The sequence below is a fragment of the Pholis gunnellus genome (genome assembly GCF_910591455.1).
Source record: "Pholis gunnellus genome assembly, chromosome: 15".
In the NCBI taxonomy this organism is placed as follows: domain Eukaryota; kingdom Metazoa; phylum Chordata; class Actinopteri; order Perciformes; family Pholidae; genus Pholis; species Pholis gunnellus.
The window spans coordinates 10,365,059-10,653,416 of NC_136542.1; the positions used below are offsets into that span (position 1 = coordinate 10,365,059).

Consider the following 288,358-nt stretch of genomic DNA (forward strand, 5'->3'; position numbering starts at 1 on the left):
ATAAAATACATCTATATATGTGGTTTAAAGGTAGCTTTACCACACCAAATTGCTTGAATTTCAATTGAATCAAAAACTGGGACGGCAGTTATTGCAACTTCATGTTGGCTTTGTAAGGGCAGCTCAGATTCTTTTTTTTGTAGAATACAATTACATTTCTGACATTCAGAGATTCATGCTTTTTATTTCTTATTTACACCTGTGATTACATAAGCAGTAGAGTCACCAGCTGCTGGCAGCAGAATAAAGTGAGACTTTAGTGGTACTGAGTTATTTAGAAAATTACATAATTCTGGAGTAATGCATGACATCAAATATCCTGGGATGCTGCTGTTAATTATTAATATTATATAATTCAGTCAATGGCTGGATAACATATTTTTTAAATCGCTTGACTCAAGTGTCAAGGGCCTCCTTTCCTTGTGGGAAAACAACAATGCTCAAAGCCTTTGGCAAAGTGCGGTTGGCATAAAAATAAATGCCATGTCCGGCTGATTACCTGTTGCCCTGCTGCAATTTCATCGGTTATTTGCTAAGTCCTGTTGTCGTCATTTGCTCAAAGTTTACAGAAGTTATTTCCGAAAGGTTGGCAGATCCCTGATGGCTCTTTGAACAGAGCTCTTCTACCAATTTTATTATTAATGTAAAGTAATTAACTAATATCTAAGAGAATACAACAACACAAATTATGACCACTCCTTTAATAACAGATCACAAACACCAAGAGTCCTTAATAAATCTCCTGGGGTGGGGTGGATTACATCACAATTTAATAGAGCGTTTGGGGAACATTTGGTCCCATTTTTTATGAAGGTTTTCTCAGTGGATTAAAATTTCGATTGGTGTGCAATTATAGTATTGAAAATATTCCTAGTCGTGTTTCTAACTTCCACAAACAGGCGCTGCTTGCATGGTCTATGATATACGAGCACAATTCTTCACCGCACTGCCATTCGACATGGAACAATAGATATACTTTACAAAGCAGATCCATATTTTTTCAAGGAATGGTTCAAAAATCCCATTGTTTGGGTGAATCAATTATTCAAAAGTAATGGTATTTTATTTATTTATATGGAATTTCTTCAACAATATCAGATATCTGTAACTCCTAAACAGTTTGCCAGAATCTGGTGTGTCTGTGCTAAAAACAAAAAAGCTATTAAAACTGTGAAACTGTGCTTCCAATTTAATTGATGTTGACCCCTGGCATTTTATATATTATTAGATTCATAGATTAAACACCTCTGTGCCCACCAGGAACATTGTTATAAACCAAACCGCTGGTAGAAATGGTTTTCAATGACAAAAATGCCTAACTGCTAATTTCACTGCTAGTTTGTAAGAGATGCTTCTTTTGCAGTGTGTACAGAGGGGATGGTGGATGGTACATGGGCAAGAATAAACTTTCAGGATCTCAAGGTTCTTTCTGAGTGGATTACCAAGCATGAAAACACAATAAATTTGGGCTTGTTGCAAAGCTAACATTACCCAAACGGACATGACATACAAACATAGTAATTGAGCAATAACGTTATAACAGCAAATTGAAGAGAACAGGTGTGTGCCAAGTGGGATTTTAACCTGTGTTAAACTGTGTGTGGAAAAGGGAAATAGTGCATGATATCAAATAGTAATATTGTGTCATTTTCAGATTTTACATCCGTCTAAAGTAGTTAAAACGTTACTGCACACATAGATGCTGTAATAGCCATATTGCAGCTATACCAGCAGAGGTGTCTTCTGCTGTGCCCGACTCTGCCAGCCAGGAACACCTAGCCTCTGTCCCTAATGAGATAACCCCTTCTGACAGATTGCAAGTACCACTTTCCCTCTGTTGCATAATTTAAACTGACCCCTCTAATTGGACAATGATTCAAGTCATCAGCCGGCGGGAGAAGGTCAAGCTTGTCTGAGCAAAATTCCTGGTTAGGATTGACAAGGATTTGTTTATCATGGGAGAAAAATCAAAGGGACTCATGAATATACAGTGAATCAGAGAATAAATTATGAATCTACAAGACTCAGCTACACGATTAGGCTGCTTTTATGCATATATGACGCTAAAATTCAACAAGGCTGTTGTATTAGTGGCATCTTATTTTAGACTTAAACCTCATAATAATGCTTCGGAGTGAATGTTAAATTTATTCTTAATCCTCACCCTGAGCCAAAAAACTTTGACTTAAGCTTGACCAAGACCTGATCTGTGACCCTGACCCTAATGCTGGAGGATTTGGCTCAGGGTCACCGACTGGAATGGTCGGGTTTGATTATTTGAAAATGTCATGGAACAAAAGCTTTAAATAATATATTTTGATCACCCCCTTTTTAATTCCAACTGAAATGAATGTCCAAAATAAAATGTGTTTTTGTTTTTTGTTTTTACTGACAGCCATTTTGCTTCATGAATGCAAAGTTAGAGGTGCTGTATGGAGTTTTTGACCATGAGTGGAGCTGTTCATATTCTATCAACTTCAGAAGACAGTAATCACCTTGAAATCTGACCACGCATTGGAGAGAGAGGTGAGCAAAATGTATCCTTCAGTAATCAACACAGTATTACACATAGATATTGTGTGCCTGGTTTTAAAGCTAAACTGTAGGGCATGGAGAGTTGTTTTATTTGAGTGTTAATTCATTATTATCTAACATATTAGACACGACAACTTCTGCCTCCAAGTGGCCAAACAAACTACACTACAATCACTACAATCATTAGTTAAAGGTTCAGATTACTGTGTCAGAAAACAGCCTTGGGGGGGATTATGTTGCTCTTGAAGAGGCTTATTTACTTCAGCAAATTGTTAACAACCAACAAGGGCAGCTAATCCTCTTCACAGAATGAGGCGGGGGTGGAGACAAACAACATGGAGCCTTCCGACCCTGATACACCATAACACGAGAGGCCACACATGCTTCCACCGTCTCCACTCGCTTCTGTCAGCACAGCCATCCCCTTCAGCACCCAAACCTGCAGAGAGAAAGAGAGGACATGTAAAGGAACGGAGACTATCCTGATCCTGCTTTTTCTTTTTTTCCTTTCTGTGAAGCAACATTAAAGATGTCTTTGTATGGGACAAGTGGGCATCAAAAAGACACCTCAGGAAGTGCAGATGGGTTAATTGGTTCCTTCATCTCACAGCTAACAGTACAGATAACAGAGGAGAAGGATCAAACGGGTGCATCTCCAACAGACAGCAAGCAGGAGGAAAGGAAGGGGCAGGGTTAGATTTAGACTCTGCCCTTTACAGTAGGAAGAGAGGCCTGAACTTGGCTGCACAGCTAGAGTAGGAATGAGGCACATTATTTGACTGGTAGCTGGGTGAACAATACCGAACAAAACTGCAACCCTGACCTCACTTGGCACCCAACATTGCTGGCCTGAGAGGCAGGGATTTGCTGTGCGCGCCCATGGAGGAGGAATCTAGACTGAGAGAGAGAGAGAAGGGGAAGAGCTAGGCAGTCACTGAGATGTAGAGGTCGATAAGAACACACTAAAAGTGTTTGGGTGATTAACTTGGGGGCAACTCTGGTAAGTAGTTATCTGCTCTATGGTGGTTGGCAGATCCCCAAGTTTGTTCAGCTGACAGATGAGGGTCCAGAAGGTGGTTAACAGGATGAGGCCAGGCGGCCACGTGGCCCCGCAGGGATTACATGCAGCAAGAAGAAGGTAAAGGGATTAGACTCAAAACGGAGCTTGCTTTTTTAACCTCGTCACCGTTGTCACACTGACAGTGTACAAGGAAACTCTTGAGCCAATATTCCACCTCGTTCATCCGTCCGTCCTTCCTCTACCTCTCCTCGCACCCTCCGCTCATCCACCCATGCAGCCACCTCAGCTGTCAACAGGGCTCCAGCAGCATCCAAAAACAGAACTGCTGCTGAAGGACTGAGCTGCAGCACAGATAGGATTGGACGGGACACCCTCCTTTGGAACGTGTTAACAAGTTGGAGACCTTGTCATCACGGATGAGGAGACTCTTGCACACTCTGTTAATGGACTCAAGATAAAGAGATTGTGGATTATATTGTTGTTTGCAACCGTCTCTTTACAAATGACAACTTTGGGTTTGAAAACCACATAAATTAGCCCATCATGCTTTTGAAGTCAGGACTATTCTTCACTTTGTGTCTGTTTACCCTCCAAGCAAGCCGAATCAAAGGTAAGAATCCATTTGGGAGGCTGGTATTCCTGTTAACGCGGATGAGATTCTTCCATCAGTAATTTAACTTTGTGTTATGATTAGAGAAATAGATAGTAGTAGCATGTTTGCAAGTTGTAACTTCTTTTAAAATTAAATTTTTAGCAAATACAGATGTAAATAATATATTTCTACAACACACCTGCCTCAAGAAGGACGGAACTTGGAAACCTGGAAAATTAAAAATCAACGTTAACATTACTTTATGTGTCGTTAATGGCAAATACTCCCTTGATGTGGAGACCTTCCTGCAGGTTTTCTATCAATGAGCTCTTGCATGAGACGGGACTTGAAGAGGCGGTTATTCACTTCAATAGTGTTTAACTCTGCTATATATCTTATTTATAGGATTTATTTATTTTTCTCTCTCTGCGAACTATAAAGGCTTACCTCATCCTCAGACAGATCTTTGATTTTCTTTTTTTTTTAAATGTCAAGCACTGTTAAGCCACTTTTAAGGTCATGAATATTCACTATGAATTAAATGGGCATAGTCCTATAATAGAGAAAGATAGCATCATTTCACCAGTCAGAGCAAATGCGTCCGCACAGCTTGTCTTGTTTTGTGTGATGTGCCCGGGTGAGCTCATTATCCTGAAGGAAACAAAAGCCATTCTGTTCCCAGTGTCGCAGGACGCTAATCTTTTCTGGCTTGTAATTCTGCTGTGAGGCCTTTTTGAGGCGGCACCGAGCATTAAAGCCCGCTCAAACACTCCCTCCTCTCACTCAGGCCCTCGTGTCTCTGCATGTGCAAGTCAGGCTTCAAGCTTACCGAATTCCCAAAAACCCATTTATATGTTGTCTTGCTGGTGTGACTAATAATGGAAACACGCGTGATTTATTTGGCTACATTTCCGACCATCTTCTGACCTGCTGAAATGTTTGGAATGGGGCGGTTTGTCAGGTGAATGGGTCTGCCTGTCAGACACTACACCGGCGGATATTTTTTATGAAGCTACAGGCGACAGTGTCAGCGCAAGCAATCTTTCAATGTTCTTGGTGCTGAGCCAAAAATTTGGATTCGAGAAAAACAATATTGGTCATTGTAGAGGTTATTAGTAATACAGTGATTAACACCTTTCTTTCTTTTCTTTTCTTGCTCTACCATTTATGTCACGCAAAATATCAATGAATGAATGCCTGTGTATTTTTTTTTATTCCAAGTTTAATTCTAATTCCTGAACAATGACGAGTAATATAGCAGCCATGCACAGTCGTACTTCAGTTGTGCTACACAGCAGATAGAAGGTGGACGCAACAACACACACCTATATGTATAATGCAATGCAACAACCACCACGACCTGTGACCTGTGTATGTATATCATTTGCTATAAGGTTGAACACACGTCTCTCCATCACAACACATATTCATGTCACAATGACATTATGAAAATACAATGTTTCCTTGTTTCAGCATCGAGTTGTTTTATAATATAACAGTCCAACAACACAAACAAAGAGACGTTAAATCTGTTAAACTGTAGTAATCATCAAAGTTATTATTTTAATGTCATGGTTATAATGGCTGTAAGTTTTGATCACTTTCATTATTGGTAAATCACTTGATTATTTTGTGTTTGATTAGAATATAGTCTAATAAGCTCATACCATAGCTCAAGGTGATCTTTTTCTTTTCTTTCGGACCAACACTTGAAAATTCAAATTTATTTAATTATTATATTTTCATTCATGTTTTACATCCAAATACACTATCAATATCTTGCAATACTATATACTGTACAGTGTGTGTTAGTTAATGTTGCAGCTGGGCTAACGTGCTGCCTTAGCTTGTACAAGTGTTCATGATATTGTGTCTTTCTGTATTGTTCTTCCCCTGCTTTTGGTCCAGTGTTCAGCCTGCTGGCCATGACTACCTTCAATAAGCACGACTTAATGGCTGTTGAGAAGATGCGTTAATAATGCACCAAGATTTCCCTCTTGTCTTGTTAATCGTCATGAAAATGCAGCATCTCCAGCTAAAAGCTCTGTGTCTGATGCCAATGTAATAGTGAATATATTAATTACACTCACTTGCTTTTTATATTTTTCTTTATTCTCTTCCCTAATCCAGAGGAGGCACAGTCCATTATTTGGTCCGATGACCCCGAGTCTCTGTTTTGGGCTCATAAATCCTGGCTTATTGTCTTAGAAAGTCCTCTGAGGTTTGCCATTTGGCATCACAATGAGTCCCTTTCTTCTAAAATAGCTTCATTCAATGGGGTGACTGTGAAAGAAAAAGTTGACTGGCACACTGGCTTGTGGTGTGGAATTACGTCCTGTAATGCCAGGGTGGCTGAGCTTGTTTTCATCACTAAGGTGATCAGAAAATTAGGGCATTTTTCCTCAAAATGTCTGCAGCATCAAAGTGACATAATTTATGGAATTGGTCCTGTCTGTGGCTGTTATTGCTTGAATTTATTTTCATGTGGAGTGATCGTTAATCACTAAAATCAACATGGGTATCCGTCCGTAGTTCGTTTTAATCTGAAGATTTGCTGTACACGCACATCCGTTTTTTTCAGTTGTAATCCTCATGCGTGCATTTCTGCACATCCACACCCGGATGCTGCCCAGCAAAACTTCATCCGTTGGCCAGTGAGCTTCAGTGATATAACATGGGGCAAGTCGCCCAAGGGCATCTCGGCAACTCCTCATTAGGGAGAAGAGAGAGTTACTCATTTGCTTTCTCTACACATCTGTGCACTTTCATAGCCTTCAATATGACAACCTTCCAGTCACAAACCAGCTCCTCAAAGCTTCAGGCCCCAGACATTTTTACACTACAGTGAATTCAAAAGCTCAAGTAACAAATTGCACCTTTAAGGGATTTAACATCGCATACAGAGGATTTGTTTCTGCTCAAATATCCCAAAATAGACTCTCAGGGACCCTCTGTGTATAATATACTTTTTACTGCAAAACCAAATGCTACTTATAGGCAGCAGCAGAGCACGCAGTAGTTAACTGACTGTAAGAGGGCTGGAAAGATGCCAATGGGTATATCGTCAAATTGAATGCTCCTCTGTGGTAGTTGGTGTTAACGGCCTGATTCCTGGATACACACCACAAGACTAGCACAGATAGATATTTAAAGGGTACTCCAGCCATTTAGTATTACACTTATATAAATAAAGGAGACGTGCAAGAGACAGATTCAAAAAATGTATGCAGCAGAGGCCAAATGGATTTTACAGAGAAGTGCTGTAGCAAATGGTAATTGAGGGCAGCTCGATTTCATGTTTCACTAATGCCCATGTCTCCACAACCAAGTTCATAAGACAAGTTTTACGTCAATATTTTAAAAGTCTCAAGCTCAATATGAGATGACATCACTTTGACATCTTCAGGGCTGTTTTTCACAGAATGAGTACAACTCCCTGTAACAGTTAAACTAATGTGTGTGTGTGTGTGTGTGTGTGTGTGAAATTGGTGAAGTGCCCCTTTTTAAAACGACCCTTTGCTCTGCTTGTTACAGCGCAAACTAAGTATTTTGTTGCCAGCAAATAATATTTGCAATTGTGGTTTTGCTTTCATCCATAAGGGAAAATGTCTTAGATGAGTGGCTTTTTATGTTTGCATTAATGGCAGTGCCAGAGATGAAGTAGTATAATTACTCGTGATTGCAGGTTTGGTTTAAGTCATCTTTTTAGTTTTTGTTTAAAGGTTAGGTAATTAATGCTCTCTCTTAATTCAATAGGGAAGACTGTTTCAGTAGTGGGGGGCTCTGACTGAGAAGACTGTTTGCCCAAACTTGCTACATCTGTATAATACAACACAGTCGCCTCTGGTATTTGCCCTGCCGCTACTCTACTATCCTTCCCCATTATAAATACAAGCCCATGTAGAACCTTAAAGATGAGGGGAGCGTCTGCAAAATGTTAAGTCACTATCTATCGCAGAACGAGGTAACACAATGGGGATTGAGCTTATGGCCCACTGATGAAAGCCCTTGAATTTGCAGTATTGCGAACTGTGACATACCCAGGAAAAATGACAAGAGACGCACATACACACATATGATACTGTTCGGATCTCGGGTGGAATCCATGTTTTGTTTACTTAAACTTCCTGTGCTGAATACTGTAACAAATATTATATTTCTTCCCTGAACTTACAACTTCACTGACTGCTCTTGCAGACCTACATGACCACGGTTTTTCTGGACTCAGGGATGTGAAGTACCGACACTTTCTAGAAGCCTCCAGACCGATCAGACACACCACAAATGTCAGAGCACAGCAGGACGGACACCGGACGAAGAGGTCGGCGCTCCTCAACACGGGGGTCAAAGTGTGTCCCCAGGAGACGATGAAAGCAGTCATCAGCAGCCATCGGGCATATTACAAGCTCAGAGGTAACCTGTTTGATGTGTAACTTTATGCAATATAATAACATCTTATGGTTCCCCAAAACATTTTACACAAACATTTTCAATGCATGTGCATAAGCATACATGAAGCTTAATACAGATGTTTGTTATTTGTGTTGTTTAGAGCCTGGTGACATTTACAAGATGCCACTGAACGTTGCAGTTTTAGGGATAAAACGTAGGGAAGCACTTGATATAATGAAGTTATGCAAATATCCTTTGTCCAAGAGAGATGAATTGTGGATGATTTAAGGGACGAAGATTGCCACCTTGGCTGTTACAATGGCAAAGTAATACAAATTGTTCCACAACAGCTGCTGTGGCGTATGATTTTAAAATGAAGCATATTAATTTGGTGTATCCGAGGTAATCGCTTCAATCCAGAAATGAGTTTGTCAGAGAATAAATTTCCCACAGGCATCATGATATTTGACAATGTGCAGCGTGTTTCCCCCACAGAGGCAGATAAAACATATTAAAGCTTCAGGGGCTCTTTGTGCTCATGATTCTAATATTCACAAAATTGTCATGGACATGCAAAGATTAAAATGTACCGTTTGACATTTACTGAAACAGGCATTCCAACCTTTTTGTGCTGTCCCAATTATATAATGTTAAATATGTTTTGTGATTTATTGTATCATGGTGCCATTGTAGGCTGTTATGTGCTGTGTATTCATATGTAAAGCTGCACTGAAATGTTGAAATGAACAATAATCTTAAATCGCTCAATCAAAGCAAACTCCCCACATGCAGAGATGCCAAGATCAACACCAGCGATCCTCTTTATCCTCAGTCGTTTGATTTCGCCACGCTGTAATTTCCATCCTCGTTGCAAATATATGTAATGCCCTGTTTAGCCATCCTTTATGGTTTTTTTTTTTCTTATTTATACTCATTTCTCATATTTTCTGAGGAAAAGTCAAAACAAAACATCCAAAAAAATGATGTGACATCCCTTCAGTTTGTCAGGAAGTGATTTGGGAAGCGTTTCGGATCTTCTTGGACAGAGTCCCAAACTCAGAGGAATACAGCGCCTGGCTTTACACCTGCCAGCATGAGAACCTCTGCATGGACGACCTGGCCCAGAACTTCAGCAGCTCTCAGGAGCATCTGGACATGGTGGCCAAAGTGAGTCGAGCACACGAACACAGCTACCTTCATTGACAAGTCGACTCGTATGGCCATATGTTCAGACTGCGATGAGGTTTTCTCGTCACTCGTAAGTAATAGTTGATTCCTTGTTTCTTATTTCTTATTGTTTCTTATTTCTAGAGAGTAGCCGAGGAAGCTGAAATGGAAGGGTATGTACCAACATCCTTCTTACATTTTGTGTTAAATGTGAGTTTCCAAAAATATGTTCATAGGTAAACATGTTTTGTATGGTTTTAACACTGCAAAGTGGCAAATGATTATCAGTGTTTTCGTGTCTGTTAGCGCCTCTGCTCAAAATGTCCTAAGGATGTTCGAACCAACTAATCCTTGGCCACCCGAGCCAGAAAACTGAATATTTGAGATATTTGGCAAAAATGAATATTGGTTAAAAGTGTAAGGATTCCTGACTAACTCACAAATGTAGTTCAGCAAATATTGATAACTATCTAACTGAATTTGTCACAAAAACATTTTATTTCCAGAATTGCTGAAACCACCGAGGCAGGATGGGATTGTGAGTTGAACACTAACGCACCAATATTGTTTAGTGAAAGCAACTAAATGACTTAATGAACTTAATAGCTATCAATGCATTATCATAACAACGTTATAAATTAACTAATGGATCCCTGTTTTCCCTCAGGCACCTGGACACCCCCACTGTTTCTGCTACCGACGGAAGTTGAAGTGGTAAGTTAACCCACAATATTTCAGAATCATAACTTAAGGTTTTAAATATTTAACATTCCAAGCACAATGCAAAATCAGGTAGCATTAGTCTAACAATACCATTTGGCGGTTCTTTTTCCAGATCGATGAAGACCAAAACATGATAAAAGAGAACTATGAGGAGTACATTGTCGAGTTCAGCGTCACCATCGTGGATCCGACATACAGCAAGCTGCTCAGGGACCCAACAGCTCAACACAGTGACATCACACGAGAGCTCACAGACAAGGTGAGAGCAGAGTGTGAGTCTACAGACCCCCTCTACAAGCACACAGTGCCCCTTGATAGCAGAGTTGTGTCTGACATTCTATAGGGAAAGAAGCAAGTGAGATCTATTTGCATTGTATATTTTGCCACCTGCAACCTGTTGGGAAAAAAACCCTCGTTCTCTGTCCCGGCCTAAATTTCTCTTTCCCTTATTCTGTCCTTTCACAGCAGTTTTGTATCATTATGCAAGATGTCTTACAATGAGATCAATTTGACTTACAGCTTTTATGGCGTTGTAATAAGTGTAAATCTCACCCTGATTGATTGTAACTTGTTTAATGGACTTTAGTTAAGACTTCTAAATGACCACACGCCTGAAATAGTAAGATCTAATCATGTAGATTATCTTTGACTAAGAAGGCATTGACTGAGACTCGAAACACAGCTGTTAAGAATCACTTCTACTGCTGTAAAACCATTAGTATATCATTTTTTAAGGAACTAAATATTGGTCGTACGAACTAAACAGTGGCAAACAATTCCACCATGCATTGATGTTTTTTTTTCAATATGATCACAGAGAAATGCAAACGGTGTGTACTAAAACTAATCAGGTTCAACTTTATGGCTTTATAACATGAGTATCTGCATTGAACTGTCATGGCTTTTACCAATTCTTAATACTTCTTACTCTGTGTACCTGTTGTCAGTTTGCCAGCCACTACCCCCCCCCCCCGCCCTGCAGTAGCCTTCAGTGTTTCAACCTTTAGCTATCACCTGACACCTTTGCACCCAGATGCACCTCTGTTCCCAATCCCCTAATTAGCTCCCTGGCGCATAAAATAGAGGCCACTAATCTTCACTTTCTGCTTGTTGTGACCATATGACTGCGTTTTTGGGAAAGTGGAAGAATAGCATAAGAATTCTCACATTTGAGACACTGGAACCAGGGAATGTTTGCCAATTTTCTTAAAATAATTAGCATTCATTTTCTGTCGATTACTAATGGATATATAGTCAACCAATTGTGGCAGCTCTAGTGTGCAATGCAGTAAATGCAAATGTACTATGTTGTTTTTATTGTCTGATTTGTTAATGCCCAATGAAAACATATCTGTAAAATGTCAACAGAATGTCTTTTTACTCCTTCAGTTATAAAATCCCTAAATATAGAAATATGTGTTTTTTACTGGACGGCAGAGCCCAATACTGCAAACCACATTGACAAAAAGTGCTCATGTGTCTTTTGCATCTCTTGTTTTTCTTTTCTTTAGATGTTTCGCGTGTTTGAAAAAGTTCCAGGATTTAAAGCGATTCGTATTCTTGGATTTCGGTGGGTTTAGTTTTCTTAAAGGTTTTCTTTAAGGTTTGGGACTGTCAATTTCCTTTGTAATAATGATTGATTCTGACATTAAAGCACAGTAAAAAAAAAAAAGATTAGACACCAAAAATACACTTCTTTTACTTTTCCCCTGAAGTGACTTTAATTGAAGCGTTTTATCATTAAGTCTAGAGAGAAACTATAACATCCCCCAAAATGTCCTCTATTGGCATATGACCCTATCCATTAGCAGTCAGGTCTGTCTGTTATGAGGGTTTCTGACCTGATTTGTTGTGTTTATCAGCTCAGAGGATGTGTCTGTGCGTTACGCTGTGGTCTTTAATGGAGAAACAGAGCTGAATGATGAACCTGACGGTCTTGAGGAACCGGAGAAGGACGAGGATGTACATGCCCCTAAACTGAAGCAAATTATTGTAAAGGCCTTAAGACAGGAACTGTTACTACCGCTGGACATACAGACGCTCAGTTTTGAGGCTGGTAAGTACAATATCACATTACTGAATACAATTATAAGTTAGTGCTCAGAATAAGATTTTAAAGCTGTATAAATGTTTTAACGCTTCCTTTACAGTAACCACGGTGTATCCAGTTGCTGAGCTCGGCATGAATCCTGTCGAGAGTGCCGTGTCTGAGGAAGACACCACACAGGCGCCGACAGCGGACAATACCCAAAGATTTCTCCCCACTGTGGCAGTGGTAGAAAACTCTTTGGAAGCTTCTACAACCAAACCAGAAACACACACCTTTGTGCCTTTCATCCCAAACGTCGTCCCAGAAAGCAGCCCTGCCGTCACCGACGAGACTCCTCTAATGTCATCAGTAGAGGAGGAATCCACAGAAGACGCTGCTGAGCAGCCCGGTGACATTATGAAACCAGACACAAAGCTGGAAACCATCCCAGAGCAGGAAGAGGAAGCAGAGGCAGAGCATGATGACGGACGTGAGGCTGAACCTGAAGGACCGGTGACAGGCGGTAAGGCTACTTCAGGTTTAATGTTGTTTTAAAAACAGGATGTTGAAGTTGAATCAGGAGAGACACATTTACGAATTCAACGCTTTATTGCGTAGCAAATCATTAGACTGAGGTTTGGACTCCATTTAGAGCCATTGACAGAAAACAGGAAGAACCTCATGATTCAACCACAACTTAGCCCACACTTTGCTGTCATACTCTGGTTTCTAAGTCTGGGTTCTTCTGAGAATCTGAAGAAAGTAGTGGGAGGATGCTGTTATTGTCGAGAGACACAGCATAAGGAACAGCTGATCGGTTGTCATAAAAAAACCACCCCCAGGCTAGAAGGGTAAGAAGTACATTTGTAATTGTTGATGCCAAAGAAATGACTAATTGTCTGAATAGAAAGCTCTAAAATACAAACAATCCAAGTTACTTATTGGGAATGGAGAGAGAAATATTAGATGAAAAACAATTACGAATTATATGTATCTTTCTGATTGAACTTAAACTATGCTGCTTTTTATTTTATTACCATTTAACAACACTGTAATTAGTCTAGTATTGATCCACACTGGGTGGTGAAGAAGCATCTCTTTTCTGTAAGTCTATACATTATGTAACACAGCCCCATTTCTAACGTTTACCCTAAACTGAGAGTAACTTTAACTGGATGGTGGATGTTAATCTTAATTTTACACTATCGCAAGCGTGAAACTCCACAGACTTTCTAGTGACACATTAAAGTCACTTGATAGTGAATATGAGCCCTGGACTGTCCAAATAAAGAGTGACCTATTTTTTACTTTTACTAACACATATAAGCACAGAACACCTCTCATGGGAAATGGAAATGGCAGTACAATTAGACTTGATGGTTTGGTTTTGCGCATGGAGATGCTCCCTGCTGAGGCAATGCATCATATTAAAACCCATTAACAAGCAGCGGCCTGCTGGTGGTCGAGTCATTATAAACTCATGCTGAGCAGTCAAACTTTGTTCAAACCTGCAGAACTTCAACTGAAACTCTAGTGGTGTTTCCAACGATACGAAATGTACCCGGTTTGTCAAGCTGAGTTTGGGGTAAAAGGTGAAACAAAGATTAGTGTAGCCTAATGTATATCTGCAACTATACAGAAATACAAGGTTTAAACATAACAAATAGACATGCAAAAAAAAGAAGCTGCACAGAATTCAAATGATGATTTTGAATTTCAATGCCAGTGTTATGACTGACGCTTTGAACTATGGTACAGCTCTAGTAACATGATGCATGCGTGTCCCTCCTAAATGCAATAATACCTGTATATAATAATTAGTGTACCTGTATATTTCTTTCATACATAAAGTAACTCCTCCTGGTCCTAAAACTTATTTTCTGATTGTTTTATTTTACAAGAACATGAACCGGCTGATGGCGAACATCCAACGCAACAGAATGAGGACCTTCCCTTAGCGACCCCCGACTCCCAACCAGAAGAAGTAATTACTGATACACCTGTTGAGGTTAACCTGGACCTGCCAGGGTCTGCAGATCCCACAGTTACTGAGGTCATAGAAGCAAAAGTCCCAGTCTCTACAACGTCATCTCATGAGGATGTGTTACAAGGCCTTGAACCAGAATCAGATGTGAGTGTGAGCGAGCCGTCGCCATCCTCCGTGGAGAGCGGCGAAGCCCCCGAGGACAGAGATGAGTCCAGTGGAGGGCACAATGGAGCGGCCCCGGTCTCAACAGACTTGCCTCCTGAGAACCCAAACATTCAAGACGACATAGGCTCAACTCAGGACGGGATGGAGGCGGAAGTGACCGAGCCTCTGGAGGAAGAGAGTGGTAGCGGATTCCCCTCAGAGTCTGACGAACGCCCGTACGAATCCACGGCTCCACCGGCTATGAGACAAGTCAGCAGCCCTCTGATGACCGCAGCGGATCAGGGCACAGAGTTAGTGATTTTCTTTAGCTTGAGGGTCACTAACATGCTGTTTTCTGATGGCCTGTTCAACAAGAGCTCCCCAGAGTATAAATCACTGGAGAATACCTTTCTTGAGCTGGTAGGTACACAAGCTTTTGTGTTGGATATCATGATTTTGCATGCTTCGTTGTCATATTTGCTTTTTTAACCCAACCTGAAATGTGTGATGAAAGTACATTTGTGCAATATATACTGTAAGAATTAGATTTTATATGTTATTTTAGAAGTACTAGTAGAGTATGAATATTATACAGTAGCCCTAAGTTGGTGCTCAATCTAAATCTTGTTTTCCTGCGCAAGTGAGGATGCACTTTGCAACAAGCCTTATCCTCACATTTTTTAAATCTTAAAATGAACAGCAAATTATAATGAATTTTTTTCTTGAACAGATTTTATATTTTATAAAAGTGTTAAAAGTGTGATATGGCTATAAACCAATCGCCAAATTCTTGATCAAATCTGCAGTATGCTTATGATTTCATTTCAGAGGAGCCATTGTGTGAGCAGTATAAAGAAATTATTCTGTTTCACTTAGACACAGCACTCTGGGTCCAGAAACTCGCCAAACCCTGGAGCTTCCAGTAAATCTGGGCCTGGGAGACAGAAGACTTTAGCCTCCATACCGGTATTTTTTTCCATATTGGAACTACATCTCCAATGCCTCAGAGAGAGCATGACCTTTCTATTTCTTAACTAACCTTTTTGAGATGCGGTTTCTAACAATCTGAAAGCACCTAACATTTCTGAAGTACTCAGCTTTAGTTCTAAGCTTTGCTTTTGTCCTTACATTAGACATTAGACCTTCCTGTTGCAGCTACTCATGTCTATTGGTTTTATCTGTGAGTCTGGTCCTAATGTTTGCAAGCTTGTTTTTGTGTGTTTTGCCTTAACCTTTTGAATTGTGCTAAACTTTTGGCTTTTTCAGGGACTGTTTTAGATTCAGTTTGAGCAGCACGTCATTTTGTACAATTTGTGTCTGCTAGGGATTTGTCCAAAGTTCTGGGCTGTAAAATAAAAAGAAGCTTCTGCTATTAAGTGGAAATTTAAAGAGGTAAAAATGCAAAATGGTAGTAAAAGTAAAAACCGATGAGAAAATTTAAACGGCTCTCATATATATCTATTCAATATCTAGCTGGAGCCAGCAGCCGGTTAGCTAAGCTGATCATAAAGATATGAAACAGGAGATAACAGCTAGCATGGCTCTGTCCAAAGCGAACAAAGTCTACTTTCAAACAACTCCAAAGCTCTTTGTGGTCTCTGATAGTGTCGCTGTCAAATGTAAAACTTTTATAGGTGGATTGTGTTACCTTTGGACAAAGCTAAGCTAGCTGTTTCCTCCCTGTTCCAGTCTTTATGCTAAGCTAAGCTAACTGGCTGCTGGCTATAGCCTTATATTTAAGTGGACACACATGAAAATTGTATCAATCTTCTCATCTAACTCTTGGCAGAAATCAGATATGTTTCCCAAAATGTCAAATAGTAAGCAACACATCTGTTCTGATTTCTTTGAACAGGCAAGCTCTCTGGAGTGATATACTAGACTGCTTGTTGAAGTTGCTTTGCATCATAAGGTAGCATACACTCAATATCTATAAGTGTATGTTTATGTGTACAGTTTAAGGCTAGTTAGTTTCTCACTAACAATATCCAGAGTTTAATTTAGTACATTTGTTTCTCATATGTATGTTATGACATTGACATGTGTGTTTGTGCATGTTTTGAAGCCTTAACGATAAATTTGCAGAGTGAGTGAATGAATAAATTAATTTATGTGGAGCAGAATGATAAGATAATAGGCTTAGTAAACCTAACAGCAAAGTCATGCAGCTTTATGCATTTTATGTTGGTCAAACTGTACTGCTTTCTACATGGTAGAGAGCAAACTAGCCTAGGGTAGTCTGAGTCATGAGACCCGGGTTCTGCCTTAGTCATTGTAGGACTTTGTGACTTGTGGTAAGAAGCTTTAAGTAATTGGTTAGTTCCAGCACCAGACACATTGTGCTATTAATGGCTCCAATCTGCTTAGTGCGACACCAGTCAGGTTACATCTGTATGCATGTTGCAGTAGAATTACTGTGATGGTTATTTGGTGTTATTAAAATCACAGATTATTGTATGTACTACTATAAACAACAAGACAATGAAATAAAATAGATTACACACTGGTGGAGGTCATTTAGTTTTGGAGCATTTGTGTGTAAATGCACATATGTTTAATCATTGCTGGGATGTTCCCTTTCATACCATTTGTTATATTACTCCTTTTTCTCTAAATAAGTGGTGGTGGTTGGAGACTGTGCCTTATTAGCGTACTTCAAAGCAAGAATCATCATTTGACATCCCTATTTAATTTCAAGGCTTACCCCGAGGTTAAAGGAGGGGACATATTTTTAGGCCTGTGCCCTCGATCTGTGTTATGTAAAGGCCTCAGCCTCAAACTGAGAAGGTGCATCGATACAAATTGGATTGAGTGTCTGCTGCAATGCCAAGGAGCAGAGGGAATGTGAGCTACTACAGGTGGATTTAGTTTCTTGAGTTGATAAATAGTTAATAATGTGTCATATTTTGATAAATTCTCAATAACTCTCACTTGTTTGTATATATAATATACAAGACTTTGCCAAGTTCATTATTAATTTTATGATTTTGTGCAGAATGCATCATTTTCCCTATTAAGTTTTGAGTTTCCAATTAGTTTTCATGGCATATATCGTAAAAATCAATGCCTGCACATGGTCAGAGAGTACAATATGAAGTAGTAGGGACATGTAGACAGATATTGCATACAAAAATGTAACACAATAATGAAAAAAAACCCACTCCATCTCCAATCCTTTAATGGTTGCCCAAACCGTGGTTACTGCAGCTTTCCTTAATAATCAATGTATTTAGCTTCCTGGCAAAACTAATGTGGTCAGACGTTTGAAGTGGTAAGTATTTACCGTATACTGTCTAATATTCTCATTATCCCATTAGGAATAGTGAACATATCTTCCTTTAAATGGGCTAATTAGGCAGGGAAGGGACACTTTGAAACAAATATTTTAAACTGGTCTGAGTTGGCTCATAAATCTATGAAAGATAGCAGGAAGAATAATGAAGAAACGTCAAATAATATATATTCCGCAGCCCATTTAAATGGACATAATGTAATGTGTTGCTGGATATCTGACCCCATTTGTGATACTGTACATTCACTTTCTCTCAGTCTCATATATATGAATACATATATATAAACCATTAGCCTTCAGCGGCTTGCAATTTCCCCTGTTTGCCTCCATTACTCTTGTACCTACTGGTTTGTAAAGCAACCAATAAAATTGGACATGGAGGTTGGAATTACTTTATTTCTTACGGTAAATCATTTTAAAAACATTTCCATGGCGGCATTATATTCTTTGTGACTTTTGTTTTTTTTTCAACATCAGAGAAGGGATGTTTAATCAGGTTTTCCAAAACAAGAACCAGTAGATACATGTGTAACCTCAGAGAAGCATATGTGGCTGTGTAGAAAACTGAAATTATGGTTGTGTTTTCTGTCATGCTGACTACATTATGTCTACTGTTCCTTAGTCCACAATACAGACTGCACTGAGCTTTGTTGTGAAGGAACTCGGCTTTGACCTTGAGTGGAAGGCAACAGGGCCGACCGTACAGATTGGTATCTAATCTACAGGGTACAAGTACTTGACATTTTGCATTGAGACAAATGGATGAGCAAATAGCACGCTGTGTGTCTAGCTGTACTGCAGGCCTTTGCCCATTTGTTTGGTATTTTGGAACCTCGTACTTGCTCAGAGACTATTAACTATAGGGAACTAGCCCCCAGTAAACTGTCTGCCAGTGATAAGTGAAGTAACCCGATCAGAGCAGAACTCTTTCAGGCCTCTTATCTCCCGCTTGACAGCCAGGCCAGCTAGAGCGCCGTAATCTCTCCCTCTCACACTGCGGCTGTTTGATGTTTGCCTCGTCTGTAGTGAACGTGAAGTGGCTGGAGGGAGAGCGGTCCAGATCGATGAACATTGATGCGGGTCCATTACTTCAGCTGGTTGACTTCCTCCCGCCTAAATGTCACCACCGCCATCGGTCCGAGTCCATAGTCTTAAAAGATGGGTTTCCCGGTTATCTGAGTCAGTGGGAATATTTTTTAACGCAACAATATGGAGAATGTAATATATGAGTTAAAATGTGGCTGCATAGGTTTGATTTTACTGCACAGATGTTTTTTTTAAACCAGGAGTTGGTGATGCTGTGTACTCTTTCTGCCTTACAAAGGCAGAAGGCAACTACAGAGACTTAGCTTAACTAACAGATATGTAAGATGTGAACCTTAATTCAATATATTTTTAATTTCATATAATATGTGATTTAAAGGTAGTGATAGCTCAACCGTATTAATTCTTGTTCATTCCGCTGGAGTCAGAGGCTGAAGAGTTATTGCAGTTATTGCTCTGCTAAGCTAGGCTAACGAACTTTTGGCAAGACTGGTTTATACTACTTACTTTACTGTTAGGTACTTAAAATAAAAACTGAACATTATATATTATATATTTATGTGGATTCGCGATAGCTTTAATGTCATGCAAGTCTTTTTTGGTGTCTAGTCTGTTCATTTGTTCTCGTGCTCTTCACCGACTAGAAATAGCATGTTCTGTGTTCTTCCACCAATGCTTATAAACCTAACCCTAATTTTGTTCTTGATCCAATTACACAGTCAGTGCAGTAATGGCAGGATTTCATGCTTGCATCAAAATTTAATTATGACCTATTCATAGCATTCACACTGTAAAATGTGACCTGAATAATTCAAAAATCAGCTGTTCTACGACAACCTCAATACTGTCAATGTGGAAGTAAAACTACAGGTAAATGTGGTCTCTGCTGTCCTGGTCTTATTCACAAGAGGACACAGATCTTTACTGACACTTGACACCGACATGAATCTGATATCATTTCATTAATCTAAATATCCAAGTGGGAATATTTGTCCTTTTTAGGATTGAAAATGATTCCCTTTTCGCCCTGTAAGATCAAATACATTTTGCTTTCCAGGTACACTATATTTACTCACTGATCATTAACTGCACAGAACGCTAATCTTTTAAAATGAGGAATTTCAGTTCATCCATCAAAAATGTAAAGGGAATAGTTGAACAAAGAGATTAAATGAAAACATTAATTTGCTTTCCTCTATTTTCCCCACAGCTCCTGCCATATCTACAATCCAATTTGACTGGATTCAAGCAGCTGGAAATTCTCAACTTCAGGAACGGCAGTGTTGTGGTAAACAGCAAGATGAAAATGGACAAACCGGTACCTTATAATGTCACAGAAGCTGTTCACTGTGTGCTCGAAGACTTCTGCAACGCGGCTTCTAAACGTCTCGACATTGAGATCGACAGTCGCTCGTTGGAAGTGGAACAAGGTGAAATGTCCTTACATCAGAATCATTGCTTTGTCCTATGTGATTGAAGGATGCAGACATCAGAAGAACAATACAATAACATCTGTTCTCACAGTGACATGTTCAATCATGCAACAAGGTCAGAGACACGCATCCTCCCACTGCTGTCTTTTGCAGTCTGTAGGTGATGCGCAGCATAAATGCGAAGCACCTTTTTGCTTGGAAGAGTTCATGACAGCATGTGAAGTCATTAAACCCATCTTATTGAAAGCAAACACCGTCATTCACATCAATCAAAATGCCCTTTAATTTCTGATCTGAGTCAGTGAGGGAGAGGCGGACGCTGCACTAATATAATCACCTCTCTCTAGTCTCTTTCTCCTCTCTGTCGGTTTCAGCTGACCAAGCGGACCCCTGCAAGTTCCTGGCCTGCAACGAGTTTTCACGCTGCGTTGTAAACAGTTGGACCGAAGAGGCAGAGTGTTTGTGTGATCCGGGCTACAGCACCTCGGACGGCCTGCCATGTCAGAGCACCTGCGCTTTGCAGCCGGACTACTGCCTGAATGGAGGCCTGTGTGAAATAATCCCAGGGCACGGAGCCACCTGCAGGTACACAAAACCTGACGAACACGACAACACGATCTCGGCTTCTTTAAAGGTTCCACATTTTAACTGCACAATGTACTAGGCTCTACCTATTTGCTAACCATTTCAAAAGTCTAGCTTAAGTCTTTACAAATTCATTTTCGGTTTGATAGCTATTACTTTGCATTCATTTCACTATTGTAACTTGCAACTATCTGAAAGCACAAACACTGACTGCATTGAAAACCCTTCTTTGATGCTTCGTTCAAGGACATTCGAGATTTGAGAGTTGATTTATGAAAAACATTGTATTCTCACAAATAGAAGGTAAACGTTGAGCAAATAGAGAGGATTCGTTTCTCACAATAATTATTGCTGTTCAGCAGCCAGTTCATAAATATTGTATGTCTGACTTTTCTTGAATACACTAATACGAATTAAACCGTGAGAACAACAATGTTTTTTACGAAAAAGCATCCAGAGAAATTATTCAGTTATTTAGTTAGAAAAGTAATTTAATTGGAATTGGAAAGCTTAGAATTATGAAGAAAAACATCTGTGATCATGACTATATCATGATGTATTTATTAAAGTTTCACTTTTTTCCTTGCAGTCAAAGTGAAAAAGTACTGTTTACAAGGTGCTTCTCTCTGACCAGCATGTGTTTTCGCATCTCTGTCAGATGTCCTGTAGGTAAATACTGGCACTACCACGGAGAACGCTGCAACGAGCTGGTGTCGATGCCAGTAGACCCTCCGCTAATTATGACCTGCCTGGTGGGAAGCCTCTGCTTCGTTTGTGCCGTCATTGGCATTTTGATGTTCATTAACAAGAAATGTATAAAGACCAGAAAGGCTGTAACTTTGGTGTAAGTACAAGAACCTTGTATTCTTCATATTTTGAACCGTTTTACTTTCAGGCCGTTGCTTTTGCAGTGATTTTGTGTTGTTTTTGTATTGAACGCATTTTGATATTCACCACCTCATCTCCTTTACATTGTAGGCATTCCCTTGCTCCCTATGCCTTTGAGAATACTTTGAGGGTGAACCCCGTATTTGAGAATGATGATGGTGTCTTAACTCAAGTGTCCACATTGCCATACTCTTCAAGTTCTACTTCTTCCCAATCCCAGCAGTCTGAACAAGAACCTTTTGCCTCAATTGAAAATATACATCTGAGTATTGAGGTACACTGTGCTGTATGTGCACAAACGACTAAACTACTAACCTCAAACCTTTAAAACTTCAGTAATATAAATTAATACGCTCTAAGACACTCTCAAAAGCTCGACAGGCTTGTTTTTCTTCCTCTCGTCTTCCATACGTTTCATCTCTGTATTGTATCTAGAACTTTACACTCACCATCAAAGTTGAAACACTATCTGATGCATCTTTTAGTGTTAAACACTGCTCAATATGGCTTTAATGGTAATTAAATCTACTTCAGTAGTTCCATAAAGGCCTTGATACACAGAATCATACACATTGTCTTAATAACTTTAAAGTTGCACACTATCCACGTCCTTGGAGACGCTTTGTGCCACATCCAATGAAGGTGTAAAGTTTTAACACTGCAGTAGCAGCTGTAGCTTCAATCTCCTGCGGTAGATCTCTCTTTCTGGCAGACCCTTCTATTGATGATGTTGCCTGCTTTTGTTCACATTGCCTCTGGTTCTATAATATATTAATGAAGCACACTGTAAACACTGTCTACTCTCTGTCTCCACAGATCCCCAGACAACTCTACACAACAAGATCAGAAAAGTTAGTCTCAGAAATGGTGGACTTCCATCACTGTATACCACACAATGAGGTGAGGACTGAAACGTAACATCTGATAGTTTTGCAGATTTAAAGATACGCTCGCCTCCAAATCCCAAAACATCCAACAAGAAAAGTGAAGGGAGAATATGTGAGGACTTTTGGACGCTTTAATGAAACATATTCAGAAAATGGGACAATAAAGTATCTTCAGATACCTCGTACTTTAGACATTCAACATGCATTTTAAGTGTTGCTGATATTCAATAACAATAACCTTTACTTCACATATTTTACAGCTCTATGACGCGTGCAAAGGTAAAACACCTACGCATGATGACCTTGCTGATATTTCACTTACAAACCAAATCAATGTTGACGTTTGAGCATTTAAAGAATAGCTTTAACAAGATTATTGGAAAATGATCAAATATTAACCATGAATGATTTCCGTGTTCAGTGTTGATCAGTGCTTCTGCAATGAAAGATAGTCCCTCTCTTGAGTTTAAGTAAATATTTGATTCATGCGAAGCAAATATCTTGAAGATATAGTTACAAGGATATTCTGTCATTTATTGTATAATTCCAACCGAAATAAGCAATTTGTCAGTCTCTCTCTTGTCTCTTCTAGACATGGCGACTGCACAATGAATACAGAACATGCTGTCTTTTAAGGGCATCCGATAACGAATGTTTTGAAGTCTCCGTTCTTTGATGGGACCTTGTTCGTCTGAGGAGCAGCTGACACAGTACCACAGTGCAAAACACGAAGTAGCAAAGACTGACGTTGCTGTTTAACTGTACATGGGACGCTACGGTACGGTAGACGAGTCAAAAGGTGTTAAAAGTGTTGAGATTAATTGTTCATAGTGATCAAAGCGTCTTGTTAGACAGAGAGCTATGGATATTAAAGTGGAAACTAATATTTATTCTATATATTGAATGGTAGGGACATTTCCTGGATAGCCTTGGCAAAGGATGTTCTTTCCTCACAATGAGGTATTTATTATTTACAAACTGATACACATGGTGGTATCTTGAATTTAGACTGTAAAAACTGTATTTCACCATTGTTATGTCCAAAAAAGAGAATGAATGTATAGGCTGTTGACTTGGGTCATGAAATATTGTTCATAGAAATATTGGCTGCTGAGCTGTATTTATCAGTCTGTCCTATTCAAAACTATTCTTTCAACTAATCATTTGTGGTTGTGATTTTTTTTTTTTTTTTTTTTACACATTTCGCATTTAAAAGCTAAATAAAATGATTTTTGCATAAAAAAAATTTGTTGTTGTTTTTTGCCTCAAAGATGTGTGTGGTGACAAATTACAAGCAATTTATTGATGAACGACTGCAGTCAAATCAAGGTTCTCTTTTGGCTCATCGGTGTTTTTATAATCATCGACCACTGTTTGTCGTTCATTTACCACAAAAGCAGAAAGACCTAAAACACCTACAAAAGACAACCCCTGTTTTAATCCACTTGATCACTTCATGCGAGTGAGCAACTGCACATTGGCCTTTGTTGAATTAATTTACAAACAATCTTGTTAGCTGCTGTTACCATCAGGATGTCAGAGCACGGACTACTGAATTTACTCGTTCTCACTTGTCGGTTATCGAAGGCAAATCGGTAAGAAAAAGCAATCAGGAACATGACGTCATACATTTATTTTCTACAGTATTCCAGTGACATACAACCAGATCTTATTTTGAAAGTGAATCATTAGTTACAGCCGGCTACTGAATCTTTCAGTAAATAAGTGAACCAACTGTAAATACAGGTATAGCATGATTGGGTCAATGAGATGACTGAACTGTTCATGATCGAACCAACACAAGAGTCAAGTAATCAGCTTAATAAAATAATACATGAATAAGCACACACACACACACACAAATTACAATTATTATTGTCTGTAAAACAACCCCAAACCAACAGAACTGCAAACATGAAAACTAACTTCTACATTTCCCCTCTTGCGTAACAAATGAACAATACAAAAAAAAAGATTTCATTTTCAAGGATTTTAACAGTTAAGAGTTTTATACACGACAGGAGAAATAATAGATGGATAAAAAGACGAAACTTCTAAGATGGAAATAAACCCAGAACTTCTCTAAATGAATTCATCTTTCTTAAAAAATATATTTTATGACTATATGGAATATTTTGTGGGCATTCATGAAAAAGTTACATCAGTGACATGATTGTCCTTTTTCCTGTTATGATTCAAACTTGCAGTAGATGGAGAACTGAAATACAATAACTTGTATACTTGAAATACAGTATAACAGTAATTAGAGCATTAATATCCAGAAGACAATAAAGGATGACGCGATTAAATCCACATATTTTTTTCAAAAATCTAATCTAATCTAATTTATTGTCCCAATTCAGACCATTAAGGTTTCCGGTTAATAGCTATATAAGCTAATTAAGACTTCCTGGGTGTAGTGCTGCAATATTACAATTTAAGGCCTCACAGTGGGATTTTCCATTCAAGCACAGATTGAGAAGAAGACAGAAATACTAACATTACACCAATAAGGTGTTACACTGCAAAATAAAAGATACAAAAAGTGAAAACATAGAACATACAGGTATTTCAAAAGAAGGTGAAACCCTGAGTTCCTACAGTAAGATTGTACAGGGAGCATCTTTCTCTGTGGTTACTTCTTTTCATCCCACAAACCGCAGCTACACCGCGCTGCCCTTGAATGTGCATGTTTATGTTTGTGAGTCTGTGTATCAGTGTCATGTTTCCCGGACGCTTATCTCGCTGCTGTGGTTCACTTGAGGAGACTCTGAAGCATGGCGGTGGCGTATGTGGGGCGGGCCTGCTTGTTCTCGATGGCTTTCTTGAGGTACTGGATTCCATCGCAGCGTTCCCAGATTTCTTCAAACTGCCTGGGCAGGATCTCCGCCCCCCTCTTCCTGGTCAGACCAGTCTCCTCCAGGCTCAGTTCACACATCTCCATGTCGTCTTTCCCTGAGTGTTGAACAGTAAGGACAGAGGTTTACAAAGAATGACGTGCACTTATGCACGAGAATCTTTAGTAAGTCATCCACGTTACTGTACATTTACTCACCTAACTCCTGTATATACAGCATATCAATTTGATTTATGTATATTCATAAATGAATGGACATCTTTGGATATTGTTTGTGAGGTAAAACAGTATTTGGTTCTGTATTTGGTTGAAAAGCTCCTGACTCTGTTCCAAACTAAATTGAGCTCCATGATCTGAGTTGAGGTCACAAATAAAGATAGCTTCCTTTTAATTGCTCTCAAGCCCAAAAGGTCAAGAACCACTGGACTAAAAAAAAGAATAAGTTGCAATGCACAAGCAGGATTTTCTAGAGATGCTCTCTCTCTGTTATGATTTGACAAAAAGCAAAAGCTGCCGACTCACCTGCAACCAACACAATAGGTCGTTTGTCTGGGTGAAGCTCCATCTGTCTGGCTATCCAGGGCCCATCGAAGTGGGCGTACCACCAGCCCTTCTTTTTATTCTGCGGGTCTTTGTACTGGTCTGCCGGTCGGATGAAAGGAATGCGGAAATATCGCTGCTGGCGGTTCATGGCCACTTCCTGATGCTGGGCCGTCATCGGAGGAGCTGGGTTTTGTTCAGCTGCAGTGGGATTGTGAACATTGAGATATTGTATTAGATTTTTGTTTATCTCCAGAGTGTCATTGGATTCTTCAATAACCATATAACACCCACACAGCACAGGAAATGTCCAAATACTGTAAACATCACATGCAAAGGCCAGGTAAAGCAGCTTTTAGCCTCTTATGAAATGGACTTGATAACACCCTTGCTGCATCAGCAGAAGCCAAGGAGGACCCAAGTTTACGGCAAACAAAGCACAGCTTTCAGGAGCTATCATATCAAAAGAGAAAGGCGAATAAATATATTGAAAGTCAAAGCAACAGTGGATCTAATGTCTCCATTCCCCCATCAAACTTAATATTTGTTTCTGAGATGAAGCGAAATGCAGAGCAGCGGCAATCTTTGAAGCAGCTGAATAACATTTGTGTGTGTTTGTGGCGCAGACAAGTTGAGAATGAAATGAGCAAAGCAGTGAGCTGTCATACCAGCAGCTACTGAACCCGACGAGGCATCGCTGGCAGTTACTTGCTAATTAGAACAAATATTTCTGACGGAAGGCAGCTGCACTTTCAGGCCTTGGCGTCTCGTCGACTAATTGAATGTTAGGAAACACAGGCAGGTTATTTGTGTGCAGGTCATTATTTCTTGCCAATGACAGCGAGAGGCACAAATGGAGAAACACTTGTCACTTAATGCTTCGGAGGTGAGGCGTGCACGGTATGTGCTGTGTTTGGTGAATACACCGATTTGTGTTCATATCCACAGGTGAGGCATTAAATTAAAGTAATTTAGATCAAAAGAATGATGGCGGGAATAATCTCTCCACTCACCGTAGTCAGTGACAGATTTAGGAGCCCTCTGATCACTGCCGTCATCGGTACGTTTCTTGTTCTTGGACTTCCATGCGTGATAGACCTTCAGACGGCGGTGGAACTCCTCTCTGCAGGCCGCCAGCAGATCAATGTCTGTCCACACACCATGACAACAGAGAGTATTTGAATAATAGCAACGAGCAAAGACTGATAGTACATACAGGTATGACTTCCATCCCAAGTATTCACCTCCATGCTATGTTGACCGGTCTCGAACACTGGTCTCTGTCACTTGTTTTTCAAGATATTAAGAGTTTGAAATTAACAATGCATGTGCCTCCAAAGAAATTATATTATTTTTACGTAAAATGTTAAAGGAGCAGTTGATTTAGCATTGAACTTGAAAATGAGAAAAAGAATGCTCCAGACCCTGGATCCTATATTTCTTATAATTTCTTTATTTTGTCCCTTAAATACTCATTCTTTCAAACCCCACACCTCCAGTTTGTCATGCAGGCTTTCTCGAAATATGAGTAGTACTGCTTGTAACAAGTAAACTGATCTTAATCTAACATAGTTTATAATTTAATAATTTTACCCTTTTAACAAAAAGTTAACTAATGTCTAAGATCAGATGGAGTCTCACTACACTACAGTTAATTCCAGTCTTTATGCTAAGCTAAGCTAACAACCTGCTGGCTGTAGCATTATATTGATTTCTGGAAAGAGACATGTGGAGTTTTTTTTATTTATTTTTTTGGTGCTTTGAGCACCATTATTTATTTATATATATATATATATATATGGTGCCATATAGTCCCATTATATCGGAGAGAAGGAAGACATGTGGCCGACATCTCCAACACTCTGCAACTCACACCAAAACAATCTAGATTGATAAATAGCAACAAAAGTAAGAGAACAAATATGTATTTTTGATGTTGGGGTGAGCTGTCCCTTTAAGCTCAAAACATAACACAGTATAATGAGAAGTTTAGGGGCTCGCAATGTGTCATCTTCCCTGTAAGGCAATGGAAATAAACCATTTGCAGCATACAGTTATTTTAGTGAACATAAGGCTAAAATCAGTTTGACTTCAAACGCAGCTTTTTGATATCACCGCCAGTACCACCAAAGCAAATGGGTTCCACAAATTAGCCAGATGTCCTTGGAAAACCCACAGGGGATATCAGAGTCCCTAACACAGATCAGAGTCCTGTATACAGTGGCAATTATAAAGGCATCGACAAGTGTAAAGGCAGAAAGGCATCTGCTTTTCATGCTGACTGAGGAGAGGGTTGGCTGGGAATGACTAGGAAGGGGAGTAATGGTGATAATTTCCTCTCTAAAACGCATGCTGATGAGTCGTAGCAGCTGTGGGAACATCCTCAGATTGGTCTTTTGATATTTCAAGCAAGTTGCCTTGTGTCCACACTCTAGTCTGTACAGCTGCAGCATCAGCTCTTTAACACTTTTGGCGGATCAAATAAAGTGCAGATGAAAATGTTTTTGGTATACCAAAAGTGCCAAAACATGAGCTGCTGCTGAATTATTTAATGTGGGGGCTGAGAACTGTAAATACATTTGGGATGAAGGAGGGAAAATAGTTATATTATGCATTTCATCAAGAGCTCTACCACCTTAATCTGTTTGTAAAGGCTGGCTCAGTGCACACACACTCTGTCTAGTTGATAAAGGCGACATCATGCTGAACTCGTTTGGGATTTCTCACCACAGGAAGTATTGATGACATCTCGCAGCTCAGCATACTTCCACTTGCTGAGGTCGTACTTTTTCACACCAGCAGCAGCTTTTGTCGCCTTCACTTGAGGACCCCTGTAAGCAAGGTACAGATGAACGTGGGTGTGTGAGAGAAAGGGAAAAAGAAGGTGAGTGTGAAGACAAAGGTGTGACAAGGTGGGAGTAACAAAGTTTAAAGGTTGGAGGTTTTTCAACGCTGAATACAATTTCAAGTTTTACAATCAGGGTGGTGTCAAAGGACCGGGAGAAACACAGCACTAAGAGCAACATTTGATGTGTAATTATACTGGATCTAATCATTTTCAAGCGTAGCGTGATGTGAATTTTCAATGGCACACAAAATAGATGAATATTAAAAGAAACATGGGTGATTAAGTTCATCCCCTTTTTAGTGAGAAATGAAAACGGATGCCTCACTTCTTTCAAGAGCTCCTCATTGTCCCAGCCGATTAAATTTACATTAGGGGCCGGTCAGCAGGGGAGCCGAAGAGTAGAGTTTGTCCATATCATTGCAGCATCCTATGTTTCAACTCCACTTAAAATGATGCAAAGTTCTTCTAATGTTACATCTCCTGGCATTATGAGTGTGTTTTTTTTTCCAGGCTTATTTTAATAGGAATGAGAGATGAACAGACAAACTAAGGTGAAATGATTCAGTGCTGCATAATATGAATCAAACTGGTGCCGCAGAGTTTCAGCTACTTAAATGAAGTGCTGCATTGAAGTCTGAGCTCATGTCAGCTGTGTCTCCAGCTTCCCTGCTGAGTTGAGGCTGCTAATTCAATCATGCAAAGGATTAACCTCCTCTATTTACAGTCGGCATAGCTGCTAATGTCTCAGAAGAGAGGATTACTGATCTACGAATCATCAGCCAGATTACAATTACCATTTATAATTCATACCGACTAGAAACATGATTCAGGATCATCGTCAGTCTGGCTGAAACATGTGCCAGTGTGTGTGATAGTGATGAAGTGGAGGTGAAGCGGGGACCCGGGCTTTCCTTTTGGCAGTACTTGAACAGGAAATTGATGGCCGTAGAAAGAGGGAGGTGGTCCAGCAATGCCAGCCAGTGTATATAGTTCTATTGCACGCAAGCTTTAATGCATTTAAGCTCTGTGTTGTGCACATGTAACAGGTAACGTGACCTTTGGAGCTTCTTTCCTGCAACAGATCTCCATTAGGTTTCCAGGGGTCAGGTGACTCACAGGGTTAGTAGCAGACACGCAACATGGCCCCTGGATGCACGAGCCAACACTGACAAGATTACAGCCTATTGGATCAGATGTAATTTTGTGCTCACCGGAGCTGCAGATCAGGCCCGTGTAGGCTTTAAAGGAACTTTTCCCGGCTTTATGGAAATTCAATCACACTCCTCACTCAGGACAAAGTGCACTATAACTAAACTGCTGTGTGTGTCTTATTACACAGGGAACAGTGGATGGGGGACCAAGGGATTTTGAACACAGCTAGTGTAAAACGTACACGAAAGAGTAAGTGTATAAATAAAGCATTAAGTTGTTTTCATTTTCTCATTTAGCGGCAGCTAGCGTTACCTTGCTAATTCCACCATGCTTTCATGCTAATGTTACACTGGTTACAGAAAATGACACTTAAAACTCAACACTAGGGAATAAATATAGTACCATTTTTCATCATTGTAAATATAGTAGATATCCCATTAGATATTTTATAGCAGTGGTAAGAAAGATTGGAACATTGTCAGTTGTCTGAATCAAAGCCACTGATATCATTAATGAGATTTAAGTTAGAGGTTTAGTTTTAGTCGCAGTCCCTCATTCTTTGCCACTTGCTGGCATTTCCCTTTTTCCCCCAATTCATTTCAGCTGAATGTCACGATTCCCCTGAGTTGATTGGAGGGTTATTCAGATCACTTGTTGAGCAGGGTGTGGGGAATGGTTCCTAATTGGGAATTGAGTGCAGCTTGGTGCCTTTACCCTCTTGACCAATCAGGGTGTGAAGACGCCCTTTCTGTCGGGCTTAAGAGAGTTGGGGAAATTGCACACTCAGGACGTTCTGATCCTTAATTTAGCATCTTCAGCCAGAGGCTCTGGTATTTTAGCCCTTTTGAAACTTCTTTGCTGTCTTAGCTTTTCTGATTGTTCTTTGACTTAATGCAAATCTAATTTCAGCAGTTGGTCTTTAGGCCATTTTAAGACTTCTTTGCTTCTCTGAACTTCTCTGGTTGAGGGTGATTTTGAGCTTTCTGAAAGCTAGCTGGAATGAATATTAAAGAACATCTTTCCACTTGGTTACCTGTGTCAGGGCAGACCTCAGTGCTATACATGGAAGAGTTCAGGCTTTATTTTGACTCTTTTATGATCCTTTTCTTATTATCAAAGAGGTATTTTGGTTGGGAACTGGTTCTCAACATTCTTCCAGGTCAGCTGAAATCTGGGGGAATCGGTACCACCACAGAGTTGGTTAAGACCTCCAACAAAACGTCTTCTGTAATTCTCAGACTACATATAAACTACACATGTATCTGTGAAGACATAAACACCTAACACACTGCAAAGCACACAGACAATCTGTATTGACTGCAGACTCATGCACGGCCAATTAAGATCAGTGAAACAAAAAGATCACATACTGCACATTCTGATCCAGCTCTCATTTATGATTGGGTGTGCCATCTTCATCTTTGAGCAAGCAATTATCACTCATAATCATCTAAGTTGCATGAAATAACACATACAATCTAAATTTGACTGTTGATTTCTTAAAATCAAAAGGATCTCAATTTGGCTTTGCATTGTTGGTATAATTCTGCATTTATCTGGAGGAACTGATGTATAACTACGACGGAGGATCAGACAGACAGCGGGAGTGAGTGGTTACGGTTTGCGTTAGGGGCAGTTACAGAAACCTGTCGATATCTTACATGGCTCTGGCTGAGGATGAAGAGATAGGAAGATCTGAAAAAGGCTCGTCACTGGGAGAAAACAGCAACAGGAAAAATGCAGTTACACACGCATGCTGCGGTCCAAATGACATTTTGTTTAACCTGGAGGTTATTGGTCACGCCGTTTGTTTACTGTGCACAAAAGCAGAGTGTACATCAAAGGTGTACCGTCCATTTGCGTTCACGTTTACAATACCTGCGCAGGCTTGCGTCTATCTGGGCCTCCTCAGTGATGAGCTCTGCCTCGCTCTGAGCGATTCTCATGGCTAACTCTCTGTCTCTTCTCTCCTGCTCCACTATGGTGGTGCGCTGGGCCTGCTCCTCACGATCCAGAGCCAACTGAATCTCCAACTCCGCCTGGAAAAACACACAAACAGCGACTTTTAATGTGAAAATACTGTCTAAATACTGATGCTGCCCAGTGGGCCAGACCCTTTCATAACAATTAGAGCTCCGCTGTGAGCCCAAGCCTGATTAGACATATTTATCCAGGTGGTAGAGCTGCTCATGAAGCTGTCTAGACACAACAGGGCATACAATAGACACACATTCAACAACAACAAACCCAGATTCAAACTTCAGGTTTTTATTTAGAATAGAAACGTATCGATATAATTGAATACACTTTACTATATAGGCACCTAGAGGGCATACTTATTCAAATCAATAAATATGTATGTGTATCTGATGAATATTCATCTCCTTATAGAAAGTGACTAATGAAGTCCACAATGGATACTTTTCTCTGAGGAGCTTTAAATATGAATGCCTCTCCATTTAATAATATATTATTCATACTGTATGGTCCAATCAGCAGCTGGGACACATGGTCTGTGTGAAGCATGAGAACAAAAACTTTAAATTGTGATGGCCTCAGAATGAAAGTTGAGCTGCTTTATAGCTAGTGCAAGCAGGTTTTATAGACACTTTGCATTCTGCTCAAAAATGATTTATTACACAGATTTTATGCTAAACTCCAAAATCTCCATTGGCACTCTCTCAGTAAATTAGTCTTTTCCACAAAAGTCAAATCAAATTCTTATTTGCAGAATAAGGCATATGAGATGCATTGACTACTTCACTCACATTTCAAAAGAGGATCCTGGGAAAAGCTCCACAGGTTCTTCACAAATACTTATTACACTACTTTAAATAATAGGGATTATGCATTGGAAGTCTTCCACTGAGTGAAGTTCCCCTTTAAAAAACAAAAAAAGTCGAAGACTGGATGGTGTGCAATAACTAAGGTTAGGTTGAAAGACATGATATGAAGTTTGAAGGGAAGGCTGACCTTTGACACAGCAGAAAATAGCAAAGAACAAAGAGTAAAATGCCATCAAAGTCACAGCAGAACGTTTACTGCTGCAGCTTTGAGCCTCAGAGCAGTGGATAAACAAACTTTGCAGAGAGTCTCTTGAGACATGTGGCTTATGACAGCTTGGTGTCAACTGTCTCTCTACTAGAAAAAATAAACAGCATGCAAATGCTGTCATTTGCAAAATGACAGCATGCAAATATCCAACTGGCCCTGGGTGAATAAAAAGGGCATTAGATATACAGAAGGTGTGATGTACGTGTAACAGATGGAGGAATGGATGGTTAAGAAATGTGGGACATGATGGCAAAACTGAGGAGAAACAGGTGTGTGTGTGTGTGTGTGTGTGTGTGTGTGTGTGTGTGTGTGTAATGATAAGACCAGAGATGAAAAAGGAAAGGAACTAAATAGGAATTACACCAAAAAAAGTGACAAATTAGAGCAGAGTGAGTGAAACAGACAGAGATGGAAAGAGGTGACAAAGGTATCTTAGTTAGGAGAAACTCGGCAGGAAGTGGAATCATCAATCAAGACCCTGTGGGCAACTCCCTGGGAATCTGACCAATGTCGTGACCCAGCTGTCATGGGAGACGGAGCAGGCAGAGTCTGCCGCTGAGAGGAGCCATTAGAACCATAACGGTGGTTCTGTGTGATTTCTCAATAACTGCATACAACATTCAGACATCCTTGTCAGTCATGGGAGTCATTTGTATTCCCAGTAGAAAATGAACCCCATGAGATTAAATTCAATTAGCTTTGAAGTTAGTGGTATGCTGTTACAAGCAAGGACTGTTGAAAACATTCATGGTGTGTTCAAAAACTTACAGTCCATGTTTAGGTCCATGTGAAGTCTCATATGGTGGAGCTTCGTTTAACGCCCCACTCTAATTGCTTTGTTTGTTGCCCATTTGGGTGCAACTGGTAATCACAGGCGGGGTTTTGTTTTCACCTTGTGAGTCTGTGTGTGTCATTGTGGCAAAGTGTGATACAAACTACCTAAGAAGTTTGAGTACTTTGCCAGACTGTTATATGTATGTCTGTGGACAGATTTTGTCAATAGCATCATAACCTTGCAAGATGCATTCACAAAATTGCTATCATGTAAACAAACACTGTTATTTTAATTTCCTGTGGTAAAACCTGGATATCAGTCAGCTTATTTTCCTTTTTTTTTTTTTTACTTGGAAGTAGGGGGAAAAACCATAATAACTCAGTGACAGGATTCCTTTTTTCACAAACAATACTGCACATTATACTGTAGAAACCGATCCAAATGAAAGCACAGCTTAGTCTAGGATTAGGATTAAGTCTAGGAAACCATCTTGCTTAAATGTGATTATAATGGCGCTGTAGGTATGAGGGTCAGTTACCTCATTGGAAGTAAACACTAAGTTTAGAAGAGAATTCAGTGAGCAATGAGTTCATGAGTATGTGCACCAAAAAGGTCATCTTTTTAAATGTCTGCCCTGAGCTTCACAAAGTTTGAGCAGGACAATAACACAGTAGACCGTGAAATAAACATCTAACATTTTAGGGTGGTCCAAACCTGTATTACTTTCTCTTCCTCCTCTCTCTTTTTCCGATCCTCCTCATCCTGCTTTCTCTTCAGTTCCATCTCTGATTTCCTAAAATGTTTGGAGAAAATATATTTTTACTAAGACTGAAACCTTATAGTTTCAAATCGTAACCATATTTCTACTGATTCTTCCCCCCCCCCCCCCCCCCCCCCCCGACCATCATTTACAGTCTTCTGTCCTCCTCCTCCCGTTGGCGTCGTTGCTCTTCTTCCTCCCTGCCCTTTCTCTCTTTGTCCATCTCCTCCTCGATGTGTTTCAGCCTCTCGCCCTCCTCCTCCTCCTGCTTCTTCTTTTGCATTGAGGAGAGCAGCTGCTCTGAGCGTTTCACCAGCCCCTGGTACTCTGTGTCAATCTCTTTCCGGGTCATCACTGTGGCCTAGGGGGTCAAAGGAACGGCAGCTTTCAAAATGAAGAAATACTTTTTATTTACACCATTACTAATAGGTGTTTACCGACAATAAAAGCTGATGAGATTCATGAAGGATGGCTAACATGCTAGTCTACATTTGTTTACTTTCAATCCCAGACGTGACACTGGGAGCATTTATAGCCTGACTCAGCACACACGCCACCGTTACCATGGCACAACTCTCTCATGTGGCAGCCAGGGAAGACACTGACTGACACTGTCGCTGTCACTTGCACACTGCAGCCACAATGCTCAATTCCCCACTATACTTGTCAGACCATCAGCGGGAGGGAGAAGAGGTCACCGTATTGTGAAGATTCATTAGAGTGACTCTCTAACAGTGGTACAGGGACGGAAGATGACAAGGTCTTGTCCCCAAAGTATGGAGGTCTGAATGACAGCCATTGGCTCCTCATGCATTATTCATTCATAGACGCCACGCCAGAAGCAATTTCTAAGCACTCAGAACGCAATGATTGTCAACAGTGGGGCTGCTAATATGCTAACAGAGGAAGATAGAGGAGTGGGAGAGGCTGGTTGGGGTAGAGGGCAGAGAAAGGTGCTTCACCCTGGGAGCACTCTAATCATATTGGATGATTGCATACAGATACCTACTGAGTACACAATTTCAAGAAATTCAACACTATTGAGAAGTCAGTGCACAAATGTCTGGCTAGCATGTGGATGTGTTTGTGATGATTTTCTGTACCTACAGGGTCCAATACGATCGGTGCGTATTGCACAGGGAGAGCTGGGAGATCACTAACCAAGTTAGAAAGCAGCCTCTCTAAGTTATTGGAGGGGATAGGATTTCTTCTTCGCCTAGCTTTTTATCCTGAGGTGATTGAAATGATTGATTCTGAGAGAAAGAATGAGAAAAGGGCACAGCACACTTAGGAAAGGGCATAGTGTGGAACAGGAGAAGACTGGTTGTGCAGGGGAGCTACAGGTGCGGATGTAGAGAACCATATTAATCTCAGGAAGCCATGCTTAAAGCAAGGTAAATGCTCTTCCCCTGATAAACACACAGAACAGTACAGGAACATGTTTCATTGCTCACACTGTATCAAGCCCAAAGCATCTGAAAAACTGTTGTCATGAGCAGCTTTTAAAATCACCAGAGCATTAATCCTTGGGTTGTATGACAGAGGTGAACACAGACTCACCTTTATCTTTGCTAACAGAGCGTCTATGGAGGCCGCCAGCTCCTGAACCTGTTTGGCCATCTCCTGCTTACCCTCCTTCAGCCCGTTCACCACCTTGTTGAACGGCTCCATGTGTTTCTTCAGGTTTCGAACCTTCACCATACCATCAATGCTATGTAAGAGAAATGCAAATATATGTCAACAATGTCTCTTTTCTCTTCCTGTAAAACATTTTTTGAGCGCTTATTTTGAGGTCATAAATATAAATTATTACAAGCTAACCCAAAAAAATCACAAAATATAAAATGACATTTGACTGTTAGCTTGTGGGTCATAGAAGCTTGCAGAGCAACATCTTAAGTCAGAAAGGTGTGTTTAGCTCACAGTTGAAATATAGAAATGTTACTTTAAGAAATAGCACCCTTTATATTGAATTAAATACGTGTACGGTGGTATAAACATTTCCTCATGCATCCATACTCACATTTTACCAATCACAATCAAAATCTGATTCTAAAAAGCTTTCTGAAAAGCCATCATCTGGATGGTTGCTTCCACAAGAGCCATTTTTCAAAATACATTCAACCCAATACAGCGAGACATGCAGTTTTTCCCAAAGCAGTGCAGTGAGACATCATTTCTCCATAGATGACTTTCTAGATTGATTTGAACTCCTAAACACACAATATGTGAAAGCCATCAAAACCCACCAAGCGTGAATCAGTTCCAATAAAAAGGCACCAGAGAGTACAGGGTGGAATCAAAAGTAAGGGAGCAAATGGCACAGACAAACGGAAAGATGATGAATGATGAATGTGTGCGAGTTGGCCACAGGAAGAGACTCACCGTGGCTTATGCTTTCTCTTACACAGCCACATGCGGACAGTTTTCTGAATCTTAATGCAGGCCAGAGCTCTGTAACGCATCTTGTTCCTAACTGTTGAAGATGGGGAGGAAAAACATGAAGAGGATTCAAACAAAGATGCATAAAAAGACTTATAGTGATGACCTGTAATCTGTCTTCTATACCTCTCTAATAAGACTAGTAAATAGCCAGAAACAGAAACACATATGCATCTGCATCTAGATTGCAACTCTTACATTATTTACATACTTATTTATTCTTTCGTGCATGAAGATGCTACAAAACCAAAGCTATCTCATTGAAATAGTTAAACAATGCCCTCCGTGGATTCAAATATCATATAAAAACGCATAAGATTATATATAATTATATATATTAGAAAGGCATGGGAATATGTAAATGTTAATTATGCTACAGCTAATGTTGCAGCTAAATATAAACTGATATATTGGGTAATATTGATCATACACAAAAAGAAGTGGTGAATATCATACGTACACTATGCACACTCTCTCTCTCATGCTCGCACACACACACACACACACACACAAACTATACTGCGATAATAAGATGAGGTGTTGAAAGAAATTAATGACCAGGACAAGGGACATGCATTTCCTCAGGTCATTTATGCAAGAAATGTGTGGTCATGCAGAGGCAGTGTTCTGTTATAACTCTAATGTAATTTCATTTGATGCTTTTACACAAATAAGCAGAAGCCAGCCTGCACTTTGTTAAATGGTGGAAATCAATAACTTGGCAGAGAGTGTAATGGTTCAAGGAACCACTTTTAGAGCACTATTCAATACTGCTAGGGGTTGCTGCTTTCAATATTTCAGAATGAATGGAAAAGCATGAAATATGATTTAGTATAGCTATCAGAGCTAGTGTAAAACTGTGAGGGAATGACAAAGCATCTCACACATCATCCACTGGAAAAATCAAAAAGCTAATAAAAATAACTTGTGCCGCTGGCCTTATGAATCATTTTTACATTCATTTGCAGTTTTTGTGTAGGAATCTCATGTGATTTAGTCAAGGTGGCATTTTGTATTACTCGTGTCACCTCTCTATTATAAAGGACTGACTGATCTTAATCCTATTACAAACTCAAATACAGTAAAAACAGGAAGCCAATCAAAATATGTTCTAATCAACAGCGCAGATACATCACAAGCTCTGTTGTTCACTGGATTCAACCCACGTTTGATGACAGACAGGCTGCACCACTGGACCTTCTTCCAACGGCTGCAAAGCAACCACTGGTTGACCTTCTTCAGCAGCTCTGCGAGGTGGTCTGGATCAGACTTCATGATCTGGTCAAACTCCGCAAACTGATGCATGCACACAGACACAAAAACACAAATTAAGCTATGATCCTTGTAGTTTAAAGCATATTGGTAGAGTTCTGCATAATGACATGTGACATTAATGCATAATCAATTCTGTTGACTCCTCTGCACCTTTCCAGGGCGGAAGAACACTCTGGTCAGTCCAAACTTGAAGTCATTGTCATTTAGTCCCAGAGCTTTGAACAAAGCCTACAGAGGAACAAATTCACATTCAGTGACACAGCAATATTGTCGTATGAATGTAGCGCACTAAACTGTTTATGTTAGTTAATCATTTCCCAAATGGGTCAGTGTGGCTATAGGCTCTCTTTTTACACAACTAATTAGGCTTTATTTTAAAGAGAGTAAGTAATAATAAGTATCCTAAACCAAGAGAAAACTTTGTGTTTCTCCAGTAAAGGAGAAAACGATTACGTTTATGTAATCTCACCTTGCAGAAGAGTCGTGGATTCAGGCGTGTGAGCTTGTCAGGCATGTATTGTTTATACATGTTGTAGAGCTCATGGAAGGGGGCTCTGGAGGGGAACCCCCCCTGCATCAGGTCCAACACCGACACCATTCCTATACAAGAAAAACACACAACCAAAGAAAACAAAAGGTTTAAAATGTGCACTACTGACGATATATCAGAGGGACATGATGAGCATGTAAGCAGGCTGAAATCTGTTTGTTTGGATACAGCATACGCTACCTGGCTTCATCCCTGACAAGTACCTGATCCAACGTCTAATGTGTATGTTTTTGTGAGTGCATAGTTCCATATCTACAGGAGAGGAGCACTTCATGAAAGAACAATGTTACTTTAATGTAATCACACTCTCAAAGGATGTTGCAGGATGATATTAACTTCTGCATTCATTACAGTAGCAGTATGCGTTGGTGTCAAAATACACAAATTAGCACTGTTTTATGTTCATTATGTTATGAAAATAACAGACTTCCACTTTCATCAGAGTTTCATAGTGTTTTTGGTCCCACCTGAGCACTGCAACTGTGAGAGAATCAGAGCTCCTTCAAACTTGTGGCTGACCATCTTCAGATTGGGTTTTACGCAGCGGATGAAACTTGAGCCCTATGCACACGAAGATTAATAATTGCGTATTGATTTTTAGCAGGAAGGAAAAAATGGTTTCTATAAAATATACAATGGACCTGGCGTATAACTGACATATTACTCACAGTGCTGCGAAGCTTTTCCAGCAGCAGGTTCAGCTGGGTCTGTGTGTGCAAGCAGAAGAAAGGAAATGTTTAGGGATTGGATGTTATTATTTGTGATGAAGGTAGCCGCCTAGACAGGCATTTCAAATAATGCAGCAGCGATACACATCCTTGTCACAGGTATGGGAAGGATGCAGCCAGAGTTAACGGTCATGCAAGGAGAAATGCAAGGCAAGGCACATTTGTTCGCACTGCACCTTTCAACAACAAGACAATACAAAGTGCTTTCCACACGACGTAAAAGGCATCAAGACAAGATATAAAAGATACACAGGGGAAATATGAAAGATAATATAAAAAGACATATGCATTGGATTTAAAAGGAATAAAACAAAGTCAAAAAGGAGATTAAAATCAGGATAGATGTGTTTAATGCATTTATTCTGTTTGAATGGGACCATAGGCACCTGGTGATATTGTTTCATAAATCTATGTGTCGTCTGCATAATTACGACAAGATATGTTGTTGCTTGTGGGAGCATGAAGCTGTTTGAACAGAAGAGACCCAAGAATGGAGCCTTGTGAGGCTCCACATTTCATTTGTGTGTGTTCAGAGATGTAATTACCGATCGACACAAAATAGTCCCTGCCTTTTTAAATGGGATTCATGAGATCTATCTAATAAGATGGAAACTTTTCCAGTGTCTGTGTTCAAGTGGACGTCATTCAAGACGTTAACATGATTCTTAGATTCAACATTGCATCTCACAGACTGCTCATTTTGACAGGTGATGTTAATTTTAACAAAAATTACGAACGAAACGAAAAAGAAGACAACTAGTCCCACATTTCCTCTGAATATAACACATTAGAGGCCTTTTGAAACACACACATCATTGTTGTGCTTGAGTCCATGTCTGGTGCATTAGTAATGAAAGCACAGAAGCTACATTAGAGATAAAGAAACCTCAGGCAGATATTTTGGTTGCTGCTGAAACAAAAGACATAGAGCTGAGAGTAAATGTACTTCTGGCTCTCTCCACACATTTTGTGAGAAGGCCTGAGTGTTTGATATCTTTCTTCCTCTTAGTTTTTCACTCCTCCCGTTTTCTAACTCCTCTCTATTATACCTCAAGCTGACTTTATCCAGTTTTATCCACCAAGGAAGGCTTTTCTCAGAAGAAAACAGTGGGAGGCTGGAGGAAATCTAAGGGAGGAGAACCCTGAATAGGGAGGAGAAGGAGATATGGGAAGAAGAAAGAAGAGTGGAAAGTGGAAAAGTTACAGAAAAGGTCTGGAGATTAGAGATAGAAAAGTCTGAAAAGATGCTAAAAAGATAAAGGAGTATTGTGAACTATCTTAAAAAATGTTACACTTTTAAATCGGTAAACAATACTAGTAAGAAGCAAATAAGTACATTTGAAAAAAATACATTTACATAATGGCATCTACATAATTTTGCAAAATGACTTCATCCTGAATGTTTCATCTTTAAATTGAAAATTAAAGACTTTAGAATATATACTAACACAAAATATCGTGGCATAAATTCAGTGGATTAATCATTAGTATGAAAATTTATATTATATTTGAATATCATTATTTGTGATTGAAAAGTATTATCATAAGCTAAAAATGAGCATCTTTTATTCAATTGTATGAATGCTGAGGGACTCTGTCAAACAATCAAACTTTAACAATAACTCTGACCTTGAACTTGTTGCCAACGCTGATGAAGCCGAGTTTGCCCGCTTTCTGTTTGGAGTCCTTGTTGGTGATTGAGTTCTCAAACAGCTCCCGAACAAATCTGTCTTTCGATTCAGACACTAAGCTCTCCAAGGACATGTGCAGGGCATCATTGTTCTTCTCCACAAACCGAGCCTGTGGACAAGCATGCAAATGCATACCTTTTTATATGCAGCTGTGGCAGCCTTTTATACAGATGTACAAAATGCAAAACAACATGGAGAATGTCAACAAAGCAACTTTGTATATAACTGTAAATGATTTATCGTGAGGTTTGTACCACGGCAGCAAATGTGTTACGGCTGCAACGATTAGTCAAGTTTTCAGGGGAGTTTTAGTTAGCTTTAACTGCTAATTACTACACTATCTTATGTAACTGGTAATTACAGAAGAACACAATATATTTAGAGGTGTTTGGTGAAAAATATTCTAAAACTGGATTTTATGAATACCAGCCAGTCCCAGCAGCCCTATGTAATAAGATCTCTGTTAAGAATTACCGTTTCATAGCAGACTGCTCCAGCAAAGTGCCTGATGATAAAGCCTTCATCATCCCGAAGATTCCTGTGGATGGTCAGCTTCGACTTCCTGGGTACCTAAGTGGGAAGGGAGGAAAACAAATCATATTTCGTGACAGAGCAAAAACTCATATAAATTGATTTCCCTCTAATCTCATCCATCACCAGCTCTACAGCTGAATCTTGTTGATCCACACCACTACTGAATGAGGTGGGCTGGTTTGGAGAATGAAACATTTGGATGCTTAAAGTGCAATGAATTCCATGAAAAAAAAAGCCAGAAATTATTTACATCTTACAAACTATGGACAGGGACATTTGTAGTTCTTAAATATGTTTACTTGCAAGGAAATAACCCTAACCCTATGCAGACGAGATACATTTAAAATGCCATGTTCATCTTATGTGGCTCAAGAATCATAAAGGACCCCAAAAAATCCTTCAGGATAAAAAGAAATGTAGCACCCAGTTTTTTAAGCTACATTACCTTCCTCAGTGAGGGAAACCATAATAAATTATCCTTAAAGTGTGAAAACTGTATAGCAGAAGTGTTAGCTCACGGCACATTCAAGCACTTAAGATTAAGATGAATGTCTTTCACCCTATTAAATGTAGAGAACAGTCTTTGTTTGAGCAATAACTCTCCCTGCAGTAGTGTCTGGCTGCAGCCAGGCACCCTCGAATCTTAAACTTGAATTTGTGTCAAGGCTACATTTCTAAAAGGATTTCATGCAGGCAGACATACAGGCAGAGCGACAAACAATAGCGGCAATGAGAGAGACGGAGGGAGGGAGAGGGACTGTGCGTCACTCACAAAACTATTGATCACAATGACAAAAACAGTGGGTGGTTACAGCACACTAAAGCAAAGACAGAAGGAGAGAGGGAATTAGAAAAAAAAACAGTGAGAGAGGGAGGGAGAGCACAGCTAAGAGGTCTGACCGTCAGTCTGAAGTGGTCTTTATGCTTGCTGTGAACAGCCAGTGCAAAGTGTTGGTCGCTGTACTGAGGGAGACGGTTCTCTTCATCCAAAATGTCCAGGATTCCCACCAGCTTTGCTTCCACTAGGTCTGGAAACAACAATTATATATATGTATCAGCTACATTATTAGGATTATGATTCTTGTTTATTCAAGGCCAGCTTTACAAAGTACAGGGAAGCGCCAGTATAAGTAATATCTTAATTCCCTTAATACTTGTTCATGTTCATGTTCAAACTGGCAATATTTCCGTATTAATACTCATAGATGTTTTTAGAGACAAAAAAAACACCCTTATTATACAAAAGTTAGAAAAGCAATCAACATTCAGTTTGTGAAAAATGACATTTATTGGAAATTTCCCACTGTTTACTGTTTCTGCATGTGAATATTCAAGGCACAAAACGTGTTCATCAGGATGCTCATTTAGCCATATATCTGAATTATTCATGCAGCATGCTGTTTGGAATATAATCCAACAGCCAAGGCCTTCAGAACAAAATTTGCATGAACAAGCACCTGTGCATAAATCCTGAAGATTGATGAGTGAATTAATGGCCAACCCAAACGGTCATTTGCAAGTCATAAATGTTATCCACGGCTGTCAGTTAACCTCGCACCTGAATAATCACAGCCTTTGAAATACAAATGAAACGGCTTCACCTTGATACACTGACTACTTCGTCCCATTAATCCGAGGATTCACTCGAAACAAAAACAAGGGGGTGTTATTTCGCCAGCTTCCAAAAAGAGGCCATAAAACCCACAAATGCTCATCACGCTTGTTTCCTTCAGACACAGGGATATGCCATCGCCGTGGATAATGAGAAGTTGGTATTTTTGTCCCCCTGACGGGTGTATTTTCGCTGCTCCGTCGTGTAGCCCAGAGCACAAGGCATCGCCCAAATGAATGCCATGTGGGTGAGCTGATGTTACACTTAAACCAACCTCAGAATACATGTGGTGTGTGGGCTGAACAGACAACCGACAGACACATTTTATTTTTTGCAGCAGAAGCACTCAATAGGCCACACTTCATCTTAACGATGTCCCTGAGTGTCACTCGATGGTCCAGTTTCCACTCCCGAAGATCACCCAAGGTACAGATACACGTAGATATCAATACACATACTCCTATACACCTTTGATTTTGGCCATTTGAAACTAGCTCAGGTCAAACATCTCATCAGCTTATAAGTCCTGCATTATGGTTTTTACTTATACTCTGTAGTATGCAAGACGGAGATATCTTTTTTTTTATTTTTCAGGTGAATAGTAAACTTTTTGAGGAGTGTGAAATGTTAAAGCTGCAGATTTTGAGGATCAACAGGGTGCTACTGTCGGAGGGAAGTTGACGTAGCACTTACCTATGCAGTCCTGGTTGTCAACATAATGCACCTCATTCACTCCCAGGCCTTCCCTCTGATACAGCTCTTGTTCCTGCACAGACAAGGCCAAGCGTCAAAAATCTAAAATCAAAACTGACTCTGAAAATGTCCTGATTTAAAATGAGTACGTTTGGCTTCAAAACATCATCCGCCTCAAAAACCAAACAAAAACCATCAAAAATAAAATACACAGTTCAGATAATGAGAAACAGGCCTTGACCAGAATTGCGCCGCATTAATTGGAGACCTTGGAAGAGAATAACGTTAAGAGATCCCAGGAGAGAAACACGCCTCATCATGTCCCTCGAGAAATTAGCATTCTAATGAGAGCGCGCAGGAGAGACAGTGGGGAAGATATAAGTTCAGAAAACCGAGGTCCTCCACGTCCTCCTGCCCTGTGAAACAGTCAGCAGGTTCGGCTTGTGAGTGACATGACATGGCAGGTTTCCCAGGATAAAGACGTAAACCACACTAAAAACACGGGAATCCACACGCTGCTCACCCACCTCTTTCAGAATACGCTCGTTGAAGAACTGCTGCAGTTTCTCATTGCAGTAATTGATACAGAACTGCTCAAAGCTGTTGTGTTCGAAATACTCTGAAAAACGGAGGAAGCAGAAAAATCATATGTTTCAATACATTTTTGCAAGGCCTGTGTTGATTATGCAGTCTGGGGAAATTAATCCTCAAGCAAGATCCCTGGTAATGAAGCGTGTGTATGCATGCATTAGGCTACTCATATTAAGAAGCATGATGCACAGACAAGTGTCTCTTTAGTGGACTGAATTCTAAACAAACCAATGATGTGCAAGTCAATCTATGAAGTTGCAGAAACCCTGTGTTATCAATTATGTTGGGGTGAATCTACATTTTGTATTAAGTTTAATTTAAACCGCCACGTCTCATTAAACATTAAGTGCATTCTATTACCAAACCCGGCGATGTCCAACACCCCGATGAAGTTGGAGGAAGTCTCGAAGGGGAAACACTGGTTTACTCGTTTGACCACGTGATCAAAGAGGCGGCTGTACACTGCCTTGGCCAGGGCATCGCGGCCATTGTTTGCCTGTTCCACCTTTAGAGGCACCCTGGAGAGACACACAAAGTGGGGCGGTGAGAGACAGTCCGAAAGAATCAACCCAAATTTCCATGTGGCAGCAATATTTCAGCGGCGTCGATGTGACACTTTTATGCCGCGTAGTTCCCCTTTTGATCTTAACGTCAAGCTAAGCGATCGGTTTTAAAATGAGGGTTTCTGAGCCAAAGATGAGGTATTCAAACTAAAACATGAACCTTGAACTCGACTACACTCTCTAATGGCGCTTTGAAACATTTTCTTTGAAATATTTAGAGGGGTGGGGGCTGTATGGTCAAAGTGCAGTTCCACAGTGACCCAGAGTTCAACTCACATGTCCCAGCTGGTAGGAAGGTGAATTCAAAATGAGAAGGTCTGGCTTTTGTTACTTTTTTTCTTTTGATATTCCACCCGCCCAATCCTCATAAGAAAAAAGAAAAAAAAACTCTCATCCATTATAAAAGGCTAAAGTAGCCTATTCATTCAGAGAACATGCCATATTTTCTCCATTTCACTATGACATTATTCAGTAAAACTGCACACAGTGTCCTTCAGCTCAGCGACAGGCATTTCTATCCATTGCAATGTTTCATATACACAGACACTAGCTAGAGACTCAACTCATCCCCAATACCGTCTCATCCACCAAACCCTCTGTATCCCTCAACCTCCCGGGGGTAGTGTGGATCCGGCTGGGGATTAATGACAAAGCCAGGACCCCCTTCTCTCCACCTGCTCCCCAAACACTGGGCCTTTACTGTACTGCAGCCATGCTTGCCTGCCTCCTCAGATACAGGCTGAATTATTTATGTGGAGAAAACACTTTCAGGCCAGGCCAGCATCTGGCCCTCCTGAAATATTAATCCATCGAACCTGGCGCCATCACTCAAACACCCCATTATCACCAAAGTACACAGGAGCAGTGCCGGTAATACTGCACCGCACTTAACCTGCATGAAATCACCACACAGTCAGATAGTACAGTATACTCAAGTGAAATATTCCAAAAATCCGTCTACATTGGTTTTGGGTTTTTTACACCACTGCAGTTTGCTGTGAGCGATCAAGTCCGAGACACAGAAGAATTGCCTGCAAGGAATGATAAAACCTTTCATATACTCTGTATAATAAAACCTTAAAATAAAAGACTTAATTAAAACAGTGTCAGGATTAAAGGTCATTGCCTTGCACAATAAAGATCATCTTATCACCAATTAGTACAGTAACAACTGCCACGCCACTGTTCATGTCAGTTCAATTCCAGTTGGTTAATCTCTGTCTCTGATTATTAGCTATTCACAGACCTATCATGGATGTAGTGTCTACACACTGAGAGTTCAGTTGTCATTAACTATGACAGTGACTTCTGAAAGTACTAAGAGGATCATCTTTCTCTCAACAAAAACAGAAGAAGTTGCAAAGAGTCACAGATCTTTGAAGCACTTTGAAGAGCGCTGTTGTTCTCACTTGATAACTGTTCCTTTGGCGCCCCCTGCTGTTGTGAGCATGACCCTGGTCGTGAGGCTGACACGCAAATCATCCTGGTCGAGACCCAGCAGATCGGCACAGTACTCCAGGGTCTGGCCCGACTGATTTTTCAGGACACAACCACCTGAAACACACAGTAAGACACACAAGCCTTAACGAAAGCATCCTCGGGCTACAAAGTGCGTTCGCACCAAACCCGGTGTGAATTATTCGCATCGCCTTTGGTGTGAACGCGGCATTACAGTCACAGGTGGGAGATGAAGGGTGACATGTTTTAGATGTGAATGGGTGATGTCAACAGCCTTATACAGAGCCGGTGTGCAGGTTCAGTGGGTGTAAGGTGGTGTCTTTGAGAAGGAGAAGTCAGAGAGAAACCTCTGAAAACTGTCCTCAATAAAAGTTTCAACGTATATTTATTCATTCCACAGAGACGTTGATTGTAGAGACACATAAAGAAGGTAGGAGCCGGGAAATTAGAAAGAGGAGAGAAGGACCATGGTTACCAGGGTAACAGAGGTTCTCTTTGTCATCATTTGAGAGTAAATAGTGGTGACATCCAAGGACAGCATCTATTCTTCAATATTTGACATGAATCTAATATCTGTGTCACACATCTGTGGAATTCTATGTGCTCACATTTATTGAATAAAAATAGTTGATAGCAACTTTTCTTTCTTTCTTTCTTAAGATAAAATACGTTTTATTTTATTTCTGTCAGAAGAAAAGCTGTGTCTGAAAAGACAAACATTAGTAAATACACACACAAAAAAATCCAGGACCAAAGCATTAAAAGAATCTCACAGATTATTCTAAAATGTGTGTAAATATTTGTAACTACAGCATCTGTCTAACCTGAGGAGCTCCCTGTTTCTTCAAAATCAATGTTGCCCAGATGCAGAACGCCAGCAACCACCCTGAACAGGTCCAGCTTCTCAGTGTCGTCCAGACCAATCTTCTTCATGGCCACACACATCCTGTTGAAGTCCCCCATGTCGTCAAGAAGAGGGTCCTTCAGAGCACCGGCCTTTAGATGCTGCAAAGCACATGAGTGGGTCAGAAAAAGAAGAGAAACAGGCAATGTGTGAGAACTCAATTCCAATCATGATTTACTCAAACAAGAAGTGATTCACGTCTTCAATCTACGTTCTATAGTTTAGCAATTTCATTAAATTGTCCACAAATATTGAGTAGACCTGATTTGAAATTGAACTTGGGGGGGACCCAACTGCCTAAACCAGGGGTGGCCAACCAGTCAAAGACCAAGAGCCACATTTTTTACTGTGTTACCGCAAAGAGCCACATCATACACATGGGCACACATGAACATCACCCTATCCCTTCCTCACACACACACATACCTTTGCTCAGCCAGATTTATTGTAAATGTCACACACCAACATGATAATGACAGAAATTGACTCCTAAGACCACAGGCCAGTCATTTTCAACAATGAACATTGTGTGCACTGTCTCACACAGACAAACTCTCAGTTCAACCAAGTCCACAAACAAAAATATAATAATTTACAATAGTGTTTTTCTTTTACTATGCATGTTACTTAGTGGGACTTCTGGCATTCCTTGCCTTGAACAATCCTCTTCAAATCTGGCTTGTATTCCGTTGTTGCCACTCGAAGCAATTCTTTCACATGGGTGTCAGTCAGAACAGATCGATGCTTTGATTTCACGTGTTTCAGGGTAGAAAACACAGACTCGCAGACGTATGTTGACCCAAACATTGACAGTATCTTAAACGCAGCCCGTTTGACATTGGGGTATTTTTTCATTGGCACACTTTTCCAGAACTCAATGGTCCCGTCCCTTAAAGCAGGTTTGAGTTGGTCCTCCTCACAAAGATCGATCATCTCTAACTCAGCCGCAGCCTCATCTGTGACTAGCGGGGCTTTCAAACAGTCCGTCTCGGCGTTAAATGGGTCGACGAGGAACGTAATCTGTGGCCGCACATGCGCGTTTGACGAAAATACCGTATTTAACTCAAGCGAAGCGAACACGCACATTTAAAAAAACACAAATACAAACTTCGATATGAACGTAAGAGCCGCATGAAACCGGGCAAAGAGCCGCATGCGGCTCGGGAGCCGCGGGTTGGCCACCCCTGGCCTAAACTATAAAAGAGACATGTTAATATAAACCTTTAGCAAATCAAAATATTTTACATCAATGTGTTGAAAGAGCCTCCACCAGCAGCACACAGCAAACACTATGAACTAAGGCTGAGTGTATTTATACAATTAAAGAAAAGAGCCAAAGTAATAACTAGTAATATCTCAGGGATGAAGATGGCAGAAAAACATACATGCATTGTGAAATGTCACTGTCCCACTTCAGGATCCATTAGCAGTAAAGTTTCATCTTACAGTGATAATAAACAAGGGCTGCACAGTTATTACTAAATTCGTTTTTTGTATTGAACGGAACAAAATACATTAATTGCAAGTTTTCATGTTTTATTTATGTGTTGACTATTTAAAAATGTCAATCTTTAACAATCTGTGAACTACGAAAAATATACAATAATTGTGCAACCCTGTATTGTAAAAAAGCTGATGAAGCAAACCTCCTTTGTATTGTATCTAAGCCCCATCCAACTAACAACCCCACCCAAACCTGGCAGACACATGCAGACAAAGAGGAAGCATGCACCCTCATTTCCTGTTTGCACAACAAACAGCAGCATGTAAAACCTGAGAGTCTCAGTGTTTACTTAGGGAAAATACAGGATAAAGAGCAGGGAGCACAAAGCCCTGATAGGAAAGGAAACATCACCTTATTGTCCTAAATAACAGACACGTGGAAGGATAGACACATGAACAATGACTTGATTAGTAACATATTAATAATTACAACCACACAGCTTACACAACCATTATTAGTCACTGTTATTTTTTGTAAGCACATAGTAAGCATGTTAAATACCCTTACACATTTAATACATAACTGACATCGTTAATAAAAGCGCATTATTTTATTGAAATTCTATTCTATTCCTCTTACTAATCTAAAAATTGTAAATAGAACACGAGAACAGATTTTACAATGTGTAACAACGAGACCAAAAGCACAGCAAGAAATCAGTGTAATTACAATATTTCACTGCACAAGTAACATTGGATTAAATATTTAAAAACATCTAAGAATGGAGGTTATGATTAGTCTCTAAGGTAAAAAAAAAATGAAATTAGATCATGGTTCTTCTCTTAACATACTAGGTTAAGCAAACCCATGAGTAAATCCATTAAGCACCTCCTTTGTTAAACACTATCTGACCTGATTTTCCTAAAACTTTGATTAGCATTAAAGAAGATATTATTCTATCTTAGAAAACAAGAAGTGAAATGAATATGTATAATTAGTCCCTGAGAGAGCAACATGTCACACATATTCTTCTAATTCTTTCATCATATTAACTACACATCTTGCAGGCACTGGTTCTTTTTCATGTCATACATAATTTATCAAATACACAGACCTGAACTAATTTCTTGGCATGAAATATTCTTATTGACCAGTTTCTGCATTATGATCTCACATTTGCAGCTGATGTGTCTGGGATTTGCTTTGAGTCTGTGCTTACTCATCAATATTGGAAAAAGAATAATGTACTATCTAAATTATTCATTGCACAGTAGAGAATACAAAAAGTGTTGCATTACATTCTTTGCCTTTGGGTCCTTGACATTCAGCAGGCAAATGTAACACAAGTGGCCAAAATAATCATGTGTTGGGTTTGAGGGATTAAGGCAGACAGGGCAGGACGTGACATTACCTCGGGGCTCTTGCGGTTCTGCATGATTTGCTTGTCAGAATCCTTACTGGCAAAGTATCTGGTGCATCCTCGGTTCAGGTACTGCAACGGAGAAGAGAAATCCGTTTAATAACATTCAAACGTAATCAGTATTTTGATCAATTCAATTAAATGCATTTCACTTGTGGCGGCAAACCTATGGGGATATTGATTTTCGTCATCTGAAAGAATGACTTTGTCCTCGCCCAATATTGCTCCTCCACAGCTGGCTAGTAGTGAATCGCATGAAGTAATTGCCTCTGTTGATGTGGGTGTCACCTCAGGGACCTAATATAATGACACCATGATAAACATCTAAGGGAACGGCTTTAGCCGCTTGTTGTTCCGTTCAGCTTTGTTTTGTAGAGCATGTAGAAGAAAATGAACGCTGGGGCAAACACCTTTATGCTCTCTGACTTTGCTCCTCGCTGAGTTGATTATTGCATTCAAAAGGGGAGAGAACTCAACTGAGAAGTATTTGGTCGCTGAGGGGATTTTGATTTCACTTGGGAGGACCTCTTGACTTCACAAAAAAATAAGCTTCTCTGACATCTAGTGGGCTCCCATAGAACTGCCAACCAATGTGTACACTAAGATAAAAAATAGTAAAGTCCATCTAGTTACATACAAAAACATCTTTGAAAGTGATCTCTTCTGTCCCTCTCAAAAACATCCTCATTTCACCTTTGAATGGCATAATATGCTTATGCAGACTACACCGCAGACCTGGTGTCTGTCTGAGCCCACTGACCCTGAAGCTGTCCGGAGAGTCCAGGTGCAGTTTCTTCTTTATGTCTTCGGATGCCCCGGCGCACAGCCTGTAGAAGATGTGGTAGTTCCTCTCGTCGTTACTTTGCATGCAAATCCTTGACTTCTCTAGCAGGTAATGGGAGACAAATCCACCCACAACTGCATTCTGGAAACACAAGAGAGGAATCGATCTTAAAACCGGATTTTAAAATTCATGGTGCACGCGCAGCAAATTATAGACCAACCTAGAACGTGATCAGTGATAATCTACTACCTTCTCATTGAAGTGGATTTCCACAAACTTCCCGAAGCGACTGCTGTTGTTATTCCGCACTGTCTTTGCATTTCCAAAGGCCTCAAGAAGGGGATTTGCTGAGATTTGAAATGGAAAGAAAGAGAATCAGGACCCGGCCCCATATGATACATACAGTATTAATAGTTACTAATAGTTGATCGTTTTTTTGGTTTGTTTACCTTCTACAATTCTCTCGTCAATATCTTGGCCACTTCCATATGTCGTGGTGAGATATCTGAAGGGTATGAATGAAATCAGGGTGACAACAACAATGATGATTATGTGTAGTAAAGCGCAAGGAGATGAAAACAGCTCAAATGACATAAAGACGCTCACACTAAAACATTTCTGCTAGTTTAATTGGCATTGCATCCATTTGAATGTAGTTTCACCACCTCTTGTGGTCTTTGGCGGGATATTTGCAAGGTGTTAGCTGTAACTCTCAATGCGGTACAGTGGTGAAATATATTGGTTTGTAAAGAGTGGAGGGCTTTTTAATTTGCAACGCCACTATATATCCAGTGAACACACAACCAGAAGGCAGAGGACCAAAGTGTAGTGTCAAGGGAAGATAAAGATGGGATGTAGGATGATTCATGTCGGCTCGAACCTGAGAACAAACTTGGTGTTTTCAGTCTTTCCAGCACCAGATTCACCGGAAACTATGATGGACTGGCTCATCTTGAGAACCTTCATGTCCCTGTAGGCTTTGTCGGCTGAAACAAATAAAAAAATATCAATGAAAAGCAATGTGTTTCAATTACAACTCTGTTATATCACTTCAGCTTGTTACCCCGTTACTTAACGGAGATTAGAAGGTGTGAGCTCTCACCTATAGCAAAGACGTGAGGTGGCAGAGTTCCCAGTGACTTGCCCTTGTACGACTTAATGGCGTCAAGGCCATAAAGTTTGGGAATGTCATAGTAAGGATTCACAGCGATCAGGATATTGGCCACATAAGTCTGAAAGAGATATAAATGCAGAGTCACTGCATTTAGAGCAGAAATACATATGAATTATTGAATAATGAGACAACACAGGCGAAAACGAGCCCAGTGACGGCTGCTAACTTGTTGCCCTGTCTTGCTTTCCCCCCATCTACCAGCTGTCCCTCATTTCCTAAGTGAGGTCTCGGGTCAGAATTGGGTTTGCCAGTCTGACTTTGTGACCCTTCCCTCTTCACCACCTGTCACTTTCCCCCCAGGGAAACAAGGGCAGGGATCCTCTCTCCTGCTGTCCTCCAAGCTTTTACTGTATCTACGTATGATGCAACTGGATAGTAGTGACTTTGAGCCATTGCAAGAGCACATGTACAAAGGATTTAAACGTGTGTTGATTGCAGACATAGTGAAGAAGTAGAAGAAAACATACATAGATGTGGTCTTTATTGTACCGCACTTTGACGTTGTTGAGGAGAGTGGCTTCATTCAAGTACATAAGGGAACCTGAAAGCAGAGGGAACAAGGTGAATACAATATTTTCTTTCTTGGAAAATAGATGTAAAAGTTGACTGTGCATTGACTTACAGTTGTCATCCACGTACTTGTTGACATCGTCCTCTGCTGGGAAGACTTGGCTCATCGAAGCAAGAAAGGTCTGCAACACAAGCAGTTTTCCTTATCTGACCATTCACATGATGCCACCTCCAGGATAAGTAGACATGCTGCAAGTGGCACTGTCTCTATTCATCCCTGCCAACTTTATGTGCAAGATTATTCGTTGTTCTTTGAAAAGCTTATGACACAAAACTTGGTTTATTAGCATCCAAAAAACGGTGACATAGACCTAATAAAATGCTATGCAAGAATGCGTGAACATGAAACATTCATCATGGTTAAAGATCACAGTAATAATGTTTGGTGCGACATGTTCCCAGGTTAAATTAGTTACTGATATTCTCACTCTATTGTTTAACAGTCTGAGTTAATGGAAATAAACTCAATGGAACAAGCCGGCTGTGAGAGAAACAAGGGGAGACATGGCAGGATAATGAATAATTTGTTGGTAGAGCAACCAGATCTGAACACCTGAGTGAGTGTGAGTGTGTGTGTGTGTGTGTGTGTGGTTGAGAAGAGACAAAGGTGGTACTCTATGCTGATCTTGTAATCAAGTCACTTTTTATTAAAAATAACCCAATGTATGTGCTGACCGTGCGTCTACAACAAAGAAATCAGACCTACTTTTACACGTTCATCACGCTGCTTATGTGTGTGTGTGTGTGTGTGTGTGTGTGTGTGAATGGGCCCCAGTCTGTGCTGTGATGCATGGTTTATTATCACAAACAGGCAGTAACCATAAACAAAATCTGCTTTGTGTGCCTTGGCTCAATCGGGACATGCCCATCCACAATAACAACCATGTGAGAAATGTCGAAACCAATAAAATTGACAAAGAAGAAGAGGCAGCCAGGCTGAGACACTAATGAGCTCCACGCTGCAGTAAAAAATGACTCTCAATGGGCCTTTCATTCCCTCTCTGAATGGGACAGAGTTTATGCCTTGTAATAAACTGATCATTCAAAGTTCACAGCTCCTCCAAATGAGATTCACTTTGCACTCGTTCACGCTTTCTCCAGCTCAGTGTAGCACAACTTTAAATATGTATGCCTTGGTGCAGAGTCTTAACACTATGCAGTTATGTGTCAGTTGGGTGAGATAATTGCTCCTCCCCAGTGCGACTTTAATTCAACAGGTCTCTCGTAACTGGTAACATCTCGGGATTAGAATGAAGTACAGTATTAATTTTTAAAAACGTCAAAATATTGTTCCTTCACACTTTTATCAGAGAAGCAAAGGCTTGTCTGAATAAAAGATTAAGAGAAATGTCAATCTATCAAGCTTAGTAATAGAGACATTTTGACACTTAATGCTAATAAAATGATTGCATTCCATGTATCTGCTCCAGTGCCAGGGCCCTGGCATTGCTTACTTTAACATGGCAAAACGTCCGTGGTGAGAAAGGTCTATATATTAGCTGTGGTGAGAACACTTCACACAAACACAGAGGCGACTGTCTGTTGTAGACATCAGAGGCCTGCTTGCTGGGGACTCAGGTGTAACAGGTGGCCTTTACTTCTAATGAGCAGCTCTCCCTCTAGGCAACACTATCGGCGCACCTGCTGCTGCTCCCTTTATTTATTCATGCCTCTGTACATGTGGTCTCTCGTGTTTCTCACATTTTACACATTGTTGTGCCGACGCCTTTCCACCTAAAAATCGCACTTCGGAACAAAACAAGTTTTCATTTCTTACACTTTGCGTTGCAATTCTCCATGAAAGCCTTTTAAATTGGCTTAAAGATGTATATATATATATATGTGTGCACGTTGTGAGCACCCTCCTGGGATTAAGGCAAACAACACCCAGTTTATGTGAACCACTCAACGAATTAGCAATTCTCATATCCACTGAGCCACAGAGCAACATGAAAGGAAAACAAGCACCGGCCCGTCAACACTTTCCCCAGTAAGACTTACTTTGTCAATAAAGGGAAAGACGGCGTGTGTGCCTGTGTGTGACCCACCTTGCCCTTCTGGTTCACTGGTTCTATGGTGAGCGCGTCGGCTCCTATGTCAACGATCATCCCCAGCTGGAACCCGTCGGCGGGGTGGGGCGCCCACACTGGCTTCCCATCCTCCATGGCTTACCTCCAGTCCAGCACGACCACACAACTGGGAGAGGGATAAGAGACAGAAAGGCAAAGAGAGGAAACGTTAGTACAGGAAGGCTTAAGATAGATATGCAAAGAAGAGTACGCTTTGCATTTATACGCAGATATTTCAAACAAACTCTAGGCTGGTCCCATTTCCTGCTCCCCGGGACTTCTAGCTATATGTATCTCACCTTTTCTTCACAGCTGACAATCAAAAGTTGGCACTGTTAATTTAACAACTGAGAAAACATTAATCCTATGTGAGGGTCGCATGATCCTGGTTTGCATGGCAGTGTTTTCCTAAATCCTTTCATACCCAACATATTCTTAACTAAGTACGTAATGAAAATCCTTTTAATAACACAGACGTATCTTATTATGTCTGTAAACATAATATTTTACTTGACATGGAGACTGATATCTAAGTAGTTGAGTATAAGTGACATCAGACAAAAACACAGATTACAATGAGTTCATTGTCAAACTGACCTACAGTGGCCTTCCTCAAGCATTTGCATGATGTGTTTGGGCCATGACCCACTGCTGCTCTCTGCTTCGCTTTCCATGAACATGTTTTTTACTCCTACTGATCTCGTAAGAGAGGATTTTCTGCTCGGACATGACCAGAAGGTGTCCTGCAATCTCCAGTGAGGACAACACTACCTCAAGTGACCTGACATAGAGAAAACTGCCCGGCCCAACAAGCCAGTTAGGAGCATCTCAGGTCTGTAGGTGTATATTTGGACTGAGCAGTGTCCAAGCTAACGCACGTAATCTTAGACAATACTATCAAACTGTTGGATGATGTATAGCACTTTCTACATACTGACTATTATGCAACTTAAATCTGATTAGTCAAGTTTGAAATCCTAAAGTTGTGTGGAGGTATTTCTGTTAGTGGGTATAATTTGGAAGTCAAGCTAAAACAAGAACATATCGCTGGCTGACTCTTTCAAGCACTTTTATTTTTGCTACAACAACCGGCTTTATACATTTAACCATAAATTAAAATTGTACAACTTTATTCTGTAATAGACAGCAGCCGTTGGACCCTGGCAGATGTCGAGGACAATAATTCGTGTCCGAATCTGGTGCCGACAATATCAGAGCATCTTCAGTCAAATGTGAAAGCTGTGTTTCCGCATGCGCGTCGTTACCGGTTCTTGACAGTTAATCCTACAAACACAGAGTTCTTCAACGCAAAAGTACTGATGTTATGCCAGAGTATCCCATTAGCGTCAGGGATTGAGGTCAAATGTCAGAAAGGATAGGTGCTGGAAAGTCCTGATGTAGCCTTCAGCAAGGACTCAAGGTTCAACAGGTTCATCAATTTAGCATAATGGTGGCTCCAACCAAGCAAGAGATTGGAGACGGAAACCTGTAGTGACCGTCCCCTTGCTTTTCTGTCTTTCTTTTGGACCTAGATGAGACTGGACCACAGTGATCTTGCATTATTCAACATTTTGAATTTCTAAATATCTGATTCCTTTGTGTTGCATCATAACTTCTTTGCAAGAACAGTCGACCATTTCTTTATCACTGAACAAGAGACGGATCCTTGCATGTTAGTGACAGTAAATAACCACAATCAGACTTTTACAGCTTTATTATCAAGTACGTCATGTCTGGTCAATACACCTACATCTGACTTTTCTCGATATGCTGCAGCAACTTACAGCAACTCACTCACTTTGAGGACGTTGTAACACAAGGCTCAGATAAACGTAAACCTATTCAAATGATACAGGTACAATTTTACCAAAACAAGATGATTTGGAGAACGCCTGTGTACTGGTGCTAATGCACAAGAAGCACATATAAGACTGTATTAAATATAGTATATATAAGCATAAACAAATGAAAACCTGGCTTGCATCTAATATGATCCTTCAATCAATGCTTCAACTAAAAGTGAATGTAATATATGTTGTTTATTTGCCAAGTAAGAAGATGATTTCAAACATCAAAAGGACCGACCCATCATATAGGCCAGAAACAGAACAAAAAACTCCAACATTTCTCTGAGAAGCCAACTTATAAAAGCAATCTATTGGATCCATAATTCAAAAATTGTATTCAAAAAGATACTAGAAGCTTCTTGGACCTTGTTTGTAGAAAGCACAGTCATTTAAGTCAATACACAAATCTCATTCCTCAACGTTTGCAAGAGCTGCAACAGGTGAAAAGGCCCCGTCTGTATAACTTTCAGGAACTTAGACTGCATGGATGCCATTATTCAAAATTGCCGTGATGGTTATTTGATAATCAAACACCATTCAAACACAAGCAGGAGTTTAAAAAATGCAGCAGAAGGAGGGAGGATAAAGATTACTTTGCCCAGTCTGTTATCTTCAACCTTCAAGTGTGAGATCAAGGCTACGTGGGATCTTCCAGACTGTCTTTGCTCGATGACTGATAACAACAAAGCTTTCCCACAGTTCCCTACTATCCTAAGTCCAATTACAGTGTGTCCACACAGGAAATACGCTCAGTTCTAAACCACATGACCACCAATGGCCTAATGAGTACACAAATATACCATATGCTGCACAATGAAGATATAATTCATACTTACAATATTTGTCATACACCAAGAGCAGTATATGGGGATCTACTGCAGACTCAGTTAAATACACAGCGACACATCTGTCTTCGTAATATGCAGCAGTGCTCACTGTACCGAGAGCTTTAGGATTCTCATGCTACATTCAAAGCGAACTTCAAAACAATCTGGTATATCACTTAGGGAGATGTCTACTTTACTGACTCCTCTCAACAAAACAGAGACTAAAGTCCGTCATGAGTAACTTTGACTCTGCAGCCCTAAATCCTCTTAGTATTTGACCCTAATCCAGACAGTGAGGTGAGACGCTTCAACACTAACAAATAAGAGTCGGTGATCAGCTGCGAGACAAATGCAAATCAGAAATGTGTCTCATGTCCAATGAAACACAGAGACCCATGCAGTGCAGACAGAGGGAAACAGAAATGTACACAGAAATGAATGGACACTGGCTCAAACAGAAGCAGGACACAAACATTCCTCTTGTTTCCTGCCTCTTGTTTCCTGTTCTCTACCAGGCAAAAAAAGGGAAATGGAAAATGCATTGGCTATCAATGACAGGTCAAGAGGATGACCAGGGATGTAAAGCAGAATGAAACACAAAGTGGAGATTAGACAGTCAAATGAAAACAGTTCAAGACAACCTCATAATGAAATGGATTGAAACAGAGATTATAACTGTCCCTTATAAATAGATCATTATGCCAACTGTAGGAGTTTGTGGACAAACTAACACTTTATAGGCTTGTTAATAATTAAACAAACCTACAATTGGGAAACGACATTAACTGTAGGTTACTAACTCCATTCCCATACTTGTAACGCTATTACAAAGTTAACTTTTCGCGAAAATAATATAAAAGTTAGACAAACACTTACGTTCAGGGTGTAAAATGTACGATGAGGGCGACAGGACTGAGTGTTAAGTCCCTCATACGGATGTGTAGTTGTAATAGTGCTCCAGCTTTCTCAGTCTTCCCTCACGCGGCAGGCTGCGCTCGGTGCTCCGGTGAGCACAGGTGACGTCATCCCGACTGTACACGGCTGATGGTGCGTTGACGTGCTGCTCGTAAGATCCTGTGTCGGGTCGTTATTACTGACTGTGTGTTCTAGTCTGAAAGCCAAACAGGAGCACTGAATCCCTTCGTGCTGCAGAGGAGGAAATGAGCATTGGGAAACTCAATTACCATTTATTATCACCAACACATTTAAAAAAATAAAACATTTGAGAAAAATAAAACACAATGCTGTAACATTTAAACCCCTTTAACCACTATGCACGTGACTTTGTTGTAACATAATAACCTACAAGCATTTTTTAGTCTGTCATAGTGACGAATATTACCACTCATTGTCATAGAATAGAATACAATAGAATTAAAAAAAATGTAATCATAAAACTGGATATTGAGGATGAATTAAGCACACACCCAACTTTCAATTCACTGGCTCATAGCAGCCAGTGAAAGACAGGCAAACGTTGCCTTGAGAGTCATGAATATTTGAGAGGCAGGTAATCTAAAACTTTTGGGGGGATTTTTGAAGGAGACATCCAATCCACCATTGAAAGCCACCACTGGGTTTTTAAATCTAATTAGGATACTTGATACTCCTGCATTGGACAATATCTGATTACTGACACTAGACAGCATGTAAACACTAACATGTACGCTAAGTTAAAAGTCCAAGTTAATATTTGCATGACGTCCTAAATAATATACACGATACGGACAAACACCACTTGACCAAATCAAATTGTAATATTTATTTTGGGACACTACAGTACATTATCTCCAAATATCAACTATTCACCATCCAACATTTTGTTTATTTATTCATTTTCACAGGAACACATTTGGATTTAAAATCTAGAAACAAATACATGTGTGTATATATATATATATATATATATATATATATATATATATATATATATATATATTACATATATTACTGTAATTCTTACTGACTGCAAAAAAGATAAGTAATAGTACATTTAAGATCCAGGCCAGTGGAGGTCCACTTGCATGGACAATGGCTCCCTCAGGTGGTCACAACGAGGACAAGCAGATCTGTATCTGAAGCCGCATCCCAAACCAATGAACTTGTTTGCAGGAAGGTAGAGAAGAAGAGTAAGGAGAAGAGAGGGGACCTTCTAAGCACTCTGGGGAAACAATAGTGGCAGAAATGTTATACAAGCAAATCATTGCATTCATGTAAAATCCCAAATGCTTAATTAACTTGGATTGACTCATGGACACAGGATTGCGTCATATTATTTTAAAAAGAACTTGTTAATTAGTAATTTGAAATTAATGACATGCCATAGGAGACATCGCAGGCACTTCACAATGAAATGCTTTTCTAAATATCTGATAGAGCTTGAAGTTGAGTGAGTGTATTTATCCGGCCCCTACGCTGTCAATCACTCGACTACTTTCCCAGCCAATTATCTGTGGCGCCCCAGCTGCTTTGGACTTTATCTGTGAACTGTTTACGAATTTCCTATCACACATTTTCTGCGGTGCCTGTGGAGGAACATGAAATGTTTCTGTAGGACCACCAGCGTTCAAAGCTCCTGCAAGTCTTTGCAAGCTGGCTACACGTCTCTACTTTTGTCTGAAAACACCTCTGCAGGTAAGCAAGCCACATTTTGAAACACAGTATACTGTTAAACCCCTAATATTATTGTTTTTTTTCCCCAGGGTTTTGTTGATTTATATAGACATTGCCAAGTTTGTAACCAAAGAAATGTTTTGGTTCAAGCAGCTGTGAATCTGTATGTTGCGATGATTTCTATCAAGCATTAATTCATCTAGAAGATATGTATGGGTTGGATTAAAACAATTCATTTCTTAAAATATGGCTTCAAATACTTTTTGCAACTTCCAAATGTTTCTCAGGATAAAGAAATCATGCTTTTTGGAGGGCTCTATATACTGTATATGTGATTTATTAAAAGTATTGCAATGGGATGTGTTCAGCAGGGCGTTGTTCTCTCAGGAATCCAGTCGCCCGCAAACCGGATGATTTGTGAAAGGTTTTGTCTTCTCTTCATCTCTCTTGTTCCTTCAGTATAGCCCACCAACCAGCCCATGTAAAGGATGATAGGAGAGAAGCTGTTATTGCCCATAATAATAATGTCTGTGCTGAGTTTGTCATATGGACAGCACTTGACAGAGGAGTCCTGCACTGTTCAGATCCTTGTCCCTGGCCTCAAAGGCAAGTCATTCTACATACTTCCTTACACACACCATACATAGAAAATCTAAAAAAAATTTAATCTGTCTTCATACTTTCTCTTTATTATTGTGTTTTCTGCAAAAGGAGAACCAGGAGAAAAAGGTCAAAAAGGAGCACCGGGGAGACCAGGAAGAGTTGGCCCTCCTGGAGAGATCGGTATAAGAATATTTTTTATTTTTAAATGCAGGGGAAAACATTAACCAAGCATCCAAACTATACGCATCTCCTCATTTCTTTCAGCACTACAACTAAGCTGAAACAAAAAAAAGTTTCTGGGGTAAAGATCACATTGCTTGAGCTGATAATGTACTGTTACATCACTGCCAGGCCATCCAGAGATGGCCAAGTGTTTACATTCGGGTGAGACGTTGGAGGAGAAACAATTTGGGAGTTCACTGCTGTGGACAAGTGTTTACTGAAGACCTTAATGAGGAGCAGCGGGTGTTTGTGAAGTTTTTAAAGAGATTACACAGACTGCATTAATGTACCCATAGCAGAAGTTTAAGAGAATGTAGTTATTATTTTTATAGCACGATTTTTGGTCTTTTAAGGTGCAGAAACGAGAGACATGTGGCTTTTTTAAATAGATTGCACTGGAACAAATTATTTCTGTTCAATCTTTCTTTTTTCAGGTCAAACTGGACTTAGAGGTCAGAAAGGCATAATGGGACATTATGGAAAAATGGGCCCAAGTGGAATGAAAGGTAATCAGAAAATACAGAAATGTACTTCACATAATATTTTAAGTTTTCTTTCAAATAAATATTAATTTCATATCTCAGGGGTAAAGGGAGACATGGGGGATCTGGGTCCAAAGGGCCCTAATGGAGAACCAGGTGATATATTATTCCATGTTATTCAGTTTGTCAAACAGATTATTAACAGATTAGAGGGATACATTTGGTGAGATTTGAGAGCTAATTAAGACGCCTGCGTGGTAATCCCCCACATTTTGTCCTTATCAGGTGTTCCATATGAGTGCACACCAATGAGAAAGATGATTGGAGAAATGGACATTCTTGTGGCACAGCTCTCCTCTGAACTGAAATTCATCAAAAATGGTATGATCTTAATTCTTTTTTCAGTTCTTGTATCTTCGCTATCGCTTCACTTGTTATCCTCACAGAACTGCAAAAATGCTGGGCATGTCAATGTGAAATTTATAGAAATACAAGTGCTCATTTTTCAGCACTGCCCTCCCCTGCAGCTGTTGCTGGCATAAAAGAGACAGACAGTAAGGTCTATCTGTTGGTGAAGGAGGAGAAACGCTACTCCGACGCGGAGGTCTACTGTCAGACGAGGGGAGGGCACCTGGCCATGCCCAAAGATGAGGGCGCCAACGCGGCCATCGCAGGGTACATAACCGAAGCGGGCCTGAACAGAGTCTACATTGGCATTAATGACCTGCACCTCGAGGGCGTTTTCACCTACGTGGATCTCTCTGCCATGACCACTTTCAGCAAATGGAGAAAGGGAGAGCCCAACAACGCCTATGACGATGAGGACTGTGTTGAGATGGTGGCCTCTGGGGAGTGGACTGACGTGGCATGCCACCCGACCATGTATTTTGTCTGTGAATTTGACAAGGAGAGCGCCTGAGTTCAGTCGACGTGCAGATGACGAAGCAAGAGTTAGACCGAAAAGTGTAAATAGAATGACAAAATGACATGCAAGTTGTGCAAACTATATTTTCTACTTCCTTTTGACTTTTCCTTATAAGCTATTTATTTTCTTAACTCACCAAACGTCCATTCTTTTTATGAGAATTTACTCATTTTAAGTGCACCGTTAATCTCATACTCTGTGATTCATACTTCAAGTGTTTCAAACAGCATGCCAGAACAATGTATTGATTTTTTATGTAATGCAAACTATCCAATGAGCAATATTTGCAAACAGGGCCATCAACAAACAAGACAAATAAGCAAATGTAGAAGGCTCTAGTTTGTGCATAAAATATGAAATTAAAGATTTTGTTTCCAGTTGCGTGCTGTTAATCATAAAATGGAATACAATATACATTCTATATTCATGTTCATATTGTAAGCTATGTGTTGGTTGTTGTAAACTCAACTGACATGCCACATTTATCGACAGCAGCTGGACCCAATCCAGCTGTGTAAGACTCCACCCAGTGGACAGAAACTATACTGCAGTGTAACAATTTGTCACACTGGGATCTAACGCTGGCTGAGTTCAAGTGTCCCAGTAAGCCATGACAGCGTGAGCCAGTCTGCACAACTACAGGACCCTGAAACTGAGGCAGCAACACATTCAGCCACCATCAATTTCAGTATTTACATGCGTGCTTTTCCTACTGTAAAATATATTTTGTGAAAACAGATGCTCCTGTTTAAAAGATGTCTACGCATTGTACACGCTAACAATTTAACTTGATTGTTATTTGTTAAGGGATATTTATTTGTATTATTTATTGGAGATTGTTCTATTAATATTTCTCTGGAAAAATGTTGAAATCCACCTTCAGCAATTCATAAAATCTGATGATGTGGACTAAACTAATTATACAGAGTAAATTAACACTGACAGTTTTGCTGTGACATGTATATTATTTAAAACAATAATGTATTCTCTAAACACAAGAGACTTTAAAATAATAATAAACAAATTACACTAGGTATCAATATGACAGCACCCTGTTTGCTGAATGACAAAAACAAGAACTATACCCCAGGTTAATATCGCATGTTTGACAATCCTCTACGGTCTAGTTGTGTGATTAATAGAAGTTGTCTTACAGCCCTAGCTGCTATTGTGTTTTAGGATGGGCATCCCAGCTGAGATGATATCCTCAGTCCCTTGAGTCCCTCTAAGAAGAGGAATTTGAATATGCATGATGCAGTTCTCCCAATAAAGCACAGGACCAGTCCCTTAAGAAATGAATAATTAATGCTGGGATGAATTATGCATTTAATTGACCAGGAGTTGTCTGGCAGAAACCAATAAGGTGCCATTGTTGTTGGTGTAATCTCTGGTTACATTTGTGGTAAACCATTTGGACAGCTCTGTCTAAAACTGGCAGGTAATCTGTGGTGAAAAAAAAAGGCTGCAAATGAGAGATATGGCTACGCAGTGCATGGAAATGAAAAAACAAACAAACACACACAGTGCATTTGATGTTATATTCACTATATCCACTGTGGAAATATCATTTTCGTACTGTAGTTGTGATGTGTTAGCTTGCCCCCCCTAGATGGACTAAAGTTCAACTTGTCTTCCAGTAATCCAGTAATTTGGAGTTATATATAGGGGAAATGTATGCCAACTGTATACGCTTTGTTGGCCCATATGGGTGTGTATAAATGGCTCATCAACATCCACATATTAGTGGACAGCCCTCTGAACATATACAGCACAGCGTTGCTTAAAAACAAATCAAACAAATGGTGAAGTTTAAATTTAAATTAAAAAAAAGTTCTTGGATCAAACCCAGGTGTAAAAGTGATCCAATATTGGACTTATGCTATCTAGTTCATTAGAAGTCTACGGTCCAAACATTACAGAAATATGGACTCAATTGGCCCAAATTTCCCCAGATTGCTGTTGTATAAAATAATACTTATTATAATACTAATAATATGAAAAATAATTATGATATCACTAGGCATGATAATAAAATGTTAGCTTGTACAGTATTATTTGTACTTTAATCGAATTAAATTACACTACATGGCTAAAATTAATATAGCCTGCTGTAAACTAAATGTGATCCAAGGTTACACAACCAACGGATTTTCCCCTGTTGATTGACATGGAAACGCATTCGTTTTGGGGGGGAAATACTGAATTAACGTTAGTTAACGTTAGATTCAAAGGAACACCTAGCAAACCACAACACAGGCGGTGGTGGATCGGTTTCTTGATGCTACACCTCTCATGTGAAAGAATTGGTTTCCATATCAGACGCTATCTCCAGTTACGTCTCCGGAGTCTCTACACACCGACACAGGGACACGTTTACTTTTGGCACCAAGCGGCAAATGTACTCTTTGTTTGTTTTTGAACTAAGTTAGTTTACATAAGTATGCCAGCCACAGCAGGGAGAGGCGATCTGCCGCCGACAAAAACTATCATCGTCTACAAGAACGGAGACGCGTTTTTCCCCGGAAGAAAAATAGTTCTGAATCCGCGCCATCTGTCAACGTTTGACAACTTGTTGACGTCTTTGACCAGAGGGATCGAGGCTCCGTTTGGGGCCGTGCGGAGGCTCTACACTCACACAGAGGGCCACAAAGTTCAGAATCTGGACGACTTGAAGCATGGGAGTGTCTATGTTGCAGCCGGAAATGAGCAGTTCAAAAAACTGGAGTAGGTACCATGCTGGACGGTGTGTGTGTGTGCGTTTACGTGTGTGTCATTTACATTATTTATTATTTATTGCCTTACAGCTATTGTGAGATAACAACCAAGAAGCCACAGAAAAAGAAAATAGAACAGGTATGACTACCTTTTTTTTGTGGGGGGGGGGGGGGGGGGGGGGGGGGGGGGGGGGGCTTTGATCAGCATAAAGAAAAAGATAACATTTATTTTCAGGCGCTATATTATGTGTGACCACACTATTCAATGGAGCTATCTTTAGTGGGAAGTTGCATGTAGGTGAAGCCTATAAACCCTGACCGCAAAATGTGATAATGAACTCAAAAGTCCTGTTATTACACACAGCATCAGAGTTGAGTGAGACACTTGCCTCATTGCTTATTCACCACTGACCCTTAGTTTTCACATTTTCAGATTCGGCCCGTTGTTCACAGCAAAATAATAGTTTCTGCTCGTTGGGGGAGAACTGCCCATGAGTCTTGCACGATAAAGTGAGTATTGATTTTAAGATTCAAAGTTATCCTGAGTGTAAAACAGGAGAATTTTCTCTGCTGTGTAATGTTGTTGTTGTAAAGTAATAATGTTTTTTTACTTTTCAGCTGTTAAATGATTATTTCTTTGTGTCTTCTTTTTCTTAGTGTTTTTACCAACGGCGATGTCTTGGTTGCTCCGGTCCGAATGCGGATCCCGAAATATACTCTCAGAAGCTGGGAACATGTCTTAGCCATGGTCACAGAGAAAGTGCGTCTTCGCACCGGTGCTGTGTACAGGTGATGTCTGACATTAGTACTTTATAGACACATATAGTCTTGAAATGAGTAATGTACCAGCAAGCAAAGGTACTACCTGTGGTTTTTCTGTATGAAGAAAATAGGACCCATCTCTAGACAATACACTTTTTTATGTTTTTGTATTTTTTGTTTCAAATATATGAATCATGACCCAGATGTCCCTCATCATGTTTTGCATTAAAACCAATGTGCGCCATTTCTATTGGAAATTTCTATTCTATTATATGCCATTTTCTATTGGAAAATCTATTGGAAATCTATTATATGCCATTTTCTATTGGAAATGGCGCACATTGCAAGTAGGGCTGGGCAATATATCAATATTATATTGATCTTGTGATATGAGACTAGATATCGTCTTATATTATGGATATCAGAAGTGTTAGAAGTGTTGTCTTTTAAAGGCTGCATCATGACATTTACTACAGTAAAGTAATGTCATTTTGGGATCTTACCAGACTGTTCTAGCTGTTCTATTATTTTTACTTTACCCACTTAGTCATTATATCCACATTAGTGATGATCATTCATTAAAAATCTCATTTCATTAATATGTTGTGGTCAACCCTACAATACCGTTGCAATATTAATGTCAAGTATGGTCATAATTATTATGGTATTTGATTTTCTTACTATTGCCCAGCCCTGATTGCATGAATTTGAAGTCGTTAACAGTTCACCAGTCACAGTACTGGATCGTGATTCTCTGTAGAGTATCAGCTGCTCTTATATAGATTTGGGAAATATGATTATTGGAGGCTTTTCAGTCAGTCTAAATGCAGCAATATTTAGCAGAGCGGAAGGAGTTTTCTAATTAATTAGTGATTGGGACGATGTCTGGTTGTGATGGGCTCACAAGAGTTTATCCAAAACTGCTTGTTAGGCAAATAGTGCTTTGATTAACTTTTGCTTCCATTAAATTGACCCACTCAAACAACATTTGAGACATCTAAGTCTTTTTTTGTATCGAGAAGTTGAAACAATCGCAAAGCATTGCTCCAATTTGTGGTGTTTCTTTAACTTGAATTCCCAGGCTGTGCACATTAGATGGACGTCCTGTGTGCGGCCCGGCTGAACTGGAGAACAACCAGCACTATGTTGCAGTTGGTGCAGAGAAGTTTAAAGCTCTCCCATACGATCGCTCCGTCCCCTTCAGGGATCTAATCGGGGAAAACCACATGATCGAAGGGTATGACGCCTGTCATGTTTTTATCAACATATTTTGTATAACCACTGGATCCCTATTTTAGTGTGAAAAAGAAAGAAAACACATGTTTGTCAATTTTGTTTTCCTTTTTTCCCCCTTGCAGCCAAGACATCCTGCCTGCTGTTAAAAAGACAAGACATCCAGAGGATACGGTGAGTGCTATTGCTTCAGAGTTGAGTGCAGTTTGCCATCTGGTTGTTCACTTTCTCGCTACATGCTCAATTGTTATTTTTTACCCTAAATTCCCTCTGGTTTATTTGCTGTAACACCTTGGTTGTATCACCGTTGAAAAGCGTATCTTTGCACACACAGCATTTCAATTAACATTTCCCACGTGTGAGACTTGTTTAGGGGGGGGGGGCATTTCGTTATGAAACAGCGCTATCATCAATCACTGTCTGCAGGAGGCATTGAGTTACCTTTGCTTTCCACTTTGATGGGTAATCCCCACAGAGAAAGGCTGGCCCACTTGATCAAGTGCAGTGAGCCTCATAGACAGATCATATGCACCAGGGGGACTTCACTGACTGAAAACCAAAAAAAAAAATCTCTTATTCAAACCAGAACCGGGACAATTTGTATTGTGATTAAGTAGACAGTGAAGTGCTTTGAATCCATATGAGGATTGCGCTGCTGTGGGGCCGAGCTGAACACCAAATCACACGGTGAAGATAAGAACATGCCCACTCAGCAAGTTGAGGTGGAGATGGGGGGGTCTGCGCGAGATGTGTCTGACATCTGATTTTTCTAACCATGAAAGATGACAATGCTGTGGCAGATGCCAATGTTTTCAGATGGAGAAAAATACCCCCATGCTGTATCTCCAGCTGTATCTGTGGTTGGCTACCATTATATTCAGAATGAATATTTATTAGTAATATATTAGAATATGTTAAGAAAATTGTAAGATTTCCTTATCTTATTTAAATCCATCCAATCATAAAACAATATATGGAAACCGCACTGCTATCAGACGTTGCTAAACTGAGGCACAGTCTTATTGTAGGAAAACACTGCCAAGGCCGTATCCTTTGCCATTTTACACAGCGCCATGAGGTGGAGACAGAGACAGAGTTATGGCTGTGTTTTGCATCGACCAGCTCATCGTAGCATTAGTCATTCAATGGACACGATGCTGCCGCATTTTACTCCCTTTGCCTCCGTGTCGGAGCCCTCATGAATTTGTAAACATGATTTGACCAGTTAATAAGGACCATTCAGAGGGGACAGACACATGTTTGAAAAAATCGCCCCCACTCCGTCTTGATCTGTTGGCCGTTTAGCTTGCTGGTGATTACACATACATTTATAGGGTCATGTCCGTCATTAATTCCAGTCTGACCTCACAAAACAACAGCAGTCTGGTTTGAAATGCCCGTAAATAAGAGCCTTTAAACATGCTCGCTGAAGCTGTGTAAAATGTAACCTTGCTCTTGCAACCTCGCTGCATGGGGAAACGGTGTCCGTCTGTCCCGCCGGTGCGTTTCTGCGCCGCTGAATGGGACATCTGGTCTGGAGCAACCACTGAAGTCTAAACTGACGGCTCTGCAGAGTGCAATATTGAAACTCTCCAGCACACCATGTTCCCATCGGGGGCAAGCATAAGTGCTGAGTTAGGTGTTCACAGACATGATGACGTAGAAACTTTTGAGGTAGACGTCGCACAAAGAGAAGATTAATAGGGGGGAGAGGAATGCAAAGAGAGAGAGAGAGAAAAAAAAAAAGAATAATGATGTGTATCAAAGCAAAGTACTTTCATATTATAGTGATAATAATGAGCAGTGCAATTGTGCTTCACATGTACTTCACAAGAAGCATCCCGCGAAAACAGCCCAGGAAGGCTGACTAAACCTTTTAATAGCTGCACTCTCCCTGACATCAGCGATGACTTGCTGCTGCTCTCCATTGCTCCGCTGTTTTGGGATGATGTCATCGGTGAGGGGAAGTAGCAATGCCCTGTGGGAAAACTCAGCCCCTCACTGCTGCCGGCACGTCTGCCCGCCGAGGACCCGGCCCTGGGAGTGGCTCCCACTGATACCACAGCCAGTGTTCGGTTCAATTGGTTGTGGGACCCCCGTTCCCCCCCCCCCCCCCCACGGCTATCCTATCACAGTGTCCTCTTGTTGACTCCTGTTCTCTTCCACTTGAGAGGGCCACAGATTATTTGCTGCTCTGGCCCCCTGAGCCCCCTTCACCCTAACTCTAGCACTCTCTCTCCCATGGTCTCTTTCTCTGGGGCCTGCCGATGCACACAGTCGTCTGCTCCCCCAGGACATGGTACTGTAGATATGTAATGCAGAACAAGAGGCGAGATGACCTCAGCTTTTCCACTGCCGGGTTTCCAGTTGTGCTGCTCCTCGTACTGTACTCTCCTGGCTGCGCGGCGCACCCTCGTCCTCTGCTTTCCCCTCCCCGAGTGAGACAGTCTTGATTTAACTCTGTTGATTTAAATAAGATCTATTTACATCTACACCGCCAGGCTGTAAACATGCAAAACAAGCTGTTCAATTTTTGATTGCCCAGATGTATTTTGATTTTGAACTTTTATGGTGAAGTTGTTTCACATCACTCGCAGACGAATTGAGGTTGCAAAACTGAATTAGCAGCTCACCACTGCGACAGTGCCACCGCTCCTCTGTCTTTGATCTCGTGTGGTTGTGTGGACACTGCAGCGATGGAGTGTGAACTCTGTTTCAACTCTCCTTCGCTGAACATGCCAGGCAAAACTTCACTCTCTCTTTTGTTGTTTTTCTTTTTCCCCCTCGGCCCACCAACGGCTGTAGAAATTCAAAAGAATATCAACAGACTTTGCCTCTGTCTGCATTAAACAAAGCAAACAAGTGAAGAAACAACGCTGCCGCTCCCCAGAGGCCATGTTAGTGAGCTTGCAAACACCATTGCCAGAAGTGTATTCTGGTGGAAGCCTGAGATCACTACACTATCCCCTGAGCCAGCCCAGGGATCCAGCCAGGCAGCCGCAGTAAAGAGCACTGTAGCTGCGAAGAAACATTAAGTCTGCTCTATCCTGCTCTCTGTGTCTGTGTCTCTGTAAGGGAGACGTACCTCACCTTGCTACCTACAGAGCGGATGAGAAGCCTGTGAGGAGAAAATTGCCTTTTGTGGAAGCATTAATTCAGATGTGTACCCTGCTGTCTGAACATCACTCTGAACTCTCCCCACTGCTCTCTCTCTCCTTCTCTCTCTCTCTTTTTCCTTCTCTCTCTCTCTTTCCTTCTCTCTCTCTCTCCTTCACTCTCCCACCATGCAACTAAGTCTCGAGCCTCCTTTTTTTCCCCCCTCCCTTCCCCATCAATAACCTTCTGCTGTCTACTGCTGAAGAATAAGTTATTCCCTACGACTCCCTCCCTTTCCCTTTAAGCTTGTTTGGATTTTCATTGTTTGATCTGGCTTGATAAATAAGACAAATGCAGTTAGAAATTCATGGCTGCCCCATTTCATCAATAAATGATTAGTTTGCCACGCTCCCTAGTGATTGATAGGTTGTGCACGGGATGTATTGGAACCAGATGAATTCAATACAGTAGGAGTCACGGGGGAGCTACAAAGCATATCAGCTCATGAAAAATTGAGGTCAATGGAAAATGTAAAAAAAAGCAGTGAAAAGACAGGAGAAACAAGTTTTGCCCTGATGTGTTTTGTCTTTTGTCTTCTTCCTCTTTACATAACAACAGCAAAAAGTCGATGATGAATCACAGAGAAATCTGACGGAATACGCCTTCATCTGTGCCCCGGTTTTCCCCCTCTCTTTTGTCTCTTCGTGTAGTTTGCTCACACCGGCTTTAGAGAGGACCTTGAGCACACAGCCAGGGGCCAGATGAAGAAACAAGCCAGACCGACGAGAACCAAACAACAGAGGCAGGTGTCCAGAAACCCAGTTCTCTTCTCAACAGGAGGTAAGCAGAGCTATTCTATAGAAATCTCTCTCTCTCTCTCTCTCTCTCTCTCTCTCTCTCTCTCTCTCTCTCTCTCTCTCTCGAGCCCCCCTGTCCTCTTCCTGTTATCTTTCCTCCAACACCTCCTTTCTCACTAAGACGATAGGAAGAGTCCTGTTGACCAATTTATATGTCTATGGAAGTATGTGTGTGCATGTGTAGGGCTACATTTGGGCACACATATAGGCTTGCTCACCATTATACATTCCTCTGTGATCGTATGTGAGGAGATGTGAGTTAAGTGCGAGTTGGGAACATAGAGGCAAAATATACTTACAGTTGGCAGGTGAAGGAGCTTTCTTTGGGTTGTCAACCTGTTCTTTTAAGTCCAAACAGAACCCAGCTCCCTGCTCCTTGAAAGAATCACCAGGCTTCCCCGTGAATATTAAAACAGAACAAGACTTCAAACACCGTCAAGGGTGCTTAAATCATAGATGAATTCAATCAGGCCATTTTGTTGAATATGTATCCAGAAAGCCTTGTTAACTATGTGGGGGAGAAACAAAATGCTCTAATTTTCTCCTGGTGTGGAGAGCAACATGGTAATAAGTTATTAATCACAAATGACGCCGACGGAAAGAGCATAAAAGTGACAAAATACTCCTTTAGATTGGTGGCTTTGAACATTTGTACTGTTTTATAGCGGTACTGTGTTTATCATTAATTCACAGTAATTGTGTGTCTCCTTCCTCTATCCAATTATTCAGTCGTAGATGTTTTCATGTTTCTTTTACCATCTGTTCACAGTAACACAGTGGCTCATCCTCTACTGTACCACATATAACATTACATGATATGGTAGCAAGTTGAAACCTGCCATCCCTTCATATATGTTTGACTTGCTCATGTTGTGCTCATGATGATGCTGTTGTTTGTCAGTTCCCTAGCCACATTTAGGACACTTGATCACGCCTATAGTAACGCCCCCCCCCCCCCCCCCCCCCCCACACACACACACACACACACACACACACACACACACAATACACATTACTAAAGGCCCAACATCATCTCTTAGAGCCCTTCGTACAGGAAATAGCTCTGAGTAGTGTTCACAAGCATCATCTGGTGCAGGATCAGAGCTTTCGGCACCAAAATTCCTTCGTCGTTTTGTCTTTTCCTAACTGGAGTTTAGAAAAAGATGAGTGGAATGCGTCAGTAAAAAAACGTTGTTTTGTAGCTGTATGATTGCCTCTTATCTAGCTGTTAACCACATACATTTTCTATATATTTTTTTTGTCTTATCACTGATTAATCTACCGTGCTTTTTGATTTATTATTTATACATCAAATTACTTAAGGCTATTGAAGTAGATTCGAGCTCAATAATGTGTTTAATTATTGACACTCCAACCCGTCCAGCAGCCACAGACAAACAGGAGTTTGTTTACAAAGGAGAACAGCGTGACGTTTCCATATAAGCGATTCCCCCCATGCATCAAGAGCAACCTCTCACTGTCAGGAACTAACCCTGGACCGAAAGTTCACGCTGGCTGGCCATATTTGTGGCAGGGCAGCTGTGGCTTTCTGTGGCCCTTTTCGTCTGTGGGACCACTCTAAATAAATAAATGGCTTGACAGCAACATTGATCTCTCGTGGAGTTGAACAGGAGAGGCAGAGGGAGAGAGCAGTGAGGGATGGAGGGGTATAGAGAGGGAGAGAATGAGTGTGCACAAGAATGAGACGGTGACTGCCAGCCGATGAGGTAATTGTGATTAATCACTTTTCTCAGAGGGCAGCGTGTTCAATGCACAAAACAAAAGGAACGAGATGGCGGGAGCAGCGGAGGTGCAGGAAGACGGCCAGTTGAAGGTGGACCTGCCTATTGATCAGGTAAAACACAACCCCATACAGCACTGCAAGCTGATGAGGTCTTTAGCATACAACCTTTGAACAGTTTGGTCCTATTTAGGACTGGAATCAATCCTTACTTCCTATTATGAACATCGCCATAAATAAACATAGGCCACCTGGTCACGTGCCGAGTCCATTGAAGTTAAATATGTACTCCTAATTGTACTCGTAGCTTAGTTCGGTTGGATGGAAAAGTGTCTGCTGCTATAGCATCCTCTCCTCATGTGTTTTCTTTAGCACATTGAGAATACATTTCTAGCACAGTATAACATCATTTTCTGTTCATAATAAGACCACATTCTCAGTAGAACAAGTTGCATAAATATATAAATATTGAGCAAAATCAATACAGCAGTAGAGTACAGTGTAAGCCAAGGGGGATCTTGTTTTCTCCCTCTCTGCAGGTTGAGGCCAAGATAGTTGACGAGGAGTATGTGGATGGGAGTTGTTCTGTGAATCCCTGCAAGGCCTCCCTCCATGATTCAAACGGCTTGTTTCTGCAGAGGTCTTTGTCTGCAGGTTCCAGGAAACATGTAAGTACCCTTATTATGAGTTTCATGTACTTACTATTTCACGTTTAGGTCATTTTAACTTTATTATTATGTCCAATTTTTTCATTTGCCTTTGGATTAGGTCACATAAAAACGGTCTAACCAGCAATTATGGTGATCAGCATTCCCATAATTGCAAACGCGACACGTAGACCTGCTTCCAGCAACTATACGTTCGTCTAATTTGAGTGTAACCTGATTTTCTGTCTCCATGGTTCTCTCTGTGCATTGTGGACTCTGCATTTACCAGCGCAGCCTTTCTGCCGGGCAAAGAGACACACACAGGGCACAATGTTGGTACTGGAGACACAAGATTAAAGACACCTGAGCCCGAGGTACAACTTTATGTAGTGTTGTAGAGTTTATAGAGCTTAGCTGTGGTCACAAATACTCCGTGTATCACAGCACGAAGCTTAGAAATGACATAGAAGTGTGCATTTGTGATTAGAGCAGAGCCCCATAACAGTATGTGGTTGTATTTGATGTATTTGACTCTGGTGATTGTGTACGTTCCCAGTGATGAAGTAGGGCTGAGCTGTGTATACAGATGTTTTTGCATGGATCCGTGGTTCCTCGAAATTACAGTCATTTAAATACACTTATTTTTCTCTAATAATCCTCGAGGGACAGCAGTATGAAGCAGCATAACTGTGATGAATGCACACAATAGTTGGGTGATATTACTATTCCAAGCAATTTCATTCGGCTTTGAAATGAGAAGATATTGAGTCTTATTTAAGCAATCAATAACCTTGAACATTTTGTTTTAATGAAAACTATAATTTCAAGCAGTGGCAATTACACCATAGGGGAATGTTTTGGTGTGGTGATGGTTTTGCTGCCGTATGCACTTTTGCAATAAAGATATTCTTATCGGAGTAATTATTGACTTCTGGGGGCCAGTTATGACCCCGGCTAAAGACCTCATCAATAGCTTAATTCATTACTTATCACTTTTAGTCATAGAGCACTGTTGCTGATTCAGATTGGCTATGGATTGCAGGGAAAGCCCATTGGATAATACAACATTTAAGAAAATAATCCCTGGTACAAACTCAGCTACTTTTTGCAATAATCATCTTGCCAAGCAAGCTAACGAAGACTGACATAAGGAAAGGTGGGATTGTTGTTGCAAGCTCTCCAGTTTAAAACCTCATGCCAGAACACATTTTAAGGAGTTCTTAAACTACTTTTTAAAAACTTTTTTAAAGTAAAGAGACCGTTTTTGATCAGAACACCTTCTACTTTCCTGAAATTTGTCTTGGCGGCAACTTAGTTTTTTGTTCATTCTTGTTTCCAGTATATTCATACAGGTTGTCTATACTGCAGGTGAGACTTACCCAACTTGAAGTCTAACCATCATTGATGCATACTTTCCTGTTTGAGGCCAAACAGACTGTCGCTGTCTCGTTGTCGGCAGCCTCATCATTTAGAGGGCTGTGAATAATAATGAGGGATAACTGCACCGCTATGACTCATACTTTGAGCTGTGTTCGGACAGATTTCCTCCCACTCCAGCGCTCAAATGTGCTTGCGAAATGCCCCGTGTACTCCGTATATGTGCATATATATATATAGTAGATATTGATGACCAAATTCAATTACATGATTACATTTTCAGCCCAAGCTTTAAATGATTTATTGCATTGAATTTAAATAGTGAATGCATTTGCAGACAGTACACCGGTGAGGCAGTTGTGTGTGTGTGTGTGCGTGATATTGACCTGTGTGGTCCAGGCCAAATAAAGAATAACGAGATTCAGCATCTCTGCCAAGTGGAGATGTCCGCTGGGAGTGAAGGCAGGCTATCTCGGTGGAAGAGAGCGAAGGATGGCGGACTGGAGCCTGATGCACATTTATCAAAGCTTTTCTTATAATCACTTGACTGACTTTTGTTGGGCTTTCTGAAGGTTGGGTTTTCCTTTAGAGTGCACTCTGTTAAGGAGTTGATTGATTTCATGAGGGGGGACTCAGTCTATGTTGTAGATGTCATACACTTTGAGGAAACGTGGACAAGGGTAGATTTGCACTCACTGGTGCGGTATTGTGTTTACAACTATCATTTGTTTTGATTTAACAATATTGGCTGATTTATCAACCAGTGAGCTAAGCATTTTTTCTTAATTAATATTGTTAGAAATGTCAATACGACTAGGGATGTTTGATCAATTGTCTTCCTTTTCTTAAGAATTTTGTGATCAAAAATCGAATCGTTATTGAGCGCTGCATTGATCCATTCCTTTCCTTTTTCCAATGAGAGTCCATTTCATTTGTCTTTCAGCTGTTTTTCTGTGCTCCTATTCCCTGAAGCTTAGGTTAGCCATTTCAAAGGCCTTATTCTCCGCATGCAAGGTCAACTATAATCAACTCTAGACAATGTCACCGCCTTACATTTCCAGAGAGCCAGGCAGAGGAAGACGACTCCTCTGGGCTTTTAAGGACCTACTGCATTATACCATTCAATTACTGTTCATTAGACAGTGTACAGCCATTAATCAGACTGAGATGTTCTGCTAGTCCTCAGCGGGGACAATGAACTGAGGAAATTTATTCTGGTTTCCTGTCTGGGCCACTGTTTAGTGGTAAGAAGAGAGATGACACTTTGGAATGCACTGAAGCATTCAGTGCAGAGACATCCTCAAACTGAGCTGCTTCTCCACTTTTCTGTGTCTGTTTTCAAGTGAAGTTCTCTGCTTCGTGCAGCTTTGTCTTTGAGTTTTATGAAACATAGGCCTTGTCAGAGATTTACTGCATATGCGGGAGAGTATTACGAATCTGATATATCACCAAAAGGGGAGAAAGCTGACAGATTTACCGATTAGAGCTGCATATGCATTGAATATGACTAGATGATGATATGAGAAACTGATTTATGTTTTCCAGGAGGCTAAAGAGAGGGAGGTGTCTCCCAGGCGCTGCAGAATACGGTCACGAGTGTTCCGGTGTTTCAAGGGTAGGTTCATCAAAGCATAAAGCCTGGTAGTAGCTCACTGGCAGCAGCGGCGGCGGCCCCCGCGTTCCCCTCCGCAGCACCTAATGCACCCATAAAGAGACCACTAATACACTCTGCATTACCAGTTCCTCCCTCACATTGCATGTCACCGGATCCGCAACCACCTCTCAACATCTGGGAGAGCTTTACGCCATAGTTTATGGAGACCATCTGGTTGAGTGGTTTTTTTTGCCTCCCCAATCTCGGATGACTTATTCTTGTATTAAAGGCACCTGCACATCAAGGTGTGCCATGCTGAGAGCCAGGGATTATTCACCGCTCTTTATATTTCCCATGTCGTTTGTAATTTGGAACCACTCAGACGGAATGAGATGTACCCTGTTACGATGAAAATCCTTATGAAAATCCATTTTACTTCCCCTCCATGACTTCTTACTCTAAGTAGAATTGCATGGTCTGACTTTTATTTGATTGATCTAGAGAAGAACACATCTGACAAAATACAAAATAAGTGCTATACACATTTGATTATGGGGGTAAAAAAGATAACATAGTGCTAAAAAACAAACCAAAGCAATGATGTGGACTTGACATTCTCCTTTTTTGAGGGTGTATGCCGTTCAGCTGGTTCAGACAATTTCATTGTAATTGCTTACAAAACATAGGCTTTGGTAGTCAGGCATCCTCAATTGTTCCCTGTGAAAATTCCGAAGGTGGCTAAATGGAACGGGATGTGAATCCCTGCACGTGGTTATCACTGTCTGCCCTTCAATCTGAGGTGCGCCCTGTCAGTGTGACACCAGGAAAATCACTGCATCCTGTGCTAACAACATACTCCCTACCTCACTCACGTGTAATCCATGCTATCATAAAAGTACACATACATGCACAGGCTCATGCACAGAGTTACCTAACAGACAGCACTTTCCAGCAAGTGTTTTTCATCATACACATGTGCCTGCTTTTTACACATGTACATGTATTCTCTTTCAATTATCCTCATATTGACAACACTAGAGGTTGAGCTGCATCCTGATACAATGATCTCGTACTGGCTTTAATTTCCCCGCAGAATATCAATGGACACCGCAGGGGGCATTTGAAATATATCACGGCACATTATGGCTTTGCAGACTCCAGACCCGCATAATTCTTTTTTTTTTTGGTCCCTATCACATGATATCGTTGTTGCTGTTTATGAATGATTCGGCATCATTCATGCCTCACATTCCCGAGCTGTCACACTGTATCAGGAGATGGCACAGATGCAAAGCTTAGCAGGAGACTCGTCGGAGCCGTAGTAGAGGGAAGTGGGATGTGAAAGGAAATGCAAGTGATCTCTAACAGAATCAAACCTGCCTGCCACCTGCATTGCATCAAAATGTCAATATCTGGGCCAGTTTTTATCCTTGAAAGGAATTTGTCAGCTGAGTGAAAATAGGAGGCCTTTTTATAAAAGCAAATCTACCATCAAAGTACTTCCCCGACCTCCTTCATATACTTTATCCGAGGCATTCCATCTTGACTGCCATGTGTAAAAGCGAGAGATACCACTGGGTTCAGTTTGGCTGAGATTCTCCTTCAGAAGTTATTGGCACCATGTACAATGGCCTTGTAATTTACGAGAACTGTTAGGGCCTCTGACAGAAGTTGTAAAGCATCTTGACTGATTGGGTAGATATGAGATGTGTGTAGTCATGGCATATTGTCGCCTGTACGTGCGCAAGACATTCAGAGAGTTGCATGGCTTGCTCTGTCACAGATAAATTACTCCACACAGTCAAATTAAGTTGTTGTAAATCACCTTGCGGACCCAAGACTAGTCCTGAGTGACGACCTTTACGCCTATTTGACTTTAAGTCTTATTTATGTTAATCACATCTGTATTATACCGACAGTAAAATTGTGTCATATCCCAAAAGGTCATTGTTTTGCAGTGCAGCATATGACAGGGACTAAAAAAAAAAGAAACACACACACACACTGGTTTTGTGTGAGAAGTCTTGAGGGGATAGTTTGACCCTTGAATTCTTTTTAATTTATTGATGAATATATAATGTACTTTTTATTTTGCCTTTTTTTGCAGGAAAATGAAATTCAAGCAAAAGGTATGTACAATGCAAATAACATCATTTTATATCTGATTCAACTTGTAATCTCAATACATAAAAGACAATGCAGAATGGTGGAGCTCCATATACAGCAGGGCACAACAGTGTTCATCAACCATATGGGGATACAGCTTACAGCATTACAGATGCTTGGTGTGGATATTAAGTGCTTTTGAAATCCGTCCACAAAGAGCTTTGTAATATTTGCGACACTAAAGTAACCAAATGTTCTATGGATGTTAGTCCACTACAATACATTTAATGACACAGAATACATTTTTATCCTCTGCTAAATTCACCCATCCTTGTAGAGCAAATGGTATCCTTGGGGATGGCTTCGCTGAGGGAGAATGAGAGCCTTTGTTAACTACAGAAAAGTCGAAGAAAATGTATGCTCTTCTTCTCATTCATCGTATACATGTCATGAAAGGCCTTCAAAAGACAGCAGCTCCCAACAGTAATAAGTGTCTTCTCCTTCTTTTTTTTTTCACATTTACATGGTGAAAAATAATAGGTTCCAAAGGCCATGTGTTGAAAATCAGCTATTGTGATGTGAGAGAGGCGGCTGTGTGTGATCTCCGCTGCATTCGACACGACAGGCTCTGTGAAGTGCACCACTGCCCAGTTACGCATTAGCTTTGATTGGCAGTTTGTTCTGTGCGTAGCCCGTATAGCTTTGAACCGCGTCTCAAGATGAAAGCCAACCTTGTCCACAGTGTGTCCACTGTAGACCGCTGCTGTTGCTTATTTGCTTCAGGCATCATCAAGGGCTTTGGGACAATTGTTTTTCTATAGTTCTTCACCAAGCTGGGATGAGCATTATGCATAATTTATCATACAATACATCCCGAGACAGCACCCCATCTCGACTCCATTTTAATTTAATGCCTCGTCTTTCTTCCTGCATCTTGTGTTGACTGTGGGCAATGTATGAAACCACTAAGGTTTGTCTTTGTTGTGTCCAGCAGATAGACTTAGATATTAGTGGTTTCAATGGCGAGAGCATCGCCACTCAGTGCCTATCTCTCTCTCTCTCTCCCTCTCCCCCTTCCTCCCTCTCTCTCTTTCTCTTTCCTCTACGAGCCAGAGCCACAGAATACAGTGTCAGACTGCTGAGGACCAGACGTCCTCGTTCTCTTCTGTCTCCAGAAGCCAGCTGCTCATGTATAAGATGAAACAGTGTTATAAACCAAATAAAAATGTCTTGCCTCTTGACAGCCCCACCGTGAATATATGGCCTCTTATTTCAGTGAATATATTGCATAATTATGTGTGGTTATGAATATTACATGGAGCCTCACACTGAGTGCATGGTAAGATGCCTAATTGCGGAGTTTAATTATTAAGAAGCAAAGGTCCTGAGCGGGTTTTGTGAGAAGCACTTTTGATAAATTATTTTTTGCAGTTTTCTGATGAATTATTTTGGGGGCTTGTGTCTAATCAGCAGGCATAGTGAACGGCGTAACTGCTCTTGAGAGAGACTTATCTTCCCATAGAGAGGAATTACTATGCTGATTAAATCCACTGAAATCAACTAATAACTTAATGATATTGGAGTGGATCAAAAGAATGAATCATCGCCTCTCATAGTGGGGGCTATGAAGAACACAAGGGCACAATGAGGGCTGTTGCCGTTGACCTCGGGCCACAGCTTTAATATTTCTATGTAGCATGAGGGAGAGAAAGAGAGCGTGTGATGGTATGTACTAAAGCAAACCAAAGCACCTCATATTAAACACACTGTAGTGGTGCTTTACTTTATACTTCATATGAAGCACTTCAATGAGAAAAGTCCAGAGAGGCCAACTAAACAAGGAATAATAAACTAGATCTCCCTCAAGAACTGCCGAAGACACAGCCACTTGTAAAACTACAGTACGATTGCTACTGACGCGTCTTCCTCTTCCGCATGTAGCATAACGGAGGCGCCCGCGCGCACGGAAATATTCCTCCCTAGTTATGTATTCAGATCAAGTGCACTTAGTATGCAGAAAAGTTTCAGGCTTGACCTCGGTCTTGTGTCGAAAGAAATTTGCAAATGAATAAACCTGGCCTCCCTGCACCGTACTTCAAATCTAAAACTGGTGCACATGATGTATTCTTCCATAAAAGCTAACGACTGTACTGCATACAATAAGAATCACTGACCCACTTCATCGCAGTTCTGTGTCACACAGTGACAGTGCGAAAGGTAGTTCACCACAACTGTCGGATCAAACGCAGGGCAATAGCTGGGCTCCCTCCCTACAACATGCATACGGGGTCTAGCACTTATGAAATGCAGTTGGAGCTGCTTTTTTTGGGAGCCAGCACAAATATGTGAATAATAGATGGATATTGATGTGAGGATCACCTCGGTGTATCCAGGGGTTGTTTGGGTTTGAGGTCTCCTGTGGAGGGCAGGAGCCTGGCCATCTGTCAATAACACACGTCAGTGGCCTCACATGGCGAGCACTCTGACCAGCTCAAACGCTTCAGTGAGCAGCCCAACAATTGTTGTCAACGTGACGTCAAATTAGCTCTTCTGCTCAGAAAGGAGGCTCGGGGCTTGAGTGTTTCAGGTCCGTTTTTAGTGAGGGGTCCACAAAGTTGTCTGGGAATAATGGGCACATACTAATTCTGTTCTCTTGCTGCGATATGATTGCAGTGATTATGTATTATAGTTGGCAGTTCACTTTATTCCACTCAAATTAATAGTCAATGTTAGGGCTCCTCCTTCTCTCTGATCGTTTTGGTTGTAGTCCACTAAGATTTCTTTCGTGGATTAGTCGTTCTTTATGCTTTTTTCATGCTGAATGACTTATTTCCAAGAAACTAATGAGCACATCTCCGGAAAACAAAAGATTTAAAGTGATGCTTTTTCATGATTCTTTGTGGATAAACTCTGTCGCATGGACACTTTAATTGTGGACAGCCCAAGTTGATATAAAGTGTATTCAGAGCACATTTTCTTTTTAACCTTTATCCAGGTAAATGCACCACAAACACCTCTTTACAGCAAAATGTATATACAAGCTATTGGGCAGGGCCCTCACAGTCACAGCCTGAATAGGACAAAAGGGCCGATGAACTTTTGTATGTTGCATGAGTGAAATGAAAACTGTCGAAGGTCATTTTAATACGAAAATCTCCACATGCGCTGAGACCTTTATGGAATCTTATTGCAGGCAAGATGGACAGGTGGCGTTATAAAAGGACCTTTTCCCCACTGACATCATCCACAGCCACCAGGATGCCCCCCCCCTCTCTCTGTCTCTCTCTGTCTCTCTCTCTCTCTCTCTCTCTGTCTCTGCTCCAGCCAGGGAAGCTGGTCACTGTCTGAAGCTAATGGCTGAGAGCACAGCTAAAATCTCTGTGTGATAAGGTAATGTGGAGGCAGGGAGCGAGACAGAGAGAGAGAGAGAGGGGGGGGGGAGAGAGTGCTTTATCGGTGAGACCATATACACTGATTATACAGTGATGAGGAAATGGTCTAAAAATAAAAACAAATGGAGAATGCTACATGATATCACTGCACCCAGATTGCTGACTGCAGTGTTTGTGGTCATATCCAGATGGTTATGAAGCGGGCATGACGGTGGGAGCTGAGACTTACTGCTGTCCTCTCAACTGACCTTCCTTATGTCATGCTTGATTAAATATGAGCGTAGCAATCTGTTTTTGCAAATACATAATGAGTTATTAACAAACGTGTGAATATTAAATTAAAACCATTATTCCGATAAGGTCCTTGCTGTGCTTTTATCTTTTAAATGTACATTTGTCTCATTCACTCAGTGAAGTTTCAGCTTTTCACTCGTGTTTTGTACTGTAGGTGTTAATGTCCACTCCACGCCTGCTAATGATCGCAACATCATGAGAAAAAAACAAAAACACTTTCATATTGTGTTTATGTAATTCTTTCTGCCTTCACTGTCTGCAGATGGTGCCGACAGCCTAGTTAGCTATAACTGTTACAGCAACCTCTCCCTTCTGTCTAGTGTCACCTTGTCCTCACTCATCTGCTCTTTTTGCAGCTCCCGTCCACCGCCAGCACCGTGCACGCACGGATACATGTACAAATTATTTTTTTCTCTGTTTCTTCCCGACCGCTTCCTTTCCTGTCCCCCCCCCACCTCTTACTTCTTCTCTCCTTCTCTTTCTCGCTCCATCCCCTCGTTTTCCCAGACTGGCTTGTCCTTAGTAAGATGGATGTGAGCATTCCTAGGGCAGATGTCCCTGTTGTTCCTCGGTGTACCCGGCTCCCACTTTAACACCCGGCCTGGTTGTGTGGACTGACGGGCCATTGCCTGGGGAAAGAAATCTTCTTCCACTCCATGCAGAAACATGTGTGTTGTGGAGCTAACCGCATGGGTGCTCACACCTTTCTTTTGTATGGTAGTACACTCCAGCAGACCAGCAGAGTGCCAAATACACAGATGGGTTCTTTCTTTAAGAATCACACATTTTGTTGTAGGAACGCTTCGATTTACATACATTCATTTACATAGTGAGTCATTTCTTTTGTTGACATTTGCTCATGAATACGTGATATTTTCAATGTATTTTTTTTTCAAAGTAGCAGCTTTAAAAAAGATCTCTAAAGATATTTAGACTTTATTTTACGGCCACACTTACCAGGTATTTACTTTCGGGTGGTCTTCACACAGCGGTAAATATATTTTTGCTGCAGAGAAATAAAGACACGTGTATCCTCATAATCTGGTACCTGACATCATTTTGACTTGAGTGAGTTTTGAGTATGAATAAGATTATCAAAATGTGAAAATGATGTATTCACTTACTTATAAATACTTAACTTATACATTCTTACTAACCTACCCTTTACCCTTTAGATTTAGGCAGATGCTAATGTGGCCCAGTTCCAACTGCCTTTTACTGCTTACCCTGACAACAACCATAACCTTCCATGGTGAAAAATAGTGCACTTCAAATAGGAAGTAGTGTCCCATATAATGAACCTGTTGTTTTACAATAGTTTAGTTTCACACAAGGATTCAGTAGAGTACCTAAACATCAACTGATCTCTACTATTGTTTCGTCTGCTGTTTAGCTGACTTGAGAGCTGTGTATGGACATCTTTTGATCCCAGTACATTTACATTATAGTTAATTATCAGCACATCTTCCTCGGCTACCTTTTTTTTTTTTAATAACAGGAAGTTTGCAAGTATTTTGATTGCTTTTCTTTTTTTTCCAACAAAGTCCAGTGCTGTTGCATGCATGTTTTGCATGTGTATAATAATTTTTTTACTTCCTACCACATAACTACCTCTGATTGGAGACCGTTTTGCATGATGGCAATCTGTGCCTTTTTGATGGATTCGTTCCATTTCATTGCCATGGTAAACTTTTATAACGGCTATCATTTACTGGCAGCATGCATGGACCTCTTTAGGAGATCTGTGCTTGATTTCTACACGGTGATCTAAGGATGATAAATCACTGGGTACACATAAATTATATCAGTGAAATATCAGCAGTGTAGGCCTTTTGCGTGGACATATGTAAATCCAGCCAGGGATGTTCGGCTGTGCGAAATTGCAGTCATTGTCTACCCTCTAACCATACAATTTCTTTCATTTCAATCTCGGCACGCAATTGGAATATTGTCCCTTAGCTACTCCTATCATATGTAATGAATGTGCTGCCCCAAAGGTGAGAGCCATAATTGATTAAAAACCATAATGTTTTTCCATGCCTCAGTGTAGTCAGGGATAAGGATATCTGTGATGTGTGAGTAGGTGTCCTGTGTGTGCATCTGTATGTCTGTGTGGACGGGACGGGACATCAAAGTCGTGTGTGCTGTGGCTCTGTTTCATCCTGGCTAATGAAGACGCTGTGAGTGTGCTTCTGGGTCACAGTGGGAACACGCACAGCGAGGTCACTTCAAAGGCGGGATAATGATGGATTAAGTCTAAATCATGGGCGCGCTTTAGTCGCTGTCTCACATCCAGGCTGTCGCTTTGCATTTTATTAACAAATCATGGCAATATGATCTGGTGTAAATGTGCCTGCCTTAATTTCCCTTGTCCATCTTACTTTGGGCAAATCCTCTACATCCAGATTAGTGGATCGTGGTGGGCAGAGTGGTGGGCCTTTTTATAAACCCTTGATGGCGATGAAATATTCTTTCATTAGTGTCCATCTAACTCTACATGTATTCATGTTTTAATGCACTGCTCTTTCTGCAATTACTTACTGCTTTGTGTTGTGTCCGTGACAGTGACACAGCTTGTCATTCATGGTCGCCCTACAGCTTGCAAGCAAGATATTCTACCCTTGACCAGTTCTGTTCAGCATTTAACACCCACAGGCCTTAGCTCGATGAACAGAATAAGGCAGACATTTCTGTTTCATAACGCAAAGGATTCATAACGCTCCAACCCTTCGATCTATACTCAAAGTAGAAATAGTTTAGAAGGGGGCAACACTCCAAGATTATAGTGCTCTTAGGACTCTTATGTTTAAGAGGATGGCACATATACAGTGTAATATACTGTTTCGCTACCATTCATCTTGTTCAGTGCATAACCCTCCTATTCTTTGACCTCAGGCCTGCTGTGCCTGTGAAGTTACAGGTATGTAGGAAGCACTCAGGGAAGTCTAATTGCTGCCAGAGTGATTTATCCTCCTGTAGACCCTCCAAGAGCACTCGAACACTCAGATAATCTCGTCAACAACACTTCCCAGCAGTAACAATCAAGGGCACCGAGTTGCAGGCTAGCCCACCAAAATGCTTGTTTTTGATGGAGGGGTGCAATGTCAGGAATATTTCATCAATTTTAGCAGAGGTTCAGTTCAGGTGAAATGGGTCTGGTGTTGTTTGAGGTTTGAGTGACAGACTGCGTAATACTACTCCTGAACATTATCAAGATAAATCCAATCTAGTGCTGAAACAATGATTAGAAAAGTCCGCGCCAGGAGGATCGTGCGATCGTTCGCGCGTGTGTGTGTGTGTGTCCGCGAGTGAGTGTGCACCTCTGTGTCTGTCCACAGCTAATCTCGCAAACTGCATACTATTTCTTTTCTGCCCAGTTATGGCTGCACGCTCAACGACCTCTCGTGGTTGTGGTGACTCACACTTTCTCAAAACACCTTTTATTGCTTTTTTTTATATTGCCATTGACTGCCTGCTGACTCCTCACTCACTACTCTTTACTGGCCCCCGGCAGGTAGGGGCTGCTAGTGATAACACAGCTGAGTGAATCTCCCACCCCCAGAGACACAGTTAAGCCTCTTTTAGTTGTTTTAGTGTTTGGCTATCAGCTAATGGTACTAACCAGTACTCATAGTTAGTAACATTCAGCTGATGCTACGTGGGCAGACAGCTTGGTGAGTTAAATATTGTTTTTGGAAAGATTGTATGAAATGTCTTACAAGACTACTTTGAGCCGATTGCCTGCATACATCGTTTTAATGAAGTGTGTTTTTACGACGCCTTCATTGGTGTCTAGACAGGGGGTTAGCCAGTTTTGGGTTGTATTCGTTCAATCCCACAATACAGCAGTGGTCGTTGCAAACACACCTGGTGGAGATCTGCACTCAATTGAGGACATCTTTCTAGTTTATTAAGAGTTTAACAGTATAAAAACTCGGTCCAGATGCAGCTAATCTGCTTCCTTTAGCACTGTGTGCATGAAGTTTGATCAGATTGACTGCCAGCTGGCAACAGAAGAAAACAATTACGAGATTTTGGTTCAAATATTGCTAAATCGTCATTGCTGTATAGAATGTACATGTATGTGACGTCATTTTATCCCAACCAAGTAATGCCCGTTTTAAACTAGTTAAGCTCACTCGCAAAAACAATTAACACAAAATCTCTTTGAAATAACCAAAACCGTTAGAAATGTGGCAGTTATGTGTTTATGTAGAACCCCATTACTTTGGGCTGTTGGTCTGGCAAAACAAATTCAAAGACACCACTGTGGACGCAGGATTGCAATGAGAATTTTCTGACATTTATAGAGTAAATGTATGCTCAATTAAAAAAATCTAAGCCACACATTAAAGGATAATGAAAATAATGGTTAGTCGCAGCCCTAATCCTGGCTACCCTGGATGTTAATGTACACATTCCGGCTAAATGAATTCACCCAATACAGAGTCACAGACACATAATCCGATATACTGTACATACATTAATAGGCTAGACTGTATAAGTGTTGAAGTGAATACTTAGTAGAGGATTATCCGAGCTGAAACTGGGTTGTCCAGCCACTGTCCAGAGAAATCAGCAGGGCCTCGTTTGTCCGAGGCTCGGTGGCAGCTCCCATTTCACCTGGGTTCTCTCGTGTTTAATTGGCCTCATTATGTGATTAACTTAGCAAATTTACCCCTTACCCTCAAGGCACAGCTTTGAACACTGGCAGACCACAAACCCTCCCAAAGTCACTCCATCACCGAAAGCACAGTGTCAGCGTTTAGGCCGACCATCGCACTCCACTGGGAAGTTTTCATTTTCCAGCAGAGATGCCTGTTTGCCTGTATTAACCTCAGTACCTTTGACTAAACACACCACTTTTAAAACGGGCGTAATTCATTCTAGGATGATTAGCGATATATCATTGTTTCCTTAGAAATGCTCAGTATGCATATTATGTTGCTTATTACACTTTATATGCTGAGCATGATTTCTGCAAGCTCTGTAAATTGTTGTATTATGCATGGCCTGTGTTGATGTTTGCATTCAGACCTTAGCCCTACGCTTTCAAAAAGTGAGAGGTTGTATATTTGAAACATAAATCTGTTTTATTTCAGGGTGTAAAAAGTGCATGTTGTAATGGAGCAATCTGTTCATCTGAATTAGATGGATTTAGGTTTTGCCTTTGCTTTTCAAATCAAGCACCACCATGGAGTGAGTGGAAAGAAACAGTAGATTGTCCTATCCAAAACACAAAATCTAATATTTTGAAAGCTCCAGTTGTTTGTTTGCGGGTTCATGGATATTGGTTTCATTTTGTTGATGTCCTCGGAGAATAGTATGGAAAATGAAAGGAAGATGAAAAACAAAGTCCATGATGTTAATCTATTCTGTCATCACTGAAATCTCACAGGTCCTCTGTGGACCCCCTGACAGTCGGTTGAAATGGCCAGTAAAGTGCCAATTTTACCAGACCACTTGTTATTTGTCAGCAAAGTCATAGGTTCGCTTCCTTGTTTAATAACCAGTGGAGGAGCAGGTGATGAAGGAGGAATGCCTGTGTCTGTGTGCAGGAGGAGAGGAGGGGCAGCAGGGTAGAGGAGAACTTTACAAATGGCATCCATCATTTTTCATGCACAGGGGTGACATCCCTCCGTCAGCCAATTTCGCTCCGATAGCCCGGTCCCTTGGTTCATTGATATCTGCATTAGGGACCTTTGTTAAAGGTCTCATCTAAATGCATTGAAAAACGCCTTGCTCCCTCTGTGCACCTCCTTCCTTTAAAACTGTGTGCGTGCATGCGTGTTGCTTGTGCAAAGATTTGCCGACTTGGCTTTGTGTACATTAAGGTTAGTCTTTGTGGCAAAGCAGTGTGGTGTCATTGAACCTGGAGAAGAAGAAGAAAAAAAACAGCCAGTGAGAAAACCATCAACAAAGCAACAACAAAAGCCATCTGCTCGGAATGCTCTCAGAGCCGGGGCTACGAGTCTTTTCTCACTCTGTTGTTACTGAGTAAGTCTGTAATGTAATGCATTTAATGAATCTATTCAAGTTAACAGCAACGAATAGAGCATGACCCGTGAACTTGTTTCAAGAATAGGCCAGAAGGCATTGTGAAGGAGCTTGTTTCAAATTGATATAAATATGGCAGTGCCTTTTGTATGAAGTTGGTTGGAGTAGACCCATTAACCAAAACACTTCAGAGCCACTTCATTTTATTCCACTAAAAACACCACCCTTCATGTGCTGCACTTGTACAGTCCTGCAGGTTCAAAACAACCTGACTGTACATCCCTTGCTACTATTAAGAAGATTTAATTTGCTTTTCCTGTCCTTCTACTTTACAGAGCCATAGTGTGATATAGCAGAGGTGCTGAGGGGCTAATGTTGCTGTCAATCCACAATCCTCTCAGCTACAATCTCATGGCTTAATTTCCACACAGATCCGAGTACCCTCGAGCTTCGAGAGGTCTCATTCACATACTTGAATCAAAATTGCCCCCAAACTCTCATGTCCAGTAATTTCTCAACACTTAGGTTCCAAGCAATGTTGCACTTTGCTTTTTTGCAGCATGCGCCTTTGTTTTGGTTTGTGAACTTTCGAGTAAAAAGGCGAGCCAAACACCCAGCCAATCTAGTATTTCATTAATATGTTTATAGCCTAACTACCTTTTAGGTAGTTAGGCTATAATATCTCCTGGCACTCTCATAAGATATATTAAGAATAGTAATTAATAAACTGAAATGGACTAATAATTTGATGCTTGAGGACATCCCTGCAGTATGGTCCCATAGGGATCCCATTAAAAGTCCGACTTACTATAATCTATGGTTGTATAGTTGTGCTATATGATTCAGCCATGTTGCCCTTGCAACACTATTGAAATCCACTTTCAAATGACTTTGGAATTAATCATTTACGTTCAATTTATAGACCTTGTGGTACATCACAATAAATGCTCTGACGTGAATGGGAGTGTGTCCCAGAATGTTTACAAAGACAATTGCAGTGGGAGCATCTGTCACTGCCTGTCACTAGTTTGAGGAGAAAATGTGAGTGTTTGACACATGCTATTATTGTTGTCATCCCATTTTCAGATGGGGTCCAGGAGAGGACAGGTCCCTGTTAATGTTCTTTAGTCTGAGCTGTTTGATTTTTCTAGGATGAATTAAAGTGTGATTAACAGCGCAGAGGCCTAGACCCTCACTTCTGTAATTCAAAGAACAGTGGCACCCATTCGTAATGCTCGTGGTGATGCTCTCCCTTTTAAATAAACTTATTGCCGCTGTACTCTTTTGTCATGTGAGGCTGAAATGTCAGCGCCGACTCAAACAAGCCCAGCCAAAGCTCCCAAACATGGTGAGATTGGATGTGATATCAGTGCAAGGGTCACTGACAAAAGAAATTGGGTTTTATGCAGAGCGTGCCTCGATACACAACACTCCCAAACCAAAGGTAAAAGCAAAGCCCTTACCCGCTGTTTTCGACCCATCATTATTTCTCATAAATCCTAAACTAGCCAAGACCAGTGCCTTTGACAGCATGACTGATGAGTTTGCCATCGTGAATGTCAAGAGAAATGGTCTCCTGCACCTTATCTCCCCTATTTCTTATTGTGAGTGAGACTTGGAGTTTTTATGGATAAAAGCCACGGCCGTTGTGATGAGCATTACCCGGTGATAATGAAGGGCACGCCGCTGCACTGTCAGCCTCTACAGACAGACAGGCAGGGGAAGCAGGCAGGCAGGCAGGCTGCTGAGAGACGCTGTCCATTCATGCGTTTATGTGCCCTTATGCCTTTATCTGGAGACCGGGATAAATGAGCATATTTATTTATTTACACTATGTCAGCGCAGTGATTGCCTTATCTACCGCTGCCTTCATTCATTGAGGGGAAATGTCAAGAGCTAATCAAGTCAAATGTGCCTTTTGCCAATGCTATTCACGGATCTCAAATTGTATATTGAAAATGTCCAGTTGATGGGTCTGTAAAATGCTCTTTTTCTGACATAGTTGGTTTAACTGGAGATGTTTCCATGCTGGTTGATTATTCATCCACCTTTAAACCACACACTTCCATACAGTAAGGGGAAAAATAGAAACCATACATACTTAATGTTTGGGTTTTCACTCTGAAAGTCTTACTGCTCATTGAACAATTATGGTTTGTTTGAGTGCATTCAAAATTTCAAAACCTCAACACTGCTTATGGTTTAAAAAAAAAAGAAAAAGTCTCGATTTGATGAGCCTGTCCCAGAAGCGAGCCACGTATCCCTCAGAGGCTAACGTTAAGGGGCTTTTAGTGTTCCTGCCTTCTAACTTGCCGTGCACACCTGCCAGTACAGAAGAAGCATAATGAGCTCGGACCCGGGTCTGAGCAGTGACTGTTAGCCAGGAAGCTACGTATTTATGATGGCTTTAAGAAGCATTTATTGCCTAGTTTCCATCAGAACATGGTCTGCAGAGACCTGACAGCTTTCCTTAGAGATTAGTCTCAGAAGCCCCCTTGTTAGGCAGCAGTCTGGCCAGATCTCTCTCCATACTGCTCTGTTGTCTCCCTCTCTTTCTCTGTTTTTCTTTCCCCCTATCTGTATCTCTTTTCTTCTTCTCACTCCTTTCCCCGTGTTCACTCACTCCCCCCCCTCACTCCTTGCATTTCTCTTCCTTTTCTCTGCCTCTTTCTCACCCCCTCTATCTCTCAGAAGTTTTCCACACTTTGTGTCACTACATGTCCTCTGGTTACACTGATACAAATCAGGGTTAAAACATTTGTTTACTGCGAGGAAGGGAGAGAGAGAGAGAGAGAGAGAGAGAGAGAGAGAGGGAAACAGCGCTGTGCTAAATGTCAAGGATGATGAGGTGGGTCAGGCTGGCAGTGCTGTTGCGATTACAGCTGTCTTCGCACGGCATCATCACAAACCCTGACAACCGCGCGTCGACTGCACAATTTATGCTCGGGAGGGCTAAGTCTTCCAGTTCCGCTGTTTCACCAAGAAATTAAATTCACATGTTATCTTTGAGACCATCCTTCCACTGTTCCCTCCAATACCACTGTCAAGAGTAAAGGAATGTGCGGTGTCAAACTGCACTGTTTAAACCAAAGAATAATGGATTCAGGCGTAAGGAATAATTTCTGTCCTTCTTGACAAAAGCCACAGCCACGAAAGCACACTCATCTTCTCGCTGTTGATGTCTGCTTCCTTCAATAGTTAACTAGATATATAGGTGCTTATGTGCTTTCGAAATACATCAGAAAAGGGTAATATCATTTTGAATGGCTTTTGACCACTGAAAACCAAGCAGGTTGTCAACTATTTGGCGTACGATATGACAGGCAGGAATGTGCTCACGCCTACACTCCACGCCTGTGTGTTTGCTGAGCGCCTTTTGTATGAGCTATATGATTCTTTCATGAGCTGTGTGGTGGCTGGCCTTTCAGAGGCGTGCTCTCATTGAGCACTTAATCAATACCTGTCTTCTTGAACTCATCCACTAAAGTAGACCCCTGTTCTTTGTCTGCCCTGTAATCCATCTCCATACAGATATTTGAATTTGTATTACACACTAAGAGGAGCTTCCTCACTATCAGAAGACTTAACAGATTGTTTAAGGGCCCTCAGTACATATTTTCACATGCACAAGAACTGGTTGATAAAAAATCTATTCGAGGGTCTGAGGACCTGGGGCACTGTGGTAAGCAGGGTAAGCCAGGGACGTGTGAAGAATTTCAGATTCGCAGGGAGGCAATTTCTGTGTCTTGGTTTTTCTGATTGTTTTGTTAAAGCTGGTTTTATTGCTGTTGCTCAGTTCTTCTGTCTGTCTATTTGCTTTGGGTTTAAGGAGTCACCAAAGGTAATTTATAGTATTTCCCCCCCTAGGAGAGTGTTTGATAAGGCACTTCTAAAGCTGCCCGGCTACAGGCTCGAAAAAGGGGAGACACGCTTTGGATTCCGCATGAGTACGGTTTCTAAATCACTGGCAGCTTCTTGTGATTGTACTTTTGTAAGTCTATCTGTAGTAAAGACTGATAGTACTCTGGTCGCAACGCTAGAGTGATTGTAGTTTATCTGAAGTAAACATTGATAGTATTGGAAGACACAATGCATTAAAGTTTCCCCCCCCCCTTTTATTCAACTTCAATGTTCCAATCCCTGCAGCTCAGCCCTTTCAGACACAAATGTGCAGTCATCCGTGCTCTTAACACTGTTAAGAAAATAGTTTTTGAAAATTGGAACTAAAAGAATGTAGAGTGGGGTGAGTAATTGGAGGTCAATAGAAAGCAATGCTCCACGACAGAGCTGAACCCGCAGAGGGAGAGCAAGCGAGATAGGGAGACGGGGAGAGGAAGAGAGAGAGCCAGCAGAGTGTCAATCAGTCTGCGTTTTGCCCGCATTGCCCCTTAATTTAATCACTGTTTAATTACTGCTGTCCCCTGAGGGGCGCTCTGTTAGGTTCAGTTACTGAGCTTTTTCCCTTCCTCTGCCTCCGTCTCTGGGTGCGTATTTAGCCCTTGGACACTCTCTCTCTAAAGCAGGCCACTTTCTCAGAAGCCTCAGCAGTATTTCAACCTTACCTCGGGGCCCCTAGCACAAATCTGCTGATGATAATGTCAAGGGCAAAGCACATATGCATATGTGTGATGAAAGCTGCCTGCAGGGGGAGAGACACCACAAACACGCAACTTTATCCAGCAGAGCAAGGGCAGTAAAAACCTGGGAAAGTCTTGGAGAACCAACTGCCCGTCCCTTCAGGACAACCCCTTCCCAATATAAGTCTCTGCACGCAGGGTTGGATGTAATGTGAAATCCAAGAGCAACCCATCGTTTAAGAAGCACTGCTCTAAGTCAGGTCAGGTTTTCTTAAATGGTTCCCTGGAACTGTATAATGTCTGCTACCATATCTATGGCCAAACACAGCGCACATGTTGTGGTTTCTTTGGATTACCAGCAACCCACCGCCACAGATCCTACACAGGGGCTGCGTCGGGGGAATAACACACGTTTAGCTCTTAAGCTACAGCAATCAATATAAATTTAGCATGGTAATGATCAAGTGCAGGGGGTGTAAGTCTCCCGTGCTTCTCTCGCTCTCTTTTCCTGGTACATGGCACGGGGCTCCAGCTCCCGGAGGCCCGTGGGTAACACAGCTAAGGCTCCACGCTGCACGTCAAACCTCAACTGAGGATTACAGCGGGGGAAACAAACAAACAAGGCTGTCTCAGAGTCTTAGCGACAGGCATAGGCAATACCCGGCGCTAGTAATGAAGCCACTGATGGTGCACACAGCCTCCACAGTTCCCTTCCTGGAGCAGCAGAGGTATTTTAGACTGTGTTAAGGACATAATGGGACAAATAGAGATGATGTGATGAGCGGGCCATGTGTATGTGTGTGTGTGTGTGTGACTGACTGATAGATGAGATGCAGTCTCTCAGGAGAGTGTCCGTGATGATGACTATCGCCAGGGGAGGAGGGTTGAGACAGTTGTGGCTCCTGGGTATTCAGATTGGAGTGTTGACAGGTTTATTATTGAAGTTTGTTTTTTTTCCCCCGATTCGTTCTATCACTGGATGGGTGGTGTCAGGGTGTGATAGTCACTGTCTTCTTCTGCACTTTCCTTCTTGACAGACAACAAGTGGGCTGTTTCTACATCAGCTAGTCTCTTGCGACCACGGCAGCCGTCTCAAGACATCGGGAGGAGACAACAATAGTGTCGATTAATTGAACGGCATAAGATTTAATGCTTCGCTTTTTACACTCAGAGTTTAAAAAAAAGAGTTGTACAGTGTGAAAAGCAGTATTAACGCCAAAAGCGAATCGAAGTTGGCAGTGGGATTGTGCCAAATGTAATCCCTCTAAACTGGCTCGCTGGCCTTGTTTGTGTCAAGCAGGATGCCCAGTCGGAGTATCAAGGCCTGTAATGCAATTGACGACCTGCTGCCTCTGACATTAATAAAGATGGAACATGTACAGGAAATTAAACTCTCACTTTCCTATTGTAATGAGATCTTATCCATCATGATACTGTTTACCTCACAATCAGATAAAATGATCAAATTGAAGCTCAATCAGGGCCTCATGCAATGCCATCGCTGTAACCTGCTGGCATTACTCTTCTAAATGGATGGAAAAGTGAATGGGATTTAAATAAAGACTCTATATGTTAATGGCCAGGGTTTAGCTCCCCTGGTGATCCACTTTCTACAGCGACGGAGTGGTGGTGGTGGTGGTGGTGGAGAGGGGGGGGGCAAGGAGCATGTAGCCGGCACTAAAGATGAATGCCAGTAGTTGTTGTGTTATACACATTTCTAATCTTCTTCTTGTTTTAAAAAAATGCAAGAAGGAGGAAAGGGAAAATGTTGACCTCAGTAAGTGTCTCAGGCGTCCTGGTTGGCCACAAGAGGGAAGTAGCTAGCTACAGAGACGGAACACAGGCCACAGGTCCATAATAGCAATGGAGAGATGTGAGATATATTAACTAAAAGGTATTATCATCTGCTTTACTTTTACACATCACAGGATTTTTTTTTTTTTGTTCATTACATGAGCCTATGATCTTTGATACAGAAGAGGGGAAAGTACTATGGACAAGGAGATGAGGCAATGCAGAATTTAATGGTATTGGCTTTTATACGTAATAAGGGGGCACTGATCAAAGGTTCACAATACTCAAAAGCAGCTAGGTTGCACTCAGGAGGGGGACCAAGTGCTCTCCATCCAGGCTGAGTAAATTGCCAGATCAGCTCATCAGAATTCAACTGGAAGATGTAAGTTAGTGAAGACTAATTGAAGACCGATTTAAGGGGCATCCATCTGGATGTGGCAACCCTCTCCCGCTCTCCTTGGTAATTTCTGGTGAATACTAATAATGTTTTTTTATATAATAGTGTATGTGTGGATTGGGGAGGGGGGGGAAGGGTTTTTTGAAATGAGGCAACTCAAATGTACAGGGTGAAATTACTCAGAGGATATCTCAAGCAGACTATCCATTTGCTTGCCCTCTTCGCTTCTCTTGGTGATGGTGGAGGAGCCACGCACTTATGAAGAACAGCACATGTGGGATGTTATCAGCAACTGCTCAACACGGTTATATGAGCCAATTAAACAAGTAGGTGCATGATGTCCTCCTCTACATGATTAGAATCAGAATCTCCGGCTGTGTGGTCCTCCGTGACCCGACTCACGCTAATATTGAACATTCCATAGAAAAGGGTTCAGTTAATGAAGAGTATTGAGCCACAGCCCTGATCAAGAAGTAGGCCACAATGGATGCAACCGCAGATTAATGAAGTCGCGGAGATAAGAGCGAACTGAATTTGCATAAGGCGCTCAACAAGAATTAATAGCATTATGTATGCAATATAGGCAGCGTAAATGCTGCAGAATAAATAGAGGTCTTACCTGTAGACTGCATACTGTACGGTCAGGTGCACTATAAGGCAACCAGTAAAATCACAAAAATGTGATCAGCAATATGAAATCAACGTATAAAAGATGTATTGTGCAGAATCATGGTTTTATCATTATAGAATAATATATTATTCTTGTTTTATAAAATACTTGTGTTTTATTGTTACTTCGTCAACGTGGAACCAATATCAGATACGTATAATACTGGTAGATTAGTAGTACAGTACTACATCATATGTTTTAATGTAAAAAGTAACGAGTAAAGTGTCAAATAAATGTGGAGGAGTAAAAAGCACAATATTTCCCACTGACAAACGATACACGATGTAGACCTCCACCCACACCTTCCTCACCTTTGGAGGAGGAGGATAAGGGTTAAATGAATGAATGAGATCTTAACCACATTCTCAGGAAATGTAAACAACATACAAATGATATTGATCTGCCAACTGCAACTGAGCGGTCAAGTGTTATTCAAGATGAGTCATCAAAAATAATTTTACTTTTTACAGGAAGAGAAAACTGAGGGATTTAGCAAGGTAATAGAGATGCATGAACACATTGAACACAGGGACATATTAGAACTTCTAAAATGTATTTTTCATTTCACTGTTTCTCTTGTTTTGGTGCATTCATGCTGTTTAAGCCACACAGCTTTCTTTCTTCACATGGTCTTCACATGATCCATGTGTTCAGTTTCCATGGATTCGATTCTGTGACCCTACGACATCATTTTTTTTCTTATGCTTTACATCCAGATCTCATGGTGAAAACACCGGGGCAAAGAACATTGTCAATATGGCATTCACAACCGCTGTTATTTCCCCCAGGACATGGAATCACACATTTGAAACAGTCCTCCAGGGAGATATTTAGACAACAGACTGATCCAAACTGCTGGTAACTCAAACCTCACTGTAACACCGCTGCCTTTAGAATACTTTTAAAATGGGAATAAGACAAAGAGAGAGATATAGGTCAATAGATATATAGACACAATTTGTGATTTTATTTGTTTCTTTGCACCAAAAATAATGTAAAGATAGTGACAATGATACGAAATTTTAGATACGATACAATGATGTGTGTACGTTTAAGACCTTAGGGTCATCAGAAATGTTCCAAGTGTTTTTATTGTTTTTGAGAGAGGAATATTGCTTTTTCACTCTTCCACAGATCCTTTGTACCTGTAATATACTGTTGAGGTATTTAGAGAAATGATGAATCCTAAAACGCTGTCATCATCATGGTGATTCCTTTTAGGGTATGATTACTGTCCCAGATGTCAGTGGCGATGAAGGCAACAAGGAGGAGTTTTATATTAGTCCCCAATGCCTGGCAACCATAATACCTTTCCTATTTTACAACCTAACTTTCTCTTACTCCAAGGAGACATTTTCACAATGCTGCTTTGATATGCCTGGCTGCTTGGAAGCTGTTTTAGAAAGAAGAAAAAAACCTCCCCCCGCACCGACAGGTGTCTGATTTCTATTCCCACGGCAAACGTATGCCACAGCTAGATGCAGATTGCCTGTGGAGATCACCGCTTGTGCGAAATAATAGTGTATCTGGAAATAATGGCCCAGGGACGGTCTACAGGCTTTCAGATGAGATGAATGTTTGGGAAGAAATGATACAACAGTGAGGGAGTGATTGCCGTAATGATAGATTCCTAACCGGACATTTTTCATAAATGGGAACTTGAGTTTTGGCCAGAAAAGAATCAAGAATGTGAATGTTAAAGTGTGGGACAATTTAGAGAAAATGTTTTTGTACCAAATTGCTGCATCATGGACGCTCAGGATGCTTTAAGGTAATACAGTTCACGTCTGGGTAGAATCAGTCAAAACATCAAAGTTTGAAACGACGCTTGTTGACAGACTAGAAGAAGTTTCACCAAGTGTTTCATCTGGCTTGTCTTCAATTATTAATTTGATTGATGGGTTTACATTTGTCATAATGCACCGCTGAACATGAATAAATGGAATACTTTCTATATATATTTAACACTTGGGGTATATCAAGGCTCTCTTTCAAAGCCATTTTCCTCTGGTATGCAAAATGGAAGGTCTAACCTGAGGGTATGACAATATGATTAGAATGGGAAGTCATTCCTCCATCCTCACGGCCACTGTGATATAAATATAAGGAAGTGATTAGGGGGTAGAAAAAGCTTTGGTTCATTTATATTTCATACAATTTTAAAAAGTAATCTGACCTATAGACGCTCCATACTGGATATGGAAGTAAGGAAGCTGACATCCGTATAAGACTGCTTAATTTCAATGGAATTACTGCATTATTTACGTCATTAAAACCGAGACTTACTGTATAACCCATTTTCAGGGGACACATGCACTAATACTAGGTTGGAGATGAAAATAAGGTGACAGCATGGGCACTTTGCAGGGAGATATCTTAAATCAGGCTGATCAGTCTAGCATAATGTGATGGCTATTGCATTTAGGCTGTATATATGGATATCTGTCAAGGGGATAGGGCATTCTGTTAGTGTGTGATCACATCGCATGAAGCTTGAGAGTTTGACATCCGAGAGACACTCGTTGCACTCCATTCATTATTAGTGTTGAGATGTGTCAGTTTCAATTTTCACTACATTGCCCTTGTGGTTAATAATTAGATGTTTTGCAAACACTTTTTTTATTACGAGAGAGTCAGTATCTTCATCCTACAATGAAACCAGTTTTTACTCACGGCTCGTCGAATACCGACGCCTGGTCAGTGCCCCTCAGCGACTGAGACCGTCGCACTGAGTGACCCTTTAGCGTCTGCATGAGACGCGCCGGGCTTTCAACTGACTCCAATGTTAACCAATCCATGTCAGTATTACACGGTTAATGCTAATTGTGTAGTATAAAGAAGAGGAATGTCCATGTACAGTGTGATTGGGAGGAGGTGGATGTATCAAACAAACAAACACAAGACCTTCACCCAGGTGACCGCTGTTCATGTCCCGTGTGAAACTAAATGTCAAGTTGTGGGATGGAAAACCAAAACAATGAGTTAGAAAATGCTTTTAACTCTCAGAAGAGCTGAAAGAAACTACAGTCTGGAGATAAGTATGTGTGGGTTTGTCACAATAAGCGACTCCTTTCAAATATGAGTAGTCATTTGATCCATTGTTCGTTTAAAAATATTGATTAAAGCTGCTTTAAATTCACATTCTAATTGTGATACCTTAACATACAGTACCGTTCAAAAGTTTGGGGTCACTTAGAAATGTCCTTATTTCTCAAAGAAAAGCACTGTTTCTTTCAATTAAGATAACATTAAATTAATCAGAAATACACTCTATACATTGTTAATGTGGTTAATGACTATTCTAGGTGGAAACGTCTGGTTTTTAATGAAATATCTACATAGGTCTATAGAGGCCCATTTCCAGCAACTATCACTCCAGTGTTCTAATGGTACATTGTGTTTGCTAATCGCATGTGTTTGCTAATCGCCTTAGAAGACTAATTGATGATTAGAAAACCCTTGAAAACAGTTATGCTGGTGAGAGAAGCTATACAACTGGCCTTCCTTTGAGCTAGTTGAGTATCTGGAGCATCACATGTGTGGGTTCGATTATACTCTCAACATGGCCAGAAAAAGAGAACTTTCATGTGAAACTCGCCAGTCTATTCTTGTTCTTAGAAATGAAGCTATTCCATGCGAGAAATTGCGAAGAAACTGAAAATTGACACGAAATTGTCTGGGGGACCCCAAACTTTTGAACGGTAGTGTACGTATATGTCATTTCTTTTGCAAATTGTTATGTTGTTACTGCAAACCAATTTAGCTGTAACACAGTATGGTGCTGTTTTCCTGCAACAAGCTATTTACAGTGTTCAGTATTCAGCTTTAGTGTTGCTTCCCCCATACACACTCTGCTCTGCATCACCAAGCCAAGGTGAAGCAGGATACTGACATGCATTAACTTTGACCCGGCCCAAACATTTACATACACAAAACACAAACCACGTCTGTTGATGCCCCCATAAACATGACACATATGTGATGTGCCTGTCACACACGGGCCATGTCACTGTGACCGTGTGACATTGTGACAGAGCTCTTATGCCTTTGTGTATATTTTGTGTACATGTGGGAGGCGGGAGCATGGGGGGGGGTTTCTATTTTTCGGGTTTTTGATGAGTGTGATTGCGTGGGCGCATTTATGCAGCCTCACTTTGACAGCGCTGCTCTGGCTCCATCCTGCAGGTCAGCTGGGGTTTAATTGTCAACCTTAAATATTCATGGACACATTGAGTAGATAAATGAAGGTATAAGCACACTGTAAAATTTTCAATAGGTCAGGTGTCACTGACTTCGCCGGATACAATTTACTGTATGATCCGACATTCGCTGCAACGCCAATTAATATGTTGAGAGCATGAAAAGAAACCCTAATGGCATTTTCCATTTATGCATTATGCGTAATCTACAATGAGATGGATACCGTTAAGACTAAAGGTGCACTGTAATAAAAAGGAGGGCTTTATGAGGGTGTTTTATATAGGTATGAATCTATATAATTCTAACATAGACTCAAACCTTTGATTCTTTCAGTCATTACTTTTTACCTGAGCATGTGCTCCCTCTTGATAACCCGAGCACAGTGGTCAATTTTACAGTTTATCATTGTACTCTTGGACAAAAGTGATCAAAGCATCTGTACTGCAGGCTCACCAGACGCCAGTTGCTCCAGCTCTTTATGAGTTCAAGCTTAACCTAGTTAGCCTGATCACTGAGTTTGATACCAGTTCCACCTAACAGTCTCCGTCTCTATATTCATATTCACTTATTAGTTACACCCAGCAACAGTGTAACGGTTATGTAGCTAACTTACAAAACACAACTTGGCTATAATAATTATATTTGACCCGTTTAGATCTAAGAGTGACATGTTATGTAGAATATGGTCAACATATAGCACTGACACTTCATCGAAATGCTATTCATTAGAGACGCAAACTAGGAATACATTAGATTATTAGATTTCACAAACATTACAAAATATACCTCCCAGCCACTCATTCTAAACTGCATGAACACTGCTTCCTCTGAAACACATATTTCTCCATGTATGTATATATGAATACAAGAAAGTCGTATGTAGATTTGCAAACGATCATTTCTGGCAGTTATGTTACTGCTTATGTTTATGTGACTCCTTTTTTTATGTAGTTGATTGCGTGTGATTGAAAGGCACAACAAATGTTTCCTTTATATCAGTTTGAAAATGTTATTCTTCTCTATCTTTTTCAGACACTCGATTTTTACACATGATTAAGTTAGGATCCGCAACTTAGCAACACAATCGAAGCCAACGTGACCTAACTCAGACGCCCAGCTGTCCCCCTCTTGCCAAGGTTATATCCCCTCATCCTCTGTGCTTCCATCCCTTTCCTTAATGGCTTATTTGACGATAATTAACCCTGAATCCTATAGAGACAGGCCGGTAAGAGATTGATGGCCTCGTTGGCCTGCTACACCTGTTCCGCCACAAGGCTCACAGTTACCAAACCATGGCCAAATATGACTGCCCCGGAGCCACGCGTGTTGATGTCAAAGACAAACACAGGTTCTCCCCAGTGGCATTGGTGTTCTGTATCGGGCAACATTGTGACCACAACCTCTGGTTAAACTCATTATTCCACTCAAGGCCGGCTGCTCTAAGGGGGCATCCTGTGCTCCTTTTGTCCCAATTATCCATTCATCTGCAGCTTCACATCTTCCTGCATGAAGATGCGCTGACTTACTACAAAAAGCATATTTCATCAGGCCAGTCCCTTTGTCAGTCAGTCCGGAAGGAAACGATTGCACATTTGGGAGTTTGGCAGCCCATGGGGGACTGTACAATTGACAGTTGAAGGTTGTCAGTGTCTATATACTGTGTTTTGCTGTGAAAGCAGATAATCATGCCAATGCTGAATGGCATTTCCAGGCTCCACACTTGTGCTCACTATTACCATGAACAGATGTTAATTACTTCTTTTTTTTTTTTCTCACTTTACTTGAGATGTTCATCACTCCCGGTGGAGGCTCTGGTCTTCTCCTCAGCATGGTGGGGTGAAGCTTGGGCCTCGGCAATGTTTGCTACGGAGGGGCTTTCGGGAGTGGGGGAATAATCGAATGCAGAAAAGTGTTTAATTTTTCATAAACAGAGGAACCACCGAATGCCCACAACTAACAATGTACCCCAAAGCAGATGTAGAGCCTTTTTAATTTATGGAGAACTGAGCGAAATGGGCAGATGGAGCAAGAGGAGGTGGAGGCATGCTGAGGGACTCCACTTTTCTCTCTTCTCACCTCACAAACAAGAGAAGCCTGTGAGCGTGTGCCACAACTCTCACAAACACACTCCCACACAACGCTCAAAGACACGAGCACATGCACAAGCGCAGACATGTACCACCATAATCATGCACACTTCCCACCACCTCCATCACTTCCACCACACACAGAACGCACAAACACACACTTATCACCCCTTTTTCAACACAATCCCACTCTCCCCTGTATCCCACAACAAGACATGCATGGATACATCCCCCTCCCAGACACACACACACACACACACACATGCATGCATTACCAAAAATGATCCCATCACCATCACCCCCTCACAGACACACACAATCAAATCCTCTGGGTTCGACTGGACCCGATTGAGAACACTCAGTAATGAACTGCCTCATGCGCTATACAGAGTCTGCAGGAAGTAGACAGGCTTCATTCTGGTGGGCCATATGTAGGTATGAATATGCATGGGAATCTGTCATGCAGGCAACCAGCACTACATATATGATGTCAAAGGTCACAGTGTGAGGAGTGAAATTAGCTCTCTGTCGGGCATTTGGAGACATGTAAGACTGTGTTTGGAAGCCGTGGGCGGACTGTGAATCATGCTAATGTGTGAATTTAGTCCTTGCCTCACTTTTAGAGGACAACATTAATTGAGAAGTTTGGCCACTTTGTATTATCTGTTTTTATTCAAGGTAGACGAAAATGTGGAAGTCAATTGGTGCATGTTGCAAATACAACACGGCCGCACTAGAGATGTGCTGGCCCACCATTTTTGTCTTCCTGGCACAATTGTTGCCGCAGACTTATTTGCATTTTTAAAAGCCAAAGCAATGCTGTATTCAGAATATGTATGTTGAATTTATGTTTAACAGGGGCTTGAATTGGAAATGTATCTGTTTCGTGAAAACCTAATTGCAGTGAGACTGTTTGTAATTTTAGGGTGAACACCACAATATCCAACACATGTAGATTTGTAATGAAACCCTTCTGTTTGAATGTAAGGTATGGAGTTCTCTTAATACAGCCATGTTATACTGCCAAGACGTGGAGTACAGTGTCCACTGTAAAGTTATGTAATGCTTTATGAAAAGGATGATTGAAGGTACATAGTCACTGACTCAGTAAAACTGCACAACTTTTCCAGTTTTTCTTTTCACAAATGTGCACAGAGTACAGTATCTGCACTGTATCGACATGATGTCAGTCATACTGAAGGAGCCTGAGCAGTTTTGCTTTATCTCAGCATCTCTTCTGGTTTTCTATGATTGCCATTTGATTGAACCGCTTCCCTCACAGGCTCTGCTATTTGACATGGTTTTGTTAGAGTAAGATTTTTTTTTTTTGCCCTAGTGTTTTATCTCTCCCAGCTGACATATACTAAATCCAAATTCTCGTAAAAAACAAAACAAAAATAAAGATAGAAGGTAGTGGGAAATTCCAACAAGCACAACTATCTCCAGCTTGTTAACTATTTATTTGAGGTGACATTAGCCCAGCATTGTGCTTCGCCATAACACATGTGTCCCCAGGCATGGCCCAGACGGCCTCACTGTCCCGCAGTCTTTCTGCTGTAAATTCCCCACTTAAAATTTCATGATCTCCGCTCGGCAGGATACCACTTCCATCATGAAAGAGTTCTCAAACCTAATAACCGTTACTACTCTGGCGGAGCCATCAAAAACCTATTTGTTTCAACAAAAGCCCTCTCCCCCATGCAATGCTGCTGGGTAATAATGCCAGATAGGTTTTAAGGGCAATGAATTGTGGAATTACCATTTTCTCCTCTCTCTGTCTCTGTCTCTCTCTTTCTATCCTTCCTTCCTCTCTCTCTCTCTCTCACTCTCTCTCTCAAGATCATTATATTAAACACTTAATTATTCATTGGTAATGTCTGTCATGGTGAAATATTGTCCTCTGCCAATCTGAATGCATCATACTGCCGAGGCCTGCCTCTCCTTCCGAGGTTAATGGCACAGCCTTCACTTGCATTAGCTTGGCTAAATGCAGTGCACCTCATAAGTCAAAGTTCCCTAAGTGAGTGGAGAAGTCATCACCTCGAGCGCTCTCTTTTTCTTTCTCCTTCAGCACGTGGGTCAGTGAGATCATCCTCACACAGGAACTAGCTCGACACACACACACGCACACACACATACGTTCGTGTCCACATTGGATCTTTATTGTTTAATCTGAGGATGGTTTGGGTTTGACGGAGAGGTTGCAGCGGAATGGGGCCTTTTAAAGGTGAGGGGTGAGTGGATCACCATTCATGCAGTGCACTCATGGACTGAGCGTCCATAGATGGCCCCTATAGGGTACAGAGTAGTATGATTAAATTATGAGACTGACATTAGTCATTCCATACCACATATTCAATTTGGACAGACATAAACAGTATTAAACAGATTACAGGAGATAGTGGTGACAAGATCTCTCAGGTCTGATGCGAAGACGCATGGCACCCTCCCTGTGTTAATACACTCTGGGATGCAATATTTCTTCTGCAAATATGCAGTGCTAACAAAAATGATAGTTTTGTGCACTTAAGCAAATTGCATGTTGATTACATCTTCCTGATATTGCGAAAATGAAATGTATTCTGTCATCGGTTAACAGGGTATTACACGTGATAAGAAATCCTTCCGGGATGAAAAAAAAATATATAAACATTTAGTTGTCTGCCAATAACGGGAAATGCTGACATATGGGTAAACATTTCACCAGCTTTGCAGCTTTGCCTCTGTGGCAAATAAAATTAATACCAGAAACAATTAATTTGATTTGAAGGGAGGTCATTTTGTTTTAACCTCGCTGAATGAAGTGGCAGAGAAACGGGGCAAAAGGATGCCGGAGATTAATTCCCGTTTCTTGAAAGCCAATATGGATCATTATTTTACAGCCTTCTATTACCTGGTTAATGCATGTATGTCTTTATGTCAGCACATTATTAAAGGTGCCAGCAAAAACGCGGCTGTGCTGCCCTGATGCTTACCTCACCACTGGGCCATCCAGAAAGAATCACAGCTAGAAGAAGAAAATAAAGATATTGGAAAAGCTTGCGGTCCTTGTCAGCGGATTCTCAAAGGGCCTTAATGAAAACAACAATGCTTACATTTGTGATTGGGCCTGCAGAAAACATATAAATGACTTGTGCATTGTTAATTTCCAGGAATAATTGAACACCTTTGCAGTTATAATATCTTCAGGTATCTTTTAGTACCAGTGTGACTTCCTATTGGGAAGCATTTGACAGACTCAACTAAATCAAGTCCAGCCATTAAGAGGAGCAACCCCGTTTTTTTCTTTTACTTTTTAGACTTTAGACGCTTGTTAAAACAGAGAGGAGAGAGAACGTATCGAGGGGCCAACACAAATACCATAGCTGGTTCCTTTAAATCATTTGTTTGTTATAAGTTAATGACTCCTGAAGTCCAACAGTGCATTTGGATGATGACACTTCTGACCTTCACTTTACAGTTGACTTTGCGCACTGAAGAGCTCATTAGTGAACCATCTAATCTCATTAGACGACGCTGGGCGAAGGTGGCACCGCGACAAAGTAACCAGCCTCTCTCTTTCTCCCTCTCTTTCTCCCCCCCCCTCTCTCTCTCTCTCTCTCTCTCTCTTTGGTTTGGACCAGGAGCAGAAACAGGTGTGAGAGCGGGCGTGCAAGTCTGGGACAGGCGGAGCCCTCGCTAACCCTTCTCCTCTAATTGCTGTGGATGCCAGCATGCTCGCGCTATCTGCTGCCTTTCATAACAGTTGGTGTTTGGCAAGAGGCTTTTATGTTTGTTTTAGCTGATGCGTTGCTACTTATTGTGGCTCTGTCAAAGGAATACTTTTGCATCCTTAGTTGAATTGAAACGTGTGCGTCCCTCATGGACGTGGATGCCAACTGCTCCGAGACACATTAGAGCAACACAGTCACTTTTGAAACGTCTAGCAACAATCTGATGTTGATTTAGTATCTTCCTGTAACTATTTACGAGAACGTTCTGCACATAGAGAAAGAGTCGGAGGCACTGTAGCACAGCTTTGGGGATTAAACAATGTATAAGCAGCCTTACTGGTGTCACTAACTCCTTAAGTATATAGGGCTAGTTATTTCTATGTCGACAACAAAGATAATCAAATGTTAGCTTGATGTAACACGCTAGTCTTGCAGGAGTAACATGCTACGATGCAAGTCTTAAATCATTCATATCATTTCCTGTTACATTACACTTCGTTCTGGAGTCTAATCTCAGTATAACAATGAGCTGGTTTTCTGATACACCCCATTGATATGTTTTCCTCTCAGCATTTGATAACCTCAGCTCCAAATTTAGGATTTACTCTGCTGTCTGCACATATTTGTCTGCGAGGCTCATATTCCAGACAAATGTGGAGCCGTATTTATTGTCGCAGCTTATTTAAATAATAACAAGCATGTCAGAGCACATTATGACCCTCTGTCAAGGTAATAACACATTGTCATTGCTGTTGGGAGGCAAATATTAAACCATAGATCAACGTTTAACAATGCATAATGGCCTGGATCTGCATGTTTCCATTTCAGTTGGCCTTCGGCTATATTAGAATAATTTAATGCTCCAAATAATATGAAAAAGCTTTTGTTATTATTGCTTTTTTGATAAATAGTTAAGGGAATCAGTGTTACATGTATTATCGAATATGAGGTTGTTTGTATGTGACGTTAGTGAGTCTGTGCCTTTGTAGAAAAATGTGTGTAAAAAAACCCTGTAAAGCAAAATCACATGTATAAACTATGAATGAATCATTCTCTGTGATGTATACCGTATGTGCCTGTGTACAGTGCTGCATATATAAAACTAGTCAATATGGGCCCAAAGTTTAGTGGGGTTCTTTTTGCTCTCTTCACGCCGAAACTCCATTCAAGCGAATGGAGACATTTTGCTTCGATTTTCAGAAAAAACGTCTGGGCAAATCTCTGAGAAAAGTCAGAGCACTCGGGCCGCACGTTTTGATGTATTTCTTCAGCAGGTGTTTCCAACGCTGTGAAGCGCAGCAAACTTTTGTACGGAAGATGGAGAATAAGAAGAATAGTAAGCCCAAAGGAGTATAGTCAGTGTGCTGTTTTACAGCCTTTGTGCCACACAGCCACACTGAATGAATTAAATTGAATCCTCTAACATTGTGTCGATGTAAACATGTCTATATGTTACCAAAATAGGTTTAGATGCTACATTTCTGCTGTTTGACATGCAGCTGGGTCTTGTTATCCCATGTGTGTTTGACCAAACTAACTAATATTAGTAGAGACACTCCAGCTGCACACACTCACACACTCACACACACTCCACACTTCCTTATCATGGCTAGGTGGTGATTCTGCTCAAGGTTCAATGAACCATCAACTGGAAAATCTCCCCGGCTGATCCTGAGTCCGTGTGTGTTGGGTGCCAGGCCTGCAGCGTTTGCCCCGGGGATTCCTCGTTGGATCAGCTGTTGCTAGCTGAGCCAGCAGCTAACAGAGCCCTGGGGAGCTCCAGGTGGGTCTGATTAGCTCTCCACGGAAGAGAAGGGTCAGGGGAAGGCAGCTCGGGTTACCTTCGCAGAGGTGGAAAGGAAGAAAGAAAGGGGAGGGGAAAGAGGAAAGCCGAGTGTGGCGGACAGGCAAATGAGTGGTTGCGGGGCAGTGAGTGGGGAATTAGACACATGTCGAGCTGAGGTCTCAATTTTCCTTGCAATCAGCACGACACCTGGCCTCGTCTTAATTGGTCAGGATACCTCACCTAATCCATCGGCTGTCCTCCTCAGTGTCTGGAGCCCTCTAAGCGCCATTCAGCGCTGAGGCGAATGGACAAAAGCCAGGGATGAAAAAAGGGGGCCTCTCTTTGAGACCTAATCCAATTAGATAACTGTTGGAAAACTATGAGTAGAGTTTCACGTCCCTTAAAAGAAGACACGAACTCTGGCAACCTCTGTGACCTCGGAGAATGCCATCTTGTTAAGAGTCGCAGCAGGGACCCCTTTCCCCCTCTCTTGATCTCTGTGACCAGAGGGTGTGTGTGTGTATGTGTGTGTGTGTGTGTGTGTGCGTGTGTGTGTTTGAGGAAGACACAGAGCGAGGGATAAATGGTCCTGACTCATATAGCAACTAGTCTACATCTCATCCAAGACTAAAATAAATCAGTATCTGAAGGGGCTCTCCTGATAGTTGTGTAATGGCTCCTCTGTTTGTTTTTCGTTTAAACTTAATTAACTCTTTAATACTGTTCTGTAAACACAACAAAACAAAATAAAGCAAAACAACACAAGAGCCACTCCAGCATATAAAAGTACAGAAACTGCACTGCAGGGACCTATCTGATTTATTCCTATTTACAGAATCAGGATGGCTTTAGGTGATATCTTTGCCAGTAAATACATGAATATGTATCACTGCTTTTTGAGACATGCAATGACTTACACATTTCCCGTACGTTGACTATTTTTCTTCCAGCAAAATAGAAAAAAAAAACGTTTCAGGCGCCGCGTTAAAAAGCCAGTGATTTACATTTTTGAAACACATCTAAGTATTGTAAACTTGTGAGGTGCCCCGCGAAAGTGGCGTGGCCTCGGAGACTGCCCCTAAATGTTTGCTAAAGGGGGGCACCGGCTGGCCCTCGTAATACCCCATAATGTCCCCGCATAGTGATCAAACAATGAAATTTAATCAGTGGCCTCCAGTCTTCTTCCCATAAAAATGTGTTCTCTAATATAAAGTTCATTTCTATGAATATTAAAGCAGCATATCATTTGTTGAATATTTCATTTGATCTCCACCTTTAATAATGCAAAATGAGGAATAGAACATTCGCCCTCTTTCCTATAGATGATGACTTTGTCCACTGTTGTATATCACATATTACATTACAAGGTGCAGTATCTTTAATATAAGCGTAGTCCAAAAATGGCACCATCTGCAATAGTTAGTACGCCACAGCTGAGGGCATTTTGACTGTCATTGAAATATGATGAATCACAATGATGAAGGTTTAAGTAAATGTCTAAAGTGAAGCGTTGCTTGACCCCTGCTCACTTTGACTGAACTTTGAATTAGCTGGGTGGCGGGGAGAGGTAGTGGCGAATCAAGCAGCCGACTCTCTGCAGATACTGAAGGTACTGAAAGACATAAAGATACTAAAACAGTTATGTAAGGGCTGCACAAGCTCCCTGCACAGCTTTGGATGCTTATTTAATGTAATTGTGCAACATTATAAGGATGCGAATGCAGTGTGTAGACATGGCAACCCTGTTGGAAAAAGCCTTGAGGCTATCTCCCCTTTGTTTCCTTCCCCTCTCAGCCATGTTCTAATTGTATTATCGCCGTCATTTTAGTTATTTGCTTCTCTCTCGTTTTCTGTCTCCCTCCTCTAAATGTCTTTGTATAGCAATCATCAAGGTGATAATTGCATTGCCAGTCCCCAGTAAGAGACATTCTTAATTATTTCAGCATTAGGCGGTAGTTATACAGGCAATTAATGCTTGACTTCACAATTATATACTTTGTTTGATTGCCTTTTATCAGCAGGATACAATGGGCTTATTTGCGGCTGACAAGAGGAGCACCGCAGTTTTATACAAAAGATAAGTGATGTGACATTCCCTGTATGGCTTCTATTCACATGCAAACATCGCATGTTGCGTTGAAGTGCTTTTAATCTCACAAACACCCCACGCATGAAAACAGTTGTGGACGCTGAATGAGCTGTCAATGCATGAAAAGCAGTCTGGGTCATTCTGCGTTTGTGAAGACTCGATGCCTTCTCCGCCAGTTCTCGCTTTGAGTTTGGTCTCAATTGTTGACACCTTTGTTGGAACAAGTTTTTCCAACTCAAACGAATCACTCAAGTGCCATGCTTTTTACGTGCGGAGGAGTTGTTTGAACCTTGGTGCTTTATTGTTAGCTGACGTGTTCTCTCTCTCTGTATCATCCCTCAAGCATCTGCAATCTTAGGAACAGTAACACACTGAAAACATGTTGCTAATAAGTGACATTATATATTTGTGTGCTGCTTTATAATTTGATTCAGACCTAATTACACTGTGGTATACACCTGGCACTAGCCCTCACTACCACATTCCTCTGTCTTTAAAGTCTTGGCCCGGGCATCAAAGCCGCCTGGTTTTGATGATATTTTGGCACTGCTCAGTGTTGGCTGCAACTTAAATGGGATTAGAGTGTTGGACTTTAAAAAAAAAAAAAGAGCCGCTGCTCTCCGTTTCAGCAGAACAGGATATTATAAGTACTTTTCAATGTCAAAACGTATAGGAGAACTTCAAACATATCGAAGGAAACTGCAAAACAGAAAAGTGTCCATAGAGTCTCTTCATACACCCTCTGTTATCACCAACTCCTTCATCCTCAGCTATTCTGCTGCATCAATATTAAATACATACGCACCAGACTACATTCAGCGCCGACCCTTGAACGGTGCAGTCCAGTAAGTGTCCAGTCAAGTGCGCACTCTTTGGACAGCACTTTGGCAGAACATGCCAACATTATCGCAAGCTAAATTGGGTTGACATATGCTAGTCGGCACACCAGATGTCCCATTAAATAAAAATACACTTTTCATGACACCTGATGGAATGGGCAGAACTTGCAGACAAGTGAAGGGTAGGAGCCAGCATATGAAAGTGAATTCAGCACACACTGTTCACAGATGTGCATTTTCATTGTTTGCTACCTGCCAATTCATGGCTTATTCTGTTCCTAATTAGCTGAAAAAAGAAAAAGGTTGGGATGCTTTTTTGCTGTGATATTGATCATTCATAAGGCTGGAACAGTGGCAGCATACCTGGCTACTACTACTGCTACTGCGGGCTACCTCAGTGACAAAAAAATACTTTTTTAAAGCTCCATTTGGTCCTTTCTGGCCGTTAGATCACTACGTAGCAATACCACTAAACACACTCTCAGACACTTGGCCCATTAGCTCATGGCTTCATATTGATCTGCGAACAGCACAAATGATGCAACACCAGTGCACAGAGAGCAACATCAGCATCCAGTTGGAGAAGCATTTCCACTCTCCGAACAAATGTCAAGTGTCCAAATGTTTTTGTATAATGAATCATTACTGTATTTGATTGCTCTATAATAGCATTGTTATTAGTAATTGCAATGTTACTTTTTTGTTACTGCTGTTTTGTTGTTATGCTTGACATCTGTCTTCAAGAACTAAATTGTTATTATAAATAAAAAACCGTTAACAGTAAATATGTCTCTGCTGCTCAAGCTGGAGACAAAAAATGACGGATCCTGTAACAAATAGCACAAATGAAAAAAGGTTTTGAGAAAAGAATGTCTCTTGCATAATTTATTGAGAAACCATTTTCTGTATGAATTGTTTTTGTGTGTATATAAAAGGCTCCTGCTCGTTTCCATCATCAACGAGTCTTTCTCTGAGCTGCAGTGATGGAATAAGAGTGCAAATAGGCCAATCTTTGCTGAAATCAAGCCAACCCAATTAATATGCAACCCATAGTTTATGTTTGCAACCATTAATGTTCTTCATTATTGATAATTAAGATCAACAAGCTTCCTGCTGTGTTTGAGAAGTTCTGTTTTAAAACCTGAGTGGTTATGGCTACAAACATTTCTGATATTTCTGACATAATTATGAAGGAAAGCAAAGTGTTTACTGATCATATTAATCTGAGCGCATTAATATTTTACATTTTTACTATGAACACAGTACTTTTGATCAGGCTTATCATCCCAGCTGTTGTTGTTTATGATCGGTCATGTTTTTAATGGACTTGAGTTTTGTCATGTTTTCTGCTTTATTCTCACGTTAGTACGGCCATACTGAGGAAGACTGCTGTGTCATTGATAAGCAGTCGTATGTGCAGGCTGCAGTGCTGTCTACAGAGAAGGAATACATCGTAGGTTTGGACTTAAGGCCTCTGTTATGATGCCATTCTCATGTTGATGCACTTCATTTTGCACCCTAAATATGCTCTTTAATTTAATACTTCTATATAACATCATGAACGCTTATATGTTTGTTTTTTTACCCTCTCTCTACTCTCAATTTCCCTTGTAAAAAGAGTAGTCTAGATTTTCCCTGACCTAGTATACAGGTACATTTTTACACAAGTAGTTGTACCTGTCTACTTTAAAACCATTCATCTTCATGTTGCCGGCTCCAGGTCATACTTTATTTCAGGGAGAATAATAACAGCAACTTCAGAGTTAAAATAAGTTAAGTCTCTACTTGATGTTCATTTTAAAGTGATAGATAGTTAGTCAGTATAGAGGACATACTCTCACCCAATACAATATTTTCTTTTTTGAGGTCATTACACAAAGAAGACATCATTGCTTTGTGGCTGTCCCACAGAAACACACTCTCACCCTCTGTAACCTTCTTGTTTACTTGCTGAGCCATCCTTTCATCCTATCACTAATATTTAGAAATATTCTAACTATTTATATATAATTATGGACTAGAAGGGCACTTCAGTCAAAGAGGGCAGTGGCTTGAGCCACAATAGCAGCTATTGTCTGCACCTCCCTGCCTGACATTTACAGCATGTCATTTACCCACACACACACTGGCATCTACCCACCCACACACACACACCCACACACATGCTGCTGTAACAAACACATGCACAGCAGTCATTGCCCATGCAGCAGGACATACATCAAGACCACCGTGTGGACATCAAAGATCAAATTACACCTCCCAGTATGAGACACATTGATAACCTCGATGTCAGTAGGAATCCAATCAAAATCTAAATTGTGCCCCACTAAAACGGCCCCCTTGATTAGTTCTCCAATAAAATCCATTTCCTGCCCTTGTGCCTATTTTAGGCAGTTTATTTCCCCTGTGGTATCAAGCAATAGGCCCTACCCAGGACTCCCAGCTCAGAAGGCCTGGTGTGATGTGTGTCTGTCTGGAGTGCTTTACAGGAGCTTGATGCTTCTGTCCGCCCCCCGACCATTCCCAATGATTACACAAACCCTACTGTTAGCTTTTCCAATATTCACCGCTGGATCAACCTTTTGTGTCCACCCTGGGCAGAACTAAATGGGCAGTGCTTTCAGAAAATTGTGGCACTTTTTTGGGGTTATGTTTATCTTTATAGTCCTGAATAGTGGAGCTATCTTGCAGAGGGAAATTGCACAAATATCCATCTAGTCTTTCCAACACAGGAATGGTGCCATGATTCATTCACCCACAAAAAAAAAAAGTCTTATCTCCTGTTAAGTAGTCTTATATTTCAAAACAGTGAACAGAAGTTGTGTCTGGATCTGTATTGCCATTATTACATGCTGCAAGTCTTATGTAAATTCAACTGCAGCGCTTCAAGTAATATTTCTCTTTTGGTGAGCTTTCATATTTATTACTTACCTCTTTGTTATTCCTTTGATGCCACCATGTGTTCCCTGGAGTAGGTATATGCCATTGATGCTTCTCTTTATTCCTGACTCTATAAATTGCCGTTAAGCACAAACTATGTCTTGCAAATGACCCCAAAGCGTAGGATTGATAGTTCAATCAACTTTCTTTCTCGAAAAAAGTAAAGAGGGAGACTTTTGGAACACTTGACAGAAATAACTGATTGCTGATTGCAGCGATGTGCAGTGTTTGGTTGACTGAATGTGCTAGTTAAAGTACAGCATGGAATATACAGTATACTGTAAGTTCTCAGGTTACACATTACCAACCATACTTTCTCTTACACTAAATCAGTTTGATTAGGAGTGGCCAGTGGCCCAGTTGTTCAGACGCCAAATACCTAACTGTCATTTGGGGAATACTACTGAGTACTACTACTACTACTACTACTGTGAAAAGGTTTGTGGCTGTGGAGGGAGCTTTCTAAAGTAACCCATGTTAACAGCTCTGCTTGGGCTCGAGACTATACGGTACATTTTTACCAAAAAGGATGCATTACTTGCATTTCAAAATGCTAATTAAAAAAATAAAAAATGATAGGAAAACAGACTGAACCATTACGTTTTTTGAGGTCCTGGAGATCTTGTGCCCTTTTTAACAGCTCCAAAAACACAATTAACATGATAGTTGAATCAGTTTGATGATGTCTTATGCCTGATTTATGCTCCTGCGGCAGTGCTCCTGTGCAGGCACCTCTCACACACGAGAGGCATACATAGTACTGCAGCCGATTGCACGTAGCATGTCATTTATTTTTGATTTAGATCCGTGGTTTGAAATCGGTTTTCAAGGCGATCTTTGATTTGTTTGATTTAATAGTAATTCAATAGTTCCATATAAGTTTGCAGGGCTGGGAAAAAAACAACATGGAAGAGTTGGATGATGGGGAGGAGCTACTGTGCCTAGAAATAATAAGTAGTTATTTGTTGTTGTCACGGATGAAGGCACTCCGAGGTCCAATCAAACTTCTGCTGTTTCACATTTTTCAGGAAGTGCACGATGCGTCTCAGAAGCTTTGCGCTGGATTTTCTGCTCTACATCTGTGATTGATGTACTTTTTTATGTAGCTCTACCCCATAAATACGTCTCTGGGTTCTGAATGAAAGTAACATCACTCTAAAGGACAACGCATGTCTTTGTCCATGAATTTGTTGTTGTTGGCTACAAACGTTTTTTGTCCATGCATAGGCCCTTTCAATATAGAAAACACCTGTGAAAGTAAAGTCAATGTAAAAATGTTTGATTAAATCAAATGGTTAAAAAAAACTGAAGAACAATATAAATATTCATCATAATCCTCTAATTCCAGTGTTACTGACTGGAAGTTCATTTGACCAAAGAGGAGAAATTCACTGTTTCTGCCGAGCAACACCAAATATATATTGTCCTATTGACCTGTATCTCTTTTGAGCCAAGGCAGCAAAGGGTTAATCGCCACTAATCCCCCATCTTCGATAGAGGAGTGATTTATCATTGGACTTGACAAAAGGTAATTTGTTTACTCATAGATCCTCCCCTTTAGATATACATCCTGCTGCCTGGTCCTGATTCAATCTCTCTTTGTCTGGCGAAAGAACGTGACAACTCGGCATGTTGACTCGTCGACGTAATTGTGTGTCACGCATATCAAGTTTTACTAAAATGGAAATTGACCATCCAGGGATGTTTTACTGCAGGATTACCTAATTTACTGTATTGACATTATTGACCTCTTTACAGGCCAGTGAAGGGATTCTGGTGACCTCAACCAGTAAACACATTGGAGGCGATCAATATGACAAAGTCAGAGTTCACTCGGCTTCTCCGGCCAGGTTGATTGCAGAATGAACTCCATTAAAAGTTTCCAAGGCCCAAAAGTCCACCATCATTTGGCTCAGACGTCAGAAAGCGTCTGCAGGACAACCAAAGGACATGTTGTTGTTAATGGAGTTTGTTTTGGGGGGGCTTTAATTGCAGGTGCACCCATGCCAATAACTCAAAGGGTTCAGAACAGGGAGAATTTTTTTTAAAGGGAGCAACCGTGTCTGAGATTAAAGTCAAAGTACTGAACTTCACTAAACTCTGTCCAAACAACAGATTTCTGGCCCGGTGACATTTGCATCACCATTGACAGCCGTCCTGCTAGATCTGCGGCTTTGTCGCAGCAGCAGAGCACAAAGCTTTCGAGCCACTCGGCTCTCTGCGACTCAGTGTTTTACTTGTCGTAGCCGTCCCACTTACAGAGAAGTTTTTTGGTGACACCTCTTTATGAGGACACCTGCCACAGTCATTACTCTAATTGTCCGTTTTGTCTCGAGAACGAAGGGCACACAGAATGAAATTAGGCACTCGAGTTGCCACCACAGTGTTGATTCGATTCAGTAGTCAAACTTGGGAGGTCTGCTGTAATTGCATTCACAAATTGAGCCCCTTCCCTCACACACTGCCTCCCGATGAAGGCAGCCTTTCTGGAGCTTCCCCCCCCCCCTCCCCCTGCTGCCACTCTGTGTATTCTTCCCCTTTTTCTCCACCAGCCACAACTCCACACACTCCTCATCAGTCACCTCACCCACTTCCTCCCCTTCTCTCCGACTCCTCCGTCATCCCTTCATCCCCTCCGTCTGCAGCCAAGACTTACTTTCCCCCGCTATTTTACGAAGATAAAGCCATAATGGCTCCCTTTGTGCTACTGACGGCCACTCAGCCGTGGCAGCCCCCAGTCAACAGATAAATATTTATTTTCTCTGTTTTCCTTTATCGCGAGCTAGCCTCTATTAGCGCAAGTTACAGTCATTTAATTAATTTCTTCTGTGACCTTTGCTCTGCTCGCCTCCTTTCAGGGATTTCACTAATTTAACTTTGTCTGAAAGGTTTGCTCTGTGGATGTGTGTGGCGTGAGCTGGTGGGATTCAGGATGGGGGGCGTGACATGTTTTGTTTGCTGACTGATAAATGGATGTATAATGCAAGTAGATAAAGGTTTGCAAAGGGGATGGGATTGGGATGGGAAGAGGCAAGGAGTACATTGCCCCCCCCCCCCCCACACTTCCCCCTAGCTGTCCAACGCTGTGACATGTGGGCCGACACTCTGTCCCTCTCTTCGTTTCCCTCTCTCTGTCTCCCTTTCTACCTCCTTCCATCCCCCTCTTTCTGTAGATGGATATTTTTATTTCTTGGCACCTCAGTGTAGATAGGCCATTGGGCTCCTGTCTGCTGGGGCAGCTGGCTGGGGGTTGGAAAGGGATGAAGGATAAGTAGATTCAATCGGGCGTTGCAAATCAACTTTTCCACCAGCATCCTGGAAAGACCCGATAATACAGGTTTCTAATATCTGACCTGTCTGGCAGAAAGAGAGGGAGAGGGAGGGACGGGAGGATAAAGGGGAGGGGAAAAAAAGATGCAATGGAGGCAAGAGAGAGCAATGGACACATTGATTTGATACCGCTAATAGTTCTGCAGTTGATAAGCACACTGGCGCCAGTCACAAAAAAATGAAAGGCTCGCAAAAGAGTGAAATAAATTGTGTCGAGCTTTTTTTGTCTCACTCCCGTCAGAGTATGGACGTGCATCAGAGGGGTTTGGCAGACAGGGCAGCAGCAAGGTTTCCTGTTTGTGTCTCTCCACCTGTCAGCCTTCATCCACGCCCCAATCTGAATACTGTTATCACTGCTGTTTCCAAAACTCAAAACACATTCGGGGCTGCTTATGCGAGTCAAACTCAGATCTGTGAAGGAGGGAAACAAGACAGTGGGAGCATAGCAGTGTGGAACTTGCAGTATGAGCGGCTGTTGACAATATGGCAAGACTGTTCTGTAAGCGCTGCATGTGAGGGCCACTGCTTTAAACCGTAGCTTAATTAACATGCATGCCACATTTTACATCACTGATTTTGACGAAGTACTACAATATAAAAATTTAAGGGCTCGCTCAAATACGGGTCATACTGAGCTTGGGAAGTCATGTTCAAAGGTAATTTCAAAGGTCGTATTTTACCTCTGAATAAGCCTGTGAAAAAATTCACCATGAGAAATTCAGGTTTGTGAATGTGTAGAAAATATTTGAGAATTAATGCACAAATAATATCAACAGTCAGAATCTTATGAACCTCTTGAACCCTCGGCCTATTTTTAGCACTCTGCTCGAAAATGTCTTACCCATACGCCAGAGAGTGTAAATCTCTAACTAAAAGGTCTATTTGAATCATTTAAATGGCATAATAACACAAATAAATGTGAGCTTTGTTAAGATGTGTACATATCAGTGTATATGTTACTGGTAAATGCTGGACGAATGTTAAACACAGCTCAAATTGAATATTTTCAGGTTTGCCTTTTTTTTGTTGCCTAAAAAGCACTTTTATTGATTTTAAATGATGCAGAAGCAGGCCTAAAATCTCCCAAATCATATCACAACATGTCAGCAGTCCTTTTAAAAAAATAATTGGCTTTGATAAAGTGAAGATAAAGTGATAAAGTGAGAAATCAAGGTCAGCTGAGGTCAGCCAACGTCAATTCTGATTTTGGAAGCAGCCGATATAGCTGTTTTATTGTACTTTTATATACTATCTAATTATATATTTCACTTCTTTTATCACTAATAGTGTTCAATCTATCTAATACAGCAGTTTGGCATCATTTTGAGAGCCTGGGCCCTATAATAACCTGTAAAACATGGCTCATTTTTGTCTGAGTTTCAGTTTTACGTGATGTATTTGAATCTTACTAAAGCCTGTGATTGGCCGATTTGCGCATGTGACATTGAACCGGAAGACTCTGAGGAGTGTATGATGCATCTTCGAGTTGTTTGACAGAATTTTAAGCCAATAAAATAATCGAAAACTGTGATCCGCCCCCATGGGTCAAACCCATTGGCCAAAACTGAAATAGGTCAAATGTTAGTTACCCTATGTTAGATTGATCCCAATGTCTTCAGGAAACAGTTCAGAGCCGTCACAGGATGTTGATAGAACAGTAGGACCCGGGGAAATATGCCGATATGATACGATATGATTTTCAATACCGATTTTCAATACCGTCTTAAATACAGATCCTCCACCTTCTATGATGCTGTGTTGATGCAATGTATTGCTGAGCACAGAAACGCGCCAGCAGAGGTCGGTCTATGTTGATCTGAGGCAGCTGATCTCAGAAAGATGGACGACTGAGAAACACGTTTATAGCCACGTAATTGTATTCAACTGCCAGTCTGCCACCATCCCAAACAGAGTCCCAAAGTTATGTTAGTGATGTTTGGGATGTGTTTTACGGACATATGTTACCTTGTTTACGTTCTATTTAGTTTATGTAGTTATTTCAAGCTATCAGTTTTGTCTTAACCTAATTAACCACTTTTTTACAACAGTAACCATGCGTTTAATGCTGGGCTACCCGGTGTCTTGGAAATCTACGTTAAGGGGTCTGGCAAAATGTCAGTATGTGACTAGTTGGAATGAGAATGTGTTGTACATACCATCATATGCCATCATATACCATTTACCCTGGTGAAATGGCAAATGAAGGTAGGAAAAAACAGACACTGCTCAAGCCTAACTTTGAGCACATACATTTACCATGTAGAAAGAACAGAAAAATCACTTCATATTATGCTTTCAGCTGACAGGATGTAACCAAACAGACCCGCTCCTCTCTGAGATGTTTGTGTAAAAACCTCCCTGGATCGGGGGCAGAACCTGCTGTGTCTGTCCAGCCTGCGCTCAGTGTGACAGTGCAGACACTGCCACTCTGACCTTTCCTGATGCTACCAGGTACGACGGCGCCAATACCAGCGCTAACGAGACAGTGACATAGCTTGACAGCCGGGGGTGGCACGCAATTATTCCACTGAAAAAAAACAGCTTGTTGGCGTGTGTGTGTGTGTGTGTATGTTTGTGAAGCCAAGGAAAAAGACTCAGAGCGCATGCTTGTGTCACCATCTCCTGCAGGTCCTTGTGTAGTCATCGAAGCTGCATTGTTCTTATTAATGATTGATGTGTTCAAATCTCGGTAGAACTGCCCTGTCAGATCCCAACACAGGTGAGTTTCATCAACATGAACTCAGTCACCTAGAATGCCTGGCATTGCGTCGGGGTTCTGATCTCAGAATAGCCTGGCCTTGTCTGCTCCCTGGATCGCCTGATGTGACTCATATATTGACTTCCTTTTCAGCTGTGCTGTTTGAAGTCAGGGTTTTGGCCATAAGCAATTTACTTTTTTTTCTCCACACTATCGGGAAAAAAAAAAAGCCTGAACCTTGAGGAGAATGATGGGCTCACTACATCCATGTGGATGCTCAGATTTAGTAGGATGTGAATGGTTGAACCTTTATGTCACATGCCAGTATCACTGTACACCGACACGAGTCGTCAGAATTTATGTTTGGTTGTACTTTGCTTGAGTCCAGCCATTTACATTTCTTTGTCAGAGGTTTATCTCATAAATAGATGATTAGATTCATCTTAATCTGATTAACAGCGGTTAATTAGCTGGATAAGCTACTCATCCACTGGTGGTGTTCTTCTGGAACATTTCAGATGAGGTGACTTTGAGAATTGTGTCAGTAAATCAATTAAGTCCTCAGTCAATAAATTACACTGGCAGAAGATAACTTGAGGTACAGTATGTACAGTAGTTGCACCACCTACTCTTGAATTTGACTTTGACAAATTGATTAAATGATTAAATCCATACCTTTTAAACAGATGACAGTATACAAGGCTGTAATGTTCATTTGTATTGTTTCTAAGTTGCTCCTCACTCAATATATTCAAGGTTATTGACAGCAGCATTGGATCATTTGTGGTATTTACAACACTCGACTCAATGTGATTACTGTGAAAGTACAGATACTTGGCATGCTGTAAGTAGAGGTGACTGTCCAAAAACACAAACAGAATATGCATTTTCACAAATCCCAGAACAAATGCATACATTTGACACAAGCTGTTTGTTGCGCTTTCTCATCCGTCAGGTCATTGCTCCATCAAATTCCACACCGACTACAAGTTGCGCATAGCCATTACATCAAAGCAAGTGCATAGAGTATTACAATAATCCAAGAGAGGGGGAGGCGGGAATCAAACATGGAGGAAACTGCAACAGGGAAGTGGGGTCAGAACCTTACTCTGCTGCCTGGATAATAAAAGAAGGATTTGTGCTCGGAACAAAGGAGGAGAGGTGGAGGACTTGGAAGTGACAATGTTTGAACACCATCCAGCAGTCAGTCAGCCTGAGACGACTTAAATACAATATGTGATTTTTAAGAAGACAACAGAGCCAAATTCCTTACTTTTGATACTAAATCCAGCAGCACAATTTGGGGCCTCATAAACATGGCCACCACCCATCACCACCTGCTAAGCATTGGAAAATATTTTTTTTATCAGTTTGTAGGAATTAAAATCAAATGCTAAATGATCTGTTCACTGAAGCCTGTCTCATATACTTTGATCTGTATCTCTTTGTGAATTAAGGATAACAATTTTGCTTAACATCAAGCACTTCAATGGGATAGTTAGACACTCTTTGGTGGGAATATGTGCCAACTTCCAAGGGCATAAATCAAAGGAATAAGAGGGAGTTGCTATTCCTTTGTTGCAAAGGCCACTTGGCTCAGATACATCAGTGGCTGAGCTTACTGCAATGCCTTGGAGGACTCGGTGCTCGGCGTTGTTATTGATCTGTCTGTGTAAAGTTTCTGCAGAGTGATTCCGTGTATAAAGGAGCTATGCATTTTTAAAGGCATACTGGAGTCCAGACTGGACACGTATCATTTATCTATACCCTAAACCCCTAATTATAGCAATTCCACACTTGACAAATTGTCATTCTCTGAGCTCTCCTAGCTTAGTGGTGTTCTCAGATGTCAACTTCTTGATGCTCTTAATTTGTAGTCCTGTGTTTCGGATTGATGGAAATGTTAGCTTGTGGAATGGGAAAGTGTTACAGGACTGATGGAAAGCAGAGGTCACTCTGTGAATTGTTATTTCAAATATTGCACGCCATGCTCTTAACGTTCCTCCCTCTACTCTCTCTATAAGTGCAGTGTATTCTTAACAGTGATCCATTGTGGTGGATATGACAAGAAAATAATGTATTTCTACCAGAGTCTATCAGAGAAATGACTTTGGAGGTAGGGGGAAGAGGAGCTAGATCAATATGTTTCAGGCAGCTGTGAGTGTTTTTGAAACTGAATTTCCACCTTCCTTTGAGTTGTTTTGACCTTGATCTCCAAGAAGATATGTCTCTGCTGCTCCCCAGCTTTCACCACTCCGTGATTATCCTGTACACCATGAAAGATAACCTGCGCGGTGAGCTCCACTTTTCCCGGCCCCCCTCGCAGCAGCTCTCGCCATTATCTTGCCAATCCGAAAACAGAACAAAAGATGTCACAGCGCGGCCATTGCACACATTCATCCTGTGCATACCCCTCATTATTATTATTCCCTTGCTGTCTAACTGTTCTCGAGGATAATTGAATTTAAATGAAGAAAAGGCAAAGGAGAATGTTCTTTTTGTGCTGCGTTAACATGCTGTCATTAAAGGCGCTGGTTGTTTTAATGGGCCAGGTTTTAAACCATCAAGACTGTAGAGAACCAGGGAGAGAGGTGGAAAATAGCAACGACAACGAGAGAGAGATTAGAAAATTGGATTATAATTAGTTTACTGCAAATTGCTCAGGTTCTGTAGCACTTAAAAGCTTGTGGGGATCTTCAAATCATCCTGTTTGTGCACCGCTCAGGCCTCCATATCTGCATTTTCTATTTTGAGTCTAGTTTATGATGCCACGCAGGGCTACTACTCGGACCAAAGGAAATGGGCATGAATGCATGATGGGATTTCTGCCACAATAAACATCCAGTATTGTCCCCAAGATGATTGCTCAAAGAGAGGTGCTCGTTGAGGCGTCAGCAGACAGAAACACATGTTGTGACAGCTCACACGGAGCGATTCGATGCATGCAAAAATCAAATGATATGCCACAGCCAGGGAGCCCTCCCAATGAAAACAAAATCAGGGCATTAGCATGTTTCAGCTGTGCCTCAATCAAGGTTGTCCGTGGTCTCTGGTTTTCATGTCCCTCAGTGGGATTGGAGACAGACAGAGCAAAAAAAACAACACCCATGTGGATATTAAATGTTTTTTTTTTAGAAAGAAAGAATTCTCTCCCCGTGCCACGTACTCCTTTCAACCTGAATGGTTAGCCAAGCAAAAGGAAATATCTACAGTCCCATATGCTCATGCTGTGCCAAGATGCAGGAAAGAGCATTAGTGCGACGTGGACTTTGATCGATGCATGTCTCATATTGATGGCCTCAAGGTTGATGGACACTTTTAAAAGGTACATCCAGTTGTTTCAATTTCAGGCTGAAAATATACAGGCAATACAAATGTGCACTCATGATGCAGCTAAGATTGAGCCAAGAAGCTCACAAATAGTTTGAATTGAATTTCTTCTTTTAAAGACACCTGGAGAGTAAGTTCATACATACCAAATGTTGAAATTTCTGTTTTGTATGTGCATCATTTCAAAGGACAAATTCAGCAAGTTACAGGAGTAATATCAACGATATCAGCTCTATCTAGTGCGGCGGTGATGGCAGCTGGATCCCAAAATGCATTACATTTTCATTATGACCAGAGCAATGCTGCACATAGTAAGGTGCACTCTTGGTGCACCCCATTTATTCTGAATGAAGAGGTGGCTGCTGCAGTTCAATGACCTCTTATCTGATGGTGTGCTGCTGTCATTGAAGCCATCAGAGTGAAAGGATTAAGCCTGGCTTATATCGATACAAGTCCTGAACGGAGCTAAACACAAGCGCACACATACAGTGCACACAAACACACATACATATGCATTATAGTATTTCCTTCTGAAAAAAACTGAGAAAGTCATATTAGGTCAGAGCTTCTGAGTAGGAAGATATGTTTTCATCTTGCAAGCAGATGAGGAAAAAAGGAAAGTCAATAGAATTCTCTCAACTAGATATTAAACAAATCGGCCTCGGCCGCCGGTCCATCGCTGGATGTCAATAGTACAATGACATCACATTAAATGTGCACCACGGAGCATTTACATCATATGTTGGGAGAGAATTGAGCCGGCGCCTGCTTTGCTGCACTGATGGAGAGGTTAGAGGCCTGCTAGAATGCAGTGATCACTATTTGCAAGGGTGCAAATAACTATTATCCTACTACACGTGAGGATACAAGTGCATTGACAGACAGTTGATGTATTGTGTACAATAATAATAATAATACATTTTATTTGTGTAGTCCTTTAAAAGGTACTCAAAGGAACTTTACTTGGCAAAGACAGAAGGTGAGATTTAAGTGCAGTTTTGAGTGATGGAGAATGTCTGATGTGCTGGGGGAGAGAGTTCCAGAGGGAGAGGGCAGCAATGGAGAAGACCCTGTCCCCCCCAGGTCTGGTGCTTGGACCGAGTAGGGTGGGTAAGGAAGTTGATGTCGGTGTGCACGTGGGAGTGTGTCGCTGCAGGAGGTCCGAAAGGTAGGAAGGGTCTAGGTGGTGAAAGGCTTTGTATGTAATGAAGAGAATCTTGAACTGTATTATTTGCTGTACGGGGAGCCAGTGGAGGTTTTGAAGGGTGATGTGATCTCTGGTGCCGGAGTTGGAGACCAGAAGGGCAGCTGAGTTTTGGATATATATCGTAGTTTGTTGATGATTTTTGGTGGATGTGCCATAAAGGATGCTGTTGCAGTGATCCAGTCGAGAGGTGATGAAGGCGTGGGTGATTGTTTCAGCGGAGGAGGAGAGGTAGGGGCGTAGACGGAGAAGGAGAGGGTTTTTATCAAAAATGACACCACGGTTACGGATATGCGTGGATGCAAGATCAGTGGTGCCTTAAGATAATTAAGAGGGAGACATCGTGTTGGGATTAGTTTCGTGATTTGGGGCCGACGATGAGGATTTCAGATTTGTCGCTGTTGAGTTTGAGCAAGTTTGCTTGCATCCAGGCCTTCATGTCTGTGAGGCAGTTGGTGATGGATTTTGGTGGAGATGTACAGCTGGGTGTCGTCAGCGTAGCAGTGGAAACGGAGACCGCGGTGGCATACACATCTTCACAGTTGTTTATGAAACAATGTGATTTTTCTATCAATATACATGGTGCCATGTTTGGATCCTATTAGCTTTTCTTTCGAATACTTGACCTAAATGCCCTTCTTTTTGCTTTATTTTCCGTTACCATGAAAATGTGCTGACACCGCTGCTGTTGCCTTATTTCGTGCATCGTATGAGCCTGGTGGGGATTTGTTGCAGCAATCGAGACTTTGTCCATCTGACAATTAGATCTGATGACCTTCAGACTGCGTGCTTCTCAAGCACAATGTAGCCCGCATGCATCACTCCTCCAGCAGTATATCAAACATTTATGTGCCCTGAAATCCTGAAACCCTTTCAAAGCGGTTTCTCAACTGATGATGGGGGGGGGGGGGGACTTTAATATTCAGTTCAAAAACCTGCTTTAATGTTTCACCATTGTCACCCCGTGGCCCGGAAACACAAACAGTCTAATGATGAGAACCACATGCTGTAATGCCTTCTGAAGTAACAGGGATGCTTCCTTGTTGATCTCTTCTGTTTCAGCGTGCATGGTCATGGTTGCGTGAAGACCTGCCTTTGAACCTACCTGCTCTAATGTTCACTAATGCAGAATTTCATCAGAAAGGACCAAATTACTTCTCTAACATGCATAATGTATTGTTATGTCTTTACACATCTAGCTCAAGATCAAGCAAAATGTACTTGTATCAAAGAAAAAGGGTCAGCCCTTCCTGCTGATTTCCCACTGACTGTAACCTATTGTGTTCCCATCCGTAAATCAGTGCTATTTGTGAGAGTAAAGTGATTTATGAACTTTAAATGTTACAATTGGGGGAAATCATGCAGCATTTTGAACTTTAATTTGTTACAGCTACTGTGTAATGGTACTGTAATGTGATTTACAGACTCCAAGGCTTGTGTTTTCATCCAGAATAACAACACAGTATAGATGGAGTTTAAGGCATTATAGTTAGTCAGGTAATGCTGGCCTTTAAAGCTTACGACCGCAGGTTTGAAAAAACGAATAGTGATAATAGTCAATTAAAGCATATAGTTTGTGGACAATGACCTAGAACACAAATTATTGTTTAAGTGCTTAAATTGAAACCTGAGGCTAAATTAATTTAACACTTTTTATTAATTCAAAATACACTTTCTTTCTCTTTTAAACAGCGACCGCTTCGCTTTGGGCTGTAAGAGGCACAATGTTTGTTGTCATAGATGAGTCCCACAGAGAGAGTTATTGGGCACCGGCCTTGTGGCAAAAAATGAATTTTTCAAAAGCGGTAGAAGTGTGAGGAAGCCTAAAGTCCACCTGTATGTCTCAGTCTTCTGTTATGACCTTCCTGATGGCAAATGGAATCGCAGTGGTCTTAATTAACCGTAAATCCTATCAAAATTCATTTTTGTTTTTTTTCAACTTTGTGTTTTTCCTGTTTTATAATATTGCACTGTGGTGCTTGTTGCCTTTTAGATTAGGTGTACAGTTGAGTATCTCAAATCAAGATTGCTCATCAGCTTGCCAGATCAACAGTCCCCATTCAAATACTACCAATCTCAAAGAGGGACAGACTAAGACAGAACCTTATGGTGTCATAACTAATAACTCAGCGTCTTGATTTACCATCCATAATTCACTCCAGCAAGGCACTTACTGTCTTGGAATAAATTGGAATATTTAAGCAAACAGATATATGCCTTGTGGCATTTAAATAAGTAATACATCTCCTTCCCAAGCATTCTCAATTCTGAAAAAGAGTGCAATACAGTATACAAGTTTGATGCACCGCTCACCAGAATGAGTGTTTTATTTTTCATGCTTTTTGCCCATCCATTAGCTGTGTTTTTGAACCAGGTTGACACACTTTGAAATACAGTTATTCAAAATGTTGGAGTCAAATTGAACATTCATTTGCCATGCAGAGATACTAAATGCAATGAGGCGTATGGATGCAGCACATCACAAGCGTTGCCTTTCTCTCCGCAGAGCAAGTTGGTTCACGGTTAGATGCTGGAAGTATGGAGTTGTGGCAACTACTTGGGGAAAAGCATATGATGGCATCATACATGTCTGAAAAACCTCACTAAATAAAGTGCTTTCTCTGAGAATGCCATTATTTACAACAATATAATTGTGTTACATTTTTACATTCTTTCCCCCCTGCCTTTTGCATAATCTTCCATAATCTTAAATGGCGATACTCTAGATATGACTCTACAACATGTTCCATTCAACAGACCTCTCCCTGATAGGTGCTTAGGGCATGGGGGGGGGGGGGGGGGCTGGCTGGGGGGGCTTCCAACTCCTCCAAGCTCTTAAGTCACACTCCTGCTTCGACCCATGAGTTACTCACTGAGCGAGCTCCTGCCTCGCTTTTTCAAATGCTAATGACGAGCAGTGCTGAAAGCCCCAAATTGGGCCATGCAATTCAGCCTGTGGTGTTTGGTGTGACCCCGCTCATGTTGGAGACCGTGCGCTTTTCCCCTGCCCCCCCCCCCCCCCCTCCTGGTCTTTTGTGTGCTGCGGTAATAGGCGCAGATGTTCCTCTTGCCTCACACAGGGCCACTTTCCCCTAATCGCCACCTTGTATGCGGCCGGCTTTCACCTGCCCCAGCAGCTCGCTCCCTTTCTCTGTCTCTCTCTCTCTCTTCCTCTCAACCCCTCCCCCCCCCCTCTCTCACCCTCTTTCAGTGTTTTTATTTATTTTCACTACTCCCCAGACCACTGTAACGCCTTCCCTGATGCCCTCCAATGCTTCTTCTCGGGCACTCGATTGTTTAAATATTGAAGGCTGGATGGAGGATGTGAAAAGAAGCAACGGTTATTCTTTGGTGAAATAGGATTGGGTTAAAAAGGGAGATGGACGAGCCTCTCCGCACTCCAGCTGGAGAGAATTTGGAACATAATACCCCTGTAGCAGCTCAGCCAAACCTCAATGCTGATGGTGCATTTATGCTGCCTCCCTCCATTGGGCTCGTGGATTGAGGTGCAAGGGGGCTGGATTTTAGGGGGGGGGAGGTTGTAGCCTTAAAAATTGGACCGAAGTGCAGTTTGCTTCATGGCCCCTGTGGTGCAGTGTGATTTACCCTCCTGCTTTCAAACTGAGTGTGGAAATGTGTCAAAATTGAGTCTCTGTGGGGACCTCGGGGAAATAAATCATATTCCTCTTACTGATGTTTTTCCAGCAAAATAAATTTGATGAGTATCTTAATCACTTTGAAATGAGACCATGGCAGGTGCCAGTGAAGTGAAATGGCACATTTGCCACGGGGTACGTCGGAATTCAAAGCAGAGAATAGACACCTTTTGTGGTAACATTTAATGGAAAACTTTAGAAGATCGAATTTTCTTTTCACTTTCCCGTCCGTCTTATTCTTACTCTTTGTGACAACCATTGAGACCTCACAGACATTTAGCATCCACTCTTCAAAGGTGTGGGTTTATTTTCACAGCTTAATAGCACCGTCTGTATTCATAGAACAGTATTTACGCTACATAAAGAATTCTGTGCTAGCCGACCGTCTCCAGAAATAACAAGACTCTCCACACTTTGGTAGATGATGGGAGCCCTAATGCATAGATAAAGAAGTGCTGCAGTTGAACAGTCAAGGATTAAATCAATGGATTCTCTTTGGTGGCTTAAGCATTGAGTATCTACTTCATATATTGCTGTTAAGGGAGCGAGGCTTCTAAGAAAGGCCAGTCGGAGGCCAAATAATTGATCATTACTTTGCATGGCACTAAGATATTTTAAAATCAATATAGGTCTTGCTGTCCTCCAACACATATTCATTTAATGTGATAATCAGCCCGTGTCAAGTTGAGGAAGTGACGATTGCCCAGAGAGAAGAGTGAGAGTCTTATTTTTTTTTGTTGTTGTGATGTTGCGTGTGGTGCATCTGACACTTTTGTGATGTATCTTGGCAGTTTTATGGTTCAGCAGAGACCTCTTTACTGCGCGTCTTCGCTGAGTGCATCATACAGTAATCATAACTAAACCACGACCTTGCCCTAGCTTGGGTGGGAAAAAAGGGAGGCTGTAACATCGCCCATGATGCAACACAAGACGAGATAAGAGCTCATGGCGTCATTGATTTGGTTTCTCACTCTGACACTCAGCCTCTTTGCTTTTCTCACAACTAAATCCCAAAACAAACATGATCTGAAGACTTTTAACTTGCTCAATTTCATCTGAGCACTGAGTTGTGTGTATATATATATATATATTTTTTTTTTTGTAGCTCTCACACACAAACACACTCACACACACATGCGCTATGCCCAGCACATTCAGCACCCGTGTGATTATTCAGCCTTTCGTCAGCTGTTTGACTGCCTCTCTCAAAGGGCAAAGCCCTGCAGTAGCTTGCATGCAGGATAATTAGTGTTGTGATTGTGCTCAATAACCGAGGGTGCCTGTCTGCGAGAACCCATAGGCCACTTTGGTCAGTTTGACTTGATGCACACCAACTCACTGAGCCAATCAAGCGAATTATTGCAGGTTACAAGGGTTTTGATGATATATTTATGCAACATATGTATGACAAGACTGCTGATTCTGTTACAGCAACAACAGCCGCACCTTCCATCTGCTGAATAGTGTGATTCACATTCTGCGGAGGCCTGAAACTTCCAAGGTTGTAACACAAAACGTTGTCTCCTGATCGCTTTTGACAGGTTTAGTTAATTAGATTTACCTCTCTCATACAGTGTATCAGTTTTATTGCAGCTCATTATTTGGGATTGGATTTCATAAACTGGATTGTTGACGCAATTTGTAAGCTTTTCAGAAAACGTGGCCTCTTGTGTGCATTGAAGTGTCGCTTCTCTGCCTGAAGCTACTGTGACCAAACGGCTTCGTCACACACACACACTCCAGAAGGAGAAAAATTATATTTCCCTCTTAAACACTGTTCAATAGTGATAGATGTTTACTGGGGATGATAAATCATGAATAATTTCAGAGATATTTTAAAGCATGTCTCATACCATGTATGTTTACTATCAATATTCAGGGAATTTTTAAATGTCTAGTGGATAATAAAGCATAATAAAATATTTAATAATTGTTAAGTCTGTGGGGGTTTTTCTTCTCTTAAAATGAAGGGAAAAGAGTGTGTTGCGTCCACTTCCCCTTACAGGGACAGATTTGCATGGCATGATTAGGTGATCGACATATTTCTCTGACATCCTTGTGTCAGACGGCACATTTGCAAAGTCTTTGCGGGCCGTAATGAATATTGAGTGTTCTATCTCTTTTGCCTTCCAATTAATGAATAGATGTTGGTAATTATTTGACCAATGCCTCTCTCTCATGACATGTCCCATATCCATCACTAAGTTAAAAATAAATTAAAATCAATACAGCCGGCAGACTCTTAGGACGGTGTCAGTGCTTCCTATGGAGGGACCCATGCAGGTCTGAATAACAACTATCGATCCTCCTTGAGGAATATTCTCTTTTATCACCTCCCCTCCTCTACATGCACACACACAAGATAAGTGTTTCTTTTCCCTCTTTCCTCGTTGTTGCGCACATTGGCAGCCGCCCGACAAAAAAACCTCATCTTGTTTTGTTCTTATCGCCTCATCCCGCGATAAAGAATGCAGAAAAGATCAGAAAGTCGAAAACAAAAAAGGCAGAGCCGCTGCCGATAAAAGCTGGCAACGTTTGTGATTTATATTTCAAACGACTCCCTCTCCTGTCCGTCTGCCGCCGTCCCCCGTGTGGTAGATGGCCATTGTGTAAACAGCTCCTTGAAAAACAAATGGCTCCCTAAATCGTTGTAAAGAGCCGTGGCAGCTCGATCCGACCGGAGGCCCTGGGAGAGAGGGGACGGAAGATAACGTGTGTCAGCAAACATTGACTGGGCTTTATCACAATGAGGTTTCTGTGTTGGAGGAGCTAGGAGGCTGGCCAGCTAATCGTCCTCCACAGAGAGCACACATTCCTACAGGTCAAGGCTCAGGGTTGTATGTGCCTGTGTGTTTACGTGTGCAGAAGGACTTTTGGTATGTTTATGCTCAGGACGATTTGGCGACTCAGAGGAAAAAGCTGCAATTTAAAAAAAAAAAAAGAAGAAAATTCCCTCCTTACTCCACTCCCCTCCCCCCCCCCCCGTCTCTACGCCGTCGGCTAACTTTGTATGCTGTGACCTGCGATAAGCCAGACGGAAAAGCGGTGTTTGCAGTTATGACTGTGATGACTATTTGTTTACCCTTATCTAAACGGTGTGATAAATCACAGACGGAAAGTAACATCTGGTGTGGTAGGAGTTGAAGAGGAGAGGAGCGCTGTCTGTTTTTTTTTTTTTCTTTTTCTTTTCTTTTAGCGAGGGGGTCACTCTCAGCTGCCGGGTTGAGGGAGAGAGTTTACTGCTCAAGGACAGACCGGGGAATTAAGTTTCACACAAGCATGAAGGGGTTTACTCTCCTTAACAAATGACATCCGAGGAGAAAGACACACTAAAAGCACTCAGGGTGATTCCGCTTCAGCTGTGAGGTTAGCCTGGAGGCATCTTTTCATCTCGGTTCATGACTCAGGGAGTTTTGCCCCTTGCGCCTCTTTAAGTGTTTTCTGCCCTGTTCTTCGAGGGCACCAGTTGTGAGCTGTTTCATACCTCAGTGCAATAACACCTCGTCAGTCCGCCTGCTGGTCCGCCAAACAATCCGCTCAAACTGCAGTTACAAATCCTAGCCAACAGATGTCAACCTTTCCAGTTGATTTTCCATTTAAATGTTAGGTTTTGGAAAAAAACAGTGCATTCGAATCCACAGCCTCAAACGGCCGCACAGAGACTTAGAATTAGTAATGCAGAAGACATGAAGATTTACTTTGATATACATCATGTCTGTTAATGTGATTCTTTATTGATCCCCTCAAGAGGGTGGGGGCTCTTTTTGCTTCGCCCCTCTGGGGAGGTCAGAGTGCGAGGTTGGATGCAGCATAACCCCCCCCCCCCCCCCCCCACACACACACACACACACACACACACACACACACACCTCTCACCCGGAGCTGGTAGGGACCCAGTGTCTTGTTCAATGACACTTCATCAGGGTGAATGCGTCCTGACATGGGTGTTTGAACCCTTGTCATGTGACTGAAAATAGCCTATGCATTACACCACCTTGCCGTCCCAGATATAGGGAAATTAAAAAAGGGGGGGGGGTTCAACACTGTCCTATCCTTATAAAAATATTGCTATTCACTCTGTGTAGCATAAAGACAACCGTTTAATCCTGTTTAGCCGTCAGGCCTGTGATAACTTCTGGGGGAATCGCTGCTACCCTTATCGTATTTATCCAGTGATGACAGATTAGTGGGCGTTAAATGCACTTCACATACAGTAGACACCGCCCCGGATTTGTACAGCGGGTTTCAGGGAGGTAGGGCCTCAGATACAGAGTTATCTTTTTTTTTTTGTTGTTGTCAAAAAAGATGAATGAAAATCCACTCACCGACTCGGCTGCATACTGGAACAAGATAATTCTTGGCAATAAGTCTCAAAATGAACGCTGTAATAATTTGCCAGCGAAGCACACGCCGATAGATGAGAAGTACTCGGTGTACTCGGTGACTTCTGCATCTGAAACTACAGTTTTGCAGTATCGCCATCTTTAATGGGGAAATATATATCCTATGCATACATTTTAGGGGTTTGCGTGGCAGCTGTTGGTTTTGCATGCTTTGAGGGTTTAAAAGGTTCCAGCATGGTGCTGTGTGCTTATGCTGTTGGGATAAGGCTCATGAGCTCTCTCTCTCACACACACACACACACACACACACACACACAGACACACACACATTTACAAGTAGCTGAGTGTGCGTGGTGAGTATGTTCCTTCCAGGCAAGGGCTTGTCTGAGAATCTTGGAGGCAGGCAGGAAGGCACAAGGTGGAGACCTCTTCAGATCTGGCTGCTATTAACAGTCTTGTGATCTGCTCATGTTTACCTACTCTCACAACACTGGTACTCGGGGCTGTGTCGAGCATGGGACGCGGGGCCCGGCCTCTTTGAAGTGAAGTTGATCCCTCAGACTACGCTCTTGGTAATTGCACCTTCTCTCTTCTCTCTCTCTCTCTCTCTTCTTTGACCCCCCCCCACCCCTCCCCCACCTTCTCTCTTTCTTTTTTTTTTTTACTCCTCATTTTCCTTCTCGCTGAGATGAGATTTGTGAGGATGCAGATGGGGAGCTTTTAATGTGATTGTATGCAACTTCACGTCTCTGCTTTAATCTGAACCAAATAACATATGTAGTGGACAAACCTCTTATTTATAAATACAATTGTGAGGGATTGTTGTGAGAGCTTATCTACATTTCCAATGTTGTTTTTTCTCTTGCTGTAGAGCTTAAAAAAATCATGTCTTTCCTCTATAATTCACTCTACCAGACTTGGATTACCATAATTGAAAAGTGGAAGCAACGCAATGTGAACAGACGGTGCATAAAATGCTCATGTTAAGCACTAGATGACGAAAACTGCCATTTGTTTGTGCACTAACTGTCTGTCGATAAAGTAGCCGTAATGACACTTGATTTGAAATAGTGTAATCTTTTTTTTTTTTTTTCACAGAGATGTTTACTCAGTCCACTGTCACTGGCTTGTGCTGTGTTCAGTGGCGTGCAGCATGGAACACCTGCGTGTTTGTTGTAATTACTTTGATTATACCTACTATGGGGTATTACAGCAGTCTGGAGAAGAGCGAGCAATTTAACCTGCAGTGAATTTCAATTGTAACTGAAAACAAGAGAAAAAATTGCTTTCTGGAATATTTGATCAGAGGAGAGATATTCATATGGTTCCATGCTGTGAGTCTGTGTGTGCTGGGTGTTTGGTTGGTGTGTGAATATAATAAGCAACAGAGATGCATATTGGACTGTGAAGTTCAAGGTTTGTACTTCCCTTTGCTTTTGATCAGTTTGCCGTGATGGGTATTGGTCTGCATCCAGACATATGACAGTCCGGGGGGCCTCATCGGTGAAGCCTGCTCTCCCAAAAGATGCCAGGTGCCTGATTCGGAACAAATGCTCACAAACAGAAACACAAACACACCAGAGGGACCCTGTGTGTGTGCGTGAGTGTGTGTGTGCACGTGTGTGTGTGTGTGCGCGCGTGTGTGTGTATTCCTCTCTTTGACGAGGAGAAGGGTGAGGATGGCAGGTATTGAACTGCGTTGAAGTAGAACGAGCAGCCATGGGCATCTCCCGGTTCATGACGCTAGTCAGAAAACTGACAAACCAGAGCTGCTTTTTTATTCTTCAGCTACAATGTAAATGGAGCTCCCTGCTGTCCCTCATGCAATGACTCCAGACCCACTAACTGTACAGGCAGCGGTTTGAATACCCTCTCTTTCTCCCTCACTTTCTCTTTTCCTGTCTCTCTAGCAGTCTATATATCTCCCTCCCTGTCTCTCTCTCTACACTGCTCCCCCTTGTCTAGTTAGAGGGCAGATATACCTTTCTTGCCAGAAAGGAGAAACCTATACTTTATCACTGCCACATATGGGGAAAGGTATTTTCACCCAAAGGGAAAACTGGCATGCAATTATAATGTTCTCGCTGCCCCAAACATCCTTCAGAAAAAAATCTAGCATCCTGTTTTTTGACTTACATGAGTTTATGATCTCTTACATGGCACCACACTGTTACACGTCTAGTGTGGGTGTTTCCCTGTACGTCTACTGGTTGAGCCGAGCAAAGCGCTATGGCTATTAAATTGACCTTGTGGGTTTTTTTTTTACCAGCTGTGAAACGTTTTAAGACAAAACGCAACGCTTCACAATGACAGTCAGAATTAGCGCTCTTCCAAGACGAGATCGATTGAAAACACCTCCAGTAATTAAAAGATATTTAACTTCTAAACAATGTTGCCTTTACTTTCATGCGTGTTTTTATCCATATAAATATTCTCACAGAGATAGTGCAAACACACCTGTGATTAGTTGTAGCAAATTGCGGACAAATAATTTGAACGACTAAATGCAGAAAATTACAGATGACGGCACTTTTGAGATGTCTGGAAGCAGTTTGTAAACCCTGCACACTGCTGCAGTGTGCCCGTCATACAAGCCGCCTCTCTACCATCAGAGTGGTAAAATGGGACAGATGTTGAGGGTCAGAGAGGCCCTAGTGGGATATTGAGAATGATGGTTTGGCAGGGAGTGCGGGACAATAAAGGGAGGATACAGAGAGGCCGCGGGTTCTCCTTTCACTACACCTGACCCAACCCTGCCCTGGGACCTGTTCAACCTCATCTGAAATAAAAGAAAGGTGCCCTTTGTCAACTAATTTACATTTACATTCAGAGCAAGGAATCCCCAATATGCCTGGTGAGAATGACGAGAGACAAATGCTGGTCAAGCCTTGGCAGAGTGTGGGTTTTCAAACATTAAAGAGGCTCTTGCGTGGAATAACATCCCTGAGAAAGATGGGAGTGGAGAGCTTCAAAGTGAGATGACATAAAAGTGCATTCTGAAGTGTCCACTTATCAATTCCCGATTCATTGAGGGATTGGATCAATAACTGTCCTCCTGAATTTCAGGACAAGCCTTTGAAGTGAGCAGCGGGGTTACAGTGGGCTCCTTCTGACTTTATAAAACAAGTATCAAACTTCACAGGTTTTTATATTCCCAGCAGTCCTCCAAACATGTCTAATACATGCAACATCAGTTACTTTGGTTTGAATGTCTTAAGTTGAGTTTCAAATTTCAATACATTTATAGTAATAGAAATGGACGCTCTAGGTTTTACTGATGTGCTGTATAACTTTCCTTTTTGTGATTTTTTTTTTTTATAAAAAGCATCCTGTTTCTTTGGAGAAAAGACACTGTTTTGTCAGATTGGTATTGAAGTTATTGCCGGATGCTGCATAATAGTAGGCTGCAGCTGCCAGAGCGCAGCAGACCTTCCATTGGTTTTACATTTTATGAGAGTTTACATACGCTATGTTTCTTCAAGTGGAAAATTGTTTTCTGCGTGATGCCAACAGGTGGACTCATTACAGAGTCAACATAATCATGGCAATCATTCCTCTCTGCAATTAGAAATATTGATCATTTACATATTATTATCCCAATCCATGCTTGAGTTTATTGTTTCACTCACTCGTGTTTCTAAAGCCAAACATCTGTACAACACAGCAGTCAGGACTGTGCTTAGTCTTTGGTTGAAAATTGAAACATTTAAAAAGGCAGAGCTTTGGGCTAGGTTTATTTTATGTCTCTGAAAAATGTTTCAGAACAGTTTTCTTTGTCGACCGAGAGTCGTTTTTTTCTGTGTCACATGGGTTTTTACCACTGCCCCGCCCCTATAGGAGACGAGCGGCATTTCCTGTGAGAACTTGAACTGTTTCTTTCCCCCCATAGTCAACAACGGAAATATTGGACCCATTTTTCACAAGTCGCATATCTTCCAAATATTTGGAGGAGAAAATGAACTTTGTTTGAGACTTTTCTCTGTGTCAGCAACACATGCTCACGAGATCTGGCAGCTTACATTTGCGAGCACCCTAGCTAACTTTTTCGTAATGTTAAATATGGTGGTTGTAGCTGTGTAAATGTCTAATGTTGGGAAAGGAAATATAAATGCATTATGCAAATCCATCCACGCAACGTTCACAACCTTCTCAAACGGGCTGGGGGACAGAAAGTGTATACCATTTCAAACAATTGGCAGAGCTTGTAATGAGTATAACTTTGTTGTAGAGCATCTTTGAGTCTTGCGTTTATACATCTGCTTCAAAATCTTGATTTGAAAATGTTTTACATCCGTCCACCTTATCGTACCCGGCAACAAGGCAGCACACCACTACAGCATTTTCTCTTTTAACTTCCATCAGAAGTGGTAATGTCTCCAGTTTTACAGAATAATGTATTGAGAATGCCATAGCTGGAATAAAGTTTGTAATTTTTGTCTGTCTTCCCAACAATCAACATATTTTAGTGGTCGTAGCCACTAATTACATCAGGTCTCCTGCACTGTGCCCGGAATGAATGTAAATATCATATATGCTGTATTATATAATAATACTGAATGGAGATTCATCAGATTTCTAACCAAACCGTTTTCATACCATTAAATGTCTGGTTCAATAAATCAGCTATAGACAAGATCAGTCTGGTTGTCCATGACGAGGATTTAATATTAATATTATATTATTAATATTGTGTATAAATATGCATCAGACCGACAGGACTGTGCTGCCCTGCAACCCTCATGACATATCAGTTTCTGCTGGCTTCCTATGCAGTGGTAATAATGGATATGGCTGTAATTTATTATCTTATAATAATCGACCTGTACCGTGGATGTATTTACGTCTCTTTTCCCAAACAACCAGCTATAGGCTAGCAGCGCTATTGGCACAACATTAACAGAATTTAATGTACTATTAGTTGTAAGCTATTTACTAACAAGCAGAGCAAAAAAGCACAGGGCACAACCTCCCCTATACAGCTGTGAACTGTTGTACATCTATTTTGGAGGTACTGGACATGAACAAGTTTGAGATTGCTCTCAAATTCCCAAGACTTCTAGATTCTTCCTGCTTCCATTTATGTCCATTGCTCACTTTATGCTTCTCTGGGAAGCGCGGATGAATATAAAAGTAACTAAGTTATTAGTTCTAATAGTATGCATATAGAAACTATTTCTGTTGTTCAGCATTGGCCATTGAATATGACAATAGGATAGATGTAATTTTGTTTCCCTTTTGGCACTCATGGCACTTTGAAGGCGAATGTTTTACTGGCATCTTGCTGTAGCTTTCACTTTTCATCTATACAACTTCTTTAGGAATAGGCTTGAATTGATTTAAATCTTCAGTAGACATCCAACGAAGAAGAAAAACTGCTTGTGTGATACTTTCCCCCTGCGGACACCTTTCAAATGGTTTATTGTAGTCCACAGCAAATACTGATACACTTGTCGGAATTCATTTATTCATAGATTATAAGAAAATAAATGAAAAGAGTTCAGATCCATGTGCATTTCTGCTACAAGTACATGTTAAGTGAAATGACAGTGGCCTTCATCTACAACATAGTTTAACCAGGTCTAACGTGAACTGTCCCTGTTCAGTACAATTGTGGTCTGGACAGCCGAGGGTTCCCATGTCCACTTCCACCATTCCTTCCTTCCAACCTCAACGGCTTGCAGATGTTGACCAAAGCTAAAGGTTGGCTCGGGGCATTTTAGTTCACTGCACTTTGTTGTCTACCTCTCACTTTGTGAACCAAACCTCTCTGGCCTGGCCTCCTAGGTCAACCACAACATTGACTCGCTCCCAGCTTGTCAACGTGTCAGGGTGCACGCAGGCGTGCTGGAGAAGATGGAAGGGCGGAGAGCGAGGAGAGAGACGGACACATGAAAGGCGTGCTTGTTGTGAAGATGGAGGTTGAAGATGGCCCTCTAAAACATTGTTCACATTATGCTCTGCCTGAAGAAGAAGAAAAAAAAGGCAGTCCAGTGGAAATGAAATGACCCCTCTGGACCTGCTTCGATGTGACATCTTTGTTTTTCCAAGCCTGCGATGCAACCATTATGTAGCTCGAGTCTATTCCAGCAGCATGAATCAAATTTCCTCCTCTCTTAATCTATTTTTGTTTATTGCTTTGGCATGAATTAATTACAGTACTATACATACTTGACAGCCATGGATCATCATCTTACTGCAACCCTTGTTTAATCTCTACGTGTCTCAGCAGACACATTAAAACTGTTCTCACAACAAGTCCTGCCATTCTTCCTTCAACCAGAAATATTTTCGGCGTCACATCACATTAGATCAGCGAGCGAAAGAGACACCGCACATAAAAACATTCCTTTTTTTAACACTTCTCTTCTTGTGGGCTGAAGCAGGGATTTAAATCATGTAACATTTAAAGAGGATTCTCACCAAAGGAAAACAAATCTGTCTTTTTTTTTAACAGTTCTGTTGAAACATGTGCTATAATAAGTTCTGGCCTCTCATTTACACCACAGTCACACGCAGCACTAACAGATGTTGTCCTGGCCAGCAGGGACAGACGCACCGGTGGACGTAACCAATGTGTCCCCTATTTCCATACAGTTTAAGTCACTGTCCAAACAGGATTAGTGCCAGCTTTCAAGTGTCAAAGCAATTACAACAATGACATCAGCATGGTTTGGGGGTTATGGCTGATAGAGTGTAAATGTCTGCGGAGATGAACGCCTACCACCTCTCAGTTGTCACCGCCCACTCTCTGCCTCCATCTGCTCCTTTTTTCTGATGCATCAGATTGGACAATTCTTTTTGACAAAAGATGCACCGGTCCATCAGAGTCATGGGAGTTTGAGCTGCTGGGTAGATTAAAGACGACCGTTTTGTAATCAACGACCCCCTATTCAGTGCTTTTAATTCCGGCATTCTAAATGTATTTTGTGGGTGTAAACAGTTCTCTTATCTGATTCAGGAGACAAAATAGACACTTTTGTTCAACAAAATGATTTCTCCTGCGATCAAACTCTTGCATTTATTATAGGTATAGCCTAAAGTTAATGAAATGGTCAGGCTGTGATCAAAATTAGCGTGATTTTGAGAAAAATACCAATTAAAAGCGTGAACATGTGGTGCATAACCGTCGGAGAAGAACACTTCTATGGATCTATAGTATACAATGCTATCAGAAACTGCAGAATGTGCCTCTTTTCCTCTAAGCTAATCTTACATACTTGAACGTTCCTTAATATATTCTGTGCGGGGAAGTAAGTTCATCACTCGATGAAAAATGAATTGATGAAAAAATTTACCTTGAGTGTCCTGGACAAATACATCCATAAGCCACTTACGTAGATAAGCTAAGTGGCAAACCGTACTCACTCCTTTTAATATGCCTCACTGGTGCTCAGAGAAAGAGGGAAAGCAGTACAGATATGACGTACCCTCTTGCTCCCCCTCATTAATCTTAATAAAACAATTGACCCCTGAATAGCTTATTCCTGCCCTAGACCATTAGGCTGCATGACCGAGGCTTTAAATATTAAGCAGGCTTTGTAAAATTTGATAAAATGTTTAGTAAATGGCATAAGGCACGGCGTACTCGTGGGTTTTTTCTCTTACCCTCGTGTTGTAAGTGATATGTTTTTATTCGACAGAATGCTGTTTTAAGCAGCATTGTGGTATTGACATTACCCTTCAGCTTGCATGATTTAAGATGACAGATACATGCGAGCCCGTCAGGCTTTTCTATACCTTTCACAACTAAATACTCTGACATAATCTAGCAGTGAGTTTTTCACGATTTAAAAAGACAGCAACCATGCAAGCTTCCCTCACTACCGACAAGCATACTACTCCGTTTCACGTCTGTGTAATGCAGCACTATTTTTTGCCCTTTAGCCCCCTCAGACTGAGGCGATGGAGCACAGTACACCACACAATATACAGTAATTTGTCTCTGATTAAAATTTCTGCTGAGCTTTGAAGCCCATACTGGTGTTCTGTGCTGAAGTGGTCTTCCTCGTCTGGTAAAAATTGAAAGCCTTTTCATCTCAGAGGGCTTAAGGGGTCAAAGGAACACCAAATAACCCTCCCCGTTGTGTTTCTTTTTTTTTCCCTCAGAAGCTCGTAACAAACTGCACCTTTGTCGGACGCGGCCTCTGTCAGGCCGGGGCTGGGGGGGGACTGCCCTCGGGTTCAGGCTTTGGAGACCCTGTCAGTTTCAAAATGGGGTCTGCTTTATTTCACCCTCTGACCCTAGGCCCAAAAAGAGCCACGCAGGAAAAACAGAGAGATATATGATACATCAAGGCCTAGCGAGACTCCGCGGCTGGGAGATGAGGATGCTGCAAACTGCGGAGTGAGCAGAAAATGAAGGAGCTTATTGTAGGGGGATTTTTAACACCACAATTCCTATTTGGGGGTGAATCAAGGTTGTTGCATTGTGGGATTGAAGTCCAGAAGTTTTGCCTTTTGATAGTTATGTTATTGCAACACACAAGATCGTGGCAATATATTTATTAAATAAAAGCTTTGCATATAATTTGCAGCTTCCCTACTTTCAATCATTTAGAAATACATGCGTAGCCGACACTGACACTGACATAAGGTAAATTGATTAAACACACTAGGGAACTGAGTGGCGTCCATTCTTCTTTCGGTGTAAATTTAGAGATAATGAAGTGCAACATTTTATAAGAACTTAAAAAAAGAGACGATACTTGTTTGCAGCTAAATTGAGATTGACAAAGTCATTACTTGTGAGATTTTCTATTGTCTGGGAGAAATTAAATCCATGGATAAATTATCAAGTTTGACGCTTGCATTAAATGAATGAAATTGATTGACTTGGAGATGTTGCTGCATAGCCAATCAATCTAAAGAAGGAAAACGCAGGGGGCGTCCACGGGGATGCGGAGAGGAAGGGCCTCCTATTGTTTTGGGCCCCGATGTCAGCCAGTCCTTGACCTTGGAGGGGGCGTCCAGGTCTCTGCACTCAGGCCTGGGTGAGAATGCTGGGACAAGGGCTTGGATGCTCAATACGGGAGAGCTGGGCTTTCAAGCTCAGGGTCACGGGGTCAGCATCAATGCTCAGGAGTATTAATGAGTGACCTTCGGGAAATGGTGGAGGAGGACGGAGGGATGGAGTGAGGAGGTAAAAGGAAATGAAGGAAAGAGTGGGCGGGGTGAGTGGCAGAGAGAAAACTGTAAAGCCCTGAGAGAATGGAGGCTGAGACCTGTTTCTCCAAGATAACAGAGATTGGCCTATGAAAATGCATCCATCACAAGGCCACTAAGCCGGAGCCTTCTTTTGTGTGTCCATGTCGGCTGAGAGCGAGGGCTGAGGGGAGAGGGGAGGAGGATGGGATGGGGAGTGGGAGGGTGGTGGGGGGGGTCAATCTGTGGAGATGGAAACAGGGGTTAGGGAAGGGAATGACGGGGGGAGAAAGGCTAAGGGAGGGAAGGGTCGCTCAGGCTGGCGTGGACAAGTGAAGTGGGAACGCTCCATTGCTTATTCAACAGGGAGCAGATCTCTAAGAAGATAGAGGCCCACCAATCTTTTGAATGAATGAATGAAGGGGGGGGGGGGGGGAGGGACTAGCATACACGCAGGAGATTTCTAATTTCGTCGGCAAGCTTTTGGCTGAGGGGTTGGTGACAGAGCGGTTTGGATGAGCGGAGGATGGTGCGAGGTGGAGGGGACGAGCTATTGCTGCAATGCCCTTTAAGGTTAAAAGCTTGACGACTTCTCTTTTAATAAGAGCATGTGCCGAGGAAAATATCAGCATGTGAAAATAAGTTAAACATTTGTTTTTAATTTAATTTTCTCATAATTTGCCTTAGTTACAGTCAACTTTGGTGTGCACCCTTTCCTCTGTTCTGCACAGCTCTATTGCTTGTGCTGATGACTTCTATTTTGCATTGGACGTGGCGCATGACGCATTCAAATTAATGTGACTGCCTTCAACTTTTCTATCTCTCTCTTCTTCACCCTCGGGCTTTTTAATTTTCACCGGTCCCTCCGTCCATCCTAGAGACAGATGCACCATAGGCACTTTAAAGCTCCGTAATGTATACATTATTCATATCACTCCACAAAAGGTGCTCATTAAACTTTACATGGCCAATGGAGGAGGCAGCAGCCATAGATTGAACGTGTTGCCCATATCACAAATGTCACAGTGGATTGACAGAGAAGGGGGAGAGCGTTGGTGGGGGGTTTGATTTGAAGATGGCTTTGATTTAACTCCAAGGTTATTTGCATCTGGCTTTAGTCATCCTCCTTTTTCAGTTCACTCTCTCTCGTGTTGGAGTACACAGGGGGTACTAGGATATAAATAACAATGTTATGTACAAAAATGCAACATATACTGAAGATTATTAGATATATATGTATGTTTTGCAAAGCATGTTGCATACATAACAATATAATAAATACGATTATGCAGGAAGGAGCAGATCCGTACAGGGCAGGAGGTTTATAAACGTATGTATATATGTATGTATGCATGAACCATATATGCAGTAATTCAACATCAAATGCATCTTTAAATCTGCTTGAACCCCAGCAGTGTTGGTCACAACACACCCAAAGGGCCCTCCATGGCAGCTTGTTTAAGACCTTACAAGCTCTCCTGTTCCTCAGCCGGCGTCTCAGAGCATTCATCCCTTAATAATAAAACACTTAACCCTCCTGTATTGTCTATAAAAGGCTGGGCAGGCAGGTACAGTAAACTGGTGGGACTAACAAAAGCTTGGCGGTGAGCTGAGAAAAACATCCACACAGGGAAATGAGCTGTCATTACAGTAGCAAGGATGCACTCAGGCACTCCTCTGTATGTGCTCATCTCTGCCTGCTACCCCCAAGGTCCTCTTCCACTCATAAATACATAATTACGCCCACCGCCCGCCATGATGATTTCTGTTTTCATCAGCTGTCAGAAATGACCTGAATTACCCATCACTGTTTGACCCAAATGCAGCCGTCAGATATGTTAATCACAGCTTACATAACCACTCAGCCCTCTTTCTAGCAACTTAAACACGGTGTAAGCGTGTGCCCGAAATCCCTGTAAATAGCACCTGTCACCAACATCACAAAATAAAGAAAAAATGAATAAAAGAGCTGTAAAACTCGAGATGGGGTATTTTGCATCCATAAATTAACCTTGACTTTGACGTGTCTTGGCGGGAGGCGTGCTGAGCTGTACCTTTTTAATGTTAAACATGACAGGGAAGACAGAAAAACAGTAAAGGCTGATGTCCCTGAAAGCTGTGACCTGAACTTATCCGATATGCAGAGTGAGGAGGAAAACAAGATAAATGTTATGTTGACTACTCCTCCTCTGACTTTTCTGCCTTTTCAAGAAATATTTTGACAGTAGTATTACAATATTTATTTATGTAGATATTGTCAAGGTAGTATTAAGAGGATGTAAACAATTCTGGTCTCAATGGATTTAGCTCTTAAACTTATTCTATTGAAGCTTTTCTAACACTAAATGTCTTTTGGCATAAAGAATTCTGCCAGTGCAGGATGCAGTGAAGACCCCCTTCGGACTTGAGTCTTGCAGCCTTTGGATAAAGACCCACTAAAAGATTTGTTCACTTCAAATTAGAGGAAGTCAAGTGTGTTTGACATTTTAGTGTTTGAACTTATGTAGCCGGGTACAAGAGGTCCGCTCGCTTCCAACAAAACATTGCTGAAGTCACAATGGGATTTCTAGGTACAAAGCGACAGACCGATGGCATTAATATTTCTTTGTAGCACATTTGTAGAACTCGTCTTAACTCCAGCCATGAGAATATACATCAATATATTATGACAAAATTATGTGCCTATTCAAGTCCACATGTATTCATAGCCAGCGGTTATTTGCGTTCTGTGTAAGATGTTTGCATAGTGCGACTAACTGATCATTTTGTAAAAATACCAGTTGTTCAAGCACATTACATTATCTCACTCTCATATCTGATATATGTAGTTGTAATTAGACACCGAATTTTATCAGCTAATCAAGAGTAATATACAAGTACGATTTTTTTTTGTTGCTGTCAGCGCAAAAAGCATCGCAGCAACAAGTTGCAGAAAAAGCCTCTTTGCAATGTTATCTCATTAGCGGTAATTATAACAGATATCATCCTGTATTATTGTGTCAACCAAAATGCCCTGAAGCTAAAGTCCTTCCCCCAGCCCAACGCCTGTTTCCACATAACACTGACTGGGTTTCGCTATGCCATCTTCTCTTTGCATAAACAGTGCCTGCAGTCAGAGTCTGCTCTGATCAAAGGGACAAATCTATCCAGGAGCAATCAGGTTGCTGTGCTAGCCCGGGCTGCTGACAACTCCAGGCTCTTTGATCAGAAATACATCATCTTCAGCGGGCTGCCTGCCTGGATGCCTTTGTCTGGGGCCAGGAAGTAGGGGAAGCGATAGCTCCCTCTCGGTGCTCTTCTTCACTGCTACGCCTTTTGGCAGGCGAGATGAAAGCTACCCCAATTATAAGTGAAAATACCCCCAATGAACTGAGCTGAGCTTCTGGGGTGCCGCTAGAGCCACCGCCCCCCCCCTATATCACCACTAAATCTCTGTTCGCTGTTTGTGCACGATGGTACAAAAGATATTGTCAATTTCTCCCTTTTCTCTTCCCGTGTCTTTCTTGGTGAAATGAGACTTTGGTTGAGATAGCGGTGCCAGTGCAATTGAGGTCACATCCAAAAGCATCGGTCTCCCTCCTCCCAATTTAGTAACTGCAGTTCTAATAACATGGTCCTGTCGGCAAGGAAAAAGAAAAGTGAATGTCTGGGCCTCTAAGCGTGCCTCCTTCGCTCTCCTCCCCTGCTTTCAACCCCTTGACTGTGAGCTAAAACGATTTTTTTTTTTCTTCCACCAGCTTCAAGAGGTGGAACAGGAGATGTTGAATGATGGACAGGTGTGCAGGCATTGTGCTGTTCTGCTCTGCACTGAAGGAGATCATTGATTTGCATTACAGCCCCACACATAAAGCACACACACACACACACACACACACACACACACACACGCCCCCATCCACATCTTACTGTTCCACCCGTATGGCTGCACCACCACCTCCCACACGGCAGCCCACACCCAGGCCTCCTAATCAAGGAGCGAATGTTTATCCCACTTCCTGTCTTTTATATGGGCGGAGTGTTATCTCCGGCTTCTGATAGCACCTCACCTGGGCTGACCTGAGAGGGAAAGCTATCACACCTCGATGCAGGCTTTACAAGCCGGCTCAGACGATGTCAGAGCCATACATTACCTCGCAGAGAACATACATCGGGATGTATTAAATGAGGTTTATTGCAGGAGACTTAACCTTTCTCGCTGTCATGCTTGGCTCATATCTTGGCTCAAACAAATCAAACCAATTTCACTTTGAATAAATTACCCAAAAGTGTTTTTTTTTTCTCCCCTTCTTGAAGTACACAGAAAAAAAGAAGCATCAACACCCAGGGAAGCCGGTGCTGCTTAGAGGTGTAATCCCCTGCGTCAACAGCCTCAGAAGCATATCAGGTGTCTTTTAAGCTCATCCACCTGTCAGTGAGCTCTTCCAGCAATTACACATCTGTCAAGTGTCACCTATCTCAGCTCTCACTGACAAGGGTTATGTCAAGCACTCAGCCATTACGGCGGCCCAAATGGAGTCTGCATTGTTTAGAGCCGGCAGGAAGTGACTGCGGTATGGAAGAGTGAGCATGGTGTCCATAGTGTGACCGGGAAGCCAAGCTAACGGGTAGTTTCGGGGATGTGGGGGGGGGGGGGGGGGGGGGGGGGGGGGGGGGTTGTCTTCTGTCCAGATCTCTTTTCTTACGTCTCCTCATATTTCTCAGAGCTCGATTGGCAGCAACGGTGTTTTTTGTTCGCTACATTGAGCCTCGAGACTCATCCGGGCTGGTTGAATCTTTGCCCAGGGCAACGGCTTTTATATGCATGAGCTTGATTTGACCTGTCTTCAGGCTGTGAATAGAGTTATGCAAAAGAGAAAATGAGGCAGAATATTAAATATATCAGGTGTAACTTTACAACGTGCTCCATAATTGTCTCACGGTCCGACTGTTGATATGGAATTCAGCGTATACTGTTTCTATAGTTTTCATTTCCCTTTTGTAGAGTCTATTTTTTATTTATATATATATATAGTGCTTATTTGCATAAAAACACACTATTTAAATCATGAGGAAATAAATGATTCTATTTGTTTTATATTTGCTTTGATTAAAGTTTTTTCGGGGCAATATTAGTTTTAATTATGTGTTAATAGCTGCTTAGAGCTAGTGTTAGGAAGTTAAACGGGTCATAATTCCCTTTCTAATATGTATTACATATTGCTATGAAAACATCTCCCAAAAACAGCTGTATTTATTCAACTGTCTCGCCAAAGACGGAATTTTAAAAGATCGGACTTGAACACATCATGAGAATGTTTTAATTTACCTTCACCCAATACTCATTTGCACTGTTTTGTGCTTGAACGCATCACATGCGTTACCCAATCCAACCTCTGTTAACGTAAGCTGTTAGCTCTGTTATCAGCAGCACTGGGCAGAAGAGCTGTTCACTGAGATTACTCTGAGCAACATGCATGGGAATGAATTAATGCTGATATCTTGTTCGCATAACCGGCAAAAAAAGATGATCACAATTATTTTTCACTGATTTTCAACTGTTGGCAGATGTTAAAATTGGCCACTATGACCACCTCTGATTGTAGATTGCAAACCCGAAAACATTGTTAAATTGACTTGAACTACACCACCATTAGTCTACTGTTAGCTACTGTAATATTGTGCCCAAGGTTGTCACACAATCTTTTTCAAGGTCTTCAAAAACTACCCCTGGACACCCCTCAGCCCTCTTTAATATTTAAGTGCATATTACAGTCTGAAAGGATCATGAGATTGTGTCCTGTCTGTGTCGCCAGTTGTAATGGCTGTTAACACTCTTTGTTGCTTTCTCAACTGAATTCTGTATCACAGGTGCTGTGCTCCGCGTTAAAAGCTTGCAAAGTAAAGAACGAAAGATTGAATCTGGGTCACTTTAATGCTCTCGTCCGTCACACCACTACATCTCCTCAGGCCTGAGACGCAAGGCACATTGTCAAGTATTAATGAAGAAAACGTCCCTGTAGGGCTAGTGTTTGTCAAACCAAATTACATACATTCAGTTGGAAAGGTGAGGATTAATCTTTCAAATCCCTTCTGGATGCGTAGGATGCACACTGGAAATAACCCCCCTGACGCTGACGCGAATTGGCTGAGCAGAAGCATTGTGCTGTTATGGTATACATACTGCAGGGCGAGATGCCAGTAAACTAGTGAATATGCTGACAGCAATACAATAAGTTCTATAGTGGCAGCAGCTGTTAAATATGCACACACTTAAACACAAACTGGGACAGAATATACTCTTAACGGTGTGCCAGTCACTGTTTGGTGTTTCATAATTGTGTTTTTCCATTTTGGGCTTTTCGTTGAATGAATAATTCTGACTGACGATAGAAAATGCAGAGAGACAAACAAAACAGAGGAGCAATACTAAGTTTGAGGCGAGGCTTTAAAATAATAAGAAAAAAGACAGAACCTGCTTGACAATAATGTCTTGCTTATGTGGTAACACAGCAGCAATCCTTTTGTGGGAGCTTAAAACACATGCAAATATTTCTTTCATTTATTATAATCACATGAAGAAAGAGTGCATGAAAAAACACAGTCAAACGTACTCATGTAAAACAAACAAAACAACCAAAAATACTCTAAACTCTGTTCTTGTATAGCCAGCTGTATATGTCAATAGCTCTGTGTTTTTTTTACTGGCCTTTCTTCCACAAACCGCTTTACAATGATGGTTGAAGCTTTTGTCCCATGTAGCAGTTTTATTTGGATGCGGGCAGAAAAAAATAATTCCCAATCAATTAAATGCCACTGATAATACACAAGACACGCTGCTGTGAGAAACGGAAAAGCAATCCACGTCCTCGCTCATTTATAGCAGGGATTTGGTCTACCACGGGAAAGAAGCATTGGAGGTGGATCTGCAGAATTCCCCCCTCCATCTATCCTGCTAGTGTCTTGCTGAGATTTAAATAAGCCTAAAGATTACTTGAGGGCCTTTAAATGCAAATTTTGGTGAGTGTGCAAAGCCCCTCCTGTAAACCTCAGCCTTATCATTTGCCTCCCAGATTAGGGCCTGTCTGAGATGGGAAGCTGGCTCCAGGCCCCCCAATAAGCTGCCGGCCAGGGGGAGAGCGAGACCGAGAGAGAGAGAGAGAGAGAGATGGATGGAGCAGGAAGGGGCTTGCCATGGATATGTGCGCCAAGGTCAGTGGTGGCTGCACTCACAATAATCTGCAACTATCAAGAGACCTGCATCTGGGGGTTTGCTTATCTCACTGTGCGTTTGTGTGTTTGTAGCTATACTTCAAACACATACTCACACGGTCACAAGGGCTCTGAGCCAGGATCTTTGACAGATTAGGCAATAATCAATTAACAAATTAAGAAAAAGTAAGCATAACTGCCTCGTATCCCACGCATTATAAAACACTTTGGTGTACAGCTACAGCGATTGGCCCAGTGTCCTGCGCTTTTTATGGGGGGCGGATAACAGATGTCGGAAAGGGCTTTGATAGGTATCGTAGCTCTGAGGAAACTCCAAGTATATGTATGGTTTTGAAACATGAAAGAATCCTGGCTTGTGGATGCATTTATATTTGAATGGCACCCACTTCATTACCTAATGATTTGAAAAGGCTGTTAGGGAGCTGAGTCTGAGCCAACGAACCCATGACCCTGCTGAGTCAATGTGCTAAACAGACACAGACTCTGCTTCAGGCAGCTACACTTCTCACACCATGGAAAAAGGAGGTTACACTAGACTTTATTAAACCACACCAGCCTGTGCAAGAATTTAATACAACGCAAGTTTGTCCAAGCAGCTATAATCAATATTTTTATCATAACGATGGATCAAATGATGATGGTATGTGAAAAGGGTTACTGGTAGAGTGACAAACTCAGATAACCTTTATCAAGTCTGCAGTTCCACTCAGCTTTACAAAGCTTAATAGCATCTTTCGGTCCTTGCTTTTGGTGCTCTATCTGCCCAGCACGAAACGGCACACACAAATAAAGTAAGCAACTAGCTCATGAACATTTAGCAGCAAAAGACCAATTAATAAAGACATAAAGAGTTGCTGGGGATGGAATACAGAGCTATAAACAGACTAAATATTTGACTTACATTCGTGGAGTGGATAGAAAACTGTTAAATGAGACACCCACAAATGTCTTGGTGCTCAACGGGTTTGGAAATGACCGTTTCCAGCACATTAGAAGAGGAGAAAATAGCTTTTGAGAACATAACTTTGGGAATAAAATGTATTGACTTCCTTCTGTAAACTTCAATATAGACTAAGTCGTATTGTTTTTATTTGGATCAGCCATTACTGGAACTGCAGCTTAAGGCAATTCTGCATTGGCTTTACTGGTGAAACGTAATGGTTGCTGCTTAGCAGTATGACTTAAGCAGTTGTGTTGCTCAAGGGCACTACCATAGTAGCTGTTTGGGAGTGTGCATTTACTTTCCCTGCTCTGTTTCGCGCTTGGCTTTTCATGCCCCTGCTTCTAAAAACCACTATAGCTACCACTATAAGTGCGCAAAGCTATCCATTTTGCTACACATCCGACGATCTGAAGCACTGAAGTCACTGAACTGCACCACTATCCTTCAATGTGCGCGTACGGTAAAGCACATTATGTCACTCCACCCTTTGATTTTTCAACCTTGCTGTAGATTACGTCCTGTGCATCTGGCACAGTGTGTAGGCACAGCTGGTGTCAACAAGGACCTATGCTGTCAAAAAGCACCAAACTCGGGTCAAGGGCATGAAGGGAAAAGTTAGTGATGTTGGGAGGAAGGGTGGTGGCAGTCCTGACTGATGTTGTGGTTGACTGCTTGCTCTCTACCCACCCACCTCCCCCTAACAAACACACAGGCGTGCGCGAACGCACACACGCACGCACGCAAACACACACACACACACACACACACCTACACACACACACACACACACACACACACACACACACACACACACATCCACAAAGAGACCTCTTTTATCCCCTTTTTCTTTACTACGTCCCCTTGTCATACAGCTTCCCCTCCTCCCTCCCAGGTGCTCAGAAACAATGTGGATAAGGTCGAGGACATGAGGAGCCCACCGGAGAGAGAACAGATGTCACATGCCTCTTGCACCACGATCAGGGATGTGTGTGTGTGTGTGTGTGTGTTCTGTGCTGTGACAGGTAGCGTGTCGTGGTTGAAAGGTAAAGCCAGGTCCTACTCCCAGAAGGCCAATAAGGGGGAGGGGGCACCAGGATAAAGAGAAATGTATGAAAATAGTTCCTGGATGTAGAAACCTTGTTGTCTGCTGTTTGGCGTGATCTTTGAAAAAAGGCTGTCGTTTCAGAACTGTAAAATGTCACCTCGTATATGGGACGTTTTCATACTGCGCTCAGAAAAACATCCCCAATAATCAATAAATAAACAATAAAATGTGCATTTAATTTTAACTGCTGCCCTAGAAAACACTGAAGTAAATCACTGACACAACCATCTCCGAGTGGAAAGTCATTTACTGCTGTTACAGCTGACAAGACGAGGTCTTTTGTCATGGCAGCGTGCACGCATGCTTTCATTTATCATTCATGGGTCATATTGTTCTAGATTGGTGATTAGACCGTTGGCAGAACCAGAGCTACAATAATGGCCTGAACATATGCACGTACACAAGCACACACATCAATTAGAGTTTACTCTTTAAATTTGAAATATATGTGTATGTGTATGTGTATGTATACACTCACCGGCCACTTTATTAGGTACACCTTGCTAGTACCGTGTTGGACCCCCATTTGCCTTGGTGGGCTACAGCAGCAGAAGACCACACCGGGTGCCACTCCTGTCAGCTATCAGGAAACTGAGGCTACAATTCACACAGGCTCACCAAAATTGGACAATAGAAGATTGGAAAAACGTTGCCTGGTCTGATGAGTCTTGATTTCAGCTGCGGCATTCAGATGGTAGGGTCAGAATTTGGCGTAAACATGAAAGCATGGATCCGTCCTGCCTTGTATCAACAGTTCAGGCTGGTGGTGTAATGGTGTGGGGAATATTTTCTTGGCACACTTTGGGCCCCGTAGTACCAATTGAGCATCGTTTAAACGCCACGGCCGACCTGAGTATTGTTGCTGACCATGTCCATCCCTTTATGACCACAGTGGACCCATCTTCTGATGGCTACTTCCAGCAGGATAATGCACCGTGTCACAAAGCTCAAATCATCTCAAACTGGTTTCTTGAACATTACGATGAGTTGACTGTACTCCAATGGCCTCCACAGTCACCACATCTCAATCCAATAGAGCACCTTGGGGATGTGGTGGAACGGGAGATTCGCATCATGGATGTGCAGCCGACAAATCTGCAGCAACTGCGTGATGCTGTCACGTCAACATGGACCAAAATCTCTGAGGAATGTTTCCAACACCTTGTTGAATCTATGCTATGACGAATTAAGGCAGTTCTGAAGGCCAAAGGGAGTCCAACCCGGTACTATCAAGGTGTACTGAATAAAGTGTCCGGTGAGTGTGTATGTGTGTGTATGTGTAAAATTTAAAAGTACTATATGCTCTTGATTAAGATAGCTTTACCGTTTGTCGTAATTACACACACATTAATGTACATTCACCTGTGAATTAACTCATTAGAAATCACGCTGATAACAGTCCTGCCATGTCCACCTACCACATGGAAAGTGATCCACTGCGTCCCCTGTGATACCTCCCTCTGTGTTAATGTACACATTCATTATTCAACACGGCCTGTCAGATTAACAGAATATTCGGCAGATTAGCTGGTTAGCTGTCTGGTGGTCTTGTCTTTTATCCAGTGACTAGACTGCCCCGGCTAAGCACATCATAATGGCAGCAATCCCAGGTGGTGTGTAGTGTAGGAGGAGACCTACTTTTGATCTGGTCTCCAGTTTCTGAACGGTTTGGATGGATTATGTTGTCTCTAAATGTTTGCATTGAATGTTGACTGATCACAATTCCACTCTTGTATGTGTATGAATATTTACATGTCATGTTTGGCCACAAGGGGAAAAGGATTTATCCTTCAGTTGCTGTCAGAGACATCTGTGAGCCAGCATCTCCTATACCTTCCAGGTACTGATGCCACTGTATAACCGGCAGAGTTTAAGTGTTCAAAGCCCCCTTCATGTGGCGGCCCGGTGAGTCCTGCATGATAAGCAGGCATCTTTCTCCTGCAGCATGGGTCTCCGTTAGATGATGAAGACATCAGAACCGAATGGGGCTGCTTCCTAGAAACACACGCTGTGTATGTGTTTGGGTAAATGCATGCATGTGTATTGGTCAATGTGTTTATTCAAGTGTGTTTGTGCGTCCTAACCAAGCCGTTTGGTCTCGGCCAGTCATTGCGGTTAGCAAGGCTTTGGCAGTCTTTCGTTTGAAGGTGACATCACTCTGAAGATTCTCCACTTGATTGTGTGCGTGTGTGTGTGTGTGTGTGTGTCTGTGTGTGCATTATGTGACTGAAGCTACAGAACGTGTGTATGTTGCACATATGCTGACAATTATACGTCAGTTTCCACAGGGAAACCAGTGGGCAGGGTGGAAAGTGTATTTGAACCTACATTACATAAGTCGACAATCACTGGGTATGGTAGTGATGGTAAACATGTTGGCAAGAAACTAATCAGGGAATCTTTCATCTTTTAGTGTTGCAGTTTATTCATCATTCTGGCGCAATATGTATGTTGAGATCCCGAGGGGCTGTGATGAGATGTGTGTGTGTGTGTGTGTGTAAAAGGAGAGAGGGTGAATGAGTTTGAAGGTGCATAAACGGGTCTATTCCCATAAATAATTAGTATCGCAACATTATTACAGTCAACAGATTTTTTTCAGAGTAGATGAGGCAAGAGCTTCATCAACCCGCTTATTCCAACAAACACTAAGGTTAGAATCATTAATTTATTGAGCGTATTTCATTGAACGGCCCTTTTTTTATTAATGTTTTACAAGAAGATTGCCTCATTCTCGAATTACCATCCGTGCTGATTCGGCCTTTGGTCTGGGACCGGTGCAACAGTCTTCTCAGTTCCATCTGCCGGGCCCCCTGAGTGTTTACAATTGCCTTCCGTTGTAAAAAATGGTCCGACTCTCCCTGCAGTTGACTTTTGTTAACTACCATGTCCCTGCTCTGTATATAGAGGAGAAGCAGCCAAAAGAGCACCGCGGGGGCATCGTAAAAGAGCCTCACAGGATATTGAAATAATGGCCGTTGTTTGCAAAAACAGGAAAGCCCAACTCAAATCCTTTCCTCGTGCATTTGTCCTAAGCAATCATAAAATCTTCCGAAAACACTCAGAGTTGTCTCTGGTCTGCTAATCCAATATGGAATGGGGCACATAGAAAAGAAACATTGCCTCTAACTACCTAGTTATCTGGCTGATTCTGCCAAGCACCCTGAATCTGTTCAGAATTTTGGCCTATCAGTCTGGAGAGCGAGGGCACAGGCAGTGAATTAATGGTCAGGAGATTTATTTGTTTGGTGTAATAAGGACTGTAAAACAGTAAGAGCTCTGTGCAGCCTTGCAGGCCCCCTGCCCCGTGGGTACAATCAAATGTTGCCAGTAAATCAATAGAGCTGGAAGAGGTTTTTATAACCTGAGTTTAACACCAGGCTCTAAGTGCTCCAGGTGGCAGGTCATTTGTTCATTATCCCAACTTATCACAATAAACAATGGCAACTCTGATTGGACTACTCTGCTACCGCGAGAGGAAAAATTGGAGAGGAAGAAGACAAAATTCTCAGGTGGGCAAGGGTTAGCTAATAAGGAAGGCAGGGAGTGGGCAGGAGACAGGGGAGAACCTGAAGATGAACCACTGTAATTACGTACAGGAGCACAGGGGAGGACTGGGACGATGCGAGTAACAGATAGTGTGAGAGCTCGACAAGCTGTCGGCCTGTACCGATGACTCCTCTGATGCCAGGGTTATAATCATGCATCTCCTCCCGGTGCCACCAACAGGTCTGGGCTTTTAATATCGTAAATACAAACGGTGCAGCCTGACACTGTACATCTCGCTGTAAAAAGAAGAAAAAAAGGGTTGCTTCAATCATTTTGTGGCTCCTTTTTAAACAGCTGGCCTTGAATTATATTGCAAATGAGAAGTATGTGATAGCGACAGCAGATCATTAAAAAACAGTAAAGTTTAAATGACCATCACCACAGAGATACAGTTCAGGTACAGGCATCATTTGTGCTTAAATACTTATGGAAAAGGAGATTTAAACATGATCCTCATGCGGGAGGTAAAGCAGTAAAATATGCCTACATGCTGTTTGCAGATGGCTTTACCCAAAGGACCTTACAGTAATGTGAGTGCATTTTGGTGACCCCACTGGGAATTGAACTTCTGACCCATCACAACCACAGGCTTCATCAACTAGACTACGCTGGTGCACATGGGTCTGCACCTTGTAAATGTGAGCAGTTTGTTTGCAAAGGACGCAGCATTATAGGAACACACGTGGAATATCGTCGCCCCACGGTACAATGCAAAATGACTCCAATCTTAGTTATTCAACTTTTTTTGTGCTTAATTTATGACTCCCGTACAGGAGCGTGGCAGCTGGAGTTTGTAATTATACAACACACTCCACTTTTTCTAGTCTGCTGCCGACACGCTACTGCATAATTTACATGTCTATTAGCTCATCAATTACAGTGTAATTACTTAGATGCACAACTGGCTTTTTACCATATTATAAAGCAAGTCATCAAATGAATAAGTGAACAAACAAGGCGATAAAGATGGAGCAGACAAAGATGTAAATTGAAAAAGCTGGATTTTCAGTATGTAGCAAGAAGTCACCCCAGTTCTTCCAGCATTGTTCTCTTTCTTCTTCTTCTCTGGTTGTCTCAGACGGCCTCATCCTCGGCTTATCATCTGCATTTGTTTACCCCTGATTCCACTGCTCTGCAAAGCATCTCATGATTCATTACTGTGATTAATAAGCCTATCATGTGAAACAAAAATACTGTGGCGTTGCATCACAAAACTCATTGTCTCTCCCATAAGCTTTTCTCAGGGATGCATAATCTAGCAGCATGAATCTGTTCCTGCTTCTCTCTCTTTCTCTTTTGTTCTCTCACCGTCCCTCTCTCTCTGTCACTGTTTGATGAATTAATGACAGAGTGATTTTAGAGATGCATTATCCAGGACTAGAATTGAATTGTAATGGAAACAAACAGAGACAGTGGTGTAGGTCGGGGTGGCAAATCTATTGACCATCAGCAGCACCTCATCCAGTATGCATTACTTATGGAGGATAGATTTGTTTTTGTGCCGTGAATACTAAAACTCGAGCCAACACTTGCTACTTAAAGTGTTGATGAGCCCTTTGCAATTTGGCAGTAGAGGGATGTGACTGACAAACACAAGGCTCTCTAGGATCTTCAAACTGCAACGGGGTGTGTGTTTGGGGTTATGTTGGGACCATATTTTTTTTTTCCATTCGTGATTGGTGTGAGCTTCAAACTGTGTGGCTCGTAGATTAAAATAAAATGGATAAACCATAAATAATTTTGAATATTTATGGATGAAGTTAAAAGAAATAAATGGCAGTGATCCCATCATCCTCTCACTTGGAGCACAGCTGCAATGAAAAGCATCTTTGCTGCAGCTCTCCGATGTTGCACATTCTTTCTCAAAACATATGCATCTTACACAGACAACACTGTCTTGACTCAAACAGTTTGTATAAAAGGCATCCTTGAAATATACATTTAATAAACAAAGGCTTCATTTCTTTGCAGTTTTTGGACCGTCGTTGAGCCCAGAACAGCACATTCGGCGCTCAGAGCATTCACTGCTGTTGTTTTGGCTGCTGCAGGTCATAGCTGTGTTACATCTGGGGAAGTTAGCCTTGGTAATGGACTCCAGAAGGGGTCCGGGAGTTAAACAGTGATGAGCAATGGAAACTGTGGTCAGCAAGAGAGCAGCTGTAACCCTCTAACAGGCGTGGACAAGATTGGAGGAAGGAAACAGCCAAACGTTCAGAGGCCCAGCGATGGGTCTATTTTAGGAGAAGGCTGAAGGGGGAGGAGGGGGGGTGGGGGGGGAGCAGCAGCACATGTGGCTATGCTGCAGGCCGACTGTTGAAGAAGTAGTGAGAGCTCAGCGGGAGCTCAAGAGCGCTGGAGATGAATTGCTTGTACAGAGGCACTGTTAACTCCTAAAACTAGTTTTTTAATGTTGGGTGTGCCTCGAGAGTTTGTGTAAAGGGTAAGTGGAGCTACACAAGTACAGCCCTGGAAAAAGATATGTGGCAAGCCACCGTTGCATAATCCTCCAGGGACATGGGTTAGAAAGTAGCAAAGGAGCTGTAAAGAGAACGAGAGGAAGAAAGAGTGTGTAGCCTGCTGCTTTTGTGTCATTAAGGTCTGTCATACATGTAAGTGCCCTCTCAGGTTCCGTCCTTCACCTTTGACCCCCAGAATGATCCTCGATTAATGCCGCTTGTGGAGCACAAGAGATTCTTTGTGAACATGCAAAATAAATAGCTGATGCCGTGAAATGTGTATTAGCCCCCGTGGGCTCAGTCGTCTTCGCAGTTGAACAATTCTTATTGACGAGTATTTGCTGCCAGCGCAAGTTATTGTCTAAATAATTGACAGTTGATCAGGCTCAGTGGAAATCAACAAAATGGTTTAATAGGTGAAGATGTTTCTGCTGGAATCAATGATTATTACTCAAAAGGGGGCCAGGCTGTTATTGCGAGGTCATCTTTTAGATGGACTTAGCTGTTTACATTTTAATCTGGCTTTTATTTGTGTTTTGAGTTCCAAAGATTCTTGCCATAAGGCTGAAATCCCCTCGTCTGGCTTATGTCTTGACAAAGTAAATAAATGATCCGTTTCCCTCGCCAGTTGGGTTGGAATGTCAAAGGTCAAGGGGTCAGAGCTGCAAGCAGACAAATTAGGTTTGAGGACACCATACACTCAGTTCTCCTCTATTTGATTACTGCCTACCATGTGCCCTATAACATGGACAAACAACCCAAGCACAGCTCACTGGTGAGTTTAATATTGGAAACGTGAAGGTGAACATACGAGCGTAGTAATTCAGTCACCTTCAACATCCAACAGTGAACTTTCGTCAGAGCGGTTCTGTTTGTTTGAGACCTCATGTGGTTAAAACAAATGGGTTTTAAGACAAGCTACCCTGGTTAGAAGGTGAGGTAAAGCATCTGGCAGTATGCAGCAGCTCAATGGGAAGAAAAGAGTTCTATGTGTCTCGTTATTGTTGAAAAGTTAGGACTTCTCCTGTGCAATCTGTCATTTGTTTTCAGGGACAACCCACAAGGAATGGATCTCATTTCAAACATTAAAGCTTCCGAGGGACTTGAAGTAAACAAATTAGACTTGGTGGTTCAGATGGCTCAAATGACAATATTTCTTAATAATTGGAGATGATAAAGAACGTCTTTGATATATTGGAGGCTTCACCATGTCTGGAAAGCAGTACGAAAGGAAGCCTGCGGTTTCACTTCCCAATCGCTGTCTCATTATAAACCTTCACAGCAATACATTTTATAATGTTGTGTTTGACTGCATAAATAGTTATGATTTGGCACAAACACGGGCGCTGTGGACGTCAGCCCTCTGCCAGCCTCTCTGTGCACACGATAGAGTGCAGGGAGCCTCTCTGGTGGAAATTATGAATATGAAGTCATGCATTATTGGTTTGCAGGTGAATTTATTTATTCTCCTGTTAAAGTCGGAAATGTAAGCCAGCCAGATCAATGTGGGAGAGTTCATCTCTGTCCACCTAATCATTTGCTAATGGCTACTATCAATTGTCTGCCCACGGCTCCTGCATCCAACACTGTTGCAATTAAAGTCAACAAGCACATACTGTACTGTCGACTAAAGGTGCTTTAGCATGGGGATTCCAGGTTAATGTATTGATTATCTTCTGCGTGGTAAATTGGATTTATTCCACATCATCAGTCTTGTTTGTTTATTTATAATCACACTGTAATTTATCAAAAATGAAAGATTTCCCATCTCGCTGATGGGTGAGAGCGTTAGCTGTCAAGGTAATCAAATGTACTGTTTCATTTTTGAAGTTTAACACCACTCTTTTGATTTATGCACCAAATGCCGTCAAACAATAAAGTAAATCTGAGGAAATGTAAAACCCCCCCAAAAAAAACAAAGTGAGTCCTAAAAGAAAGAATAACGGATCTAAATGCGCAGCGCTGTGGGAATGCAACACTGGACCCTGCTTGTATGTCACACAGACTGAACAACAGCTTGCACTTTTTGAACATGTTACTTATTTATTTATTAGTTTGCTAGCCAGCCAGCCCTGCACCCACATTCTTGTGCTTCTGCCAGCATCGACAAATACTACACAATACAAAGGAATGCCTGCTTTTGGAGTCCTATTATTTATTCATGATGCCCTGGAGTCTTTCTGTCCATGCCAGACGTTGTTTTAGTGTTCCTGTCACTGTTTCTCTCACTGTTTTTATACAGACGGGGACACTGGTCTAACTACATCTTCAAATCACTAAAGGGAAGTAGTGGTGGCTGTGTATGGTTAGTGGTGTGCACATTTGTGTTTGCACCTATGCATGTGTGTGTGTGTGCATACATTACTGACATATACTGTATTGTAATGTCTGCCTGCATTAGTGCATCTTTTGTTTTGGCCAAGAATTCCTCCAACTCCATATGATTAACATTCAAGGCAAAAAAAACTGTGAACATCCTTTTTGCATTTGTTATCCAGGGCAAGCTCTGCAAATATCCATAATGCATAAGACAAACAGCTACTTATTTTTTTTGATATTATTCATATCTTCAATATATTATGGTTATATCTTTGTTGCTGGAAGTGATCCGGGGCTTCTTAAGTCACTGTCGAGCTCAGGAGAGCGTTCTTATGTGTGTAACACAGTGTGCGAGGGTCCGCACAGTAAGCTAATGTACTCCACCTCCCCTTGGGTAGAGCTGTCTGGATCATCTCATCAGAATCCCATACATCCATCCATCCCAGCTTTACGACGCTATAAGGCTGCACGGGGCGTAATAAAACGGTCTTAGCGGAGAGAGGCGAGTTGTGCAGCAAGGTGGCTTTTCACCATACTATAATATTCCCCCTGTTGTCTGCACTTTAAACCTGTCTCACACTGACAAGCGTGCGTCACCCTGTGGAGTCAGTCGGGTCCCCCGTCACTGTCCAACCCACCTAGTCTGACTGACGCAAATCCTATAGAATTGCCTCGTTTGAATTTGAGCATGCGTCCCCTCTTGACACTTCCAGCATGTCTGCAGAGCTCCAGGAACAATATCGCCTATAGAATCAATCTCAGCGTTGCATTTGAGGCCTATAGGAGCCATTGATCAGCGCTTTTGATGTCACGGCCTTTCATAAATCGCGACCTTTTTTTAGTGCCGGCGTGCCCCGTCACTCATGGAGACCGTCTTGCTCGCGAGTCTTCTCCAGTGGGCAGAGACACAGATGCAGAAAGAGTCCGAGGTAAAAGCAGTGTCACAGGTGTCAATGCAGCTGCTCCGTACTGACAATTAGGCTCCTCTGGACCCCTGAAATGAAATCGGAGATGGCAAGCCCCTGACTTTGATCCTGATCTTGCACCTCATTCCAGAAATATGTAGTTGTGGGCGCCTCCAGGGGAATTCCGTTTTTTTTATTTTTTTTTATTAACAAATAAAAAAGGCAGTGCTCGGGTGGACTATGTTTTTTAAGAGAAATGGCAAGATCTGTAAGGTAGTAGTGTCATTCAATAGTCATTCCCATATATTTAAAAAGTCCAACAGTCAGCATTATGGGCTTTATGTGCTTGTGGGCCTTTCCAATGACACTGGGCCATCTTGTGCTAGTCTATGCTCTCTGACGCTCCAAGGCGAATGGGTTTTCAGGAGATGGCAGCAGTCAGAAGTGCTTTAGCTTGTTAAAATTGACCATAAACAGCTCATTGTTTTAAGGGGGCGAGACACGGTCATTTGATACCGGCACTAGACTGGCTTCTTGCCCCTCAGCTATCCTGTTATTTCATTCTAGTGAAATATTGCCAGTATAAGGCTAGCACACACTGCTTGGGAAAGATGTGTATTCTTTTACACTAGGGGAAATGTTCAGAGCTCCGACCTCAAAACCCATGGTGGATATTAATGTTACAGTGCATTTATTACAGCTTAATTTTGCTTTTATGTACAATATTGTCAGTTATGTCAAAATATTTGAGTGAGTGTCCTTCACTATTTGCATTTTTCTTTGAAACTGTTCTAGTAAAACAAAAGAACGTGAAGCGGCATGCAGCAAGAACATGATCACTAAAAAAATAGTAAAAGAAAGTTATTATTAAAAGTTGTTTTGGATTAATGCAGAATTCTTCTATGAAGATAAAAGAGATGGTGCTTTCAGTGCCCACCTGTCTTGCTTCCACAGTGCTGTCCCTCCACACCCCCGTCGCTCTGTTTCTCTCTTTCATATTCAGCCCATCATCGGTGTGCTGACGGCAGTCTGATGTGTTCTCAGCGTGCTTCTTTACATGCACATGTCAGCTCAGTTGAATGAGTCACCTGAACTGACAGCAGATGGTGCTCTTTGGGTACGAGATGCCTGATCCGTCCGCTCAGCCCACTCTCCGTGCAATCTATCATCATTCTCCGTCTCTGTCTTCTCCCCCAAGACCACTGAGAGGACTCTGGACCACCATTCTCTGTGCCATCATTTACTTTTGAGCAGGGGAATGTCAGCCCGCTCAGCCTTGGGCTTTTTATCCAGGGAGCTGGCGGCAGCTAGTCGACGTGCATTTTAGACAGGGATCCATGGGGCACTTCTTAATGATGTGGTTCAGTGATAAACCCGGGAAGACTGACTGACTGAAAATTGTCTCGGTGTGTTAAGGATAGCGAAAAAGAGGCACATTGTAGAGAGACTGCTGGAGGAAAGCATAGTGAGAGGGTAACTAAAGTTCAGTGCTTTAAACTTTCAAATTTGTCTCATTCTCAAATTGTTTTCATGATAAAGTGCATGAAAGATATAATTTAAACAAAGCCTAAAGTGGTGTAGGCCAAATACAGGAACATTGTAAAGTAAGGAAACCCTATCGATCAGACATTAAATGTGCACATAAAGACATATTTTACACCGAGAGTGTCTATAATGTTATATGAAGACATAATTAATTCATTTGGTAACCTGCGATTCAGTTTGTAGGATGTAGTTGTTCACAAGCTCTCTGACCCATTTCTGCGATGCAAATGTTTTAATATGCCAGAGTGTTGCAAGGAGCCAATCAGGTATATTGCATGTGATTAGATTAAAATCTGATTTTTCCGTCAACTCAGCAAAGCTGTATCGGTAGTCAATTAAGATCTGTCATAATGTGATGGAGGACAGTTTGAAATGATCCCCTGCTCTGCTAAATGTATGACAGGCTACTACTAAAAGGGTCACTGCCGCGACCTTGATCCACCAGAGGCTTTAAATACACAATCTGCTGGTTTCAGCATATGCAATATTTCTTGTAGTCTCCAAGTGAAACGTCAATGAGGTGTGTCTGCAGGCGCCTGTGCAGACAGTTCTTTATACATTTCCCATTTTCCCACACAATAGAAATCAATGCACGAGTAATTCACATATTCATTAAGAAAATATGTCCACAGTTCTAAACCTATTTGTGAATTAGCTGACAAATGATTCCCTTTCACATTAGCGCTTTGACGGAGCGGCAGGCAGTGGGATTCAGACTTGGACACTTTTTTTTTTTTCACGCGGTTAATAGTCCTACTTAATACTCATCAATCATAGCAGTCAAAAAATATTGATTGCTGGCTAGATTAAATCAGAGTTATTCCACTGCGATGGCTATTACAAAGTACAGCTATTACAGTGAAATAGTTCTTGATTTACTACGAGAGAAGACCTGCTGCCTTGTTGTACTGAGCTGTGTGGGTGCTTGTGTGTGTGTGTGTGTGTGCGATGAAGTGTGTGTACGTGCGTTGTTCAATCCAGCTGATTCCATCTTTATGCAGTGTTTAGAAATACATTTTCTTTTACCACAGCATGTATCTCCATTTCCATTTGCCGCCTGGAGCTTTATTACAAAGTAACTCTGCATAAGAATCGACTTTGACTACTTTGTTTTGTGAATGCAATTTTATTTTTTATTTTTTTGAGGGACCCCATGCGGTGGATGTTGCTCTGTATGACTACATCTTTGCATAATGCGGATGACCCATGAGTGTGTGTCAGCGATGACGTCATCAGATACTCATGGGTGCATTACTAAGAGCCCTAACACCTGTGATACTTTTGGTAATATTTATATCACACACACACAAACAAATACTCAAAACTTTGTGCTCCGAAAAAAACGATATTCTCCATTTGCTATATTCTGCCCGTTGCCTCACTGGCAGTATGGAACCACGCTCTGTTGGATATGTACTGTCTGCCCCATTTGACCTCTGTTGGCTTCATCACCAGGGAGTTCTAAAAGCCCTGTGAGTAGAGGGCCTGTTCTCCGCTGCAGTTGTGTGAGCTAAAACGCCTTCAGACAGGTGCTGCAGAGTGTGTGCCTCATTGCACCGAAACAGCTGGGGCCGGTGATCAGCGCTCACTGGAGATGACATCACCTGACAAGTGTTCATCTGACTCATCTCCCGCTCTCTGGCTTTCGACTCAGGCCCCTGACACATGCTTCACCTCGGAGGCACTGGTACAGGACAAGGGGCTGGGCCCGTGGCTGGAGGCGCCAAGTTCAGTCATGCCGCTGTACTATGCCGAGACCACGTATGAAGGAGGGTGAGGTAAGAGGGGCAGAGGCAGGTGATGTCGTCTCACTCATCTGCACACTTTTTGACAGGTGTGATGCTTTGCTTCAGCGCACCAATAGCCCTTTAATACCTCAAAGAAGAATGCTGCACTCATATATTAGGTTATAAGCCGGACACAAAGGGCAATTAAACTAGAGGAGTCAAGAGTAGGAACAAGGCTATTCCACTTTAGTGTGTAGGGTTGTGAATCAGGGAAGGTCCATCTCTGCCTAGGACATAAAACAGTGATCTCTTTAATTACATGGCATAAAATCCACAGTATAATATTCTCACCCCAGTATTATACAGGACTGGAGTCGTATGATTCTCTGGAGGTGACTGTCTCGTACTGTGGCAAGGGGAAAGCTGAAGGTAATGTAAATGGATGGGCTCTTTTGTAGGTTGCTGTAAAAAGCAATCAATTAATTTGGTAATTTATACATTTCAGTAGAAGGTGAACTGGATGGAATATGTGATTTGCCATTAAACTGTCCGACACATCATTCTTAACTTTAGATGGCTTTGCATGCACTGAAAGTCTGGCGGATGTGCTCTGCATGTTCGCAGTACATCGCTGTAGTGCCCCCTTTGTGATAAAAATCAAAGCCATCCAAAGTGAAATGAAAGGACGCTACATAAACTGACTTATAATGTCAACTCGTCCTCGTGGATTTGAAAATAAAATGAGCAGTTTAGCTCCACTTAAGACTAATTTGTATATTTACCTACATACTGTCTGTATGTATACAGAGTATGATGATGTAATCATGCTTGCAATAAAGATGACGATGCCTCATAAAACCATAGTGGAGGTGTTATTATTGCATTGGTTCCTCAGCCTCTCCTACATCTGATAAGTGCATGCTGTAGTTGCGCGAGCAGCATTACATCATCCCACTGCTTCCCGGCAAAGTGAGCCGTGGCACGATGAGATCAGAGCCCCCTTGTTATCCCAGTAGTGGAGCAGACCCGCTGCAGGACCTAAAGGATCCTCTCCGCACAACTCAGGGAAATGTGTGAGATCCTGTTTGTCTGCAGCCCACACAAACCCCCCCCCAAAAAAACCCCAAGAGCTCAGCTCAGGTTCATCCACAGGTGAAGACTCTATTTCAGGTGCAGAGCAGAGAAAATCTGTAGACTGCTTTAAATACACGCGCATACAAACAAACGGATCGGCTCAAATATACACAGACGCTTAGAAACTTCCAAATCCCGGAAAAAACACCCCATGGTGTTTTCTGTGTGATCACAGAGCATACGAATCATTTTCTACATCAAAGACTCCTTGTAACTTAGAGAGCTTATTCAGTTTAAATCTTTTTATGTCTTTCTGAATTCCTCCCAGTTTTTCTGCAAACACAAACACTTTCATTTACTGCTTAGATTCGCATTGTTGTTTAACAAAAAGAGATTTTAGCCTCATAGCCGCGTTCCTAATGAAGATTTAGCTCTATCAGATGTATGTTGCTCTGGGCATTGGTCTGTGTCCTTCCCCTCCGGGTCAGCAAGTGCTCAGCTGTCATTTGGGATTCAGGCATATGAAGATGAATGGACAGATGATCTGATTCTTGTGGACCTAGGTGACTCCTGTCCCCCCCCCGGCTACGGTTACAGTCTCCACCCTCTGACTGCCCTCCACACACCCCTTCTTCCATTCTGGTTATCCTGTCTGTGACACCGTAATGATGACAAAGACTAACCAGTAAACAGCAGCATCCAGCACCACGGAGGACCCTTTTTTATGGCACAATGAAAGTGAGGGATGAAGCGTGGTTGTCATCCAGGGGAGCGCCCGGCAAATCACCAAACAACAGTCAGGCAGTGGAGTGGAGGTGGCCGCCGCGGCGGCGCTGGCATTGAGTTGAGTTGTTTGTCAACAATCAGTCTATCTGTCAGCGCAATTCAGTGCAGCAAATTAGCTCTGCCCGCCAGTCTCTGCCCTTGGCCGAGTGCAAGAGAGAAAAAGAACTGTGTCACGGCGCTAAGAGCCTACTGACATACCTTTAGTAGTATCAGTGCCACGTTACTACATTTTATTGAATTAGAAGTAATGTCCATACGTTTGTTTGGTTCAACATTGTGTTGACCTGTTGATCTTTACTCCACAAAGTGGAAAAAATGCTGCCTGACAGCTTGCCGATAATCTTTTTATTTTCTTTCACGCCCCAGTTGCCCATGCAGTGATGCCTACTTTTCCCCTTTTGTTGCCAGTGCCATGCCAAGTTTCAGCAGCTGTGACAACACAGGGACCGGAGACTTAAAGAGATACATTGTTAAACACAAACCCGTCACGCATGCTGCCATTCAAAAGCTCCCTCTAACTAGATTAACATGATGCCAGCACTCTTGACGAGCGCCACTTGCTTACTTCTCTGTTATGGGCAAAGGGTGCAGGGAGCAGTCTAATGACCTCATGCAAACTGGCTTGTCCACACAGGGCTTAATACTCTACATGTATGCACACACACTCTTGTTTTTTTTTTTCTTCTTCGTGCGAATGAAATCAGTGCTCAGACACTGTGGCCACGCTTGCAGTTGTCCCTTTTCACTGCTTTTACTATTGTAGAGTGAAGCGCCATTGTGAGCCTAAAAAGGATTAGAAAGCAGGGAATAAAGAGCAAGCTGCACACATTTTCAAACTCCTTTAAGAAGCTGCCCACAGTGATTCAATATACTATTGCCAGTACACAATGTGAGCAGCAGCTTTTTTTGGGGGTGTGGGGGGGGGGGGGGGGGGTTATCCCTCAGGTCACCAGTTACATATCGCAAGACATTCTTAAACACACACACACACACACACACACACACACACACACACTAAACCTTGTATTTTGTAGTGCGGATGTGTGAGATTAAATCTGTATTGTCAAGTGCAGGGTGGCACATAGTTATCAATATTAATCATCAGTAGAGCATATGGTCCTCAATCACTGCTTGATTAATCAATATATTGACATTATCACACCTGCGCAAGATGAATCACCCATGAACATGAGCTTGTTGTGCAGTTCATTCAATATACATGAGAGAATCATTCAAGAGGTAACATCCCAGTGGTACAGCTGAGGACGGCCTGAAGGTGATGCAGCACGTAGGTGTGTGTGTGTGTGTGTGTCTGTGTTCATTTTACCTCCCGCCGGAAAAACACACGCGCACGCATGCACCGGAGGAGACACACGCACACACACATGCAGCACGGGGGAGACGGCGTGTGGAAATGCATGTTCCACTCCGGTGACATCACCGTCTTGGCTAGGTGGCCGGGGCATTTTCCATAGGCTGTGCTCTGTTGCTGTGGAGAGGCCTGCACCAATCCCCTCCCCTTCCTTCTTAATGTATACAACACCGGCTCCATGAATGATCTGTGACATCGCTTCCTCGGGCCGATCCAAAGACAACATTATGCGACCGTTCGGAACCCCCCCCCACCACCCCGCCCCCCCTCACAAACCTCCCTTTCAGCTTTCGGATCACCTGATGCGAGGTGTTTAGGGGTATTTGTCGCGTACTGTGAGATGAGAATACTGAGCAGGCCTCATGAGGGTCTGATATGACATGTGACAGCCTCCATCATCTGAGGGTGTTTATGTCTTAACTAAGCATTTCCATTTAACTCAGTCCTGGTTGTACATATATTAAAGGTGTTCTGCATGTCAATTTGTTTTTGGGATCTTAAGCATGATTCAGTAAACACTGAATGCAGCCGTCCGGAAAAGAATTGACCAGCTTTGTATACAGTCTGTGATTTAACACTGAACAGAGCTCATAGGGAAAGCCAGGCAGAGAACTGCTGACAACACTGTCTATTACTCTAGCCTCTCTGCTGTCCATGCACAGTACATGAAGTGTGCATGCTATAAATCCTTGGCTGTTTTGCTCGATACCCGTACCTGACACCAGCTGAAGATCTATACCTGACTTGAAATGTCTCTCTCCGCCCCCCCCCTTGTCTCAATAGCCATGTCCCTAGGTAGACATTTAAAGAGGCGTGGGCAGCTAAAGCATTCTTTCTCCAGGGCTTTCGGAGAAGAAAGAGTTCAAGAGGTCAGAGATATGTGTTATTTTCCCACCGGTGCGACTCTCAGGATGTGTCAGAGCCATGTGTCAGGGAATGACAGTGAAAAGAAAGACGGCAGGAGAGGTAGATCTGGCAGACAAAGGCCAGACTTCACAGAGAAAGCTTGAGATCAATGGATCGGCAGGCTATGCACCCCGTGCTCACACACACACACACACACACACACTCCAACAAACACACAATGCTGCGGTTTGATGCTAAAATTGACCTATCTGAAGCCCGTCAGAAAAGCTTGAGAAAGACATACAGACAGATGGACGGAAACACACACAAATGAAACACTTCCACCTCTATACCTCACTGAGTACATTCAGGGTGCTCCTCCACAGTCCCCCTCCTGAAGCTTGTTATTTTGACGAATGGATCTGGGTAACTGTCAATTAAAATGAAATCCCATCTGTGGAACAGAATGAGGAGGGCACATTCAATGAAGCACACACAAACACACAGGAGACCAGTCTAAGCTTCTGCCCAGAAACGGGTTGATCCACACGCTGGGCTTCATTTGGGCAATACATCAAACAGACAACATTATCACTGACTACACCTCCGAAAACTTCAACATGATTAATTATAATTAATTAGTGAAATGCTATGTGTTGGCTAATTTATCATATTTGCAGTATTCAAAATCCATCATAGAAATGTAGCCAGCAGAAGGCCCTGATGTTATTTAATAAAGAAAAAAATAATTAATATTTTGCCATATAGTGCTAAATCGGCAAGTTGCGATTTTCACTCACTCCCTAGAAATGATTCCAGACAGTCGTTCGTAAACAATTTAGTCTCAACCTTTGTCTTTGCCTGCTAATTATTTTTAAAGTACATTTGTCAGTTGTATTGATAACTGATCGGCATCTTGTAACCTTGCTGAATAAGAAGCATTATGTCAATTTGTGCTGTTTAATAAAGTAAAGCATTTACATGCCTTAGATAGTATCTTCAAGACTGTGTTTTATCAAAGAAAAAGGTGCGCAGCCGTCATTCAGCTTTACAAATATTTGCTTGGATATATTATAAAGAACCTGGTAAACCGTTTAAAGTGGGATGACAACCATCCACTACTAATGACCCGAGATGGGACTCCAGCCAATCCCGTTTATGCAAAATCATCACAATATGATTGAGACCAAAAGTGGTGGTGAAAGTCAGTATGCAAGCCTCATTACCCCAATTAATGGCACTTCTTATTGCATAAGCAAAACCCATTTGAGGGTAGAAGTCAATACCTTTGTCATGGTTATGATAATGGCCTTAAATGCTCATCTATAGTGATATGCACAGGGAGAACTTTGGAGCTTGACACTGAAGGACATCAATGCTGCAATATAGGTAATTAAAATGAGTGCATCTCGACCATTGCAATTAAACAGGGAAAAGTGTGTCAGGGTCTGTGTTTGATTTGTGTCATTAATTTTCATTACCAAGTGTTTATTAACCTTTTTATCTTGCGTAGTCCTGGTGATGGTCTGCTCTGCGTATATATCACCACTGTGGTTGTGTGTGTGTGTGTGTGTGTGTGTTTGTGTGTCTCCTGGTATTTTACACCGCCTACAGAATGATCCGTTCATGGGAAATTCCATGTGCGGTCCAGGGAACTGTAAATGTTCATGTTTTTAATACACAGAGCATTCATCAGCAGCAGGAAACTGCACAGCATTAGCAGGCGGTCCAATGAAGGAAATATTATGTCTCGTAATTAAATTTGAAATTAAGTGATATTTCATCTCTTCTCATTAATTAGAAAAGAGGTCTTCTGTGTTTAATTATTTATTTCTAGCAACCCGGCAAGGACAGTCGTAATCCTCTCATGTCAGGTGTTATTACACATCAGGTAGGGTGGTGGTGTGGATCAATTTGAGATATATTCTTAGCGGTTTGCCAGTTCCAGAGATTTTCAGAGCTCAAGGCCAGCGAGGTGTATTTTGGGTATTAACAAATGTCAAGCTGATAATGTCAAAGCGGTGATCCTAATTCAGTAGACTACAGGACAAAAAACACAATTGAAGGGGGGGATCTGTAAAATGACACTCGCATTAATCAGGCTATAATGATATTACACCACCTCTTTTCTGTGCATCTGGGGAAAAAGCGTAGCTCATTTGTGATCACTATCAAAGCTTAAAGCAACAATCCGTGTTAAAGATGCACAGAGGTATGGATAGTGGCTGGTAAGGGATTAAGAACACGATCTCCTATTCCGGCCCCATACATTCTTGGTAATGTCAAGAGGGGATCTGGAGAATAAATACCTTTGCCCAGATACATGGATACCAATGCCACCCCAGTCACCTGGTCTTAACTTTGATCAGCAATTTTCTAGTAACGAGATTTCTCTGATTTCATTAAATAGTCATTTCGCACCTGGAAGCCCAAGGCTTTGCCGAGAGATCAATGATCTAATCACGTTACCGTTAAGCCAATTGGCTTGAAAGTCCTTTGTGATATCCCTTTACTGTTTTAATGACTTAGTTCAGATTAAACAGGGTTTTAGGAGCCAGGGATTAAGGGACACATCCATTGAGGTGGAAAAAAGCTTTTTCTGATGCATAATTTATTGCAAAGAAAGGGAAAGGATTAAGGAGGGTCATGTGTCCGCCACTCATCTTCCACTGGTCAGTGATTGGTGTAGAGGCCTCAGGACGGGAGAGAGACGTCAATGGCCTCCGAGACTAAATCGTACCTTCTTCCTTTTCTATTCAGAAATACAATGTGAAATGAATACCAGTGCTGAAAGTGTCTCCGAGCTACTGTTTGCCACTGTTGGTTCATGACTCACCCCTTCCTCCTCACAAAGCAGCATGGGATGTGTTCAAACACTTAATGAGTCGACATCATTAACCAGCAACCCTAAACAATGATTTACTAACCAGATACATTGGTGGGTGACGATTACCTGACTCTGTGAGAGATCCACAACATCTAATTTGCACAATTAGTGTTTTATTAGTCACGTACCTAACTTACCTGATGGCTGCCTAAGGTGTAGCAATTAATATGGAAATGGGCTGCCTCATAACATTCTGCTTTTCATTCAAACGCGAGAGGCAAAACATTTTAATAGTAAGGAAAAGAAATCCTGAAATAGACATGACTTTCTTTGTCTGAGAAAACTGCAACTCATCTACCATTCATTCAGTCACACTGCTGCATTTCTCCCGCAGACAAAGTGTTTGCTTGTTGGCCCCTCTGGCAACACGTGTTTCTTCAAACTACCTCATGTACGGTTGGCACCGAGAAAACATGTAAATAAACATGATAAAACACAGCGAGTCACATCTGCCAGTGAAAAGGAATAGCTCCGCTGGCACGAGCCCCACTCCCGTAGCTTTGTGACGGTTCTAAAAAGTTAATTATGAATTGGAGACATGTGGTTGAACTCTTTCCAAACATATTTTGTCCTCCTCGCTGCTACGCTCTCTTTGCCCCGATTTTTCTGGCGGTTGCTTCATCCTCTTACCAAAACTTGTCTTTTCCTTCCAGCACTGTTTTTCTTTTCTCTGCCGTGGTAATCTTCTTCAGGCTCCTCAATTATGTGTCCGTCGGCAGGGAGAACCATTTGCTCCTGCTTGAATACCGTGAATAGCAATAACGGCGCTTCAAAAACACAATTAGAGCAGACAATGATTCTATAACCTGCAAGGCCACTAACTCACCGCCCTGTAAACATCATAAAATGCATGTGTTTTCCTCCTCAGAGTCATTTTAATGTATGTTATTGGCTGGAGTGAGAGTGTACGGGAATAGAGGCTTTATGAAATAAGTTACAAAAAAACTGTCACACCCCTCTGGTTGGATGTTTAACAGAGCTTTTTTATGCACTTGCTGTTTGTAGATGAACTGCCATTCTGTTGGCCTGAGGATACCGAGGCTGAGTTTTTTTATTGGTTCACCTGGAGCCTATAAAAGCCACTGGTAGGCTGTTACTGTGTCAGTGACAAACGGCTGACTCACCATGCACTAATCCAATGAGAGAGAGAGAGAGAGAGAGAGAGAGAGAGAGAGAGAGAGAGAGAGAGAGAGAGAGAGAGAGAGAGAGAGAGAGAGAGAGAGAAGGCCTGAGAGCTTCATCTCCTTCAGACACCCTTCTCTAGTAAAACACTCCAAACACAGCCCCGGGCTGTGCAGGAAGTGAGGATTATGAGTATACACTCTCATACTCTTCTCGCTTTGCCTGGAAGTGTGGGAGAGCTGAAAGGAGTGGAAGTGAGGCGCTATTATAAAAGGAGTGGTAGACCAATTACACATGTTAAATGTGAGTCTTTTGTAGTTTCGTACAGAGAGATGGCGGATTCACATATCCTGACTGAAAAATAACACCGCTTACAGCTGATGCAGTGTTCAGACAAAGATATCTGTCATGGTGAGCATCAGTTTGTGAAAAACAAAACTCTTCACACAGTTATTTAACTCTCTCTGTGTCTGAAAACAAAGACTTCATGTGTTCGATAACAAAGAGTCAACTGGTTGCGGGGAGAAAACGTGATGCTTGTTGTAGACGGCGTTGATTTGCATTTCAACATGGTGACGATCTATGCAAAAGATAGCGATAGCTGCAGCCTGAAGAAGACGCAACAAAAAATGTCTTTAGGACGTGTCGACTGAAGCTCAAATCCCTAAAATGACACTAAAGTTTATTTACATATGGCAAAAGACCAAGACTACATCAAAATCAGATGCCAACATTAACACTACTTTAAAAGAAAGTAAACAATTAATTACATGAATTGAAACAAACACATGTTAATAATTTGTTTTTGTTACCTAAAAGGCATTACAAATCAAATCAAGGATGTCTGAATTCAAGCTTCTTATTCCATGAGAACCTCGTCTGTTCCCAGTAAAAGCATAATTAGTTAAGGCCGTGTTTAATCCACCTCAGGGAACACAGCCCAGGATGGACCATTAATGGAGGCTTTTTGGTGCAGAGCACACCTGCTAATTTTGCGATATCATATAATGCAGTCGATTGTCAAACTGCATTATAATACCTGTCTGAAGAGCGACATACAATAGATGTGTAAGCCGCCTTCTGTCTGAGCGTGTGAGCGTTTCAGCTTATCGTGATTAATTATCACATCCAAACGTCCACATGTCAGTGTTGACTCTGAGAAGCAAATACGAGTGTGTCTTTGTCGTGCAGCAGAGTTTGACTCACGCAGTGAAGTTATTAATCTGTTCTCCCCAACACATCTCATTGTCCCCTGCATAACGACAGTCTGCGTTAATTGTGAATGTTTATAAAATGGAGCTCGACGTTGGAGCCAAGCTGCGCTAATCTCATCATCCTCGTTTTCTTTTCTCTGCACCACTAGGTTTGAAAATCAACTATTGATGTTCCTTATTACATTAGGTGAGCTGCTTGATGGCAACACACAGCTGCAGGCCGTTTGTATGGATATCCTATTGATCTGATTTACATATATAGAGAGTTTGTTGTTTGTTGCTGAGCAGACACTGTGTGTCTGGAAGTGAACTATTGAAAATGTGACATTCTCTGTCACTTTGGAGAGTTTTCTTTTTTTTTTTAATAAAACCAGTGACAAAAGATTTATCACAAAAACCACCTCGGTATGTTGTATGAAAAATGTATCTGCGGAGTAGCCCAAGTATCTAGACAGTTACATTTTTCAATGGAGAATTTAAAAGATATACATTCATAAACAGCTACAGCTGACTCCACACTTTGTGCGCCAGCTACAATGGAGACATGTTATGTTGTCATTGAATGCTTACGAAACATTAATTGAACACGTTTCAATATTTCAGAATGCCCAATGAAAGCTTTTTTTGAGTTACATGGGACCGACGTTAGGCGACATTCACACCAAATCAGGCGTAGCAGCGATTAGCACATGGGTTATGTGGCGGTGTGGGCGTGTCACTGAAATGACCCCGTGGCATTGTTGTTGTTGTTTTTCCCCGCATCCCCTGCGATCGCCACCGCTGAAGCCCAAACGCACTACTTTATTCAAATCACTGAGAAGATATGGTGTGAATGTGGCCAGAAGTGTTGGTAGCAGCAAACAAGACAAGAAAAGGTGACAAAAACATTTGCGCCAACAGACAGAACATACAAGAACTCTAAACACGCGTTCAGACTGACTCGATCACGTCTCTGCCTCAGTTTGTGCCATCAGCATACTTGTGTTGACAACTTGTGTGTTATCTCATCCTTTAATCTTTCTAATTGCGCCGCAATCTTCTTTTTCTTTGGTGTCTTTAAAGACACCAAAGCAACAGTTTCTGTGTTGCATACCAAATGTGTTGATGGAGCCAGTAAGATGGTTGGATTCAAATAAATCCTGCCTTGTGCAGTTTAAATATTCTTGTGTAGTCAATGACTTGATCATCAAAGGAGAGTGCCTTCATAACAGGAAATAGAAAGAAAAGTTTCACATCTTAAGTTCTCATTAACCACTTGAGTCTAAAGCGCGTACATGTACAAAGCGGTCAGCTCGTGATGGTGCAACACTAAAGACAGTAAAATACTGTACAATGTACTGTACAGACACTTTTAGAAACATATTTAACTTTGCATCACTTTGCTGCTGTGATCGGGTGCTAGTTGTAAACAATGCTGCCCTAATTTCATGGCTTTCCGGGGCGGGTGGAGGAATCCTGCCTCATTTGTCTCTAATTTGTTCCCAGTGCACATATGAGAGGGGTTATAAATACATTAGTCCTCTCCATAGCGCGGCGCGCTGGGGGGGCCGCCGGGCAATCAAGCAGCTTGCTGTACGTACAACGCTGCTTTTTACTCAGTCCAACAGCGGCAGCGTGGAGATGGGACAGCATGTACCATCTACCTCATGCAGTGACTGTGAGCAGGTTGCGCTGTCCCAGAGGCGGGCTGCCTGCGCTGTGCATTGAAAGCCTTGAGCGTTGGACAGATCAGATACGAGCCGGTGCAATAAAGGGAACTGTGGGCCATGCAGATACAAAACTATTCATATCTCTCATCCCCCTGATGCAATCCACCGGTGGTTAGAGTTAGTGGTGCGGAAACATCAATTAAAACATGACGATTATCACTAAATTTGTCATTAGCCCTGAGGAGGAAGCAGCCACGGACAGAATTTCTGTCTTTGCTATTATAGACAGACACAGAGTATTGCCTGCGGTACAGAGAGAGAGAGATAGGTCTTTACTCGCTCTCCACTTGGGAGAAAATCAAATCCTGGTTCATTTTCATCAGCTAGCTGTCAGTGTCGGACAGATATTTCTGCCGGGCTGGGCAGGAAATTAGTCTATTAAGCTTTTCACAAGGCCCTCGTCATGTTGCCTGCTGTCCTACAGATGTTCTATCAAAGTAAGTCATTGTAACCATCTTCTTTCCCATGCCTAAAAAAACGTCTTTCAATACCCAAAATGTTCCGTTCTCCCCCTTCTCTCACTCTCTGTCCCTCAGTTTTTCGCTTGTCTCTCCCTTTCCGCTGATATCTTGGCTTAATTTGCGCCTGCTTTGGGTTCAAGCGCAGAATCAATTCCAAGGAGGTCAGCAGGGGTCAGTGGCCAGGCCAGAGCCAGAGCAAAGTGGATTACTGATTATCATGCAGGCAACATTGCTTCCATATTGGGACATCCACGACCCAGATATCACGTCTGTCATATGCCCTGTCTGAAAACCAATCAGAAGATTTGAAATGTGGAGATGTGGGAGCTACTGTAGCAGAGAAAAGCAAAACACATTCATTGACATCATCCAAACCTTATTTTCAGCCCAAGAAAAGGGGTGTTGGAGTAATGTTTTTCATTCCAATAAGAAGAGGCAAAGGTATGAATTCTCTATGCTTGTTTCATAAGAAGGATGATGGCTTTTTTTTTCATTTTGAGGCAACGCTCAAAACAAAATCTAAGTCTATAAATTCACCGATCATATATTATAGAATAAGAAGTTCCGTGATTGTAACTCTCAGGGAAAACACACAATGCCATTGACTGTTACACTAGCGACAAAGATGAACACACAACCAGCCCATTATTTAATAATATACAGTGCTTTTTGAAACATATTCAATGCCATCAACTTGAGTCGTGCTAATGGATGCAGCTATGAAAGCAGATGTCACAATTAGCGATGCAAATCAGTACGGCAATTTTGAAGACTACGATTTTTTTACTGCCATTTGCTAATAAAAAGATGTGACAGTGAGAACAATGCTCAGACTACAAAAAGAGACTACACGTTACGCAGAGATGTACAGTGTAGTGTACACATTGTTCCCAAAAGACAGTGAACAGAGCCCTTTATCCTCTCTTTTAAAGCATTACGTAAATGGAAATACACTTATTCGCTCTCTGGGGAAGTTAGATGAGAAGATTGATACCACTCTTACATCTTGGCAGATACACAGTATGTCCACAAAACAAGACATGACTGTAAATGGGGAAATAGACAGTCTAGCTATGTAGAACGGTGACAAAATCCACCTCTATAGCCTCAGATTTAAATAGTTAATTAATGAGTGTTAGGGGTGCTGGTAGGTTTGTGCTACCTTTAGACAGAGCCAGGTTGTTTCCCTGGTTTCAAGCTACGCTAGCCGTCTGCTGGCTAATCAACAGACTCACATGAGAGTTCTCATCTAAATCTCCACAAGAGAGCGAATAAGTGCATTTTTGAAAATGTTGGTCTATTGCTTTAAATTGTTTCGAGTCAGTATATGAGCAGGGAGGCTACTTTGTCCTCTTTCAGCTCAGTTATTCTGCAGACAAAATAGTTTTCCACAAAATATGAACTACGGAAAATGAGACTTTTGCGTTTATTTAGACAGGTCCTCTCCATGGGCGATCTCTTCCCCCCACTAATGTCACCAGACAGAGCTGTGATTGGAAGATACCACGTTTGACATCAAGAAACCCAAGCATCAACAGCAGATATGTTTGTTTATGTAAAGCATGACATTCTGTGCGCTGATTTGAGTTTATGAGGGGACAGAGCACACGTGATGAAATGTCAATTGGAAGATTTTCACAGATTCACGTGCCTATCATTCCTACGATTCCTCAGAAGCCCTGACATGCTTACATCGCACTGTGTTTTCTTCAACTCTCTAAGCTTTCATACAGTCTGTTTTGTAGGCTACACACTGGATAATTGATTTGCCTCGCTCTTTATTTTTAGATTTGAATGACATTCCAGGGAATTTTTCCAATTGTCATGATCTCATTTGTACTTCTTCCTCTGCTTGTGGAGATGGCGATGGGGGATCTAGAGGTACCGCGGCATTTCAAAAGGGGGGCACATTACGCAGCACTTTTATCCGAGCTTGATGGAACAGCTGCTGTTCCCTCGTTTCTTTTTCTCTATATCTCCTTCTCCCCCCGTCTTGTCAGAAATGCTCTCAACTAATCTATCATCCTCTCTCTCGACTTAAACTTGACTTTACTATTGGAAGGCAAAGGTAGAATGAAAGGAAAATAGGATCTCATTATTTCAGACCCACCGCTCACTCTGCTCATGATTGATCATTATCAAAAAAAGCCCATTTGGAAGCAAGTGATTCCTGCTTTCGAAGAGAAAGCAGAGATAGGTCTATTTAAAAAAATGATACTCAAGGTCCTCACAGAATAAAGGAAACTACTGTTTCTCTGTGCAGTAGCTGTGATGGAAATGATCAATCTTTCAGTGTGCACATAAAACATGCTTTTGAATAAGGCTGGTTATTGTTTTCATGCATGTTAAAAAAAGTTACTGCCTCAGGAACTGTGGGTGTGTGTTTGGGGGCAGATGATGTTGAGAAATTATGATTGAGAAAACTATACTCAATTTAGACTTACAACTTGTTGCAACTGAGGGTAGAATACATTGCTTGCAGTACATACAAACAATGATACTGTATAGAGGGTAAACGGGTACGTTCTTTAATTCTTTCATGTTATGGAAAGTCAAATTCTTGTAAACTAATGCCTTCAGTATCGGCACTGTGATTAATTCTGCTGGAAAAAAAGGTAATGAGCAAACTGTTAGGAAGTTGGGATTCTACAGTACAAGCACGGTGCTACTGTGTTCACACCAGGACCTCACAGTTTAAAAGTGTACGACTGATATTGGGTTAATTTGTGTCATGCTGACCAGTGGCCTTAGGAATTAGGTTCAGGCTGTGGAGACGGATGGGCATGAAGAAAATCTCACCGCCTGCAATCAATGTTGTATGACAGAAAGCATTATTTTCTAAAAACATTGGCATTAGATTTGAAAAAAAATATTGAATTAGTGTTTTTTCAGAACCATCTAACCATTAAGGTTTTGAGGGTTCGACAAACCAAAGCGCTGCAGACTGAGGTGAGCACTATTTTGATTCTGTATTTCTTTTATGTCAGAAAGATATACTAAACGCAGCTTTTTCATTAAGTTGTAGCAGGAACTTTAACAGTGATTGTTCTACAATCATTATGTTACATTACTGAAACACACTTCTGCGTACTAACCCAGAAGGACCGTCTTGGTTCTCAATATATTATTGCCAATCTGGGTAGCATTCAGGATAAAAGCTTCTCTTTCAGTGTAAGGTCCTGCGGTGATGCTGCCAAAAGATGCGAGACAACGCAGTGAAAAGTTGGCTGTGATGAACAAATGTCACATTTTTCAGACTGCCTGAGCAGAACCATGACCTCTGTTTCTCCCTTAAAGCAAGTACATTGAGTCTAGAACAATGTGCTCCCAAACTGTATAAATCATCAAAGCGGGGAAGACAGTGATGACAACAAAAGACAAAAGGCCATTTGAAAGAGCAGTTTTTTAAGCTACACTTTGCTCTGACCTGTCAAACAGTTTTGGGGGGTTCCTGGCCTGTCTGCCAGTATGACATAACTCGAGGGAGCACGCCTTTTGGGAACAGTCTCAAACTTCACAGTCAAAAGGTTGGAAATACATTTTCACTCTTCGCTGTCTACCTATCAGTGGACACTGACAAACAATTTTAATTGCATAAAATCCCAAGTTGTATAAGGATCACTGCCATCTGCAAGTGCTTGCCGCAGCTTCCACTGATATATCCCCAAAAGTGGACGAAGGAAAGTATTAAATGATCCGTGGAAATGGAGCCCATAAAATGCAGAACATAAGTAGCCTCAGGCATGCCACACACTCGCTGACCTCAGACCCCGCACGGCACCCCAGACACCGCACACGTATGCTCGTTCATGTAAGACGTGTGCCTTTCCTGCAGCTTAATTTGAGTTCCCTCAGACTGAGCACAGCGGCAGGCTGACTGAGGGAGCGACGCACCCAGGTGACTGTTCGCCAGTTTAGAAGAAGTTCAAGCCTCTCTGGGAGGGCATTTATATGCGCTCAGCACATCTTTATCCCACAGGCCAGGATTTACAAATAGATTTCAAATTAGAGCCTCTACTTTCATTTTCTAATGCAGTGACCCATTCTGCAGCGGTGTAATAGCAGGTCCCAGTGTGACAATTAAAATAAATCACGTCTGAACAGAATTCTCCGTATGTATTCATGCCTCATCAGTAACTGAATTGACGTAAATGATTTATCCCAGAGAACTTAAATACCAATGCCCATACCACATAGGGCTACCACCCTGCAAGCGCTCAAGTTCTACATGCTTGTCGACGGCCCCGCTGTGAATAATGAAATTGACTTGTCGAAGATGAATGGATGGATGTGGGAAGATAGACTGGTGGTTTTCTGAAACACGTGGACCAAAATGAAATATCAAGTTATTGTCGTTTCACCCAAATGTCATTTTAACATATATCAATCAATTGTTAAAACATTGTCTTTATGTTTGACAGAAAATGGTAGCTCCACACAAGTGGCATACTGAATATTACTAGTTGGACAAGAACTTGTTTTTCCTCTGGCTCAAAAAAGAAAGAACAGTGAAAGGAGCCTGTCGGCAATTATGTACCATAATAAATAGTCCCTATTTGAGCCTTACTGATCCGTAAGAAGAAAAAAAGGATGTGTGATACTGTGGGCTATCTTCACTTTTTATTAAGAATGACAGCTACAGTATGTAGAAATGTCCTTTGATTTAAAGTGAAGAAGTACGCTTTGAGCTCTAAATATCATTATGCTCTCGGGTGAACTTACTTGCACTGTTTTAGTCACAGACCCCCACCAGCCATTAAAAATAATGTGAATATGTTACCCACTGTCTATAACTAGTCACCTTCCTCCTGATTTGGACACCCTCATCCTCATGCGCCGCTTCACCCTCATCAGCTTTACTTTCTCTGCTTTTGATTAATCCTGTCTCATTTGAGATTTTGAAACTATCAATGGGAATTATTCAAATCCCCGAGGTATGAAATAGCTGTGAGGAGGCTGTGGAAGACACTCATTAACCCCAAATGGAGGAGAGCCCAAAGTAAATCTCAATGAATTCTTTCCGTCATAGAAATCTTATTAGTTACGGGGGGGCTGTGCTTAATCCCAGTTGAAGGTAGAAGTTAATTTTGTCCAGTGTCTATGCAATACTTAAAGATATAAAAGAAAAAGAAAGAAAAATGTTTTTTGCAACTGCTTTTAAAGTATATACTCCTGGGAATTGTGCAATAAGGTCTTTTCTGTGGATGATTTGGTATATTTGTAAATACAGAGGACTTCATTCTGGGAAAATACAATTTATCGCAAAAAGGAAAATAAATATTAAGTCATCAGCCAACTCTGCGACAGAATGTCACGACTGAATGAATCCAATAGCCCAAGATTTGAACCAATAACAGGATGCACTTGTATGGATTGAATCACTGGGATGCAGTGGCTTGTTCAGAGGCCTTTGCATTGTTCTATTGATCATTCCATTGTAGTTAGTTCTGCACTTCCATCCTCGGAGGCATGTCTTTATCCTCTCTAAAGTATTGGAGGATTTTTTGCACAAAGTCATGAAATGCACCACGGACGCCAGCTGAGGAGATCAGAATCCTGCCATACAAACCAAAACTAGACATTCTTCCCTGGAGGGACTTGTTTTAGCTGTAGCACCACATTTAAATTGGATCAACAGCTGCTGTATATGATTCCATAATTTGAGGCATAATATGTCCCATTAATGCCAGAGCACTCGCAGGCATTAGAGAGACGGTTGATGCAAACCTCTCAGGATGTGCTCTGCTTATTCTCTGCCTATTTTTTCCGTGAAACATGGCACAGGCTGGTGCCGCTGCCATTCTCTTACATGCAGATGTCAATTATAGAGATGGCAGACAGTGGTGAGCTGTGCACATCTGCTGGTGGATGATGTCTCCCCCAGTACTGCGCAAGCCAATGAAGCATACATTTCAACCATCACTTGGCAAGCTGCACCTTAACATTAATGTCTGCAAGACGCTGCCAGACCTTCAAGTTTATCTGGTCGGCACCGACTTTCACGATGAAGAGCAGCTGAGAAAAATATTATTAACTGAATTTTTTCTTTCGTTCTTTCTTTCTTTAATGTAAAGACTTTCTTTTGTCCTTCATGGGTCACATGGCCTGGAGGGTATATGGGGCATGTCTGTATATGTGTGTGTGTGTGTGTTTGTGATGGGGGGGGTTCTTCCTCATCACACCCAGACCTCTGCTGCCTGCTGTGTTATTAGACAGATTCAGTACATTAGGGACGGACTCCACCACTGTTGTCATCGAGAACATCTAGTTATCACATCTTGCGCTCAACCACCTGCTGAGTTCACAGAGCTATCAGCCTCCCCCGTGACCCGCTTGTGTCGCTGTATGTCTCTGCTGGAGACCTTGGATATGTTAAACACCCCCATACGGCCAAGACCAAGTTTTCTACACGCAACATCTCCCTCAGAAAATAGTTCGCTCAGAACACTCATTTGCACCAACACGTGTACACACACACACACAAACAAACAAAGTTTAATTTCAGCATTGTTGTGAACAAGGCTTACCTCCAGTGCATGTACTAACTTGTACCAGAGTGACTCTATTTGTGCTGTACTGTATCGCAAGCTGTTTGTCCTCTACAACATGGCTGTTTCCAAAAGCATCAGGCTCTAAGTGTGTGGATTACAGCGGTATACATTTGTATAATGCCTGTGATAATGGGATAAAGCGGCTTCCGTGGGAGAAATCTGTATGGAGAATGGATTATTCCAAAGCTCTGCCTATGGGACGTTGAACCCAGGAGTTATCACAAGCAGTCAGCATCTCAAGTGGGTGCATTGCCTCAGAAAAGTGCTCTGATGCCGCATTTCATGTCCACGTTATATTCTCTGGAGAGAAAACACAAATTGGGGAGGCTGCAGTCGTGTATGTTGTAGTCAGTAATTACCATAACAGCACTCGAAAGGATGAGATATACTAGCTCCATTTCAAATTTGCATTTGCTTTACATTAGAACTGTGCACATGGCCTGCATTTATTTATTGTTCTCTCGTCCATGATACAGGAACCCACTGAACTAGTTTGTATGTTTCTCTTGATAGCCATTATAGAGGAAAATTAGCATTTCCATGCATACAAAAGCAATTACCGTCAATTTATACACATTTCATAGAAACATGTCCCCAATTAGAGGGCCATTTCAGGGGACTGATAAGACGAGCAGCTCTCACATTGAACATCTGAGGTCTGGACAGACGGTGCGTCCTGCTTTCCCCCTGATCACTATCTCTGTCTGCAGCTTCGGCATCACGAGGACTTCAGTATGCAGCTCTCACTCATTTCTAGCAGAGCTAATTTCACCCTTAATAAGGGTGTGGTGCTGAAAAACAAATGCTGCCGTGCTGATAGTGGTGCTTTGATGTCAGTACAACAGCGACTGGATAGTCATGCAGGCCGGGAGTCTTTATTATCTACATCAAAGACAGTTGTCTTTTTTTATGTGCCTCATGTCTTTATAATGAAGTGTCTAGTGGATCTTAAACCCATTTAAATAATAATATGAATTGTAAGTAACTATATATTCTTTAATTCCTTTTTGACTGTAATGGTTTTATGCAGGTACACATGTGTGCCCTTCCTCAGTCTGTCCTGTTTGCTATTTACATGAGGGAGAGAAATCTCAGATGACATCTTCAAATCTGTCCATTCATTAGCCCAAACAGGCTTATCTGCTTAAAGACTTTGGCTAAGACCCCGTTCTCACTGAGGAATGACTCACCTCCATATTGCCTCACTAACAGCAACAATTACGTCACCCTGTTGCTGGCTGTTGGAGATTATGGAGTTATTTGTGCAAATCCTCCGTTTACATGATATCAAATGCTCGGCCAGAGGTCTGCGCGCGTGGAAAGACGGAGACAATCAGCCGGAACCTGAGTGATTCGAGGAGTTCACCTATTATTAATATATGGCAGAGGGCGGAAAAGAAAGTGGTGGAGGGAGAAGATGAAGATGAGACTGATAACAAGGATGCTGACATCAGTCGTGCTTAGGTCAACAGCGAAGGAGTCAGAGGAAAATATGACGTCTTTGATAAGTAAGGGCCTATCGAAGTTCTTACATTCAGTGCTACAGGTTGGCATGAGGGAATAGCCTTATTCAATTAACACATATCTTTTTTCAATAATAACAAAAAGGTTGTTGATTCACGGGTAACTGTTTGTTTGTTATAGGCACAGTCACTTCTTGGTTGTTGTCAAGGAACCTATAAAAGCCAACTTTCAAACTGTTAATATTATATGAATGATATTCCGGAGGGCAAATGTTAGCCCGCTCTCTCCATCATTTTTCCTGTTATTGTCAGGAGGTGGTGCTAATCGACACATTTTATTTGCCTCGATATAAATCTGGGCCTTTATGGCCTTTTATACTGGTTATTTTGTTTGTCAATTAACTAAATTAGCGTTTGCACTTTGATTAGCAAAACTCTGTTGAGATGTCCTACATTAATTTGGAGATAAAACCGTTAACGTTGGTAAGAAAAAAAAAGTCCTTGTGACGATGTAGAATTCTGACAGAGTGTTACAGCCTCTACAGCTTAATCACTGTCACGACTTATGTGTGCGCTTGCTAATAATACAGGCTAGATGACTATCACAAAGGTAAATCACTGAGGCACACGGCAACTCATTAGCATACGGTCAAGTCCTGAGGATATTTACATAACTCTGACAAGTCCAGCCGGTTATATTCAGATCCATTAATAAATGGGTCCGTTTATATTTGCAGCCTGGTCAGCGATAATAGTTTTGGTATCATGATGTAGATACCTTGAGTTGAGCTGTATGCAGCTGCTGCACAGAGCCGTCATCTGTTTGGAGACCAATAACAAGGACGACAAACGCACACATTTAGATAAAAAAAATATCGGTCACCATCCCATAATTATTTTATTTTATTGGGTGGAAGCATTTTTCAGTCAAAGGTGGAACAGCAAAGATATGAAATGCAAAGCCATGCCCGCCCCATTAACTTCAATAGAACTGGCACTAAAATCTGGCACCAATGCAAAATGAGGATGCTGTCAGGATAACGTAATGACCCTTCCTCCTTTTATATATTCCCTGGTTGTTGTTAGGTACTGTGAAGTAGCCAGGCAACCAGCAGAAACTGCAGATAACTGTCGTTATCTTAGTTTAGGATGTTCATGTGCTGGACTATCCCTCGGCACAAAACTCTTCGTAAAACCACAACTTGTCGCTTTTACTTTTGAGTTTTTTGTACAGATTACACAAATGAGATATAACATGTTAATTATTGAGCTTTAGATGTGCTGATGTTTTGTTCTGTTCCTAGTCTCAAAGTTTAGCTGAGCTAAGCAGCTACTGGACCTACAGCTCCTCCACCTCGCTGTTGATACGATCAGTCTAACCCAGCCACGTGTATACGTATGCAGAAGTATGAGCAAAGTAAAATAAAATAGATAAAGAAATGCTATTACAGATAATCTTATCTGCAATGTAGTGGATGTATCCCAGGCTGTTACAGCTACTGTATACCAGCTGGGATCTCATGATTCTGCCATTTATTTATTTGGGAGCCATATATACTTGGGGAGGAATGGCTCAGGATTGTGAACTCAATCACAGCGCGAGGGGATGTCAGTGCACAGGGCGCTCCCCGTGAATCACACACTGAAAGGCTATCACCCAAACCTCCAAGGTCCACTGCCAACTCATCAGTCATCGCGGACCAGACCAGGCCACAGACTGATCAGCCATGCACACGCTCTGGTCACTGGGGACACTCACAAACTCAGCCCGTCCTTCCATCTCCCCCTATATCCATACCAATATCCATACTCTCTGCTGAAACCATAGTATAACATATTCCAAGGTCTGAATGTGACTTTGCCTCTCAAAATTCTGTCACTCTGCCTAGATTGTGTGTAAAACTGAAGGCCACAGGCGCTTGTTTTGTCACAATGGCTGCACTTTCTACACGGAATTTCATATACTTTTATTTATAGCTGTAATTTTTTTAGGTGGCGGTTATAGAGTAGTTCTCTGTTTGTAATATAGGTAAGCCTTCAATTACACAGTCGCATATGAATTTCATGGAAATGTACAACTTTACCCAATTGTGGTGTATATTTTAGTGTTCATTTTATTTAAAACATTGTTTGAATAACTTTTATACTAATATGTTACTTGTGTTATTACAGCAGTAATCTGAAATACTGAGGACGATTTAAAATGATGTTATTATTTTTAAATGGTATGTCATGAAGTGTTGAAATGGAAATTTTGCCCTGTGGGTGGCGCTAGATGAAAAGTCACAAGATCACCAAAAGTCATTAAGATTGATCCTCTGGGGATCCCGAATGTCTGCACCAACTTTCAGGGCAATCCATCCAGTTGTTGGGATCTAAGACCAGCAGACTGATATTCCCCAGATACTGTAGCGAAAAACACGCTGTGTTTTAAACAGCGTCTGTCCGACACGATGTGGGCGATGAGCTACGAACAAAACATGCATAAATGAGTGACGAGGGCTGTGCGGGACATGAGGGATAGTACAAATTTGCATGATTACATGGACAGATGAGTGATTTACCTGCACTCATGTCTGACAGCCATTCTACATGAGTGGCACCTGATCCTGTATTCTTTAACTGTAGCACGCATCATATCCTGTAATTGATGTATGACCGTGTGGAGGTGCGAGATACAGGGAAAGATGTTTATCAGATGCACTGTGGGACGCGCAATGACGTTTATCCCGAAGCTTGACTCGAGAAAACTTTGCGATTCCAAAACACTTTACTTTGAAATTATTATTTGCCAAGTCCACTTGCTCTCTGGCTTAGTCAAGCAAAGCCCACTGCCCCTGTGCACACTGTAGCGCCTCCTCTGCCGTGCACATCTCTCACATTTGGCACACTCGCGCTAAGCCACATTAGAAAACAGATATGACAATTTCACACATATAGTGTTATCCTTTGCCTCACTCCGATTCACCTGTGGCCAGGCAATCTTCCTCAAGTAAGCACAATAATAAGTAATTACCATAATGTTTGAATAAAAAAAAAGAGAATAAAAAAAAAACTTTGAATGGAAGCAGGAGTTGGAGGGTCGGTGGGGAGGAGAAATATTTGATTAATCTTCTTAACACGTTTCATGTGCAGATTCTTTGAGTTAATTTCAAGGACCATGCCTAAAGGAGATTACCTCCCCATGCTCCTGCACATTTGCTCATGAGTGATTTTGTTTATTCATGTTTTATATTATAATGCTCCTCCTGCCGTCTGCAGCCAAAGAACCAACGGCAAAAATGCAATTTATTTCCCGCTCTGCACACGATGGAGACAGCTGATAATGTCACCAGGAAATATGAAGACTGCTGGGACGGGACCAAACAGCCTACTATTTATGTATGGAATATAAATAAAATATTTTTGTGTGGGTTCTTTTAACCCGCACATGCACCCAAACACACACACACTCTTCCCCCAAAAAGTTGCTCTGGTTAGCGTCACATCATTTTTTGTTTTGTTTTGTTTTTTTTACAAACACTTAAGGCACTGTGTGTGTGTGTGTGTGTGTGTGTGTTTCGGTATATTGTGATTTAGATTTCTGTCATCTGTCAGTAGATCCGCATGCATCTACAATAACATGGATCATTACAGAGAGTCATATAAAAGGTCAAAGATGCGTTCAAGTTCTCAGAGGTTGCACATTATGCCTCCGCTCAGTCGCCAATCACACTTATCATCAACAGCTTATCGTCAGCTCATCCCAGCAATCGTATGCACCGCATGTGACAACCCATCCACAGTATGTTGTCATGACATATATGACACAGCCCACTCATATTTCATTGGCACGGCGCGACTCAGTTATGAACATGCGTCAAAGTCTCTTTCATCACTCCTGTTAATATGGATTTATCTGCTCCGCTGGCATTGATGGGACGGGCTGACGTAACTGTTTACAGTGACTCCTTTTGCTCCTTCCCGATGAGGACGACGATGATGATGACGGCCGACGATCTCTGCCCAGCAGACGGCCCGGATGGCAGGATTTATGGCCCGCGGTGCCCATCCTCTGCACAAGACGCATTGTCTCTGGGTAGATCGTTCAGCCTGTCCTTGCTTTATTGATCTCACTCCTCACAAGTTCACAACTTCCGAGTTCCTGGTGCATGGCTTGACAGGAGAGAGATTTAGTGGAGGGATGAGGTCAGATAGAGGAAGAGAGATGGAGGGAGAGGAAGAGGGAGGGCAAAGTGAAGGAGAGTGAGTCAAAGGAGAAGGGAGGAGGAGGGAAAATAAAGAGGGGCTGCGAGAGAGAGAGAGGGATGAGGGAAGGAGAGGGTTACTTCCTCTGGGAGGATGCAGCTCTAGGCCAGGTCAGAGAAGATTGATACTTGTGAGTGTGTAAAGGCCTGCAGAATTAGCCCCTGGTACAGTGGAAATCCACTGGTAAACACACCCAGCAGCTCTCAAAGGTGTTCCCATCAATCTCAGCACAGTGTATACACACACTCATATCTCTTAAGTGCTCGACTCACTGAAGTGGTCAAACGGCTGTACTGCCGTTAACAGTAAACTTAAACATCAGCGATGTCAGCACTTGTTCCGTCATCGTTTCACCTGTTAATTCTGCTTTTAGCTCTTGTAGAACCACGGAGACGCCACCCTAAGCCTCCTTTGCAATAAAGTCGTACACTCTACTCGAAGGTGACGTACGGTATGCTTCGACTGTTCATCTCTTTGTGATCCTTTAGTCGCCCATAGTCTTTTTCGAATCCCCTTCTAGACATGACTTTGAATGACCTCCTCTCATCTCTTCTCGTTTTCAGAGCTTTGGCCTTTTCCCCCCAGAGTCCACAAGATTGCATTAGAGACCGCAACTCTGTACTGTTCACAAAGCCCACAGGGAGTGTGAAGAAGGCAAGGGAGGGGATCTCACAAGTCACCAGCCCTAAGGGAGGACAAAGACAAGACTCTAGAATGTTTATGTCGACCCGTGTGCAGCCTAATTGGCTTGGCAATCTTGGAAGATGAACTGTGTAGTCTCTGTGTATTCATATAATGCACTGTACATTTGGTCTCTGTATTTGTACACTATTCATTGTTAATGACTTGCCTGCCGCCTCATTCAGCAATTCATTGTCGGGACATCCATTAGCGGTGCATAAGGAGCTGCTCTGCCGCGTAACTTCTTATCTTTTGAACTCAGACACTGTGATAAGGATTTCAGAATGACTCTGAGATCAGAGTGCAAATCCGTTCAATTAATTCTCTGCCATTTGAAAAGCAGACAGACTTGCAAGTTGAGAGAGCCTGTAAATGTGAATCGGCACGCAGTTCTTTTCAAAAGAAGAGATAAAAAAGAAAAGTTATGGGTCTCTTGTTGAAGTAGTGAACAGGAAAATAAAAAGAAATGCGGCTGTGTGCCGTTTCCGTCAGCATTGAGAGCCTTTGATAATCACACTTTTTATACTTTTACTGAAGTCGGTAAATGCAGAGTACACACGGAGCAGCACACATGGGAGAGCAGCGGAGAGATTTGGGCTGCGTGATCCAAAAATGAAATGGGTCATCAAATTACCCCTGTGATTGTGTGTACCTGCCCAATTATGATTGATCTTCGCAAGAGAAAACAAAGTGGTGTATTTCATTTGCATGTTAAAAGATGCTCTCGTTCTTTCCCTCCACCAGCACCATAATTATCTTAAAATGTGAAATGCTATTTAGGTATTCATAATTTATTTCAGTGTGGGTAGGACACAATAGACAAGCGTACAACGCTCTGCCAAGCCCCAGATTTTCTTTTTTTTTTTAGTTAATTGAAAATCTCATTTGCATGAGGAGAAAATCAAACACTCATTTCCATACATGAGATTATAAAAAGATAACTGCTAGTGTTTGTTGTTCCATATTTGATCTGAGCATTTCCACCTAATTGCTAAATGCAGCAAATAGGGCTAGAGTGTAACCTCCAAACTAATGTTCACAAGGCGACTAGGATGTTATGTTCCGGTTCAAATTGCTCACTGTGTTTTCTATCTGTGTTTCCCAGAGTTTGTGTGCAATGGGGCGAATCTGTAATTTTGTCAGAGTCCCCGTGATTCCATATCGTAAACACAGAAAATGCATGCGCTGCGTAGCTGGGTGTCTGCCAACTTCATAAACAGCAATGCCAGCCCAGCTGGATGTTGTGCAGGGTGGCACATGCATAGAGCGCGCTGTAGCAGTCAGAGCCAGTGATCTTCTATGATTTCTGTGAGAGAGATCAAAGGTGTCTTGTTTCACCCCTTACAAACAACCCCATGTATTCTATCTCTTCCCTCTCCGTCTCTCTCTCTCTCTCTCTCTCTCTCTCTCCGTCTCTCTCTCACGAGCACACACACACAAATATATACACAAACACAACCCCATCTATTCCGGGTGGACACCATTACAGACCTGGCCTCAGCCTCTGTTCCCTACTTGAAGCTCATTAATGCAGCCTCCGACATGGGCGGACACCAGGAGATTTTTCTCCCCTCCTTCTTCGTAACTCCCTCCCCTGTCTGTCTTCCTTTCCCCCGAAAACATGATAAATGGGATTTATTTTGAGATCTGAACCCCACGTAAAAAAAATGGCCTGAGTGTTCCCGGGCACGACTTAGTGCAGTGCTGACACACACATTATGAATTGGGGGGGGGGGTAATTTAGGGCAAAGCCATAAACGGTGAAATAAGATGTCGTCCAATGAGGGCCTTTTCTAAATGAGGCCTGTGGAGATTTGCTGTTGATCTAGCATGATGCACAATTACTCAAAGACTTTGTGGAAAAGTTCATATTTTACATCTGATTCATTTTTTGTTTGTTTCTGCATGTTAATTACTCTCTTAATCCTCCCTACAATGAATCTGTCTCGATTGTTTACCGTTTTGAATTTATTTCTGCCCGGCAGTGCTAGTTACCGCCTCTTGAGTGTCTCGCTGGCCTCAAAAGTCATGCAGGAAGTTGTAAACAGTCAGGTACTTTACTGCTAATGATTAGGTTACAGTCTTCATGGGTTACTTGTAGAGGATACAGAAACATGAACCCTGTGGTTTGAGGTAATAAGGTTTATGTTGTTGTTTTTCCCCCCTGCTGAGGTGAATAATGTAACTGTGACGTTGTCTATATATTTCACTCGTATTTTTAAATCCCAGCATGAATGACTTGATTCGTAAACACATCTGCATTGACTGCACACAGACTGTACACAGCCACGCCACCACAGCTGTACATGGGACGACCTCTATTCAATAGCTGGGAAAGGACAACTGTCAAATTAAATGACATAAGGTATATTTTATTTCTCAGTGCGTCTGACCTAAGCATTTTGCCTCAGAAATATGTGCTCTGTATTTTCATCTAGGGCTCCAGCGCAGGTAATTGAAAAGCATTGCTCAGTGTAGCGTATGCACTCAGACATGCGATGAGGCCACCATTATGGTTCAGCATGGCCTGGAGGGATGAGGGAATGGAGGGATGGAGACGCTGCGTGCCGTGATAGAAATTTTAGATTAACTGGGTCCCTCACGATCCTCTCAATGTCAATAGGTAAACTGCAGATACCTGTGTAGCCTACATGGCACGTGGACTCTCAAAACCACAAATATACTGTGTTATAATGACTAAAAACTTTTAATTATGAACTATTGTTGTTATTATAATAATTATTATTGTTATTATCGGTTAACAATTAAGTCTTTGTCCACTGGCTCAAATGAAAGTGCATGCACCACTTAAGACCTTAAATCTTCCTCTTAAATGACACATGATTTTTTTATCTGGCCTTTTTTTTCTTTTTTTCGCCTTATGGCCTTCACGGAGAGTGTGCAGTAAATGGGGAGGGAGCGTGAATACTCAGTGCCTCATGTAATAAGCATATAATTAAACTCCTCTGACAATTACATCATGCATTATCAGCCTAAGCCAGATCCATTACTCCTCTCGATCAATGGCTTGGCCACAATAGGCCTCCTACTCTGACCACACCAGGGACTGGCGGCCAGGCAGCTGCAGGCTTCTTTGCTGTATTGCAGGACCAGTAAGTGCTGTTAGTGACATTCAACACCAAGGGTTTGAATGGGGAGAAGGAGGAGGGCCGGCTACTTAATGCAAGGTAAAGGGAAGAAGGAAATGGGAATTAGTCCTGATGAGGACAGCGAGGAGGTGGTGCAGCTACTTGCTGATGCTCTAGAGTGTAATGATGAGTCATGGTAGAGTGAATTAGAGTGAGGTCCTTTTTCCTCTTCAGCATCGGAGATGTCTATCGCTAATAATGAAATCCTCAAAGATTACTGAGGTCGAGCATAGGCTAGTCCATTGCTGAGTTGCATAATGATGATGAATTAAACATCAAGACGAGGTTCCAGCCAAGCATGCAAGCTCACATTGATACATTTAAACTCTGGGTACATCAACAATTCAGATATAGAATATTTTAAAGTTGGCCCTTTCATTCCGCGCGAGTAATGAATTCAGGGTGAACGAAGGGGAATGAAGTTGCGCCGTGGCCTCAAAGTCGGGCCAAGTCGAGCACTTTTCTTTTACAGATCATCAACTATTATCACATATTCAATGGCAACATTGGCAGGAAGAACTCAGGAGAGCGACCGCATGCATACCATCTGCCAATGTGATGTGAGAAGGGTATGCGATTATAATTTTGATCAGTCTGCCAAATCCTTTCTGCCTGTCAGAGTGGTCTGAGAGGAGCAACCACAGGCCCTGCGAATAGATTAAATCAACCCAACCTCTTTCTGGCTCCATCTGCTTTCTCCTTCTTTCCTTTCTCACTCTTTCACATGCTGCCTCTCTTCCTAACCTCTATTCATCTATTCCCCGACCCATCCATCCATTTCATCTTTTTTTCTTCTTCCTCCTTTACTCTCCTGCTCCTTTTCACCAGAATTATTACATTACACATCCAGGGAACATCCATTAGCTCGGAACATGTTCTTTTCTTCTCCTTCGTCTTCTCTTCCTCATCTTCCAGGAATTGGCAAAGGCAATGTTATTTCAGATTATACAGTTGTTAAAGCTCATTTTAAGCTAACAACGGGACATCAAAAGCAGTGAACCCTGCACAGAGGGAGAGGAGGAGGTGTTGATGGAGTTTCTGGGCAGGTGAGAAATGGAGAGGGGCTGTGAAGAAAAGACCTGATCAGATGGAAGGGGGAGATTAGAGAGGGAATTATTAATGGGGCCAGGGCCCTTTGGAGCCTGAGATTTGTTTGGAGGAGGATGCAAAACTGTGTGCGAGATAATAGAGAGGGGGGGAAAACTGATTTTTTTTTCACCTTTTTAGCACAATGTGAAATAGGAAGATATGAGGATCTGGACAGAAAATATCTTCATCGAAATCATTTTAATCAAAAAATATAATATGAGGACCTGTGAAAAAGAAAGTACACTAAACTGATACGTGTAATACATTGATAACTTGCATTGTGGCAGGCTATGTTGGAAATGGGCTGGAAGAAAGCTACCCCATGCCCACTGCCCTTTTTCTGGAATATATGCTTCCTTCTTTTGTTTACTCTGTATGCTTTCCAGGAGCAAGCTGGTCAACCCAAAGGGAGCTTGAGTGATTGATGACCTGGTGTCGTGCTGATTGACTTCATGGTTGCATACCCCGGAAGAAGGGATGAGGTACAGATGAGGTACACTGGTGGTCGGGGCAATTACTACCGCCCAGGACATACTCCATCCCTAGCGCCCTCTCCCAAAGGATCAGTCCTCCATCCACCCACACACCTTGTAGGTCGCCCGGGCTAAAGGCAGGGCGGTTCTCAACGTAAACTGTGACCCCTGCACGAACACACTTGTTTTGCTTTTGTGTTTGATGGGGAATTTAGGGGTCAGTTGGTCTTGAACCGTGCTCTCCTTGGAGGTCGATGTAACCATTCTGTTCTCACATGGAAGAGTTGCAGACTGGGGAGTAACCTGTGGTGTCTGTCTGCCGGTCACTTCAGGCTGTATGTGGATTTAACGGCAGTATGTGTTCTATGAACCAAATGCACCTCTGCCGTGATTCCGTAACTCCACCGGCTTTCTAATTTTTCTCAATTTGTACTGTAATCTTTGGGGATTACTTGATTTAAAATGCATTTTAAGCTTGAGACCTTCGAAAAGAATATTTTATTATGGGACTTTAGAAGTGACATGTACTAGGGCTGTAGCTTAAACACAAAGTGCCCTGTGCACGACACAGGCCTGATACTGTATTTATATTGAGGTTTCACATGATGAGAAACAGATGGAGTGTGTCAAAGATAAAAGGGAAGGAAGTATGAAGTATGACTAAGGTTATAATGGTGGGGAGCCAAGACCCACTAGACCAAATGCACATTTCTCTCGCTCGCTCTTCCTCCTGCTCTGTTTTGCATTTGCCGTTTTTTTTTTTTCTTTCCTACTCACTGGCTGGTCTCTGGATGTTTGCTTATTTAGCCTCAGACCAGATTCACACCAGATCAATCTGTGGTACCACAGAAGAATAAGCCAACCTACAGCAGTTATTGGTCTGTGCGGCCGAGATGGGAAAAAGCTGCAGAAAAGGAAACCTTAAGTGGCCAAGTGCTGGCTGGTAGTGAAACCAGACTAATATCAAGCCCATTGCTCTCTTCTTCAGCCAGTATTGATCCACCATAATGTATGTTTAGCTGATCCTGTTCTGAACTCCTTTCAGTAAACAGGCCGCAGTCAATACTGTCACACCACGTTTGACTAACACCTCCGCGTCAAGCCAACAACCAGCGCCTCACTGACTTGCACTGCATGTCAAATGAAGCGAGTCAGAGCAAGACTGGCCTCGAAAACCAGCCAGCAGCTACTTAAAACCACCCCACGTTAAACTACACCAGAATGGTAGTGGCGGCTGCGGCGGTAGTGGCGCTAATGGGCAGCAGAGTCCCAAACTGTCATGTAGCAGAGTTGTTTGTGTCATCTACGAGAGCCAGCCCCCCCCTCCCCCTCCTCCCCCCCGCCCCACATGTGCACCTGCTGCTGGTGGGGTTCATTATGGATTTCTCTAATGGCTTTTAGAGTTTTAATAGCATGGTTTTGCATGGAGCAAGTAATGAATAACTAGATGTCGTCGTTGTGCCTAATGAGAGTGCCCACTGTTTCTCAGAGACACAAGGAAGATTTAAGCGTGGCAAGCAGCTCCTGGAATACATCTTTATTCATTCATTTGTACATATTTGTTTCTGTGATGGATTATTTGTGCAAGTGACTCATTTTTGGGGGGGAACACACACAAAAACGTATAGCCTTGTTGACTTGGTGAATCCTTTTTTTTTTGCGTGCCTTTTTTTTTTTTTTTTTTTGGAGAGTGTTGTATTTAGGTTGGCATTGTTTTCAACTGCAAGATTCGTAGCCCTCTATAACAGCCAATATGGTTCACTCACAGCAACAGAATATAAGCCAGGAAACATCAGGGGGGGGAACAACAGGGGAGGGTGATGGCATTACACACCTGTGGTCCTAATGAGGATGGCTGCTCTAACATCAGTCATATCCACTAACTGGGTTCTCGGCTTCCCATTTCTTTCATATAGGAAAATGAAGTAGGGAAAAATAAAGTTACCAGTGGCTGAATTTGAATAATTACTGTGAGGATGCCTCTCCAACCTGTAATCTAACTAAATGAATGCACTAGTCATATACTCTTTATCCCTTCATTTACAAACTTCACATGCATTCTCTATCAGTTTCTATATTTTCTGCAGGTATATTCCATATGCATGACTGGAGTCGTGTCAGTAGATTGTCAGTTTGGTCAGAATAGAGTTTACCTCTCACAACCCCAATCAATATGACCTCCAGAAAACACATTGGCATAATCAATCACTCGGTCAATGTTTTAAAATTCTGTCTTTCAGCAGCAGGTGACAGCATGGATTACCATTAATACCATTCATTCAGATACCTGAACATTACTTTTTGAAATGTTTGATGGAAAAACAGAGAGCGGAGTGAAGACTCTGCTCGTCAAGCACTTTTTTTGATGAATCACTGTTATGTTGGCGGTGTTGTATCTCGGTGGGATGAGCCGGTTCGATACTCTCACTCTGTCTCCTCCAAAGCAATAGACAGCTGTCTGTTCTCACAAATTGACTACAGGTGCTGATGTAATGAAAGCGCAGTAGCTCTGGCTTCTGTGAAGAGCAGGAGCAAAATAATGCCGCAAAGCAAAGGTCATATGCAGAAACGATATAATGTGCATAGCTCCGATGAATACTGCACACTAAATGCATAAAATGATGGTGGCTTTTAGTCCTTTGATGACGAACACTGTTTAAAGTAAGTGAGTTAAAGCCATTATCCCGTATTGATTTCCTTTACTTCATCTGTACCAATCACCGCAGAGGGGATGTCAAGAGAGGAAAGGCACTCGCAGAGGACGGTTCAAGTTTTGGGAACATTTTCAAGTTGTTGATTGTGCAAAATTCTGTACTGATATTGACATCAGGATGAGTTTTTACACTTAATTTGCAATATATAAAGCGGTGACAGTGCAGCAACAGCTCTGAAATCCAACTGTATGCACTTTGAATTCAAGCGTATGCTGCACTGTTTCAAGGTGAAACGCCTACTCCAACATAATGCATTGCCTCTCCTTTTGGTTTGGCAACAATCACTCCTGTAAAAATCGACCCTATACTGTAGTAATGCATACTGCAATGAATGAGAATAAGGCTTTCTCGAAAGAGACGGACCCTCCACATTAACTAATGTGTGACATACAGTGGTATGGGCATGTTGTCCGCCGTACAGCATGTGCACTTTGTCACAAGAGTTTTGAAATCAATCAGGCGGTGTGAGTTATTCACAGTCCAACATCAAAAAGGCATTACTTATCTAAGGCTTTTAATTTCCAATCCATCTGTCAAGCCAGTTGAAATATGGAATCTCATTACTTTGAACAAGTGGGGAGGGGGACAACATAAATCATTTTATTTTCATCTTACCCTGACAGAGTCTGTTTAGAACTGGACCTAGGGTAAAATGGCAGAGAAAGTGGGAGTTGGAGAGTGAAAGTGACAATCAGAAAAAGAGAGAGAGAGAGAGAGAGAGAGAGAGAGAGAGAGAGAGAGAGAAATGTGACACCTGGGTGAGAGAGAGAGAGAGAGAGAGAGAGAAAGACTGAGACTGATTAGGTAATTCAACAAATATTGAGTTCAACCAAACAACACGAACAAGAGACATTTGAATTTGTTTTTTTTATATTTATTAATGAATTCAAATCACAGAAGTGGGTTGTTCGACATATAGAAGAGCCACCATTCAATTCGTATTATGATCCTAAAGTATTCTTTGGTTTCCTACATACCTTGGCTACACACAAGTGCAAAAAGGCTAACATGTCTTAAAGAAAGTAAAAAGATAAAGAGATTATAATGTGAAGGTGCACATATTTATCAAGATATCGGTCCTTCAGTACAGCAACATTCAGTTGACGACTCATAGGAGGGCCACTTTTCAACTAATTATTCATGTCACCCTGGGAGGGATTGAGACACAAATTGAGTGTAGTGCCCCTTTAAATCCATCACTGTACTATAGCCTAATAATTCATGTCTATTACAGACCCTCTAAATTATTAATTGGCCAAGATAATGAAAATATGCTAATCAGAGAATTGCCATTGAAAAAGAATGCATAACACTCCTGAGCCATCATAATTAGGATAAGTAATTATTTAACCATTACTTTGTGAAGTTGAGTTATTGGAGTCTGTCAGGTTCTTGTGAAGGATCAGAACACCAAGTTGTGTTTGATTGAAGGCAACATTTTTGATGACTCATTTTCCTGACAGGCTTCTGGATGTTTGCGTCAACCATGTAAGAATTATTGCCCGTGTTACTGCAGGCTAAATCCATAACGCCGTTGCAGGCAAGAATGCAAAGACATTATGTTTAATGCCGGCAAACAGTATTGAGCCCTCTCGTTCTGTACGTGCTTTTGCTTTGGTCGTGTAGATTAAAAAAAAAAAAGAAGTGAAATACAGCCCAGAGTGAAGCAGCACTTTTTCCCAAACTGCCGGCCTTCACTCAGCTGCTTCTGATTAAGCAAAGGAAACCCCTTAAACCCTCTCCCTCATTCCGCCCTTTTTTCTTTTTCTGTCTTTCACTATGGGGCTGCTGAGCCATTTCCAACAGAGAACTATTCTGAAAGTTTATCAACAGCTCCTAGTCAATCCTTTCCTCCTTCTTTGTGCTCTCTTCTCTGGGGTCCCTTCCCTTCTTCCTCCCCCTCGGGGCCTGCTAGAAAGGAGAGCTCTGTCATGGCCCTGTGGAGAGAAAATGGCGGAATTCATCCCATGCTGTGTCAGTGATAACACTCCCGAGCGTGACACATCCCCTGCCTCAGATTACAAGTAGAGGATTCATTCCTTGCATTCTCCTTGTCACCTCGCCTTCAATGCCGGCATTAAGCAATAGAATAATACACTCTATCAAGGAAGGGGCCCTGCCTGTAAAAGACCGGGCGTGTGTACGGCCGTCATGTTACAGGAAGGATAGTCAATGTGGTTTGGCATGTATAGGGTTTGTAAGCACAGACACACATGCACACACTGGGGCTGATAAAACAAAGCGTGCCACACTGAACATATATCCACACACAGCCCTGGTATTATAACCACTCTCAAGAGTAAGAAACAGAAGAGCGTGGACTCTATATTAAAAATTGGTAATAGATAACATGGCTGCCTCAGGCCCGACTATGATTCTATAAGTGACCCAGATCACAATAAATGGCACTAACTATGAGTTATCAGCTGATCTGTGAACCCCCCCCCCCGCCCCCCCGCCGAATGCATCGTAGCTGCAGCCAGAGAGAGAATAGTGCTGACGAATGTCTCTCTCTGTGTGCCTGGCTGGTGCCAGAGCTTATGTAACTCTGCCAGGAAGCAGTCTGTTAACAGATATTGGAGTCTCAGCAATTGCCAGCCAAGACTGAGTCACTCGATTCTTCAATGGACTTTAAAAAAAAAAAAAAAAAAAAATGAGATTCAAGATCTACTGTATGAAGATAGATCAAATTTCCAGTCAGCAACTAATGAATGAGGCCATTTGTTTTTGAGAATTGACAATACAGCGCATAGTAATCTAGCATGTGGTTTGTCATGCATCTCAATGCATGTCATGGGTCATGATTCAACAAGTGATCAACAGAGCTGCTGCGTCTTGTAACAAGAATGACTCTGAAAGACCATTATGAGGAGAGCCAAAAGTGCTGCGCTCAAGAGGTTTGCAAGGGAACATAGTCGCTTGACTGACAAACAGACGGGATGAATCCGTCCATGCCGCCAGCAGCTTGACACTTTTGGATTTCTCTTTGGATGTCTCCACAACTCTTACAGATATTCATGTTCCCCTCAGAGTTGAACTGTAATCCATTTAATTTTCACCTAGTGCTATCATCAGGTCAACATTTAAATGTGTTCAATACTGTGGAAATGAATGATCCCCCTAGCCTGAGCTGTACTTTTTGTTTAGTGCCGATTATTACCAAATGTTAACATGCTAATGCTAAAACTGCTGAAGCACAGCCCCACAGAGCCGCTAGCATGACTGTAGACTCTTACTCCGATTAATGTTTAACCAAGTCTCAGTGAAAAAAAAGTGAGCAGAAGATCAAATTAAGTAAATTGAAGGAAGTGCTACACAACAGCTAACCAAGCTATGCCATATTGTAGCCTAGCTCAATAGTAACGATACATGACTATTTCCACAACTCGTAGCACCACAGTCAACCGAACTCAACCCCCTCTCATCCTTCCCGGCAACCAGTTCAAGCCTCATAATGAACCAATTCACACTTGTATTCCTTGTTCCATTCCTTTCATTGTAACGCCAACACCGCTTCCTGCTCTCATTCTCTCCTGCAGTACTCTGCTTAACAATGGTGACCCTTGCTGACCCTGACACAACCTCACTGTCTTTCTTTGAGTAGCTAATGGCCAGCAGGCCTCATCTCTCTATTGACCCCTTGCCCATGCTGAGGTGAATTATGGCACCTGAGCGGCGGTCTAATGCGGCGGGTCCTGACACAAAGACATCAGTCCAGAAGGGCCGGCCCCGGACCGACTAATGATCCAGACATTGGTAAATGATGGGCAATGTTAGCGAAAGACAGAGACAGAAAGTGAGAGAAAGAGAGAGAGAGAGGGGCTTATTAGGGCTGATTGCCTCATCATGGTTGAGGGAAAACAAGCAGAAAGGCTATAGAGTACTTTTCTTTAGGGTTACTCTGTTTCTGCCCGACTTCATCCCAGGCACTGATCAATGAATTGATCATGGGCTTGATATAAGAGCTGATTGGGAATTTGGCGGATACTGAATACCGCTGCTGACTACCTGATGTGACCGTTGTAATCATCTTGTTTGCACTGCACAGATAAAAATGTTGCCAGAGAAAGGTCTTTGAAGGGTTTTAACACGTCTGTTCGTGTTTTTAATTTAAAGAAATTTGATTTACCATCACGCCCTCTCAAGGCAAATAATGTTTGTGTGTGTGTGTGTGTGTATTGGAGCAGGCTCCTATCCCCTTTTCTCAATCACGGTCTGGTATGGATTCCCTGCAGGGTAACATGTTTTTCCTCTGGAGTCTGGACACATTCTGCCTCCTGCTGTCAGGCTGAGGAGACCCACCTCCCTTTGCCTCCATCCCCTCCTCCTTCTCCCCCTCCTCCTTCTCCCTTCACCCCCTCCTCCTCCTCCCTTCACCCCCCCCACCATTTCCCTGGTCTGAGACAGGGGGCGTGTGATGACAGAGGTGTCAGCACAGGTCACGCTGATCCTCTTCTACCGTCCTGTTCCCACTGGCCCGGGAGTCGATACATTCCTCCCCGTTCTCGGTCCCTCATCAGTCTGCTCTCTGTGTTCTCAGGATCTACATTCCTGCCCATCAAGAGCTTCCACTGTCCAGCTATACAGGAGTCTGGTTTCGCTGGACCATAGTCGCAGAGAAGCCTGTGTGAATGTTTCTCTCTCTAAGTCTTCATCTATTCTTCCAGTCATCCAGATTAGTCATTGTGTGTGTAATTGTCTCTCTTTTTCTTTCCCCCTACCTACTTATCTGTTCTCCCTTTCTAGTCAAAGTGTGTGTCTCGCCGTCTCCGTTTCATGTCCTTCTTCTCAGTCTCTATACCTTCCAGGCCGGGCTAAGTCCTCCACGTATGTGCCCTATAGGTGTAGTGTAGTCAGTGTTCACAATTACCACCTGCCAGCAGCTAAATAGCAGCAATATTTGTCTTGAGGATAAATCCACAAGGTTCACTTAACAAGCTCCTCTGTAACTTTGTCATACAAAACTGCCGCCCTCCTGTATGTATGTATTACAGCATGACAGTTTCTAGTTTGAGGCATAGTTTTAAATGCAGGAAATGATGTCCGTGTTTAACATAAGCTTACTACAGCATTATTTTAGCAATAAAACGACTGCACATGCTTTGATCTCTGAAAGGTGCGCAAGATTGTTGAACAAAAAGTGTGGAGAAGTCATCCATCCATCTATGAACGTATTTTCTTGTTTTGAGGCTCACAGCTGCTTCATTAAGCGTATTCCCGCATGCATTGGAAGGGATGTAGTAGATGGCAGTTTCTCACAGGGAAACTTTCTCACACTCAGACATGTACACTGACTTATATTTACACCTACAGTCAATTTAGAGTTTCCAGTTCATCCAACCTGGATGTCTTTGTACAAGCTTTTTGCACAGCGTCCACTGTGAAACTATGCGAGTAGCTAACTTGTGGGCTGGTCAACAAAAAGACACTATCTCAGAGTTACTTTACTCTGTTTGATAGATTTTCTATATCAAACAGGCTGTTGATTGGCTTCTCACTTCGCTGGCTCTATAGATAGACAAAGTCCCTAAACCTCTGCAATTGAATCCTCCTCTTTCTTGCCTGAATGTTTTATAGTACAAATCACAAACACAGCAAGAAAAATAGTCAATGTAAGTAGATGACATACTGTTAAGCTAAATATTTAATACATCTGACCTCATAAATGTTCTTACATGGTGTTTCCCATGTGGGTGGAGAACAAAACAGAGGTACAGGATTGCTTGTCACGTTGCCAGAAACACAAATCCAAATGGACAAGTTCTTCTCATACACTGTTTGTAGCTATACCTACAAAACTAATGTACTATATAACCCAAGTAATCAGATCAGGGGACGTCGTATAAAAAGCCACACAGTCTGCGTAGGGAGAAGGTTGTGTCCTGTGTGAAAACAGAAGTCAACATCGACTGATTTCACATGTGACTTCCGTAAAGAGGTTACGCTAGATCGGTAGTTATTTTAACCCATGCCACGCTCTTTCCCCAAAGCAAACCAATTAGAGTTGTTGGCTAAATCTAACCAATTGTTTCAAACATACTTATTTGAACCCAAACCATGTTTTCCTAAAGAAAAACAAGTAGATGTGTTGCCTAAACGTAACACTGTACGCAGGCGCACTCATTGCTCATGCAGCTGGACATTAGCAGTAAATTGCACAAATTTTTTTTGTACGATTTCATACGAACACGTTGAAATAGAAGCTAATATTGCTCCATGTTTGCCACATGCTTATGGAGCTCCTACAACCTTATAAGCTGATATGTCAATGTTGTGGTTACAGCTTGTTCTGCTCATGAAATGTGTTCAGAAGAAGTTGTAACTTGTCGCCCCTAAAAGTTGCAGTCGGAAAAACAATGTATTCTGCATTTTAATATATTATTATTATATCCAATGGGAGAGTGATGTATTTTCAGCATAACAATACTTTTTCCAAGTCAGTGATTTTGAACTTCCTAGTTTCAGCAGGAGGCAGTGGAAATGTTTTATGCATAGGTAGTCTATGTCTATAGCTGTCCTGAAGTTTTATTCAACATCCATTCCTTTCTTACTCCAATCTTTCCAATATTACAGCCTTGTACTGTTCTCCTTGCCCAGGGCAGTATTAGTGACGGTCTGACAGATGGTATTACACAAGAAAGCTAAAATCAGATTCTTTCCTCCCCATGAGTGTTCACTTTACTAAAGTTCTCATTACTTGAGGGAGACATGGGCTAGAGAAGTCTCATTTTAGTGAGATTTCAGAAGCTCGGCGCCCAGACCTTATATCTTTATATTCAATGTTTCAGATGCAATCTCCTCCACACCCTCTTCTCTTGGTTATGAAGTAACCTCTGCCAAATACATTGGCTTTTCTCCCTTGGCTAATCTCACATCATCACATCAGGCCTGTTGTATTGATTTCTGGGGAAAGTAGACCTAAATTGCTCTTCCTTTGTCAATCTGAGGCTTGTTACCAGGCAACAGGATGACCCCCCCAACCCCCCGCCCCCGCACACCCCTAAAACACACACGCGCACATGCACTCCAACACACACGCTCAATTACACTCTTGACGCAGTGCCAAAAATGCAATTGGCGAGTATGTCCCCCTCCTAATGTGGGGTATAAAATGTTGCTGGTGACAAATATGTTTCAGCACATGCAAACACCAAATCAGTGTTGGAAGGCAAAGCCGTGTTTTTATTGAAGTATAAAATTACTCGACTTGAAATTTCTTGCATTAAACCGTTTCCTTTCGGTTGCCTGTCTAAAGGGACATTTCCCCAGAATACACTTTGGTCATAACATCTGCTGAGGCAGCGCAATTAGAATACCCCAAAAAAATGCACCGTCTCCTAATCTTCATTAGAAATGTGCGGTATCGCGGCTTTGTGGCATTTTGATGAATGTAGAAAATAATGAGGAACTTTCAGTTAAACAGTGAATTGTGTGTAATAATTTAATAGCACGAACGCTGCACTCGATACCATTTTGTTAAATGTTGTGATTCACATTAAAAGCAATGACTGTCGAGCCAAACCCCTGACAAGAGATCCAGCGAAGATAAATTGTCGTTGGCTTTTTTGATAAATTGGCCAAATATTCAAATACAATTATTCAAATACAATTCTTCATATTAATCACATTTGGACAACACTCTTCACATTCTCTGCACTAATTTTTCATTGGTAACTGCTCAAACCCCTTCAATCTAAAGTGGGAACTCAATGGAGTATTTTCTGTCTAATTCAAATATTGAATCTGAAATGCACAAGATAGATGCACACATTAAACGCACACGTACATACATTCACAACCTCAGAGGGGTGGAACAGCATTGTGTGTGGGGGGATTAAATTGTGGACCACCTGCTTCTGTCACCTGGGACATATTTTACATGATTGAGCCAAATGCTTGAGATTGAACACGGACATGACAACATTCAGGGAGGTGGGCGGGATAGGAGTGTGCATTTTTTGGCAAGACATGTTTGCATTCTTTTTTTATCTCTGCATCTTCCTGATGTCTTTTGCACCAATAAGTTATTCCAAACAAACGGACAACTGACGAATAGGGATCGAGGTTTTAATGAGAAAAAGACAGACAGAAGCGGAAATGAAACACCGGTTGCCCATACAAATTGCTGTAATAAGCATATCTACGTTAAAGCTTTGTAATAACTTATACAGCATTGCTTTATTGAGGTGGGGAGGAAAAAAAAACGAAAATAAATGCCTATCTGCAGTGTTTCTGAATTAATATCTCATTATGGTTCCGCATCATCATTTTTTGGTCTCATTTTAAAAAGGCAGGGGGATTACACACTAATTACATATTGCATGGTGGGGAATGTCTCTGCTGGTGATGAATACAAGTCCAACTGCTCACAGGGAAGTCTTCCTATTTCACTGAGGGGGGAATGCTGCTCTTTATCAATCAAGTTGGCTTCACAGTGAAGAGGATAATGAATCGGCGTAAGACCTCTTGATCTCAGTCATTCCTGTTTATTTGTCACTAGGAGCTTCATACTAGTCATTTCACTGAAAAAGAAGCATCCCTAAGGAGACATACCCGCATGGATGACATTCCCATATCACATTTCCATCATAATTTGGTCAAACTTGAAACAAATTCCCTCGCTGTGTTCATTAAAAGATTTCTGTATTCATATACATTCACTCACTCCTTCATGTCACAAGGGTTTTATCTCCTCTCCCCTGCACATATTCAAAACACAAAGCTGGAGAAAAAAAGAAATCCCTCGCCATCACATCCTTCGACTGATGAAATTGGCTCCTTTTAGAAATGAATCCAAATGTGTCTGTGTGTGTGTGTGTGTGCCCGCATCGCAGGGAGGCTGCAGCGATAGCCTCAGGCTGCACTCCTCTGTATGTATCTGATCCAGGCCTAATGAAGCTGAAAGCCTGGCAGTTGTGAGGAGCATCTGCAGAGACAGAGTGATGGGCATCTCATTCTGCCTCCGTGTCCCAGGGGGGCCACACACATCTGAGGACCCTGCCTGCTGTTTGCACGGTGACTTGGTGCCCCTGTGTACCCGTGCTGCAGAAGGTCATGCCACATATGCTGTGGATGCCATCTGGAAGGTCTGCTTGACTGCCACAGCAGCTTCACATGCTACCCTGGACCGGTGATGTAACCGGCTCAGAGGCTGACCAAATACATGTTTTTGGAAAATTGAACATCCAAGTTTTTCTGAATTGTTATTGTTTGTTTACATGCATACCTCCACATGTAATCCAATGTATATAATCAAGTCGATCCTGGCGGCCATCTGTAGTCACTGTGATTGTGGGGATGGCAGACAGATGTCACTAGAAACCAGTACACCGAAAGAGGAGAAAATATTTTAATGCAGGATGAATTAACATCATGTACGGTGACTATTGAAGTTGAAGACAGCAAATCCCATTTAAGCCTGTCTAATTTTTTTCGATGCTCACTTGTGCACAGAAACATCAGTTGTGGCCTCTCTCCCTTTTTTTCCGTTCCCCTTTCATTATTATCTATTTCTTTCTTGTTGACACTTCCCAATTTCCACGATCTGGAGGTGATTAAATTACCGGCATTAATATGGCAAGTGAGTCCGCATGCAACAGGGCCTGGGCTGCTATGCCCTATACATCTAAATATAGATTTAATAAGAGTGGCTGTTTTTTTCATCAGTGGCCTGAAATGCTTACAGTGCAATCTGCAGCTCCCTCTCCTCTCGTTGTGCATATAAACATCAAAATACTTGTCTGAAAAGAAAAAGAAGTACCGTATCTCTCTCGCTCTCGCTCTCGCTCTCGCTCTCTCTCTCTCTGTAATGAGGAGAGCGCCGAAGAATGAATGTCTGACCATTTGCTTTTCGAGCTACATTAACCACAGAGCCAAGAGGAGATGCTCCTTGGCACATTTCATAACAGTGGTGTAATAAAAAAGGGACTTCTAACCAGTCGTGTACTGCAGCAAAGGCATTTAAGCAAAATGACTAACTGATGGGCCTCGTCTTTCTTGGCTTCTCTGCTACTCTACCGCGACTAAAGCTTCATTCGCTGGCAACTCTACAGTGTTCTTTTGTTGCTCATCTGTATCGCTATAATGACGAGGGCTCATGTTTCCAAATAGGTGAGAGAAAGGGCAGACATATCAGGAAACAGCAGAGATCTTCACGGTAAGACTTTGGACACGTTATTGGACGAGAGAGGACGGGTGCCTCAACTAAACCCCGACGGGCATCACACGGTACAAGTGGTGATGTATTCGCTCTACCCTGACACGCTGAACACCACTCGCTGGGAATGTTGTGCCAGGAAGCTTTAATGTCAGTGTGTTGCTCACTCAATTCTCGTGTCAATTAGTTTAGATTACCTCATAGGAAATCAAATTACCGCCCTGATGTGAAGGTATTATTTATCAAAATTTGCACACTTGCAACACAGTGAATTCATAATAGATCCGGTGAAAACTGCCTCGTCTCTCCTTTCAACCACTGTATTCCTGTGGCGTCTCTGCTTAGTCTGCAGACAGCCAGTGGTTCTGTTTGTCTCTGGGCAGCTTCCATGAGGTATATCGAGGGGGCCTGACCCACTGTCTTTTATGGAGCGTCTTCCAGTGGCTCCTAATTACCTTTGGTTTTATGGTCAGACCTGTGTCAGTCCTCCGCTCAATTTGTTTCTGTGAAATATGGCTTGGCCTTGGGTTCAAGTAGGGGAGAAAACACGGCGCATTGATTAATCAAGGCATGCAGGTTCAGCCTCTCTTCTCGAGGAAGTCAATTCAATGACATGTTTTCACCTGGGGCTCATTCCAGAAGTCTGAAGTTGCTTTCTCTCCTTAATTAATTTCTTTATATCTTCCCCTTCAACTCTTTCTCCCCTTCTCGTTCCTTGAACTACCTGATTATGTTCAAACGCTGTAAAAATATAAAAAAACGCTGTAAAAAAAAAAAATAAATAAAATGAAATTGTGCAAGCCGAGAAATTGTGAATACTGATTGTTTTGCTCGCTCTGGCGAGGAGCAGCACATAAAGTGTGAGCAAGAGAGGACACAAGTAAAGAGATTTGAGACATGGCCCCAGAATGGCAGGACAGATGATGTTTCAATACAGTCTGGAAGAGATGCCCTGAGAGGACGCCAGAGCAGTGTTATGTGTGCTAAACAGACTGTAAACACAATATGTTTGCTATAGATGTGGAAATTATAGGCCTGATTGGCTTTTACTGACCTGATGCTAACCACTAATCTGCTTTGCATTGTGGTTGCATACAATAATTGTTCCCATATTGCCTGACACCCTCAAGGATCCAAACATTTTACTGTTGAAAAACAAAAGGAACGGGCTGCAGGAAAGTCCTTTTACGTTGTAACCTTTCTTCTGAGTGACTTGAGTATAATGATCAAATGAAAACAAAACCGATACGCTCCATACATTGGTAAAAACAACCAAATGAAATGGGGATAGTTCATACAATTTAAAAGTGAAAACATTTGGGGGAGCAATTTTACTCTGCAAGGTTATCTAAATGCCTTCGATGTCTCGTCTGTTTGGTTTATTAGGGAAGTATCTAGCTTACCATGAGCAGTGAGACAATTACAAAGACAATTTCACGGGGAGGGTTTCTATAATCATCAATGCATGCTGGGAGCCCATATCAGAGTAAGTTTCATTTGGACTGAAGAGAATTCATTTTGTAGTTTATAACTCACAATGCAGCCATTAAGCAACTGCACTCAATCAGAGATTCTGAAGAGGGAGAGGGGAAAAAAAGCAAGAATGAAAATGTGAAAACAACATGCAAATTAAAGCTTTTGAGCTCCAGTAAATGAACGACTTAAATGATTTATCCAGGGCACATAAAGTGCTGCCTTTTAAGTATGCATTGTTGAATCTCTGGACCTAATACAAAAACCAAATTCGTAAAACTTATTAAATATTTCTTCCAGAGCAACCACAGAGCAATATGATTCAATCAAAAAGAATGTCACAAATGCTACTCAATCCCACGAATCCGAGGCTGCATAAACCGAGTCTGAGCTGACTTTTTTGTTAAAGTGACGGTTCAGAGAGAGAAACTGGAGCTGGCCCACACCAAGCCACTTACAATAATCCCCATTATGCATGCTTACATCAGGCTGCAGTGTTGTTTTGATGAAAACATAACAAGTCATAATGAATGGAAATTAATGTATGTTTGTGGGATCAAAATAGCACATAATTACACTATTACCCCTGACGGTACAGGTATGCCCCCATCTAACACCACAAACATCAAGGTCTCTCCAGCAAATATTTCCTTGAGGTTAGTTTGTAAACAAATTAAATTAATTAAAGGGGGATGACTCGAGGTAAACACCAACGAGCCTCGCGTGTTGCTTGTAGTCCACATAGGCGGTGAATTTCCCCTGCTGAGGTAAGTAAAATGCGATTCAACGCAACATCTTTGGCCTTAAAGCGTAGCAGGTGATCTTACATTAAAGCTAGATGATGCATAGTACTGATTGTTATTATTGGTTTAAATGAGGATACATTTCCCCTAAGCTGAGAGTTTATTGTGTTTAGAATATCATTGCGTTAATGATGGTTTATGATGAATGAGTTTGTGCCACACCATGATAGACATGGCTATTAGGGCTAAAAGGAGGTGGGATCCACACCCACTGGAGCCACAGCAATTAGTTTCAGCCAGATCAGAGGGTGCTGGCATAATGACCTGATTCTGGCAGCTTATTCTACTCCTGATCTCTAATCGTGGCGGCCAATGGCATCTTTCTCTGTCCCTCTCTATTTCTCACTGCCTTTCCTTCCTGGTCTGGGGATATGAATTAATGAAATAATAAAGACTAATACGAATGTTGCGGGCCGAATGACCACTCACACGTGGCTCTCTTGCTTTAGCGAGTACAATTACACAGTAAGTTTGATCGGTGGTGATAGACAAAACAGCAGGGGCTCATAAATATGGATGGAGAGTCTGAGAAAATAAATTAACAGGGCCTGGCCTCTCGGCTGCCCCACTTAGACTGTCAATTACAGACCTGACAGGAGCCTTGTGAAAGAGCCACACAAGGATGACACGCGCGCACGAACGCACGCATGCACGTGCGCACACACACACACACAAACACACACACACACACAGTCATTAAACTGTGCATTTGAGGCCATTCTGAAGCCATACAGCAGTCACCTGCTTCATTATCAGCAGACAGAGTTCATGCTTTCTGACATGTATCAAGAGCTTACAGTTATTGAGTAGTGTCAACCTGGTGCTCAAAATCCAATGCAGGGGTTGATTCAGGAAAAAAAAAAGAGACATTTTTTTACTTGAAGCTGATTTCTCGCTTGTGTGCAAAGACATTTTGTGCAACAGGGGCAACGCAACAAAAGAGAAGAAAAACAGAACTTGTGCATCTAAAACTTGGTACAGGACGGAATGTTGCACCTTTTTTGAACAGGGTCACTATTTTGTTTTTGACTCTATTTAAATGTGACAGTGTGTTAAATTATGTATGATAAGTAGATGAACACATAATAGGAGGGCAAAAAGTGGAAGGACAAGTAGGCAGGAATTCAATACACATTTGGACCATGTCTGTGTACATGTCTTCTGTATTCATGTTCTGTGTGAAAGGGTCAGCCCTGCAATTTTGATACCAGCGATAAGTCACCGTCTGACCTTAACAAGCTGGTTTAAAGCCAATTTATGGGGACTTGAAGACAGAACTAGCATAAATTAGTTTTTATCAATATATCAATATAAGTTGTTGTATTGATGCAATTTATTTGCTCTTGTTTATTCAAATGATGGGGGTTGTTCTTTTTGGTTGCTTTATATCAATTATTCTATTGTATAATTGATTTACTGCATCTGTGGAGTCTTACGTTATGTCTGCATGTGTTGGGTTGCTTTCATTAGCATGTGCAAGTTTCTCCATATCAAACGGGTTAGAAATAAGAGGCAGAGGTCATGGTCGGGGGCAAAGAAACGGGCTCATAGGAGTGATATAGATATTGATTTCTTTTTCTTGAAGACCCACAAATATCAGCTGCCATAATAATCTAAAAGCAATAGCATTTCTCCTGCCAACATTCCTTTTTTATAAGGAGCCAGAATGTCTGTGGAGATTATCCTCGACTTGCACTGATAGGAGAGGGCTGGGGTTACGGGGTGCAGCCCGTCCTAAAACACTTCTGATAGAAAATTTAAGCTCTTTTATACCTCAGATGCCTCGGCGTCTATTGGCAAGTCCAGCGAGGAAAAAGTACCACCTTCAGCTACCGCAAATAACAAAATAATTTGCTTCTAAGCGTTTGAATAATGAATCTCACAAGTTACCTTTGAGGATGTGGGGCTCTGAATAAGCATTCAGGTGCGTGTACAAACCGGCCACCAGGGTATTACACACCAAACAAAGCAAATGCATATCGACTCTCGGCATCGAACAGATGGAAACTTTACATTTTTCTTCAGGACACCTATGTGGCCATGTAAGTTAAGGTGGGAAAACAGTTTTTAAAATCTATTCATAGTATGCACATTTCAATACGATGTATAGTAATTACACACCGTGTGAGAATATCAGGGGAGGGAGGGAGAGAGGGAAAGGGGGAGAGAGAGGGAGAGAGAGAGCAAGTACACAGTTACACCACATGTTTCAGATTCAGCCAAATTGATATTGTAAACAGCACGGAGTCCAATATACTGGGACAGTGGTTCTTTCTTTCATGAAACAGGGACAGCAAGCAGAACAGACAGTTTCCACGAAGCATCCGCCAATCAATCAGACAACACAGATGGCTTCTCAGGGAGGCACATTTTCCTCTCTGTTAGCCGGCAGGACCACTTCTGATAACTAGCCCGTACAGCTCAGCCTACATAAAGCTGATCATCTGGCAGAGATAAACGGGGAAACGTTTCCCTCTGTATCCTCAATTGTAATAATCATAACGTTTTGAAGACGAGCCAATTCGCTTGATCCAAAATAACTATCGTACCATCATTTGCGTATAAGGCTGTGTTCAAACCAACAGTGACGAAACTGCTGCTTCTGTGATTACTTTCCAGAGTTGTGAAATCCTGCCTGTAATTGATGTGCAGTGTTGTGTTGCCTTTAAGCCTTATGAATGCATTCATCTGTCACACCAACTGGACTTCCTGGATCATATCTCATCCTCTCACTTGTACCTTAAACGACTTAGACTCACCATTGAGCCCCTTTGTGTTTAAATCCAAGGCGGTTTCTTTTGGCTGAATCTCTACTAATAGTATAGTCATAGCTGTAGTCAAGTACTGCAGTCTGGTCAGTACCCCTTGGCGTCTAATACCGACAGACCGAGGCACCCTTTAGGTGTATATTTAGGTCTGTATGGGACGCACTGGGCTTTGAACTACCTCACAATGTTAACCCATCAGCGTCATTATTAGAGGGTCCAAGCAACTGATGTTTAAATAGTGAGAAAGTCCATGTAAGGCAGGTGGGATTTTAAGATGAATGATTCAAACAAACACAGGACTCTCACCCAGGAGACCGTTGTTCGTGTCATGCATGAAACCAAGTTAATATTGACTTATTTTACTGTCGTTTTGTTACGCAACTTCCGGAACCTCAGCTATGTAGCATATGTATACTGACGAGTTGGGAGTGAGAATGTGTGAGAAATTTTCATTTCATTGCATTTTCTTTGCAAATATTGTTTTTATTGTTCATTTTGTATATCACTTTCTCACTTCTACTTTGTACTGTAAAGGTAATTCAATTATTGTAATCATTTTATTATAATTGAAGTATTATTCATTTAGTAGTTAAGAGTTTCCAGAGCAAGTAGATAAAATAAGGAGGTTCCTATAACATTTGTTTCACCAGCCAACCAGAGAGTCATAGGGGAGAACTAATGTTTAATATTATTGAGATTAAATACTGGAATCCCTTGAAACACCCCAAACAAAAACTTCCACCCAAAATGGTGTTGGAGGCAGATTCAAACATGTGCCTCACAACACGTGAAATTATTTCATTTTGTTCTGGGTGCATTCTGTGATCAGCAAACAGTTCTGTGTTGGTCTTTGTTGTCACCAAGGGGAGAGAGATCAGCGCCTGCCAATAGAAATGAAAGCACTAGAGATGGATTGAAAAGCGGCAACGCTCTGCCAATTCTCCATGAACATTAACTCATTGACAATTTTGTCAGCAAATTATGCGTAGTCTGCATCAGGTTTTCAGGCAATTTCCCCGTGAGCCATCAAGTTGTTTACCCATCGTGTTTGCTACGAAAAAAAAACCTGTTAAAACACGCTGTGGGGGAAAACATCTTTGTTTTGGTTGCTACTGAGAACTGTCCATACCTTTTACACACAATCATACTTTAGCCTGTATTGTGTGTCCGTTAAAGGTCTTGCAAAAAGATTGCTCAAGTCCATATCGGACACTGAAGACTATTAGTCTGCAAGACAGCAATGTTGACGATGTGCGGTATTGATTGTGCCACCTAGAATAAGTTGCCATCACGGGATCATATTGATCAGAATCATTGATGGTATACAGTATGTTTCACTGCCCTGTGGACAAATTCAATTATATTGAATTTGTGCACTCTGAGAGGATCAAGTGTATACCCATACTATACTGCATGTAGGAGGAATAGAATAATTCTATACATTCAATTATTCAAGTGAAGTTACACCCACGCCAGTCTAGACTGCCTGCACACAAGTGGTGCCTTAGGAGACTAATATTGTTTTTTTTTATCATAAATATGCTGTCCTCTCATGTCTTTTACACTGGTCTTCAAGATGAGGAATTAATTCTGTGTCTGAGCAAAGAAACGGACTGTATGCGTATTTCAAAGCTCCACAGTGTGTTTGAACGGATGGGCAGATGGACAGATTTTTGGTAGCTGTAACTAAAGATAGATTAGTGGTTAATCTTGTTGTGGGGTTTCTTCTTTCACTCAGAATCATTCCTGGAAACAAGAGCAGATTTGAAATCCATCCAAATCTAATTAAAACACTCAATACAAAAGGACTGGGCTTTTTTGACAGTTTGATTGGAGGGATGAGAGGCATGGTGCGGGAGGGCCTACTGTAACCATTTCACAGGAGGCTCCATGCCGAGTTGTTCTTTGGAGGGGGTGCCTTTTGTTGTTACCGGAGACAGATAGGCATTCCTGATAAATGTGAAAATGTGTCAAAACTCAGGAGGGATGCCGGGAAAGTACCAGAGGTAAATTTGGCCTACTTGGGCATCATTACAGCTATTGTGTGACTGTCAGTAAGTTCACCCACATTGTACTGTATTTGTGCTGATGTAGTACCTTCTCACTAAATTACATTCTCTGCGGTGTTGCTGTGTTGCTATGCAGAGTGCACTTGTTTAATGTCTTCTGAAATCCAGTAGAAATTCACTTTAACGTAACGGTTTTAAGATTTTATTCTTTTTATTTGAGAAACATCGTTTGGAAAAATAAAAAAAAACATACCACAACAACTGAAATAACCACCGCTGAACTGCAGATCCTAAGTAACTGAGCATTGAGCCACGAGGCAATGTGAGAGAGGGGCTAGCTTCACATGGACAGTACTTTGCATGCTGTCTGACCACAGGCAAATCAATATTTCTTTACAGGCCTGGGAGACTCTGAGGGCTTGCTTAACGCCCTAACAACATGCTTTAGTGCGCTGTCTGTCCTGTAAACCTATCGGATCTCTGCAATCTCCAACTCTGCCCGGCGACAGGCCCTCCCAGGCCCCTGCTCGTACTTCACTGTCTGGCCCCTGCAGTCCCAGCCCTTGCAGCCCCCTGTCCCAGTCCCTGCAACCTCTCGCTCCCCAGCCTCTACAGCAGCAACAGCAGTGCTGTTAGCATTGTTAATGGCTATTGTTATGAATGAGGACCTCTGCTCCTCTCTCTTCATTGGCAGGCCCCGGGCACGCAGATGGATAGGCTGCTACTTCTTCTCTGCTATCAGGACAGCCCAGACGCTGGGCCCGGGACTGGCGGAACAAAGTAGGAGGAATGATGCCCCAGTGGGGAGAAAAGGGCGAGAGGGACTATAAAGGAGAAGAGGAGGGAGAGGGGAAAGGGTTGAGGGAGTAGAGTCAAGGGAGGAGGGCGACAGAGAGAAAAAAAAGAAGCAGAATAGGAGGGGGCAAGAGACAAGGGTGAAGGAGCAAGAGAGCAATAGGAGGGAGCAGGTCTCCCCTCCCCTGAATAAATTTGGAGCTCCATTGTAAGGGGTGTAAGAGAGGAGTGTGTCTGCTGTCTGTGGCAGAGGCCTATATTCTCAGCAGCCTGTGGAGAAGAAAAGAGGAGGGGTTGAGGGGCACACACTGCCCCGTTTCTGGCCCCCTGCCGTACCCCCTTAACCCCCCCCCCCCCCTCCAGCACCCCTGCCTGGTGATGAATGGTGGTACTTGCTGAAAGTGAAGCCTGCTGGTGAGCCTTGGCTCAGGCTGGGAGGCTGGGGGAGACTGCTCGGAAGATCACGGGGACAAACTCGGCGAAAGGCTGCCCTTCAGTCGCCCATATACTTCACCAAGATGGCCAAGCCCGCTGTTGGCACACAACCACAGAAACGGGGTAACAGAAAAAAAAATAGAGCGAGCTGGAGCCTCAACTCGCGCCCAAAGAGAGTCTCTCACTTTCCATCATAAAGGGATTCATAATCGTAGTCAAATCCACGAAAGACACATTTTGGTTTTGTTCGCTCTCCAACACTGTTTGAGTGAGGATTCCTGGCACTGAAAAAGCACAACACTTTCAATAAATAGCAACTGTTACCATATGAGTATATGTAGTGAATTAGTGCTCCAGTTAACAAAGCCTGTATATTCTTCTATCTAGGACAACTCTTTGATTTGATTTGATTGATCATGATCTCAACCTCCATAATTGAATTATCGTGGTCAGAAATGTCAGGCAAGAAATTTGCTATCACCGCAAAAATGGAGAATACTAGATAAGGAATGCTGCTATTTGCTGACTACATCACAAAAGATGCTGGAGATATGAGATTTTCTTTTTAAAGGCACTCTACAATAAAAAACAAACAAACATCCATGTCAAACATTGTTTTTTTTTCAATCTCTCTAATGAGTGGTGTCTCTGTTCCTCACTACACACTTCCTCCTGGATGTGCCTCATTTTCTCTCTCTGTCACACACACACACACACACACACACACACACACACACACACACACACACACACACACACACACACACACACACACACACACACACCAAATAGAAAAGTAGATCCTGCTCTATAGCAAACCTTAGAAAAAGAGACAGAGAGATGGAGAGGAAAGTAGGAGGGGAGATGGAGAGAGCCTGGGGGCTGGCCTCTGTCCCGGCTCCCCCAGCCTCTCTGGATCCAAGCCATCTGCCACAGCTGCTGCCTGGCTTTAACTGCCACTCTAATTGACAATGAACCCAGAGCCCTGTGATAATTGTGGCTGCTTGGTGACTTGGGCAGGTAATGCCTCCCTTTCAGGATTTATCAGGCCCCATCTGTTCCTCGTAGTGCTATATGTGGCAGAAAAGGCCCCCTGCCCAACCATCAGCACTCACCACTACTTCATCCCCTTCCTCCTCCTCCTCCTCCTCCTCCTCTAGTCCACCATCCCCTTTTCTCCCCCTCTGTCGCTCCATCCATCCCTCAATCCGCCCCCCCCAACCCCCGTCCTGCTTGTTCTTCATGTGCGTTGTCATAGCCAACCAATATCCTACTCCCTAACGGCTCTTCCGTCTCCTCCTCCAGTTGCTGAGCAAATATTAGGCTTTTTTTTTTTTTAGTGAAAGGATGCTTATTAGAGAGCAGCTCCCCCGGCCTCAGGGGTAGCCACACCCACCAGAGGGCACAGCTCTGAGGCTAGGATTGTTTGTTCAATCATTAACTAAAAATAAAGGACTCCTCGCGGTTGCCTGAAACTCCCCCTCTTCCTCTGTTCTTTGGCGTGAGATGGGTGTTGTGTGGGGTGTCTTCAGAACAACTGGCGGGGGCGGGAGGGGGGAGAGGGGGGAGGGGGCCTAACCTCACACCCATGCCAATACCACACTACCCCTGCTCTGTTGATTAGAGAGTATACCCATCTTTCTCACGTGGGGGGAACAATTGAGATCTCTGCAGCTTTAGCAGGTGTTGTGTCCAATGGTGTTTGATTATTGCTATGCTCAATCTTGATCAAGTCTGCTTACCAGCCGTCCCCCATGTTCTGAACTGTCTCTGTCGACAACATTGCACATTTAGCATGTCAGAAACCGTAATGCTGATGAATTGATAGATAATTCTCACATCATTCTTTATGTAAATAATTGACAATTCCAATATGGGGCTTATGGATGTGCTCAGTTGAAACAAAGAGTGCAGAACTTCCAAGCCTGCAAGTTTGGCCCGTTTCTTCAGTCAGCCAACAGCTGTTCTTCAGATGCTGTTTTGGAAATTGTTATGACAACAGGTTGTCTTCACATTCACATCAAAATCAGTTCTGAATGTCTTTCTGAATCCAAAATGAGCAAAAATATGTCGTCCGAGGTAGAGTATCATCCAAAGATGCAGACAGGAAGCACACACCATTTCGGGCACTGGACGCCGCGCCAAATGCTTTTTTCTATTGCCAGATTAATGTCAGATACTGGCAGATAACTGGAAAATATGTCAGCTCTACTTTCCAGAAATGGACAGATCTTGGCCATGTGCTGCCTAATTGTGGGCAGTGTTTTCCCATCTGTTAGTAGTAGATAGACAGAGGGATCAGATATGGTACACATTTGCTATCATCGTCCTAAATGGACAATATGCGTTTATTTATAGCTATGATTTGGAGCCACCTCGTTGTTCATAGGTTAGGTACAATGTGTTCTACTACAGATCATTTGGGTGAGAGCCACCATGTGTTCTGTTGCCAAACAAAAGATGCTTTTGCTTCAGTGGTTTCTGATCAGCACAGAAATTAAGTCATAACTGTTTATGAAATAATTTTCCCAACTCACAGCGGGAACCTAGAATTTTTTTTTCTTCTTCTCTTAATTGTTGTACGTTGCTTAAATTAACGGTAATTGTATTTCATGGAAAAACACTGATTCGAGCATCCTTGCCTGTTTGTAAACTACGCATAGAAAACATGTTTTACAAACCATTAAGCTCACAAATTTATTCACACAAATAAAACCAGCCATCTGTAATTTAGCATTATTTCAGCGCATTAGGAACAGAACATTTAACTCAACCATAATTTTAGGCTTTGAATTGGAGCTTGGATGAGAAGGCACTCTAAACAGGAGTGCCGTGTGGACGCAGGATATCACACAAGAGTGGGAACATGTCATGTGGAGAGTTCATGAATATGAAACAGGGTTACAATTGAGACACAAAAAAGCATTCTCTGTACCAACATTCTATCATTTAACTCGTTGGCTGTGGAGAAATTGATATTTGAATATGGATGTGGCATAAAAGCAGTGCTGTAATATTATTAGAATTCTAAAAGCTGCATATACTGTATGCAAATCTAAATGGTGTCCACATTTTTTTGCCAAGGTTGTGACATGAAATCGCTTCATTCTCTGACATTCACCAAACTAGTAGAGACCTGTGCATCCCTCTCTAATACCTCATCACTTCCAGAGCAGATTTCAGGATTTCAAGTGCAAGGGCATCTTTAGGCCTTAAAAGCTCCAACCCACCAGATTCAGCAAGCATGTGATACCGAAACAGCGTGATTTCTCTCTCTCTTACACACTCGCAGACACACGGACACACGCTCACTCACAAATGCATCCTGCTGACAACCCACCACTCCTAATCCCTCCTCATCATGGCTGCCTGAGCCCTCAGGGTTCCAGTCATTTGGTGTGAAACTACCACAGGATACTGATGCTGCTGTGTTGCCTGATCAGGTGCAGGTGTGTTATTGAGCAAGTCTGTGTGTGTGTGTGTGTGTGTGTGTGTGTGTGTGTGTGTGTCTGCGAATTTAGTTGCATGATTTGAAACAGGAATTGGCTGGCTAAATACCATAAAAACCTATCGAGGTCTCACTGCAACCTAATCTTAATGGTCAACAAAATGGAATTAATGCCTCCGATGGTTCATTGATTTTTAGAGTCATCAGCTATTGAATGGTTCATGAATATTGGTTTATGAACATAGGGAAGTAGTTAGGGATAGGAGCATGTACATTCTGACATAGCATTTATGCAGATCCCCCTCACTGTTTTGCATTCTTTACACCTGATGATCCGTGCTCTCTCACACATTTTGACGATGACTCGGTTCATAATGACTGACAGATGGCATTTTCAACGTGCTGCAGCAAAAATAGACTGTGCATAAGAAGTGGACGTAGTCATCGTGATGTCACCCATTGGTTTTGTGGACTGCCGTTTTGAAGCCTTGAGTTTGGCGATTTGGCCGTTGCCATCTTGGATTAAAGCCGTTGCCATCTTGGATTAAAGCCGTCGCCATCTTGGCTTTTTGCAACTAGTGATCGGAAGTGACGATTGAGACCATAAACTCATGTTTACCATGTTTACTGAGGTAATAAATCAAGTGAGAAGTTGGGTCATTTTCCCATAGACTTCCATACAATCTGACTTCTTTTTGAAACCAGAGGAGTCGCCCCCTGCTGGCCAGTAGAGATAATGCAAGTTTTAAGACACTTCACACTCTGTACGGTCCATATACGCTTCGATTGTTTGTTCATTGGATTAAATCCAAATTGGCAGAAATGACAAAACTATTTGTATTTTCGTTTTGTCCTCTCCGCTGCCAGGAAACTACTTCTCTGGGAGGAGAGTGGGAATCACAGCGGGCTGGTAGAGTGTTGAGTCTAGCCTGTGTAGTGGCAGAAACAGAAAGTTTGCTAATCCGGCGGGGAGTCGGGCAGGTCTGGGATCAGACCTCAGGCTCTGGTGTTTGCGCTGGCTGATTTTGGTCTAACTGCTAACTGAAGGTCCGTCTCCCAGATCCCAGCCTGCTCTTCTCCCTGTGTAGTCTCCTGGCCGCAGGGATAATGAGACGAAAGTACGAGTCGTTTTCTCATTTCTGCCGCTTTGGATTTAATCCAGTAAACAAACAAATCGTACAAATCGTACATAGACCGTGTACCTTCAATGAGATGGACAAACCCTTGGTGCAGCTCTACATCTTTGTCCTTTCATGTTGGACTGAGGGCAGACTGGACGCTACAGTGACTCACTATCACCTCTTGAGGTTCAAGAGGTATAACAAGACAGGACGTGCTGGGGCTAGCTGGTTAGCATGCTCATTTCAGAAGATGTCCCTGCAACACTATACATAGACGTCTTTCACGCAACCTCTTCACATTCTGTTGATAATATTAGTTTGTTTATTAATTGTTTCAAACGATAATTCTGGCCAGATCTTACACATTGCAACTTTAATGACACACTCAAGTTACTATGAATGTAAACACCAAAGCTCATAACCTACTATACATCCCCACAACATTATGTGTTGATCCACTATGGCTGTAATCACCATGCCAGTTTAAGTGCTGCTTCATGTAGTGTGGCTGATGTAAGGTAGGGTTTAGCCCCACGCTTTCACACAATATATTTAATGTATAAGTATATATTTTTAAATTCCATGAAGCACATATGTTCTCTATGGCAACAAGACGTTTGACAGCTTTGAGTAAAGGATGTTACGTGTTGGGCAAGCCTAATTGAACACACACAAATCTCAGGACTCTGACTCATTATGCTTGAGGACAACGGCAATGACATGATCTTAATCAAAATGACAAGAACATTAAAAATGTAGCATTGCTCAACACAGGCAAAGATAAGAATCGATTTGAACTGCTGATGATGGTTATCAGCATTAATTATTGAATTAGTTCTCCATTATCATATAAGTGCACTGCTGCATCCTTCGGGGAAGGGACAGGAGCATGTTTCTCTCTGCTAATGTACAATATGAGTTCTCCTCTACTATTCTTTATTGTCCTCTAGCTGAATGCACATTTACAAATTCAACATGTAAACATAGCATACGTTTGTATGTTTATGTCTTGCTGTATTGTTTTCCTCTCTTCCCATTTGTCTTTATCTTTCTGCAAAATATGCGAGTGGATTGGACGCTACCAGTGTGATAGCGCACATCTCCAGCCCTCTCCTGTTATAACTACTCGAGTCCTGTGATCCGGTGAGCCTGCGGCCCATCAGAAACACCATGTCCCTCTAGGTGCATTAATCCGACAGGCAGGGCTTGGCGCTGAGGGCTGAGGCCCAGCTATCTCCTGTCTTGGCCTCCCAGGATGGCCCTGCTTAGGCAGAGGAGCTCCCCACTGACCCCCAGGCTACATGGGCGCTGAGATTAGCAGCTTTGTAACTTTCTATCTGTCACAGGCCAGTACTATGGGGAAGGACGGGGCTGGATTAGCACAGGGGAGAGGAGGGCTACTCTACATTTCACACACAGCTAAGAGGGGATTCGGGATTCTGGTCACTGCCTACTGGGAGATGGGGTGTAGATGAGAGTTTTGGGAGGTATTGCATGAATGTGTATGTGTGTGGGTCTGTCTTAGAATATTTGAAGTAGAATTAAAATAAAGATTAGAAAGTTAATCCCGAGGTTTGAGATATACTATATGGGCAACTTTATCTTAATTCAGTAGGGGAGATCACACATGAGCCCTGGTGCACACCATCATGTTTGAGATGTGGCTTTTTTTTTTACACAAAACACCACATTGGTTCTGCAAACTCAATATTCGAAGTTCTAGGTCAAATTCCATGTTGAATGTCTTTTCAAAATTGCCTCACACTAGTTTTTGTGTATTGAAATGTTGTCATTCAATGAGCCACCACGAGTTGGAGTGAATATTCCAGTAGCAAACATAATGCTAATCAGATACTCAATCATCCTACATGACGCACAGTAGACACTAAATATGAAGATGACCCTACAGTTCACATGCATAGCAGCCCTGCAGGTTCTAGGTGTCATTGATAGCAAAGCATTGTGAAGGTCTATTACCATATGTTTTGACTATTGTCATTAGTCTGCTATTTGTCGGTCAAAGGACCCTGACATAGAGAAAAAGGGCGCTCGTTTATCATAAACACACAGCGGTGAAGCAGGCACCCACAAAGAAACCTTGCATCTCAGCATTAATATTCATTGCTTCATTGGTATTGTTCAGGTATCAACAATAATTTCCTCTTTCATCCCATTCCTCTCTGTTTCACTCTAAGAACTCTTACCTGCTCACAGCTTACCCCGTGATAGTTCTATTATGAGAAGTCTTTTTTCCCCTCTGTACTGTCATTCTTCTCCTCTTTGCATAATGGTGTCAAGGTTAATAGCTTCTGTAGTAGTGCTTGCCTTGCATATTCCCAAATTCCTAGGCTCTACCAGCCGAGAAGATCACTTGTTTGTCAAGAGGTAGCATCTGAGCAAACATACTACCATTTTAGCTTCACTTGTAAACATAATTAAATAAGTCATAAAACAACACTTTAGAGCTAAAACACAGTCCTTCACATGGCATTCATGGAAATACTTAAAAGTAGGCGTCAAAGTCAGTCCGAGCAGCTATCACATATGGAAGGACGGGCAGATAGAACCATCTTTCAGGCTATCTTGGCTTAGCCCCGCTAAATGGCTTCCGACAGCCAGATTCATCAGTGGCTCATCTGTGCTGTTTACACTGTTTAATTGTTTGACAGTTCCTGTTTATGCTGTGTCACTTCCAATCCTCTGTGCTTCCATTAAACGCCGGAGCTTTCCTTCAATAAATGAACAGCATTTGGAATTTGCCAGTAGCCGCACTGCTGGATGTGATCAAACAAAATGTGTCTGTCCAGCTTCCTGCAGGCGTCACTCTCGTATCCTGGAACTGAGGCGAGGCCAATCAACACTTAAAGCACTATTTGTACGGAGGGCGTGCATGTGCGTGTATGTGTGTGCATGTATATTCATGTGTGTGTGAGTGAGTGACTCTCAATTCTCTTGCAGCCGGTTGGCGTTTGCCAGACATTTCAAAGTGGGAGGCCTGATCAAGAATCAGTTGAGCCTTTGAAGTCGGTTATAAATAAGATGGTTAAGGGTACCTGCATGGGCAGTGATCCTGGATCGCTACTCTAAGGAGCTTGATATATACGGGTCATTGACTTAAGATGACTTATTAGCACACGCACGCTGCAGGTAATGGAGGCGTAGTTATACAAGCTTGCACTTTGCATGCCATGACTATTCAACCTTCAACAACTCCTATACAACCAAGAACAGTGGGCTCAGGGGATAGGAGGAGGGAGCGAGACTGAGAGAGCAAAACAGACTGCCAGAGGGTGGAAAGAGTTGGTGGAGAGAGTCAGAGAGAGGGGGAGAGAGAGAGAGAGAGAGAGAGAGTGCATGCCTGCAAAGATGAAAGACAATGCAATCAATAAGATATATAAGATAACAAATAATGCCCTGGGTATCTCATTAATCGTAACATAGGCTTATTATGCTGAGCACAGGTTTATAAAGCTGGGTCACTTTGGCTCTCTTTATTGAAATATCAGCAAAGGTGAGAGGAGGTAAAACACCACTGAGATTGAAACTTGCAGTAGCTTCAGGAAAATATGTGACAGCATGTCACCCACTCACCAACAGAGAGAGGGGCCTGTTGTTTGCTGTTACACTCTTAAACATAACATAATGGGCATAACATCATTTTTTTACTGAGAAAAGCCAAGGAGAGAATTTCATCACATTTCAGTACTTAAATGCGAATGGGCCGCGACTTCCGCGTACATTTAAAACTATGCAAACTATCCAGAACAATTTCACGCAGCCTGTAAAACAATTTGTTGTTCGCGTATGGGGTTGTGTGTGTTTCTGTGAGTTGCGGTGTGTTATTGTAGACACTGATGACATTGGACCCTCCGTCATTCTTCCCTTCATGCGAAGAAAATGATAGCTTATCCCTCGATGCCCTTGAAGGCAAGGTGTCTCTGCATAGTATATCCATCACAATCAACACCAGATCATTTATATTAAATGCCTTCTTTTTTTTCCTCTTTTTTAAAGGTACACCCTGTTATATGTCGTTCCGAATGGAGGGTGAATTTAAACAGAGCAATAAACAGTGATCGTCGCTCACAACTTGTCCTTCTAATTTACAGCCTGGAGCTGGGCACTGGGCTAAGGAGAGACGAAGGTTGGCCGTCCAGATGCATAATGACCCCCACATTTCCACCTGATCTCTATTCTCTAGGTGCCAAGGCTTTCTGCCATAAAGGTGCATAAAATCCATTAGCAGAGACCACAGTTTACAAAGAGTAATATTGTAATTTCCATAAATGCAATGTCTGTTGGTCTTTCCATTAATCTTGATGACATTTTAGCGCAATAATTTATTTTTATATATGTATACACATCACCACTTTTAATAGCAAATTAATAAATTGAGCTATTATTAGCATGAAATATGGCGTATAGCTGTGATTGGGATTAGAGTCCCATGGTGGCTGGGTCAACACCTAGCTTAATCCTCATTTTAAATTGGCTAAGTACGCTGTCAACTTGCAAACACTGTAGCTGTAAAGCACTCTGCTCATCACATGCACCACTACACAGTCTGTATTTCTTCCTGGTCTGAAATCGAATGCCATGATTTATTGATTATTTTTGTACATTTTCTTCTTTCATCTCATCCAAATGTATCCTACTGTTGGCAAGTTGGTGTATCTTGGGGACATATGAGCAACCATGAATCACCAAGATGACTGCAGGGATTAAGTCTCAAATTCATAGAAAGCGCTGTCTCAAACATAGAACATGTTCCTGTGACGTATCTGCTTTGCAAAGCATTTCAGGACATGGATTAAACACATTCCACGATTGCCCAGCACATTCTGCATGTGAGCCCTGAAGCATCTCATCGACTGCAAGCATGACATCACCTTGTAGAGTAATGCTGATTCACACACATTCTATTGCAATTGTCTTTTTGTTTTTTGCAAATCACTAAATCTTCACAATGCCACCCAGTGTAGTGTGCCAAATGGCTTTCCCTTTCACATTAGTCTAACTGCAGACAGAGAGAAATGTTACCTTCATCAGACACTGATCAGTGAGTTCCACAACATTGCCCCCAAATGTATCCGTGCATGCATATATGGAACCTTTGTCATGAATTGGAAATTTTCCATCCCTGAATTTTCACATGACTAATGGCATATTGTTGTCTGACTTACAAAGACGGATATGGTGCAAGCAATGCTCACTGCATAAACAGGCGAGCGAGACGCGATTCATTAATATACTCACCCTCACATTTTTCTTTTTGCATGTGATAGGTTGCTGTTGGTTTTATCATGGGGGTTTGCTGCTTGAACTAGCAAATAGCAAGTGCCGTTATAGCTTCAGACTGCTATGTAATTGATTGAGATCCGGGCCCTGTCGTTTGTGGGTGGCAGCAGACATGAGCTGTATGCAGGATAATGCTGCTGGCTTTGACCCGTGCCCCTGGCAATTCGCAGCTCACCTATAAAAATTTCCATGGATGATTAATACAGGAATCATGTCGGCTTATTAGCGCTCGATTCAGCAGCCAGTGGAGGGGTGTGAGCATGCATTTTAAGAGCTATCCAAAACGGCATAGCCCGTTATGTCTGGTGGAGTCTGGAGTAACAGTGACTTGGATATGACTTATGCGTACACACACAGACACACACACACAAACACATAGAACCAATCTGAATCTGGTCCACCCTCCCATACCATTTCACTGAGCACTGAAATGCTTGAATGAAGATGGATAGGATTTTCTGGAATGTAATCCGGAGGAGGCCGCCGGTCATTGCCGGACCCCATCTTGGTTTCCTTATATGCTGTCACTTACTCACCCAGCCAGCTAGTGGTGGGTCTAAATGTGATGGGCTTTACGTGCCCTTGATTCCCCTACAATGGTAAATAAGCAGGGATCCTGAATATGAGCTACATCCGTGGTTGTGCCTTTGGAGATGTCCAAAGTCAAGGTCTCGGTCACTTTGGCCCTCTGCCTGTCCCTTCTCCAACCCAAAAAGATCAATATGTCATAGAGCACAGCCCAATCAACGTGAAATACTCAGGACACGCCTCCTAATAACATATTTGCAGCCATAAATGTAAAGATTAACGATAACAAATGACCAAGCCAACCTTATGTATGCCCTGACACTCTCAATGCATGAAATTTCAGGCTAGCCGCTGCTTGTCTTCAGGTTCATTACCTCCACATGGAGGCATGGGGGGTTTCAATCATACCACCCCAAAATATAACCCCCATCTAGCACCAAAACAGACTCGCACACACACACACACACACACACACCACCTCCTCTTATAATGAAAACATAGGTTAGGCACACATTAATCAATGCAGACACCAAGTTCTATGAAATCTAAATGGGGTAAACATCCCCTGAGCATTCATTACCATTTTGTGTCAGGCTACAGAAATAAGATAAAAAATAGAATAAGAAATACATTAGTGTATTGATTATACTGGGGTTTTTTTTATAGATGTTGGCCCATAGAAGAAGTGTGTTCTATGCTAAACTTAGAGATCCCATGCATTAATAAAATACCAATGACTTTAGAATTACCGTTACAAGATCATATAGTAGTGAAATAGGCCATTCGGTTTAGGTCCATAAATGCAAATAGTGACAAAGCGCAGATATAATGTGAATGTAGGTTACAACCGGATCGTAAATATTGACACAGTGAAGTATAATACGTGTTAAAATGGAACCTTGTAAAAGCAGGGGTTGTGACCCTGATTGTAAAGAGAAAATAAGACTACAAAAGTGCACATTCTGTCCCATAATAAAAGCTACAGCAGATCCCCTTTATATTTTAATATATGTTAATGTTTTCAGACTTTTTCATGTTGTTTTAGATACCAACATCTGGAAATATTGGGGGCTAATTATCACCTTCATCTTTGTCCATTCTCTCACCATCTACCTCTATATTAATATTGAAGTAGTTTCCTCCGTCTGTCATTTAATTTGAAGAGATTCCCTACTCTACTGTTGCTGTAGGGCAGTGGTAATTCATAGCACAACATTCAGGTATTAGAAATGCAACAGTCTCAGCACAGGGCTGACCCGAGGGGGGAGAGAAGAGGAGGGAGACAATGGGGAGGGATTGACATGAAGAGGTTATCAGTGCTGTTGGCCTACTGTACAACTGAAGAGCCCTTAACCAAATGAGAGGGCTGGTCTGGACGGCTTCCACGGGCCTCTGTGGACCTCAGCAGGCCAGGGGCTGGATGAAAGCATGCTCTGATGTATCCACAGGCTCCGAGGGTTGAGAACATCTGGGGTCTAAAATAAGATCCCTCCTTGGCTCATCTTGTCTTAAAGGAGAATAAGAGCCATTGCAGATTTAAAAGGGTATTGTCTGGTAGACTCTGGTAAGGGATCAACGTTCGGGGAACACATGTAGCATAATATGTGGAACCTGCCAGTTGTTGCAGATCCTTAGATTTTTAATCTAGTCTTTTCCTAGCTCCAAAACACTGCTATTTCTGCTCTGTTGACATTATCAGTGATATGGGCACATCTCACAAGAGAGATTCAGACCAATAAATAAACATCATATAAAACACAGATGAAGCGGTTATCACTGCCGCCTGCAGCTATGATGGCGCTACGTGAGAGACGGTACCAGTTGCCCTTTACCGTGGTGCAAATTACATGCAGAAGTGGCATGTCAGACATGTGTGACTGTTGGCCTATGAATACATAGGCAGTAATCAACATTGTTTAAAATGCTCATTTGCATATGCATGCATCATTAATTATATGCAAATGAGGCAGTGGGGACTGCACTCGTGTGACTCTCCTTGGTAACCCAATAGTATAGCTGTCAGACGAAGGTTACAGAGGGAGGCAAAGTCATTAGTTTGTAACAGTCCTTCCATATAGATTCAGTCTTCCTCTTGATGATTAATGAAGAAGATGAGCAAAAGTAACTTTTCAGTGATGCGTGCCCTTTTGTATGCTTTACTATGTCTCAGTGGTGCACATACATTGATACACACAACAAGGAGCCTCTAGAGAGTGAACAATAAGAGGCTGTCAGTGGGCATTTGTGCCATGAATGCATCCCTCCGTTATGGAAGACCAATCCATAGTAATGTTTCTTTGATTTCACTTATGCATGCACTACTTAAGAAGCATAATTTATAAGCGACTATTTATTTTCCTTGCGTGATCCTGAGTGAACATCTTGAGTTGACCTGGTTTGCGTCAGAACTGTGATTTAAATCAAATTTTTTTTTTGTGGTCATGATAATGAAAGAGCATTGACAGTGGACTGAAATGCCACCGAGACACTGAAATGCTTTCAATAAGAAATCTGTCTTTTCACTGAAACAAAAAACGCATGGTGTAAGACACTCCAATGTGTTCCACATGCAACGGGTTCAAATCAAGGCCGAAATATTCTCATACTTATTAGGGTAAACAGTGATACTCTCCACGAACCTGATATGCATAATGCAGGAGAGATGTTCTAATAACAAAAATACAGCATCAATAATGTATCGTTAGAACGGACTCGCACAAACTGCTCCCGCACCGACTTCTTCACTTATCCCACTCTCTCCTTTATGCTCTGTAATGAATCAGTCTGGCGGGAGGAAAAAAGGTGGCCTCAGCAAATTTAGATGAGAATGACACCTTCTGGAGTTTGAGAAGTTGAAGAGGCGTCTAATAATGCCGCTCCCCCTCCCCTCCCTCCACCATGTATCCCTTAGCCGATGCGATGCTTCCGGAGGGGCCCGAGAAGACACACGATGACAGCCATGCTCAGAGGAAGATGGTAACAAGATGTGATGCATAACACATGAGAGAGGCTGGGGTGTCATTACAGAGGGATGAGCAGGCTTCATCAAGCACATCACAAATACATTTTAGATGACACCTCCACTTGTAATGCGCTTACTTCAGAGAAAATAACATTTAATACCCTGTTATGTTTATTGGAAATATGCAGATGTATATAAGACAGCTGCAGAGGACCCGGGGTGTAGATGAATTACTGAATTCCCATTTGTTTTACATAAACTTTTTCTATTACTTCAAAATACTTTTTTTTCTTTCTTTTTTTTCTCCCTCCACCGAATATTGGATATTAGTATTCTGATGCTGATAGACTGTCCCTTTGCACTGCTGTGCTCAGAATAAATTTGATATGCCTGAGTGCTCGCAGTAGACTTTGTTTTGCTTCCAAAAAGCGTTTGTTATAGACTCAATAAACATCCAAGCCTTGCATTCTACTTTTTTTTTTTTTTTTCTCCAGCGAGAGAGCATCCCAAAAAACGGTCATGATTGCTTTGGGAAGGAGCCTATGAAAAGTTATGCAAATTAAGCGTTTAGTAGGATGCTCCTCTCAGTGACATAGGGCTGTGGCCAAAACATTAAATCCTCCCAAAGTCTATGTGAATCACACATTTCCAGTTTTGAAGCTGAGGAGTTTTCTTTTTCATTTCCTGGCAAGCTTTATTTTTTGGGCATTTCTGGGAAGTTTTAAAATAACAAAAAAGCTGTATTGATGGCTAGTTACATTTGGGGTTGCCATAAAAACATTTGGCTTATTTTTCGCCGAAATCTCCTTAGTTAACCATCTACTACATTTAAAAAAGACCACCGACTCACTTACATCAGACTCATAATACATTTATGTTTTTCATACAGGTTTTGAAACAATATTTGAATGTTTGGAATGTTGTTTATTATTCAGATGGAAGTTTACTACTCAAAAGAAGTTAGTATTTCAAAATCCCATATACCTGTGCATCTACAATTTCCAAAGCATTGCTTAAGAAAAGCCTATTTTTGTATTTCCTGTATTCCAGCTTCAGTATTCCCTTGCTGAAATCTCCATGGCTTCCCAGTAGTGTACAGTGATGATGCAGGGAAACAGAAGAGAGAGGAACAATAATCTGCTGAGCTATTCAAAGTTTTTATATAAAGTGAAAGAAGAAGAGGGGGGGTGGGGGGGGGGGGGCAATACTGCTTTCCTCTGCTCGCCTGTTGGCTAATAAAAATGCTTACATACAATGAGAGAAACACACAAGAGCAATCAATATTTTATGTAACAGCTCAGGCTGGGCCCGCAGTAGTGAAGGGGGAGAAGCCAGGGAGGAGATGAAAAATAGATTGCATTAATCCAGGGCAGTGATTTACAACAATTATGTCATCCATCTGATTGAGAGAGAGAGAGAGAGGAGGATTAAATAATGTTGGGCTTCCACCTCTGTTTATGTGCTGATGAGTAAGAAAGCAAGACTCAAGTGCCACCCAGATCCTAGATCCTCCGGCTACACGCAAAAAAAAACAACCTATAAATTAAATAAAAAATTGGAGGACGGGTCTAGAGAAATGAGGCAGAATGAAAAAGTGCCACCTAATGTAAATTCAGCAAGCCCTACCTCTGGCCCCTGCTCGAGCCCCTTCCCCTGTCTCAACCATGAAGCTCCGTGGTGTTCCACCACACTCCGCACCATGTCACCGTCCACATTCTCCTTCTCTGCTCAATGTTCCATGACAACAAGGTGAGACCGACAGCAGAGGTTAGGCTGAACAGCTGCTTCCTGGGTTGGAAATTCCAGGCATTGAGGGCCATCTGTCTATATGTTCACTGATGTATATGGGAGCCATCTATCAGGCTGCTAGCCCTGCAGCTGCTGAGGCCGTCACAGCCCAGTCTGCCATCCACCCGCCCGCCCGCCCGCCCGCCCGCCTGCCTGCCTGCCTGCCTGCCTGCTTGGCTAGCTTCTCTCCCAGCCTCAACCCCAATACAATGAGAGCTCCTTCTTCACTTTGTGTCACACAGAATGGGCTGATTTGATTAAGTCCTGGGCTCTCATTATGTTAGGTAGGGGTGTAGAATTTCAATGATAATCCATAATGCATGACCGGGGGTTTTGTTGCCATGGTGACATAAATTCAAGGTTACCAGCTCAGACGCATAATTGGGTGCGCATTGAGCGCTGAAGAGGTGCTGTTAAAATTCCCCTCATGAAAGTGGAGCATCAATCATGCTGTCGCAGATTGCAAAGTACTCATAATCAGATGAAATGCTTGGCAGAGAGAAAACGTCACAACAGGACAGGGCTTCCTGCTCTTTTGAAAACTAATCTAACATTTGAGAATGGACTGTGAGACAACTTAACATATTTTTGTTTTTGTTCCCCCCCCCCCCCCCCCACGCCTAAGCGCCTCCTCTTTGGTTTCTTCTGGCTTTTTTTTTTTTTTTTTTTTTGCACACTAAGTTGGTTTCAGTTCATTTGGCCCTTATCTTGCTCTCCCAGGCAGGAATATACCCTCAGTCTGTGCAGCTCCCCCCCCCCAAATGATGGAAATCAATTCTCACAAGAGATCAGGACCTCTATGACAAGCAGAGCCTGCAGCTCGAGGCTCATCAGACCCATTTGAACGGCAGACAAAAGCAAAAGATTTCTGCCCCTTGTGCCTTCTCCTGAAATCCCATTCAAAATCTGCTCATGCCTTCTCCAATCTGCGCCACAGTTCTTTTATTGATGCTCTTTTTCTTTTTTTTTTGGGGAAGGGGATCGACATGGGGATGTGCTCGCTTGGAGGCGTGTGCAGGACGGGGAATGGTGTCGCTCCCCTGGATAAAACCTTCTCTTTTTTTCCTCTCCCTCCTCCCCTTTTACAAAAAAAAAATCGAAGAACTGATGAGTAGCTTGAAGCTTGTTAGTTGGGTAAAGTTCTTTTTTTTTTTTAAGCAGTGGAAAGATTGTCAGGAATAGAACTAAAATCATGGAGTTTTTTTTAGAGTCAGGTTATCGTACAAGTCAGCGCGTACTGATCACGGCTGCCTCCCATGTCTGTCCATAAGCTGGCAGGTCATACCATTTCAATCACATGAGCTCTATCCTGGAATACCCCCCCGTCCATCAATACAGCACCACTATCATTCTCCTATGGTTAATAACCATAAATCAAATGAGATTCATAAACCATTAAGATGGTACTTATTATCTCTTACACTAGGTAGTTCAGATATTCATAGCCTGGAGGTACGCGCCTCCACACCAATAATCTGCTCCATCTATGCAATATTTCCCTCTTTTTATCACATGAATTATGCTTTGTGTCATAATTTACCTGCGCATTTCTCATCACAAGAGTCATAAGCTCTACTGAATTCATTTTCACTGCTTGTACACCACACTGCCATGCGCTACCTCAACCCTTCTCCAGAGCCACTTCCCTCATTGAAAGGCAGAGTTACAAGGTCAGACATCAGTTCGCAGGATGCGGCCCGATTCATCCTATTGGAGTTGGAAAGTGCGGGGGCTATCTTTAGGACAGGTACATGAAAAATGTATGCGGCTTACTTTAACTCAAGTGAAAGTCTTCTCTTTTCAAAAGGAGACAACAAACACATAAGGGAGTTTCAGCAGTGCTCAAGCATCAAATTAAGGCCCTACAAGAAGACATCCGCGTATGCCAGTCACGGCTCACCTTCAAAGGCCCTGTGTACAACTATAGAAGCCATTTTGTTTGAGAGTACAAAGAAAAACAGGTTATTAAGAGGAAGGCTTTAAAAAATTGAGAGACAGACATTCCTTTTCAAGTCCAATTTCCCCCCGCTACTGTATTTGCCACCTATCATTCCGACGAGCGCGTTGCTTTAAAGCGACTCAACAGGGTTCCCGCCGAAGATCTGAATCAAGTTTTTAATGAGCCCCGTCATTCTCGCGCTGCTGTCACAGGTGTGGATCCGCTGATGCCGAAGCTCTGTGGGACTTAACACGGCCTCACCCAGTCAATTAAGGAGTATAAGCTATTCACACAGCACGAGCACCGTAGCTTTGCACTGTGCAGCTTTGTTTTCCCCGTGTCACTCTCTTCTCTCTTGAAATCACTGGCTCGCAGATGACAACATCTACAGGCCTCTCTCATCCAAGGAAATGCACTAATCAGACAGATATAACTTTCATTACTTTACTAGTCAGCGCCATGAACGTAAAGGCAAAATTCACTTGATTTCCAGCTGTTCTATGGCCCTTGCGTCACATCTCCCTGTTGATTGGCCAAATGAATTCCTTACGGGTAAAGTACAACTGCCCAACTTTATCATAACTTTGAATTTAATCAGGGATTGACCTTTTTGCATAAGATTGTTAGTCTTTGGGATTTGGGGATTTTTCTGAGCAGTCCAGGGATCTCTCCTCTTTGTGTGTGTGTGTGTGTGTGTGTCTATGAGCAAGACGGAGCCTGTAATTCTCTGTCCTCCACATGAACCCTTGATAGCGTCCCATATGTTATATTCATCCATTTCACTTGTCAAATGCCTGATGTGTGGCTCGTATGGAGAACAAACATGTGTTCCAAATGTGTGTCGGAGATGCTACGAAGTGACTTGACCCCAGCGTGTATTTATGTGCGTGTGCATGTGCCGTACCGTGTTTTATTCTGAATCTAAGCAATATGTAACGAGACTGACGACACTTAGTGGACTCAAGGCTACCAAGGCAGAAACGAAATATAACCAACAGAAGTGCAGTTGCAGAATTAGAAGCAATGGAGGACAGAAAGAGGGTGGGAGAAGGGAGGGTGAGGGAGAGAACAGAAGGAATGTATTGGTCAAGCACACAGAGTGTCAACAAAGCAGTGTAAAGACTTGTCACTCTTGGTCACTGCGCTCACTGCTCGGCGACTGGAGAGGAATGCGCTGGTCATTCATGCCCCCAGAATAGGCAGTGCTCCTTTGCCCCTTCCTCCCCGTGCACCACCATTGTATCTGCAAGAACATTGTTCAGGAGATTCCTTTGTCCCTTTAGATTTTTGGAGGTCCCTTTTCAGGACATCCACCGAGACCCCCTGTGCAGTCAGGCCATAGCTGCTGCCCAAACAGCTGTGTGGGATCAAGCTGAAGTCACTCTAAGCTGGCCCCCATTTGAGCCAATGCATTACAGATGTTTATCCTTCAGAATTAGACTGCTGGCTCGCTAGGGAGGATGATAATGCAGACTTCTATTTGGCCGACTTGGTCCAGTTATGTATTTCCGTACAGGGGTCTTAAACCAAGCTGACCCCTAGTAAAGATTTCTCTCTTCAGCCCCTTTCCAATGTGATTTAATTCAGCCCCAGCTTAGTGGCCTTAATAAGCCCTCCCCAGTGCTCCACCAAGCAGATCTCCAATGCACAAACTGTGGCCTCCTCCCATTGTAATGTTTACAAGGTCAAGGTTGCAGGGTCAGTGTTTCGGGCTTAGTTAAATTGGCATGCTCTTTTTTTTTGGTAATGGATTACCGACTTGGTGAAGGCTTGATGCTTAGTGTCACTTTTATCAAGGGCAGGAGAATAATATGGGGACAAGCTCAGGATTTAGGGCCAAATGCAGACAATTGAAGCATCTCAATAGATATCGAACGCACTGTGGCGGTGATTTGCATAACCTGGTCAGAGGCAGATAGGATAGAAAACACTCTGTTGGACCTGACAGTCTGAAGGATCATTTGAGTGATTTATGCAGGAAATTGTATTTGCGAAGCAAGGGAGATAATTTAATAAAGCAAGGCCTGGCCTAGTCCTCAAGAACAGGGGGCTCTTTGCTGAAAAATGATACAGCCTCCCGTCTGAGGGGATGGCTGATAACGAAGACCAATATTTACCGTGGATTTGTGCTCCTTCTATTTCCTGTCTTAGTCTTACTATTATCTTGCCTAGTTTCCTGAAATGAGCAAACATATTATATCCATACATATAAATATTTAATATATGCAAATGTAACCTGTTTCATTTCCTTTATGCAAATGGCGTATCATTATTATTAGCAAAAATGACTGAGAATATCAGTGAATCACAAGGCAGCTTTAACTACAGTGGTGAATGATCACGCTATTACAGAGAGGGGAAAGAAAGCAGCAAGAATCCAGATAAGTTCATGTACGTTGGGCTCATAACATCAGTCCTTGACAGATAATTAGGTCCTTTATTTAAAACGTTTCTCTTTTAAAAGAGGGTGGCGAGGGACACGTCTCGCAAACACATTCCAGTAACAAGAAAAACAGTCACATCATGGGAGATGAGTTAAATCGTGTTAAGGGCGCTGACCTCTGCTCACATTGCGGCATATAAATGAATGAAATGGACAGAGCCTACTGGACTCCTCAAAGTGGAGTGCTTTGAGACCGTGCCTTTATTGCATGTAAACAAGTGTGAAGAGCCGTATAAAATATATGTCCTCAGTCCAATAACTGATATATTTTCGCTAAGTACACTACTTCACCTCATTAGTGTGCGTCTGAGCTGCGACCTTGCCCCCGCATCAACCCACCACATGCGTCTTCGCATGCATCCGTACGTATAGGGCCCTTCCTGATAATGTAAGTATGGGGAGAGAGTTGGCCCCGGTTAATGTTGCATGTCAGCAGAGTAAGGGTCTCTCTCTCCCCTTCTGCAGTAGGTCTGTTAATGTTTAGAGCCAGGAGGCCCAGGGGACTCTAAATCCCTTAGACACAAAGAGCCTCTGTGTGCCGGCGAGGTCACATCTGCCCAATGACTCTGTGTGCATATAGGGAGCACTCTATGGGCCATCAGAGGGGCCTGCTGCAACTGCCCCACTTCCATAATACTGCTCTGTGTGCACTACGCTGGCCAGTGGGCTTGATAAAGCTTGACATTTAACCACACGCACATGAAACCCTCTTGTCACGTCATCCCATTCTCTGCAGCATGCTAGGAGAAATGTAGCATTATAAAAAGCCAAGAGTGTTCAAAACAGTAGTGAAGCACCGGGAAAAAAAAAAAACATAAAACACGGGTTTTGGGTCATAACGTTGCATTGATACGACTGACAGTAAAGGATCACACCATTACAATGTCATTGCTGGCATTAAACGAGTTTTCCGCAGACAATTATCTTAATGAAATGAATTTCATTTCAACCCACGCTATTGGTCTTATCGTTTCCTGAAAGGCACTCCACCTCTTTAAACCTGACATACAGAGTCATGACAAGGAGAGCGGTGCACATTTGGTTTGACATTATGCCTTTCGATAACAGATGTTTACTCTTTGGCTCACATTTGGGGCACCCTTCTTTGATGAAGGTCCTTAAAGGTGAAAGGAACGCTTTAGAAGCAATGCTTGACTCGACGTCATTTTTTTATTGCGATTCAACAAAAAAATACACCAGAAGGACTCGTTTTTGGTTGATCCTCACCCAGTACTGGAATATTAACACACCGTTGAAGTGATTAGCATTGCTATTGACATGGTAAACAGTGATTCAAAATATGTGCCTTTTAATGGGCCCCAGCCTCGCCAATCAGATAGTGTGCAGGCTAGTCGGCGGTGCAATAAATCATTAGGTCTGACCAGTGGAAACCAAGACTATCCGCTGAATCCAGGGTTGACTCGATATGGAGATATCAATGAAAGCCTTTGTTTTGTCCACCGCAGCAAATTAGACACGCCAGTGTGCTCGGTTAATATACACACTGCAATCTTCCATGACCTATACAGACTGAATTTAGCACTTGGGATTTCTCATAAAGCAGAAGTTTCATTCCAGTTGGCTACACAGAGTGAATGTGGCCCACATGATAGGATGGCTCGCAAGGCCATCAGCTGGAATGAAAATAATCTGTTTAATGAGACAGCAAGTGTTGTCATACAGCCACTGAAATGACACAGAGTTCAGCACAGTTAGAGTTAAGTTGCCTGTATTTAACCAGCTGAAAACACTTCTCAGAAATATTAGAAAAACAACACTTTCAGGGACATTTGACCTTGTTTATATTGCTCGGGGTAAAACTGTGAAACGGGGATGGCCAGTGGCCAGTAAAATGTGCTCTGCCTGCCCCATGGACACTGAGAGCAGTGGCACTCTAGGGACAAAGTGGAGGGGACCTTTTTAGTAGGTGACAATGACAGGAGAGGTTGGATGAGGTCAGGCCGGTTTGATACCATCCTATTGAGGCCTTAATTGCTCATAGAGATGCTATAGGGGCCTTCTGTGCATCCACTGTGAAAGGACTGAGCCAGGGAAGGTAATTTATGACTGGCAGGGTGAGGTTACAGGGGGAGTGTCCCCTGAAAAGAGAGGTATGCATGCCTGGTCCCTCTCCTGAGCTCAAGTGGCTCAATAGATGGCAATTGAGCTACTTGGGAGGTGGACTTTGCGATCTCTTTCTCTTTGGCACTCTCTCATTCTTTCTTTCTGTCTTTTCTCTCACTCTCTCTCTAACTCTGCTCACTCCCATGTCCTAGATCAGCTCATCTGTGTGTGCTGCGGCAGGATATCAATCTTAATGAAGCTGCCAGGGCCAGTGTCGTATCAACTTTAGACTACAGGCCTTGATAAGCATACCAATTCTCTGTAACAATACCCGGGGTAATAACCAGGACAATAAGGCCTCACAAAGGATGGAGTGTGGAGACATCTGAATTTTATGGGTGCCGTGTTTGTGTGTGTGTGTGTGAGAGAGAGAGAGAGAGAGAGAGAGAGAGAGAGAGAGAGGGCACATAAATTGTGTGTGTGTGTGTGTGTGTGTGTGTGTGTGTGAGGGGGGGGGTGCGCCTGCAGGAAAAGCATGAGTTTAAACTGGACATTAACGTATACATGGTGCGTGTGCACAACATACTAAAGTGTGAAGAGTTCCGACTTATTCAAATCACATGTCTTCATGCCGCACATGTAAGATTTCACATTAAAGCAAGACCCCATATGAAGAGCAGAGTCATCCGATACAGTATGTCTCAGTTTACACCAATAAGTCAGTCAAATTTGTTGCATAAGGCACAGGTCACTCAGAGAATATCCTCCAGTGCATTAGAGCTATTAGGTTTGCCTCATCATTCAGCTTCCCAGTCATGTCTCTGAGATGAGTCAAATGTTGTGTTTACAGTATGGGTTTTATCTCCACAGCCAGATAGGTCTGGAGCGGGTGGACGTGGGCGCCTGCCTGCTGGCTGCTTCTCGTTTGGAGGGCGTTGGAGGACAACGTGTGACCGTATGTCTGTTTGTTGCTGGGGGGTTTGGTCACATGAGGCCAAGATGAACGCCTGTGGTCTTTAATTTATTGTGGTGGGTTTATGTGGCTGTGACTATCGCACACATTAGCAACATTACTCTGCTTTCATCGCCAGAGTTCCTCGTGGATTATAACGAGAAAGAAAAAAAAAAGATGCTAACCACAAACTCATTTAGGGGAGATGGAGGGAGGGAGGGGGATTTCCACTTCCTCACAAGGACAGGCAGGCATGTGGTTGGACCTTTGATGTCAGCCTCAAGGAATTTGTGTGCACAAATGGCTCGCATACTGACTGTATTGCATCACATTGTTGGTATCATCTAATCGTAGGGGACACTCCGTCAGAAATCAATCACTTTCTGACCTCACCCCTTTCGAATTTGAACAAATATTTACATCTCCCCAAGTTTTAATGTTGTGCTGGCTGTCAGTAGAGCATCAGCTGACTTCTGTGTTTATGGTGGGTAGGTCAGTCCAACACATGAGTCCTTAATGTTGCCTATGACTTTTTGTTTCACCTCAATTATGACTTCAGTTTTCCCCTTTGTTTATCATCACGTGACTAAAAAACTGAAAATTAAAAAAATGTATTACATATTAAGGAAAACAAGTAGAAGTACCGTAACATTTTTCTTAAGTACAGTACTTGAGTAAATGTACCTGGTTACGTTCCCCCACTGCAGCGCGACACAAAGCTCTGATTTTAAAAGTCTCAGTACGTTTGCTTCTAACTGAACCTCTGTGTGCAGCGTAGCAAAGAGGTGCAATTAGTGTGGAGTCAGTGTTTAGTCCTCAAATGGGCGCCGTAAACTAACTCTAGTTGCCAGCCGTTTTATTGTCACATCGCATCGCATGGTCATTTGCCAGGAGCAGTTGCAAAGAAGTTCCACTCTGCTTCAACACCAAAGTCTTCCAAGTGGAGGCTCTGGGAGGCTTTGCAGCATTGCACTGCGCCGCATTACCGTCTGAGAAGTAGAACACCTTTCATGGGAGTTTTCCGAGCTTGCTTTCGAGGAAAGGGTATGACATGCCTTTTGAAAGAGATGGACTGCAGCGGTGTCGCGGTTCAGGCTCTCTGACATAAGCATATATAACAAGCTGAGGTATTCCCTTCACTGTCCCTTCAATAACAGACAAAAGGATGAATGGCTTGTGAAGTGTTCCAAAGGTGAGACGGTGGATGAAAAAAAACTTGTTATACTCTCCAATCGCAGAGACTCTGTTTTCTTGTAAGAGTCCCTCAGCTGCTTATGATTTTGACTCTGCGTTTGAAGTGATGAAGTCATGCTGATTTGGGTGATGAGGAGCCTTGCACAGCAACAGGCAGAGCATATTGTCTAAGTCCAAATGAGACAAGAAAAGCATCATCAGCTCTTAACCAGTGGCTTCAAAATGTACAAAAAGACACTTTTTTTTTTTTTTTTTGGCTTCCTTATTATGAAATTTCACAAAACATGAAAACTTCAGGAGGTGTAAAAAAGTGTCTTCTTAATGGCATATTACAAATAAAAAAAGTAATTTGCATATATATTTTTTTAGTATTGACTTTGTGGATAACCTTGTTAGTTTGATTTCCGGTGGTTCATTTGTTTTTGAAGAACATATCCGTGTCTTTGGGTGGGGTGGGCCCCTGTCTTCTGAATGGTTGCTCATTCTGCTTTATCAAACCATGTTCTAACACTCTCTCATATGGATTAAGTAGAAAAACATTCGTCCGAATTGAAAGGGGTGAGGTCAAAAAGTGAAATGCCCCGTAGGCAACATTATTGAAAGCCTGAAAAAAATAAAGGTAGCTGTTAAATCTGGTCGTGACCATGTTCTCCATATCCATTTACAGTACCATGCAGACACGTGCCTGCAAATACTCCACACTACATTTGAGGTGAACATGAAAACACTCTTCTTGGTTTATTGTGGATAGATTACAAAGATAAATCCTACAGAGCAGACGGAGGAGGGTCCATCCAGGAGCTTTAACAGACCAAGAAATTTGATGATGTCTCTTGATTCGTCCCCTAGATAAGAGCTATAGAACCGACACACGAATCTCGGTTGTCACAGGTGGAGTTTTAAATGGCAGGTCCATTCTCTCCTGTGAAGGCTTTTCTGTTAGAGCTCAAAAGAGCTAATTAAATGAGACTGTGGACCAGGCTTCAGGGTGTTTCTCATTACATTCACATACTACAGTAGAGGCCCTAACCTGAATTTCTACAGGCTTAACATACAGTATGCTGGTTACAAATCACTAGTACAGCCTTGGAGGCTCATGGCTCTCCTTCCCCACCTGTTTGACACTGATAAAGGAACGATAAACACATCCATTCGATGCGGTTACAGAAGCAATTCACACATTTATATGATCAATTGGAAGATGAGTAACATCGGGAGATCATTTTGTTCAGCGCGTCCTGGATCTGTGTGATCAGCTGACGCAGTCCGCGGCGTGCGGACAGTCTGGCTCAGCTGGACATATGAGATATTTATAGATCCAGCTTCCCTGTGGATTGGTTGTCTGGCGGGTTGTTCTTTATTGATCGGATTTTCAGGAAACGAATGCACCGCAGGTCAGACAACCACGCACACCTTGGGAATGAGGGAATATTGTAGGCAGGTAGGGCGAATGGCAGAGGGGAAATAGCAGCAGCGCATGGGTACAGTACATTTGATTTAGATTCAGTATGCGATGCTCCGGAGGCTAGAGGGCTGACATTCAAATTAGGGTTTGGAAGCAGAGATTTAATACTAGGTGAATTATAGCCCTCTGAGCAGCTTGTCCCGCACATGGCTCTTCTCGTTTCTCTCTTTTGTTCCCACTGATGTCTGGGGGCCCATCTTCCACTGTGGGTGTAAGGTGGCACCATGTTGCATATTAATTTCTCTTGTTTTTAGGCAGCAGACCCCATCACTGTCAATGCCCCAAATAATAACGTTTTAACGGCGCACATGTCGCAGCTTGCTGATGCTACTTAGCCATTAAGATGAACTAGAGACAGAGAAAGAGAAAGTGCCCCTGCTGCTATAATTTAGGGCACTCTTATCCACGCCATCAGCTCAGATTGTAATTCAAGAAGCAACATTGTGGAGGGCCCAGTCCTTTTTTTATGCACAGCCATTATTAGGGCGGTGCGATTCAGTAGTGGCTTTTAGCACAGGAGAGGCCAGACATAGATGGGTCGTCCAAGTGTTTTACAATTGAATGTGTTAAACCGCTGCCACCATGCAGCCACACAGGCAGCCAAGGATGGGCCCTGATTCAGGTCTTTCTCTCCCCCTCCTGCTGTCCTCTGCTCTGGGCCTCAGTGATGGGCAGAGAGGACCGGGCTGTTATCCCCTCTGGTAATTACTGCCATTAAAGCTAATCCTGGTCCAATTCAGGCTGCTTTTGTTTTGAGCTTTATCTCTTCAGTGCTGGAGAGTTTCTCCTTTCAGAGAAGCACACAAAGACACATTTTTTAGAGTTGGTAATTATCTGTTTTATCCCCTCTGCTGGGAATAGGATGAAAAATACTCGCGATGGACAGGAGCATATCTGTTCTCTCTTTCCCTCACACCGCCTCTATCCATCTTCTCCTACCTCCACCTACTCTCGCAATCCGTCACCTCGTCCTCTTTCGCCCCCTTTTTTTTCATTTAGGTTGACAAAAAAAATATATAATTGTTAAATTCTGTGCTGGATGTTATTGAGAGATTAACGAGATTGAGCGTGAATTTATCAATCTTTGTGACAACACTGCGATAAATGTAATTATATTCGGTACTTATTAGTGCGATGGTAATGCTGGCCCCTAATTTTCCGCTGTAATTGCGGCTCTATTTTTACGAGGTGTTAACTGCTATTAATCACATTGATGATTCAGTAAATGTAGCGCAAAGATTTCCATTCAATTCCATTTCCTCTGACCTATCACTCAGCAGATCTGTCTCTTATCAAAGAAATAAAAGATCATTGTTACATAAAAGAGGAGAGAGAAAGACGCAGCTCTTTCCATGCAGAACCTGCTTTAATGGATTTTCTCATCCTTTTTTCCCCAAATCAAACTCAATGTCATAATTTTCAATTTGCCAGTTTTCACTGCCACCATTTTTTCCTTTTTTTATTTTATGAGCTGGCAAATTGTCAGCTGTCGAAGTTAAAGTGGCATCTTGCAGTTAGAAATAGACTGGTCCTGGTTTAGGAATGATATCTGACTGATGAAAATGGTGTGTGTGTGTGTGTGTGTGTGTGTGTGTGTGTGTGTGTGTGTGTGTGTGTGTGTGTGTGTGTGTGTGTGTGTGTGTGTGTGTGTGCGTGTGTGATGGAAGGGCTGTTACACTAATCAGCGTGAGTATTGTGATACCATGTCTTGTGCACTGTGTTAATGCTGGTAACAGTATTCTACCCATCATACTAGTTGGCTATCTCATACACACACACACACACACACACACACACACACACGTCTTCTACCCCTATATGAGAGGAATGGCTGCCTGTGCACATCTTTAATAAGCACCATCTGACTACTAGAATCAACAACAGAGTTGGTGTGATAGGCAGCATGAATCCAAATGCCCTTGTTATATCCAGCAGCACACTCCACCAGCTTTCCTCCAGCATGTCATCATTTTGTTTCAGTTGCCCACTCACAGCTCGTCCTCACTCCAGATGGCGCTTCACTTCCTGGTGCCGGTCCTGCTGTGCTGGGACCTTCTCTGATTGGTCAGCCCACCTGCTCCCCCGCTGCACGTGAGATGATTGACAAGTGCCTTCCCCAAACAGAGGCCCTGTTGCCGCTGACATTCTGTTGTAGAGTGACAGCCCCCATGGTTTTGGGCTCCCCACAGATGATTCTGGGCATGACATCATTAGTTTCTCTCTATCAAACAGCTGTTCTTGATTCCTGGTGTTCATAAAACCAGGCGTCTGATTCTACGGAGTGTAAATAAAATGAATTAGGCTTTGCATGTGGAGTACAAATCAAGACTGGCTGAATGCGTTGTGTGTTTGTTGGAGTGGTAAATCAAGACTCCTTTTTTATAAATGACCTTGTCCCAAACAAAAAGGAATGAAGCAACAAATACATTTCTCTGTTGAACTGCAAAGAAAACAGCACATTTTACTTGTGCAACAGGTAACAAGGAAATCCTCTGTACTCTATATGATGCTGTAGATAACAACAACAACATTAACAAAAGCATTGTTTTTAGTCTTTTTATCTTTTTTCTAAATTATCCTAGAGATTTTTGAAATAACATTATGTCTTACACAGATGACAAGCGTGGCCTGCTACATTGTTAGCGAGTGGCCGTTGAAGTGTTGCTAAAGCGCCCGTTGGCGTAATCATGACGTTTAAATAGCTCTGGAATGTGGCTAACAGACTTTTTTTTAGAGGGAACAGAACAGGGTCAAACAAAAAACCTACGATCGGTCGACACTTAGCCACACCATTGGAGCGCTGAGGAAAAGTTGAGACCAGCTTAACTTTGACTTGTAGGGCGTCATGCACGAACATGCACTAGAAGGCACGCATGGACGGCCTGGCTGTAAACAAAGCACAGAAAAACTTGGATTACAGCACACACAGAGGGAGAACGACCTCTCTGCTCAGGTAGACATCACTCCACTATATCTGTCTGCAAATCCACGACAAGTGGACAAACTCAATATTTGTTTTTCAACGCTCTTATGTCATTTTTTTGCAAAACAAGATCATCCCAAACTACCACATCAAAAATGGCCGTGGTGTTGAGTCAACAGTCTCAGCAGGCTATCTATTGCAGGGCTGTTATAAGATGTTACATTGCATTACGTTGCGCAGGGGTCTCTATTTTCCCTTGCTCACAGTGTGTAAGCTCAAAGCTTCTGTCAGGTTGTCCTGTAGAGAAGGAATACGGGAATGCCACCTGTGCTGACAGCTTCGGCTGACGAGGCTGAGTGACAGGAAGAGGGCTAAGTGGTCAGACCATTGGAGGCCGAGGCAGCATGGTCCTCAAGCCTCGGCCAGATGGTAGGCTTCAGGTGTGTATAGGCGGGTGTGTGGCTCATGGATCTCTGGAAAGGAAGGAAAGCAGACATCAGTGTCTGTGTATCTCAGAGGAGCAGTCTACACAGGTAGCTAATGGATACGCTGCCTCAGGCACCTGGGGGCATCCTTGGGCAATGCACTGGCACGGCGCCAGCAGGAATCAAACTTGTCATCATTCGGGCCACAGGCGGAGGTAGGCATAATCAGAGAGTTTAGTCTTATTTTTTATTTTTGTATTTTTTAAGGGATTGGTAGGAGGCAGGGATGTTGTGGATACTGTCCCTTCCCTAGAAGGAATGACTACTTTTTTTTTCAGCCATCATCCACTTCAGGCAGACCCTCCACTCGCCCTGAAAACACAAATTATTCCAATTTGCAGGGCCAGCCTCGAGCACTGGTGTCTGTTTTGCAAGTTTACCGAGGCCATTCCGGTTTGTCTAATTATTGAATCCATTTTGACAAGAGGGTGCTTTTATGTTGTTGCCACCTCATTGCAGACAACTTTCGGGCCACGAGGCATTTGAATTGTTGTGATGTTGGTGTATTTTTTTTCCCCTCCACTTCTCTCTAAATCTGATTATAAAATATGTTTCTTATTCTGCCGAGATTAGCCATCTGGCGGCGGGATGCAGGGAGGGAATCTCTCTGCTTGTTAGCGACTGGCTTTCACAGCTCTCCCTCCGCTGAGCTCAAAGCAAGCTGACTGACACCGCTGCCCACTCACAGAGACAAAAATACCCCGCTAACTGGATGGCATATGTGAGACATTCACCACAGGGCACAGCTCTGCGTGTGCCTGTGTGTGCCCAACAGAAAGACAGACCGTGGGTGAATGAAAAAGAGAGACAGCGAGAAAACAGACAGAAAAGTGTGTGTGTGTTTTTTTTTTCTCTTTCCTTAGACTAATACCTTGTCAGTCGGGGTGTGGGGGAGAGGGGAAAATTAGCCTACATGCAAAGGAAACTTGGCTGATGGCTTTCAAAGATAAACTGAACCCCTCAAGTAAAAGTCCGGCACATCTTTCCCTCAGAGGGTTATGTGGGAATGTGGGAATATTTGTCCAAACGTGGTGCTGAAGGCTGAGAGTAGCGAGCACATGTGGGAAAGGTGGGCTGAAATATGTTGGACAAATTGCACTTTGTCAGCTGTGCCTGCTAAGCTCTTCAGATGGTCTAATTGAACCTGACGTGGCTTTACTTCTGTGGCTTCCTCTCTGGCTCGGCCTCTATTTGTCTTCTCACTCATGTTATAGTCATTAGCCATGTTCGTCTCATTGTCCTGCTGTGCGGCTAAAACACACATTCACGTAATAAAGCCTTCATTGTGAGTGAAACAGTAGCACCTCTATGGTCGGAAATAAAATTCTCTTTTTTTTACTGCAAAGTGTGAAGCTCTGCTGGGAAGTGTGAAAGCTTCACAAATACTTGTGGATTAGACCAATTTAATGCCACAATGAAGAATTTATTGGCTGTCATTATATTTTGAGTCTTTGTACGCTATGTTCCTGGATAGGGATAATTTCTTTTTTCCTTGCTAATCAAGTCGAAACACAGTTTCTCTTTAACTCGAGTGTACAAAAAGCTATACTTGTACAGCCTCAGAGTACACAAAAGCAAACCTCATGAAGCTGCCACATCTTGTATGAGAAGAAAAAGGGTATATTTAGGGTCAAAAGATACCTTCAAGTAAATCACAATGTCAACAAACTGGTAAAAGGGAAGCAGCTTTTCAACAGGGGGCGCCACACTGTAAATCCGGACTTGAGATACTTGTACAGCACAAGTGAGGAAATGCTCACAGGAGGCAGCTGGTTTATTCAAACACACACTCAGACCCACACACACACACACAAGCCATTCAGTGCCCGCTAAGAGTTAAAAAACAAGTCACCTCTCTGACATTTACGCAGGGCTGCTGCTTCTTTTCAGATGCACTGCGGGATATGACAATACCCGCGGCAGGAGAGGCATTGAAAGGACTTCTGGGAGACAGGAAGCCTCCACTAGCACGCTGCACCTGGACTACCTAAACAACCAGCACAAAAAGACCCACTTGATTGAGTGAATGTGGGAGGACAATGAGCACAATAAAATAAATGGAGTGGTGAAACAATGCCAAATGATGTCACCTGGCAGTCAACTGGACCCCTGCCACAGTGCTGGTTTGGTTGGCCTGTGCTGCCTGTTACAAGTCACTTACTCTGTACCTTGTTTGTGCTCCAATTTCCCCCACTACAGAGTACCATTTTCCCAAATCTAGATGTTCTCTCCACCCCCGCCGCCCCACCAGGGCTAAAAAAAGGCACACTGAGTGAATAGGCTTTAATTCTTGCTGTTTGGATGGCTTACCGATGCAATTTTTCAAAACACACTTCACGGATACTACTGGTGCCATCAAAGTCCCCCAGAGGAACATTAGCATAGAGGAGTGTTTATACTTTTCATTGATAGTCCATTTACTCTGGCAAACATCAAAGAGCATAATATCCGCTTTGTGAATGCCTTTTACTGTTGCATGAGATGTTTTGATGGAACAAGCTGACTCTCCGTGCTGTCCTCTTCACCGAGATAGAGCTGTCCAGAAATGATGAGGGCTGCAGCCACAAAACAGCATAATCAAATAAATCAAAAGAAAGTTGATGTTGACATCCTCGGCGGATAAGGATTCACTTTTAAAAATACTCCACATGACAGAGCATCAGTGTGCTAAAGTAATGCAACATAATAGAACTGACTACATCTGAAGAACATAATTCACAGCCAACACTGACGAACATATGCCAACACCATACTACCGTAGTAATCCTCATGCAGCTGCTAATCACTGCAGCCACATTCTCAGCACTTAGCTGTTCTGCGTCCAGGTTGGCTGATTTGATGAGTATCAGATAGCCCGGACCTAAGCTTCCTGTGTTGCCTCTCCATTTGGTTCCCATTTAACCTGTCTCACAGCCAATAAAAGACCTAGTCAATTACAACAAACCGGGAACTTCATATGCAGGAAATAGGCCAATTACATTAAACCCGGTGAGCTCCTGCAGCCGGCCAGCGAGGGGTTAAAAGGGAAAAAAAGAAAGGGGAAAAAAAGATATATGTAAAGAGGCAGGGAGTCGAGCAGGAACGGCAGCAGTTTTGGGTTTCAATCTGCAAGTTAATCTTCAAACAGCAAGCTGGCAGTGTGCTGGTCACTGATAAAGGCCCTGGTCTGTCATCACACAGCCTCACCTCCAGTCACTCAGCCCTCCTGTCAGGACGTCATCTGGAATCTGGGAAACCGCTAAGGGCAAGGAGAGCGAGGCTACAGAGAGACGGCGGGTGGAGGGGGAAGATCTGTGTTTGTGTGTTTGCATGCATGCGTCCGCTCAGCTCTCAGCCTGTGCACGGTGGTGTTTGTGTCCACGCGAGCCCGGCCTGTCTGTATATAAATGTGCCGTTTCTGCTCGCACATGGCTGTGGCACGACCCCCTGTCCAGACCCCGCTCCCTCCCCTTTCCCCTTCGCCTCACCCGGCACGCGCACGCTCACGCATATGCACACACCCACAGCTCCAGTCTTGAGTCGTAAAATCAAACGCTGATTGTGTGATCATGGGTAATTGTGTGAGGAGAGCCCATAAAGTCTAAAAAGAGGGTGTATTAGTGTTTTGTGGCTGTGTTTTATGGGAAGGTGTGCTTTTACGTCTGGGGATGGCTGTGCTGAAAGGTGAGAAGGGGAGGTATCAAAGAGCTGACTTTGTTGTTTAAAGGCAGTCCCCCTGAGGTAGACTGCTGCTGAAAGACAATGTTTACTGCCGGCTGATTGACACTGTAAAGGCACCCAGACGGCACTGAAGAACTAATTGGATATGGCAGAAAGAGTCACCCGTCTTGATGTCTGTAGAACTTCATTATTAAATTTGACACGAGATGATTTTGGGTTCACTCATCTGATTTGGAGAACTTAATTCATCCGGCTAACAGTGGATGGCTGCAGTAATGTTGCTGACTGACACCTCTAAAGATGCCTAACTTCTCCTCAATACGTGCTCTTAAATAGAAAAAAGCAGTTTTTCTGCGGTTCGATTCTCCGGCCATTGACAATACTCTTATATTGAAATATCAGGAATCAAAACATTCTCCATCACCATCTATATAATACTACAGCATGTAATGTTTTACTGTAAACAAGAGCTATAGACCTACATCGGTGAAAAACAGCTGATCTATAATGTATGTGTGAGTAATAATACAAAAATGATTACTTCTTCTTCTAATTATTACCCTTAACAATTATGTTTTTGAATCTTTCTCACTATAATTGTCCTGTCACATGCACTTTGAATGGGTGCTTTTATGTCTGTAGCCTGCTGCTTAATTTGCATTCAGTCAAATTTAGTTGCTTCTCCTTGCTCTGTGACCTCCAGCACGAACATTAATTGTGTGATACTTTTAGTGCCGATCAGGTAGGGGCTCTTCGAAACATGGTGTAGCGTGTACAAATGATTTATTTACTCAAACCAAGGTTGCTCAGTGTGTGTTCTGTGTGCAATCTCCAAGCTGTAGCCTCCATATACAAATGGGCCATTGGCAGGGGGTGGACTAAAGGCTGATTTACTGTATTCGGTCTTGAGGGGATGCCCTGCTGCCACAGGAAGAATGACTGACCTAGAACTTTAAATATTGATTGGTGTTTGTGTAGTTACCGACTGTGAATGCATGTGTACGTGTGAGTGCGCACAAGTGTAGATTCATATGCATGTTCTGCTGGAGCTTAAAAGGTCGTCAATTGAGACCGTTTATTATAGGATTTTGATCTTGCATCCAATGATTCAAATGTGCTACTTACGCACAGAAACAATTACTTGCAATATATTTTAGTTTGGTTGTGTGTGCATGTGTAATTCTCAGGACACCATTGTGCCTTTGGATGCCATTTCCCTCTTAGAAATTCACAGAAATATATTTTCTATATGCCTATTGTGTGTCTCCACTCTACTTCCTAAAATCACAGACGGATCTGAAATAAGCTCCAAGATTACCCTAAAACCTTGAGTCCAGTCCCATGTCAAATCATTGGCATAACTAGACACGAACAAAGCTCTTGTCATTTGTCTGTGCTGCTCTGCTTGTAGCACAGATCCGCAGTCCACTTTCCGATTAGTTCACTTTATGGCCCTGCATTCAGACAATGTCCTGCAACGTCTTCCCCCCCCCCTTCCTCTGTAAGCTCCCCGATCATTTCCAGGCCCTGCATCCAATAATATTTCGTCGAGCATGCATACGCGCTGGCATAGCGAGGCAAGCGAGTCAGTCAATCTTTCATTAGGCTTAAGGTGAACAGGGTCACACGCCACTCCTTCGCAGCCCAAGACAAGCAGCACATCTGCTATGGGGTTGATGCTTGGAATGATAATGCCTCCTTCTCCTCTTATTTGTCTTTCTCTCTTTCTTTCCTTGTGTCTCTCTCCCCCTGCTTTGTATCCGTCTGTCTCTTCCTCTGTCTCTCTATCTCATCCTCTCATCAGGTGGCTGCGGTGGAATAAGGCAGCAGCATTGTGTGGGAGGTGATTATGTGTGATCTGCCGACTCAGACTTGACCTTTTCCATGTTATCCCTCAGATTGAAACCAACACTCGTGGGCTCGCCTCCTCCCATGCTTTTGCTCTGTTCGTGTTACATTGTTGCTGTTGCTTTAATGTCTCATACACATATATCTCAGAGAAGGGACTTCTGACTGTATCCCTGTAGTAATTGGCCTTCTGCAGAAGCATTCCATGGCAGGTCTGTGACTTTCTGTGTGTGGACAATTTTAGCAATTTAGGACTATAATTACAGGTATGGCCATTTTAAATGAACTGTAAAATAAAAACAAATAAAAAATCTCGAATTGTAGATTGATGCAATGAGGGGGGCAATTGGTTTTGAATATAGAAAGACATCAGGAAAAGTGTGTTGTATAGGGTACTTAATTTAATCAGTTAATCATATACTGTTCGACGATAGATATTTTATTTTAAGGGGACAGGTTGGTTTATGGATTTATTTTTTGTGAAACCAGCAAAGCAGCATTAACGAGACAAGAGCGAAGACGGAGTAATTCTGAATTTGATTTGTTAGCATAATTCGGATGGTTTGTTCAATTTTAACTGCAAAGTCCATTGTTCTTTGTGCCGTTCCAATATCCAAAGCAAATGAGACCAACTTGTGTGCAATTCACTCTGTTGTCACGTAGAGATGGAGAACACACCTCTCTCTCTCTCTCTCTCTCTCTCTCTCTCTCTCTGCGAGCTTTGCTGTCGCAGCAGTTGCTGTCAGTTTGAGCGGTGCCTGCCCCCAAATATAATAGGGTTTTCTTGACTGCCTCCCCGGGGATTGACTGGCGGTAAAGAATTTACCATGGCTCATTTGGAGCAGTGCAGGGACGGGCTGCATAAAACTAGCTCCTCCATGTCTCCAAGCGGTTCTGAGGCATTCCAAAGGAGGTGTTAGTTTCACTGATAATGCTTTCATGGAAAGACGGCACTTAGGTTTACCATGTTGTCCAATGTCTCAGGCTCTGTCTGGGTTGCACGTCACAAGGCTCAGGAATAGGTGTTGACGTAGGTGCGGATTCAAAAACTGTACAATTCATGTAAATGAGATGTCTAAAAAAAAGCACCTTAGATCTCAAGCTTTGATAGATGACAGTCATTGTTATACTGCCTTTCACAATTGTCACAAAAACAATGATTTAGCGCATGGATCATGATCAATTAAATGATAGTCTGACCATTTTTTTGTTGAATTTCAAAACAATACTCGCATGAGCATATTTAAACTGAAAGAGTAATTATTTGCTGTAATTAGTTCTCCGGTTCTGAAAAATGAAGCCGACATGGAAGGGCCTTAAACCTGCATTCTCTCTACAGGCCAGCAGGGGGCGATTCCTCTGGTTGCAAAAAGAAGTCTGATTGTATAGAAGTCTATGAGAAAATGGCCCTACTTCTCACTTGATTTATTACCTCGGTAAACATAGTTAACATGAGTTTGTGGTCTCAATCGTTAGTTTCAAGTCTTCTTCAATACAGCATGATGTTCATTTAGTAAATGATTGTCTCATTTTGAGTGAACTAGACTATAAAGCAGGTTTTGCTTTCGTGCGCAGCTGCCTATTGATTGACAGGTAGCTGCCACGTTGTTGTCCGCTCTGGGAGTTGTCCGCGTTGTCATCCGAGAACTTAAACCCTTTCATAGTGTGTTCTCAGTTCATGGAAGTTAATTGTAACATTTTGGTTGCCAATTATTTAGCATTCGGTTGTATTTTTGTAGCATAAAACCAAAATTGCGAAGGCCAAAAACCAAGATGGTGACAGGAAAATTTCGAACTCGAGACTTCAAAACCGTATTCCACAAACTAATAAGTGACGCCGTGGTGACTACATCCATTACTTATATACAGTCTATGGTCCATGGTGGTCACTGAGAGATCCCTCATTAAAGGGATTTTAGTGTAAGTGGTTCGGAGACAAAATCCACAGTTCTCATAATGTGAGGGTTTAGCAGTCTGAGTTGGACAAATGAAGTCGTTCATTCAGTTACGGCCTTTTTAGCACCAGAAATCCATGTCACGTTTCCTTGATGGTGTTTCCTTATTGAGCAGCAGTGCAGGGACAAAAAAAGAGGGAATCTTTTGTTAAAAATACTTTAATTTTGGCTTTCATAATGGCCATTATGTACAGGAGAAACAATTAGTGTTGTGACCCTTAGATTGTTATTTTTCTTGCACATTTTTCTTATGATAGACTGTTGAATTACTTGAGATATACAGTATACAGTGTATTTTTATTGGATTTTGTCAACCTTCCACATACCTAGTTTCTCACCTGGTGCGATATTCATCAACGGCCCACTTTCACATATTCAAACCCACATGTGCAGGCACACAAAATAAAACCACATACACACTCGTACACACACACTCCTTAACCACAGGCCAGTATCTGTGGTATGAGGGGTTCTTGTTGCTAGACAGCTGCATGCCTTGGCCTCTTCACAGCGGTCGACTGAGCTCCGAGGTGCTTGACAAAGAGGCTTAAAGTCCTCCCTAAGACTCCAGCCCCTAGGTCGTCTGCATACCCCGAGCCCAGCTCTGGAAAAGGCCTGAATGCAAGTTTAGCAGCTATGGTTACACCCCGGCAGACCCCTGCCGCCGCTCTCGCTTGCATTACCATTTTTTCCCTGGGTTGCTTCAGTCTTATAGCCCAGCAACAGGTTCCTCTGGTGCTCTCCTCTTATTTCATAACACGATGAAAGAACTGACAGACATACTGCTGTTACTGAGGGACTCTAGTTTTTCTCCTGCGTGTATGTGTGGGTGTGCATGAGCATGTACATCTGTATTTCTCTCTTTAAGTCTCATACCAGGCCATACAGACAGCGATTTGAATCTGCGTTCTCTTTTTTGTTTGTTTTGTTTTGCTTTGCCGGAGTTTCCTTTTGGTGTGAGCGAGGAGCAGCTGCGAGGTGTGTTTCCTGGCCGGTTACCTGCTGTACTGCGAGTGCCTGTGACACAGCCTCTGTGAGGAGACTCGAGGGTCTACTATGCATATGGCCCATAAATCATCACCCATATCCACCCTGTCTGGGGGCACAGACACAGGGAGGGTAGCTGAGGGTGAAAGGACCGGCGTGCGTGCAGACATGGTCTGTAGACCCACACTATAAATGCCCAACATATAAAGGCAGGAGAAGGACAAATGCAGAGGCAATGAGAAACTACCAAAGGCCTTTCAGTTAATGAGGGAGGTATATGTGCGTGAGTGTGTGTGTATGTGTGTGTGTGTGTGTGTACATGTGTTCTATAGTGGACTAGTTTGTACCTGTGAGTGTGTGTGTGTGCGTGTGTGGGAGGCGGTATTCAATGTCGGCAGCTGGAAGTACTCAAGCTGCTGCTGCTGCAGAGAGAGAGAGAGAGAGAGAGGCGGAGAGAGAGAGGTAGAGAGAGAGAGAGAGAGAATGAAAGAGAAGAGACGCCTGCACAAGAAAGAGGCTAAGAGAGGTACCAGCACAGGCTCCCTCTTTACAGGGGCTGAGCTCTTGCAGAGTGAAAGCCCCTATAGAAAGAAAGCAGGGTCATCTCAACAGCGCCGGGGCCTCGCACACACAAACGCACACACGCTGGAGCAGAACAACACCAGGGCCAGTGTGAGTGCAGTGAGTGCACAGCAGTCCTCCTCAGGAAGCGAGCCTTGTTTAGACTTACAGCTATGTGCAAAGAATAATAAGGACCAGGACAATGTTGGTACAGACATGCAACACTCCCCGTCAACCTTTTATGTCTGCAGATTCTCCCTCTTCACTCGGACAGATACTCCCATTGTGCGATATTGTAGATGAAAGAGGATTAGGCATACCTATGTTATGGTCAGTGCCGAGGCTCCCACCCAGCGATGCCAAAACAGTCGGATGAAAGATCTTGTGGTTTTTGAAACTCACTGCAGGTATTTTGCCATGCTCCTTCTGGAAGTTATTCAAGTCCACATCCTTTCTTCTTCCCTCTTTTCAAACCTCGCTGTCTTTCTCTTTTTTTTGTTTTTTTTCTCTCCTTCCTTTTTTTTTCTGGAGAAAGGTAATGAAGGGGAACCGAGTCTCTCGGCTTAGGAGTGCCAAGGCTATGATTTCCACTGCGAAGTGTTAAAAGTTACAGTGCACAGCTGAACTTGTATATTCAAGCATTTTGGCAGAGTTACAGCTCCCCAGCTAAGACACATGTTTCAAAGTTTCAAAGTTAACAGCAAAATGAACAGGTGTCTCAGACAAGGTTTCTGCTCTTCTTGGAAATTTCTGTTTGTGTATGTGCTTTTGTGCGTGGGTATGTACTGATCTCCTCTTCTGTCACATTAAAACAGTTCAGTCAGGCTCAGGGCCCCCTCTTTTTTCTTCCTTCTTTCACAGATCTTCACTGTAATGGACACCTCTAGTTTTGTGGGGGGAAATACAGTCCTGTACTTTGTGCTTCTCCTTGACAGAAACATCAGTGAATCAACCCGGCGATTTCAGTGGGTCATTCCGAAAGATTCTGTTACCTTTCAACAAGCAGAGCGGGCCCCCAGGCTGAGGGCCAGGGAGAGGCCAGGAAATATAGGAGGGGAGTAGAAAGAAACACAGAGACCAAAGAGGAGATGGATAGTTTTTGATCAAGTTCTAAAAAGGAAGAAACACGGCGTGTAACGGCGTGAGCGTAACGCAGAAATCTTTAGGGAGCGAGAGATCAGAATATGGCGGGGCGAGAGCAAATATCTTGAGACGGAGCGAGAGTACTCAACTCAGTGGAAATCCTGGAGTTCACCGTGTTCCAATCAAAGACCATTGACCTGGCAGGCCTGTGACAAATTATCCTAGCGGCTCTACATAGGACTCAATCAGCATGGCGGACAGCTTCCTGATGAGCAATAGGTCTACTTGTATATCAGCCAAATCACCCCCTGATAACTGCATCAACGCACAGCCTACACTTCTCTAAGTGGAAGGGTGAGGGGAGATCTTGAAATCAAGCCTTGCAAAGGTTACCTGTTTCATAGGAGCACCTTTAGTCTCCACAATAGATAGAGAGTAACGTGCACAATATTCAAGTAAGAGGAATAATGCACCTTCAAAAGGGATTCCCTGTGTTGCATCTGAACCATGTATACGCAACAGAAGAAAATGAAGCTGTGGAAAGAATTATCATATGCAACAAAAAAAAAAAGAATAGAAGAACAATTCACTTCCTCCTCTGTAAGCGCAGCGGCCACATACTGGCTGCTGAGACACAGTGGCTTGTGAGGCTTAGTTTGAGCCTCTGTTAGCTGTCCGTTACATAATGTCTAGATTGAATGGATATTGGATGCCGCCACATCAAGCAGAGTCCCATCTGCAGCTGCAGGGTGGGTACACACCAATCACACATGAGAGACAAGGCAGAGGACACCTGATATGCCGCTGAAGCCAAGTGGATGGATTTACTCTCTGGAAGCCAACAGACCTAGCAGAGCTGTGAGCCATGAGTAGTGAGCATCTGAAGGCACACCTCTCCTCGTGTAATTGAAAGTGCACTCACTAGCAGAGCAGCAAGAATGCGTGTGTATATATATCTTGCTTGAGGGATTCTCCTGGGAGGGTGTCTACGGGGCGTTTCATTTTAAGTTGCTGTCTGTCACATGGGCAAACTAATCAGAGAGACAGATGAAAGGTGGGGGCCAGAGGAGGGGGTCAGCGTCTCAGTGATGGCTTCCTCTGATGGCTGGGTGACCCCTCACCCCTGCTAGAGGATCGTGGGTAAGAGATAAGCCATGTGTGATGACTCAACCCAAAATGCACATTTTTGAAAGTGATCTTTGTTGTTTGCTTCAAAAAGTGTTAGGTTTGTGCCTTTACAAGCTACACATTTCCATGTCTCACATTTAGGCTCGTTTGGTGTGATGACTTTTCCATCTGCCTTCTAAAGCTGGAATCTAGTCATCCATTTATTATATTTATAATTGGACATGTTGCATAAACCAGATTCCTGTGCTCAATGGAGCCTTTCATGGCAGTCTAATCAGACCAGACGCCACCAGACAGCGGCTATATTTACTTGTATCATGTTAGAACAAGCCCCACTTGAAACGAACTACTCTTCGTTTTTTTGGATCGGTGTCTGAGTACGGCAGCAAACAACAGCAGCCTGGGTCAGGAAGTTCAGCGCCACGATCGGTTTACTGTCACGGCAACAGTCTCCAAATTGCTGGTCAAATGAACCACCTTATTTATACAGCCAAAGCTCTGCAGCAGAAGAGTTGTAAAAAAAGTTAAAAGAACCCCCCCCCCCCCCCCAGACCCCCCGCTGAAACGAAAGCGTAATTTCCCTTCCTTTCTTCTCTGCGTGGAAGCAGTATGAACTTAATGCTCAGTGGAGAGGACATTAGACTGTTTATGGTTTATTAATTGTTTCTGAGGGAGTGGCAGGCCAAGCGTGACCCGCGGTTAACTACCATATAAAACATCCACATGTTCACAACATCTGGGGGCTTCTAAGTAAACAATACAGTGAAATATACTTTCAACATATCACAGTTTTTTTGGCTCAACAGAAGGCACGTCTGCCTCTGCAGCTGCTTGGCCTTTTTCAACTCCCTCAGTCGTGTCGGCACATGTCCACTGTCAGAGAGCGGTGCCAGAAAACGGCCACTGTGTTCAATTATATTTCAGTAATTGTGTATGATACACATTAATCAAATCTAATAATCAGTTTTCAACGGCATATGGTTAGCAGGGCTGCGCTGTCAAGTGGAGAATATCGGCAAAATACCTCGGTGTGCGAGTGAGTATTCTGAACTTAAAAAATACATTGGGTTAAAACGTCATAATCAAGTTCATAATTACCATGAATATAATTTCGATGCCAGCTGAGGTTTACAGATGCAAACCAGCATTGTAAATAGTTGGACGAGATGTGTATGTGTGGCATAAAACACAGAGGAGGAATTAAAATCTGATGTCATTATAGTCTGGCAGAGTATCGCATTATTTACATGATGTAACCTTCCTCTGCCAGGACGTGTCACTCAGGACTCCATCTGCTGTGAGCGGACGCAAAGCATAGCTGCTGTGTGTGTGTGTGTGTGTGTGTGTGTGTGTGTGTGTGTGTGGACACCAAGGTACTGCAGCAGGCCACTAAAATGTGACCTAAGTGATGGCCTAAAGCTGTCAGCTCCTTCCTATGGGAAGAAGAGGACAGCTAAACAACTGATTATCTGTTCCAGTCACCCACAAATACTACTGACAAAATGAATTGTTCCAAGTGTGACAGGAGTGTGTGTGTGTGTGTGTGTGTGTGTGTGTCTGTAATGCGCTTGCGTGATAGATGAGGGGAGGGCTGCGATGCTGTACATCTTATTCGATTCACGTCGTCTCACCTTCTTACTTTGTTTGGACCTACAGTAAAAACAGAGCGTGGCTTGTTAGCGATAGATTTTGATGTGGTAAATATATTAAGGCAGTTCGTACAGGTCGTATAAATTTAACCCCCTTTAACATTTCCACTAAACTGATTCATACTTTCAAAGGATGGAGCTCCTTTTCTTTTGTAACTGGGAACAACTTGAGTCCAGAGGCATTTTAAATTGATTGAAACTTCATCTGTCGGAGCTTTGATGTTTTCCTCATTCTTTTTTTCCTTTGCATTATTCTTTCATCCCACTCGTTTTTTTTAGACCCCGAGTATTAAGTGGGTCCATGAATGAGCTTCTTCATTGAGAACACCTGTGCAGTTGTTAAAATAAGCAGACCTATCTAATACTTCTACCATCCCTTGTCTATCTTTGAACTTCCTCTGTTCCAATATAATCAAATAGGACGTCACACGTTTCCTGTCTTTGACCCGTATGCACTGGAAGGTAACCATCAATATCAATGCATTTCATCTTCCCTTACGCTGTCTCTTGCTTACTCACTTTTTTCTCATTCTCTCTGTCTCTGTGAGGTATGTAAGTGTGTGCTCACTTTCCCAAAAAAAAAAAAGAGAAGAAGGTTACAAAGTTTGCGAGAGCTTTGAGCTTTCCCTTGATCTGAATACAAAGCTCTGAGGTTCATGTTGGTTCATGTTTGGCTTCCACATGCAGCTCAAAGAGCTAATTGTGTTCAGCAACATCACAGTGTGACACGATGACTGACTAATGCATCAGCCGTCGTTGTGTTTGGGACCAGACACAAACATGCCGAAACGCCCGGCGCCGCTCAAACAACACACCTCACCCGTTGTGATGTAGCTTTGGGAGCCTTGTCGTGGCTGCTCACTTGTTATGATGGTGGTCGGTGTCACGGCTGGTTCACGTGTTGTTTTGATCCCCGCTGTCAGAGCCCAGAGAGCTCGCACAGACACAGCTGGCTTGGGTGGAGCCGCTAGGGGTACATGAGGAGTTGAAGGACATGGATCTGTGCCAACACATTTCATACATTGTGCGTATCTTACAAGTGCAGCTGAGAATTAGAGACAGGGGACCCTCGCCCCTCGCTGCCCACCCTACCATCTGCCCGCCTGGAGCTTGGGGCTCTGTGGCTTAGCTTCCATATTACCAGGCATGACAGCCCTGCCCTCAATCAACCCCTTATACACACACATGCACCTTTTCTTCCCCTTTTGCAAATTTAATGACAGGAGTATGTTAGTGTGAAACTTGCTTCTCCTTAATGTCAGTGTAAATGAGAGATTACTGGCCTTTAACATCAGTAAAGACGGGGGACATTATTTTCCCCTCGCCGTCTAATTTGGTTCTTGCTCGAAGGGGACTGCGGGGCCAGCAAAGGTCAGGTCTCTGCAACGGTGTGTGCAGGTGTGTGTGTGTGTGTGTTTGCGAGTGTGTGTCAGTGTGTGGCCGAGTGTCTCGGTGGAGGTTACAGGTCTCAGAGTGGATATAATTAGAAACTTCCGTGCAGCCTTTAGAAAAATAGTCAGCTTCCCCTTGCTTGTTTTCCTTTTATCATTTATCTCTCTTCTCTGGTGACACGATCTGGGAGTTAACCGCCATGTCCATCCTTGTGTCTCAACTTGCCCCCGTTTTTTCTCTGCTGTTGAAAATCTCACATCCTGTTCCCCATTAGCCAAATAAAACAGCAGGACTGGATAGAACACATGGAGGGGGAATCCCTAGAATCAGCATACATAAAGCTTCGCAGGGCTTCACTCCTCTTTGGAATGAAGGCTGGTTAGACGGGAGACATGTTTGGATGACTTATACACGAAACATGAAATGATGAAACGCTTTTCTTTTAGTCATTTTATTACTTGAACGTACATATATCATCGAAGAAAGTCAAACAGTATGAAACAAATTAGGACATTATTTGGCCCCACTTTTTGCTGAAATTAACCATTTCCTCAGGTCATGTGTCTGAAGTTTGGGAGTAGTCTACTGTGTCTGTCATCACTTCAATCTCTAAGATGTGAAGATACTGTATACGTCAGGTCACTCCTGCCAACATGAAAGCACCTATACACTTAGAAATGACAGTTATTAGTAGAAAGCTGTTGGCAGATAACTAAGAGAGAATTATCCAGTGCCTTTCATCCTCCTACCATCGGCTATAAATAATGGCAGGTTGCTAACGATAGGATGAGTGACTCATGCACCTTCTCCTTGTTGCCACTGGCCTGCTTCTTCTCCTATATCTGTCATAGAGGGCTTAAGGGGCCAGTATGCTTAGTCAGTGCTGCTTGTCAGATGGTCGAATAGCTTCGGAAACCCCCCTCTGCCCACAGCTCTTCCGCCATCAGATTAGGAGGGTCTGTGGCGACAATTTCTTGTACCTTTCCAAATCTGACACTTCACACATGGGTTTGACCACCTGTTTTCATTCTTGGCACGACTACTTCTGCCACTTTTAATTCAAACAACCAAGTGCAACTCTTTGATTGACTTCCAGGGGAGGCTGTCTGAAAGTATTATCTTTGTATTCAAACGATACCGCGCCTCCCACCTTACGACAGCCGGTCGTACAAGGCACATCTTTTCAGGATAAACCCGGGCCTTAGCACACACACACACTTTCACACATGCATGCGAAAATGCATGTATTGGCTTCATATTGTTTCATACTGCCTGAGCCGCCAGTCGTGGGCTGCAGTAGATAGAGAGCAACAGTTAGCTTGTGACACCTGCTGATGTTAAAGATCCCCTCTGATCCATACACAGAGGAGACGGGATGTTTTCTCTTCGTATTGCACTTTAATACAGCTAATTAAACATTTTAATCAAGGATAGCACTATATTGATCTTGATCGGTGCTAAGGGGGGTTCAGTGTTAACTATGCCACTCTGATTATTCCTGCTCCGCCAGAGCTGTCACTCACCCTCCCAGTGATCCCATCAACTCTCCCTTCTGCCACTGTCGAGACAGAGGACCAGTAAAAACAATGAACTGAAGTCATCCCCGACTTATAATTAATCTCTTGTCGACTTCTATTGACTCCTCCACTCTTTGATTAAATAATTACCTAAGTGCCACAAGCCTCCATGATTGAGTCATAATCCTGAATAAGCTGTAACCAACTATGGTCACCTCCTTTGCTATGATTAGCTCATCATTTGCTTGGCTGCTAGAGCAGCCCCCCCCCCCCCATCTGCTATGCTCTGGTTCTGGGACAGCAGTTTTGGGTTTCCGTGTTAATGGAGCCCAGTAACAGGTTCTCATTTGACTTTCGGTACAGTTCAAATCACAGAGTGTGCGCAGGTATGACACATGCGCACGCATGTGCCCCGTGCATGCAAATGCGTCACACAAGCATGTCTGCACATTCTGACAAGTGCAGTTTCGCACATTATACTACTGCACCCACAACAAGCACCGCGCACTTCCCCTTCACACATGCAGTGGCAAACACATGCATGTCTACCCACCTGCCCACCCAGCACTCCCACACCTCACACATGAAACAGCCTGGCATCTGTCACAGGGGGGTCACACACACACACACACACACACACACGCAAACGCAAACACAAACACACACAGGCACACAAACACAGTCCTGCTGTCTGCAGTGAGCGTACCCTTTTGACCCTTTGACAGGTACACGGAGGATCTCAAAGTGAGAGGAGAAGCCTCAGAGCAGGTCTACAAGTCAGGGACGTGCCCTCTCCATAGGTAGCTGTCGAACTCCTCAGGGCTCCAGGGGATGGCGGTGCCTCTCCCAGGAAGCTATAACTCTCCTCTCAGGAAGTGAGGTGTGTCTGGAGCGTTATCTACATCTGTCTGGGTGAGGAGCAGGAGGACAAGAGGTCAGACAAGAATGGGACCACTTATATCATGTTTTATGTATGACGTGTGGCATGTGTTTGAATATTTACATGTGTCTGAAGGTGATGCAAATATAGCGGGGAAAAAGAGGGAGGAAGTTCAGAGAACTGTGCTTCTTTTGTCAACAAAGATTTTATGTCAATAGTTGAGCATGATACAATTCCAGTTCTGAACCAGTAACACCCACAGTGCACACATGATCTATAGATCAGAACTTCCCCTGCATATATGATAGGTTTTCAGAGATCAAGTCCCTATAGGATATTAAAATATGTTCCAAAAACTGATTTGAAATATTAATAGGTTTTGTTGTATTTTGGTCGTTAAAGTATTTCCCCATCTCATCATATCCTTTGACAACAGCTGTGACCTTCAAATGTGAACATTGATTTCAACACTTTCCTCCTTTCCTATTCCTGATGGTTTCTTAAATTCCCTCAGGTCCTAGGTATGTATGAACGACCCCTGAAATAACACGTTTGAAGAATATAAATGATCAGCCCCCACAAAGTCAAGTTGAAAGCTATGGGTGTGATCCTCGTGAACTCTTAGAACACTCCCAGGCATATAATTAAAAGGTAGTTTCTAATTTCTATGAGAGTAAATTAGCACCTCGGCTTCATTGTTAAATCATGGCTGGTGGCACGTAGCCTGGGGAGATGGATTGAATGGATCAGAAAGGGTTGGACAGTCACTGGATAATTTTGACAATGGGGTTCGGGGTATCATCCATCACTCAAGAGCTTACATGAAAGTTTTGACAGGTAGAGGTCATGGCAATGTGGCAGGAGCCAACAGAGATGGATGCCTTTAATTTGGGTAATGAAGAGTTAACCATCTTGGGAGAGCAAGAGGAGCGTTAAATGGGAGAGCCGTCCGCCATTAAAAGAAAGTCTTATTTAATTCCTCCAACCCTAATGAAAGACATCAGAACACAATCCTTGATTGACAATGAGGCCCCAGCTGTAATTCCCTGCAGACAGTTCACTTAAGTTCCCTCCCTTGTTAATCTCAAATATAATGAATTGCAAAACTAAGGTTAAATGTGGCAGCGTGAATTCATTATCACTAATACATTAGACCATAAGATGATTTACAGTGTGGTCTCTCTCTTATTTTCATTAACGGTGAATAGCTTTGATTTAGCCGAGATTACGCTGGCCTGTTCATCCTCACCATCAATCTCACTAGCTTGGTCATTGTCCTCCTTTATATATGACCCCCTCACTCGGGAACGGAGCAAAGAATGAAAATATGTCGGAGCAGACAACCTGGTGAAAAAAGTATTATTCTGCTTTTTTAGTGCGAGTACAAGACCCCTCTTTATCGCTTCTTCGGGAATTATATTCATCCTGAGCTGTCAGTCAACTTCATCCTTGACCCTGGTCTTATTGTTGAGGGCTTAATGGTAGTGCTGTCGCAAAGATAACAGTTAATGCTCCACTGTCTACCAGCAAAGGCCTGAAAAGGCTATCTCGCACTAAAACACCAGGGACCCTATCTGCATACTGAGCTGATAGCTATATGGATATTCAAAATGCATGTACGTGTTCCCCTGTCATTCATTAACCAAAAGGAAGGTATCTGAAATGCATGTTTCCTTCCGACATATCACTCTAATATGTCAGCCACAAGCTTGGGCAACACTCGTGTGTGTGTGTGTGTGTGTGTGTGTTGCACTCACTGTCTATTCATATTAATGCTTGGAGACATGTCATACATAAATCAGCCTATTAGAGTTCTACACCTGCGAGGAAACACAGCGTATGTCCAATTTGACTCACTGAAAATTGTATATTTGGAATGACTTCAAGTATCAACATTTAAATCCTCGTGGTATATGTGCATGTGCTTATGGGCAAGCATGTGTCAGTCTTATGGGTGCAGGTATGTATGCACGCAGGTGGCCGTGTGCTCAAATCCACATGACTGTCGTGCATGAATGTGACAGATTGTAACAGCGCACTAAGTAGAGGCTGCAGCAGCCACGGTGAGTGACAGGAAGGTTATGGGCGCCTAATGATAGGGTTTTAAAGCTATAGTGGCCGCTAATTGGGGTGATGTGTCCGTCCCGTGTCCCCCCAAGACATGTCTCTCTACCAGGGATTAGCCATGATTAAGGTACTGGTCTTCCTAGTGCTTTAAGACCTTTCACAGCATTTATCAGCAATGGTCAGATTACGCCAGTGATGGACAGATAGAGATCGCAGGGGTCGCGATATATCTAGACAGTTAGTTTGAAGGGTATTATAGCCACCTCCGCTGGTGTGGCTTTGAAAGTTACACATACCACCAGGCGTGATGTGAGATGGCGCACTATAGGCTGCAGACAGTGAGCCGATGTAATATTTATGAAATCAGCTTGTTATATAAAAGTACTTCAAAAATAATGCCTCGGGATATTTTTCACATTTCTTGTTAAAAGAAACGGGGAGGCAGCTCTTAGACATTTACAGCGTGTAAAAATCATTATGTTCTGTTGGCAAACAATTTAGTCTGGCATCACACAACGCACGCTATAATGGTTCTCCCCAATTAACAAGACACTAATTATGTGTTGCTTCCTCTACAGGTTTATCTGGAACACAATGCTTTATGAGCTGCCCTTTTTCTTCCTCAAATACGTTCACGGTAGAGCTGCGGTATTACTTGATGTTGTCATGAAAGCACAGTAACAACTCCTTGTGACAAAAGTGACACTGATTTCAGTTCCCACCTAAAAGTTACCAACCAGAATTCACAGCACTGATTCACCAGAAAGATAAACACGTTGAACTATTTAAAGGAATAAAAACGAAGCATGAATATTTATTGAATGTAGATTTTTTTATGGGTACTTTTCATCAGGAAAACGGCGGGCACCGGCTGTGAGCCTCTTAGGTCATTACAGTATTAAACACTGAAATGGTCACAGTGAACACATTTCCAGGGGAAACACAGTCGCATTTAAACGACTTCTGTTAGACAGGGTTTGAAATGATCAAAAGTGCTGAGCCTTATTCTCTTTTCCTTGTTAGCCTGTTCCAGAGGAACCTCTCGTGTGTTTTCATTTGTGAAGACGGCTGTGAATTTAAAGGGAGCAGGAAAGCAGCAAACTCTACCTTGTTAAAATGAATTGTCATGTATGCTTGACAGACACTTATAATGAGATTAGTGCAGGGACGTATCAAAGAGGAAATGTTGGAAATAAGAGAGGAGCTAATCCGCTCACACTTCTATGACTAAAGTCATTCTTTCCGTGGCTTCTCAAAACTTTGCTTTCCTGTTCATTATCTGAATTGTCTTAGAGCTCTCATCTTGTAATCCTCAGCTCCTCTATTCACACTGGAACTCAGTTTGAAAAGACCCCATGAGACTGGAATAATGAATGGGAGATTTTGTGTTGACAATATCTGATTCTTATTAATAGCTTCTTTGCGGGTATAAAGCCGGTTACATATTTACATAATCAGTGTCTAATCACAGTGCTATATCCAACCATGGGTGAGAGGTTGTGCCTCATATCTAACACTTGACTTGAACGTGCGGAATGTATTTACAATAATCCAGAAACTTCCAAAATCCAGAGGTTTAAAGACACCGTAGAAACAAAAGTCGGATGAAAGCACCAAGCTTTGCCACACCTGAGTTAGTCTGTGTCTGTGATTTGACACACTCATTACCAAACCTGCTGTTATTGATTTCTAGATAGTTGTTAAACACTCTCCCATGCACACAGCTTAGGCTTTCCATACCCCTAAGTCTCCTCCAATGACCTTTACTGTTGAGATGGAGATGGCTCTCACACAGAGGGTTGTGGAGGATTTTCAAAAGAGGACATTTATGAAAATCTTTCTTGAAGCCTGTCTAAGAAATCCTTAAGAGACATAAAGGAAAGGGCAGTGAGTCAGTGTATGGCGAGGAAACACTGAGGCTCTGATATGGATGGGATGCTGGGGAAAATACCAGGCAAAATACCAGTCTATATGTGCATATGTAATGCAAAGTAAAAAGGACGTCACAGGTCTATTGAAGTTTCCTTCTTTCCTGTTGCGCCATTGGTCTATCCAGACATACACTCAGGACATAAATACATTTGAGAGAAACGTACCTTTGCGATTCAGCTGGCATACTGTATGAAGGTTGATATTGAAATGACCTTCTATAGAGTTTTGTTACAATAATTTAAATCTACATAAATGACAACACTTTCTTTAATAATGACCAGTTCTCTTTTTTCTTTTTTTTTGTCGAAATGAAACTTATGAATGAGTATAGAAAATAAGCCAAAGGCTATTCTGCCTGCTTTGACAATGGTGCGATCACCTGAGTTGGCCCCACAGCTAGAAAAATAAGCATATTTTCCTTCTGGCCCACATGACTTTGATTGTGTTTACAATGTTGCACAGTGTTTACGTGCCGTGTTTTATCGTGCAGGAATGGCGGCTCTTGACATCTTTTTTTGTTTTTGGGGCTGACTGACGGAGTAAAGCTGTGTGTGAATTTCACTTCAGTTTTAGGTGGTTATTTGTCACCATATGTGGTTTAAGGGATTGATTTTCCCCCTCGCACTGCATTGATGAAACCCCTCCTCGTGGCTCCTCTGGGAATTCATCTTCTGCTGATAACTTTGAGCTATCTTATCTGGTCACTGTTCAAACAAGAGTGAATGCTCAGATTTGCTTCAGGTGTTTGTCTCTGCATGGGTCTTTTTTTTCTTCTTGTTTTTGTTTTCAAGGTTAAAGACTGATTGATGCGGGTGATTTTCGCAATGCTGTTTTTGTCCAGCCATGTCGGAAGCTTGTGACTCCCTTTCATTCATCTGTTGAACAAGTAATACACAGGGGATGATTGACAAGCAAGCCACAGTGTTCTTGCATTCATTTGTATAATATTAACTCTGTGTGTTAGTTTTGGTATAAAGGAATGTAAAGTAATGAAAAATAAAGAAAACTATCCGTCACTTAAAGTCTGGGTTACTCTACCTACTAATTAAAAGACCTAAAGACCTAACACAATGCTGCCTGACTTTTGTCCACGGGGCACGGATTCTCAATTTGTCATGCTGCTTTGAACTGTCACTAGTCGACTGGTGGTGCAAAGATCATAAACCAGTAAAACTTCAGAGCACAGGATGCGACTGAGGGTGACTAAATGACCAGTTGTACAAGAAAAGAAGTGGTTTGCGAGACTTGTTGTCTGACCAGGCTGGAGATGAAAAGTGTTTTATACCTGATCCGACCGCCACATTTGGAAGGTGGAGTGACAAGCTGGCCGTCGAAAATAGAGGGGAGACGTGATATCGTTTAAATGTGTGGATAATGGCACACATTTGAGCACGGTCTCTCCTGGAAGACATTCAGAGTGTTGCACTTCACTGGCCAATTTAAAAGTAGCAAACAGTTGTGCCAAGAAAGAAAAGAATTGAGTCGGGTTGTTGGCTTTGCAAAGTAACAGAAATGGTCAGACGCTGCCCCCCCCTTCCCCCCCATTCCCCCCTAATTTGATGTCGGAAGGAGGGGTGGGGGTTTCCGACAAGCAGTTCTGGTGTAGTATACTGGCCCCTTAAGCACAGCAGAGGCCCCTCACCGGTCTCTACACAGAGTGGCCTGTAGTCAACACTATCTTATCTCTTTAGGGGGGCAAGTCTGGGCTGGTCGGCAGGAAATCAGAGCCTCATGACTTCAGCGGGAACCGTCCCATAATACTTAGAAATCTGCTGACTGCTTGAGTGAAAAGTGATAAACACATCCATTCCTCTGAGATTGATAGTGTTTTGGGTTCATGTCTTGACTTCGCCGACTAGATTTTATTGATGAACTATGAAAGCACTCCTCCACCAAAAAAAAAGCCAGCACATGTAAACAACGTCCTCATTTTGTATTTTATTGGCAACCGTCTGTAGGTTCCTCCCAGCTTGTATTAACATGGTAACGATAACTTTATTTTGGATTGAAACACGTTATGTTTTTTTAAATCTTACAAATGTGACTTTCCCTTGCTCCTTCCATTGTTTCCACCAGTGTGTGAGAGAGCAAGACCTGACCTGCAGCCATACAATCTATCAGCATTAGTCCTACACAGTCTCCAGACTAAACACACTCTCATTACAGTGGCCGTGAGCGCCTTGAGGGCTCTTCCTCCACACAAGTTTATTAACACAAGCAACAATATGCCATACAAAAAACTTGGACTCTTACAGTAAACACCGCTTCAGTGCTGCTGGTGTATAATTAAAGGATTTAAACGGCCAGAGCTTATGGCGAATGACATGGCAATATGATTACTGTAGAACATACTGTACTGTGTAAGCTGGAGTTGCTCCAGGATGATGTCATCTCCTCCTTGCGTTGTGGGGCAGCAGTCTGCACAGTGGGGAGAGCGGGAGAGAGAGAGAGAGAGGGAGGGGAGGAGGGAGGGAGGGAGACGGGAAACTCTTCACGCTTTCTTACAGAATTCAAACCTTTGTCACCTGTATAGAGACTGCTTATGTGTAGCCAGCTAATAAAAAGTCCCGTTCTCATATCTCTAGTTCCGAAGTGCAATAACTGCCTTAATGACAAAGTATTCAGTTACAATTTTAGTTTGCCCTACACCCCCGCTGATCCTCGTGTCTCACATTGGCTACGCTCACAGTTTATAGTCTCCCTCGGGGTTTAATGCACGCTGGAGTGTTGGGCTCCGTGTTTATTGGTGAGGTTGATGAATTTGGTTGTATCATCAGTGGAAGCAGTGTTCAGAGGAAGTAGTATTATCAGCCTAATGTACCTGAAGTATGAAAAGTAAAAGTACTGATTTAGCTGATTACCCCATTTTTTTTTGGATTGGGTAATGGTTACTGGTGGATGAACATGTAAGCATCATTTGATGCTGGAGCTGCTCAAAGTATGGCTAAATGATCCAACTGGTTTGTTCGTTTAATCTGTATCACTACATCAAAAAGGGTCAAATGTTTTGAATGTAAAATCTGCATGGGCAAACAAACTATGTATAAGCAATCTGTAAATGTGCTGGGTAGCATAAAATGGGCAAGTACCTCAACCGCGTGTCTGCGAGTAAACTCACTATTAAGTTACTTTCCACCAAGAAATAGAGTAATGTTACTCAGAGATCCTCTCTTTCTTGTTAAAGCTAATGTTCACGTTTCCACAAAATTTGACTCAGAGGTTCATGAAGAGACTAAACTCCCAATAGTCTTTGTAAAGTAGGAGGCTGCTGCAAGTACAAGCGCAGACAGGGTACCAGCAGCTCCGTCCTCTTGATTGTATTTGTGTGTCTCTGGAACAAACATTCCAGCACAGTGCTCAAGCATCAGCTGTTTACATTCGCGACAAGATACTCCAGTCTCAAGTATCCGATAAGCGTCAGACCTTGAGAGACAGAGGCCACATCAAGGAGGTCAACAAACAACCTGACACCCTGGAGGTACATTTGCATTGAGTCGAGAATGTAAAGCAACAACGGGGCATAAAATGGCCTCAGAGGCACCAAACACTTAAGTGGCAAAACAACAACCTCCAGACCGTGGAGGTCCTCCTCATTGTCAAAGCTCTTCTTATCTCTCTCTCTCTCTCTCTCTCTCTCTCTCTCTCTCTCTCTTATCTCTCTCTCTCTCTCTCTCTTTTAAAAGAGAGAAAGGGAGGCGGCCAGCGAAACAAATTCTGGGCCAGCTGACACTTTTTAGTATCACTTCACAAGTTAAGACAACGAAATGGGTTGCAGTAACTGTCAAAAAAAAACGAACAAACTATAAATCTTCGGATTCATAAGCTGATATTAAGTTTCACCTCCAGCTACAGCCTTGACAGAAAGGACTTTAAGTCTGTACGGAAGGCGAAAAGAGTGTCTTTACCTTACAGCACTTGCAAACTGCTGGAACTTGTTCCATAAACTCTATGCATAGCACTAGATTACCATTAAGTGACTCCACTCTATGGGCTAGAAAAACTCCAACTCACCGCGTGGCAATAAACATAGTAACCCGAGTACCCAGGGTACTCCAGAATGTGTCTGTCAAGTTAAAAGTTCATTTGCGTTTTCATGTGCTACCAAAACAACCCCCCTTTCCTCACCACCCCCCCCCCCCCCCCCCCCCCCCCCATTGTGAAGCCATCAGATAGCGGCTTCCAGAAGTCCACACCTGTCTCATGGCTATGCAGAGGAGATGGATCCATGCATTTTGAGCATCAGATAGCCTCTAGCCAGGGTTAGTATTGATCTAAGGCTTCACTGGCCCTTTGTGAGAGCAGCAGCTGCTTTGGGGGGCTTTTAGATAAGCAATGCAAAGGGAATTGTTTCTCCTGAAACCCTCTTTCAATGTTCGTACACGAAAACCACCACTTAATTCAACACTCCATCGCTCTGGAATAAAATGTCCTCTCCCTTGACGCAAAAAAAAAAAAAAAAAGCAGCAAATAAGCATTAAAACATCAGCCTTTGGGGTATTGGGAAGCGCGTGGTATTAGAAATCACACAGTGATAATACAGCTCTCTGGATTTTCACTGTTTAATCATTTGTAATCTCTAGAGTGAGAATGAAATGAAAACACGACACGTTTCAGTATCCCGCGACTCTCTCTCGTCCTCACTCTAATCACAGTCCCAGTCACTGAATGAGGCAGTTGGGGTGGTGTGTGGGGGGGGGGGGGGGGGTATATTACTGCTGCATCTGTGTGAGGCAGACATGGCGGTGAGACCCTCCCTAAGATGACTCACAGGCGGCATGGGCTGACACCAGCACCTCATTCACAGCCAATAATGAGCCATGCTAATGAGCAGGACAGCCACCCATGCTCATCATTATGCCGTCTTGTGATTCATGTCCGGCACGAAACCATCATAGAAAGAGATACGGCTGGTTGGATCGGGCTAGGGTGAGGTGTAGGCGAGGGGCAGACCCTCAAAAAAAAAGGTTCAACAGTATAATGTATGAATATTCAATAAATTGTTTTAATAAATGTCCCTTTGGCAGATCAGAATCAGAAGAATATGGTTTTTCAGCTCTCTTCCATCATGGCGGAACTGGAATATCAGATTCATGTGGACAATTTCCCAGAATTCCACACAGACATGCAGTCAATGAGTGCTTGCAGATTATTCACAGACATGATACCATGCTATCAGTTCATTTTGAAATAACCTCCTCCACCCAAGTCTGCACTGATCAGAAGATCAAATACCACTCCAATGAATCCATCAAGAAAAAAAAAGCAGACTGACAGTAAAACATGCATGTGCATGCGCCAGCCTCCTGAGACTGCTGCTCCGACATATATATCTGATAAGGCTTAATCAGCACAGGGTGGTCATGATAAAGCATTTCAGCCCTATCTCTGTCTGAGAGAGAGAGAGAGAGAGAGAGAGAGAGAGAGAGAGAGGGAGAGAGAGAGAGAGACAGGGGGTTGCCTCTCTGCTCTGGGGGTGGGAAGGCAGAGCTCCTCTATCTCTCAGCGTTTCTCTACCTCAAACTGCCTCAAGTCTCCTTAGCCTCGACTTCTTCCCCCCCCTACGTGCCTCTTTTTCCCTTCTTTCTTTCTCCCTGCTTTGCTCTCTCTGCCTTTCTGGCGGCTTCTCTCTGTATCAGTAGAGACACTTCTTAAGCCCCAGCTGGGGAAAAATACGGTGGCTTGGTGGGGGGAGGGTTTGAAAAGGGTAAGTGATTGCCCTCTAGGGGACGAAGCCGAGAGAAAAAGAAAAAAAAAGCAGGAAGCCTTATCGCCCCAGCCTCCAATAGCACTGCTGGCTACCACCCAGAGCCGCGGGGAGGAGGGCGGAGGAGGTGCCGGAGACGCCGGCTAGATGCTACGCTGCCTCTTGACACAGCAAACTCAGCGGGGAGCCTTCCATCCATGCCTGACTGTATGGGCTTAACTATAGGCTGCACAGCCAAATGTTATTGCTTTGCTTGCATGCTTTATACAGTGCAACATGAGCGTTAATCCAAATGGATACAAAAATGAAAAAAAAAACATAGCATGTGTTTCTACTTTACAATTCTGGGTTATATTTATTTAATATATGGAACTGTCATTCCAATTCTATAAATAATGTGTGTGTATGCGTGCAAGTGTTTCCTTGGCGCAAACATGGTTATCAGTGAGGGTCTATGGGATGCTGCAGATGTGTTGTGGGTGCGCGCACAGGACAACAAACACCCGTAAAGCAGACTGCACTACTGACCTATATTTCCTTCACTCAAATGCAGACAGGAAGGAGACCTCGCCAAAAAAACAAAACAAAACACGGAGCCACTCAGAGTGCTATCTCTGAAATGCATTGGGTTATACTAAAGTTTATGATAGCAGCGACTGCCAGCTGCTAAAATGCATCCTTCTACGGCAGACGGGCAGTCAGACAGGCGCATCCACGCGACTGCAACAGTGTCCAAGCGCCACCTTCAGTATCCAACCTGAGGGAGGAGGGGGAAAAAAACGCAAATAATCACATAGCCTACATCTTTTCCTCCAGACACATCTGCAAAGAGTGTCTGCCAGTCTGGAGAATAGCCCCCTTTTCTTACGTGTTTTCTTCCTTCGTGTTTAAAATAAGGGAATAGACCTTATAGTCTTATGTGCGCTTTGGTGCGTGATGTGCGTCTCAGGAGCGCATGGTGCTAACTGTGTGTTTAATATGCCTGTCTCGCCCGGCGTGTTGCCCCAGACACTGTGTACCACAAATCCCCACCTCCCCTCCAACGAGAGCTCGGGAGGGGAGGAATAAAAAGGGTTAAGGGGAGTCTTGGATGGAGTCTGCTGGGCGGAGCGGAAGAGATCTGATTGGATGGCGGCCCGTGACGCAGGGGACGTGAAAAAGCTGATAACTAGTTAAGAAGGCAGTTTGTAAGTCTGGAAAAAGAGTGCAGAGCTTGAGACTATACAACACGCTGTGGACGTGGACGAACCGGCGCAAACACAGAGCTCAGCCTTCTTGGCAGAGTGCGGAAGGGCTGACAGACACGGCAGCGTCCGGACACAAAGTGACTTTAAAACGGAGGACAATGGTGCAGCACACGGACAACAGCGAGACGGACGGGAGCATGTCCAGGGAGGCTACCGACTCGGAGGAGAGTGAATTTATGGCATGCAGCCCCGTGCCGATAAACCCGGACTGGTGCAAGACGGCCACCGGTCACATCAAGAGGCCAATGAACGCGTTCATGGTCTGGTCCAAAATCGAGAGGAGAAAGATCATGGAGCAGTCGCCGGACATGCACAACGCGGAGATTTCCAAGCGCCTGGGGAAGAGGTGGAAGATGCTCAAGGACAGCGAAAAGATCCCGTTCATCAGAGAAGCCGAGAGGCTGCGGCTAAAACACATGGCCGACTACCCCGACTACAAGTACAGACCCAAGAAAAAACCAAAGCTCGACAGTTCGAAATCTTCGGCGCCGTCTCCGGAGAAGTGCGGCAAAATTGCAAAGACTCCCAGCAAGAAGTGCTCAAAGATAAAGACTAAGAGCGGCTCCAAGTCATCCCACGGCTACGGGGAGGACTGCGTGTTTCCCAGCTTAAAAGTTACAAAGACTGTGAAAAGTGAGCTCACCGACGAGGACGACGACGACGAGTACGAGGAGGACTACCGGATGGGGATTAAGGCGAGGGACGAGGAGCGTCTGAGGCCGTACAATGTAGCCAAAGTTCCCGCGAGCCCAACTTTGAGCTCCTCGGCCGAGTCCGAGGGGACGAGCATGTACGAAGAAGTGCGGAACAACAACAGACTGTTTTACAATATCAAAAACATTACCAAGCAGAGCACATTGCACGCTGCTTCCGTCTCACCAGCATCCTCCAGGTCGGTCTCCACATCCTCCTCCTCCAGCAGCAGCAGCAGCTCCTCTTCCGGCGAGGACGCGGACGATTTGCTGTTTGACTTTAGTTTAAATTTCGCCCCCAGCGCCCCAGGCTCGGAGCTGGGCAACCCCAATTCAGGAAACCTCTCCCTGTCTCTTGTGGATAAGGACCTGGACTCTTTCAGCGAGGGCAGCCTGGGCTCTCACTTTGACTTCCCAGACTATTGCACGCCAGAACTCAGTGAGATGATTGCCGGGGACTGGCTGGAGGCGAACTTTTCCGACCTGGTCTTCACATACTGAATTGAAGAAAGAAAAAAAAGTTCCTCTAGTAATAACAAGAGAAGGAAGAAAGTAAATTATATATGTGTCCTGGTCAAGTTGTCCCTAGCCTTGCCTCCTGTGGGTTTTCTGAAGGGTCCTAGAGGGAAGGTGGAGGACCAAGGGGGCGAGGTGAGGTTTGAGGAATGAGATGCTTATGAAGCTGGTAGCAAAAAAAAAAAAAAAAAAAAAAGAGCAAAGTCTGCAGACGTTTTTTTTCTGGCAGCATGACAGGGTTTTATGGATTTTTTCCCCCGTAGGTCTGCATTTACTGTTCAGCTTAAACGGACCACAAAAGGGAAAAATACGTGAACTTCTATGCATCTTATCCTCTTAAAAAACAAAATAACTGCAGGGAGCTAAAAAACGGACTGTGGACAGACTCAAAGCAAATCTGTGAACTGACAATTGTTCAGGATGTTACTTTACAACGGTTTATGTCATTTCTAAATGCCGCAAAATGTTTGTTTGTTTTTTTGTAACTGATTCAGTTTACCTCCTGGTTTGGTAAATTAAGCAGCCTAAACCTCTGCAGAATACAGGTGTGGAGGAAACATTTTGATACATAACAGACCTCATCTTTTTAAAAGAAAAGTAAGATATTTTCAGGCATATTTTTGTACAGTTAAAAGGGAATGTTCTTACTGTGCTTTCAGTGAGTTTCAGGCACTTCTTCCCTTTATCATTTGTTTTTAGCATGCAAGGGAGTCCTGGTTTTAAGGATTAAGTTAAATTAAAACTTGCATCAAAAATGCCTTGTGATTTCAAACTAGGTTTTGTACAGTTGTAGAGCAGATTTGTTGAGTATTTGTAGACGATACAATGGCATCATGGGGAACACATACCTCAGAGCTGGAACTAGTTTCAAGATTGTATATGTACTGTAATATAGTAAAGTTAGGAGTTTATGTATATCATACTCGTGATATGTGGATGGGTCCCAATCGCAGGTGTGAAACTGGATTTTGGTATTTTTTATGGCACATACTGTTTTTCCCCCCTCTCATTTTTTGTGCAATATATACTCTTAAGATACAGACCATCAACAATTGTAGCAAGTGATGGAAAAACAGACTTGTGCACTGTCGACATCATTTCATGTTATGATGCTGAAGCCTGTCCAGGCAGAAAAATAAACAAATCAGCTGGAACTGATACAAAACTATATAATATGGCCTCATGGTGTGATGCATACTATATAAACAGATTGATATCACAATTTGAATGTAATTTGACACATAATGGGCAAATCTGACACTAAACCGAATCTGACTGAAAATTTAGGGGAAAAGGAGTTCTGCAGAAGGGCATAGTCTGGTACAGTGGTGGTCTGGCATTAGTTTAACAAGCAAGCAAAAAAAGAACATTCCATAGTCCTGTTTCATGTAATGAAACTTTATTTTAAAACTGAAGACTGCCTTCTTTTTTTAAAACATTAACCATAAACCTGTATTTTTTATTTCTTGCACTTAAAAAAAAGCAGATATTGTTTATTTTTATGTGGGTTCTACATATGAAGTCTGTTTGATAAAAAGGTTTTGGAATATGACCTAATTATATGCCAAGACATTTTGTTGGAAGTTCTGGGCAGTAGTTACTTCACATTCCAAGTGTGAATCTGTCTTTGACTCATCTTTTAATAAATAAGTACCTACCACCATCGACTGTCCTTTTCAGTTTGTGAATATATGTACACAAATGTGTTATTTGTTGCGTTTGCAAAGGATGTGATGACAGAGTGATGCCTATTTTGTATGTAGGCGGATCCTCTGAAATGGATGGGCTCAAACTAACATGTGATTTCACATTTAATAAAAAGGAAAAAAAGGAAACTTTTAAACTGCAGTGTTGAGGTGTTTTACTGTCCCTGTTTGTGTTGAACGTTCTTTCACTACGCCTCCCTTAAAACGGACACTGCGGCTTTAAGAAATTGAATTGCCCGCTTGCCTGCCCTGAGCGATGCGATTGGTCGGCTTGGTGGTCTCCTTGGAGACGGAGCTGGAAACAGGAGCCGCTCCAAACAGCGTGTGGGAGCTCTCAGTCTGTCTGGCTTCCATTCAGAAAAGTAGCTCTCTGCCCGGAGAGCTGCGCGAACAGAGGGCTGAAAAAGAAAACGTCTCAGTGTGAAATATGTTCGCTCGGGGTTAAACAATGGCTCTTATTCCAGACTGATACGGTTCAATCTCTCAAGATGTTTAGAGTCTTGTTCAAAAACACAATTCATACGTGAAAGTAAACTCTAAAGTCCACTAATCTTTCAGGTCAGTAGTTAAATGTGTGTTGGGAACGGGGTCAGTAGGTCAGTATGAATAGTAGTGCTCAACGAGTGCTTAAAAATGATTATTCCAGTGGTTGGCGGTGTCAGTCCTTGAGTACCACAGCTCTTCTCCCCCACCGCTTAGTGCCTTATTTCCACCTGGGATTTCGGTCAAATAAAAGTAAATATTGGGACACAAAACAAGGAGGGATGCGGTACTGGATGACGAGGACTGAGAACCCCTGAAGTAATGTAAAAAACATAAACAGGAGGGTAAAATACACAGTGGGAAGCAGCTTGTGTACACTAATATAGTCGTGATGCTGCTTGATTGTGCACAGCCAGAACTGATTGTGTTATGACTCGCACTACGTAAGTACGTAAGTGCTCTGATATGAAAGTTGTCCATTAGAAAGGATGAACAACAGCACAGCACATCTCCGCCACGTATGATGTCTTGTAAAATACAATTAGCATAGCAAACCATTCATTTAAAGTGATAACATCTTCACAGCGTTGCTTCCCGAATGCCTCCAGAGGACCGCCGACGCAGCCTTTTGCCTCCTCTGAGGCCTGGTTAGGTAGACCCATCTTTAACAAATCATATATAAAAGACCAGAGGCATTGGTCACTAAGAGATTTGTGTTCATTACAGCAATAGAATGCATAGCTGCACAAGTACTAGTGCCCCCCCCCCATTAAATCAGTTTGCAAATCTGTAATAAAACATTTATCTAGCTATTACTTTACCTGACCTATTGGTCAAAGTTGCTAATGGGTTCCAGGGCTATTCCCAATAGAATCTCAACATTGATTTTGTGTTCCTCTGAAATATCTGCTCAGGGCTAATGCCACCGGTACATGTTGAAATTAAATTAGTGACCCGATGAAATTTCCTTCTATTTCCTCCTTAAATAAATAAATGGAAATCTAGAATGCTCCCGAGACGCTGAGTGAGATACCGTCCTCCCAGGAATTCAGCGTGGGGGATGTCGCGGCGACAGAAGAAAAGTAATTTCCAATCCCTTGAGCGTTTAAATCATTCATATAACCCAGGATGTCACAGTCAAACGCTGTACGTGACACCTATACAAAGACCCCTGCCACAGAACTGAAGGCTGGAGGTTGATCTCCCGTTTTGCAAGTTGCTTAAATTGGACTTCTAAAATATGTCAATGCTATCTCAGTTGCTCATAGATAAAACCCCTCTGTGACCGGTCTCTGTCTATGTCTACTGATGTTAAATCCAGTAATAATAAGACCGGTTCTGTTTCTTTCTTTTTTTCACCGCACTGACTCTCATCCAGCTAGCCCAGTTGCATTACATCACCGCTTAGCTTATGCCGCTGCGCAGTAAGATTCCATGTTGTGTCATCGTTGATCCACGTGTGTTCCTCTTCTCCCAGTGGGAGGCTGTCTAATATTGCTATGGGAATACTGATTTGTGCTCTCCAATGCTGGAGGTTTCATAACAACAATAACAGCGCTTGCTTGTCTAAATTTAAACCTGTTTACTGTCTGTTAATTGACGAGTGGGCAGGATTTATGGTCTCTGCTCCAGATCTTCTGTATGAGATCAGGATGGTGTTGACACCCCTTATGTCTGAGCAAGCCCCTCTCCTGCTCTGTTACACAAGCATGTCATGCTGTTAGGCACTGCCAGTGCTCTGCAGATCCTGCAAGCAGTGTGACAGAGTTCTAAAAAAATGACACACGGCACTTGGTCCCCTGTGAGTCCTATGATCCGGACAGGTAAAAAGCTATTTGCACCATAAATATAATTTATTGTCTTGTGAATCCAGATGGGGAAACTACATATTTAATCATCGGATGCCTAGATCTCATAATGACCTTAGAAGTATTTATCACGAATGTTGCGCAGTTCAGCAGCTGATAGTCAGGGAAACCTTGTTGTTGAAATTGCCTGCCTGAGCAACAGTCCAGTCCCTTTGTCCTCTACTCCAGTGTTGGCCTGGGGCGACTCCTCCTGCTGCTGTTGATGGCTATCCATTTGCTCGGAGGGAGGCAGAGAGGGAGCATCGGCCCCATCTTCTGCGCTGATATTTACTATACCTTCACATTTGTGAGAAGGGCGGTTTTAGGGTGTTTTAGCACTCTAGAGAGAGAGAGAGAGAGAGAGCGAGAGAGAGAGAGAGAGAGAGAGAGACGTGCTGTTCATTAGAACCAGAGTGAAACTCAGATTTAACTTGATGTGGCTTGGATACAAAACAGGCGGTGTAACAGATAATAAGTGTGTAGCTGGAAACAAGTAACCCGCACGGTCTGCTGCTGCCTAATTTTCCATTCCCAACTTCATTGCAGTTTTTCATTATTTAGTGAAGGCAATGAGACATTGAAAGGAAGTTTGGGGGAGGCTGCTGTTCTGAAAGCAGACACAGCAGGTTGTCAAGAGCAGTTTAAGCTGGCGGTGCTATTGTCTCGTCGACACAGAAACAAACAGTTCAATCACTCCTCCCAGAATATGTTCTGACACGTGGTAAGATCTCATTGGGAGAAGGTCACTTTTTTTTTCTTTTTGGTGGGGAGCTGCTGGAGGTCGCGCATCAGTCATGTGAATTATCTGTTTTAGAGGGCAGGAACTCGGCTGCACACCTGCTTCCCCTTTCAAACACAACTCTAGAGTATTCTATTAATTGAATGGAGTTTCCTGGGTGACATTTCAGCAGGTTTGGGGTTCAATTTGTGTTGTGTGCACCACTCAACGTGTGAGAGGAAATAAATTGAGCCTTTTGGGTCTCGAAAATGCCAAAATAATTGGCTCAGTGTAATTAGAGCCAACTTGTAATGACATCTAGCTCTGTTTAGAGAGCATTCCCGCAAGTCGGTCGGCCTGATTGCGGTCAGTTTAGCATTAACATAACCTCGTTTGGAATTAATTGTGACTCTATGCTAGATATTTATCTTAGCGCTGCGCAGCGGCTGCGGGAGCCCCTTGTACTTTCCAATAAGAAAAAGTGAATAAGCCCACCAGGTCTGTCCAACAGGGTGATAATGTATGCAGCATGTTTGTGGTAAGTCACATTTGAATCCAAATTAGAGTATGAGAGTGTGTGTTCTCATCAAGTTACATTTAATTTGTTTATTTTTTATTGCTTTAGATTATCCACCCGCCCATATGTGTTTATACGCAGTTGTTGACCAGATAATGGTGTTGCCCTCTAATCAAATGGAGTGTATTATAGTGTATTACCAGAGCTCACTGCCCTCTTATTGCGTGTGTATATCTGCTGAGGGGAGTCTGTTTGGCGTTTTGCCTAGATGCATGGATTTAAGACCACAGCGTTACCCCATCCCCCGTTCTAGGAGTCAGCGATTGTGTGGGTGTGTGCATGAGGTTGTTTGTCTGCTCATTTCATTTTTGGTTTGTTTTGGGGCTAGCGAGGGGCTGAGCATAGTTCTAACCGTTGAGCAAGCTGGTTCTGATCATGGCACACGCAACATGGCAATAGAGTTTTACTAAAACTCAGTTAGGGAGAAGGACCGTGCTCTTCTGCAAGTCTTCACTTTATCTGAAAACAACAACAGACATTCATGACCCCCTACCTACCCTCCCCAGGATTAAGTCGGGCAGTAATCTAGATTCAAAACTGCAGCTCAAGGGGAGCCCATGCAATTTCCCCCTAAAGCTAGAGCGGAGCCAGCAGTTGGTCATTCATATGCATCTGAAATCTAATACTCTGCTGCTGTGCCCCTCAGTGGCCCCACCTTTCCTGACTCACCAGTGAACCTCGACTCCTCCAGTGCACTCTGACCATTATACACTCTGTGTTTCCTCTCTCTCTCTCTCTCTCTCTCTCTCTGTGTCTCTCTCTCTTTTGCCCTCCCCCTCTCTCCCTCTATTTGCATGTTACCCAGGTTACACTGTCAGGGTACCCCCACACAGTCAGACTCGACGCAGGGTCTCATTTGATAGTCTTTGCTGCTTCAGTAAATAATTAGCACACTGAATCCTCTGGGGCCCTTTACAGGAAGCATGGCTTGCTTACCAGGGGGGCTAAGGTTCTAATGATTGCTATCCTGCAAGATTTTTGATAGCGGGCCCTCTGCCTCCTCCTCAACACAGTCTACGTGAAAAACATAACACAAACCCTTCTAGAATTAATTATGAATGTGAATGTGGATGGAGCTAAGCAAGACTTGATTACCATTCTGAGGCGTTTCGAGCATTAGTCTGTAATAAAATGCTCTGTATGGTATTGTAAGTTTGCGCTTGTGAGGAAACTGATGAGAGGGATATTCTTGAAAACAGATGTTTTTCGGTACTTTGTAGGACTAAATGCGATTATGTTTTGCTATCAGTCATGTTGAAATGTTGACATACATTGCTAGCCACAGAGACAATGACAATTTTTGCAATAAATTACAGCAACAAACTGTGTTATGTATAAAACATGAATTCCAAATCATAGCTCAACCAGTTTAGAGCTCCAGTCTTCAGAATAATTGTGTACTTCTCGTAAAGCAATACATATTTTACCAAATCTGAAACATGAAACTATTCCCAGATAGATGTTTGACCCCGCTAATTGGCAAAAGAGACACTCAGACAAAGTAATGCCCGCTCTAGATTGCATCTATAAAATGACAACTCCTGCCAAAAAGTCCATTAACTGCATGTAAATTTGAATGGCTCTGTCCAACTATATAGGGAGACAACTTCAGATGTTATTGTAAGAGATGGAGAGACTAAATGTGCCAGGAGCTGAGTGGGACTTAAAAAACGTCCCTCCCCCTATGCCCTCCAGTGCATGTTGAACCCCCCCAAAAAGGTCAAAACGAATCACACTGTTGAATAATTCATATGTATGCGGATGAACAATTCATATGCATCATGCTGAATCTATATCCATTATGGAGAAATGGTATGTTCATGAAAAAACCAGCACACCAAAACACTTTAAAACTACATGTTAAAGTGTAACTTCACCCCCAGGTCTGAGCCCAAGTCTACCAAATGCATAATAAAAAAACCTGGGCAAGGGTCTGAGAGATGAAACCACGGCCACTTGTGTTCGACAAAAGCGCCAACAAACACGACAGCCAGAACTGATACAGCAGGCAACAGTTAGATTGGAAAATAGCGATATAATGGGGCACTAAATGAGATGGATTTATTGTTTTATCAGACCACAAATGAGACGAGAATTACTCGCTGCAGTCCCAAAGTAGTAGAAGTTTGCGGACTACTTTGCCGGGAGGAGAGCGGGCGCCAGCTTCAGAGACGGACTGCTGCAGCGATACTAACTTGACCCCGTTTTGTGCCATTTTCAACCATGAAATGCCGATATTAATGCCAGCATTGATGTGTTTCATCACAGTACGGTCATATAATTTAGTTTAAGCTTAAAAAAAAAGGTTTGAATGTGCAATTACTCTCTGAAGAATGTCAGGGCACAAGCAAGTACAGCTGTATTTCTGGGAGTTAAGCACACAGTGGGCAGTTCCCATCTCCTCCCAATGGGATCCGTAGGTTGATTTTATTGTCTGCCCCAGCATCCCCCATCACGACACAGACTTTGAGGCTGAAACCAGAGGAACATGTGACCCCGGTCAAGGGGACAAGCAAGAACAGTGTAGAGACACATTTTACACGCTACTGCCACATATGTGGCGCACACAGCCTCTGCGGGAGGTTGTGGGTTTCTGTATATTGTTTGTAGCCGGTGGGGACTGGAGCAATAGTGTCTGAGGAGATGTGACATGTAGCCCCACTCTTCACCACTGATACACACAAACACTGCTGACACACACACACACACACACTCGCCTTCTCTCTCTGCGTCTCTCCTGGCTGGTCAGAGTTATTCATTTCGTTGAGCACCTCAGCCGCCAGCAGAGAAATGCTGTCACTGGGTCATTACAAATACCCACAGGCGGTTGAGAATGTCCTCACAAACACTGGAGACAAACGTGGGCCTGCATGCTGCTGCCTGACTGCTGCTGTTTGATGGTGTTCTGGATGACCTACATTTCCCTCCTTCAGATATTTCATATTGGACCTGATGATATCGCGGATCACTAATCTGAGACCCTACAAAACAGAGCTGAAATAACACATGTACCATATAGACGAGTTCATTTCACATATTCAAATCCTATTTCAAGTTTATTCTAAAACACCATATCTCTTCTTCTTTACGTCTTGTATTTTGTTAGATTTTAATTTAGAGAATTTTATTTAAGTGAAGGCCCAATTTTAGGGCAACAAATTAATTTAATTAATTTAGTATTTTCTAGTCCTTTTCTGGGGTGGATCTGTTTCCGACCACAAATAAATAAGTAAATATCTAAATAAACCACTCAAGATCTATTCTGTGGAAGCATTGTTCAAGGCAGTGGCCAACAAGGTCCTGGTTACACTGGGCATGCCTCAGGGGTGAATGTGTGTAACTTATATCCCTTTCATACACACATGTGCATGGCAGAAAACAGGTTCAGTCTACATTCAATCGCTAACACAAGGCTCTTGGTCAAAATACTAGGTCATTGCTGTTCACACAAGACCCAAGCAGCTGTACTTCTGTACATGTTGTGTTCCTATGTGGCTCACCTCTGTGGCAGGATGGTCTTGCACTATTTTTAGTGGTGAGAGGAGGGACACAACTGGGATCAAAAGAGGAGTGCTCGTTGATTTTCAAAACCACATATTATGCTGCAAATATATATCAAAGGGAACAGCCTGCATGGCTTCTGTGATATGCTCAGCATGATTTAAACATGCTAAAGCCATGTTTAAGCCTCAAGCTAACACATTTTAACTCTGAGTAACGAGGTGTTACTGCCTCCAAGCCTGCACATGGGAGCCACTGAGGTAAAAAAAAAAAAAAAAAAGGGAAATCAAAATGGGTATAAAATAAAAGAAGAGAGAGTAATACAAGGATTTGTGCCACTCTGATTTGATGAATTATTAAACTCCTCTTTACAGATTTCTTAATTAGAAAGGGTAATCCAGTAATTTACATGAGGACCAGTATATTACTGAAACATATAATCCCACTTCCATTATTACTGTGAGCGGCAAGTTCCCCTCTCATAAAATCTCACTAATAATCCCATTAGGTTTTACTACAGAAACTATACTCTACTCATCTTTTAAGCGCCAGCCCCGACCGTGTAATTGCTGTGCATTTAAAGCAATTTGGTCAGTGGCGACAGAAACCTGCTTACTGCTGAAAAGTTAATGACACTGAAAGCCAATACTATACCCTGACCACTTAGTCCTGCCGTTTGACAGCATTTGTCATTACACAGTTCCTTACTCAAAAACTGGATTTTACATTTCCCACGTTTGCTCGTAACGCATGCAAAAAAAAAAAAAAAAAAAAAATGTTCAGCCATCTCTGGTAGTCGTGGATTATTACGCTGCAATAGCCAAACTTGGACTGCAGACTTGTTGTCCAAGGAGGTAATGCCACTGAGGAATTGACAGTGAGTGGCAACAAAGTTGTGTTCAAATTGTGTTGAAAGAGAGATACAAGGCATCAAAGTGATTGAATGGTCACAATATCAGATTTAGTTGTTTTTGTCCAATTTCAATCAGGCAGCCGGCTTGTTCCTGCCATGACAGAGTCCCTTAGCACATTGGAATTGCGGGACTGATATCTCATACACTGGATTTCTCACTTCAGTGCACCCTGGAATCCAACCTGCCCAACCCCACCACCCACACGCACACACTTCCTCACTCCTGGCTCCTGCAACCCCATCCCCCACCTCATCCATCCAAACTAAACCACCTTTATGGCCATATTTCTGTAAAGTGCGCTGCCTTGATTTTCTTTGGCATTCCTGTCCTCATTCATCCAGTGGGGCTGTGAGCTGGAATAATTAGGAGAACGCCATAAGGCCCCTGCCTCCTGACAAGTGATCAACAAACAATGATTTATGAGGCCATTTTGTATCAGGGGATGACCATTGATTTCAAGAAAACACTCACACATACACACACACACATGCATGGACACACACACACAACTTCTAGACACAGATGACCATATGCATAAATCAGATTCAATGTCTCTCCATTTTCAGGTGTCGTTGTTTTATGCTGACCTATCCTATTTATCATTCACTTTAATAAACACCAAAACTGATAAGCCCACAACTTGATGTGGATTTGACAAGTGATCTGACTGGGAATATTGTGCGCTGTTTAAAATCCCTTGAAAGCTCGAACGGACCATCTGCAAATCAATGCTGTCGCTCTCTTACTTCATAGATGCTGATTCCACATATTTTATAGCTGTTGTTGTGAGTATTGATTGTCACGGAGGCCTGGAAGAAACGCGACGACGATGCAATGTCTGTGTCTTGCTGTTCGGAACGAGTCTAGTATATCACTTTGGCCTGTCTGTTGTTTTGGTATGCCTAGGTAAGTTTTCTTGACAGACAACATGCATACTGTGTTTTATTACCCCCGCCAGCTGCAGGGTCATTACACGTTGCTCTTCCTGTGAAATCGTAGGATCATATTTCCATGTGTACTGGAAAGCGGCGGCTTCAGATACTGATTAATGAGTAATGAAATGGCTTTTAGTTATTACAGGATGAAAATATTAATATGAGAGATGCTGAGTGAGAAGAAGGGCGCCTTTATTATGTTACCGGTCTGTTCCATCATCTCATAGATCTGTCACAGGTTCACGACGTCAAAGAGATTAAGAAGCCATATTAGTCATCAAACGCTAAGTGATCCTGTTCCTGTTAGAATGGGCGCAGGCTGTCATCATCATATATGACTCCTTTTAGCACTCAATAAATCTAAGTCTGCATTAATTGTGTGCTTGTATGCTGCCCTTGGCAAAATGTCCCAAATAGTTTACTTTATTATTAATAACAGATACATTTAATTTACATGAATTCAATCATTTAATGCTACCAAGCATACCAGCGGGAAATGATTATTGTTTTCTACAAGTATAAGACACATGTAAAGTGCCTTAGAGACATAAGACAATGCGGGGATGAAGTCTGCATTATTGTCTTTCCTTACCACAGATTGATCGCCACTGCAGCCAGGTCGATATGTGTCTAAACATGACGTTAATAAGGTGACTGGACTGACTGTCTATACCGCAATACCACAGAGCACGGTGACGCAGAAGTATGCGTCTGTGTGTGAGGAAGTTCTTAAGCCAGAGAGAGAGAGTCTACAGGCCGAATGCCATCTCTCATCCTTCCTCCTCCTCCTCCTCCTTCGGTGTGGGGTGATATGAATGGGCACCATTATGGTCATTGCAATTACCCTGCTGTTAGTGATTGTTGTTGGTCAGAGGCTGCAGATCAAAAGGAGTGGATCCATATTGATTAACTGCCATTGTAAGGGAACGACCAAGTCGAGCTCTCACACAGCGGCAGAACCTGCGCTCTGTATGCGGTGATTGACTCCTCGTCGGCTTTAACTTGCACTGTGGCGGCGGAATAATTGAGCATGCTGCATGAATCCAGCATTAGAGATTCATGTGTCTCACCCCACCTCTTCCTCTCAGCGCTCACTTCAGCTCGCGGATGATTGAAAGGCCTCTGGTGTCGCCCTGCTCTACGTGGATAAGCAGTTGTCATAGGAAACATCAATACTTGAATGGATAGACAGTTTTATCCATTGATTAAACACTGAGTGAATGCACAAGTACTCGCCCCTTGCAAAGACCAATGTTCATGCCAGTGACTACCCCTCCTCCATTTCTGTGATTTAGGGTACATTTGTGCGATGATCTCTAAGTGCGGTGTCATTCCCTTACCCCGACATATTTGCGAGATCATAATCGATACTTCATTTGAGCTCTGCTACGTGTGGATGGAGAATCATGGTGGTGGGTAAAGCAATGTTTTATATTGTTGCATAAGGTCAAGCCCATGTTTCTCCTGCTCAGAGAATTGGTTCGGGAATAGCCCCATCAACATTGATGAAGCAGTGACGAATTGGAATTATGGTTTGACAGGTCAAAAATTGCCGCTTGAAATTCTAATCAATCACAATTTCCCTCATAGTACATTGTAAAGTCAATGGTATTGTTGGTCAGAAGTCTTAACATAGGAATACTGCATTCTTTTTCATCTAATATATTTTATTTTAATTTGATTATACTCCAACTCAGACACTAAAGATTATTCTATATGTTTTCACGGGGACAAAATCCAGCGAAACTCAACTCATCAATCATGTGATTGTGTTGTTTATATTCATGCAACATTTAGAATTCTAATAATGCAAAGACAGAAGGAGAGCGTCTGACTGACACTTGGGTCTCCTGCAGCGCCTGGTCAAATAGCACTCTTATTATCGTAGGGATCTCATTCAGATGGTCATTAGACAATCAAATGAGGATAATTTGCCTGGATCTCAATTATGAGGAAGCCAATTCTCTTGGTGCGCCAATGGCCTTTCAGAGAACTACAGAGCCTTACCAGGTGTGGTGCTCTTATGCTGATTGTTAATTTGGGCCCGGGAGATCTCACTGTGTAAATTGCCCTACATGATGGCATGGGGAAATGCCAGTGGGAAAAGCATTGTGCATAAATTTGGAGCTGAAAGGGTAAAACAATTGTTTCCTGGATTTAATTCATGGCTTTCGTCATCTAAGCTTCTAGTAAACATTATTCAACCATTTGCTGTCAGTATCAGAATCTATATTTGACTAAAACAAGTCATATTTTGCATGTTGTGTGTATTCTGTTTGTATTTTATTTTTATTCCATCATATTTTTCATTGATTTGCTAGCTACTGTAGGACAAAAGTAACTCAAATGCCCTCTGACAGTCTGAGGCATGTTGTGTTTTCAAGGGCGTCCATTTGCTTCGTCCTAGGCCAAAACAGCAGTGGCCGTTGCCCTCGGCATTAACCCCTGCTGGCTTCTGGAGGTTAAAACCCCTCTCTTGATTTACAACAACCAGTGGACACAGCAGCCATTAAAACGATGTAAATTTGGGCTGTTTGTAGAGAGAGAGGTGCATGAACCCAGTGACAGACCACCCACTCTCTCTCCTTCAAACAACACTCTCTATGACTGAAGCTCAGAAATCAGGGAGGGGGGGGGGGGGGGCGGACTCCTTTTGGTAAGGTCACAGACCTTTTTATCACCTCCTTAAGACACCGTTTCGAGCCATCTCTGTTGCACAACTGGATGCTGCACATCTCTTCGGTGCACAGCTGTTAGACACAAGCCTTAAACCAATGAGTAATCGCTTTTGTTAAATGACAACGTGAGAAAGAAACATTTTTCAAATTCTGCCAAAGTATCCCTTTGTGTTGAACGTGACATTAAGCAGCGTCCTTTGCTTATGTTGAAATTATTTTAGTCACTAATCAACTCAGTGTTCATATTTACCCCTCAAAACCTTTGTGCGCACACACAAGGTTTGAGCATCCTTCACATCTGCCTTTTGGCTCAAATGTGATGGATGGATTAAATGTCACCTATGCCCTGGGTGTTTCCTTCAGTTTCTGTGTGGGCATTGTTGTGCATGCGCTTGTGTTGTTTGTTTCCGTCAGATGCTAGTGTTGTGTCTGTCAGTCTTGCCGGTGCCTCCGCCTCTCCTGTCCCGACGTGCTCTGGTGCACCCTGCGGCATTTGGCAACCTCTCAAGTCCCCTCCTCCTCTGCTTGCTACACACACACACACACACACACACACACACACACACACACACACATCCACAATTAGCCAAGATAAGCTGGGATTCTGTGACTTCCTGCAGATTCCTTTTCCGATAAGAGGGAACAATTTAAAAGCCCTGCACAGACAGAGGCATGGGTATAAAAGAGCCTTTCTGGAAGCCAAAGGAAAAGAACTACACATACAAAAGCCAGAGCTGCCAGACTCCTGTCTGTCGACGTGATGATTGGCCTCAGCCTCATCCTGTCATACTATATTACTTTTGGTTTTCGCACACCTCAATAGCACTCTTTGCTGAAACTCATTTATCGCATAGCGGGGGATGGACACCATCATCTCACAGGGGATGTTTCTGAAAGTGTGACAACGTACTGTTTTGGCAAGAAGCAGGCAGTGCTTAGTTGAGTCTCTGCAGCAGAAGTGATCTCTGTATGATATAGAAGCCTATTGGAGGGTTTGACTTCCATTAAATCCTCACAAAACTGTTTTTTTGCCTCACCTAAACATTCTTTTCTTTGATCATTCCTTTTTGACAACTGGCCTTAGCTCTGCATATTATTTGAGAAAATGATGATTGGGCATTGCTTCGACCAGCCTTATGATTACAGTGGAAATGGAACTGAACTGGACATTTTCTTCAAAGTTATCAGTGAAATCAGGGCAGTAATTCTGGATATAGAAAATTAGGCACAGGAAGCCTGGGAGATTGTTCCGAGCTATTAAAGCAGCTATAATCAATATCATTATATTAACTACAAGGGCACTCAGAGAGCGCAGACCTCTGCTCAGGCCATGATGCCGTTAACAAGAGTGAAAAGTAAATTATGTATCCACCCCAACGATTCAGATCAGCTCCGAAATGTAATGGGGTCATCCTCGGCCCATGCCACACCCTTCCACCAAATTTCATGAAGATTGGGCCTGTAGTTGCCCTGTAACACTGCTGACAAAAGGACAAACAAACATACTGAACAGGCAACATCACCTCCTTGGTAACAATAGAGCACATGACTACTTGTATGTGAGCCTACTGAGAATGGTCACCGAACTCTGGTTCCCCTCAACTCTGCTGAACTTTCTCTGGTCAGTTTTTTAGCAAAAACGCTCTAAAAACACTGTATGCTACCTAACAAGGTACACCCCGGCATAGATGGTGGAGACCAAAAACAGAGTTTAAAGGAGAGTGAAGTGAGTGAAAAGATATTTTACATGGGTGTAACTATGTGACTTTAACATATTGTATTTTGCATGTGGGTGTTTGTTGAAGTCCACACCTGAAATATTGTCTGGATGAGTTAAAGCAATCAACTCATCTTTTTTTTTTAAATAATTCAGTTAAGCACCTCTCTCTCCGAAGAAATTAAAGTAGCTCTGATTCCAGTGAAGAGGAGTCTGTCCCCGTAGTGTGCATATTACTGCATCTCATCTTGCTTATTGCTGCCTAGAGTGCTATGACAACAGAAGTGAGAATAGATTTAATCTCTCCAGCCCTGCTAATAATACTGCTAATGTTACTGGCTGAACGCCGACACACGCACAAAGGGCTAATCATCTCTAGTACTAAGCATTTTCTTACACATACACATTTTCCCCGCAGTTCTCAGGACTGTCACAAGTAAAGAGATAAAGGATGGGCTGAAGAACAAAAAAGCTGTGGTGTGAGAAGTGTCTGCCACCACGGCGTCATTAACACCCAGTGGTGCTGGAGTAAGGGAAGGAGAGCAGACGGGGCCTCCAAGCACTAGAAGCGAAATTGCAAACCCAAGGTTCCTGATACAACCTGTTATTATTTTTGACACAAGCCATTTACAATAGCTATGAAGGTGGCAATGGAAAATGTAATATTGATTGTATGCCCTCAAGGCTTTGCTCCCCTGACTTCTAAACGTCACGCGTCTCACATATGTTGGATGTGATGATATGGTTCTCTTTTTTTATGTTCTTTTGTTTTCCCCACTTCCACAAAACCACTTTGAGGGGCTTTGTTGATTTTTTATTTGATGAGGTAATTACATTGCTGAATTGAGAGGGTAAGGTGATGTTTTGGGAGTCGAGAAAATAATAGAAATCTCAGCAACTACGACAATGCAATATGATATTGGTCTGATGTGACAGGTGTTAATATACCCAATGGCAATATGTATTTCATCTCTTTTTCATGAGGGTGCTTACCGAATTACTTCCAAATGACGTTTATGAAACATTAAGCGACTGTTGCTCCATGGGATAGCAGTGGCTCATTCCAGAATTATTAAAGTACAGTACAACAAAGGCACACAGGGAGAGAAATCTAGTTTTTCTTGAACACAGACGTGGGATATCCTCGGACTCATTTAGCTGTGTTTGTACAGACGTGTGGGCTCTGAGCTTCAAATGTAGGTAAAATAAAGTAGAGGAAGCTATTAAGCTCCTGAGACGAACCAAATAAACTGCGGAACAACTGGGAAGATAGTTGGCCTTTGGAGTACCCTGTCTCTGCCTGTCTGTGACAGAAACCTGTCAAAACCAAAACAAACATGTTTAACAAGGCCCTCAAAGGAGTGGAGACAATCGTGCAAGGCTGTGTGAGGAGAAGCGGAAGTCTCAGTATCTGGGGAGATTGCAGGGGTTATCTGCCAATGTGTTAATTACGCTAGGGCTTCTCTCTCTGGTAAGTGTGACAACTTTCCGCTTGTTTCTAAAATGAATGCATGACCTGCGTAGCACCCCTCCATGTAGCAAACCACTGATTGCTCTGTTAAAAGCTATCTTTGTGAAAAGTGCTGTTTAAGAGCTCCCTTTCTCTGGTGGTAGGCGCTTTGGAACACATCGTTATAGATGTGCGTGATGATTTAAACGACCCTGTAAAAAAATCTCGAAAAAGAAAATACAGCAAAAGGGCAAAACCTCTGTGTTGTCAAGTATTCTTCACATTAGATTTTTGTACTTAACTGTTTAAAATTCAGCTTTTTAAAAAGTGTTACATATTCTCAGTTAAACCTTCAACAGTGGAATTTAGAAACTATATTATCCCCATTAATACTTCTCACAGTGGCCATTACAATGTTGAGTCAGTTCCTGTTAGCACTGTCATTATTTGTCTGGCGAACAGCGCCTCTCATTCTCCTGTGTACAGTTAGACCGACATGGTTTTATCTCTGTCATCACATTAGGTTGAGTGGAGAAAAATCACTCCTAATGACACAGAGATTATTGGCTTTGTGTTTTGGTTTACCAGTAAATGCCGGCCATGCCAATGGGATTTCCCCGGGTAAGCCTTCGTATCAGTTTACAATAACTGTTGCATTCTGCTGTTATCCACAAGGATATCAAAGCACGATACAGCAAGTCTGGGCTGTTTCACTCAGTGACATTGTCGTGCACTAGTCCTGTAAAGGTGTACTGAGTTTTTACTGTCTCAGGACAATGTATGTGGACCGTATTGCTAACCGTACAAGCAGACGTGATGCCAGCAGCTTTGTTATCATAGAGACCGTTTAGAACATAGACATCACACTGAGAGTAAGTTTCCTATATATGTGTCACGTGGGTTTTGCCCCTGCCCCGCCCCTTTAGGACTCGCGGCAGGTCCTGAGTCAATTCACTCCAGTGGGAGAAGTGATTGTGAACACAGACTATGACACATTTTTTCGCTTCATAGTCGCCATAAATATTGGAACCATATATCCCA

At 42.4% G+C, this 288,358-nt stretch overlaps 5 protein-coding genes across 5 annotated transcripts; 4 read left to right on the forward strand and 1 right to left on the reverse strand.

The window, feature by feature from the left end:
• Positions 1-4,099: 4,099 nt before the first annotated feature.
• Positions 4,100-23,395, forward strand: impg1b (interphotoreceptor matrix proteoglycan 1b; the record flags this gene model as incomplete). The annotated part of the gene is given in 17 exon segments (XM_079174991.1): positions 4,100-4,166; positions 8,346-8,561; positions 9,541-9,710; positions 9,712-9,754; positions 10,375-10,421; positions 10,543-10,689; positions 11,942-12,000; positions 12,293-12,486; positions 12,581-12,982; positions 14,361-15,010; positions 15,467-15,556; positions 20,137-20,356; positions 20,734-20,944; positions 21,603-21,788; positions 21,923-22,106; positions 22,649-22,732; positions 23,312-23,395. Coding segments are annotated over 17 exon segments (3,054 nt in total).
• Positions 23,396-24,344: 949 nt separating this feature from the next.
• On the reverse strand, positions 24,345-58,832 carry myo6b (myosin VIb). Its single transcript, XM_079174487.1, has 33 exons — positions 58,758-58,832; positions 55,187-55,334; positions 53,191-53,260; positions 53,036-53,109; positions 52,497-52,626; positions 52,275-52,380; positions 51,844-51,899; positions 51,644-51,741; positions 51,371-51,535; positions 50,602-50,682; positions 49,602-49,610; positions 47,667-47,847; positions 46,794-46,938; positions 45,182-45,339; positions 44,758-44,849; positions 44,231-44,303; positions 42,826-42,953; positions 41,866-41,961; positions 41,330-41,500; positions 39,641-39,679; positions 39,440-39,533; positions 38,892-39,022; positions 38,573-38,650; positions 38,314-38,443; positions 37,091-37,181; positions 36,266-36,416; positions 34,858-35,066; positions 34,660-34,738; positions 31,995-32,155; positions 28,844-28,947; positions 27,130-27,264; positions 26,099-26,317; positions 24,345-25,674 (listed from the first exon to the last, which is right to left on the reverse strand). The coding sequence occupies exons 2-33, from the start codon at positions 55,301-55,303 to the stop codon at positions 25,475-25,477; spliced, it is 3,771 nt and encodes a 1,256-aa protein (XP_079030613.1). The 5' UTR covers positions 55,304-55,334; positions 58,758-58,832; the 3' UTR covers positions 24,345-25,474.
• Positions 58,833-60,982: 2,150 nt separating this feature from the next.
• Positions 60,983-62,720, forward strand: colec11 (collectin sub-family member 11; the record flags this gene model as incomplete). The annotated part of the gene is made up of 6 exons (XM_079175245.1): positions 60,983-61,100; positions 61,206-61,277; positions 61,754-61,825; positions 61,904-61,957; positions 62,087-62,182; positions 62,311-62,720. 6 exons carry the CDS (start codon positions 60,983-60,985, stop codon positions 62,718-62,720), a joined length of 822 nt encoding a protein of 273 aa, XP_079031371.1.
• A 2,446-nt stretch (positions 62,721-65,166) lies between these two features.
• dcdc2c (doublecortin domain containing 2C) lies at positions 65,167-163,135 on the forward strand (the record flags this gene model as incomplete). The annotated part of the gene is made up of 10 exons (XM_079174691.1): positions 65,167-65,450; positions 65,531-65,579; positions 65,874-65,950; positions 66,098-66,229; positions 67,284-67,439; positions 67,561-67,609; positions 71,242-71,371; positions 73,143-73,243; positions 73,669-73,797; positions 163,013-163,135. The coding sequence occupies 10 exons, from the start codon at positions 65,167-65,169 to the stop codon at positions 163,133-163,135; spliced, it is 1,230 nt and encodes a 409-aa protein (XP_079030817.1).
• Positions 163,136-269,567: 106,432 nt separating this feature from the next.
• sox11a (SRY-box transcription factor 11a) lies at positions 269,568-271,099 on the forward strand. The gene has a single exon (XM_079174101.1). It carries the CDS (start codon positions 269,682-269,684, stop codon positions 270,774-270,776), a length of 1,095 nt encoding a protein of 364 aa, XP_079030227.1. The 5' UTR covers positions 269,568-269,681; the 3' UTR covers positions 270,777-271,099.
• Positions 271,100-288,358: the final 17,259 nt, after the last annotated feature.

What these genes read in the sequence shown, in the direction of transcription:
- myo6b (XM_079174487.1), bottom strand. Translation starts at nt 55,303, where the DNA reads ATGGAGGATGGGAAGCCAGTGTGGGCGCCCCACCCCGCCGACGGGTTC. An exon ending in CAAGTACGTGGATGACAACT is followed by an intron (nt 53,110 to 53,190) that starts GTAAGTCAATGC and finishes CTCTGCTTTCAG; the next exon opens with GTTCCCTTATGTACTTGAAT. An exon ending in ATCCACGACTCTTCTGCAAG is followed by an intron (nt 38,651 to 38,891) that starts GTGAGATTACAT and finishes GTTCCTCTGTAG; the next exon opens with GCTTTGTTCAAAGCTCTGGG.
- sox11a (XM_079174101.1), top strand. Translation starts at nt 269,682, where the DNA reads ATGGTGCAGCACACGGACAACAGCGAGACGGACGGGAGCATGTCCAGG.